General features: G+C 44.0%; 1 protein-coding gene across 3 annotated transcripts; it reads left to right on the forward strand.

Moving 5' to 3' along the window:
• The first annotated feature begins 65,710 nt into the window (after positions 1 to 65,710).
• Positions 65,711 to 242,244, forward strand: Ano6 (anoctamin 6). Of its 3 annotated transcripts, XM_052160235.1 has the most exons (21): positions 65,711 to 65,974; positions 102,968 to 103,030; positions 131,211 to 131,293; positions 160,537 to 160,665; positions 179,199 to 179,264; positions 180,100 to 180,384; positions 180,615 to 180,728; positions 182,713 to 182,828; positions 186,376 to 186,510; positions 194,512 to 194,617; positions 198,737 to 198,797; positions 207,556 to 207,698; positions 209,401 to 209,478; positions 214,594 to 214,819; positions 216,272 to 216,441; positions 216,638 to 216,735; positions 222,634 to 222,764; positions 228,755 to 228,960; positions 232,398 to 232,600; positions 233,958 to 234,063; positions 239,204 to 242,244. In XM_052160235.1, the coding sequence occupies exons 1-21, from the start codon at positions 65,902 to 65,904 to the stop codon at positions 239,408 to 239,410; spliced, it is 2,799 nt and encodes a 932-aa protein (XP_052016195.1). In that variant the 5' UTR covers positions 65,711 to 65,901; the 3' UTR covers positions 239,411 to 242,244. The 3 variants fall into 3 exon arrangements, with proteins under 3 accessions (XP_052016195.1, XP_052016196.1, XP_052016197.1); XM_052160236.1 differs by lacking the exon at positions 102,968 to 103,030 and having other exon boundaries at positions 65,712 to 65,974; XM_052160237.1 differs by lacking the exons at positions 65,711 to 65,974; positions 102,968 to 103,030 and adding an exon at positions 104,835 to 104,853.
• Positions 242,245 to 288,358: the final 46,114 nt, after the last annotated feature.

Consider the following 288,358-nt stretch of genomic DNA (forward strand, 5'->3'; position numbering starts at 1 on the left):
AAGGAGACAGGGAGAACACATGGGGGGACTAAATGAGTGGCATGGAAGAGAGAGGCAAGAGAGGGAATATAAAGGGGGAACACTAACACTAAGGGCCACTCAAGGGGCCATATTTAAACCTAATACTGTAGAAGTCTCTTAAGATATATACATAAATAAAAGAAATCCAAACAGAGATGCTGAATAATGGGGAAGACAACACCTCAGCTAGTTATTTTCTACCGGGTGAAACCCTCAGTGCTAAGAATGGCTTACAACCTGTTGGTTTATTGGCCAAGGGGGTTCAATGGAAACCCCCAAACAACTCACCTGCTGCAAAGCCAATTGGCTGTTCTCCACAAACTGATAGTAAATCCTCCTGATGAAGGTGACACAAACTGATAATAAATCCTCCTGATGAAGGTACCACTTATAAAACTCATTGAAAACAAAAAAGTCAAGCTGGTGACTAACTAGACTCAACTAGACTAGCTAATTTCTCATCTACTGCCTAGTGTTCATGGTATTGGAAGGTACTCTGCATGCTACCAGAGAAGAAAGAAACTACCAATACAGAAACAAAACCTTCACTCTGCAATGGTGTCCTTCCTGCATGATATGCTCACTGGTGCAATATTGGCACAAGCGTTGTGGAAGTAACCAACCACAGTCTTACTGGATTTAGGAACCCATGCCTGACACTGCTCAGGTGGCCAAGAACTTGAGACTAGATAGGCCGAGGGGAAAACCAAACAATATTGTTCTACTACAAGAAGACAGCATTAAAATGACTCCTGAAGACATTCTTCTAAACCCATACATGGGTGCCTCATTCAGCAATCATCAGAGAAGCTTCATCTTATGGTAGCTGGGAACTAACACAGAGAACAACTAAACAACACAGAGAGACTAAGAGATGTTGGAACACTCCGTCTAAAATGGAACGTCTTCATAAACCCCTCTCCTTGGGGCGCAGGGAGGTATGCAGAAAAGGAAGTAAAAAGACTGTGAGAGCCGGAAGTGACGGATGACTCCGAGGAAACTGTCTTCCAGACACAACAGGACCAGCACACATATGAACTCATAGACTGTAGCAGCATGCACACGGTCTGCGCTGGTTCAAGCCAAACAAGGTCCCAGGGGGATATAGACATGAGCTCCCATCCCTAACCACCAAGTTCTCTTCAATGGCCACAGTTTGCAAAGGGAAAATTAGTTTTCTCCAATGGAATCTCACCGGATATATTAACCACCCTAAAGGGAAGGCCCCATGCCCAACTGCAGATGGCCAACACAAAACGAACTCAGTGATATTTTTGTAGATTTATTGTCTCTTAATGCTTTGTTTGGGCATGTTTTATATTATTGGAGTTTTGCTTCTATATTATGGTTGCCAGTTTTGTGTTTGTATGGGTTCTGTGTGTGTGTGTGTGTGTGTGTTCTTGTTTTTTTTTTTTTCTTCTGGTTGTTGCTGTTAATCTGGTCTGTTTGGTTTTGATTTTGTTTGCCTGTTTTCTAAAGAGAGAAAATAGAGAGTACAGTTGGGTGGGTAGGGAAGTCTTGAGGATCTGAGAGGAGTTGGGGGAGCAAAAACTGTGAGTGAAAAAAATTTTTTTTCAATTAAAAGAAAAAGAAATGTGTGGCTGATTTGTGAATGACCGGAGAGTATGTAAATATTGCTAAATCCTAGTCTGATATGTATCTGTTTTGTTGCCTCAAAACACCTTGTAACTCTTACCTTTGAGCTTTGAAACAAGTCAATTCATTGTTTCTGCCTCCCTATATCCCGTTCACTGACCTGTCAGGGAGATACAAAGACGATTTTGCCAGGGTTTTGTGAAACTCTTGATTCTCATTTTCGTTGTCTATAAAACAATGCTCTCTCAAGGGGGATTAAATAAAATTAAGTAAAATACCCTGTAAGTGGTGAAGAGCAGTGAAGATATGGAATGTTATCAGAATAACTTTAAACCCTGGAATGTTTCATGGGAACCTCATTAGAATATTTATTCATTTTAATATGCATTTTAAATGTTTATCAATTTCATCTAAAAATTCAAACTCACAAACAGGAAGAGCCCAGAGTACACCATTTGCTCCAGTTTGTCCATTTTTATGATTTTTACCTCATTTTCTCATTCCTTTTTTCCTTCTCTCTCATTAGTCCCGGACCTTCCACCCCAACCCAGAGCAATTGGAAGATAAGCACCATAAACCACGGCTGTTCATTCCCAGGCATTCAGGACGGTTCTCCCCATAACAGGAATGTTTGCTGACATAACCATGATACAGTTTTCGATTATGGTAAACATAGTACTACCACAGCACTCTGCTCTAACATGCTGTCTGGCTGGCCATGCACTGGAAGGCAATGGCTAACCTGTTTTTATCTCATGGAGACTCTGACTCAGAACTCCACAATCTCTCTGTCTAGCTGGTTAGGTTCCCACTGGCCACCGTACCTTTCTCTCATGAACCCAGACGAGCCACAGCCACATGAAGGAAAACGCAACACAAACTTAAGTCAGAAACAATTGTAACTCAATCTCTGGGCACAGCAACTATAAACCTAATCTTGTAAACCTTATTAAAATCTGTTCCTTCCAGTGCTGAATCCTTGTAGATCCAGCATAATACTAGGAAACTCTAGTGGCTACATCCTACCCCTCTGCTGTTCCAGTTCCAAAAAGAAACTCTCTCCTGTTTCCTCTCTCCTTCCGTCCAACCCGGAAGTCCTGCCTACTTGTCCAGTGATTGGCTCCTTTACTCATTAGGGGCTTGGTTCACATGAATAGCACCAGGCCCATCCAGGACAGCTGTCCATATTCCAAGTTGGATAACCTCCAGTCATTTCTCTATAGCATTTTTTTTCTCCTTTGTCACAGGATTGAGTCTAGATAAGGAATTACAATTACAATTACTCATCCCCCTCTTTGGCCTTCTTTCATCTGAAACAATACCTCTATGTTCTTTCTTTGTCTTTTATACTAACTTAAAAAAAAAAGAGTCGGGCGGTGGTGGCGCACGCCTGTAATCCCAGTACTCTGGGAGGCAGAGGCAGGAGGATTTCTGAGTTCAAGGCCAGCCTGGTCTACAGAGTGAGTTCCAGGACAGCCAGAGAAACCCTGTCTCGAAAAAAAACCAAATAAAAAAAAACCCAAACAAACAAAAAACAAAAAAACAAAACAAACAAACAAACAAAAACCAGAAGGTCTTTCTATGTAATCCTGGCTGTCCCAGAGCTCACTACACAGACAGGACTGTCCTTGAACTCATAGTGTTCCTCCTGTCTCACTACCTCCAGAATGCTGGAGTTAAAGACATGTGTCCCCATAATATACTAAATTTTTTTTTAAATATATGAACTTAGTTTTTTAACATTTCAGTGCTCATTTTTTAATTATTTCACTTTTTAATGATAATTCTATTTTCTTCAATTGTTTCTATCACTGCCACTGGGACTCTAAAGACTTGCCTCTGTGGTGATGAAATGTTAAGCCCTTTCCCTCTTTCTTGGCCTTTGTTCTTTTTGATTGATGCTTATAATGCAATGCCCGGTTTCCTCCTGGTTCCTGTGATCTGAGCTGATTGGATCAGCGGGTCACATGCATTGCTCTCATTTCCCAGTAGAGGGCGCCACCAGTTATTGCTTCAGGTTGTCACCTGGATTCTTCTGCATTACCTGCCCAACCCCCAAACTCCCAGCCTCCACCCCACACATACACATCTGTTTTCATCTACCATGTGACAGATTCCTAACATGGTCACCCTTCAGAGTTCTCAGTGGGCCTCTCTGAACTTTTTTCACTTAAGCCCTAGGATAATCAAATATGTCAAGTAGGATTTTCCACAGCCATTTTGTACTAAGGAACAGGCTCGAAGTGCACAGAGTGTGAGAGATTCAGGCTAAAATCCAATGCTGTTTTTTTTTTTCAATGCTTCATTTTGCTCCTTTATAGTAATTATATCTTCAGACCCAGAGGAGGGTTATGCGTTCCTCTGCAGGTACATCCTTTTGAGTCTGTCCACTGTCCACATGAAAGTGACATGTTTAGGTCACATGGTTTTGATAATGTTTAAAATATGACAAAATATAAAAAAATATATTTTTGCAATACAGATTTAGCAAACGTGAAAGAGAAATTACCCATAGGTATTCATCAAATTTCTTCGAGGTTTCAAGAATAACCATACAGGTGTCGGGGATATTACCAGTGGGGAATATTTACGCTTGCTGTGAATGCAAGAAATCTAAGCTTAAAATACCAGCACCCACATAAAAGAATCCAGCATGGCCACGCATACCTGTAACCCCAAAGGTGGAGTCCTGGTTCTTCCAACAACCTTGACAAAGCAGTGGATTTCAGGTTCCACGTAAGACTCTTCCTATGAGAGAGAGAGAGAGAGAGAGAGAGAGAGAGAGAGAGAGAGAAAGAGAGAGAAGAGAGAGAGAGAGAGAAAGACACCGATCATCTCTTCTCATGTCCACATGAATGCACACGAGTGTGTACACCATCACACTGCATCTCACACACTCGCATGCTCGCATGCACACACACACACACACCACACACACACACACTAAAAATAGTCACAGTGGTGTATACTCATTGTACATAGTAAAGGGTTTCTTTTTGTTTTGTTTTTCGAGACAGGGTTTCTCTGTGTAGTCCTTGCTGTCCTGGAACTCACTATGTAGACCAGGCTGACCTGGAACTCAGAAATCCACCTGCCTCTGCCTCCCAAGTGCTGGGATTACAGGTGTGCGCTACCACTGCCCGGCTTAGTGAAGGGTTTCATAAAGACCATTTCTCTTAAGTATTCATGAAATTGAATCATATTCCTCATCATCACCCAGAATTCCCTTTAATCACCCTCTCATCAGTCTCCTTCTTAACTCCAATCTCTCCTCTGTTTTTATGCTATATGCAATGTGTGTGCTTTTACATATCTAATAAAGCATGGGATACACAAATGAGAGAAAAGATGAACTATTTGCTTGCCTTTCTGGGCCTCGCATACTTTGCTCAATATAATAACAATCTTAAATTGCATCTATTTTCTTGGAAATGACATTTCATTCTTCTTTATGGCCAAACAGAATCCTATTATGTCTATGTATCAGGTTTTCTTTGTCCGTTTCTCCGTGAAGAATCCCTAGACTGATTCCACAACTGGACTGTTGCAAATATTGCTGCAATAAACACAGAGGCATTGCTATCACTGTGGTCTGTGACTTGGAAGAGGTGGGTTGATGGAAGTTCAATTTCTAGTGTCTTGACAAACATCCACACTGGTTTCCATAGTACCTGAAGGAATACCAGCTTTAAAATAAGGATTCATATTACATGGATAGTAAGTTGTTAATACCTACTCATGAAAGCATCACACACGAGACAACACACATGGAAAAGCACTTGCCTGTGATGTGCAAGACCTTGGGTCTGACCCTCAGCACAGGAGGAGGAAGGGGAAGAGGAGAAGACAATGCGAGAATCTAAGTGATCATGTCTGGCTTTCTTATTAACAGTAAAACACATGCTCATTGAAGGAAATTCAGGAACACACAAAATTCTGGAAAGGGAACACTAACCACTTCATCCCATAAATCTGGAAACCAAGAGAGATTCCTCAGTGTCTTGTGTACACCCACAGCGGTGTGAGCTGAGAACAGACCTTGGATCTCCCCATGAGAGCATCCCTGTTATGAGCCAGTTTTACAGCGTACAATCTTCTAACCCTTTCACAGAGTATAAAAGTGTGCAGTCAAGTTGCTACCCTGAGCTGAGATTGATGTTTGCAGAATCTGTATTTTCAGATAAGTAAATAGGTTCAGGCAACATCAGAGAAGAAAGGGCAGAAAACAATGAGAGAGTCAGATGAGGCAGAGGAATACTGTAAAACGCTGTCTTCCGGGGTCACCGGGTTGTCACTGCTGCTGTGCCTGTGAACCCACAGTAGTTGGGTCACTAGCACAAGAATGCACAAGACTGAGCTTAAGGACAGTCTAGCACAGACAGGGGAGGGGCGATCCAGGCTCCATCCCGTTGCTGGCTGTTGGGGGAGGGGGAATCTCTTCTTTAACCGCATGACCACTTGTAAGTCATCTGTGTTCCAACAAATAGTCTAATTAAACTCAATGGGGCATAGCAATATGTAAATAAAATAAGTAAATAGTGTTCGTTTGTTTTTCTGATATACTGTCCTCTGCCATTTGAAATATCTGTCACTTCAGGCATCTGGCACAGATGAAGGAAAACCGGAAAAGCGTACCAGAGGTGTTTCTCCAGGAGTTTGTACGCATCAGCAAGGCTGCGGAGCTTTTGGGTACTTGACACCCAGACCCATTTAAAGCTTATCACGTTCAGTTATGATTCAAGGTCAGAGATCAATTTCATTTCCTACATGTCATTCAATTGTTCCAGGAGCGTTTGTATGATGATCAGAGAAAGATTCACTGCGGAGATTTTTTTCACACATCAATTTGCACATAGCCAACACGTATGCTACTTAAGCAAGCTCCGGTTCCCTTGAAGTACAGAACAGGGTTCAGTTTTTTTTTTCCTTCCCTAAGATAGATTTAACCTTTGTTTTGATGTCAAGCCTTATTCCATTCCATTGTGTTCAGGAAAATTACAAGGAATGAGAGGGTGGAGAAATGGCTCTGTAGTTGAAAGTGCAAAATGCTTTTTTAGAGTACTCAAGTTTAGTTCCTGGCACCCATATCAGATGCCTCACACCTGCCTGTAACTCGAGCTGGAGAGCAGCCAATGCCTCTGGCCTCTGCAGGCACGTGAACACATTCTTATATACTCCCCAAACACACACGCGTACACACACACACACACACACACACACACACACACACACACACGTAATTTAGGATAATAATATAAATCTTTTTAAAAGAATGCGTGAGGCTAATTCTATTTTGTTCAATTTGTTGAGATTTGTTTTGTGCCCCAATATGTGGCCTATTTTAAAGAGACTCCCACGGGCTGTTGAGTCTTTTAAAAGTTCATCTAGAAATAATAAGGAACTTGTTTTCCGAAATATAATAATAATAATAATAAAAAAAACCCACCAGTGCCCGTGAGGTTATGCATCACAAAAGCTTTTGTTAAGAACAAATCACAGTTAGGAGTTAAGGGAAATGAATTTGAAGATGCACTCACAACGCCACGGGAGTCCATCACAGGCATAAAGTCTAATAGTGCAGCAGATGAAATCTGCAACTCCCTAAAGGAGCCAGCCAGCCAAAGGGTTCAAAATGGCTCACCAGCTCATGGTGCACCGAATTGTTCGGAAACTTTCCACTAGGTGGCGCTCTGGTGCTGCCACAGGGATGAACCTCTCCTAAAGGGTGCCACCTGTGACTGCTTATGGAGGGTTTTATGATTCTGAAACATGTGGTCTGACCACAGGACATGCCAACAACTGACAATCGCCCTAGTCATTTGCACAGAGAAAGAAGAAAAAAGTATTCGTAGGCTGCTCAAGCAAGACACCGTGGGGCAGGTTCCAGAGGACTTGCAGGGCGGGTTGAACATGAGTAGGTGGCTGAGAGCTAACACAAGCCTCCCTTTGTCTACGGTCATAGAAACGAGTACCTCTGCCTACTTGGTTATTTTTTATTATTATTATTTTCATAGTCATGGGATTAGATTCTAAGCAGAGAAATGGACATCAACAACTCCAGCCCAGATGAAAACTGAACGGCATTTGTTTCTTAATAGACATCTATTAGACACTTGATATATCATTACTGGGCACCTTAGGTTTGATTGTGGAAGAATGAAGTCTTGCAGTCTACCTGAGAAGGAAAGACGTGCGCATGCGTATGAAGCAGCTTTCATTCAACCGTGTGTGGAAGAGAGTGCTAATTGGAAGCCATGGTGAGGAAGAGCCTCTCCAAAGGTGGGCTGCTCTTAAAGAGCGGCTTCACTGTGGCCTACTGCGTATTTCTGCACAGCTGAGCCCAGTGCAGAGAGTTACAGCTGTTATTGTGAGGTGTGGGAAAGGGGCGGCACTTCCGGCTCAGCACTGTTTCCTAATGGACTTCCCCTCCATCAATCAACCCACTGAAGAAACCCACTGACTCACTGGTCTAGTTTTCTAAATCAGGTAGAGTGTTCCTGACAGTGCCTTAGACACTGAGTCACTTCACTGGCCCTTGTCTACAGAATTTTTAAATTGTAGCATCCTGCTCTGTCCCCAAAGTCTTGATGATAAATAGGAATCCATTCTAGATAGTTGCGCTTACTTGGTGATTTTTCTTTCCTTTTGGATGGGGTTCAAACTATGGAGACAGGGACCCTGGCTTGTTCCCTTTTTGTGAAGTGAATCCTTACAGAGCAGTGAAACTCAACAAATATGTTTGTCCGTGAAAGGAGTGGGTTATTATTGAGCCGTGACTTGTCTAAACCAGAAGAGACTCTAGACTCAAAGGAATTTATAAAGTTCACTAAAAGCAAAAGAGCAGTGTCATAAAGAGGCAGGAGATGATGCCGTGCTTGGTGACCACAACCAGGAGAATGCCTGCCCAAGGTCATGCAGAGGGTGTGTAGTACCTTACATGATATTTTAATTTTATACATTATAATGTAAACAGGATATTACTATATTAAGATATTTATAAAATTTATAAAATAAACATATAGAAAAATAAGGATCCAGATCATTTTATTTATAGGATAGTATGATCAAAAAGAATCTGGGGAGATCTCTTGGAAAAATAATTTTTTCAAGAGATCTGAGGCTAGGAAGGTGGGCACAAGCGACTCTGGGCATCTGGTGTTGTATTAAGCAGGTTTGGCAGTGTTGTGGGTGGGGGGAAGTTATTTATTTGTGACATAGTCATACTATGTTCCCTGTGTGGTTTGGAACCTACTATGCAGACCAGGCCAGCTTCAAACTCAATAACTTCTGCCTCTGCCTTCCAAGTGGCATTAAAGTTATTCACCACCATGCTTGGCATAGGCAGCAGTTTCTTGTTTGTTTGCTTGTTTGTTTGTTTGCTTGTTTCTTTATTAATTTATTTATTCACTTTATATCCCAATCAATATCTTCCACTCCTCTCCTCCTGGTCCCCTGTAGTGGCTATTCCAAGGTTATCAACTTGACTATATCTGGAATGAACTACAATCTAGAATTGGAAGGCTCACCTATGATCTTAATCTGGAGGCTCAGAGATATAAGTTTCTGACCTGGATCTTGGCATGGAGATCTTGAAGCATAGTGGCTATGAATTTCAGAAGATTAAGACAAGGAGATCTCCGAGTTCAAGATCATCATCATGGAGGCACATGCCTGTAATCTGGACCACAGCCTCTGTTGGAGACCTACAGCCTTTAATCTGGGCTACACCCTCTGCTGGAGATATATAAGGACATTGGAAGAAGGAAGATTTACTCACTCTTCCTTGCCTGCTTACCTCATGGGACTCAGCAACTGCTAGATCCTTGGACTTTCATCCAAGTTGCTGCTGACCATTGTTGGGGAGTTGGACTATAGACTGTAAGTCATCAACAAATTCCCTAACTATATAAAGACTATCCATACGTTCTGTGACTCTAGAGAACCCAAACTAATACATCCCTTTCTCCCACAACCCCTCCCCCAACTCCCCTTTCCCCTTTTCCCCATTCTGGCACAACAAGTCTCTGCAGGACTAGGCACATCCTCTCCCAAGGAGGCCAGACAAGGCAGCCCAGTTAAGAGAACAGGACCTACTGACAGGCAACAGATTCAGAGATGGTCCCCCCACTCCAGTTGTTGGGGGACCCACATGAAGACCAATTTGCACATCTACCAAAGATGTTTATGCAGTGTTTTTAAGACACAAAAAGCCTCTAATGATTAGTGACTTACCTCTTTCTTGAGAGAATGCCCATACTTAATTGCTCTAATAAATCATCTTTTAGAGCTTCTTTCTTTAAGAAGTTAAGGTAAAAATATTCTACGTATAAAAATAACCATCCGGAGTTAATACATGTTAACATCTTGTCAGATTTAAGGCTGTTTATAAAGAAAGAGAAGATGACTAATAAATATGGAGACTGCATGGGCCCAACTCCAACTCGATCTATTAATAACCTTCTCTGAATAGCACATACACACACAACATATTACCTTTACACTCACGTTTTCAAGAGTTATTTTCGTTCACAATCTAGATCTACTTACTTCTACTTAATACCATTATAGTGTTGTTGCACTGTGCAAATGATTCTCTTAGGTACTGTTCTAGGGATGAGCATTTAGATTGTTTCAAATTCCTGGTTGTTACCAGTGAGTTCCAGATAAAATCTGGTTTAAGGAAAATTTATGTATATTCTGTCAAGACATTTGACAATAAAGACCATTAAAGAAAAAAAATACAATTAAATATTTTGTGAATATCTGCTAAGATGCTCATTATATATTATTCTACTTTTGACACATATATTAAGTTATTTTAATGGAAATATGAGTATAAATAGAAAGAAAAGATGTCAAAATATCCTAAGAGATTATATGATAATACATATAAGCAATGTTGAAACACTCCATAGAAACTCCAAGAACAAAGTAGCACAATTACACACATGTCTGATGCCAGATGGCAAGAAGACTTTCTCAGAGACCCTGAGGAAAGGTTAAAGGAAACTTCAGTTCTGTGTCCTCATCCAGGAGTGGGCTTGGCAAGGCCAGACTAGGGTTGGAGCCAGTGCCTCCTCAGAAGTGTCAAGGTGACAACTTCTGGGGACCCAGCTCTTTTCCCTGGGTGGTGGTCATCAGCCCTTAGGCAGCTGTATCTGAAGTATCCTATGTTCTCTCTGACAACACTGTTTGGTTTACTAGCTCTGCTGACGTTGGCTGTTTTTCCCCTACAAATAGTGCCAGGAACCAACCCAAGTGGGGTCATAGGTCACAAAGCATCAGAAGTTGATGATCTCTGGCTTTGTAACTCTCTCTCTCTATTCTGTGGCTGAAAGCTGCTGGTTTCTGGCAACTAACTCCTGCAGGTTGCAGCAAGGGATTAAGAAACGAATTTATTAGGGCTATTTTCTCCCTGGCTCAAGGGCCCCTCCTGGCCAGGATGACTGGCTTGGAGTCCATTAACTCTTTATGAGCCAAAGAGAAAAGATGAGAAAGAAAGGGAAAACTTAGCACGCACACACACACACACACACACACACACACACACTTTGACTGGGACCGACTACCTGTCTCAACAATTCCACCAGTGCTCATGCATACTTACACAGATACCTACACACATATGTATGTACATACACATAAAAAATAGACATATGTACATACATTTGGTGGATGGTTCTAAGCCCCAAAATGCCACTCCTTATTTCTTCTCTCTGGCCTTTTTATACCTTTTTAGACAAAAGTTCTTTATAAAATTACCTCATAGATAAAATGTTACACAAGAGGAGAGTTACAGATGGATGATCATAGTAAGTTTAAAGCAGTGTTTCGTTCTGTAAGCTCATTATAAGTTCAAAGCAACAGTTTTATATGGCCTTACTTTATCATAGAGCACACCTGTGACTTCATCCTTGGACTTAAAGAATGAATGTTTCTCCTTGACCACAAGTTTGTTTCAAGCCTACTTTCTTATCCTAGTGCAATTGGCCCATGACATGTGTTTACAAGCTCTTATAGAACCCAAAACTACCACCCCAGGGATGGCACCTTTGAAGCTTTATTCTGTATAGGACTTGAAATTACTTGTATTCATTTAGGAATTCTATAAAATCATTATCAGGAATTATAAAATTATCAATTCATTTATACAGCATTACTATATAAAAGTACATCTTCATATTTACTCTTCAGGAAACCTGCCCAATAGGGGAGGCTAATGCCCAGAAATCATTAGGATATTTAATAGTGACTGGAAAGGCATATCAGCAGCCAGAAGCAATCCTGGGATGAAGTCTCTTGGGACCTTGCCTCTCAGAGCTCACCCATCACAGACCATGGAAAATGATGGTCATCTCCAGAAAGCTCATTTGCTTGCCTTAGCCTTTCCTAGATGGCTTCTGACAAAATAGTATATATGATGCTGTACTTCTTAATAAGCTTGCTTGGTATTAAGTCATCAGCTACACAGTGCATCTGAGTCCCAGCTATTGCTGCTTTTGTCTTCTTCATTTCTCATCCTTGGTCCTCCCACTTACATTCTGACAATCCTCATCCTTGGTCCTCCCACTTACATCCTGACAATCCTCATCCTTGGTCCTCCCGCTTACATCCTGACAATCCTCATCCTTGGTCCTCCCGCTTACATCCTGACAATCCTCATTCTTGGTCCTCCCGCTTACATCCTGACAATCCTCATCCTTGGTCCTCCCGCTTACATCCTGACAATCCTCATCCTTGGTCCTCCCGCTTACATTCTGACAATCCTCATCCTTGGTCCTCCCACTTACATCCTGAAAATCCTGATCCTTGGTCCTCCCACTTACATCCTGACAATCAGACTCTTATCCCTGCTGGTTTATGACACACAAGAAGATCAGAAGCCTTCATATTATCAATGACAAACATACCAAGAGGGAAACCATAGAAGCAATCTCATCCACAATAGTCTTAAAAAGATACCTTGAAATAAACTTAGACAAGAGAAGCAAAAGAGGATGCTGGGAGATGGAAATGGTTCCTGTGTGCATGGATTTGAAGAATCGATGCTTTGAAAGTGGACCCCCTACCAAAGCCATCTTTAGGTTTATTGGAAGCTTTATCAGACCTCAAGGCCATTCATCACAGAAACCGGAAAAAAAAAAGGTAAAATTCATATGGAAACACAGAAGCTACTGGACAGTCCCAGCAACCTTATCAACCATAACAATGAAGGTAATTCCATACTTGGTTTCAGGACAGGGCCACAGTAACAAATGTGATGCTTACACAAACCCTGCCATGCCAGCAATGAAACAGAACAGAAGACCCGGATATAAAGCATGCAGCTGCAGCTATGTCTTAGTCAGGGCTTCTATTCATACACAAACATCATGACCAAGAAGCAGGTTGGGGAGGAAAGGGTTTATTCAGCTTACAGTTCCACACAGCTGTTCATCACCAAAGGAAGTCAGGACTGGAACTCAAGCAGGTCAGGAAGCAGGAGCTGATACAGAGGCCATGGAGGGATGCTCCTTTTATTTTATTTTGTTTTTGTTTTTGTTTTTTTGGGCTTGGTTTTTTGAGACAGGGTTTCTCTGTATAGCCCTGGCTGTCATGGAACTCACTCTGTAGACCAGGCTAGCCTCAAACTCAGAAATCTGCCTGCCTCTGCCTCCCAGAGTGCTGCGATTACAGGCGTGCGCGGCCGCCGCCGCCGCCGCCGCCACCACCACCACCACCCAGCATGGAGGGATGTTTCTTACTGGCTTGCTTTCCCTGACTTTCTCAGCTTGCTTTCTTATAGAACCCAGGATCACCAACCCAGGGATGGTATCACCTGCCCTCCCCACTGATCACTAATTGAAAAAATGATCCACAGCTGGATCTCATGGAGGCACTTCCCCAACTGAAGCTCCTTTCTCTATGATAACTCCAGCCTGTTCCAGCTGGTACAAGCTACGAGAATGTTCATCAAGATACCAAAGATATACCTTGTGGGAAAGGATATCGCCAGCAAATGATCCTGGGGAGTGTGTATCCATATGTTAAACAGAGAAACTAGACCCCTATGTCTCAGCCTTTGCACAAGTCAAATCCAAGTGGACCAAAGACTTTAATGTAAGACCCAAAACTCTGAAACTATCAAAAGGGAAATCAGGAGAAAGGATGGGAAGATTCAGGCACAGACAAAAACCTTCCAGTGGGACTCCAGGTGTTCAGGAAATAGTGTAACAATTCACAAATAGGAGTTGATGGAATTGAGATTTTCTGTGCAGCAAAAGAAACCATGAGTTGAATGAAGAGACAGTCTACAGCATGGAAGGAAAATCTCTGCTAGCTGCTAGCTGCATATCTAACAGATTTCCATCTAGCATACACAACTCAAAAGCCACACTGAGATTCCACACCCCTCCACTGTTCATAATGCAGTTGTCAATCAAAGTAAATGACAAGCGTTAATGAGTAAAGAGACAAAAGGAGATCGTCACACCCTGCGTGTGGTAATGAAGTCTAGGCCAGTCACTGTGGAAGCAGACATGGATATTTCTCATAAAATAGATCGAGCATATTACACAGCTGGGCCATTTCTGGATATTTACCCAAAGGACTCCAGTGATGGCACATTTTAACAGAGATACGTGTGTATGGTAGATGTTAGTAACTTTGATATTCTCAAACAAGCTTCCCGAGAAAGAAATGGAATGGGCAAATGAGAAGACACTAGAAGATGGAATGGCTTCCCGTGCTCACAGATTGGAAAAATTAACATTGTGAAAAATAGCTACACAACTTTAACCAGTCTAGAGTCAATACAGTCTCCATCAACATGACAATGGCACTTGTGGCAGAACCAGAAAACAAATCCTGCAGTTCAAACTGAAACCCGAATGCCCTGAAAGGCCAAAGCAATCCTTAGCAGAAGGTAGATGCTAGAGATATCACAATATCTGATCTCAAATTATGCTATGAATCCATAGTAACAAAAACAGCAGCTATGTAAACAAATGGAATAGGATAGAAAATGAATAAATAAATTTTCACAGCTATAGTCGCCTAAGTTTGATAACATATTGGAAAGTCCTGTGAAGAATTGATAAACAAGCCGGCTGTACATGTCTTTAATCCCAGCACTCAGTGGGCAGAGGCAGGTGGATCTCTGTGAGTTCCAGGCCATACTGGTCTACATAATGAGTTCCAGACCAAGCAGAGCTACACAGTGAAACCTTACAACAGAAAGAGAGAGAGAGAGAGGGAGAGAGAGAGAGAGAGAGAGAGAGAGAGAGAGAGGGAGGGAGGGAGGGAGAGAGAGAGAGAGAGAGAGAGAGAGAGAGAGAGAGAGAGAGAGAGAAAGAGGAAGAAAGGAAGGAAGGAAGAAAGAAAGAAAAGGGAAGGTAAAAGAAAGAATTGACCAGCAGGATTACATGAAATTGAAAACTATTGTACAGCAAACAAACAAGCAAGGAGACAGAAGAACAGAATGATGGGGGTGGGGAGTGGGGGTGCTGTATGTCTGTGTGCATAAGTGGTGTGTGTATGTGAATATGTACATCTATATTGGGGGGTGTTTGTGTATGCATATGTGTGGTGTGCATGTAATAAACCTGGAAAACAGACCATGAGAGGGAAAGAAAAGATCATAAGGAAAAAGAAAAAAAAGTTAACAAAATAACCTGTGCTAGTCAGGGTTTCTGATGCTGTGATAAGCATCTGAACAAACATAACTTGGGAAGGGATGGGTTTATCTCTGCTCCCAGGTTACACTGCTTCACTGAGGAAAATCAGGGCAGGAACTCAAGGCTGGAGCCTGGAGGCAGGAACTGAAGCAGAGGCCATGAAGGGGTGAAGCTTGCTCCTTGGCCTGTCCACTGCTTTCTTAAATACCTCAGGAGCACAGGCCCGTCCACAGTGAGCTGGGTCCTCCTACACAATCATTAATCAAGAAAACGCTACACAGACTTGCCTGCAGGCCCAGCTGATGTTGACGCTTTCTCAGTGCAGGTTCTTCTTCCAAATATGTCTATGTTTGTGTCGAGTGGGAAAAAAAAATCCAGTACAATGTGTGACATGAAATCAGAAGGGTTAACCTCCTGTCTAGAGGACAGTAAGGAAGGAGATAGAGGCGGGCAGGTGGCACAGGAGAGAGAAGTGAGGCTGGGGACAAAATGACTCATCTGTATGGAAATGACAATGAAACGTTTTACTTTGTATGCTACCCTGTAACATTGTTTCTAATTGCCTAATCCATCACAGATACTCAGCAAATGTTTGACTAATGAGTGGGTAGGTGAGTGGGGAAACTCGGGACACAATTAAGGAACATGCTTCACCAAAATGGCAAAGGTTAAACTTCAATGACAAGCTAAGGTTTTTTCAGATCAGGGTAAATTAAATAAAGCAAAAGGGCAAAATAAATTGCATAAAAGTAAATTCAGGCTGAAGAAAAATAAACAAGGTAAAAGGCATCAGTCCACAGTAAAGACATACAATTGGTCTTCGAGTACTAAATAAAGGCAGTTTTAAAACACTAGAAGTTATAATATGTATATTATAACATATGTTATATTATTAATATATATTTATACTATATAACTATAATATGAGGAATAAAATATATTATAATTTATCTATTTTATGTATTATCAATTTCAATTTTATAAAAATATATTAAATTAGTAATATACTATGTTATATAATATGTATATTGTATATATTATATACATATTATAACATACTATATTTCTAAATATAGTCTGTCCAATATGTACAGTTATACTGGATATATGTTTTCAGGGCTGACTCTTTGGCACTAGTGTGTTCTTCTCTAGGGAGAGCCACCTCCTCCATTCCCAGCATTCCCTGGTTGCCTGTAGTTCTCTGTGTAGGGTTTAGTCCTCATGGTCTTTTTCCTGTCCACTTTGGTGGGTCCATTGGTGTCCTCCTTGTTTAGTTCACATATGAGCAGCCCTATTGGTGAGACTTTATGGTCGAGCTTCTGATATTACAAGAAGACACAATCTCACAGCAAACTCCCTGATCCTCTGGTTCTTACAATCTTTCCACCTCCTTCTTCAATGCTGCCTGAGCCTTAAGTGCAGGAGTGTTTGGCAGATGTCTCCATGGGGACCGAGCTCTACAACTCTGCATTTTGATTGGTTGTAGTTTTATGTAGTCATCTCCATCTGTTGCAAAGAGATATTTCTTTAATTTGGTTGAAGATTCCACTTATCTTTAAAAATACAGACAAATGTTTATAGATTGTTGTTAGAGGTTGTACTGGCTTAGTAAACTAGTAATTATAGATTCTCCTCCAATAACCATGAGTTCATCAGCACTGAATAAATTCTTTAAATATGCCAGGGTTAACACCTAGAGAAGCTATGTCCTCTTGTCTTCTGACCACAGAAGACCACAGAGGTCTTCTGACTTCTGACCACAGTTCAACTAAGCTAAACAGCAAATTTTAAGGTCAATTTGTAGAAGTTCTTTTCAGTAACTGCCAGTAACAGAAAATAAGAATTCAAGAAAAACACTTTAGATCAAAAGTAAATTAAAATTATAAATTAAATTATAAATGCTACTTTCCAGGCTTCCTGGGTCACCTCCCTGCTGACGTTTTACTTAGCATTTATCACTCTCTGCTGGGTACACCTCTGAGTTCATTCCAGTTTCCTACAATGAAACTCCAAAGCAGAGATTTCCGTATATTTTGCTTACTGCTACTTCTCAAGCACCTGTAGTCAAACAAATTGATAAATGAATCACAAATTTCACTGAAAGGCAAACACACAATCTTTCTTAATTTTTATTTTTAGAAAAAATAAAGAAAACGATTCAACTCAAATTGCAAAACATGGATGGCTATCAGTCACTGAGATGAATAAAATCCCCGAATAAGCTACAAAATCAGTAAAAGTAGAAAGAAATTATTCTATTTTTGAGTAACTTAAAAATATAAAAATAACTTCTTGATTTAAAAACAATCTGTAATTCATGAACTGATAATGAATCTAATGGTCAAAAGTGTGGTGTCACAGACAAACCATAATGGGGTAAAAACGTAATATTATATAAAAACTAAAGGGAGAATAATAGATTATTGTGGGGGCTATTCATAACTCTATGTGCCCAGATTTTAATCTTAAAAATAAACAACCTTCTCTAAAAACATAAATTCATAAGATTGACGTATAAACAAAAACCAGAGTAGATCGTTAGCTATCACTTAACCAAGAAATTAAAAACTTATCAAATCTCTATCTTAAATATAAAAGACTCGCAGGGATTTTTTGTTTTCATCTTTTCCTATAAAATCTCAAGAAAAAGAACATCTAATCTATGTGCTGTGGTAGATGATTGAGTTACAGAGGATTAAAGTGGCTTTGTATTTTACGGTGTGACTTCCCTGTTCAGCATCGTTCTTTATCTCTGAGCCTACTGACCTGAGTCACAGCGTTAATGAAAAGCTCAGAAAGGAAGCATTGTTGTGGCATTGTGGGAGAGTCCTTATACTCAACTGCTGAACTCATTTTGCTCGTGCAATGGCAGAAGAAAATATTAAATAGCTAACTGAAGGGGCGTCCTCAGGAATAGTTTATAATATGAGGAAATGCTTCTGTCTTCTCCGCCCAATATTATTAGCTTCACGGTAGAACGTTGTACATCTTCATGATCCCAGTATAGCACTTCTCAGCCTGAAACTCCAGCTTGATGTGTGTTATGTCTTGCCCATCGATAGCAGGCGGTCTCCAGGAATCTGCTGGTGTGCTACCCACAGTCTAAAATGCCAGAGGAAATGGCTAGTGAAACTGTTTTATTCACACAATTCGAAAAGTTAGTCATGATTTTGCTATGGTCTGAATATGCTTCCTCCCTAGTTCAAACGTTATGGCTATTGTGATTGGATTGGGAGAAAGAGATGTTGTGGTGCTTTGAATATCCTTGCCCCTTGGGAAGTGGCCTTATTGGAATAGGCGTGGCCTTGTTGGAGGAACTGTGTCATGGTGTAGGTGTGCTTTGAGATCTCCTAGCTCTGCCTAGCTCCTAAGCTCTGCCCAGTGTAGAGAGCATCTTCCTGGCTGCCTTAGGATCAAGATGCTGAACTCTCAGCTGCTCTGCCAGCACCATGCCTGCCTGGATGCCGCCATGCTTCCCACAATGATGATAATGGACAGAACCTCTAAAACTATAAGCCAGCCTCAATCAAATGTTTCCATAATGAGAGTTGCCTTGGCCGCGGTGTCTCTCCACAGCAATGAAACCCTAATGAAGACAGATGTTTAGCAGGTGACAAGAGCAGTGAACTGGTAAAAGGGTAGCAAAGAGATTTTTACTTCTTCCATGGAGTGAGGACATCTGATATCTTACATGACAATGTCAATCACGAAGAACAAATCCCCAACTAGACAGACACTGCAGTCTTCATCTTAGCCTCCCCAGCATCCAGAATAAGCAATAAATTTCTGTTTATGAACATCCCTTACAAGGAACTTTGTTTTGGCAGCACAAATGGAATGATGTATTTTCACAAAATCCTATCACATTCTGATGACCACATTTTAAAAGTTATACAAACTGCTGAAAAGACGTAGGTGAGCCCATCGCAAACAATGCTAAATTAATACCATGAAGCTTTCAGTCAACTTTCTTTCATATTATTTTTTCCTTCAATTAAATAATTATATCAGAAGGAAAAATACTCCCCCTTTCCCTCTTTTATATTAAGCAGCTGGAAGCAAGCCTTTTCTGCTTCTAGATTAAAATTGTGGTTTCTTCCTGTGTCCTTCCTATGACATTTTGCATATTTCTCATTATTTGCACATTATTAGGTTTACACAGCATTTGCCTGTTACAGTCTGTTCTTGGCTGATGTTTTCATTTGCTATTTGTGTCCAAGTTAAATAAAGCCAGTTGGAGGGGGCAGGGCTGTTCTATTAAATAGAAACATTGTAATTGAAAGGCTGATTCTATAGAAAGGCAGGAGATTTGGAAGTGTCAGCCTTAACTTGAATAAAGGGTGGCATTTATTTAATGGGTTTAGAAACAATTACTGACCAGATTCTTTGTGTGGTGTTTGTATGCGTGTAGCAGTTTCCTCTTGATTGAAACACTCCATCTGGAGCAAGGCTCTTGAACACTTAGGATGTAAGCAAATTCAACAAGGCTCAGGAAATAAACAACTGACAAGTCCCAGAAAGTTTCTAAAACTTACAAGAGCACAAAGGCCTTCTCCAAAACTTTGTAAGCAGCAACAATTGCTGAAATGAGGAGAGGCCCCGGCCTATCCAACTGTCTGTGATTTGTCCAGAAGGCTCCGTGGGTTCGATTTCATTAACTATCACCCAGGCTAAAATGGACTTTTGGATGGTGCAGATGTCTTTGAGTCACACATTGTCCAGCTCCTCATCCATAGTCTTGTAAGTAACCCCAATAAACACACTGGTTCACCAAGTTAGACCTTGGTGGGCGTGTTACTTTGGTCTGTCATTGGTTCTCTATCTGGCTGAGTAGATATTACTTCATGTCCCCATTGGAAAAGTCAGAAAAGGGCAGAGTAGCATCTTGTCACTACCCAGTCAGTTTAGGGTTTGAGAGGTTATTCCTTTTCATAAGAAAAAAAAAAAAAACAACGGCAGAATTTTTATTGTGACCAAGAAAAAAGCACAAGGGAAGAACGTTTGACCCTCTTCCTTTGCCTGACCAGTGTCTTGGTGAAGCTGTCCACTGTGTAAACAGCTCTGGAAGATGGAAGTCCAAGCACTGAGAAGTTCCCCAGTGGTGAGCAACACGTTCCTGTTGTCTACATACGATGGCTACAGCACAAAAACTCATTCAGTAGCTAAAATACCTCCCTCTCTAATCAGAGACGGAAGGAGGGATGGCTGGAGGGAGGGAGGAAGGAAAATGACTATATTTGACCTATTTTTAAAACTGCACCTCAATCCCCCTGTTCTCCACTTCCTCTGCTCAGTAGTGGGGTCCAACCTTCCTCCACTGCTCAGCCATCCACCCCCTGGGAATGGAAGCCCAGTATTTATTTGACTCTGGCAGCATCTACTTCGGAAAGCTGCTGATCTCTGGTTGGCCTCCGTGCTAGGAGGAGATGATCAACGCCTTGCTTCTCCCTCCTTCTTCTATACCTTGCTTCTTCCAGAGAACTCTGACTCCCTCCCTAGACCCTCAGTTCACAGAGCAGTAGGGGAAGTTGTCACAAGGTTAATCTGGGAGTAAGAAGCTTACTCTGTCCTAGCTGCTCTGTAAGGGGAAATGGGAGCGGGTGCAGTGTGCACAACCTCCTTTAAATACGCTGTAATTGCCCTGGTAATGAGCTTGACTTTCCCATTTTATGCCTGCCTGCGGGCTAGGTTGAAACTAAAACCTTCACTTCAGCACGAGGGGTGCGCCAGTTCATATTTCAGACTATTTGTCCTTCTCTGCCCTAGCAGAGGAAAATCTGGCCAAAAAGAGATGGCAACGAACTGGGGAAGAAATCATTGATGAGACAATGGGTGTCCGAAAGGGCAGAATTGAGAAGACAAGAGAAAAGCAGACACTCTCTTTATTTCGTTAAAGGGGAATGGAAGAGAGCAGAGGGCAGAGCCAGGCCTTGACAAACCAACCCAGTGTCTGGCCTAGAACACTGCTCGCCGCATTCAATAGATGTCAACTAGTAATACTACCAGCTCCCAGTAAGAAAAGAGGCCATTGAAATGCACCCCATGCAGCCGCTGGTCAAGTGGAAATTTAAGGCAGATAATTTGAAGCAGAGCGCTGGACCGAGCAAGCAGGTGACTGAAACAGACAGTGTCTCTCTTTTTGTGATAATCACGTGCATGTCCTACTCTATAAAGCAGGAGTATGCAGCAAGGGCGGCCCAAATCCCCTCTCCTAGCTACGCATTCCTGGAGATGAAAGGAGGAAATAAACAAGGGTGGCGCTGTGTCAGGCTCCAAGCCAATCACTTTAATACATTGTTTCATTTCACTGACCACAGCACAGTTGAAGAAATTGACTCAGAGAAAGTAAGCAGCCAGGTAATGTCTGTGGAGAGCTGAGATTCAGACTCAGACCCGCCTTGCTGTACCGCCCACCCCTTATGCACACCACCGTGCTCCATCTCCAGTCATTAATTTCATTCCAGAAATCAGCATGGCACATAATACAATACTACCATGCAAACAATCCCGCCTCGCCCCACTCTTCTCTGGAGTTTCTCTGGTGTCATAGATACATAGGGACTCCCAGGACACCAACAACTTATGGATATAACTTTTTGTCCACCTCTGTTTTGGCAAGGAAGTAGATTTTGAAAAGCCTCCTTTTTCTCTCCCTCTGAATTTGAGGTCCTCTATTATTTTCTGCTGTCAAAACCCAGACAAACTCTATTATTTTATTAGGTCACTGGCTATGATTTATATGTCTCCTAGGCAGGGTGACTGCAGAATGGGAGAGTGATAGGATATATCAGGCTCAGAGCAAACTGAGCTCACCGCCTATTAAAGCTAGCCCGTGTGTCCTGTACTTGACAGGTACTAATGCAACTTCTGCCTCCTGCAGAGCCCAGCGCATGTCCTGGAGACCCAGTTCCAGGCACAGTACCACCACGGCAGCAGTTACATGTCCAGACATGCCAATCATTTTCATATCTGGGGCACAGAGTGCTATAACAAGTCTCTTGTTGACCACCTTCGGAGATACCACCTAGGAAACTAACGCAAATGGCCAGCATGATCCTGACATGTCCCCGTAAACAATCAGTGTGGCCTGGCTCCCCCCCGTCCCCCACTCTGGTTCAGCCTGTCTCTAGACAGGCAAGGATTACATCTTACTAATTGCCCACTACTCCAGGACACCTGTTTCTCCTCATCAGCCTTCATTTCATTTGAACGCTGCAGGGCCAGTGGGATCTACACTTTAACCACTTGATCTCCAGAACAGCTGCCTCCAGCCACTCAGTGGACAAATGTGGATGCTAAGAAACAGAATAATTTCTTTGTATTAGTGGAATGAGGGAAGTCATGTTGCAGTAACAAGCAACCAAGAAACAGCGGTTTTACAAAACATGGTGATTCTCCATTCATACTGAGTTGTGGTTCATGCTGCGGATTAGTATGTTGTGTTCACTTTAAGATCCAGACTGATAGGGCCACCTGATGAGGTCCAGAGGCATATAGCAGGGCAAAACAGAAGCTCATTCTTGGAGAACCTTCCTGATTTTATCAACAAAGCAAGGTATATGGCCTCTCCAGATAGCAACACATGGAAGGAGAACTCTTTATCCAAGGTTCAACTGCCTATGAAAGAAAGCATAAGACAAGAATACAATCTAAAATAGTACAGTCTGCGAGGGTCAATCGTGGCAGGAGCTCCCCATTCACCATTGTCACTGACAGGAACTGACTCTAAGTGCTGTATCAACTTGCAGTGGTGGCTAAAACTCTCCCCCACACCGTTGTTAATCATGTTTATTGTGTCCTCAAATCACCCTGCTCAAGAATACTGTCTACTATCACCCTGTCCAATACACATATAAAGTACAATAGATTGAATACAGTATATGGTAAGTTAGATGCCGCGAGGTCTGCTGAGAAACACACATCAGGAAAGGCAGATAATGAATCTGGGTCCAGGCAAAAGGATGTGTTTCCGTTAGGATGGTCAGTGTGGTGATCTGACTATGCCTGGACTATGGGAAGTGCTACTATTAGGAGGTGTGGCCTTGTTGGAGGAAGCCTTCTGCTTTAGTAACTTTGGCTTCACTGTGACTCAAGTACCCAACAAAACAACTTCAGAAAGAAAAGACTTATTTAAGCTCATGTTTCAGAGGATTCAGTCCACCACATCCTAGCTGGGTCTTTGTGCCTGGGTCTTTCATGAGGTAAAGTCCACTTCCAAGGTGGAGGTTTGAACACTCAATCTCCAGTTGGTAACCCTATTTAAGATAGCCCTGAAGACTTTCATGTGAGATCTCACTGGAGGAAATAGGGCACAGGACACATCTTGATCCTGGCTCCATGTGGCCCATTTCTCTATGCTTTGTGTCTATCATGAGATGAATAGCCTCTGTCACATGCTCCAGGTACGCCCTCAATGCTTGACCTCATCAAAGACCTAGAAATAATGGAGCTCGGATGTGGTGGACTGAATCCTCTTGAAACATGAGCTTAAATAAGTCCTTTCTTTCTGAAGTTGTTTTGTTGGGTATTTGGGTCACCGTGAAGCCAAAGTTACTAAAGCAGAAGGCTCTACCAGTAAACATAAAAACTCACAACCTGCATTTCTCTAAACAACTTTCCGTCAATAGAATAGCTCACAATGACCCCCTAGAAGAGAAGGCCATCACAGGCTGACACAGAAGCTTGTACATCACACTATAGGTCCCCAATGCTTGTCTTCTGACACCCTTTGAGTTCCCTGGAGCTTTGAGATTCAAGGATCCTAGGGAGATACAAAAGTCTAAGTTCCTACTCTCCAAGTTTGTATGGCTACACAAGTCCATACAAGTATAAGGTACATCTTATCCTAATGGAACTGCTCTTGCCCTGATGGCCGGTCAGGCCCTCCTCTCTTAGTCACTGATGGAAATAGATGTGGCCTCACATACATTCATCTCTCCATCTTCATTTCTAAAACTGACAGTAACTTTTTCTCTGAAATTTTCTCACTGTCTTCTGCATAAAGACCGACACGATGAATCTCTTCAGATCTCAGGGTGAGGAAAGTATGCCTCGCTTGATGAATAGAGATGTTTCCTCCTCCTAGAAGATGAAGAGCAAAGTATTCCCTCATGTTTCCCTCATGTTTCCCTCATGCTTCCCTTGCTGTGAGCCAGGAGGACACTCGGAGATGGATATAATGCTAAATTGCTATGACTTTCCTCAAATGTTTTCTTAATGTCCTTTTCTTCTCCTGTGTCTCTTCTGTGCTTTTTACCTTATATGTTTTTGTTGGTGGTGCATTTACTATTTGACTCCCTTATGAACATAGCTACACTATAAACATATATGATAATATGACCTAAGTGTTTTCTTTTGATTTGGTTGACTGCTTTCTCTAGCTGTATTGGCAGTATCAAAATAACCTATAAAAATAGAAATGTCATGCCAATTAAGCATTTGACATCTTTTTCGTAAGTAAGTTAAACAAATTAAGTGACTTTTATTCCCCATTCAAAAATAATAATACTATGGATAATTGGTTATTCCCCAGATACCTCCATTCAGAGGATCCAAAATGAGTATGGGAAAGAGTTGTCCTCAAGAAATTTACCATCTGGACTGGAGAGATGGCTCAGTGGTTAAGAGCACTGACTGCTCCTCCAAAGGTCCTGAGTTCAAATTCCAGGAAGCACATGGTGGCTCACAACCATCAGTAATGAGATCTGATGCCCTCTTCTGGTGTGTCTGAAGACAGCTACAGTGTACTTATATATAATAAGTAAATCTTAAAAAAAAAAAATAAAAAGAAAGAAAGAAAGAAATTTATCACCTAGATTTAGAGATTTACTCATTCACACCTCTTCTTCAGAACTCACATTTACTCAGAGTAGAGAACTAGTTTGCAAAAGAATTCATTTGAGAGCAAACTAGTTTCTCACTTAGTTCTATTATCCCATTACAGTAGATACCCTCACAAAGGAAATCGATTCTGAGCATCCTACAAGTAGAGATGTAGGTGTGCTTTTAAAATTGCTTCTAAAGTTGATGAAGGCTGGCCAGAGCCTCTGACAAGCCACCAGGGTTGTGGTGGTTTTCCTTCGATCTATCCTATCCCTGTCAGCATCAAATCCCTTTTAAGTGCTTGGAGTCGATATTTAGCTTAGAGAGGCTGAAGTTTGTTCACCCAACTAGCCAAGCCACTTTTAAATATCAATCATAATTCCGAGCAAGTTTTAGAGCATTCCAAGCTCAATACATAGCTTCACGGCATCGGCCATGCCTCACACGTCTGTGGGAGCATCTTAACCCTTCCAGATTATAGATATAACCAGCCTCAGTGAATTTTGAGTGTTGACACTCTTCATTTTACTAATCATCCCTCACGTATTGGTCAATACCCCATGCTGGAATATAACGTGCTAAACAAGACCGACATGTTCTCTGCCCTCCCGGACCTGAATCAATAGACAATACAAACAATAAATATGCCAGTCCAGTTGGCATAAATAAAAGCTGACAGTACTCGGAAAGCACCGGCCCAAACTATGCCCTTCTGAAATACTGGTTAGTGAGGGTTAAAGATCTTGTAAAAGTAGCAGATTCAATAAAAAGCATCTGCGTCAGCCTTTTTCTTCAACACGAGATGATGAGATCCCCACATTTCCATGTGAGAGCTGCCTTCCCTGCAGCAGAAGGAAACATATGTTCTTCTCACAAAGATAGGACGTGGAGACCTACGGAGTTCTGAACAAGAAGACTTCATTAAGATAATTTTTATGTTCTTTTAGTTTCCCGTGTACTTTGGTTATTTTTCCAAGATTAGCTATCTTTGTTCAATCCAGTATATAGATATTTACCAGTATTTACTACTTCGGGGCCTTCCTTTCTTTATGCAGGCTCTGATGTCAAGAGAAACTTACATTAAACACATTTTTTTCTTAACTCTAGTATTTTCTCTACTCTTTTCCTATGCCAATCTGACTCCCAAGCTAAGATGCACCCCTGAGAATAAAGATAAGGTATCCCTTCCCCTACTGAGCTCCTGAGGGCAAATGTTTGTGTTTGTTACTGGCACTGTGGTATCTCCAACGCATAGAATGGGGCTTAGCTCAACAAACGGAGGAACCACAGAGTACTACAGATGCATTGTGGGAACATCACCTTCTCATCAGGGCTGGAGAAGGGGATCCTGATGAAGCAGCGACACATCCGATACATAGGAGGCACGCTGACGAGCAGAGGGAAGGGTGTAGAGTAGAGGGCAGGCTTCTTTTGAAGCCCAGACGCAACAAACTCAGGTTTTGGATGACTAGAAGGGGGAGCGCTCAGCTGGCGGCGCAAGCTGGGTATCCATCCCCCAGCCGCGGCGCGCCCATCAAGTAAGCTAAGACTTTCTGTTTTACAGACAGTTGGAAACCACTGATGGGTTTCCAGTTGATGACTGAGGCCACCAGGTTTGTCTTTTTAAAGGTCCCTTCTAGGCACAGAAGGAAGCCCCGCATCATGAAGAGTCCTGTGATCTCTCTGAAAAGAGAAGGAAGCCCCTGATTGTGAGGAGTCCTGTGATCCCCCCGAAACCGCCCTGCTCGCAGCTCTTTCTACCCCTTCTGTCTGCTTACTCTGCAATGTTCAGTCTTTAAGGCACATTTTCAAAATCTAATCTCAACACTTGGAATTCCAAGGCAGGAAGGTTACCGTAAGTTCAAGACCAGCCTAGGCCACATAGGAGACTTTGTCTCCAGAAGAGAAGGACGAGAAAGGCTGAAGGGATAGCACATTGGTAGAGTTCAAGTCTCTGGATGAGTTCAGTCTGTAGTAACACAAACATACACACACATACACACTCATATACACACTCATACATACATACTCATACACATTCACACTCCCAGGCACTCACACGCACATTCACACACATACACTCACACACACACATACACTCACACTCATACACACATACTCATACACACACTCACACACCCCCAGGCACTCACATATACAATCACACACACACACTGACACTCATATACACACTCACACACACATACTCATACACACACCCACACACCCAGGCACTCACATGCACACTCACACACATGTACTCACACATACACACACATACACATACACACACACACACACACATACACACTCACACAGTCCTCCTTCACTCTCCCACACTCACATCACACACACATACACACTTACTCACACCACATACACATATACTCACACATTCTCCCCTACTTGCACACACATACATACACACACATATATATACACACATACCACACACACACATACACACACACTGCCTCCCCACACACCCCTCCTTGCAAGCCCTGCCTCCTCCAGAGAGAAAATCCTTTGTATCTCTGCTGTGTTTTTCTTTACTTCTTGGTCTCCATCAGAAAAATAAATCACATCCTTGACCTCACTTATAATACATCTGTGGACCCATAACCTATTACCCAACATTTCTCTCTTTTCTCTGATGACATAATCCCATAAATCAGAAGTGGTGAGTGGAAACACTTGTGCCTTCGGAATCTAGAAGTCACTGAAATCCAGAGAACAGCCAGGAAGTGCTCACAGTCCTCTGCCCTTGGCCACTTCCTCATTCCAGACTGCCACTTCAACGTTCCCTTGTCTTCTGGTGGTTGGTTGGGAGCCTGCGGGTATGCCTTATCCCAGCACAAAACTACATTCTCCACAGGACAGTGGAAGATCCATTGCCCTTGCTGGGTCTTCTGTGGGCAGTCTCCTCTGTAGCTCCCTCATGGGTCCCACTTTTCTGGATTTGCTGTCAGTTCATGTGAAACTCTGGCTTTTACCCAAGCTCCCCATAAGCCACAAATTCCTATGACGGTATACAAGCGTATACTCCTACACGTTTCCTTGTGTAGTTTTCTGAGAGAGGATTTCAGTATGCAGCCCTGGTGGTCTCTGAGAAATGTCAGAGAGGCTACACGCAAAAGGAGTTGACAACCTGCACAGAATGCCAACTGCCTACACTGTGAGGAGAAACCCATGCCTATGTCACCTCCAACCCATACAGAACAGCAGCTGCTTACACAGTGAGGATAGACTAGCTCCCCTTTTACATGAAGGCTAGTCTCCAAGACTTGCTCAACTTTGCAAACCAAAAAAAGTCCACCAAAAATACTTTTCAAACTAAAAACCAATCTTACTTTGAAGAACAATTATCTTATGCATCCCCAAACACAGACATAAGGAGAGCTCTGGAAATAGGAGGTGTTACTCACTCAGTGCAGATACACTGAATGATATAGGCCCACAGCACTTCTCAAAATCCTCAACCTAATTGCTCTGACCATGTGAGAGTACCGGGAGGCGCCTGGCATGCTGCCCCACAGTGCCGCTTCACAGCGTACTCTTTCTTTCTTCAGAGTTTATATTTTACCGTCTAACATCATGTACGTTTTGTCTTTCAGAAGATAGTATGTCCACCCCCTTGGTTCTCTCAAACTCTTGGCTGCTTTTTCTTTCATTGTGGTTATGTGTGTGTGTGTGTGTGTGCATGTGTGCTTGTGTGTGTTATTTTCAATTCTTTATCTAGAGTTGAGACCTCCTTCCATGCCAGCACATCTATTGTCCATATCATCCTTATTCAGTCATGTTTTGGAGGCCATGTTATGGGGCTTCATGTGTGTAGCCTCTCTGACATTTCTCAGAGACCACCAGGGCTGCATACTGAAATCCTCTCTCAGAAAACTACACAACAAAATGTGTAGAACTACATTAGATTATACAAAAAAATGCACTGTTCAGTGTCTGCACTTAACACGTACAATGCTTGCAATGGCTGCCATTAATAATTATTTAAGCATCCCCTACCATGATACATAAAACATATCAGACCTGTTCAATTTTAAAAAAATGCATGACTTAGTTGATCACTGTAGGGTTGGGTCCCACCCATTCATCTTACCATGTATATGCTATTCATCATGTTCTTAAGAATTGCAATTTGTTGACTTGGTTAAATACTTATTGAATGTCTCTTGCATTAAGTAGTGAGCTCCATCATGTCAGGGACAATGTCAGTTGCCTTTACATGCTACCCTCATGACTACCACATGCCTGACATGATCCTTTACACGCTACCCTCATGACTACCACATGCCTTACATGATCCTTTACATGCTACACCATCATGGCTAGCGCATGCCTGACATGATCCTTTACATGCTACAAACATCATAATTAGCACATGTCTGATATGATCCCTTACATCCTATACCATCATGACTTGCACATGTCTGACATGATCCCTTACATGCTACACCATCTTGGCTAGCACATGCCTGACATGATCCTTTACATGCGATACCATCATGACCAGCACATACCTGACATGATCTTTTACATGCTACAAACATCATAACTAGCACATGTCTGACATGATCCCTTACATGCTACACCATCTTGACCAGCACATGCCTGACATGATCCCTTACATGCTACACTGTCATGACCAGCACATGCCTGACATGATCCCTTACATGCTACACCGTCATGACTAGCACATGCCCAACATGATTCTTTACATGCTACACTGTCATGACTAGCACACGCCTGAAACGAGAAACACTGAAATAAACAGTTGGAGCCCTTCATATTTTCTTGGTTGTGGCAGAATGAAAACGTGTTTACACACCCTTTACCTTATGTCAAACAATGTCAATAAAGCCATTACATTTAAGGGCCCTGCAATGCTGGGTTGTCTTGGGGACAATTTTCTTGTCTGTCTAAAACCCAGCCTGCTTCTCATATTCTTGTCATTGTGATAGGGCTAAATGTGGCACTAGCCTGAAATGACAACCAACAATCCATCTTTCTCTTGTATATCTCTCACAATAACATTTGACAAATTGAATTGTGGTCCCAAATGTAAACAAAACTATTAAAAGAAATTATGGCATGCCAGAATTTTTTTTCAACATTAAGGGAATTCCGAAGTTGAAATCTTGCTAAGGGAAAGGTGACTTGAAAACATTAGCAGAGTCCTGGCTTGGAGGAGGAAGGAATAAGGGATCCCAACTAAGGTCTAAAACATGAATTGACTTTCTCTCTCACACGTGAAAAGATCTGTGGCTCAGGAAGGCAGGCTTCAGAATCAGCAGCCCATGCTGAGAATGATCAGAACTGGGTCTCTGCGCCATAGAGCCGGCTCCTCCTCGGACTTCTAAGGCATCTGCCGAGGGCTAGCCAACAGCTTGAGGCCTGGAGCGGTGCCCAGATCACCCTCAGCTATAACAGCTGTGTAAGCAACTGACTCAGTAACCGTGAGATCAGCTGTGAGGAGCAGCAGAGAGTGGGTCTCACAGTTCTCTAACAGTGCATTTGATAGCATCCCAGGCCTCGTTCAGCAGTAGCACCAAGGCTAGGAAATTCAGATCTAATCATATTTCCTTTCACAAAAGACCCATACCAATGGACTCAAAATGCTGTGTTTCTACACCTGGTTGATGGTAAACCAGATTGAGTCTAAAGTGTTCTTTGCACACAGTGCTAGATTCTCTTAAGGAAAGTATGTTAAGTACTTGACATGATGCTCTTGTAGCAAAGGAGTAAGGTCCCAATGTATCACCAGTTTCTGAGATGTGTCTCACTCAACCCAGCTAGGGGCTTATACAATAAGTGATTTAATTATACTGTACTTTAAAAATTAAATAATGGAAAAATAAATTTTCATTTGATTAAAAATACTTGAAAGGAACCTGAGAGATGGCTCAATGATTAAGAACACGGGCTGCTCTTTCAGAAGATTGAGGTTCAATTCCTAGTACACACATGGCGGCTCACAGCCGTCTGTTAACTCCAGGTTGCGTGGACGCAGTGCCCTCTACTGGCCTCATTGGGTACTGCACACAGATAATGCACATACATACATGGATGCAAAACACCTATACGCATAAGGAAGATGAAAAACAAAATCCTAACTAGGTATTACCACCAACAGGCACAGGGGAAATGTTCATCTGGAAAAAACAGATTCCTAAGAGTGTTGTACACACTAGACTCAATTTCTTGTCTGCTGACTTCGCTTGCGGTGATGCAAACACAGCCTTGGGCAGTACTTTCTGTTGGTTTTCTTGTTAACCTGGGACTAGGAAAGTGTGTACCTAGGTGCATGGTGAGGACTGTGAGAAGTGCAAATGCAGCTGGAAGCTCATTTTTGCCCTTTGGTCTGCACCCTTCCTGTGAGGATTCAGACCTGAGGGCCCAGGCTTAAGCCACAGACAACCTTGAAGGTGGACGCTGATCAGATCAAGGACCACACTAGAAGGAGTGTCAGGAGCTCTGCGAACAGTTGTTGCATCAGCCCTGACCTCTCCACATCTGGGCTTTGAGAAGAAAACTATTCTTTTTCTCATTTAAATCATTGTTTTGGGAGGCTTAGCACTACTCACTGCTAAATATAATAATCTTAAATAACGTGGGCATGCAGAGTGATCAAACAAAGCATTTTAGTTATAGCCCAGGAGAAAGTGCAGAAGGAATGGTCAAAAGGATGGGAGAAAACTAGGAGAAAAATAAAATTATAAACGTGGCTGTTGTTTATATTCAGCCTTGGTTATTTTGTTATAGAAGTGCAAATAGACTAACACAATAGCTATTGGCAACAGCAAATAATACATCGATTACCATGAGACACTTGTTCAGTGGCACAGCAAGGGAGACTATGATAAATAATGTACTGTATATTTCAAAATGGTTAAAAGAGGGGATAGCCAAAAACACCATAAGATGATAAATATTTGAGGTGAGGGAATACCAGTCAGCCTGACTTGTTACTCTCCACTATACCTGGGTATGAAAACATCAAATTGCACCATATTAATATCAGTTACTACCTACACAATTATGAAGGCCAGACTTCTTATCTATTTAGCCCTCACAATAATTCACGTCGCCAAGGAGGAATCCAACACTGAAAAAATGTAAACACATCACCAGGACCACACGGCAGCCAGAAGTGAATCAAAAGCCAACCTGCACCTATTGACCCTAGTGTCTACTCTCAGAACCTTCTGTCAGCTCACCTTCATGGCCCACAGAGACCCCGTCACAGACAATGTCAGCAGATTATGAAGACAGACACCAGGTCATGGGGTCTGGGGGAAAAAAGGAAGAAAATAAAGAACAGGCTAATTTTTCACTGAAAAACAGAAGATGGAGAAGATAGGTAAGAAGAAAGGACTTGCTTTAAGAGAGAAAGTCTACACAGGGCTTTTATGATCCTGTAAATGTTGGAAGTATCCAAGCAGCAGACATGTGCAGTTGGGAGGATGGACGAGAAACAGGGTGTTACCCCGTCAGTGAGATGACCGAGGAGAGGGGGAGACGCCGGGACACATGAGGGGCTGGACTGTATACACCTGCTGGTCTAACGCGATGAAGGACAGCTCTTAGGTTTAATGCTCCACCGTGGAGAGGAAGGGGTGGTGCTTGCAGAGTGAGTCCACCTTGGCGTGAGAAAGCATGTCTAACGGCTCAAGTCATTTAAAAACAGGAGGACTTGAGATGGTGATTGTCTTACTCCAGAAAGCACTCTGGAAAACACTCTATGAACCTCTAGGGGAAGGGGTCTTAACTATGCGAAGAATCTCATAAATGCCACCAAGTATTATTCTGCCTGTGAGAAGACTTGTTTTGAAGCATCCCTTCAATTAGCTACAAGTAATAAAAACAGGAAACAAACGGTTGCCTTTGCTTCTGGCGTTATCAGAGCCATTCGGGTATTTGAAGGAGTGTAAGTCACTGTTCCAACTCACCATCGGGGACCCTAACTGCTCACAGTTCATCTGTCCTCTCCAAAACACTCCCGATAGCACTTCCTGCATGGTTCTGACTATGTGAAAGCATGTGATATTTCCTGTCATGGTAAACAGGAGTACTCTTGGTACACACCTTCAACATCACTTAGAAAATAAAGTCTCATCTCCAATTTCATAGATACGCTTACTTCTGAAGTAGAGGGGTCATGTTTCAGTGGGAGGAAGGAAGGAAGGAAGGAAGGAAGGAAGGAAGAAAGAAAGAAAGAAAGAAAGAAAGAAAGAAAGAAAGAAAGAAAGAAAGAAAGAAAGAAAGAAAGAAAGAAAGAAAGAAAGAAAGGCAGACACATATTTCCATGGATCCCAGGTTAATCCCACAGAGGCTCTATCTATTTTCTTCTCCAGCCTGAAGACAGCACAAATTCATACAAATTCACCAGCCTCCCCACCAGACCATGGAAAAGGAAGCCAGAACTAAATCCCTCTGCCTCAGGGAAGAACACATTCATCAAAGCACTTGCTTTTTGTCTCTTGCACACACACACACACACACACACACACACACACACACACACGGCAAAGCCCGGCCTGGGGTGAGCCCAGGAGAAGTCACCATCTGCCCCACCTGTTGTGGGAACAGTTGATCTGGAGGCTGTTCAGGCTACAATCCAGAGCTGCTCTTCCCAGAACTGTAGCAGCAAGTGTCCCCTGAAGGTTAACCCAAGCTCAGGATTCATAAAGTTTAGGGATCAGAACCTTCCACCTCTTTTTGTAAAGTTAAAAAATAGATTTCTCAGCCGGGCAATGGTGGCACACACATTTAATCCCGGCACTTGGGAGGCAGAGGCAGGTGAATTCCCAGCCTAGTCTACAGAGTGAGTTCCAGATCAGCTAGGGCTACACAGAGGAACCCTATCTCAAGGGAAAAAAAAGATTGCTTACTGTTGGTTTTGTGTGTCAACTTGAACAAGCTGGAGTTATCACAGAGAAAGGAACTTCAGATGAGGACATGCCTCCATGAGATCCAGCTGTGGGGCATTTTCTTAATTAGTGATCAAGGGTGGGGAGGGCCCCTTGTGGGTGGTGCCATCCCTGGGCTGGTAATCTTGGGTTCTATAAGAAAGCAAGCTGAGCAAGCCAGGGGAAGCAAGCCAGTAAGAAACATCCCTCCATGGCCTCTGCATCAGCTCCTGCTTCCTGACCTGCTTGAGTTCCAGTCCTGACTTCCTTTAGTGATGAACAGCAGTGTGGAAGTGTAAGCTGAATAAACCCTTTCCTCTGCAACTTGCTTCTTGGTCATGATGTTTGTGCAGGAATGGAAACCCTGACTAAGACACTCACCTTGCATTCTTTGCTTGGGGATTTAGAAAGATGGTTTCTAAGGTTGCTTTGGCTTTTCCTCTGAATTGGGATGTGGTAGCCTACCTCACGTGTGGGTGGGCCTTCCACAATTTCAGTTACAGGAGGGATGAGTTTACCATGGAAGATACTTACAAAACAGTGCAGCATTACTTACTAACTGTGATGATATTGTATTATTACATTGTTCTGATTTGTTATGTTATTTGGTTACTGTGTTTAATTTATAAATTAAAGATTATCAGAGGCACACATGCTTACGTGGGACATGTATAATATGCATAGGATTTGGTCATCTCTACACTTCAAGCAACATCTGTAGGTCTTATATGCATCTCACATAGATAAAGGTGGCTATTGCATGGAAGTTGTTTTAATGCTCCCCCCTTCATACCTTATAGAAGTTAGTAAAACATACTAATTAAGGGACAATTTTCTATGCATATGTGAATTATGTGCCTATGCATATGAAATTATATATTTTCTATGCATGTGTGCATATATGTGCCTATGCATATAAAATTAGGGTACAATTTTCTATGCATGTGTGCATATATGATGTGCCTATGCGTATGAAATTTTGGACATTCATCTCCAAAACTTCAGATCAAGAGTAGCAAATCCACTTGATGCTGTGTGAGCCTTGCATCCTTTTGAGGAGCATGTCAGAGGAAATATGAGAAGGACATATTCAACTTTAGTGCATGCCTTTGTAATGATCTAAAGTAGTGGTTCTCAACCTGTGTGTCATGATCCCTTGGGGGTTGAATGACCCTTTCACAGGTATTGCCTGACTATCTGCATATCAGATATATACATTATTACACATAACAGTATAGCAAGATTACAGGTACAAAGGAGCCACAAGATACCTCTATGGCTGGGGGTCACCACAACATGGGGAACTCTATCAAAGGGTGGTAGTGTTAGGAAAGTTGAAAGTCACTGCTAAAGGGGGACAACGGCTTCATGAGGCAGAATTTTAATGTCCATTTTTGTGCTTTCTCCCAAGCATGGAAGTTGGTAAGAGGCATAAGCAAGATAATCTGCAAAGGCAGGATTTTATGATTCCGTGGTACCCCTAAAACAGTGTGTCACCCCTAAAAACATGAAGAGAACCTTGAATGTTTTTTCCCCATCTTGTAGATACTTTTCCCCCTAATACCAACATTTAATTGGGGCTGGATTACAGATTCAGAGGTTCAGTCCATTAACATCAAATCAAGAGCACAGCAGGGTCCAGGCAGGCATGGTACAGTAAGAGCTGAGAGTTCTACATCTTTATCTGAAGCCTGCTAGGAGAAGACTGACTTCCAGGCAGCTCAGACAAGGGTCTTAAAGCCCATGTGCATAATGACACACCTGCTGCAATAAGGCCACACCTCCTAATAAGGCCAATCTCTGGGCCAAGCATATACAAACCATCACATTCATTCAATCTCATTCTCTCTCTCTCTCTCTCTCTCTCTCTCTCTCTCTCTCTCCTCCCTCCTTCCCTCATCTGTCTCTCTCCTTTTCTTTCATTTTTTAGAAAGCTGAGTACAATAGCATTCAATGGATACACATCTATAATCATTATAGCTTCCTGATGTGTTCTATTTACCAATGTTTGATGACCATTGTTTCTTCTGATTCAGTTTGGCTTGAAGTCTACCCATTATCTATTCCTAGAATTATGCTGTTCCACACACTATGACAATAATTTCCCATTCCTCATGAACTTCTGCACTAGACAGAAAGTTCAGAAGTTCAAATCCCAGAGATCAGCCTTCATAGGACTCAGTTGTCCTGGCATTTCATCCATAGGGAGCTCAGGACTGGCTGAGGACTTGCTGCCTTGAGCATTGTTACCTAGGATGTCCTATCTGTGCTGCATATGCTCTAACTTGGCCTGGGCCAAGTTCACCTTTGGCAGTGGAGACAGAATGTAATCTTGTAGGTACTAAATAGATACGTACAACGCGATCGTGGTGCTTTCTTTAGAATGTCTATAAGGCTAGGCAAGTTCACAGTGTTTAGAAGCACTAGAATAGAGGGCAGACATCGAGGACGATGTGATCAAGACTGAACTGCAAGTTGTTTCGTAAATCAGTTTATCATTTTATTCCTTCAAGGGGGTTGGTTTAACAAGAGTTGTTCATGGTTGACCACAAGGGGGCAGTACGGAGCCGGGAATCAAGAGGTTAGCTTTGGTCCCACTCAGCTGAGAGTCTCCGTGATTATCTGAACTCCCTAGGCCTGTTTGCTCGTAGTAATTGGGACTTTATTTTTTTTTTTTTAACTGTTATGTTTATTCATAAGACTCTGATTTTGATGACTTGGATGGAGTCTTGCAGACTCTCCATCCCAAGGTACAGTGGCTTGCTTCAAGTGCACCGAGCTGACAGGGAGAGGTGGAGCCCCGAGTAAGTGGTGTTGGGGAGGACAGCGCTCAAATTCTTTCCTTACACCAGCTTGGATGGTTAGGGGTATGTTGGGTGTGGTTGGCTACTGGGCCAAGACATATGCAGTCAAATTCCTTTCTGCTGACTTATTAGATGTTGCTGTCTCCAGTATCATAACACTTGTGCCTCTGTTTAGAGCACTTGGGCAGAATGAAAATAAAAGAAAAACTAACCAATCAGAAGGATGCTGAAAGATGATTCCCTAAAAGCATCCTACGGGCCTTGTCTTACTGGTAAGAGCAGAACATTTGAAGACTGGAAGCTGAAGACCCTTCTCCTCGCCTGTGGCAAAATGCTATCTTGCAACATTAATTTCATCAGTAAGCCTGGGAGCTGTTCAGTGGCTCTTAAAGAGAACTAGAATAAATGACCCCTGGGTTATTTATTTTTAATGATCATTCATGGCCATGGCTTAGCGGTAACCACTGACTCCAGAGTTAGAATGTCTGAGTTCTGATCGTGACACTGGTTTGCCCAATCAGCTTGGTAAATCTGATTCCTCCACCCCCACTCCCACCCCTGATGCATCTAAGATAGAACATCACTATGTAGCCCTGGCTAGCCTGAAAGTCACTCTATAGACCAGCCTAGCCTTGATATCACAAAGATTCTCTTGCCTCTGTCTCCCAAGTGCTGTCACCAGGCCCAGACTGGTGACACATGACATCATTTAGCCCTAACATTATTATTACTGTCACTGTGGCACATCACGGTGTTAAAATGAAACTTTAGAAATCAATGCCCAGGATTTCTGTAAGCACAAAGAAAATAAATATCTGTTCCTGGTTGACATGTTTTCAAGCTAGGGCCGCAGCCTTCCAATGTAGACAACCTGTTGATACATCTACAACTGTGCTTCGGAGAAAAAGAAAGGAGCAGAGTGCAGAGGAGGAGACTGACTGAATGGAAAGGAGGAGGAGGGAAGAACAGAAGAGGGAGGAGGGGGAAAAAGAAGAGGGGAAGAGATGAAACTAGATGGACAAGGAACAAAATGGAAGGAGGGGAGAGGAGACAAAGAAAGGGGGTCCCGTAAAAGAAGTCTTAGGGACGTATTTGGCATCATTAGCAAAGTCCACTGTGCACTTCTGCATGTGTGGAAACACGCTTGTGTGAATTCGTTCTTATTCTCACTATGTTATTTGAGTAACTAAGGACAATCTGGTCCTAAAGTACAGGCAGAGATTGTGAAAGGGGGTCTGATGGGACGGCTTAGTGGGTAAAAAGTTCAAGGCCCAGCCTGGCAACCTGAGTTCAATCCCCAGGTCCTAAGAGTAGAAAGAGAAATTTGACTCCCAAAAGTTGACCTCAGAATGTGGCCCATCCCCCACCTGAATAAATAAGCAAATGTACTTTTTTTCCTCAGTGTTGTGAAGTAATAATAAAAGACCCTTTTGAACCATGTCAGTGGAACTCATTGGGAATTCTAAATGGATTCAACTGGATCCGTGTCTTTGGCTGTTGTTTTTGAACAAAAACTCATGTGAAACATTGTCTTGAACAGGTTTTTAATCCCACTTTAAGGGTTTAAGGCTTAAGAAGCTGCCAGCTGAAAGTATAGTTAAATGTATAAATCATCATCACAAATAATTGATAAAAGGCTTTATAAAAGACTAGGACGGCCTCTGGAATAATTTGTACAAATGAATAATGTGTAAGGACTTCATGCCTTCTCAAGAAATTTATAATCACATGGTCATCAATGCTTCAGGTAACTTCCCCCGGTGTAAAACGGCAACAATGTAACAGAATGAATCCTCAACATTTAGAATACAGCAAGCATGAAGGGTACTGAATAAGTCATGGTTCAGTCCTCCGCCATTAACTGTTAGATTACATCCACTGCCTTCTAGTGCCAGTGTTTCCAATTTGAAGAATGCTCACCATCTATCTCTGACCCTAACACCTAACATCCTGAAGATGCCTCTGAAAGGTGATTGGTTCCTGGCCCAGAGCTCTGATTGGCTCTGAGCATCATGGAATTAGCATCTGCGGCCATGTGCTTCCAGCATGCTGCTTGGCCTCACTAGAGTCTAAAGCAAACAGAGTCAACTGTCCAGGAACTGAATTCACAAGCCAACCCTACCCTGTGTTGAGTTGTTTTCTCCAGTATGCTTTCATGAGTGAAAAGGCAACTATCATAGCAACCACCCCATAGGTATATATATATATATATATATGTATATATACTAACTTCTGAATGATGAGCTGTCCAAATCATAGAAGCTTTTTATTCTGTCCCATTAAAAACAAAACAAAACTGCTTGCCTACAGTTAGTAGGCAATCTACTGTGCAACATCCTCACCTAAGGCTCAGGGAACATTTTAGAAGGACCAGAGGACCAGGATGCTCTGTGTGAGATAGTATCTTCTAGACACAACATGGAAACTAGACAGATGAAATACCAACCATACAGTTCCCTTAACCAAGACTTTAATGTTGACTCTACCAGCTAACTGCACGATTCTGGCTTCTGTTAAACTGCTTGCTTGCTTTACTTGCACCTGCCAGTGATAACCAGGATGTAGCTTTCCTGTGTTCTTTCCCTTTGAAAGGCTCCCTGTAAAATGCATTGGAGGTGAGGCTGCTCTGCATAGCTGGCTGCTTAATATGGATTCTTAGTTTGGACTTTGGTCACACTGAGTTATCTTTGGGTGTCTACCACAGGTACATGTGAGCATCACTAAGTTGTGTCAGGTGTGTGTGTGTGTGTGTGTGAGAGAGAGAGAGAGAGAGAGAGAGAGAGAGAGAGAGAGAGAGAGAGAGGCAGACAGACAGAGACAGACAGACAGACAGAGAACTGTGTGTGTGAAAGAGATCAAGAAAGAGAGAGAAGAGGTCATGAATCCAAGATGGAATAGGAAAGGATAGGGTGAAAATGATATAAATACAGTTCACTCATGACATATGAAATTCTCAAAAAAAAAAAAAATTAAAGTAAACCGAGTGTGGTAGCTGACAGACATTTCAGACTCTATACCTTTCTGTTCCCGAGAAAAAGACCGAACTCTTCTAGGCTTCTTGCTTGTCAGAGACCTCGGTTCCCCTTACAATTCAGCCTTTCTTAAGGACTTACTGCATGACTGAAACATGAACACAACAAAGATTCTTACAAAAAGACAGAAACATAAACACACATCCATCGCTGTACCAGACAGACATCCAAGAGAAACAGAGAAGAACACAGTAACTAAACTGAACAGCTTTTGCGGGTGCTTCACAGGCAGAATGGAAGCGCGGTGAACATGGGCATTAGTCCGTCAGAGCATCAAAGGGAAAGAGTGGGGGACAAAACTCTAGAATCCCGAGACACTAGCAATGTGACCACCACATAGAGAGACATTCAGAAGAAAAAGAAAGCAAACTAACAGAAATTACAGCTGAACATTGCCCAAACATGGGGGAGGGGCAACCATTTAGGCCAGGAACGCCCCCTGTTATGGTTTGTGCGGCAATTGTCTCCCCCAGGCTTGAGTTGAATACATAGGGTCTCCAGCAGGTGGCGCTGTTTTGGCAAGTTGGAGCCCAGCAGAAGGAGGCACTGCCATGAGGTACATCTTTAGAGGTTGGTCCTTTCCTTCTGTCTCGGCCACCAATCAACCTTGAGCTGACTAATCTCTGTCACTTGCTTCTGCTGCAGATGCCTCGCCATAGACCCAGAATCAGTGGGGCAAAGGTCTGAAACCATGAGCCTGAAAGGTGCCCTTCAACCCTCAAGTTATTTCTGGCAGTCTGACTGACACATCCCCCAAGTCCATGTGTCAAAAGCTTGTTCTAGAATAATACTATGAAGAAGTGTGTAAACAATGAGGTAAAGACGAATGGGACTGTTTAGGGGGCGTTCCCAGGAAGGGGATTATGGGATTCTCCTCTTCCTCTTACATAGAATATATAATCTTCATGCAGACTCACCATGATATACAACAGGATATGTGGGTCATACACTGAACCCTTTATTTTGAGGGGGGAATCCCTTTCCTGTTCTTATTTTATTTTTCTAAAGATTTATTTATTATATTTATATGGGTATACTGTAGCTGCTCTTAGACATACCAGAAGAAGGCATCAGATCCCATTACATATGGTTGTGAGCCACCATGTAGTTGCTGGGAATTGAACTCAGGACCTTTGGAAGAGCAGTCAGTGTGCTCTTAACCGCTGAGCCACCTCTCCAGCCCCCTTTCCTGATTTTAAAATAATGCATTTCCAGGATTTGCCACAGTAATAAAAAGCTGGAGCCGGGTGGTGGTGGCGCACGCCTGTAATTCCAGCACTCTGGGAGACAGAGGCAGGTGGACTTCTAAGTTCGAGGCCAGCCTGGTCTACAGAGTGAGTTCCAGGACAGCCAGGGCTATACAGAGAAACCCTGTCTCGAAAAAAAAACCAAATCCAAAAAAACCAAAAAAAAAAAAAAAAAAAAAAAAAAAAAAAAAAAAACCTGGGTAACCCACCGGAGAAAAGAATATACATCTATAGCTGTAAAAATCCTTGGATTAACCTAGAGATCCCAAGTCCTTATAAGCACATAGTCAAAAATCAAAAGCAGAGAATTTTCACATACAAAAAATCCTTCATTTGATTATTGACATTGATATTTCTAAGCAGAAACCTTTCAGAGCAGAAGGGAGTGGAATATTATATTCAAAGAACTGCATTGCTACATTGTCATCTATGTGCTCTTGGATCGACTGGGAAGAGGGCGTGTCCGGCTTAGTAGATGTGTTGGGTCTGATTGGCTCCAAGGTTTTGATTGGAGGCTGCCGTGTCTTCCAAGATTTGACTTTGCCAGTTCTATGGTGTAACGTCATCCTCAGTGTGCCTCATGTTTGGCTGTAGTATTGTAGCTATCAGTCCTGAACCCACACCCTAGGGGTCTAAAACTTGGCTCCATCCTCCACAGCACCGGCCAGACTTAAAGTCCCAGCTGGGACAGCGCAAGCTATAAAGCTTCTTATTCCCAGCAGCTAGAAATGGGAGGTCACAGTTAAATGCATCCCGGTAAAAGAAGGAACTCCGCTGTTGTATCAGTCGGGCTTCCCGACAGAAGAGTACTTGCAAAAGGGAGGATGATTCGATTGGTTTAGGTGCTACAGTCTGGTTAGTCCAGAAATAGCAAACTGTCTGTGAATTGGAGTAGCTGAGAATTACTTACGGCTCCACCTGGTGAAGAAGGCCTGGAGGGTTCCTGAAAAGGGATGGTCTTCAGTCCACACCGCAAGCCAGAAGCCTGGAAAAGCTGATCCAGCACAGGAAGGTAGCAGCAGCGACTACAACAGCAAAATAAATGAACTCGCAGTCAAGATGGCGGACTTGCAGATAAGACGGGAAATGCAAAAGCTTTTTGTTGATATATTTTTCCAACCCAATTACCCGGTAAAAGAAATCTCAACTCAATCAGTAACAATACAAGCTGTAAGCCTAGATTGGGCCGATCTCCCACTACACTGCTCTATTCCCATCTATATTATCCCATTTAACTTGCGTTTTTTCCAGGCCACAAACTTCTCTCTGCAGTCTCTTGGTAGTCACCGTAGCTCCTCCCCCTCCCCACCCAACGATCCTTTTCTCCTCCCCCAAACTCTCAGCTCCTCCCACTTCCTCCTGCCCAATCATTGGTTCAAGCCTTTATTTGAAAAGTTGAGGTCGGGAGAAGGTTCACTAGGCAACTCCTCATCTGCAGTCCCTCCAAGGAGTGGAATTAGCATCAAAATACAAGTCCAGGGCTAGCCACAACAGCTTTTCCCCCAGGTTCCTTCTGTCTTAGCTGCCAACAGAAGGTGCCACTATGTTTAGGGTAGGTCTTTTCACTTCAAGTTACCCAAAGAAGAGCAAGCCTCAGAGTTGTGCCCAGGAGCTTGTCGTGTAGATGACTCCAGATAGAGTTGATTTGACAACAATGATTAATCTCAACAGGCCTGTACTGATTTGGGCATTTTGGAAGGAGTAATAGGAGAACTTGGTAGAGACTGAGAAAGTAAACTGTATGTGGGTCTCTTTGGCTATCTGAGCAGGAAATCAGCAGAGAATCAGAGAGGCCGGGTGTGGAGGTCTAAGCTCCCACTGTGGGGTCATGGTGAGCCTCTGCCTCTGTTTCCATGTTCACTGAGTTCATCGGACTCCTGTGCCAGCCCTGGGCTAGCCAATAACTGATTGGCAGATGTCCACCGGCTTGGTCACTTCATCCCTTGGTTGTCAAGGATACTGTGAATACTGAATCATCTTAGTTTCACTCGCCATTGCTGTGCTAAAATGCCCCAACAAAATAAAATTAGGAGAGGAAGTGTTTCTTTTAGCTCATATTTTCAAGTTACAGTCCATTTGGGAAGGCCAAGGTGGCAAGATGTGCTAGGCACATCCACAGTCAAGAGCAGACAGAATGAACCCGTACATGCTAAGTATGCAACTGGTTTCCTCCCTGAAATTCACTACACACCCCAAGTCCTGGGAAGGGTACCACTCATAATGGGAGAACCTTCCCTCCTCAGTTAACATAATCAAGATAATCTCACACAGACATGTCCAACAGGCCAATCTGAAATAGACAGTCCCTCATCAAGACTTGCTTTTCAGGAGATACCTAGATTATGTCAAGTTGTTATTTAAAACGAACCCAGCTAGCATTAATGTGAGCTTCAAACTTTACTATGGAGCCATTGTCACAAAATGAGCATGGAAATGGCACTGGAAAAATATGTAGGTCAACAGAGCAGAAGCAGAACCTAGATAGGAAGCAGGGCAGCTCCAGCTACATGGTCTCCACAAAGATGCAAAGTAAATGAATAAATACAAAAATAAGTTAAATGAAATAAAAATAAAAAATGCATGTTGTGATAAAAGACAGTGTCTTCAATAAATGGTGCTGGGAAAACCTAAGGCATGAAATTAGATTCCTATTGCTTATCCTGTATAAAACTCGCTGAAAGATAACTCAGAGGTTCAGAGTACTCCCTACTCTTGTAAAGGACTAAGTTTCAGTACCCAGCTCCCCTAAAGCAGCTCACTCTGACTGTAACAGTTGCAAGGAATGTGATATCCACTGGTATCTTCAGTCCCCTTGTGGTGTATATAAAAATCTCACACACACACACACACACACACACACAGAGAGAGAGAGAGAGAGAGAGAGAGAGAGAGATATTAAAAAATTTAAATGGCTTTAAAAATAGATGCTACATAGACTAAAGCCCATCTCTTAAATTAATAGAGGAAGCAGGGAACATATTTTTAGATATGAAATAGATTTCTATTTTCATAATAGAACTCAGCCACTCAGTTAATCAGCCTAGCAATTGGCAAATAAGATGAAGCTTCTTGGGCTGGAAAGATTGGAGAGATGGCTCAGTGGTTAAGAGCACCGACTGCTCCTCCAAAGGTCCTGAGTTCAAATCCCAGAAACCACATGGTGGCTCACAATCATCGATGTGATATCTGATTCCCTCTTCTGGTGTGTCTGAAAACAGCAACAGTGTACTACTCATATACATTAAATGAATTAAAAAGTCTTTAAAAAAGGAAAGGAAGCTCCTTTATTTCAACGAAATAATGAACTGAATGAAGACACAGAAGAAATCTTTGCTAGCTATACATCTCATGGAGGATTAATACCTAGACTATCTTAAGAACTGAAAATAAACAAACAAATAACAAGAATTCAAATGATTCAGCCAATAAATGGACCTATTAAATGCACATACAGTTCTCAAAAGATGAAGTACAAATGACCAATAACCACATGAAAAAAATTCAACATCACCACCTATCAGAAAAATATAAATAAAGACTACATTGAAATTTCTCTTACCCCAGTCAGAACGGCAAGTCATTGAAAAAACATATATCATGGCCAAGTTGGCTCAGTGCACCGGGGTGCCATGGACAAACCTGACAACCTGAGTTTGATCTCTGGAACCTATGTGGTAGAAGGAGAAAACCAACTTCTGCGAGTTGTCTTCTGACCTCCATACCTATACCATGGCTTGCAATGGCACTAAACAAGCAAATAAACAAACATTGAAATGGAGACAGTAAGTACCAATTAAAATGCAGACACAAAGAAATCAATCTATGCTATTAATGAGACTCTAAGCTAGTCCAGCCATCATGGAATCAGTACACAGGTCCCTTTAGAAACTACAAATAGGCAGGGTGGTGGTGGTGGCGGTGCACGCCTGTAATCCCAGCACTCTGGGAGGCAGAGGCAGGCGGATTTCTGAGTTCGAGGCCAGCCTGAGTGAGTTCCAGGACAGCGAGGGCTATACAGAGAAACCCTGTCTCAGAAAACAAACAAACAAACAAACAAACAAACAAAAACAAATCCAGAAACTACAAATAGATCTTCCACACTACCCAGACAGGCCACCCTTGAGGACTTACCCAACAGATCCAAGTCAAATGTCACACTTGTGTGTCCACTTTATCATAACACTTCACAGTAGTTAAGTTACAGAAGCAACCTGGGGGAGGAGGCAATCACAAATGGAGGAGTAAAGGAAATGTGGTATATACACACAGACAGTAGGATTCCTTTTTCTTTTCTCCTGTAAAGAACAGAGCTATGTCATATAAAACTTGGATGTACCTGGAGATAACCACAATAAGTGAATTAAGCCAGTCTCAGAAAGATGGCTCAGGCCCCCAAAAGGACCCTCATTGCTCAATTACCCGACTACCTCCACCACAGCATGCTGGGACTGTGACCTGCAGACCCGGGATCGCAGTGACCCTCTGTGGGAACTCCCGAGGCATGCTGTGTGCCTATTACTGTGGTGGCTCGCAGAATCAAACAGCGCTGAGGTGGAAGGTTGCGGTCAGTAGACTACAGAGGCCGGAAGAGCATGTTCTCTTAGCCTTCTTTCCCAGAAAAACGCCCAGGGAAACCATTAGGCTTTCGCTGCTGTCCTTATGGTTAAAACAGAATGATATTTCAAATGCCCAGGATTACAATCATTATGCAGAGGCTGATAATGACGCCTTCATCAACAGTCTATTCTGGCCATTTTCCTCCCTCACATTTTACAGACGCTGCTCCATTTAATGTCTATATAAAGCTTTGTTTTTCTCATCAGATGGCCGAGGAAGCTGAGGTCTAGGAAGCCTTCTCTCTGTCCGAGTTTGCTTTCTACCACCGCGATAAAACGGCTCGACCAAAAGCCTGGGACAGAGAAAAGTTTATTTGGCTTGTAGTTACTTCCATGTCACAAAGTCATCACTGACCAGAGACGGCAGCGACCTGGGGGCAGGAACTGATGCAGAGGTCATGGAAGAGCGCTGCAGCCTTTCTTATACAACCCAGGACCCAACCCAGGACTGCCAGCTCAGGGATGGCACCGCCCACAATGGGCTGGGCCTTACCCTGTCAATCATCAATTAAGATACGGTTCCACAGGCTTGCCTTCAGGCCAATCTGACAGGGGCTCGTTCTCAGTAGAGGCTCCTCTTCCCTAAATTGTGTCACGTTGACTAAAACAGAAACAAAAAATCTGTACAGGCACTAAACATTTTCCTTGAGTTTTTTCACATCAAATAAGTGATATAACTGGTATTAAACTTCGGGCCACTTGACACCAGAGTCTCATTTCCTAATTTACAATTCAGCCTCTCAGATCTCAAGTCTCTGATAGGAAATTGGTTAGTGGGGCATGCCAAGAAAATCCTAGGTCTTGGGAGCTCTTTTATTATTACTATTATTATTATTATATATTCTTTATTTACATTTCAAATGTTGACCCCTTTCTGTTTCCGCCCCACCCCCACCTTGAAAATCCCCTAACCCTTTCCCCCTCCCCCTGCTCACCAATCCACCCACTTCCGCTTCCCTGTCCTGGCATTCACCTATACTGGGGCATCGAGCCTTCTTAGAACCAAAGGCCTCTCCTCTCTTTAATGTCCAACAAGGCCATCCTCTGTTGCATAGGCATCTGAAGCCTTGGGTCCCTCCACGTGTACGCTTTGGTTGATGGTTTAGTTCCTGGGAGCTTTGGGGGAACTGGGTGGTTCTAATTGTTGTTCCTCCTATGGCGCTGCAAACTCCTTCAGCTCCTTGGGTCCTTTCTGTCACTCCTCCATACCCTACTTACTGGTTTGTTCATTTACCCTTTGGCCACTCTTGGGTTATCTGGAAACAGACGCGTGGGGAGCTCTCTTGGGCCACTTATATTTGCACCTTACTAAACTCTGGAAGCAGCCCTTTAAGAGTCCTGCCCCCGCCTAACAGAAGGGGAGAATCCAGAAGAGGGCTGAAGGTGGACCGGCCCATTGTGTTCTCACAATAGCTTTGAGTATAGCTGAGAGACTTTGGAAGTAAGGAATAAAATTAAGCTCCAGGATCATTGTCTCAGTTATACCTTCACTCATCTGGATATAATGCAATGAGTTGGCCAATAGCCAAATCCCACTTACAATTGTGAGTATCAGAAGGAAAACCGCAGATATTATTCTTCTATTGCTTTAGATTTTCTTTTTTGGCTAAATAGCTAATTGCTATGAAACTATAGTTTTCCTGATTTGGTTTATTTCTTTAGAAAAAATTTGAATTTGGGTTAATATACTGCTTTCCTGTCAAGATATTTTGGTTATTTTTAGATAGTGATGTAATTTTTCCCATGGTGTTTATTTTTCAGACTTGTTTTATAGTATGCATGTGTTTTGCTTGCATGTATATGTGGGCACAGCATGCCTGTCATGTTCATGGCAGCCAGAAGAGGGCACCAGATTCCGTCTTGGAGTTACAAGTGCTGGAAATCGAACCTAGGTCCTCTCTGTAAGAGAAACAAGTGTTCTTAACTGCTGAGTTGTATCCCCAAGAGTGCTTTTCTACGATTTTTAAAAAATTCTAGCAATATTAATAAGCAAACATCATACAGACAAATGAGAGTCTATCCTATTTTTTTTTAATGATTTCTAGAAAAGACAATTCACAATTTCCCTTGGTTGTTCTCTCCCAACGTTACTAGCATTCATTGAAGGAATCTCTCTCTCTAATTCCTAGGACCTGTTTCTTTGAGTGCCTGGCATTTCTTCACTGAAGAGGGGCGTGTTGTAGGGGCAGGGAAGGAAGAGTTAATTTCTATGCTATGAAATGCTCTGAGTTTTTAGAGCAAAAAGAAGACCTAGAAATTAAATTTTAATAGACCTCTAGATTTGGGCAGCAATCAAAAGTTCTCTCTATAGTAACAATTACACACATCGCTGATCTGAGATCAAATATTTATGTTTTCCTTTCCCTGCTAGAGAAAATGCTAGCGTTTTCCTGGCTGCAGATATCACCAGGGTAATGCAGAAGAGGGTCATAGCGATGTCTTCCACAGTGCAACCTGTACCAGAAAGGAGTAACACGCCTGCCAACGATTAAGCACAACTGGAAGTGTGTCAAAATGGGAACAAAGTGCTGTGTTTGAGGAGATATTTCAGGCTATAATTCTAACTTCTACTGAGGGGCTGTCTTGCCGATCAGCAAAAGGCATACAAGAGAAGACAAAGGAGCCAACAGAAAACAAGAGCTCTTTCCACTTCCTCAGAGCACTCTTATTTCCAGGAGTGAATGGTTTGAATAAGACACTTCCATTATTCCTTAGGGAGCATGCAACCATTTAAAAAAGAAAAAAGAAAAAGGATGAAATACAGAATAAACTTCCCCACGAAAAAATGTTTCCATTGGTGTTTCTAATATAGAAAGCAGTAACAGATTGAATTCTGCTTATACAGGGTGCCGTTAAACAGTGATAATGTCTCATGCATCTTGGAGGACTGGGGCTTGCTTCTCCTGACCCACCCATAGCAGCAGCAGCAGCAGCAGCCACAGCAGCAGCCACAGCAACCACAGCAGCAGCAGCCACAGCAGCAGCCACAGCAACCACAGCAGCAGCAGCCATAGCAGCAGCAGCAGCAGCAGCAGCAGCCGCCGCAGCAACACGCTGTCATCTGCCCCTGGCTGTAGCTGCAGTTGTAATAAAGTCTGTGCTCCCTATCTTTTTCAGAAATATTTATAGAGCTGCCTTTGGAGAACTTTGGACTTAATAACTCACAATCCATTCATATATATATTACCTATCCTACAAAACTTTCTCTTCTGTGTTTTTTTTTAATTTGATTTCAAAGAGTCTATAAAATTCTGCTAATTTTTTTTCTCAGTGAGCTCAAAATAGACAACCCAGCTGGACCAACCCATGTCCTCACTTACTCTAGTAGGAGGATATTGAAGTTCTCTTCTGTTCATCTGTGATGTTAACTGTTGCCTGTTGTAGAAAATATTTAATCTCAATCAGAGGCTTCTACCAGCCTTTGATTATTCAATTCTCAGATAAAAGACAAACATAATCTTTAATTTATAATATAATGAGCTGGGTAGATAGCTACCCTCTATGCTATCAAAATCTATTTTCCTATCAATAACCCAGAGTTATGACTCACTATGTTCCATCTGGGCTGCTCTTAGTTCCAACTTAGCCCTCATAGCCCACGGTGTCTGCTTCTCTCCCCACCATCCTCTCTCCTCATGGTTTCCTCAGACCCCAAGTCCGGGAACCCCAAACCCCACCTATGCCTTTTCAGCCTAGCTATTAGCTGTTGACGTCTTTATTTAACCAATAGTTCTAAATTAAGGGACAAGGCCACATTGCACACACAGATTCTCTCCTTCCTGGGAGCAAGCAGGCCTTGGGAGCCAGTATTTATCATTACAGTACAGTATCAAAAGATCAAACCTCAGCAGTTGACTTGATTCTACCTATCACTGGGCCTGGCTGGTATTTTCCACTACTAACCTTACAAGTGTTTGGCTAGCTATTAAGCTAGGCTCTCTTAGTTATCACATTTTTGCGGCGAGCTTATAATTTTCACTGTGGGCCTTTCTCCCTGTTAACTATAAAAAGCTCTCTTGGGCTGGAGAGGTGGCTCAGCAGTTAAGAGCACTGCCTGCTCTTCCAGAGGTCCTGAGTTCAAATCCCAGCAGCCACATAGTGGCTCACAACCACCTGTAATGGGATCAGATGCCCTCTTCTGGTATGTCTATACTCACTTACATAAAATAAATAAATCATTTAAAAAAAAAAAAGCTCTCCTGCCTTAGAAATAGCAGAAATTGTAGATCAAAGCAAGACCAACACTTAGGAAGACTAACACCAAACCCTGTAATGTCCATCATTACAGGCCCGTGGCACAATCATCTGGGTGACAATGCATCGTTACTGCCACCTCTGACATCCTCAGCCTCTCTTCAGCCAGCTCTGCTCCACCACACCCGCAGTTTTCCCTCACAGATATGTCATAGTCCTGGCATATCCAATATCCTGGCATCTCCATTACAGCTTAGACTCCTTGGCTTCGTACAATGGCTTCTTCTTGGGGCCTCAATATAAAGAGGCAGAGACCCTGCTCGTGCTGCATAGCTGCAGGAGCTCTCTGGAAACGTGGAGGCATGGTGGGACATAGCTCCAGGGTTATACTGAACGGGACCTGGAAGGAAGGGAGCCCGTGGGACTGGGGGTAGGGGAGCCTGTGGGCCATGGACTGGGGCAGGGGCGTGTTTGAAGTAATAAGTGCGTATGAGTAGAGACTGAGGGAGCCTGAGGTATAGCACGGACCTCAGTATGCTAATGGGAACTAAAGGCACATACATGTTAATGGAAGAGCTACATACATGTCGCTCTTGCTAGAGACAAGTGTAATTTCATTTCTGTCCAATCCTTTTTCTTTTAAAGATTTATTTATTTTATGTATGAGTACACTGTTGCTGTCTTCAGACACACCAGAAGAGGGCATCAGATCCCATTACAGATGGTTGTGAGCCACCATGTGGTTGCTGGGAATTGAACTCGGGACCTCTGGGAGAGCAGTCAGTGCTCTTAACCACTGAGCCATCTCTCCAGCCCCAAATCCTATTTTTAATGATGGTTCTTTTTTTTTTTTTAATTTATTTATTTTGTGTAAGCACACTGTAGCTGTCTTCAGACGCCCCAGAAGAGGGCATCAGATCTCATTACGGATGGTTGTGAGCCACCATGTGGTTGCTGGGATTTGAACTCAGGACCTTTGGAGGAGCAGTCAAGTGTTCTTAACGGCTGAGCCATCTCTCCAGCCCTAATGATGGTTCTTAAATGCTTTAATCTCCCTTGTAGCCCACCAGCCACCAGACGTAGTGGGGGGGGGGGGAATACGAACGAGGAAGTGGACCTGTTTAGAAAGGTTCTTTGGAGAAACTCTCACCTGTGCTGTCTGGAAATCAGCAGTTCAGTTCACGGCGGCTCGATCCACTCGCAAACATCTCACGGATACACCAGCAGTCCAGTTCGGTAGAGTCTGGCTAGCAAACGTGACTCGACTCGAGTCAGCAGGAGGGACTGAGAGGGATACCAGGAAAAGTTCTCTGCTGTGCCTCTCTCAGGGAAGGGAAGAACAGCGAAGATTTGAGACCCACAAGCATTGCACAGCAGGCTCTATAAGCAAGCCAAGCTCGCTCTCTCTCTCTCTCTCTCTCTCTCTCTCTCTCTCTCTCTCTCTCTCTCTCTCAGCAGAGTCCTATTTAAAGCCTCCAAACATCACATGTCCTCCACGTGCATGGCTCTTCCCTCAGCACAGGTCTAGCCTCATCACATGCATCCAATCAGCCCGACGGTAAGTGTGCAAGACTGCAGCACACCAGAGTTTTCCTGGTTCATGTTTCTCTATGGAGTTCCAGCAAATGCAGCTCAACTACACGATGTAAGGCAGACCAATGCATGGGTGCTGTCAGCAAAGAATCCTTCATCGCATGTCCTTTTACGTGCTCGCTTTAGCAGAACATCCTCTGTCCTGTGTCTGCTTCAGCAAAATGTTCCTTCCTCCGTCTACCCCAGCAAAACACCATCCAACTGACCTTCCAAGGAACCCTTAAGTTTTCACTTCAGATAAGGACTCCTTTTAGCAAGGGGGAACTAGCTTCGAGAGTGAGTCCCAGAGGTAATACTGGCTTATGCCCATCTACCAGGATGTGGTTAAAGGAGTTTCTTCCAGACCTGACAATCCAGAATTCAGATAAGCCGTCAATGAAGGTGAACCATCATACTCAGTATGAAGATTGAGTAGGAAAATATACACATTAGGCAGAGCATGCCACCAAAGAGGTGCATGATGAATTTTTGCTGTCTGTCCTTCTGCCGTTTAGCAATACCTGTTTTGTGTATGTTGTCAACGAGTCTATAAAATACAGAGACCGAAGTGTCCAACAGCTAAATGCTAAGATTTTTCACTGTGTCGAGACATTACATTCTCAGGCAAACCAAATACACATCGAATGAAGTCAGGAAATAACAACATTTATCAGATGAAGTCCAATTGCTCCAGTCAGGGTCTCTCCCCCGCTTCCCAGGTGCTTAGCACAATTCCTGGTCCATCATGTCCTGTCTCATTTTACTAAGAGTATACTTCACAGCTAGGGGCCATCCAAAGTAGAGATGGTGAGTGTCTAGAAATTCTGAGGGACGCTACTTGTAATCATTCTGGAGTATGAAAGTCTTTACCAAATGCAGGACGCATAGATACACATATCAAAATAAAGTTAGTCAAAATAGAGTCTCAGCTCACTGAGGACCAGTTAGAGCCCTGACCTCTTCTGTCCGAGGTGCACAGCGCATGGAAGACCAGTCACCACGTCTCACATGTGGACGTGGATGTAAATCATCTTAGCTATTTCATTTCCTGGATTTCTTGTCTCCTCCCAGCCAAGGAAGAACCTGGCAAGACAGGTGAATGGCTCGCCCAAGTTGCTGCAGGGTCCAAGCAGCACAGCTGAGACTCATAGTGAGTTCACATCTTGGGGTGTTCCTGTTTCCAGCTTAGGTTCTCTGTGTGTGAAGCCGCCTGCTGCGGGAAGGAAACACCGAGATGTGCAGCTTAAAGGAGGGGAAGCTGGGTGCACTGGCTGGTTTTGTGTGTCAACTTGACACAGGCTGGAGCTATCACAAAGAAAGGAGCTTTAGTTGGGGAAATGCCTCCATGAGATCCAGCTGTGGGGTATTTTCTCAATTAATGATCAAGTGGGGAGGGCCCCCTTGTGGGTGGTGCCATCCCTGGGCTGGTAATCTTGGGTTCTATAAGAAAGCAAGCTGAGCAAGCCAGGGGAAGCAAGCCAGTAAGAAGCATCCCTCCATGGCCTCTACATCAGCTCCTGCTTCCTGACCTGCTTGAGTTCAAGTCCTGACTTCCTTTGGTGATGAACAGAAATGTGGAAGTGTAAGCTCAATAAATCCTTTCCTCCCCAACTTGCTTCTTGGTCATGATGTTTATGCAGGAATAGAAACCCTGACTAAGACACTGGACTAGGAACATTCTCCTCTATTTGTGAGTGCACGTATATCCCACAACCTAACAGCAGTGGTCATTCTCCCTCTTGCTTGGCTCTTAGAAGGTGCAAACCACTTAAAGAGGCCACTCCCACTTTCTTCCCCTGATGCACAGTACAGCCAGAACCTCAGACATCTGTGGGGAAGGGCATGTTCTTTTTTTGTTTGTTTGTGTTTTTGGTTTTTGTTTTTGTTTTTGTTTTTTTTTTTTTATCGAGACAGGGTTTCTCTGTGTAGTCCTGGCTGTCCTGGAACTCAACTCTATAGACCAGGCTAGCCTCAAACTCAGAAATCCGTCTGCCTCTGCCTCCCCAGTGCTGGGATTAAAGGCATGCCTGGTATAGTGGGGGGCAGGGGCGGGTGAGGGGTGTTCTAAAAGCCTCTCCAATGAATGGCCTGGCTGGTAAACCTTTTAGCCTTTGGGAGGTGACACAGAGTCATAACTGGGCCTCGTGGTTTTCCTAACTGATTTGCAAGGCCCTTTGCATTTTCATCCCAAGTATCAGAGGGACAGGGAGCTGCTGACCTTCAGCTAGGTACAGCAGTGCTCCAAAGCAGAGCGAGCCTCACCCTGCTGCAGGACGGGTTCGGGAAGTAGGTTGGTTAGGACTGGCTCATGAAGAAGGGAGGTTTCACCTCTACTAGCTCTTAGCTGTGCCAGCATATACTCCAGGAATTGTTGTAGCAGCTATCTGAATAGTACTCACTACTTAAGGCCCACTTTTATTGGGGATATTTGTATATATTTAAGATGAAGATAATGGGGGTGGGGGAAGTTGGAGAGACAGCTCAGTGGTTAAGAACACTGGCTGCTCTTTCCGAGAACTTGAATTCAGTTCCCACTGTCCATTAGGCACATGTGTGGTGCACAGGCATACACACAGGCAAAATTCCCATACATGTAAAATAAAATAAAAAATGTGAAGCAGGTGAGACTATAATGTTCCAGATGGGAGAAATGATCTTTTAACCATTTTCTGTTTTGATTCAGAAAAGCAGGCTCTTTGACATCTCCAGACCATCTCCAGATGGCTTTTCAAAAAAAAAAAACAAAACAAAACAAAACAAAACAAAAAAACAAAAAACAAAAAACAAAAAAAGGAAACAGAAGCTGAGATGGATCTTAGATGGTGTTCTATGGTAGAATGCTTTCCTAGCCTCAAGCTTTACCCCTAGCATAGCAATCAATAAATTAATCAGTAAATATTCAAACTTGTAACTGAACATCGTTTCATATTTCTTTTCAAGATCTACTCACTCCATGTCTTAGTTAGGGTTTCATTACTTTTAACAGGCACCATGACCAAGGCAACTCTTATAAAGGACAACATTTGATTGGAGCTGGCTTACAGGTTCAGAGGTTCAGTCCATTATCATCAAGGTGGGAGCGAGGCAGCATCCAGGCAGGCATGGTGCAGGAGGAGCTGAGAGTTCTACATCTCATTCCAAAGACAAACAGAAGACTGCCTTCCAGGCATCTAGCGTGAGGCTCTTAAAACCCATGCCCACAGTGACACACTTCCTCCAACAAGGCCATACCTACTCCAACAAGGCCACATCTCATGATAGTGCCACTCCCTGGGCCAAGCATATTCAAACCACCACACCCCAAATAAAACTTATAATATGTATACACATATGTGTTTCCAGCTTTAGACAGTTTCTGCAATGCTATTTGCCAAACAGTGCACATTCATTACTTCTCTGAAACTGTGCCCAAATACTCATCAGAAACAATTTAAAGGAGGAATTGTTTCTCTGCCTCACAGTTTCAGTTGCTTCAGCTTGGCTGCACGTGTTCCTGTACGGTGACATGGTGGACTGGAAACAGACTGGGTGCCTGTCCGTCAACAAAAGCCAGAAATTGAGTCTTCAATCTGGGCTTTGTTCTGAAACCTGGCAATCTAGAAGGCCAGAGTGAAGTCTGTCTTGTAAATTATTTTCTCATTAGTGGTTTTATAGACAACCCGAACAAAGAAACCCAATTAAAAGTTCAGGCTTATCCTTCTGGCCAGGTGGCTCCTATCTCTGAGATTGCCTTCCCACCGTGTGTCTCCTCTCCAGTGGCAGGGGATGGTTTATAGACCCAAGGTCACCGAGCCTTGTCCACTCTTTGTGTGAAGTGTGTGTGTGGTTAATTCAGAACAAGAATCACCGGCAATCTGCAGTGCATGCAGATTCCTCCGTACAGAATGCCCAGGATGTGGTAGAGAAAGATCTTCACATGTAGACACAGGAAGAAAAGGAAGACAGCCTATGTGTATGTGTGCGGGGGCCTTCTGCATCCCCTTCATTCTCTGAGCCCTCAGCATACGGGGAAGTGCCACCCATGTTAGAGGGGTATCTCTCTCAGCTCATCTTCTGTAGAGACCCTCAGACACACATGGGGTGTGCATTAGTGCCCACCTACATGCTTCAAATCTCAGTTGAGTGGGTAATGAAAGTTAAACACAGCTTCTATTTGGCCTGAGACTTCTACAGGGATATTTAATTATTTTCTTCTGTCTGCAGTTTTTAAAAAGCTGTTTCTTCTTTTATCTTTTTTTTTTCTTTTTCCTGAAACCTGAAAACACAGCAGTAGATACCACTCTTGGTGGGGAGTTGGAAACCATATGAGATGAGGCAGGCTACTTCTCTGCCCTGGATGTATGGAAGAGTTTCCTGTGCCTAAATCTACATCTATGAACACTGCTTTGAGAGATACCATGGCCAAGGCAACTTAATGAAGGAAGGGTTTATGCTAGACTTACAGTTTATAATGTATTAGTCAGAATTCACTGGGGGAATGGAATATATAGTATATACATATATATATGCATTTAGGATTTATTAGAGTGACTTATGAGCTATGGTCCAGATAGTAGGACTATGCCTGTTCCTGACAGAAGGGCCAAGATTCTGGTAGTCGCTCAGCCCACAAGGCTAGATAGTTGGTCTTCAGTATACGGTCGAATCCCAAGAAGTAGGCTCTAATACTCGTGAAATGCTGCCTCCAGATGGAGGGAAGTAAAGCCTCAGGTTAGATGAACTTGCCAGCAAGAGTGAGCAGGCAAGCAGGCAAAAAGCCAACGCTTTCCTCTTCCATGTCCTTTTCTGGAAACTGGCACCAGAGGGTTTAGGCTATGATTTAGGGTGGGTCTTTCTACCTCAAATGGTCCAATCGAGGAAACCCTCACAGCAAGACTCTGTGTCCAACTGCAAGAGTTTCAGTTGACTCCAGATGTGGTCAAGTTGACAACTAAGATCAGCCATCACATGAAGCCTATCACCATTAGGTAAGGAAGCGTGGCAGCAGGAACAGCTGGAGCTCACGTTTCAAACAGTGACCAGGAGGCAGAGAGGGCAAACTGGCCTGACAGGGGGGTTTAAACCTCAAACCTCAAACCTCAAACCTCACCCCCAGAAATCTATTTTCTTCAGTAAAGCCACACCCCGTACACTACCATAAACAACCTCCCGAGCTGGGAATCATGTGAACAAATATCCCAGAACATAGGGTGGGAGGGGAGCATCTCCTTCAAACCACCATACACAGGGTAATGGGTGCAGAAAGCTATTGGGCATAAGGAGAACTTGGGGCTAGACAGGTTTAAATGGTGGACTTAGCTTTGGAGTAAATATCATAAGCTGAGGTATGATATTTTTCTGGAATTTGTCAATCTTTGTCAAAAATCTCAAGCTTCCATTTTGTTTTCCTGCCCAAGTGTGGAGGGCTGGGGCAGCTGATACAGCAGGCTGGCCTCATCCGAGAGGAAACAAGCAGATACACAACCCCGGTGAGCCACACGTGGAAAGAGAAATGACAGTTCTCAGAGGCCAAGAACAACGTGCTCAGTGCCTGTTTGCAAATCCCACGCCTCATCTTTGTAGATATGTTCATTCCGAGTTTCATTGTTATTTTTTTATGTTTTAATTTTTTAAAAAGATTTATTTATTTATTATATGTGAGTACACTGTGGCTGTCTTCAGACACTCCAGAAGAGGGCGTCAGACCTCATTACTGATGGTTGTGAGCCACCATGTGGTTGCTGGGATTTGAACTCAGGACCTTCCTTCGGAAGAGCAGTCAGTGCTTTTAACCACTAAAAACCACATCTTCCTCCTCCCCCCCATTTCTTTTTTCTGAGACAGGTTTTCTCTGTATAGCTCTGGCTGTCCTGGAACTCACTCTGTAGACCAGGCTGGCTTCGAACTGCCAAGTGCTGGGATTAAAGGCGTGCATCACCACTGCCCGGCCATTCTGAGTTTTAAAGGTTTCACGATAGTGATAGTGACTCTTACTTAAGCACTCATTTCTGCAGATACACCACCCTCCTCTCACCCGCACTGTCCTTCCCAGAATCCACTTAACACCTGATCAAAACATCCCTCAGGAACTTTTTACTACTCTGTGAAGTCTTGCAATTTCTTCCTCAATCATCTCTAAAGAGAAATGTGTAATTGTTGAAAATACTGAATAAAAAAGATCAACATATCATTTAGTGGTTCTTCACGATTGCCTATTTGTAGATTATTCGCATGAGGAAACATCTCAGTGTGTCAGGGAAAGGACAGCATAGTCCAGGGGTCAGTAAACGCTCTCTGAAAGGACAGAAGGATAAATAGTCCTGATGTGTAGGCGGTAAAGGCTCAGCAAATGAGATAAAGGTGCAAAGGCAGCTTAGGTAGTTCTATGAGTTGACTGTATTTATAAAAATGTACTCCTTCTGAGGTTGGGACTAACTCAATTGTAGAACACATGTGAACATAATACCAGGTTTCATTCCCTAGCAGTCAGAAAAACAAACGAACAAACAACAACGACGATGACAAAAATCCCAACCACACACACTCCTTCCACTAACTTAAAAAACAAAACAAGAGCCAGGTTTGGTAGCTCCCATCCACAATCCCAGCACTTAAGAGGTAGAGGCAGGAGGATTGCTCCAAGTTTGAGGCCATCCTGGTTGCATTACTATTTTTCTATTGCTGTGATAAAAATAATGTGACTGTATTAGTCAGGGTTTTCTAGAGTAACAATTTATAGGCTGAGTCTCTCTGTCTCTGTCTCTCTCTATATATTGTGTGTATATGTTATTATTATTATTATGACTTACAGGCTGCAGTCCAGCTAATCTAACAATGGATGTCTGCCGATGGAAGGCCCAGGAATCCTGAGGCTAGTTGTCTCAGCTAGTCTTTATTAGACGATGGACTCCTGAAGCAGCAGCTCCAATGCCAGTCGGGGGACAGGACCTGGCAGCAAGCTGGTAAATAGCCAAAGCTCCCTTCCTTCGCGTCCTTCCAGCTGGAGGTGTGGCCCGGATTAGGTCTGGATTAAAGGCGTGTCTTCTGGATTCAAGATATGAATTAGAAGTAGATCTTCCACTCCAAATTAAGCAGAAATCCCTCACAGGTGTAACCCCCCATTTTTTGAGTTAATTCCAGATGTAGTCGGGCCAACCAAGAGCAGCCATCACGATGACCCCAAGCATGTTACAGAAGCGAGAGTTTATTTCTGCTTTGGTTCCAGAGGGACAGTGCAGAATGTTGGGGGGGCGTAAGATGGCGCCTTCAACTGACAGGAAGCAGAGGGAGTGAACTGGAAGCCAGAGAGGTCGCACACCCTCGAAGTGCATGACCCCAGTGAAACAGACTCCCACTCCAGCAAGCCCCACCCTTCAGGGGGCCCTAAAACCTCCACCAAAAGATATATTCATCCGGGGACCACGTGTGTAAATACCTGAGCTTATGAAGGCCATTGCTCATTCAAACCCCCACACTGGTCGACGTAATGAGCTCCGGGCCAGCAGAAACCACAGTGTGACTGCTACAAAACCAAAGCACACACTGGCCAATACAATAGAGATCTCCCCGTAGGCTTACAGTCAATGGACCACACACTGACCAGTGGAGCAGATAACAATCTCTGGAATAAATCCACATACTTATAGTCAATTGATTTTGAACAAACACGTGAAGAACACACACTGGGAAATGTTAATCTCTTAATGAGTGCTGTTGGGACAACCGGATGTCCGTCTGTATATGCAGAAGAATCAAAGGCAATTCGGATCCACATCTCACCTCACGTACCAAAATCAATTCAGAATGGTTCAAAGACTCAGGTGTAAGACCCAAAGTGGATAAAACAAGCAAAAGACCTCAACAACAGGGATTTGTCAAAAGAAAGCCCACAGACACAACAGGCGCACGAAACATTTCTGATCTAAACAAAATAAACATTTGTAAAAAGGCAAATTAAAATGAGCTCACATCTTTTAGAACGGCAATTGTTTAAAAAGACAGAAGGAAAAGTTTGCCAAGGACGAGGAGAAGAAACCTTTATGAGCTTCTGCTTGAAATGCCAGTTAGTAATGCCACCGAGGGAAGCAGCTTGGCAGTTCCTCCAAAAAAACCGAAAAACACCACGTGACCAGAAATCGGATGGACTCTGTCAGAGAGTACCTGCTGTCCCTGGTGCGTTCAGCACTGGTCGTAGCAGTCAGGATAGAAAGTCAAAAGCCAAGTGTGGTATCACATGCATGTAATCCCATTCATCCTGAGGTAGGGTCAGGAGATTCCTGAGTTAGAGGCCAGTCTGTACTACATAGAAAGCTCAAGTTGAGCCTGGGTTATCTAGCAAGACTATTTTAAAAAACAAAACCAAATACAAAACAAACCTAAACGAGAAATGACCTGAAGTTGTAGCATATGCATAATGTGATTATTGATCTTTAAAAAGATGGACACCAAAAAAAAAAAAAAGAAAGAAAGAAAGAAAGAAAAAAAACCGGGCGGTGGTGGTGCACACCTGTAATCCCAGCACTCTGGGAGGCAGAGGCAGGCGGATTTCTGAGTTTGAGGCCAGCCTGGTCTACAGAGTAAGTTCCAGGACAGCCAGGGCTACACAGAGAAACCCTGTCTCGAAGAAACCAAATCCAAAAATCAAAAAAAAAAAAAAAACCCAACAACAACAACAACAAAAAGATGGACATATCATCCAATGTGACATGAATAAACCGGAGGACATTAAACCCCGTAAAACAAGGAGTTGTGGAAAGACAAAGATGGCATGATATTGATTCTCTGAAGAACTGCTGATTGATAGAAACTGGGTCTTGCTGTTTCTCAGGTTGATGGAATTCCTGGGCCGTAGCATCCTCAGTGTTGTGACTGCAGGAGCATGGCCACAGTAGGATTTAAAAAGGTGTGATGGTTTGTGTATGCTCGGCCCAGGAAGTGGTACTATTAGAAGGTGGTGTTTTGTTGGAGTAGGTGTGGCCTTGTTGAAGTGGGTGTGGCCCTGTTGGAGTAGGTGGGGTCTTGCTGAAGTGTGTGTGGCCCTGTTGGAGGAGGTGTGTCACTGTGGGCATGGGCTTTAAGACCCTTATCCTAGCTGCCTGGAAGCTAGTATTCTGCTAGCAGCCTTTGGATGAAGATGTAGAACTCTCAGCTCCCCCTGCACCATGCCTGCCTGGATGCTGCCATGCTCCTTCCTTGATGATAATGGACTGAACCTCTGAGACTGTAAGCCAGCCCCAAATTAAATGTCCTTATAAAATTGCCTCGATCATGGTGTCTGTTCACAGCAGTAAAATCCTAACTAAGAGAAAGGTGCAGTCTCACAAAGGTAAAGAATAAAGTGGTGGCGTTTCAGTCACAAGAATAAGATCCAAAGATTTACAGTAGTCATGATGACCACAGTGAAAAATAAGGCACTGTGCCTTGACCAGTAGCGTTTGCACACACACACACACACACACACACACACACACACACATGCATATACACACATGCACACACACATGCACATGCACACATATGTACACACATGTACACATACATGCACACACATGTACCCACACATATACACACATACACACAAATGCACACATGCATACATGCAGACACACACACACACACACACACACACACACACACACGCTTTTTCATAAATTGCAGGATTTTACTGCGTAGCCCCGGCTGGCCTGGCAGCCCCCTGAAGCATCGGGAACACCCGCACATGCAGCTCTAATGGAATTCTTAATGCCCTGAGTTCTCTTTCCAGTGATTTGTACAATGAGACAAGTTGAACTGCTTCATGCAGTACATGAACTCTCGTGGACATTTTCTTCCATTACAGCACCGCTTAAGGAGATATCAAAAGTCTTGCTTTTATCCCTCCTGGTAAGTGGTCTCCCTCTATGTTATCAGTAACAGTTAGTTCCAGTACCTTTCAAAGAAGGTGCTCAGCAGAAACTGAGCTAATATGCATTTACTGACGCTCTAATTGGCACATTCTCACCATCCCATTAGGCCACACCCACTTCGTTATGCCTCCTGGGAAGATTTGCATTCCTTTTGCCTTCTTCCTAGAACTTGCCCTACAGATGCAATGCATACATTAATCTTGCATACATTCATTGCATACATTAATCTTCAGTTTTTCTAGATCTTCCCTAAAATACCGCAATAGATAAGGCAGCTTTGGTCTGTGGTAGCCAGGAAGTAAGCACAGCACTAGTTAGCAAAGGGCTGGCTAAAGCAGACAGGAAGAAGAGAGTCAAAATAAGCCTTACTTACGGAGCTTATGACTGTCTGTTTTCCAGTCTCAAGATTATTGGTTTCTTTGAGGATCCGGGGATCATTCCTAGGTTCATGCAGTTTGAGGGCAGAGATTGTAAACTTAGATTGGACCTGCTAAGTTTCAACTGCAGAAGAAAGGCACAAGAGTCCGTCCAGTGTCCTCAAATCTGGGAATGTGGACAGAGATGTAGACTGCAAAGATAAGGTGCGGCAGTCTCCACGAACACAGTTTTCAGGGGCCAGTGGTGTCCTGTAGCAAGTTCCTCTGAATGGAAGCACTCAGACATCCCTTCCTGAGAGAGAGGTTCCTTGAAAGTCAGGAAGGAAGCCTCCTCATCTTCAGGAAATTTCTTAAACTTACAAGATTCTGAAGCCCCGTCCCCAAGGTTATATAAACAGTAACAGTGGCTGAAGAGAGATTTCCCAGGTCTGAGCTGCTTGAAGTAGATTCTGACCTACTGAATTGCACACAGGTCATTCCCGGAGCGCCGAGGAAGCAGGGTCTAGGGATGCCCTGCTGGGTTGGGCTTTTCAGTGATGCATCTGCCTTTAAGCCATCTGCGCTCCTGTAACTCCAATACACTCACCGACTCACCATATTGGACTCCAGTGGAGTTGTTATTTGGTTCTTCATCTGGGTCAAGCAGGTGCTTGCTAATGCCTCTCTAGAAAAAGTCACACGAGAGCTACAAGATTTAAAAAAAAAAAAAGTAAGGGCACTAAAGAGATGGCTCTTTGGTTAAGAGCAGTACAGCAGCCACATCAGGCTGATCACAACTTCAGGTCCAAGGGTCATATCGCCCTCTTCTGGCCTGCTCAGGTACTGCACTCAAGTGCACACATGCACACAGGGACATATACAATAATTAAAAATACAGCTAAAGCCGGGCGGTGGTGGTACACGCCGGTAACTGAGAGGCAGAGGCAGGCGGATTTCTGAGTTCGAGGCCAGCCTGGTCTACAGAGTAAGTTCCAGGACAGCCAGAGCTATACAGAGAAACCCTGTCTCGAAAAAAAAAATCCAAAAAACAAACAAAACAAAAAAAAAAAACAGCTAAAATATTTTAATGGTTAGAGTTCTTTGTTCAAAGAGCATATAAAGAAAGCTCTGTAGCTGTGTAGTCTCCAGTTAATAGATTGATGGTCTGACTGGCAAGGGCAGAAGGCGAGTTGTGTATATCTCTATGGATTTTCATTGCAATCCATGTGGCTGAGATGGCAGCCTCTGTGCCTCTGCACGAGTGAGACATTCTTACTCTTCAGTCTGGGTGATTGAGGTACTGGCAATCCAGGTAAGGGGCAGCTGTCACCAGGCCTCACCACGACCCTGAGCCCTATACCAGTGCCCAGACTTCCATGGTGGTCTCAAGAATGCTCAGGAGAATGGCAGAGATTGAAGAACACAGCAGCTGCCTGCTGAGAACCCATTTCACAGAGACCCAGAATGACAGGACAAGGGATTACATGTGAACGGAGGCATTGTCCCATCTGACATCACTGACAAAATTAAATCTCACAGACAATGTTAGTTAGAAATTCAAGAATGCCTTCTGGATGGTGGTGATGCACACCTTTAATTCCAGGGTTTGGGAGGCAGAGGCAGACGGATCTTTGATCTACAGAGCAAGTTCCAGGACAGCCAGGGCTACACAGAGGAAACACTGTCTCAACACCTCCCCACCCCAAAAAGGTAAGAAAGAGAGAGAGAGAGAGAGAGAGAGAGAGAGAGAGAGAGAGAGAGAGAGAGAGAGAGAGGAGAGAGAGACTTAAGATAGCAATTGTAGGGTTTTAAATTTTCAGGAGCTTTGGAATATAGGGCCTGTGTGAGCACACTGTTTGGGTGCCCACAGAACTCTCCTTTCTTGGGATAGATCATAGTCAAGACTATAGAATGGCATCAGTTCTATATGGAAGGAGAAGGGGGCTGAAGCCAGTGGGGTACCACCATCTGCAGGCTGGGCAGGGAGAGCGTCCCAGCTGAAGACAAATGAGTAGGAAAGTATTTGGACTGTGACCCTGGCTTGGAAACGCTTTGCAAATGCAATATACACTGACCACGTAATGCTGTGAGCATTTTATCTCACAAACTATGAATTCTACAGAGCCCCCCCCCCCAGGGTCAAGACTGTGGGTCATATACAGGACTATCACTTAGATTATGTTTGCAGCATATATTGATGGATTGAAAATACTGCGTGGGAAAAACTGGAGGACATCCATTAATGTACCAGACGGGGTGTACTAAGAATAGACTCACCGCTGGCCTAAGTAAATAATTCAGTTTCCTTGTGGCAACGGTCACATCTACAGGAAAGACCACAATGCCTCTGTAACACCATGCAGGAGGCAAACGGTATCTCTGAAATCTCTTAAGAATCCCAAATGACTCACTGAAACTTATTTCAGAATCAAGCCCGAGAATTGTCTAGCTACAAATTAGCTTTCAGCAGAGCGTTGGAAGACCCAGAATGTCTACCTCTGTGGAGAACTGTGGCAGGTCGTCGTGAGACCTGGATGGTTGGAAGAAAATGGGTAGCAGGACCTCTGCAGGCAGTGTCTGAGGTGCTTATGGCAAAGGGGCCACCTCTAACACTGGCTTTCTCTGGCTGCAGACCAGATGCTCTTCTGTGTGGCGCGCAGGTGGAACAGTGGCGGTAACTCCTAGGGGGAGATGAAGTGACCACCATCAAACAGTACCGGACACAGCGCACGGAAAGCACCACATATGCGTTTGCGGAATGACGAACATGGAAACTCCTCCTGCAACCCACACACCTCTGTAACCAAGAGTTCAGTAAAGGCATCCTTTCCCTTCTCTTATCCCTCCCAGTCTGCACTGAAGCCCAGTCTTGCTTTAGAACTCCCTGCTTCGGCCTCTGGAGGGCTGGAGGTCGGAAGGCATTACAGGCCATAGCATTGCTAGCATTACTGGCTCCTCCTCCTCCTCCTCCTCCTCCTCCTCCTCCTCCTCCTCCTCCTCCTCCCTCTCTCTCCCTCTCTCCCTCTCACAGAGTCTCCTCATCTTCTCAAGATCTCCAGAGTTCTGCAGTTACTTTTCATGTTACAAATATTCCTCTTTTGTAAAAACCGGACCCTAAGAAGCAAGGAGAGCGGTTCCTGGCTTTTTTTTCTTCCTAATTTGTGCTGTCTTTTAATGCATGTCCGTGGTTAAATCCCTACGTTATTATTGATCGCAATGCTTTCTCCCTTCACGTGAGACTATTAACCGTATGAGGGCTGGGAGTGTAGGTCGGCGTGGGGGGAGGGGTGCTGGGCTGGACTCCTAGCATCTGAGAGGCGAAAGAGGAAAAGGGTAAGCGTACAAAAGACTAAGGCACACAGTGGGTGTAGTGTCATTGAACACTGACTAGGACCGGGCTCAAGAGGCAAGTGCCTCGCCGGGGAGTGAGCGACACTCGTGCACTGCAGAGAAGCCACCACCCACCAGCGTCTTTAACACGGCTGTGCAGACCCAAGGACTCTGTCCCCCCGCCGCTTCTGCGCCCCAGTCCTTGGGTTGTCAGGGCCGCATTCCTTCGCTCTCTGCCGTCATTTCCCCCTTTCGTTTCTTTGTTCTTCCTGGCACTATAGTTTCCCATACTGTCCTATTAAAGAGTTTACACGTAGCTATGACGTGTTCGGCCTAGTCCCGGGGCTTGGAGGTCTGATTTGCAAAACCGCATCCCCTGCACCCCGCGACCACTCCCCGTGAGTGCTCCCTCGGGCGGGGACAGAGGGCTCTCCGCGCACACGTGTGTCGTTTCCCCTTCACTATTCGGGCACCGTGTGGCTTCTCGCCATTCTGCAGATTAGTTTAAAGGCCCTCGCGAGTCCCTGGAAGCCGGCCTGCCTCTGCGGTTGCAGCGCGTCCAGCAGGCGCAGCCCGGCTCGCCCAGCCTCTGCCACTCCCCCTCCCCCTTCCCCGCCCCCCCAGCCCGACTTCCTCTCGGGCTCCTCGAAGCCGGGGCGGTTTGATCTGGGGCGGGAGTGGCGGCGTCCCTCTGGGCATGCTCAGTCGCAGGCTGAGCAGCGGCGTCTGCTGAGGCAGAGCGCGGGCGTAGCGCAGCGGGGCAGTGCCGAGAGGGCTGAGCGGAGCTTGCGGCCCGAGCCGAGCGGAGCCGAGCGGAGCCGAGAGCAGCCGAGCGACGGTCTCGGGCAGACATGCAGATGATGACCAGGAACGTCCTGCTGAACATGGAGCTGGAAGAGGACGACGATGAGGATGGAGACATTGGTGAGTACCAGGGCCGGGGCTGGGGCGGGGAGGATCCGCGGTGGAAGCCTCTGCGCGGAAGTCGAGGCTCCCGAGCAACTTCGGGTCTTTTTCCTGCGTCCGTTCCGGGCCGTGTTTTGGGGGCCCCTGCTCCCGGGTTCACGACCCACCTGAGCCGGATTCTCCGAGGCCACAGGCTGTGCCGCAGCACCGGCCCGCAGAGACGCGAACAAAAGGGCTGGAGCCGCGGGCGCGGGGCAGGGACGCGGGGCCACGCCGGGCGGAGGACCGTGGCACATTTCCATCTGGCCTCCTGGATGTCAAAATGTTCTCTCTCATGGCCTCCAAACACTTTACAAAGTAAATTTAGGAGTTGGGTGTGGCTTTTCCTTCCTTTCAGGTTTTACTCACAGACCAATCAACGGAATTTGGTAACTCCCTGGTCTGGACGAACTTAGGAATTCCACGTTGAGATTTAGCCTTGGCCTTTCCTTGTGACAGCGGTTTGTCAGGCACTCAGAAAGCACGTAGAATTCCTTTTTTAAGTAGGGGAGAAAAGTGCGCACAGGTTATCCTCCCTGGCGCCTCACACTGTCAAGCACAAGTTTCTGATTTCCCGGAGTTGAGCAAGTTAATGCTCTGCACCTGGCGGTTGTCAGGTAAAAATGTAGGAATGCTGCTGTTTCGGGAGACTGAACAGAGAGTGACCCTTTACATAAAATACCACCCATAGGAGCAGCGTTAAAAAGTTACACTCATGTTAGCACAGTTAGTTTCTTAGGGCGACATTCTGGTCTGCCATAGGAAGACACTCAAGTGAGACCAAGCAGGAATAGAAATTGACATGAGCAAGAGGCTCTGCGTGTGAGCACTGGCTGCCATCAGATTTCAATTTAGAAAGAAAAATCTAATTTGGTCTAGCCTCTGTTACATGATAGGCGTCATAGGCTGTCTTCAGACCCTGCCAGTAGACTGACTTAGTTTGTGGTGATCCCTGTTTGTTCCATGAAGTAAAACAGCAGAAGTAGTTAGCTACCTCTGCCTCTTCTTACCGTAGCCTCCAGCATTTAGATTAATACTTTAGATAGCAGACAGCCTGTATTGACAGGCAACAAATATTTAAAGAGGTTCTGGTAATTTTTGCTTGTCCTTTATTGAGTTATAAATTTAATGTGGAGTATACTTATTTTTGTATCAGACAACGTTTTACCAAGCTTATGAACGTTTATGTTACTACAGAATTATAAGCCTTCTTGAAGGTTACTCAAGTAGGTTAATAGACTATTGTGAACTAATTCTAATTTCCAACAGCCGGAGAGGAGGCACTGGTGAAATGGAGATTGTAATTGAAACCTCTGCCTCCAATCTTGTAGTGGTAAAGCTCTTGATGAGTGTCTTTCTTCAGGACGCGTCACTAGAGGGATAGTTGTATAATTATTTAAAGCATAATCAGCATCGATGTTAAGTTCTGTTGAATTTTGCTTAGCTTTAAAATTCAGAGCAGGAGAGTTCCTTTGACATGAGACACCCTCCCCCCCCCCCCCCCCCCCCCGCCCACGACATCATCTAAGGCTAATCTCAAACAAGGAAAGTAAAACGTTTTAAGTAGAGGATGGTATCACAGAGGTGTTCCGCCCACGTGTGTGGAGCCCAGCCTTCTGGGAGACCGGCTTGTAAAGCTTTATAAACAATTACTTGCAGGTTGTTGCTTGATACTTAGAGAACTAATTCGGGCTGTTGTTGGATACTTAGGTGCTGCTTTAGTGGCGGGAGTGGACTCCTTATGTGGAATGAAGCCCCGTGGAGAACTGAAAATGGTATATTTCTCATGGCGTCTTCCTTGTTTGCTTACGTCATGACCACTGGAAGTAACCCAAAAGGTGCAGTGATGAATGAACCCACGGGGCACAGTGTTGTTGTTGTTGTTGTTGTTGTTGTTTTTAAGCTTGCTCAATTTTACCAGGGAGTCACACAACTCCCGTGTAGGCAGAAGTGCCCTAGTGGAGATGGCCGGAACTGCAAGTGCCCGGAAATGCAGAGGGTGGTCTGCCCTTGGCAGCTTTTGTCTCCACACTTCCCACCTCCAGTTAGTCAGTGAGTCGAGCCAGCATCACTTCTGGATTTAAACAGTGATAGATATAGGACAGGTGCGACGGCTTAGCGGGTAAAGGCACCTGCCGCCAAGCTCGAGGACGGGAGTTCAATACCCGGACCCACATGGTGAAGGAGAGTCTATACTTCCACAAGTTCTCTGACCTTCGTTTATGTTTTGGCTCTCTTGTTCCCCGCCCCCGTCCCTCCTTTAAAAAAGGGAGAGCAATAGCTTTCATGGCAGACTGTGGATGCTCTTGGATAATATATTTCTTCAGTGCTTCTCACCCCTCTATAGTTTATATAATACTATCTAAAACTATAGTTTGTATGATAGGTTTAAAAAGGCTTTTATTTTCTTGGGTTATCTGTGGTTCAAACTTGGCCAAGGGAAAGTGGTTCTAGACACGGGAGTTCTGAGGAAGAACTCAGGTTCCCATGAATACACTGGAAAGCTCTAGGTTTACCATGTGTTTCTGGTAGTTGACTTTGTGGTTTCTCATACTGCTTGTCTGGTCTGTCACTTGGGAAATGGACAGAGGCCACTCTAGGTGATGGTCCGGCCATTTCTCTGTCGTCTTTTAGCGTGGCAGTCTTAGAAAGACTTATCTACCCATGGGATCTCTTCCCGAAGTCTAGTTTCATGTTTAATCATCCCCCAGTCCAGCCCTGGTCTGTTGGGCCTCCTGGACAGCGGTGGAGCAGCCCTTCTGGGCCAAGTGCAGGGGGCTGTGTGGTAGACTGGGCAAGGCACACCCCTGTCCCAGGATGGGGGTCCCTTGAAACACTAAAAGTCCCTTGTAGAGGGTGACTTTATTGAAGTGTATGCAAAACTATGGGAGGACAGCATGAAAGGGGACTTTGCAGAGGAGGTGGTTAAGCTGTGGAAAGTCCGGCCTATGCAGGGACAGAAAGCATAGATGAGTTTCCAGGGCAGAGATGCCAGGCTGGAGGGCCGTGGAGGGCCTATCCTGGGAAGAATTCTCCAGACATCTTAAAGATCCTGAGCCAACCGTCACTCGGGAGACCCGGGAAGCTGTCTTGGGAGGCTGAGACCTGCACCTGGCAGCGAGCTGGCCGTCCCTCCCAGGATTTGGGTTTAGAAGTGGCTGCAGTGACCCCAGGTTCCAGGAAGGAGGACCATCTCTAAGCATCCAATTCTTGCTGTCACACCCGGTATAAGTCCACCTCTCGCGCTGAGGGGTGGGAAGGATGGGTGGTGCGGGGTGGGGTGGTGGTGTCTGTGAAGTCATACTTTTCCTTTTTTTTTTTTTTTTTTTTGTTTGTTTTGTTTTGTTTTTTGAGACAGGGTTTCTCTGTGTAGCCCTGGCTGTCCTGGAACTCACTCTGTAGACCAGAGCTGGCCTCGAACTCAGAAATCCGCCTGCCTCTGCCTCTCAAGTGCTGGGATTACAGGCGTGCGCCACCACTGCCCGGCCCACAAAATTATTTCTTAAGATTTATTTATCATTATATGTAAATACGCTGTAGTTGTCTTTAGACACTCGAGAAGAGAGAGTCAGATCTCATTATGGATGGTTGTGAGCCACCATGTGGTTGCTGGGAATTGAACCCAGGACCTTTGGAAGACCAGTCAGTACTCTTAACCGCTGAGCCATCTCTCCCTCGAAATCATACTTTTCTTAGTTGCTTTGGCTTGGGCCATTGCTTTCAGCCTCAATTCCTCTCTTTCCCTGAGACTCATCCTCCTTCCAAGCCTGTAGGAAACCTTTGTAGGCAATGCTGCTACTGTATCTCTAAGACTCCAGTGCATTCGCATATCCCTTGTTCCTTGCTTCTGTGTGTTAGCCTTCATTCATTTCTTCTGCTCTTGTGTTTCATGATCTTTGCTCTAATTATCTCTACAACAAGACATATATATGTGTGTGTGTGCATATATGTATATGTATGTGTATGTATATGTATACATGTGTGTATGTATGTATTATTTACTTATTATCATGTTATTATATGTGTGTCATTTATTTACTTATTTTATTATTTTGGAGACACAGCCTCTTATGCGCAGGCTGTCTGTGGGCTCTTAATGTAGCTGAGGCTGGCTTTGAACTCCCGATCCGCCTGCCTCTGCCTCCTGAGTGTGGCAATTACAGGCCTGAGCCACCACACCCGAATGAATGACTCACTTCTGAGATAATTTAACATATCACTTAGCGGTTTTATGGCTCTGTACAGATCTCTTCTGTGTTATCTGAAGAAGACTCCTAGCTCTTCTGCTTTGTGGCTGCCTGCCTTACTGCCCTTATCATTTACTGCTGCTGTAATCAAGGGGTGTGTCGAGAGAAATCCTGGTACAGAAGTGGTACCTGGGAGAAAGCCTGGAGCCACGCTATCTATAGAGTGGTGTGGGCAGCAGAGCCAGTCCGGGGGCCGGGAAGACAGAAGTGATTCCTAAAGGTGCAATGGGTTAACCTTTCCCATGTAAACCCAGCACTACTCCCCTCAGCTTATCTACTATAAGTTACATTCATGTGCATATATGTGTGTGCTTGTGTGCATGCATGCATCTCTTTAACAAAAGAATGAGAATTAAAAACCAAACAAGCTGTGATCCAAATCTTTTCTCTTTCCGCCTTGCCTTGCTCAGTTCTGCACGCTGTCATGACTTGCAGTCCACATTCTAACTTCTAAGTCAAATAGCAGCTTTCCAAAATGTCCCCTAGCCTTTCTCAACTCTTTGTCACCCTTACTGTTCTGTACGTGACAAATGAGCTCTCAGAGAATTATTCTGAAAGGGTGGGGGTGGGGTGGGGTGGGGGTGGGGTATTGCCACAGTGGCCTGTGTGGCTGGTTCCCTTTTCCCCTTTAGAAGCCAAGAAATTTAGGTCGAGCACTCCCACAGACATTTCCATTAGAGATAAGGTTTTAGTTCTGAGGTTTTGGGGAGGTAATCCAGTAGGATTGAACACTGCATGATACATGCCCAAGGTAAAGGAGGGTGTTAAACTCTGGGAGGTGGTGTTTGTAGTGGACTAGACTGAAATGAGTGTCTTTTAGTAAAAGTTTTCCTGTAGCTAACACTTTGTTTTTCATTACCAGTACACCTTGACCAAAAGCTGTGTTCTTACCGGGAGCTGCTTCCTGTTCTCATCCTGATGTTTTTCACATAGTAGGTATTTTAGCAAGGCATTTGTTATAGGGCTGATTTAGATTTTCATATGACATGATTTAAACTACCTGATCCAGTTTAGACAGGACATTCAGTCCATGTGAAAACAGCTTAGTTTTGGATCAAAGAGACACCTCTAGCTACCTTCATCCAAGGCAATGCACCTCTGGATTGATTGGCAAATTTTACGACGGAGAATGTGGGGATCTAATGCAGCCAAATGATGGTGTTATGCCGGTATTGCCATTGCTAGAGACCCCCAGCCTCTTGCATTGCCTCGTCGGTGCAGCACCTCTGAGCAGCACGCCCGGCCCGGGTCATTTCTATGACTCCTTTTTGCTTTTGCTTAGCTCTGTCTCTTCAGCTTTGCAGCTAAAATTCATTGGCACCCATCCCGAGAAGCAGGCAGTTGGAAGAGCATAAGAATATGGCAACAGTAGATTTTGGATGTGGGCCAAGCAGCAATGAGGCTACCATTCAGCTGAAGCATCCTGGAGAACACAAGTGGAAGGGCGAATGACTGCTCCCCTGCCTCTGTATTTATGGGAGTCCTGGTCACATTTCTGAAAACCAATCGACAGATCTTGTTGCAGGAAGTTATTCGGCAGCCAAAAACACACAAACAAACAAACAAACAAACAAACAAAAAAACAAAAACAAAAAACAGTCTTTTGGGGGAGTCAAGATGTTTCTTTTATTTTTAGTGCTTTTATTCTAGGACATTGAAGCTCCACAATTTGTGACATCTTTTTAAAAATACAAATAAGTTAAGATTGGGAAAAAGAGGGTACTGACCTTTTAAAGTTCTCTTCTCTGTAATATTTCTTTTAACTTTGACAACTTTACCACTGGGTCAAAGTCATAAATAGGTGTTCTTTTACAAAGCACAAATATGCAAATTGAAGGCTTATTTATAAAGTTTGTTTTGTAGAAACCAAGACTCTGTTTACATAATTGAAATTGCTATGATCTCTCCAAACATTGTAGCTAGATAGCTGAAAAAAACCTATTATTTGTCTTTGCATGCTCTCAGCGATTGCTGAGTTCTTCTTGGGGATCTGTCACCTAGACGTGATCTTAAACATTCTTATTTTTTCTTACTTGTGCTGACTTTTGAGAAAAAATATTCAAAAGAAAACCAACAAATATTTTGTTTTAAAAACAATTAGAATACATTGTTTTAAGGTTTTCCTCTCATTTCCATATTGAATTGAAATAGCTGCATTTGTTTGAATCATATTTTTTTCTGTTACTTATGAGACAGGTTCTGAGTGTTCCAGTTATGTAAAACATAATTCTCTATTTCTGAAGAAAAGGAAAGAGAAGAAAAAAAGCCAGTATTTCTTAGGATTGTGTAAAAAAAAAAAATGGTAAAAGTTAGTGGGTTTGGATGTTGCTTAAGGAGAAAAAGAAGTAGATTTTAAGAGTTTCTTGCTTTCTTTGGGGCAAAGGTGATTCCTATAGAGGACTGAAGACCTTTTATGGAGGAAAAGGAAGTCCATAAAGACACGTGCTGCCCTTTGCTGTGTGGAAGGGAAGGACACTGACTTGAGTGACATCTGAGTTTGTGTCAGCTCCGAAGCACCTGTGGTATTCACCTGAGGCCAGCTTCTCAACTGTCCCTTCAGTCCTGTGGTGTTGCTCGGAGGATGTGGGATGATGATTTTAGACCAGGAAGAGGCCTTTCTCTCTCTCTCTCTCTCTCTCTCTCTCTCTCTCCAGTAGTCAGTACTTTTCATCCTCTCTCTTCCTCATCCATTCCCGGAAACTGTGTATCAGGCACCATGCTTCTCACTAAGTCTGCAGTCTCGTCTTGTCACAATGTCTCCATTGCAGTTCACTCTTCTTCATTTTAAAGGCAGCCATGGGAACTGCCGCTCTTCACCTCTAATACCACTCGAGGGTTTTCTCTGACCCACAGCTGCCTGTTTCTGTTGTATCTTGATGTGCACCCAGGAGCTTAGTGATTTCCTGGCTGGGGGGGGGGGGGGGGGATGCGGTCCCAACAATGGCTGTTCTTCAGCCCTGTGTATTTAAGGTGAGAGTTAAGGAACAATAGCCAACAATTTCTGCAGAGTTAAAGACTGGGTTTTCCCTATATTCTCACAGTTAGGCTAATCATGATTTCTAGACCCCAGAAAGCATGTTTCATCAATAATTCTTCTTAGGGGCACTTAGCTAAAGGCTGTAGAGGTTAATGCATAGTAGGTTCCTTAATATATGGCTGATGAAATGTGCAGATTGTAGCCCTATCAGTGGGCTCTGTGGCACATACTTGCTCTGGTGGCTGCCAGACCATGTTTACAGAAGTGTGTGTCTACCTTCCTAGTAATGGAGAAAGAAGATGTTCTCATAAGTGACTGTGGTGATCTGAGTGAAAATGGCCTCCGGAGGCCTGTAGGGAGTGGCACTATTAGATGTGGCCTTGCTGGAGTAGGTGTGGCCTTGTGAGGAAGTCTGTCCCTCTGGCTAGCTTTAGGGTGTCAGAAGCTTAAGTCTGGCCCAGTGGCTCTCTCTCCTTGATGCCTGTGGACCCAGATGTCGAACCCTCAGCTCCTTTTCCAGCACCACGTCTGACTCCACACTGCCCTGCTTCCTGCCATGATGATAATAGATTAAACCTCTGAACCTGTAAGCCAGCCCCAATGAAATGTTCTCTTTAATAAAAGTAGCTGTGGTCTCATGGAGCCTCTTCACAGCAATAAAACCCAAGACCATGACTAGCCTTTCTTATAAATTAGCTCTTGAAACAGGACAAGAGGAGGAACCCAGGATGATAACTAGTGAGACTCTTACTGAACGGAGCTCTGCATGATCCCACAGTTCATGCTGGAAATACAGAATCATATTCACCATTCTACAGAGGGGGCAGCCCGTCAGGAACTTCCTGAGAGGGGGGATGGGCAGCCTGGTGTTTAAAATGCTCTTAACCTTTATTCAGCCTTGGCGTTCTCCACCAGTGTGTGTGTAGAGAGTCCCCGGTATTCCAGTGTTTTTGTCTCTTAATGTCTTGCAGAATTCAAGGCTATCTGGATCCTGACCTTTTGAGCTACGTTTTCTTCTTTGCGCAGACTTTCGGGGCTATAGGGTTGCTTTGGGAATCTATGGGTCTGGAAGGGAGAAGGGACCAGGCCATGGACTGGCGGGAATCCTCCTCCCTTTCGAATCCTGGGAGGTATGGACCTGGTCATCCAGAGGTCTGGAGCTGAGGGTGAAACCTGAGCAGGCCTGCAGGGACTTCCTCTGCAGTTGAAGAGGAAAGGATGACTCTTCCCTGTGTTCAAAGATTATTTCTGCCATCTGTTCAGTGATAACATCACTTTTATTGGGCCAAAGGTATAGACTGACATCATGCTTTGGCCAGCTATGACGCAGACCAGTAGCCCTCTGCTGGCCTGGGGTCTGTCCTTTGGCCACCTGTGACACGGAAGCAGTTCCTGGGCTGGTTGCTTGGTTTTTCGGTTTTTCATCTCAGATTAGCTGCCTGACCTTCTCAGTTGCTCATCATTTTTCTTAGGGTCTTTCCTTGTCTGTCTCCATACATCTTCAGATGCCTTAGCCTGGCTCTACACAGAGACGCAGAGCATGCAGGTTCACAGTCTGGTCCAGACAACCTCCAGCCATGTGACCTTGAGTGAGCTTCCTCTGTAAAATGGGGCTGCGGCATGCAAGGTGTGGGAATATCAAATGAGTAATAGCATTTCAGATTTTGGTGGGCTTTGCAGGATTCTGGGGCCTGCTCAACTGGGCCCTAGGCAATTGTCAACAATGTTGCCAGTGCTTTGTGTAGCTGTTTTTAGCTAAATGTATGTAACCCAGGATTACCTCTTGGTTATTCTGTAGAAGTTTGTTCTTTTTCCCTAAACCAGTAACTTCTACTTCCACACCCCCTTGACGCTTTGTACTTCTCATTTCTTACTGTTACTGTCTTGAGGGCTGAGGGCCGTGGCTCTAGTCGGCAGCATGGCGCCTGATGCTTCCGTTCTGATGAATATGGAAGAGAAAGACACTGATTACTAAAGAGCTGACATACTATTTAGGACTTTGAATAGTAACCAGCCCTTGGGCCTGCCAGTTGGAGGATTAATACATAGAACAGAGTGGATGGGTCTTGGCCCAATCATAGCCAAAATATGAAGAAATTTTAGTGACTGAGGTGTTTCAAACCAGGTAAGATTTTACAGTAGTAGATGCATTTCATAACAGGGTTGTATCATCTTGATACAATTTTAGTAAGAAAGATAGGATATAGTATAAAGAGTCAATATGGCAGACACTTTGATAGCCTTTATTCTAAAAATGTGTTAGAAATAAGACCATACATACATACAAAATATATTTTGACCATACCTCATGCTTACCTCTCCAAACCACCCCCCCACCACCCAACATGTCCCTTCAACTCATGTTCCCTTTCCATATGGTTCTCCCCAATCCTTATTAAATAACCACTGAGGCCAGTTAGTGCTGACTGGCTAGATAGAGGGATTGGGTCATCCACTGGAGCAATGGGCAACCTATCAGTTACCATATCCTCAAGGGAAAATGAGCCTTCCTTCTTCCCGCTTGGGCCTTGTGAGCCCCTCCTTATCCATGCTAGAATTTTGGCTGCCTTGATCCTTAACAAGTGTTATGCAGGTAACCATACCTGTGTGTTCATGCCTGTAATGGCTGTGTCATTTACAATATCCCTCGCTTCTTTACCTCTTTACACTCTTTCTATCCCTTCTTCCTTGGGACCCCCTGGGTCAGGGGTGGGAGCACTCACTGATTTAGAGATTCCGTCTGAGGCTGAGTACTCGGCCAATTCTTCGTGGCACTTGGATGAATCCACACTGGCAGTTGCCCTCTGCACAGAGAAGCTTCTCTGACCCCTGAGGGTGAGCGCATCACAGACACACAAAGGGAGCCGTTGCCCCGTCGCACCAAGCTGGAAGGAGAGGTTCCTATCATTTTACGTTTTATAATAGTAGGGGAAAGGAAAAAGTCCAAAATGTTTAATGGTCCACGAGACTTAACATTTCCTGTTCATTGGGTAACAGTAAAAAGTCTGAAAGTTAAAAACAAAACTAAAGACACAAATAGATACAAGTAGATAAAGTGGAAGTCTTGAGCCTGCTTTGTTACTGCCCTTGTAGCTTAAATCTTTTGGATTTAGTGATTTAAAAAAAAAGTGAAAGCTCTGTATCTTTTGTAGACAATACTTTCTCATTTTGTGTACTGAGAAACTTGGGGGCGATTGATTCACTCTGTCCAGTTGTTGGGACTGGACGGCAGGCTGCCCCCCTCAGGAGCACCACCCAGAGGACTGCTAAGGCATTGCATCCCTTGGGGTGAAAGAGACCAAAGTGGAAGGAAGAGGGGAGTTGAGTTTAAGGTTATTTGATTGACATTTATGCCTTTAATAGAAGTAACTTCTAGTGTAAGCCTAATTCTGTCCTTGAGTCACAGTGCCTGGAATCCAGCCTCTGCCACGAGGGCCACTCACGTTTCCTGCCTTAATTTAAATGTAAATAGTGTTTAGTGACCGCTGGGTACAGGCATCTATAACAGGCTCATTATAGCCTACAAATCATAGAGGAGATGCGAACACTTGCAGACAAGCCTTTCATCATGCTCAGGGTAAGCAAACACCAAAGACTTTCTAGCCGTCTGGTAATCATGGTTTTCCTGGGCGTTACAGTGGCCTCAGCTGTGGCTTCTGGCTTGTCTCAAGCTTCATGTACTTATCCTGAAGAGCTAGTTCAGTCATAGATAGTGTTGACTAACTTATTTGACCAGGAAAGTTCCTTTGAACCCTTGCCTGGATTGCCAGCAGTGAGCCCTGCTTGCAAATCAAACCTGATGTTTTTGGTTTTGTTTTAAATCCATATGCATCAAGCTTTCATTTATGTTAGCACCCTGGGACGGTCCCACCTTACTCACTGTATTAGTTTGGTAGCTTTGTACTGCAGACCTCCCGTAGGCCATGTGTTCTATGAGGTCCGAGGATACAGAAGCAGGTAGAGACAGCCGCCCCTTCGGTGGAGTTTGTAGTCTAGATGTGACCCACGAAAGCCAAAGGCATGCAAGATTATGTTCATTTACTGAAAGTCCACTCAGTGCCTTGTGTGTGCTAGGTATCGTCTTTGCTCTGGGAATTGAGCAGTAGCTCAGACATATGGCCCCTACCCTCAGCGCATGGGCCGCCTGGCAGGGTAAAGCAGGCATACCGAGTGGGTACAGCAAGTTATATTTAAAGGCTGTGAAAGGAGAGCAAACCAGGCTGGCACAGTGAGAAGAGAATCTTGGGTGTGCCCACCACTACCCAGGGGGAGGGCTTTCACTGGGGGATGGTTGGCCCTGCAGCTGTTCTTTTCATGGTTCTAAAAATAGCCTGATCTTAGGGGAGCACGTATTTGAAAAACAGGGCTGGGAGAAGGCTCAGATGTACTTTTGGCAAATGTGTGAAACCCTGCCTGTGCTTTCGGGTTTCTAGGCCTAGTTGTCCTGGGGAACTGGTCAGGCACAGGCTTTGTTTATGTTGACTTCCATGGTCTTTCATGCACCTTGTAGAGGTTGTTCACAGTCTTAAGCCCCACTGTTCCTTGGTGTGTTTGTTGGCTGCAATAGCTACCTTGAGTTAGAGGCAACAAAACACGGTTGCATCTTCAGGTACCTTCATAATGGCTTTACAGTTCAACTTAGCAAGATCTTCTCCCTTCTGTAAGTTTGAAAGGGATGCTAAGGCCTTTGGAGTCATCAGTTCTGTTAGTTCTTCTGTGTCATCAAGGGAAGGAGGGAGACAGTGGGTACTGTCGTTCCTTCCCTGCCCACAGTCTGTTCCTCTCTTGACCTCAAAGGCATGGGGACCTAGAGGAGAATGAATCTTCTGCATGAGTCTCAGCCAGCAGCACAGTTCTCTTTTCTGGCTGCTCTCCTGGGGTCTATGAATCACTTTTGTTGGGAAGAGGAGGAACTGGCTTTGCTAGGAGTCACAACCCAGCCCCTGGGAGCATGAATCAGAAGTCTGGCGAGGCAGGAAAGCCCTACAGGTGACTTCCGCTCGGCTCCAGCGTGGTCCTCTTCTTGACGCCCTTGCTGGAGAATCTCTCTAGAATCTCTTCCCTGTGAGTAGTCAGAGCACCCAGAGCGACCCGGAAGGGCAAACGCTAAGGCTTGCTGTGTTCTCCGGTCATGGGGCAGGAGGGCATGAGAACAAACTTGGTTTTCGTTTGCTGTTTAAAAACAGTCCTCTTGTTCAGGATCCTGTATTAGGCTGTCCATCCTAGAATGGCATCTCAACTTATACTTTTATATCCATTACTTGTGGTTCCTGGCCAAATGGGAGTCTTCTTGCTGCGTGAACTCCAGGGAGTGTGAGAGACTAATGCTGCCTTCTGCAGTGCTTTTGTCTGACCAGGAGCCCGCTCCAGTGATGCTCTGGATTAGATTTTTAAAGTTCACTTCATATATAGTGATATGCGCTGTTAACTGTGCAGCTTGGCAGAGTCAATCCTGGGTCTGACTGCCACCCACATTCAGGTGGCAGCCACTCCCCTCCACCCCTGCCCCCCATTCCCTTTCGCAGTCCAGGGGAACATTAAACAGTGAACCCTGTAAACTGAGTGTGCCAGCTGTTGGATTTTAAGTGAATAAAATCAAGGGGGGTATAATAATCTTTCGTGCTTGACCCTTTTCATGTCCCATGGTATTTTTTGGAGATTAATCTATGTGTAGTTATCGATTCCCATTAGTCCAGTGTATCTGAATTACAAGAAAATCTGGACAAGACCTTTTGTTGGTGAAATCTTAACATGCTATCTAACATTACTTTTTCATTCTATTTAAAGCCAAGTTTGTCTTTCGTCTTTTCTTTCCTTCCCTCTTCTTCCTCTTCCTCCTCCTAATCCTCTTCCTCCTCCTAATCCTCTTCCTCCTCCTAATCCTCTCCCTCCTCCTAATCCTCCTCCTAATCCTCCTCCTCTTCTTCCTCCTCCTCCTCCTCCTCCTCCTCCTCCTCCTTCTTCTTCTTCTTCTTCTGTCTTACTTATTTTTGTGATCGTATCCACAACTCACACAATGCCTTTGCTTATATAGAAAGTTATAAGTTGGGGAGGAGAGTACAGGGAAGGTATATTCATTTTAATTGCTTTGCTGTCTGAATTCAAACTCACAGTCATTTCACACACTGTCCCTGAGTGGCCATGCTTCTGGGTGTGACAGCAATCCATAGAGAAATGTATGCGGGTTTGGTTCCTTCTGCACAAGAATGTCAGGTATAAAAATTAATTTTTCCCGAAAGGTCAGTACTTACTGGCATTTTGACTAAGGCGTGTTTCAGATGAATATTCTTAGCTTCATCTGGTAACTGAAGAGCTCAAAGAACCCAAAACTAAAACCGACCTGCACCAAGGGAAGAGGCAGGATTCACCACTGGCCCCAGATATAAGATTCTGCAGTTGTCCAAGCCCGTGGGTTCCCAGCTCTCAGAGACGTTACTTGGCACTGATGGCCCTTTCCCTGCTGCGTGACTCATGATTTCTTAGGGCTGATTAGTCATCCTCTGCCTGAGTTACAGAGGCCTAGGAACTGCCTGAATCAAATTAAGGCTCCCATCCACACTGCCCCTGGAGCTGGCTCTGGTTCCCACTTCTTAGCAGGGCCACACCCCACCCAGTCTGGGGAACTAATTCTGGCTCTTCCGGAGAAGCCTTGAAGGACTCAGCATTCACCACAAGCCTAGCAATAACCTTGAGTGTCAGCTCTGATACCATTGCCTGCCTCCCACCAAATTCCCTCATGTGTCCATATTCCTTTCTTGGAAATGTTTTTCCTCAGCTTGGGTCCTCTGGTTCAGTCTGGCTCTGGTTTGTGTCTTTAGAAGCCTTGTCCAATATGGTGCTACCGGCCTCCTGCCTGAGGCAGACCTAGTGGGGCCTGCCTGCTTGGTGTCTCTTAGTGGATTTAATCATGATGTGACCCAGGTCTCCTCTTTAACTGCTACACCGGTGGTACCTGAAATCTTGCGTCTAAATTATTACATGGATGTTATTTTATTTTCACCGCCCTTCTTCGGTCATATTAAGGCTATTGGATGTAAGATGGCAAAGGGATATGGTATGAGAGAGAGGCTGAGCTTCAGCTGACCACCTGAAAAAGACCCAGTGCGTTCTAGCATGTGGGGAAACCATATCGCTCCTGGGGGTGGGCGGGATTGTGGACCTGACAGCTAACGGGTCCTTGAGAAGCAACTACCCAGGACCTTGTGACCTTGAGCTTCATGATTCTGACACAATGAAAAAGACATGCTATAGGAAGAGGGTGGCTGTAGAAATGGCTCAGCCTGTGAGAACACTGCTCTGCTTCCAAAGGTTCCACATGGGGGCTCACAACTTCAGTCCCAGGGGATCCAAAGTCTTCTGTGTGCACCGGACAGCCAATGTTGCACAAACACACACATGGAAAAAGACATGCTGGTGGCTTGGTGTGGATGCTTCAATCCAGAAACTGTAGCCGAAAAGCTCCCTTCTGTATTTTATATCATGAAAAATGGACATTTTCTCAGTCTGTGAAGAGTTCTTCAGTCAAAACCAGCTGGGCAGTGGTGGCACATGCCTTTAGTCCCAGTACTTGGGACGCAGAGGCAGGAGGATTTCTGAGTTCAGCGCCAGCCTGGTCTACAAAATGAGTTCCAGGACAGCCAGGGCTACACAGGGAAACCCTGTCTCAGAAAAACCAAAAAACAAAAAAAACAAAAAACAAAAACAAACAAAAAAACCCCCAAAACAAACAAACAAACAAACAAAACAACCCCAAAAACCCACCAGCATTATTTAGTAAACTATTTGGATCTGGAGAGTCATGAATGACTCTTGACCTCATGGAGGCTGGTCATTCCTTAGCTGTCATGCTCAGGTGTCTCTCCCGTCTTGATGACTGTTTTCCCAGGTGACTTTGCTCCTGCACCCTCCTGCTTTCTTCAATCCTCCCTGGCACAAATCTCCTTCCTTGCAGGGTCTCTCCTCTGGCCTGCCTGGATTCTGAGTTCAGATAGGTGAATGGATTCGGCTGTGAAGGGAAGTTTCTGTGAAGGGCTGAATGGTTTTGTTTGTTTTAGGAGAGGGGAAATAGCTATTAGTGGGTCAGTGTACAGGCAACGTACCCTGACTGTTGGATAGAGCTGAGACATACCTGGTCAGGTTTATGTGAGGATGTGTGTATGGGGTACCGGGTCAATTTTTAATTAAAAAAATTAATTCTGTGAATAAGTAAACTTTAGGGTTCATTGTCAGAGTTGTATTAGAGCTAGCATATGTGTGACCTGTTGTTTGCTTTACTGATAAAAAGTTTTGTGAACTCTTACACATGAAGTTCCGAATGGGCAGGGAAGAGTCCTGCCCTGGATTTGTTTCTGTTGCTCCGATAAAATACTATGACCAAAAGCAACTTAGTGCTAGGGAGAGGACTTTATTTCTGCTCTAAGTCCAGGGTATAAGTCATCATGGTGCAGAAATTAAGGCAGGAACTTCAGTTAATTATATCACATCCACAGTCAAGGGCAGAGAGAAATGAACGCATTCATTTGTGTGTGTTCAGCTTGGTTTCTGTGCTCTTAAACAGTTCAGGACTTCTTCCCTAGGGAATGATGCCACCGCAGGTACTGCCTAGGGGATGGTGCTGCCCACAGTGGGCTGGGTCTTCCCGCATTAGTGAAGACAGTCTCTCACAGACACGAGGCCAGCTCAGTACTGTAGACAGCCCTTCATCAAGACTCTCTTGCCAATGATTCTAGGTTGTGTCAAGTTGGCAGTTAAAGCTAGCCATCCTACTTCCTGAGTTTTTTTTTTTTAATATGTCACAGTTCTCCTATTCTTTTGAATAATGTTTGTATCTATTGATTTTTAGCCTGTATATCATCCCTTGGTATCTGTGGGGGACAAGCTTTAAGACCTTCTAGACATCAAAGTCGTCAGGTGTTCAGGGCCTTTATGTAAGTTATATGGTGCTTTCATTATAACCTACAGTATACTGTAAATCTGTTCTATATTGTGGGACCAAATACACTGGAAAGACTGTTAATACCTGTCCTTGCTGTTACAGTGTTTACGCTGTATTCCTTAGGGGAAGTGTTAAGAAGAGAGAGAGGTACACGTTCAGTGCTCAGTAGGTGTAGGCTTTTTACATTTTCAGTTTGAGGTTGGTTGAAACTCTAGATGTAGATCCAGAGGACAGAGAAAGGCTAACTGTATATTAGTTAGGTTTCTACATATAATCGTTAAACACCATCACCCATGGTTCCTGCTGTGTGAATGTCTGTTTGCCACTGTGTCCCCAGCAATGACAGATTATTTAGAGAGAGAGTGATGACTATTCTAGATTGCTTTGGGGTTTTTTTGCAGTCTAAATAGATTTGTTTATAGGAGTCCTGTGGGCCTTGCGTTCTAAACTTTAAAAGAGATTGTGTTTGTAGCGTTGGCCCATCATGGTAGGCTGCAGTAAAGAATTTAGTTTTTCTGTGTCTACCAGTTTCCTCCATTTTTGGTCTTATCAGAGGTGCTTTTCCCTCTCATTGGAGACAGAATATCACTATGTAGCCCAGGCTAGCCATGAACTGGAACACTTCTTGCCTTAACCTTTCCAGTGCTGGGATTACGGGTACACATAAAGGTGCCAACTGCTTTTGAGGAGACTTATAGAAATTTTAGGATAGTGAATGACACTTGAAAGAGTGATCAAGAAGTTGCTATCTGCCTCAATTTTGTTTTCTTCATTTCTGAAGCCTGGGTATTATGAAGATGTTTTTAACCCAAGATCTCTGGACTACATGGGTAGGGAAAGGGATCTTGAATCCCTTAAACTGCATGAGAAGTGTATTCTAGGTCTTTGTAAGTCTCTGGTGAACACAGCCATAACTGCCCTTAGATGCTGAAGGGACCACATCATCTGCTCTCTAGGATAACTGAATTAATGAGGAGGAGGAGTTACGGAATTCTTAGTACTGCTTAGTACTGTGGAATTCTTAACCAGCACTTCTGCCTTTAGAAACTGAATTCCAGCGCTGTTGCTTTAGCCCTTTCCAACCATCATGAGTTCCCTTGAGTTGCTGTGTTGTGTGGAGATAAGAAGAGTGCAGAAAGCCCTTCCCCCTCCACCCACTCCTTTCCTTCCCCTTCTCTCCTTGACTTTTGACTTCCTGTTTCAATTACTTTGGGCACAGGAAGCACTTGGCCTGGACATGGAAGGGCGTGGCTTGTCAGAGTGTGGTGACTGTGGTTTCAGGAGCCAGGCTGGCTCTCAGTTCCCTGGAAGGGCTCTGGAGCTCTTCTCCACTGGTAGTGAATCTGCTCTGGTGGTTTCCCAACTGCTAAATCTCTGCAGCAAGAATGACTTCATACCCGTACCTGGCGCCATTACTGGGACCTTGCACCTGTCTCTTGACAGGCCACAGCCCTAGGTCAGAATCCGCTTCTGTGACTTTGCTAAATGGACACAGTATTGAAACTGATGGCTTCTCCATACACACCCAGAAGATGGTGATTGACGTAGAGACCCCCAAGCTCAGGGTGCAGGCCTTATTGGCCATCTTTATCACACACAGCCCTTCTCCCAAAGGTCAGGGGTCATTTGTAAGAATTGACAGAAATATTGTACAAGTTGGAGGTGGTGCACGGCTAAAACATAAGAGAATTTTTTTAGGACACAGCAGGTCAGTTATGCGTATGAAATTTATAACAGTTGAGACAGCCTGCACAACTTATGCACACTATAAGGCCAGGTAAAATTCCAGCATGCAGGGCAGAGGCGTATGTGGACATCAGGTATTAGCAATTGGGAGTGCTGGGAGATGAAGCACTCCTTTTTCTTTTTTAAGGAAGGGTGTGGCCCCAGTGATTTGTCTACCTTCTCCTGAAGGTCACACATCTAAGAGTATATAGGCAGCACAAACTACTTGATACATTAACAAAAAGTGGAAGGTGTGATGTTGGGTGTGTAAGAAAGGGGGCGTGGATCTGGAAAGAGTGTGGGTGATTATGATCAAGACACATGCTATAAAATTCCCAAAGAACTGATAAAAATGGAGAAAGAAAAAAGAAAGCGCTCCAGGTATCTTCTGTCCTCAGACGCCTAGCAAGAGACACTTGTGGGATCTTAGATGGAGATCATCTGGAGATGATCACCTTTGCTGGCAGGTGTCAGTCAGTAGAACTACTTCAGCCACAGTTGGAAAGGGGAGTATTTCTCCTTCAGTTGGAAATGAGACTATTTCTTTTGAAGCTTTGCGGCATCTTGTAGTGATGTCATCTGCAATTTCAGTCTACTGCCGTGTAATTCTTAATATACTGCTTGGTTTTTTAATATAAAAATCAGAAGCAAAACATTTTTTTCCATTGACTTGTCATATTAAAAACAAAGTTTAAATTGATTTTTTCTCCTTCCTCCTTGAGTTATTATTGTTGGTGGCTCTTCTGTAGAAAATACCTCCCTGGCATTAATCTGTTTTTTTATTGTCCTCCTGGCAAATGTTTTGCAGATTTCTGTTTAGTATAAAACAGTGGGAAAGACTCATCAGGAGGCTTTTCTGATGTTGAAATCTCTGAATTAAAGTAATGACCCTGCTACACACTGACTTTCCAACTTTAGCAAGCTGTTGGGTCTTCAGCACCTTTCGTATTTCTCGCTGTGAAGGTACAATGATATAGTGCAGGCCCACGGCTTAGTGTAAAACCCAGGGCTAGTGGTCGTTTATATTGGCCTGATAATGTAAATCTCCTAATTTCAAATGAAACTATTCTGATACATAAAATGCCTCAAGTATAGCCATTCATTGAATGGGCTCACAGCTAGTTACACAGCCTATAGAATGGATCTGTTAATTATAATTTTCCGTAGACCCTCCTGGGTGGCATTGCAGAAGTTAGATTGACATTTTGGTAAAAAAGAAAGCCCAAGATTATTACGTTGACAGTGATAACATATGCTGTATTAATATTGCTAATAAGCCATTACTTGTGTTACTGAACTAGGGTCTGGAAATACCAAGAGGGAAATTAGCTTAAAGCACTGAATCCCTAAGTCTGTCTGAGTGTAGGCACACAGTACATCTTTAATTGATTTTTATTCCTCTGGTGACTTCATCCAGTGAGTACTGGGGCTCACTGTTCTTAATGTGTTAGTAGGAATGAATTAAAATGAATATATTCATTTACATTCTGCAGTAAATGATTCTGATCAGGACCATTCAGCAGCAACCTTCTTTGAAACCAGCGAGTGACTGCAACCCAGGGGAAGTTTGTTTTGTGGTTTTGGGGTTTTCTTGCACTTTCCCAGATTAATCCTTTTGGAGTTCTTCAGGATTTTTTTAACCTGGGTCAATAGAGTGCTTGAAATGCTTCTATATTTGAGAATTCAAGTCAAAGCAAACATTGCCACGGGGAAGAGAGAGCCGTGGAGCCGAAGGTCTTGGTCTTTGAAGAGAAGCAGAGCAGGGCCTGCGCTAGTGCGGGAGTGGATAGACAGGTAATCATGGCAGGTTTGGGGAGTTGGTGCTTATTAGTTAATTAAGCACTTAGTGATTCCCCCAAATATAGACTCGTTTGCTTAAGAATGCTTAAAAGTAAACTAAGCAGTGGTTGGCCTGAAGGTAGACTAGATGACGTCACCGGGCTCTGTCCCCTCTGTATAAGGAAGTTTGTCCTTTAGCCCAAGCCCGAAGCTTATGTTCCAAACGGGCTGGGGATGTGAGGGGAGGGTGCACCATTTCTGCCAGGAGCTCTTAGCTTGGCTTGCAATGACCACTTCTGTCTCAGATGAATGTCAATTCCATGGTGAGCCTCACCTTCATGACCAAACCTAACCCTAATTACCTTCCCGAGACCCCAGGGAATAACATGAGGTTGACAGCCAGGATTTCATGATATGAAGTTGGGGAAGCTACAGTTAGTCACTCTCATTCTCTCTCTCTCTCTCTCTCTCTCTCTCTCTCTCTCTCTCTATATATATATATATATATATATATATATACATATACATATATATGTGTGTGTGTGTATGTATATATGTATGTGTGTATGTATATATGTATACATATATGTGTGTGTGTATATATATACATATATGTGTGTGTATATATATATACATATATATGTGTGTGTGTATGTATATATATACATATATATGTGTGTGTGTGTGTATGTATATATATATGCATAAACAAGAGCATCTTAGTAATTTTATTTCATTTTGTTTGTTTGAGGTGGGGGTCTCATGTAGCCCAACCTGGTCTCAAATTTTCCGTGGATTGTAGACTGACCTGAAATTCCCAATCCTCCCCCTGTACCTTTTTGAGTGCTAGGGTTGCTGGTCTATGCCACCGTGCCCAGCTTAAATTTTATCTTTAAATGTGTATTATCTATCTCTATTAAATTTATTTGGCCGGCTCGACAGCTCTGCTGCACTCTCCCCGAGTGGAGAGCTCGGTGGATAAAGTAATGAATTAACAAGAGGAAGAAGCCAACAGTGAAGAGAATACTGGTATGAGGTCACCTCCTTTCCTGACTTTAGTAGGATCGGACCTGGCTTCCCTGGGTGCCCCTGTGGCTCAGTTAGGACACAGGTCTTCTTAGGACAGGCACATAAAGTTGGGAGGACATCACTTTGAGGGATGAGAGATCTGAAGTGCGGAGTCTTCCTGGACTTCTGTGTCACAGTCTTGCTTCTTTCTTAAGAAACGTATGTAGACCCAAGAGTGTATTTTCTTTTGTGTTTATAAGGACTACACGGGAGGAAAAACAATGTGTGAAAACAAGAGCTTTTTAGGAAATCAAAATTAATGCAGGGGTTTGAAGTTGATTAGCCTTCAGGAGTATGGAGGGTGAGCTTCACACAGAGCTGAGACACCGTGTTACCTCAGATTGCTGTTGTGTCAAACTTACAATTCACTGCAGGTCACGTGTGCAGCCCCAGAACCTTCGGAAGGGGAAAGTGTTGCTGGAGTCAAAGCTATTCCTCTAGTCATATGGCAGCGTTGATGTGGCGTGTCACGCCTCTCAGGCCCTCATTGCCTCTAAAAATCATCATCTCTGCCAGCGGCAGGGGACTTCTGTGGAAGGTGAACGGCAGAGTAGATGTTAACCTACTTTGAAGCATGGAATTGCAGGCTGATGTGGAGAATTGTCCCAACTGCTGTGTGTCGTCGTTGTACACCTGAGAGGCCTTGTAAATACAATAATGTGGTTTGAACCAAAACTCAGTTTCCATCTAGAAGAGGCAGATTCCCAATATGCATAATTAATAAAACACATTGTCTGAGAGTACTGTCCCTCGGGGCATTTCCCCCTCTCCTGCTCATGAAATATTCACAGATAGTTTTAGGTTGTGCTCTGTTTGGTTTTGAATAATTCGTCAGAGATATTTATTTCTTTTGGATTACAGTCTGTCTTTTTGATTTTTGGTCTATTAAATATTCCGCAAGCAATAAAGGTTCGCAAATTTAGGAAATACCCTTGAGAGTGCTAGAAGTCTTCTCACTCCTGAATGAACCTGCTGAACAGCTGAAAACCAGTGTGTACAAGAACAGACCCATTGGCAGGTCAAGTGGTTCCAATGTATTTTAGCCCCCTTCTTTTCAAAGACTTATATTTTTACCTTCTGTGGGGCCAGGGATGGGTGGATCATGGGTAGTTCCAGCTGTTCGGTATCACCTTCATCCAGTCACCCAAGATGACATCTGTCACCAGAATAAACAAGAGTATTCAGAGAAAGGAAAACTTGGCAGTGCCTAATGTCTGCCAGCATTCGGTTTTTAAGTGAGATAAAGACTGTGAACAGTCGAGAGAGAGCACCAATAGTCAGAAGGGGTCCCGCCTCTCTACATGGAAATATCCTGCTCACAGCTGTGCGAGGTCTGACCACTGTGCGCGTCCTCCCCTGCATTTCATGACACGGTTGACAGTCTGACCGTAGCTTTGACCGTGCCCCCTCCTGAAGCCCTCTTGGCTGATTTTACTGATAGATGGAATCGCCTCCTAATACAAGAATTGAGGCCACAGAATTGAAAGATCACTTTTTGGCCTGTTTTAATAATTTTTGATTGGTTTGCTTTTCTGGTCTTCAACTCCCAATTCTCCTGTTTCTTATATCATCAATCCTGGCCTAAGTTTACAGTTTACTTAGTCTGTTATACATATAATGTTGGAGTATTTCTCTAGAGCAGATAGGAGGACCTCACATCTTAGGAAATAAATGTAGTTTTAGTGATTTGCTTCATCTGTGGCTCCCCGACTAGGCTCTCTCATTTGAAGTCAACAGGAGCCCAGACCTTGATTTTCAGTCTCCTTCCAAGCCCTTGCTGCTGTTAATCCCATTGTAGGCAGAGGAAATAAAATTCAGATCCTAAAGACATAGAATTATTCATTGCTTGAAATAATTTGAGAGCTACGTTCCGGTGCCATTAATAACAATGATGTAGACTCGGAGTCCAGGGAAGAGGCACAAAAAGATTAAAACCTCCAAGTGTTGTTAGCCTTAGAGCCACACAAGTCGGAAAATACGCGGCGCCGACAAGAACCTGTATTTAAATGAATAACTTCATTCGACAGGACTTAAGGTCTCAAAGCAGGAAGATATATAATTACAGTGCTCTGCCCAAGTTATATAAATGCATTAGGGTGCTTTGAGTCAGTTTTTGTTCTTGTTATGCCTAATCACCAATATCCTAGGTCCCTTGTCAGTAAACTTTGGAGTTTAGATTAGATTGTATGGTTGAGAGTCCTCCCATTTGACTGTATATTGATAACACCTGCAAAGAGGTTAGGGCGTGTTGATTTATGCTTTAGATTTGCAAAACCTCTTCCGAAAGGTTCAGCCACTTTTAAAGGAGAGTATTATAGATGCTCGATAGAAAGAAGGCAATCAGGGCAAAGCTTTGTGCTCTAGTTTGAAGAACCAGGGAGAGGAAGGTTCCTGGGAGATTCTCAAACCTGACTTTGTAAAATAGTCATGTAGACCTTCTGTGGGTGGCCCAAGAAGGGGTGGGGGTGGGATGAGAGGGAGATGATGTTAGTCATTATTGCCAGGGGAGGAAGTATAGTTTCCCCTCTGTATCTGCTGTATCTCCACTCTTGCAACTCAACCAGATATCAGGGAAGAGCTGTATGTGACCCAAGCATGTGCCCCCTCCCGTCATTATGCAGAAGCAAGACAGCACCAGAGCTGTTTACCCAGCCTTTCAGTTGCAGTGGCTGTCAGCGGGTTCCAGACTTACAGTGTAGAGATTTAATAGGTCACGTGCAGACGCCACATGAAGTCAAATCAGAGACTTGAGCGTCAATAGAGTTGCTAGGTGATGTCGGACTACGCAGATCAAAGGCTCAGTGAAGGCCATCTTTCCTGTTCCCTCACCAACCAGAGACTCTAGACCAGCAAACAAGAGAAACTGCTGTTTTGACTCTATTTTCCTCCTCCCATGATCTCTGGGGAGTGTGTATTTTTCTTGTGTTCTTATTTGTATATGTGGTGGCAGTGCACTGAGAGCTATAGAGATCACTAAGAAAAGAAGGGACTTTATCTTGGGGCAGGAGACCCACACCCAGCCCAATTTCTCCCCTTTACTGGCCTTTGACTAATAATGGCCTTTTGTAGTTAATTAAGAGCATACTCGGCCTTAGATTGTAAGTATGGTATACATGGAAGTATGGAATTATATGACCAGCTGATTAATACTTGGATGTGAACACACAGAGTCGGGTTTTGTTTCACTCAGTCCCCAATAGATGGATAGCAATTATATGAGTAATATTGATGATGATTATAAGAATATCGCAGTGATCCAGTCCTCACAGTAGGAACCGTGATCCGGGTTCTTTTCTGGGTATGCTTTTCAGTGGTTCCTCACAAGGGTCTTGGTGGGTGGCTGCCACTGTTACCTCTTTTTGCAGTCAGAAAAGCTGAGGCACTGACTGGCTAACTTGCCAAGATCACATAATTTAAAAGGGGGCTGATCTTACATTTGAACATAGGACCTCTGGTGACTGAGTCCATGCTGGTTACCACTGGACCTTTCCCTGGGCTGCCTGAGCCTGGGCAGTTTGCTGCAGGTGTTATAGGCACTACAGCAACTGCTTGTTGGAACTATTGAATGTATATGTATATGTATATGTATGTGTATGTATATGTATATGTATATGTGTATATGTATACATGTATATGTATGTATATGCATGTATATGGAGATATAGCCACATGTAGGTATACATATAACTGTTTAGTAGTTATTTATTGAAAAGCTGTTTTTTTTATTAAAAATACATTTATTTATTTATTTATTTATTTATTTATTTATTTATTTATTTATTTTGGCATGGATACATGCTTGCCACAGTGCACACACGCCGAGGTCAGAGGATACTCTTTGGGAGTGGGTTCCATTTCCACCCTGGGGTTTCTGGTAAACAAACTCAGGTAATCAGATTTGTCAGCAAGATGTCTGGTCTGCTCACTGAGCATGTGTCTCTCCAGGCCAAGAACTAATTTTTATTCTCATATTTTAAAGTTTGATTTTAGAAAAGCAATGTAAGCTGCTATTATTATTATTATTATATCATCATTATCATTGTATTTCTGTTTATCTTTTGTTTGTTTATTTGTTTGTTTTTTCTGAGACAGAGTCCCATATAGCTCAGACTGGCCTCGAACTCCTGCCTCTCCCTCGCCTCCACCTCCCAAGAGCTAGGATTACAGGTACTTGCTTCCACATCCAGATAATTCTGCTTCTTATCAAAAGTTTATCACACTTTGGTAGAGACTGTAGCATTTAACCTTTTTTACCAGAAGACCTATGGTTAAACAAATTATGAAAAAACTCCCCAAATTGCAAATGAAAATCCAAAAACCTACCGACTAGCTAGTGATGATGTAGAGACCTGGGATATGTACATGGTATATTTGACTGTCTGAAAGTGGAGATCTCTGCGGCAGACATTTTATTATGTGCTACGTCTGAAAGCCAGGCCATGAAAGAGTCATGCTCTTAAAATATCTGTTCAGGGTCTGGCTCTTCTATTCTATAATTGAGAATAAGTTTAGTTTAACTTAAAACCCCTCCGTATAAGAAGTACCTACCTCATATTTGTGAACACTATCAGATCAAACCACCAGTATTTTAACATGTTCAGATTGTGAAGATGTCTATTTATTAGAGAATTCTTAACTTTATGGGCATCTGTTCCTGTAATTTATGCATGCCATCACATCTCTTGCCTTCCTTCTCTTTTTTATTCTAGTTTTTTTGCGTGTTTAATCTGCTGGTCACCTGTAACCCTGTCACCTTTCCACTTGGAGTAGACTGGTGCTCACTGCAGCAGGTTTGTCCTCTGCCTTGGACATCTTTCCTCCAGGAAAAGCAGGGCTATGAGGGGGGAGGTTGCCATGGTTACCGCTCCTTGGGTGTTATCTGTAAAGGAGATACCTTGGAATCACAGGCTTCTTAGTTTGGGAAGATCCATTCTGAACAGAACAGCAAAGCCAGCCAGGTGGTGGCACATGTCTGTAAACCCCACGTTGGAAGGCAGAGGCAGGAGAACTATGAGTTTGGGGGCTAGTCTGGGTTTTTGAGACAGGGTCTTAAAAACACAAAAGCAAAATGAAACCACAGAGAAATAAATCCCAAACTGAGAATCCCCATCCATTGAGACTATAATGTAACAAATAGACTGAGTCCGGGCCAGATGACTTAATGGCAGTTTGTTAAGAGGAGATCTGGGATCAAGATAATCCTGGATGATTCCATTTGTCCCGGGTGTTTCTTCTTGTGATCCCCTTGTAATCATAGGTCAGTTTATGATCGTGGTATCATAGTGTACCTGACACATGTGTGCATGCATGCTCGTGCATGAACATACGTACACACACACACACACACACACACCAAGGATGAAGGATCACTATGTACTACATCTCTAGCCTCCTTAAACACCACCGCAATGGTCATTTCAGACTCTGGACCACATTTTCCTGAGGCGTTTTGGATAATTTATTTTCATATCTATCTGTCTGTGGTTGCATGGTTACCTCAGACTGGCTGTGTTTTTCCATTCATTTGGCCGTTACTTCTGTTAATCATTGCAGAATCTTATTATGACTGCCTGCATATAAATCAAGAGAAACAAATTTGATTTCTAGCATTCTAATGTAGTAAAGCAAATTTGTGAGTCTAGGAAGTTTGTCAATGTAAGGAACGGCAAGAAAATAAATGTGGGTGCAAGGGCTTAGCTGTTATAATCATCTTTTGACCCCAGCCACTCTTTAAATAGCCCAAGTAATGACTGTTTGATATTTATTATTAAGCCATATTAAATCCCTTGATTAATTGAAGCATTTAGTCCCCACTTTTTGTCCCACGTAGCAGCGAAAACAGATTGCTGTATTATCATTCTTGCTAGGAAATTCATAAAATTATTCATAAATGTTTTTTAAACAGGAGATATATTCAGGTATCATTGTGTGTATGGAGCAGAAAATGTTTCACGTTTGAATGGCAGGCACAAGATTATAAAATGCCTTTCCTTCTGAATATTAATCACTGGCTCCATACGGCTGGCGCTGGCGGATAAAGCTCTGAGAGGAGGCCCGGAGATGTAAATTCCTACCCCACCGCGAACTTTATGTGATTAGTTTGCTGTTTAAAATTAACTGACTGACCTCCAAATTATTTTTTTAAAAAAAGAAAAAAGAAAAGACAAAAGAAAGAAAATCATTCTTTTGGAGAAGTCCAAGGTCAGAAAGGCTCAAGAGGGTCACGATTCCGCTTCTGCTCTTAGATGGGCTTTCTCCTTTCTCGGCTCCACTGACTAACTTCAAACTGAACTTGTGCCCTGTCTGCCCTGGCTCTGCCACGCCTGCTCTCCAGGGGCAATGCTCTGCACATCCCAGCTCTAGGGCTGCATCGTGACTCCGTCTGTTCTCCCTCTGTGGCCCCGTTCCTTCTGTCCCATGGTCCCTTCTGTCCCATGGTCCCGGGCTTCCCATAGCCATTTGTTGATTGGCTGCTAACAGTGCAGCCTAGTCAGCACCTTCGCTCCTTCAGCCACACCTGGAAGGTCACAAACCCTCTGGTTCTCTCTCTCCCTTTGAAAGGCACCCACCATCCATTCAGTTCCATTTCCCCTTCCTCCTCATCCCCTCACTTCCTGCTTGTGCTCTCAGAGGAACACCAGATCCCTTTAATTCCGCCTTCTCTGGTTTCTCAGCCAGGCTCCTGGCTCTCCCCCAGAGACCGCAGGTTTCTAGGCCCACAGTGGACCCACATCTTGGTTCGAAACTCATTTTGCTGACCTAGTCTTCCCAAATGCACAGTTCTCCACTCCACTGTCAGGGTTATCTGTTCAGAGCAAGTGTATGACGTGTCACCCTCCAGGTCTTTCTCAGGAGAAGGACGGACTGTCCGGAGCCTGTGAACAGGCCTGTGTGGGAGAATGGCGTAAGCAGGAGCTCGTGCCCCAGGATTATTAGCGTGCTAATCAGGATCCCAAAGGGCTGTCTCTCAGAAAACTGGAAAAATGAATTAATTTTTTTTTTTTTTTTTTTTTTTGTAAATCAGGCAGGTGAAAATAAAAATAAGAAATGGAGTTTTGAAATGAAAACTCTGTTGAGCTCTGCCTGGCTCAGCTGCGTGTGAGTTGTGTGGTCTTAGTACCCCTCATCCTTTGTGATGGTTTGTGTATGCTTGGCCCAGGGAGTGGCACTGTTAGGAGGTGTGGCATTGTTGGAGTTGGTGTGTCATTGTGGGTGTGGGCTTTAAGACCCTCATCCTAGCTGCCTGGAAGCCAGTCTTCTGCTAGCAGCCTTCAGATGAAGATGTAGAACTCTCAGCTCCTCCTGCACCATGCCTGCCTGGACGCTGCTGTGCTCCCACTTTGATGATAGTGGACTGAACCCCTGAACCTGTAAGCCAGCCCCCGATGAAATGTCCTCAGAAGAGTTGCCTGGGTCATGGTGTCTGTTCACAGTGGTAAAAGCAGTCATTAAAGGAGTTTGTATTCAGCACAGGGTCTGGTACAGGGTAAACATAAGGCACTTTAGTAAAATTGAAACACAGCTAGTCACATGTGCAGGCATACATGTTTGTTTGTAAAGTACATGAAGACGAAAGGCCAGTGTTGGTGTTCATCTGTGTACAGTGAGGTCGTGATTGTTTATTTATTCCTTTACTAAGTAAAAACAAGAAACAGGAAAAGCCATCTTCCAGAGGATTAAGCCACATCGCTGCGTGTTTCATCCCATGATTCTCTTTCCTGCTTCCTCTGTAACTCTCGGCTCAGCACCGAACCTTCTGACTGACTTTTGAAGAGCCATGTTCCTCGTTCACACCGGCCCCTGCCTGCCCTCGCTGTCCATCCGTGTCTAGGTTGTTACCATTGCGCCTTTAAGACTTATCCTGACATCACTCTGCCCATCAGGCTGAGCGTTAGGACACGTGTATTTCAAGTGTCTCATTTGTGCTTGTTCACCCTAGTGGAGTGCGTTCCCCCTGAGTGGGGATTTTACTAGAAGCTGAAAACGGAACATGATTTAGTTGCTGACCACGCCCTCCACATTGCTGAAGGTCCTCCCCGAGGAAGAGGGGCATGTGACCTCACCAGCGTAGTAAGCGCGTGGGATCTCTGCTTCTGGAGCCTACTGGAGGAGGGAAGGAAGTGGTGGCTCTTGGAGGAGGGGCTTGGGAGGGTTTAAGTGTTGCATTGTTTGTTTGATAGGATATTCAAAGCACTGACCAGCTGTCTCCTGAACAGATGACACAAAGGCAGGTAGATGTTTCCCAGCAGGTTTGCAGGGACGCAAGGCAGGTCGTGGGAGAATGGGCTGGCATTCGGACCGTGAGGGGCCGAGCTTGAGGCTGAGCTCTTTTTGGTGCTTGGCATGTGGCAGCTGCCCAGAAATGTTCTGACCGCATAGTATTCCTCCTCCCGGTATGTATGCTGGCCTTAGGGGTTCGGAATTCTCAGGGCTTCTAGGCCATGCTTTTGATGTGTTTCTGCTGTTGAGATTCTTTTTCCCCCTAGGGAAAGGGGTTTTGTATTTTAACAGATTCTGCTAAGGGATCGTGTGTGAAAAGCCCAGAGCCACAGTTTTGTAAAAAAACAAAACAAAACAAAAACACAAAAATCCAAGAGAGTGTGCACATGCACACTCACACACATGCACACACATATGTACACATACATATACTCACACACATGCACACACATGCACACACATACTCACACATATACACACGAATGCACATACACACACACACACACACACACACAGGAAATGGATGAGGACAGCAGCAGAGCACAGAGATGGTGTGAGGTTGGCATTGGCTCTGGTTGAACTTGGTGCCCACAGGGGAGGCTCTCACTTGCTAGAACCCCACAGGGTCTAGCCACTCTCATGCCATGGAAGCTGGCTCCAAATACTCTTTCCAGATCCTCCTAACAGGCTGGTTGCTGCCTCTTTCCTTGCTCCAAATAAGCCATTGCATGGTTCTTCTCTGACACCTCTCTAGGGCAAGAAACATGGGGTTGCAAGACTGGAGAGAGAACAGAAGTGCCCCATGCTTTATCCTGAGGTAAGGAGAGCAGGCGAGTGGGTACTACCCGTGGTTCCATGATGCCCATTTTCTAGTGGTAGAGATGGAATCAGCATGAACTGAATCTCTCAGAGGCAGAGTAGGCCCAGCAGCCCATAGAGAGGTGTTGACCTACCCAGCCCTGAGGATCCTGCCCAGGCAGATTCCTCTCCTCAGTGAGGATGTAGAGCCCTCAGCATGGCTTTGTCCTAGAGCAGAGGCTCTCAACCTGCAGGTCAGGACCCCTTTGGGAGGGTCACATATCAGATATCCTGCATATCGTATGATTACATTACAGATCACAACAGCCGCAAATTATAGTTGTGAAGTAGTAATGGAGATACTTTTATTTTTGAGGCTCTGCATAACATGAAGAGATGCATTGAAGGGTCTCAGCCTTAGGAAGGTTGAGAAACACTGTTCTACAACACGATGGACCACGGCAAAGTTGTTTGTATTTTCTCTCCTGTCAGGCAAGCATGCACGGTTTATGACTGATGTGCATGCTTAGGATTTGAGCTCCCCAGCACTAAGGCACAAAGGAAATTCCCAGTGGCTGACGGTTCTGTGGTATTCTTGGCTTAGTAAGGCGGAGCGTGTTTTTATGGAAAGGAGCTTGATTTTAGCAAAAATAGGAGGAGCTGCTTTTCCACAGGGAGGGCTTGGTTTGGTGTTGTTCTGATGCAACTTCTGATGCTATCAGCTTGCTAAACAATGTGGGTAGCTTCAAGTTTGCATGTAGATCCACGGTCATAGAACAGACACAGTGCCCATTGTTGGTCACACTGGATGTCTGGGTCATCTGGGGAGCACTGTAGTCACTCAGATTCAGGTTTTTTTCAAAGCTTGGGAGCTAGCCTGGCAGTGTGTTATCCCTGCCAGGGTAACAGACCTTTCCGAGGACTCCGAGTACCCACTGCAGTTAAAGGAATGCAAGATTTCAAAACAGGATTATCAAAAAAGGAAATGCAAACATCTCGATGGTTTCTCTGGTATATGAGGTCACTGACCCGGAGTGATGAATGGTTTTCTATTACTGAGGAACAAAGAGTAGGAAAATTCTTGTGAACTTTATTACAAGGTCTTCACTGGGGTCAGTGAGAAAGTATGCAGAACATTTTCCTGTGCTTCTATCATAGTGCCTGTTAACACTGATACTTTGAGCATTTAACTGTTGCAGGCTTTTGTTGTTGTTGTTGTTGTTTTGTTTTATTAGACACTTCCTTTGAACAGGAAATGGAAGGAAGCTCATGGTATGGCTTGATCATCTGTTGAGGACAGGCTCATAGCCTTCCATCCTGTTAAATATTCAGGAGGAAAGCATGACCGTCCCCATTTGTGGGGTCACTAAAACAGGAAACATTTCCACAGCACGCGTGATACTGGCAGTCCTTTCTCGGGGGCATCTGCCTGAGTTTGTGTGACTCTGATCACCTTGCTTCTAGTTCATGCACGGTGGTGAATCTGGTGTTCCCTCAGGTCACTTCTACGTCTTGTCCCAGGTTCCTGATGACTTTCACTGTCTCGTGAAAACAACTGCTCACAATCCAGTCAGTTATTTGTGTGTCCAGGACAAGCCATTCAGCTGTGAGGCTCAGGCTGGCTGGGGCGTGCTCAGTGGTGCACCAGGTCTGAAGCGCATGCTTTCTGCCATACAGCAAAAGAAAAATGAAAGCACAAAAACATTCCATTGTAATAAAGATAAAAGTCTTAACTCATGTGGCACAAGTTTGAACCTTCCCAGGGAAGGCCAGTGCAGAACCGAGATAGCCGCGTGGATAGTCCAACCTGTGAATTGACTTTGATCCTGATTTAACCTGCTCATGATAAGCCTCCTATCTCCTGCTTCAGCTGCACCACACCCCTTTATATTTGCAAGTGTTGACTATGTGAGCAGTTCTAGAGAATTTGGAAACCATGGAAAACTACAACAAACAAGCAACAAAGAAGCTGGAAAATCGCAACAAACACAATTTCACCCATAGCATTACCTCCCAAACACAAGCCCTGGAAAAGCTAGGGCAAGTCTTCTCCCCTTTCAAAGGGACTTTTGTAGCTTTATGCAGTTCAGAGCTCTCTTTTTTTGATTGCCTTGCTGATAAGTATTCCTTCCTCTCACTGTATTTTTCACTTCAGTATTATGTACATAAAATTTATGATTTTAAGCATTTTCTAATTTCCTATAGCACTAAGCATATTCAGTTTTTCAGCCATCAATGTTATTCCTTTCTGGAACTTTTCATTATCCATATTCTATACCTGTATGGAATTTATCACAAATCACACTAAATAGCTGACTAATATTGTGTCACATATATCTACTGTATCCAGTTTTTCCTGCAAACACAGAGTAGAGTCTTCTTTTGTGCTCACTGCCAGACTTTATGTCTTAGGGAGTAAACTAATGAGGTACAGGCGTCAGGGCTGGGGGAGGTGATGGCTCGGCAGCCAAGGGCATAGATGCTCTTGTAGGGGAGCTGGGTTGGGTTCCAAGCCCCTGCATGGTGGCTCGCAACTGAGTTTCCAGGGATCTGATGCCCTCTTCTGGTCTCCTTGGGCACCTGGCATGCATGTGATGCACAGACAGACATGTAGGTAAAACAGCTGTAAAAAAAAAAACAAAAATTAATAATATTAAAAGTGTTAAAAAATATGGTGTGTGTTCTACAAGACTTTAGAACTCCAAGAGGAAATGACCAGCTCGAGTCCTGGAGTGGTGTCAGCACAGGGTGGATGGGGTCTTATAAACAAGGGAAATGTGACATGAAGTTTCATCGATGAGGTCATTCATTGATTATTATAAATCACATGCCTCAGCTTTTTCATTTAATCGCTAATTATAATTGTGAACTGTCAGTATAACTCTCAGGCCACATTTCATGTTTAGCCTTTGTTTTCTCCCTAAAGGAATTCTTGTCATTTTTTTTTCCTTTTTGTTTTTGTTATTTTTGTTGTTGTTGTTTTTTGTTTTTGTTCTCCCTGCCAATGTGCCACTTTGTATTCCTATTTGGCCTCAAAATTACCACACTCCTGCCTCTATGTTCCGATCCCTGACACTGGGGGTGTTGTCTCCTGCTTCTTTGTACGATGGTATTAATTTTCAGTGTTAAAGGTGTATCTTTACTGGCTGGTGTCTGGATAGTCACGGGTCATGCTGGTGTATGTGTTCCTCATTCTCTTTGGCCCCCAGCTGCAGAAAGTTCTCTGCATCTCAGCTCCTTCCTGGAAAGTTTGTTAACTGGCAAAAGTAGTCTAGGACATCTTACTCGTCTCACAAAGTTGCTTTCGATTTTAAGAAGTAATACACAGTCTGGTGATACAGTAAATGACCTGTCTTTGACTGAACAGGACAGTTTTTAGACAGAGCATTAGTATGGGGGAGTTGAGATCCAATCCACGCTTTTTCATTTATCCATTTCATGATAGCTGAAAGATAATGCTTAGTTGTACCTCTACACACCCATCTGTATTTGTGTTAGTGTTACATGTGTTTTTAGAATATGTAATTAATCCTCCCTTTAAGGCCCAATTCACTGAGCAAAACAGTGTGGAAATGTAGGTCATGGGTAGAGTCACTTGCTTGACGTTTGCAAGGCCGCCGGCAGTTGATGTTAGCATCAAGACGTAGACATGGTGGTATCATTTTCACTTCTGCATAATGGCTGTAACCACAGGACCGGGGCTGTGATAGCAAGAATCAGAGAGAGGGCCTGGGATTCTGTCTGAGGCTGTGAGCCTGGTGTCAAGTGTCGAGCAGCTGGAAAAGTTCCAGGTTGAGATTCTAGACAATTTCCGGGAATTCAAATCACAAAGCCTTTCACTACATTCATTTGAGAGTAAAAGGAACAAGTTCTCACTTCTTGTCAGATTTTTATGTTGGCAATTCCATCCTTAATTAAAAAAAAGCATCGGCGTTTTCCTTATAAAAATGGCATTCTTTCCTGAGTTTACAGCTGGAACCATTACGTTTAGTTATTTAAAACTTGCAGGCATTAACCTATGCAGTTACTTGTATGTAAAAGCAACCTAAACTTGATTTGGGGCATTCAGAGTTTGGCAATTTCCATTTGCTCATAGTCACAGGAGACTGGGAGAGTCGGGATGAGTGACGGAAGAGTCCTCACAGCCTCACAGGTACCCTGCCCCACAACCACGGGAAAGTGTCACGTGTTCACTGCCCCGCAGCCAGGAAGAGTCATCTCTGCACTTGTTCAACGAGTTAATTGAGTCTGCCTTTTCTTCAGTTGTTATAAGTTGCTATGGCAACCGTAAGACCATCCCAGAACAGGTCTTTAAACCACAGATGTTTCTTTTCCTGCAGGCCTGGAAGGCCTAGGTCAAGGTGTCAGCACTCCCTGTCTCTCGAGGTCAGCCTCTCTGCTGGCACACAGCTGCCCTCTCTTGTGTCCCTGTATGGTTTTCCTCAGAGTGCTCACAGGCACCTGGCATCTCTTTCTGCAGCAAGAATTTTTCTAACTGGATTAGGGTCCACCCTAGTATTATGCTAATTAACATAATTATTTCCTTAAAGGCTGCCTCTTCAAATAGTCTCAAAAGGAGCTTGGTGTTAGGACTTGGACACAGGGATTTTGAGGAGTTGCATTCCCTAACCCTCAGTTTAAAACAGAGTTGTTTTGTTTGCATGTGGGGAGATTAATATAAAGAATCAAAAAATAGCACTCCACCAGGTTCGTGTCTGTTATTAAAGGGGGAGGAGGACAGGTAGAGGAGGAGACAGTTCAGACTGCTGGGAAGGATTTTGAAGGAAGAGGAACATTCTCTCTCCAAGAGCTCTTCTGCCAAGTAACTACCTCCTCTGACATTTGCCCTTTGTGTTCTTTCTATCAAGGCTGGGTGCAGTTTTCTCCATGTGTTAATGTGTCATAGGGAGGCAGCCATGCACTGACTGGCCTGAGATACTATGTAGCAATCCATCAAGTAAGAGTGTGTGTGTGTGTGTGTGTGTGTATGCTTGCAAGCAGGCCTGAGATACTATGTAGCAATCTATCAAGTAAAAGTGTGTGTGTATGTGTGTGTGTGTGTGTGTGTATGCTTGCAAACAGGCCTGAGATACTATGTAGCAATCCATCAAGTAAAAGTGTGTGTGTGTATGTGTGTGTGTGTGTGTGTGTGTACCTGAGATACTATGTAACAATCTATCAAGTAAGTTAGTAAGTGTGTGTATATGTGTGAGTGTGTGTGTGTGCCTGAGTACCTGAGATACTATGTAGCAATCTATCAAGTAAGTTAGTAAGTGTGTGTGTGTGTGTGTGTGTGTAGTGTTGATTTGCTCAGCTATTAGTGGGCATTTATGCTGTTTCCTGACCCCATCCCCACTCCAACACCCAAAGTGGATGGCTGGATTCCCTTTAAAGCCCAAGATGGAAAGAACCACTTAATAAAGGCAGTAGGCCTCTGCCTTTGGTGAAAACAGTCTTTGTCTTTGCTTCCTGTTTATTGTTGGCTAGCACTGAGTGAAAAATCTTCCAGCCTCTTGGACGAGGCCCACTCTGTGCAGGGAGGGGTTTTCCTTGGCCACTGAGGTCATCTCAACCCTCAGCGGTGCCCAGGAATAGGGGTCCGTCTGAGTCATTAATTAGCAGGAGTGCCCACTTTCAGTTAAATAGTCTTTCTTATAAGGACGGCAGTGTTCCATCCAGTATCCAGTCCATCCTTCTGCCTGGTCCTAGTCTGGCAAGGTTGCAAGGGGCAGCATCTAATGGAATGTGAGCAGTCCTACCTCTCATCAAAGATCTCAGTGTGGGCCAGGAGGGCCAGCAGCTCCTGAGGTTAGCAGGTCCCATAAGCCAACCACTGTGGCTTGGATGCTAAGGGTGGAACACTCCTCTGCTTGGCCCTGAGTTCCCCACTCCAACCTCTCAGCCTGAGGCATCACCTGCCATTTTTTTATAAACTGTGCCAAGGTGCTGATGCTCTTTTGGTTTCTGGAAATAGAAGGCTGCCTCTCTGAGGCTTGCATTTTTTTCCGCATGCCCATGGAGAGTTCATTCTCACCTGGGACTTCTAGCTGTGAGAAGGGCTGGCAGAGGATAGCCCTCTTCTAAAGCCATCTTTAAGAGTCCCAAGGAGGCCCCGAGATGGCTTGTGTGTCCAGGTTAGTGTTAGTGTTAGTGTTTCTGAGGCTCTGATTTTATGATGCTACGGACGTATTGTGCTTATGGGCTTGGGTGCAGGAAACATGTAATTCAGCAAAGATTTAAAAGGCTGTCTGCAGTGTTTCTAATTATTGTTTGTTTGCTCCACCCGTGCCTAATAAGTGGATTTAAGTAACCTCAGGAGTGAGGACTGCAATGCTCATGTTACAGGCAATCATGCAAATCAAATTCTAACTGAGAGTCGCAGAGAACACACTGTGGAGTCATTGTTAGAGAAGGAAGCCATTGGATTTTAAATTTAGAACAAGAGTAGTTTGGAACTTTCCCACCTGTCGTGCACTGACGTGAAGGACATACTCACCTGAAATCAACTACTGCGTGCATGCAGACCATTTATAAGTTACCAGTGGCCTCTGGCATTCGGCTGTCTTTTTTTATTTAGCATGGGAATGAGGGAACTGGCTTCTCTTCCTTTTCTTCTCCCATCTGTGGTTGCCTGTATAGGAACCGGAAATGCAGGTCTGGAACAGTGGGCGTCAACCTTGGGTGCAGCTTGGCACCAGATTGGGAATTTTCAGATTCCTGGGAACTGATCCCCACTCCGAGGTGCTGGTTTAATTGTCTGGGATGCAGTCTACGCTGGACGGTCAAGAAGGTCTCAGGAGAATTATTATATACCAAGGTTAAGATCAAAGTCAGGGACTTGAGAGGTTGCTTCTTGAGAGAAATCGCAGCCCCGTGCCGGTTTACACGGTTTACACGGTTGGTAACGCCCAGAGGCTTTGGAGAAACAAGGAGGCCCACCCGGTAAAACCACCTTTCTGGATGAGGGAACCAGGATTTCTGAAAAGCTCCGGGGCCATTCCGATGTGCAGCAAGAGTCTGGCCAACTGACGGACTGACCTAACCATGTTCTACACCTAAGGAAAATGGAGACCCAGGAAGGTTAGAATGGCTTGGTCAAGGTCACACACTTGTTGCGAGTCAGGCCTGGGACTCAGGTCTGACGCCTCTTCTGGGCTTTCTGTTGCCCAACGCCAGCTGTTATGTTTGTTTATTTTATTTATTGATACCTCCTCATCCTTCAGGTGATGTTCCTGACTCCAGGAGACCTTTTCTGGCTCCTCATACTCCTCTACCATCCGGTCTGGGTAAGATCCCCTTGGTTGTGTTTGAACAGCACTTGTATATAGGTTTCCCCTCACATGGCTGGTTCTGGAAGAAAGCCCATAACGTTCTTGTGTTCTGTGTGACTTGATGGTGTGTGTTTGTTAGGTCCTAGGCACCAATTTGTTGAATTGCACTGCCCTAACTTTTGGTCCACATGGGCTGCTAAAAATAATCAGATGCCATACATTAGCACTAACAGCTAAGTGTATTTCCTGCGGCCTACTGCATTATAGGTCAGGATCCCTTTGGGGAGAACGTTTGGCAGGGCAATGTTAGTGGCGGTGTAATGAAAACAAGATTTTGGTGACCTCGCATGTCGCTTAGGGTGTTTTGAATAGCATGCTGCAGTCAGGGTGCTGTGTGAGCATGGGGACCCTGTGGCCCTCGGCAGAAGGAGTGTTGTCTGATGGAGATAGTATTTGATGGAACTGTGTTTTAAACCATCGTTGTGCTCATGTTGAAGATGTAACTTAGTCAACAAACCAAATAGCCGAATTAAATGTTTTGGCCTTGTTAGATGCAAGTTTTCTTAAATGACAAAAACGATGTGTTTTCCTCTGTCATCCTAGATATTTTAGAATCCTGGTTTTCACCGGGAAAGTGGTGCCAGCTCTGTGTTTGGGTTCCCTGGCTATGGCTCTGTAGCCTATAGGTGACTTGGAAGCTCAGTGTAAATATCGTACAAAGAAATGGTTGTCGTGGGTGGAAGATTCAGAGCTGGACTTTCTCGAACCAGGACTGCTAACTGGGCAGCGTTGTGGGCAGACCCAAGGATGTTAAGGTGTTGAGGAGCTACGGCCAATGTGCGTAGAACTACTTTGCAGTCTGTATAATGAGTTTCACGGATTCCTTGCTGGCACATCCCTGGGGTGTGTGGCATCAAAACCCCCACACATGAGGGAAAGAAAATATTTTTGTTTGTCTTCTGAGACAGATTGTCATGTCCCCATGTCTGAAAGATGTCCCTAAATACTTGAGTTTCCTGTCCCCCACCTGCGCAGCACTAGATCATGAGTGTGAGCCGCCTCATCTAGCTCCCACTGTAAGACGTTTCCATAGTAATTGATTTTACTATATTGTACAAAATGTATTTTTCATCACTTTTAAAACAAAAAATCTTTAGAACATTTTCTACCAGATTTTTTAATTTTTTTTTCTTAAATTTTTTTTTTTTTTTACATTTTTGGATGAAAAATTTGACAGGCCAGAGAAAGCCTACTGGTGAGTAACTGTTGCTGTCTGAACTTCAGAGGCATGGCAGTATATTCTAGAATCAAAAGGAAGAGAGCGATTAATGCTTTTTTGTTTGTTTGTTTTATTTATTTTTTTGTTTTTTTTTTTGTTTGTTTTTTCGAGACAGGGTTTCTCTGTGTAGCCCTGGCTGTCCTGGAACTCACTCTGTAGACCAGGCTGGCCTTGAACTCAGAAACCCGCCTGCCTCTGCCTCCCAAGTGCTGAGATTACAGGAGTGTGCCACCACGCCCAGCTTAATGCTTAGATTAATGTTCTAAACCTGTAAGGAACATGGCTTCTACCTAAGGCACACCAGTGACCATGTGTAACTGCCCTGCCATTTCAGGACTCAGGTTTTACAAGTACACACACACACACACACACACACACACACAAACACACGGGAACAGACAGAACTAGAATTAACCCAAGTCTTTCTGATTTCTACGTCCTGTGTGTCTGGCCCTGTGCCGAGGTCTCCAAATGAGAGAGTACTTACTAACTTCGACCATTGACTATGTTGGAAGAAGAGCACTTGCTTCAGCATCTTAGAACTTCTGTTAAGAAATGGGTAAGTTGGTGAGGTGGCGATTGTGAAGTGTGGAGAAAGGGGAACACATGTCCACCTCCACGGGAATGTGAATTGCTGAGTCTTTATGAAAAACAGCATGGTGGTTCAAGGAAAAGTCAAAGAAGTAGAACTTCTGCACTGTCAGACAGTCCTAGTGTCTGCCCAGGGGAAATAAAATCAAGACCTGCATCTCCTCGGACATTGAAGCATTATTTGCAGTAGCTTAAATATGGAAATACCCCTCTGTTGATGATAAATGGATAAAGAAATTATTGGATATGCTTGCATGTGAGTATGTGTGTGTGTATATATATACATGCCTGTGACTATTATAGGATATGTATATGTGTGTGTGCATGCCTATGAGTGTTATGGGATATGCTTGCATGTATATATTTGTATACATGCCTATGAGTATTATGGGATGTGTATGCATGTGTATATGTGTGTATATATATGTACATGCTTGTGACTATTACAGGATATGTATATGTGTGTGTGTGCATGCCTATGAATGTTATGGGATATGTTTGCATTTTGCATGTATGTATTTGTATGCATGCCGGTGAGTATTATGGGATGTGTTTGCATGTGTGTATGTGTGTTTATATATGCACATGCCTATTAGTGTTATTCAGCCATATAACAAAGGAAATGTGCCTTTGTGATAGCATGCACAAGTCTCAAGGACATTGTCCTATAAATAAGGCAGGGAAGAAAGCCAAATAAATACTGCTTATACACAGGATCTGAAACCGTCAAACTCACTGAAGCAGAGAGCTGAACAGTGGTTGTCGGGGCATGGAGGAGGGGGAATGGATGGGTGGCATCAGACAGCTCTTAAAGTCAAGGTGAGTGAGTTCTAGGGGTCTGGTGCCCAGCAGGGTGTGAGGCGGAGTGTGTGCTAACAAACTTGAGTGAGGTGATCTACACAGGATGCATGTGTGCAGTGTGAAGCCTTAACGTTCCATGGATGGGTTCAGTCTGTGCCAGTTGCGTATTTCAAAAGGGCAGCTTGTGGTCTAAAGTCATGGGTCTAGAAATTTGTGATTTTATTCTCAGATGTATTTGATTTGGAGGAATCGGACAAGCAAAGTGGTTGGTGATTTGTGCTTCAGCGTTGAGAACTGGGATCTGAGAATCCCACCTCTCCTGTGTCTCTGCATCAGCCAAATGAGACATGGCTTCATTGTGCTCATTTCCTTCCCACAGGCCCTGAGTTAGAAAAATACAGCAGCACTGTGCTCACAAACCTCGTTTTCTCTGCCAGGACATTGTCTACTTCCTGTTTGGGAAGCTTGCCCATCAGAGCCCCTTTCAGTTCACAGGTGGGTCCCAGGGTTTCCAGGTTGCTCTCCAGACTTCTCACCAAGCTTGGCAGGAGAGGACATCCTTGGGGTCACTTCTGGATTCTTAGGTCATCTGAGCACACTTCTCCGTGAGCACTCTGCGATAGAGCCCTGTGCCCCTGCACAGTGAGTCACAGTGGCTCTTGAGTGGAGCCCTGGGGCTTTCTACTGTCTCCTTCCTGAAACACTTTATTTACCTAGCCTCGGGATGGATGCTACTTCATTGAAATTCTGCTCACTCGGTCTCACTTCTTTCTTGTAATTACTTCCCAATTTGTCTTCCCAGCTCCTGCTGTCTATTCTTTGGTCCTTTGATGGAATTTCCTTCATCGTAGTGTGTTGGAATGTTGACTTTTTTTTTCCTGCTGTGGTTTGGGCCCCTTTCTCTGCATATTCTTCTGTGTCCTAAGGGCTTCAATATAACACTTTTTGACTGTTTTGAGTTTCAGACTCTCCATTTGCCTGCTTCTCCGAGGATGAAATCCAGATTTGCTGCATGTGTCACTGACTCTATCCTGCCTCCTATTCTGGTACTGTCCCCATCCATCCATGGGCAGTGTCACCTCCTCCCCATCTCCACAGTTGAAATGCTACCTACATGTAGCGGGAACCAGCCCTGTTTTCTCCTTTGACATCCTTTTTTTTTAATTTAATTTTTTTTAAATTGGATATTTTATTTATTTTTAAATTTAAATTAAAAAAATGGATATTTTATTTATTTACATTTCAAATGTTATCCCCTTTCCCTGTTTCCTCTCCAAAACCCCATCCCCTTCCCCTCCCCATGCCTCTATGAGGGTGCTCCCCCACCTACCCACCATCTCCTGCCTCAGTGACCTAGCATTCCCTTACACTGGAGCATCCAGCCTCCACAGGACCAAGGGCCTCTCCTCCCATTATGTCCGACAAGGCCATCCTGGGCTACATATCCAGCTGGAGCCATGGCTCCCTCCATGTGTACTCTTTTGATATCTTCATTCCCTCCAGAACTTGAGTTCTCCTTTCAAAATGTTCCTGACTTTGTCTTCTCTCTCCCCACTTCGGTAAACCTTGTTAACCTGCCCTCAACAGCAGTCTACTGGCTGACGTGTGACACCCACTCTTGCACCAGACAGCTCTGCGATGCTGGGGTGTCTGCTCTTGTCTGCCTGGCATTGTGTATTTTATTGGGGTCCATCTGGATTCTTCTACTTCAACTTGTTCCTCATGTCTGCCTGCCGCTGGGGTCATATTGGCTGGGTATATCATGAGGTGTTTGATTTGAGGGTAGCCTCTTCTCTCTTAAGTTCTTTCAGTCTTGGTTACTGACCCCCAAGGCATTGTCGTGAGCACACCCAAACATTTTCTGCGATCGCACCATCGATCTTCCCTCCTCCCCTAAAGCTTTCTTTTTTCCACACAGTCAACTTCCATCCCATCCTTGCAGGCTTCAGTTATCATTCCTCAGGGAGTCTCTTCTCCCGACCCTGTCCCGAATAGTTGCCTGAGATATAATCTGTCATAGCAACCTGTTACTTCCCTTCTTTTCACCAAGCACAGGGAGTTACTTTAGAAGTACTTACACAAGCTCCCCACAAAGACCATCTTAGGGTTTGTACACTGATACATCTTCTGCATACAGCACAGGGCTCTCATGAGATGTTTGGAATGACCGTACACTCTCCATCTTTATTTTCTTAGGCTTGCTGATTGGCCCTGGAGCGTGCACCTGCTTGTCACGTACCCTACCACTGAACTCCATCTTTTTGTAAAAACATCCTTGTTTATTTGTTCTCTGTGTGCATATGTACACATCTACATGAGTTTATGTGCACTGTGTGTGTGCAGGGACCCATGGAGGCCAGAAGAGGGCATCAGCTTCCCCTGGAACTAGAGTTGCAGGCAGTTACGAGCTATCACGGGGTATCAGGTGTGCCTTTTTAATCGACACACTGAAGTTGTAATTTATCTTTTTCTTGGTTTTAGGCATCGCCCTGTGGTACCAGTGTTTAGTTTGCTTTTGCCCCGCCTTGCCCCTTGCTTCTCAGTTCTCATTTTGCCAGTTGTAATCATATTGTAATTGTACTGTAATTTGGGTGAGATCAATATTCAGTGTTTACTTTATTGCAACTGTGGAATCTTCTCCACAGATGAACCGTTTAATTTAGTTTGATTTGCTTTTTTTTTTTTCTTTCTCACGATTAGATTGCATGGCCAATATTGACTTTTTTATTGTTAATCTTTGATATAGGTATGAATAATTCAACCTCAAATTCTATACTAGTTGTAAAGCTCCTTTCAGTATAACCAGGGATCCTGTCAGGGTCGTCTTTGGAGGAAGAGCCCCTGGAGTGTCCATTCCTCTCAGGGAAGAGAATGATTTTCACTTAGCACTGTCCTGCCAACTCCTAGAGGCTCTGTCTCCTAGGAGGGCCTGCTGTGTGTAGTCTTTACTGTTGGTTTAGTATTTCATGGACATATTTGTAGACGTATTTTCTAGGGCCTCACAGAGGAAGGCAGGAGTTGCAGAGATGGGAGAGACATGTCTGAAATTGGCTTTATCTTCTTGGATTTTAAGTGACGACTTAGTTAAGTTTGCACATCCAGTGTGGAAATCATTCGCTTTCTGAAGGTTGACACCTTCCACTCAAAGATGTTTCTCCAGCTATTTCTTGAAAAGTTCTATGTGTCGGATTCTGATTTTTTGTATGAAAACCCTTTCCTCTAGGACTTTGTGAGCTTCTCTTTTTGAGTCTTGATTTAGACAATGTTGTTAGCATGTGGGAACATTAGTGGCTCCTTCTCTCTGGCTGGCTTTTTCTTCTCTCTTCCTTTTCTTTTTTTAACTGTTGTTGACCTGGAACTCACAATGTAGACCAGTGGTTCTCACCTTTCCCAGTGCTGTGTGTGACCTTTTCATGCAATCCTCATGCTGTGCTGACCTCCCCCCACAACCGTAACATCATTTTTGTTGCTACTTTATAACTGTCTTGATGCTACTGTTAATATCATAACAAGTATCTGATACTTGACCCCGTGAGTCAGTTGACCCTGAAAGAGATTGAAGCCCACAGATTGGGAACCATGAATGTAGACCATGCTGGCCTTGAACTCCCAGGTGCTGGGATTAAAGGCATGCACCACCATGCCTGGCCAGTACAGGAGACAGTTAATGTGGGGAGCAAAATAACTAATTCTAGAAAAAATAAATGTGCTGTGTGCTGGGATTTTTTTTTCCTTTCTCTTTCTCAGCTCCTGAATACTTCTGTCATCTGATAGTGGCTCCCACACTTTGCACAATTTCTCTTTGATCTCTCGATCCAACTTAATGAGCATACCCAGCATTGGATGACTCCAGCCTGCTGGTGACTTTAATTTCTGCTGCAGTTTGAGTTTTCATAGTTCATTTTTTTGTCCTCCAAATGCTTCTCTCTGCGTGCCTCTTTTTGGTAATGTCTTTTGTTCCCTCATGGATGCATTTGTCTCAGGAGATCAGTCTGAAGCTGTGTTCGTTCCTCCCTCCATTGCTGTCCCCTTCAGCCCCCGGCCCCCCACTTTTCTCTAGGAATTTTGCTGATTCCCCCTGCAGTTCCAGTTCCTTCCTTCGCATCGACTTGGCTGGATTGTTGGTTGTTAGAAACCCTTGGTGTTGGTATTTTTAGGTCCTTATTACTCCAGCTGTTTATGAAATACTTCAACCAGAGTATAAACTTTACACTCTTTCCTTCTTTTTAAAAGAGAAAAAGAAAGGGAGGAGGTGGGCTGTGGGTGTGGGCTCTAGGCACTTGTGCAGGGTTCTTTCAGCCCTTAGCACAGACTTCTCAACCCCTCCAAGGATGGAGGACTCTTGTTAGATTTTCATGAGAAAATAGAAGCAGTCAGAGAGTTTGGTAGGCACCTTGGACTCTCTTGTGTGTCCCATCCTGTCCCCTGTCATGTCACCTGCCAACACTCAAGAGAGAGAGACAGAGAGGCAGACATAGAGACAGAGACAAACAGAGAGAGGGAGAGGTGATATTTTAAATAGACCCATTAGCCCCAGGATTTGAAACCAAATAAGAGAAACTGATTTTTAGTGGAATTTGGCTCTTCCTTCTGCCCCACCTTGGCCCCTTGTTCTAGAAGAACCTGTGTGGTTGAAATAAACTTGCCTCTGGCCCTTCCTCGCTCAGGATGGCACTTCTCCAGGGCCTGAGCCGCCTGCTGTGTGCCTGCCCCAGTTCTCCGAGCCTGCCTGCTCTGGCTTTCAAGCTCATGCCCCATGTCCTCTGCCCTTGCTGGTTTACGTCCTGGTAGCTCTGGAATCGCCAGTCTCACAGAGACAAGCTCAGACTGCAGTTGATCAGGTATGTCATCACATTTTGTGCAGGCCCTGATGCTATGGTGGGAACGTGGGAGGCTGTGATCAGGTCCTAGATTGGCCCCATCTCGGCAGACACGCCCACTCTCTCCTAGCCTCTTCTCCCAGTCTTAAGACCAAGAACATGAAGCAGATGAGTTCAAGTCTCTTTTTACTCACAGGCTTAGTTAGGAAATTAAGGTGCTCTGTAATTGAACATTAGCACAGGAAGCAGAGCTGCTGTAGTTGACAGAAGAAAACATGAAATTAAAGTTGTCCTCCTATTAATCAATTCTCTGATTACAAAATCCCTTAAAGTTTTAACTAAAATGGCAACCCAGGGTTCATAAATTAGGATTGTAAAAGGTTAAATATTCTGAAGTCCCCCCTTCCCCCCCATGGGCATTGTTAGCTGATGGCCAGGCACACTGGATTCATGTTCTCATGAAAGGTGAAGTTCATTTCAATCGGGAGAATGGGAAAGCTAGTAGTTAACGAGTGAGTTTTCCCTGGCGTCCTCTGGAAGTGGAGGCGTCTCCGTAGCACCTGCCAGGAACTGTGTTCTTTCTGTTAAGGCTCTGTATGAGGAGATAACTCTCCTATCTGTATATTCTTTTCTCCAAGTTTCTTTTCTCAGTTGGGACGGAAGAAAGTGGGCATTGTCTGTCACTGTGGTTTTAACTGGAGGGTTTGATCATTAACCCAGTAGACGTCACTGCGGTCAGTACAGTGACTGAGGAGAAAATTGGGCTGTGAAGTCCTTTATCCTGTGACCTGAAAACCAGGGATGTCTTCCCCAGGGCAGGGTTGCACAGGCTGACTTTTATTGCAGAGCCACCCCTACCCCAGTTGCAAGCCCAGAATCTCCTTGGCAAGCTGTGGGGATTAGTCTGATAGTTTAGCAAGAGGTTGTTAATTCATTCTATTCTTGCACTGACATTCGGGAACCATTATTTTAGGGACAAGAGGCCAAAAACCAACTCAGACTCTCAAGTATTTGCAGAACTCAGGGAAAAAAACAAAACAAAACAAACAGAAAAATTTCAGTATGCCTGGTCAGCTGACCCTCTCCTGTCAATCATTGCCCACACCCATTTCTCCTTCTCAGTGAGATCTCCTTGCTCAAAGGAGATAGGACCCCTGAGGAAGAGCACTGCCTCAGCTTAGCTCTCCACTCCAACCCCCCAAGGCACATGTCTGTGTAGTGTCAGGGAAATGCTATTGATTTCCCCCCAAAACAGACAGGAGCCAATCTGATGCAACTCACAGCAGGGTCTTTATTCAATTCCAGCTAGTTTACCCCACCCCCATTCCCCAGCATATAGCCATTATGCAGGATGGTTTTGGTAGTGGGGGAGCCCCAAATGTCTATCTGAACAAGGCTTTATAGCAAGCAGCAAGCAAGGAATATGTGTGCAAGCATCTAATTGGAAAGCTACCGTGGTCTTTAACATAATTGGCTGGTACTGGGAGTCATATCATAAACTTAATTTCTGCTCCCGTCTGCATTGGTGGTCGTTAGGCAAGGGGTGGGCTTGTAACCTGGGGTGCAGGTTTGTTGGGGTAATAGCCTGGAGATGCTGGTCTTGTGGTGCAGATATGTTGGAGAAGTAACCTGGAGATGCTTGTCTTGTTAGGGTGTAACCTGGAGACTCTGGTCTTGTTGGGGATTAGCCTAGAGACTGGAGCTAGGCTCAGGTTTTGCTGGGGGCAACTTGGACACTAATGCTAGGTACCAGCCTGTTAGTTTACCTGAGTTCAAACTTAGGTCAGGTTCTCTAAAATGGAGTCTGAACTTAAAAGATTTGGCCTCTCATGTGAATAATACATATGCCATATTTTATTTAAATAGTTGCACATTTTTATATTTCTATAAGTATAGTGGCCATGTAAGTGGATAGTTATATATACATACACACACAGACACATGTTAGATCAGAATAGCTGATATGTGCACACACACAGGTCAGATCAGAATAGCTGATATGTATTTGTTTATGGTGGGAGCATTCAGATTTGTATTGTTGTTTTTGCACTGTCCTGTGGAACATTGGGACACTTTATCTGACTGTGCCCCTGTGCCTGCCAACTGCCCTTACAATTATGTTTTGGAGACTCTGGCAACCACAATTTTGCTCTATTTCCATGAGACCAGCATCATTACTTCTGCACAGAAGTAAAAACCATGCAGGCTGCCTTTCTGTATCTGGCTAATCTCACTTAACATGATGTGCTCTAGCTCTGTCTATGTTATTGCAAATGGCAGAAATTTCATTTCAGTATGGTAAAGGTCACTTACGTTATTCTACACAGGCTCTTTATCTGTTTATCCACTGATGGATACCTAGCTGATTCTACACCTGGGCTGTGTGACAAGCCTTGCTGTGTACACCAGGGAACAGATGTTATAGGGACTCAGGTTCATTCTAATTCTCTTTGCTGGCCTTGGCCGCTGCCTCATTCTTTTTGAGAATTGAAACAGGATGACTTACCTACTTCTCAGAATCCCCTCGCCAGGTCTAACTGTGCAGCTTAGATTAGCCTTAATTCCCTGTCTGCCTGCCCCAGCCTCCCTAGGGTGGAGTCTACAGGCCTGTGCCAGAACACCGAGATTTAACAGTTTATTTTAACCAGACACATTTTTTTTTCTAATGTAAAATTTGCCTCATTTATTTGAAAGTCATTTGTAACAAATTATCTGTATTTTATTCACTGTCCCCTTAAAAAAAATACACTTTTCCCTTCTCTGACTTCATTTTCAACTTTTTAAATTGTAACTGATTGATGACTTTTTTATTGAAAATTATTTTTTATAGAATATATTATCTCCTTCCTCATTTTCTCCCAGATTCTCCCTTCCTCCTACCCTGTCCAAATCCAGCCTTCTTTTACTTTCTCTTTAAAAAACAAAAAGACAAACAAACAGAATGAAACAAAACAAACAAAAAATCACACACACACACACCAAACCCATAAAAACGCAAAATTAGAAACCACAACATATAAACAAAAGATCAGTAAAATTAAAAAAAGGCCAAAACAGCTCATTACAAGACAAAATAATTCAGAAAGACCATTGAGTTTGTTTGGTATTGGCCTTGTACTGCTGGGCGTGGGGCCCACCTCTAAGTGTGTTAACTAACTCCTATTAAAATGGTTGTCATAGCTTTCTCCATTACAGAAATTACACATGCTTGGTACAAATTGCAAAGTGGTTTTCTTCATAGCAAGCCGTTAAAGGATTTACAGCACAAAACTACTCTATCAGAGTTTTGTTTTCAAAGGTCACTTAGATAGCTGAAAGGAGATGGGGTTAGGAAGAGGGTGAAAGTCGCTGACAGAACAGATTATAAAGGTAAGCGTGCTGTGCAGAGCAGTGTGCAGGGGATTGGCAGTGTGAGATCTGAGTGGGAGATCGTAGAATGCTGAGGGTGCAGGAATAAGGCAGAGTGGGGGAGGGGAGATGGAGGAAAAGCGGAAAGGGCTTGTGGGAGGGAGTGTGTGGAGATGCAACTGTAAGCCCTTCATAAGCCTGACTGTGAGATGCCCGGAAATATCTACGTGGCAGAATCACATAGATAAGAGGGCATAGGAATCAGACCTGAAACAGACCCACCCACTGGAGCAGAGGTGCAGTAACAGCTGCCACAGTACCCAGTGTGGGGGAGCTGAGGGCTTCCAGAAGGAATGTCCAGTCAAAGAGGAGTTACAAGTAGAAGAGTCCCGAAAGGAAGGACCTCAGGCCCAGAGGACACCCCTGGCATCTAGCATTGGGGAAGCTAAGGAGGAAGGAAGATCTTGACTTCAAGGCCAGCCTCAGCTACTAAGGAACTCAAGGCTAGCCCAGGGTGCAGAAAAAAACCACACCAGGAAACACACTGGTAGAATGACAAGAGTCTTTAAAGGTTGGCTTGGTCAGCTATGTCAGTGATCACTGAGATCTCTGGGAGGCAAGAAATGGAAGACATTAGGCAGGGCAGCATAAAGACTGTGGTCAACGGTTGACAGAGCAGATTGGGGCCAAATGCCCACTGGCAGGAGGCCAGGGAGGCCCGATGTACCTGGCTACTCAGTAGTAGGAATGGTTTGGATTATGGGTTTTTTTTCTTTCTTTGTTTCTTTGTTTCTTCCTTTCTTTATTTGTTTCTCTCTCTCTCTCTCTCTCTCTCTCTCTCTCTCTCTTCCTTCTTTCCTTCCTTCCTTCCCTCCCTCCTTCCCTCCTTCCTTCCCTCCTATCATTCTAGGACCTTGCTCAGCTAAGCAAGCATGTCTTCACAGAGCCGCATTCCCAACCCTTAGGATTTTGGACTATGTCACAGCACAATAAGTACACTGGGAAAGGCTGATTAAGGTTGTTATTTTAGCTTCCCCAGATAACCTTATCTTTATTGTTTTATTCTGATTATAAAGCCGCATACACTGAATGTAAAAGTTTTAAGCCTTGAAAACATAACCGAGAATAGCATCCATAACTATATTTCTTTATGTGTAGCCACCGTCATCTGAGTGAATCGCCGTTCAGGATTCCTGTGTGCTAACACACATGCATGCACACACACTTGACAACACTTTACAGTTTGTGAAGATACAGGGTTGGCTGATTGCTTCCTGTGAGCTGCGTGCACCGCTGTGAATTGCACGTTCATGTCCGACATGCCGCCGCCTGCAGCTGAGGAGCTCTGCTCAGTTGTCCTGCAGCATTTTCTGCATGTCTGAGCTTTGTGTAGACATTCTTGTGCTCTCCTAAAACTTTACGCTGGACACAGTAGCATCCTTGGGTGTAGTTGTGTCTTCTCCTTGACAGTGTTGCAAAGGTGCTGAAGAGGAATTGTGGGGCCAAAGAACAGATACATTTGATGTTTTAATAATGTTTCATTACCGAGAAGGAGGGGGTTTTGTTATTGTTGTTTTGTTTTCTTTTCTTTTTGGTTATTACAGAGGGAAGGCTTGTGGCCATGAAAAGTGTTGATGGTGAGAAGAATAAAGAATGAGCTAGCTCTGGGCGGGGATCAGAAGGGAAACCACCTATCCACGAGAAGGAGGGGAGGGCGGGCTGAGATCCCTGGAACCTCCGCATTCCTGTATTCACAGGGCTTGCCTGGTGCAGGCATTCCAAGAATTTTTCTGCTTAGGTGGGTGAACAGTCAACGTCCCTCCTTCCAGGGAGCTTGGTAGCACTTCTAGTGCTTCCATGTCAGAACTAAGGCATTGGGGATTCGGAAGCCTCTTCTTTCGTCGTGAACTCTGGCCCAAATCAGAGAGGACACCCAATTTAGTCAATACAAATTTTGATGTTTTTCTTAGCATACGTTAATTATACATAATGGGTTCCGTTATGCCATGTTTTGTATGTGTGCATGATGTATTTAGGTTATCTTCACCCCGCTTACCCTCTCTTTCCCTCTTTCCAGCCAGACCGCTGCTGCTTTTATTTCGTGGTTTTGTGTGCACGCGCTAACATTTGACCCAGTGAGTTTCACTATGGTTTGTTCGCAGGAGAGTGGCTGGGAGCTTGCTTACAAGTCGTGTACATCACACCCATGGTTATCCCACTGAGGAAGGTCTCTCCATACCTGCATACGAGTCCTCAGAGATGGGTACCCCAGCTCCTACCATGGCGGAGTGTTGGCAAGCCCAATCTTACAGGGATCTTGTATAAGTAACTACTACCAAAGGCACTATATACATCTTGTTCAAGAGACATAGAGGAATCAATGTAAATGCATAGATCAGTGAGTTCAGTAGCAGGAGAGCCACGTTACACCCAGAAGTCAACGCTCGCTGTGTCCCCCAATCCCCAGCTCCTACAGTCTTTCTACCCCTTATCTCTGATGTTCTTTATGTCCTGGAAGGGCTGTCAGGAATATCTGATTTATAGCCAGGCATTCAGTGCTCATCACTGACCACTACAAAAAGAAGCTTCTCTAGCTAAGGCTGGCAGTAGCCCTAGTGTGAGGGCACAGACGCTGCTATTTGGAATGCAATTTGAGAGGCACATCAGGCCCAGTTAGCAAAAAGAGCAGTAGTAGCTTCCCTACCAAGGCCTTTGCTCCCCCAGTCCTAGGCTTTTGACTGGTTTTATAGGCCAGATGTCAGTTTTCTCAGAGGTAGCAGGTCTCAAGTCCAACCTAATAAAGCAGCTGGTTACTCCCTAACTAGCCTGCTACTGTTGCTCCTTGTCTGTGTGGTCCACATTGTTGCACAACCACAGGATCCAAGCTGAGCAAGACTGTTGAAGGCAGTTTCCCTGTGCAGCCTACACAGTATCTGTGGTCAGCTCACCAGGAGGAGGCTTCCAGTCCAGATCCATTGACTTACACTGATTTCTCTGTCACGTGACCAAGGTATATAGTGTCTTCAGTAATAGAATCTTTCCAACTAGTTTCAGTGGGCAACCAAGAGCAGTGGTAACTATGCCAAGAGCAGTGGTAACGCCGTCTACTGTTTTGAGTATCAAGTGTCGCCTAAGAAAACAGCTCACGTGGAAGCCCGGCCCTGAATTTTTGTTTAATGCCCTGATAGTTTCTCATAGCCGTCTTATCTACCTACTCAGGGGACCTCTGTTCAAACTTTTCTCACCTTAAGTGTGGAAGTTTAGTTTTGATCAGCTTTTCAGCAATCAAGATTTCCTTTTGTCCTTTTTGTTTATCAGTTTTGGTTGACTCCCTTCCCCTCCCCCCCCCCCATCTCTCTGCCCCTGTCTGTCACCTTAAACCTTTAACCTTTCTACTTCCAGTTTCCCCCCTACTTACTTACTTTCTTTCTTTCTTTCTTTCTTTCTTTCTTTCTTTCTTTCTTTCTTTCTTTCTTTCTTTCACAGAAGCTTTGTGGGGGCAGGGAGGGAGAAGGGTAGAGATACAACTGATAGATGATAGACAGGCAGATAGATAGATAGATAGATAGATAGATAGATAGATAGATAGATAGACAAGCAGACAGACAGACAGACATAGATGATAGATAAGCAGACAGACAGGTAGGCAGACAGACAGAGACAGTACACACAGTTGTCAGGATGCCCCTCCAGGGAGAGTTGCTCTTAGACTAGACATCTTTAACCTTCCTTTCCAACCAACTTGTAAAACCTGTGCTTCTCATAACTTTGTGTTGCAACACTCCATTGACTTCTGCTCATAGCTACCGCTGCTTTCATTATTTTAGTCCCAGGCCTAGATTTCCTACCAGCCTGACCTCTTAGACAGTCCCTGGTTCCTACTACAGCATCAGTCAGGGCTTGGTTTGAGTGCCTAAGTGCTGTGCAGCCATCTGCCCTTCATAGCTGTCCATTTATGTAAAGCCCTCACGCGTGTCTTGGTAGCTGTTTCATCTTTTCTGTTCCCAAAGTCTACTACAGTGCAAACTGCGTACTGAATAAGTGATAGTCATTTTACGTGTGCAGGCACGATGTGTAGATAGATTCAGCACATAAAAAGAACTGCTGGGGCTTCGGAGGCAGGGGGATCAGTTGTTTTAAGCCAGCCTGGGTAATTTAGTGGGACCGTCTCTCAAAATAAAAAAGGCAAAAGGAGAACTGGTGGAGGAGAGATTGGTAGAGTATTTGTCCAGCATTTATTAAACCCCAAGTTAAACTTTGAGCTGAAAATGTCTGAAGTCAGAGTTTAAATCACCAGTAGACATTACATAGACTCCAAAAGGACCAGCAACTGAAAATGTTTGTTTGACCTTGTACCAACTCGCAGGATTACTGCTCCCTAGGGAAGAGAAACTGCAGCCACGTGTGTTATCTCCATCAGTAACAAATTAAATTCATGTTTAATAAATCCAGAATAGCTCGAATCTCTAAGGTGATATAGCTACATTCACACGCAAACCATTAAAAATGTCGAACTATATTGTGGTATATTCTGGGTAGACATGTCTGACTTTAGCTGCATCTGGCCTGCTAAGAATTGTTGCAAGATTGAAGTCTCAGTTTGGGTTTGCAAAATTAATTAATTAATTAATTAATAATAAAAATGTGTTTTGGGGTCATCAAGTTCAGAGCCTGGAACTAGATGTAATGGTGGTTCTTGGATCTACAGGCTCCTCTTTTTGTCCCCTTGGCCACCGCAGCAGCAAGAACAGTACGAGTGACCAGCTACCAACTGCCACCTCAGCCTAAAGAGTGGAAAGTTACAAAACACAATTAAATAAGATACTAGGGAATAAGAGGTTCAAGGAGCTGGTTGGTTCCAAGTTTTCTAATGTTGCAAAATATTTCCTATCCATTCACATTGAGGCAGTGAGAGGCCAGTGACTGGAGGGGAGAGAGGAGGAGGAGGAGGAGGAGGAGCAGCTAAGAGGACATGAGGGGAGCAGAGAGGGAGACGTGGATGTCCAGATGGCTTCAGATGTATTTCTGGTGTTTGGGAGAGGTTAGATAATTGGGATAAGACTTTATCATTGTAAACTGGCATTATGCAGTTGGGAGTTTTATATACATAAAGATATTTGGTTAACTATTCAACTTTAAGAGTCATGCTTTACGGGATACTTGGAAGGGGTGGTGCAGAGGCCTGGCAGGTGGTACTCTTTTATAATTATTTAACACTGCATTCCAAGACCCTGCATTCAGGGCTGAGAAATGCTATTGTCAGAAAGCTACAAGGGTAATCATTCGGAGTCACCGGACCACAGGGATAGCCTGCTGAGAAGGCTGTAGGCATCCAGGACTCTGAAGCATCACCCCTGGCACAGGGCCAGATACTGTACACACCCTAACCCTCAGTATTCTTCAGAATAGCCAGTTTACCCAGAGTGCTTAGTTAGCTCCCAGGCTAACTGTTACCACCTCCCCCTCTTCCTTTAGTGAAAGATTGGCAGGAGAACTTGTGCCCAACATCTGAGAAGTTGCCTCTAGGCTCCTGGTGGGGGCCAAGAAGCTGGGCTGTTGCTTTATGACCTGCACCTTAAGTTCTGAGCGATAGCACCTTGTGGGTGCTGGCGGACTTAGCTCAGATCACCCGAGTTGTTCAGTTTTATTTTCTGTGAAATACTAACTGGAGTAAAGGAAAAAATGGACCCTTTTAGAAAGAAAGTTTGTTGTCTGTCCCAGTCTGTTACTTATTAACTAGTTAAAATGTTTCTTTATATCCAAAACTTAGAAACTCATTCAGTGGTGAGTGGATGCCGATGCGATTTGGATGGAGCTCTCTCATTTGAGTTCAGTTCATTTTAATGGGGACATTTACACATATATAGACGTTTTCTTATTTTCTGAGGTACCCTGCTGTGCTCGGGCACTAACAACCAGCCTTATAAAGAGTATGCATTCTCCTGTGGCACCATCAACAGGAAATCACAGAGGGCCTCACAGCCCAGCACTACCATACTCCTGCTCAGCGATAAACAAGGGGAACACGGTGCCCTTAGAAAGCTTGGACTCAGTGTGGACTTAGGACTTAGATGACAGGAGAGAGTCAGGGGGAAGGCAAACAGAATGGTGGAAGATGCAAAGGCAGTTTGTAAAGATCGGCCTGAGCCCCTGGGATCTGAGATCCCACAGAGCTTTGCTCTGTGACTTAGACACAGCGCTTGACTTCTCTGTCTCTTCCGTAGCACAGAGCGAGTGAAGCGGATCCGCAGTCCTAGGATGACCTGCTCATGGCCGAAAAGAACTTAGACAGGAAACAGGTGCTAGGAAGCCGGTAGGACTCTGAGACGTGGCTGCTTTATCTAGGACCCTGGGAGAGGACAAACAGCTGATTTGTGGGTGCAACTCGGTCATGTGAGGAGGCAGCACTGTCACGTGATGAGGCTCATTGAGGAATAGGACACAGAGTGACCAATGGAAGATTCGGGCGGGCATCTGTAAGGTTCTCTGTGAAAGGCGGAAGGGGAGGGTAGGCGCGCTGAGACCAAGTGCGGCTGTCTGGTGTGCTCGAGTTTCACTGTCATTGTGGAAAATACGGACAGTTTTTAAAGAATTAAAAATCACTTGACTGGCATTGCTTATTTTGCTTAACTTTCTCTCTGTTCTCATAAAGTCATATAATTCATAGAAGCCTCATTTCACCTTTGTAAATAGCACACTGTGCACTTTCCCAGCATGGACCCTGGCAGAGGGGAACGTGAGAATCCTAGCACCATGTGAGGTCTCCACCCAGTCCCACCCTTCACAGTGCTGGTCTCCAGTCTGCAGAGGGTTCTTCTTGGGGAGGGTGGGGCATGGGGCTCAGCTGCTGTGGTAAAATATATATAACCTAAAATGTATCATCTCACCATTGGTAATTATATACTTAGTGGCATAAAAAACATTCACACTGTGGTCTGCCCATCGTCAGCCGTCACCCAACTCCACGTTCTTTCCTCCTGTAGACTTTTTTCATCCCGCACCCACTAAACCTCGCTCCCCATGTGCCCCTCCCCCCACCCCGGCAACCACCATTCCATGTCACGTCTCTGTGGAGTTGACCTCTGTGGTACTTCATATAAATGGAGCCATCTGTTTATCATTTTATGACGACTTACTTTGCTTAGCGGAATGTCCCCAAGATTCTCCCATAGGTTTCCTTCCCCTTACGTGGAATGGTGCTCTGTCGTGTGTACAGGCCACTTTGTCTGTGTGTTCTTCTCTTGGTGGGGTTGGGTAGTTCAGCCATCACTGTTTTGTAAATGATGCCTTGCCACACACGGTATGGAGATATCTATTTGAACTTCTGTTTTCGGTGTTGGGGAAACAAACCAGTTTCATAATATAGCTCCGCCCGCCCCCACTGAAATACATTACATTTTTTCTGGGTGACTCTTCTCTAAGTTATTTTAAACCATCCATTTTTGTTAACATACAGCTGTATTCTAAAACAAGTGAGACATTTTAGGAATAATGATCAGAAGTCATGTATATAGTATGTCTTCAATATCTTGGGTACATAAAGAATTCCTGTGTTCCACAAAAGACAACCCATTTGGAAAACAAAACAAAACAAAACAAAACGGGGAAAGGTCTTGGGTTGACAGTTCTCTAAAGAATGCACACAGATGGCCATCAGTAGCAAGTGAAACGTATCACAGCAGCATTGATCATTAAAGGATGGCAAATTCAAACCTCAGTACCATTTTGCACCTACCTGGATGTCAGCTGTTGCAAAAAATATCAGCACAGAGAAGACCCAGGGAATGTGGGTGTGAGAACCCTCAGACCCCGAGAATGCGATTGCCAGACAGCAGCAACTGTGGCAAACTATTCGGTAGCTCCTCTAAAAGCTAAGGTGCACTGTCCGACCCACCAGTTCCCATCCTAGGTTCATATGCAGAAGAAAAGTAGGGACTTGGGTGGCCACTAACATCCACTGAGGTACTATCTGTAGGAGCCAAAGATAGAAGCAACCCAAGTATTCACCAGCAGAGGACTGAGCAAACAAAATGTGGTATATAATGTATATAATGTATGTAATGTATATAATGAGGTCAGTCATAAGAAGAATCATAGGTGGAACTTCAAATCAGTACAGAGTGAAATACTGAGATGGACACTAGACTGCAGAGATGGCTCCGTGGTTAGGAGCACTGGCTGCTCTTCCACAGGACCCAGATTCAATTCCAAGTACCCACAATGAGGCTCACAACCATCTCTTAATTCCAGTATCAGGGGAAATGCTGCCCCCTTCTGGCCTCTGTGGGCATTGCATGTACACGGTGCACAGACATACCCATAGGCGAAATACCCATACACATAAAATTTTAACAAAAGAGTAGACACTGTGTAATTCCAGCTGCATGCCATATGTGGAAGAAATCAAGGGAATCGAAACAGGAAAATGTTAGAGGGTGTCAGGAAGAGGGAAGGGAATCGGGGAGATGTTGCTTCATGGTTACAGAATCCAAGGTGATGGATTTGGTAACAGTGGTAATGATTGGGCAACATTGGGAGTGCAGTCACTGATGCTAAAAGGTCCACTGGAAACTGGTATATAAGTGACTGATAGAAAGCATCAGTTTGTAAAAAACCAAAGACTTTAGTTTGTATATCCATCGTGAGTTCACAACACACTGTGGCGTTCTCTGCAAAGCATTAACCAGCCACGTGGGCTGTGGGACAAACCATGTGATGGCGTCCTCAGCTTTTCTGAAGCACACCTGTGGGGCTCCTGAGATATTTCCAGTGCTGAGTTACTGGCGTGAGGTGTGGTGACAGCATGTGACAAAATTGACACTAAACAGAGTGTGCAAGGAGAGTGAGTGGCCTGGAACTCTTCGTGAGGATGCATGTTTGTGGATGAAAGTCACCTTCGGGATTAATTTCTCTCAGACTAAAACCAGGAAGGACAGAGGCTGCCTCTTCATTTTGTTCTACTGTGGAATGCCTTGTCCTCCTGGCTAGGGAGTTTGGTGACATGGAAGTGGATCCGGTGAGAAGGAACTTGAGTCTTTACCTTCTTGCAAATATTTGCCAACTATTTGCAGAATATCGAGTGAGAGACACACTGCCAGGTCTCCTTTGTGTGTGCATGGCTCTCTGTGCCCCAGGGCAGCCTGTCTCTACTTATGTAAGCAACACACTCATTCCTTAGGAAGACTTAGAGGGCACCGGAAGTTCCTCCCACTTTTCCGTCATTGTGATAAAACACCATGAACGGAAGCAGGAGAGACTGGGTGTATTTGTGCTTACAGTTTATGTAGTTTGCCATGGAGGAAGGCTGGGGCAGGAGCTCGAGGCAGGAACTGAAGCATACGTCATGGAGAAATGCCACTTACTGACATGCTGTCCTTGGTTTCCCAGTTTACTTTCTAATACACCCCAGGCACCCCAGGACTGCCTGCCCAGGGATGGGGCTACCCACGGTGGGCTGGGCCTTCCCACATCAATAAAACAAAAACAAAAACAAAGAAAAAACAAAAACCGCCCATAGGTCAGTCTGGGGCATTTTCTAAACTGTCGTTTTCTGATCAGCTGACTGTAGCTTGTGTCAAGTTGGAAAACCAAACCAAACCAAACCAAAAACCTAACAAACACAGTTGACTGCTTGTCAGCTTGACCCACAAACATCTCACTATTAAAGTGTAATCTTCCCTTTCTTGTTCATCTAAAGATGCCATGTGGATGCTACACTCTTAAACAAATGGTCGAAAGTCCTACAGTCTTTAAAGGAAAACTCAACACTTTAAAAAAAAAGTCCAGTCTCTTCAAAACATCCAAAGTCTCTCAAATCTAAAAATACAAAGACCGTGCATAGCCACAGTCTGAATGAAGTAAAATCAAACTTGTAAACTGAATCCTGCAGCTTACTGTCTTGAATCTGGGGCTCACTCCTGATCTTCTGGAACCACAGTGCCTGGGAGCGCTACCTGCTGGGCCCTGCCACCCACAGCTCCCTCAGCACACCTTTGGGCCCCAGCAGGCTCCTCTCCATAACTGCTGCTGTCCTTGGTGGTCACCCAACATCCTGGCATCTCTAGCAGGCTGTAGTATACACAGGCTACACTTCCACCAGTGGCCTCCTGGCCTCTCCCAGTGCCAAGGCCCAGCTGCTCTCCGTGACCCTTCCCTGCTTTCATAACCGGTGTCATGCAGGAGTGTAACAGGTCGGTAACTCACACGGTACTTAATTCAGCTGCCAGTTCAGCTGCTGCTTCAGCTCCCTCTGGACACAGCTTCTGTGGGCAGACTCTGAGGAGCACTTCCAGAAGATGACCCCAGAGATACTGATCACAACCGATTTCTCAGCTCCAGATGACCATATGCACATATGCTTCACAACAGCCCTGGAACAACCTGTTGGAGTCTTCTAAGTTCCTCTGGATCTTCACAAGTCAGGCCTCCGTCTTCTGCTCTGCTCTAAGCTTTACCTTCCGAGTCCCCACAGCAGCTCAGTAAACTGTCCACTTGATGACTTTTCTAGCCCCAAATTCCAAACTTCTTTTTATAATCATCAGTGCTGACAAAACCTAACTACTACAGTTCCACCATTAATGTTTTTCTCAGTTATCACTCTGAGTGACCCTAGTTTAAAAATCTGTCTGTAGCCTTGCAACCTCCTGATAGTTTTGAGAGACGGCATCCGCTTGCCACCAGAGTACAGGAGATACTGTTAAACTGAGACCAGAGAACAAAACTTGGAAGCCGGAGACCAAATGTGATGGTCAAGGGTGGTGTGGGATGGATAGGCTAGGTGGTTAAGTGACACGGGAGTGAGGTGGGACCGGCTAGTGCTTCTGGAAGGCAGAGGATGCTGGGAAAAGTGTCGGAAGTATGTTAGCGTGGTGGCTGGCAAAGGCTGGCTTTGGGATCAAGTATCAGATACCCAATTCCTGAGGCTGCTATCCAGCGGGAGCAGAAAATTTCAGGTGTAGAACACCCTCTCTGTCGACTAGACACCTTGCCCTGTCTAGGTATGTAAATGTGTCCATTTTCCTTGGTGAAGGAGGTCATTCCTTTGATTTGTTAATTTATTAGTTGTACATCCAATAGATCATGGAATTTTTTTGAGGGCAGCTCCTTCACTTCATTCTTCTTGGGGTCATTTGTATTCATATTGTGGCTGGCGTTCTTGAGGTCCTATGTTCAATCCCTGGTCCCACAATGAGTTTACATATAAGTACATTTATGCCAACGTGCCTGCTTCTCCCCTAGCTCCTGAGTCTGTAGGCTTGCCAGCATCTCTTTATTTTGTAGAGGTTCTGCATGAATGAATGAATGCTCTTCCAGTTGTAACTGCTGCCAGTCAGCTCTGTGGCATGATTATGTATTAGTATGTATGTATGTATGTATGCATGTATGTATGTATGTATGTATGTATTTGGTATTTGTTTTTTTTCCCTAGACAGGGTTTCTTTGTCCTTGGCTGTCCTGGAACTCACTCGTAGACCAGGCTGGCCTCAAATGCAGAAATCCACCTGCCTCTGCCTCCCAAGTGCTGGGATTACAGGTGTGCGCCACCACTGCCCGGCAGTTTGTTGATTTTTAAAGGAAGGATTTCATGTGGGCCAGGCTGGCTGCAAACTTGCTATGTAACCAGGGCTGGGTTTCCACCCCAGCTCTGCTTCCTCTTCCTGAGTGCAGGGATTCCAGGCAGTGCCACCTCACCTGGCACGTTACTCAGTTTCTGTCTGGCCATATGTCGGCACAGTTTTTTGCTGATACTTTTCATGGATATTTACAGTGTTATCTTAATTTTCTATCAACTCACACTAACAGGGTATCCATAGCAACCCAGAAGACAAAGATTAATGTATCTAAATGGTGTACAACTCTAGAATCGGACTGATGCAGAATCCAATTGTTTTAGTTGTTGACTTGAGGTGACTGACATCCTTAAATTATTATTCATGATCTGAGGAAATAAGGAAAAAATAGGAATAAGTAAGATCATACTTTTGGAAATGCTCCGTAGTTTTGCATTTCCATCTTCAACATTATTGAGTTTGCATATGCAAACTTAATTTGTATCTACATAGTGTTCAATTTTAAAAAAAATATTAAAGTACGGCTGTTTTGCCAGCATGCATGTCTGCGTAGCATGTCTGTGCCTGGTTCCCCTAGAGGCCAGAAGAGGGCATTGGGTTCCCCAGAACTTGAGCCGCATCTGTGAGTGTTGGGGATTGAACCCATGCACCCTGGAAGGTCAGCCAGTACTTTTAACTGTCGAGCCATCTCACCAGCCCCTCAATTTTTTTTTTCTTTAATACTGTCACTGGTATCTTTGCACGGCCCTGTGATATCATCAGGGAGATGGTTATCGCCAGCTTGGGCAAATATGCTGATAGCAAGCAGGACTCAGCAGGTAGCATGAGGTCTTGAACCCTATCGGGGCCTTTAGTCCAGGTCCTTTGCCCTTGGCTCTGTCATTGTCACTCTTTTTTTTCCCCCAGTGCTAGATGTTGAACTTGGAGCCTTGCACGAGCTAGGCAAGTGCTTTATACCAGAGCCACACCCCCAGACCAGGCCAGGCCCTACCTGCTGTCTTATTTATTTACTGTGGTTTTCTTCATTTCAATGGCAACCAATCACCTTGATGAATGAGTCAGCTCGACCCACTTCTGTGCCCTCACTAGTGCAGTACAGTAGATACATTGTTGTCTCCTGGTATGTTAGATACATTGTCTCCCATTCTAATTGCCTTTATCCCAGAACTCTTACATACCAGATACTTTGCTTTTTTTCCCCTCATGGACTTTTCTGAGAGGCAGTTTTGTGTTATCTGATAGGGAATAGGTTGTCTGAGCTATAATATGATAGATAATGGCTCTTTATTGTCTACCTTGTATCATGGTCTCAGTCACTGTTGTAGTACAGGTTATATCTGTTTTGTAATCTGGGTAATAAATTCCAGTCACTCTTTTTTAATTGGTATGCAAGTAACCACATGACTGTCATTTCTTTGGTTAGGCTACCAATGTCCCTTTATTAACCCATTAATATGGCCAAACCTCTATGCTGTTGTATTGGGTCCTTGTTTTTACAGCTCTGAACAAACCAGAATTAGTTCCACCTAAAAACTTTATTACGCTAACTGTATTGATAAAGTTTTAAAAATATGCTCACTTCCTTTGATTTAAACTAATTGATAGGTATTTGCTTTACTGTTAAATTTATAAAAAGTGGGTATTTTATAAGCTTCTTTTGACCTAGGTTTTGATTTTTACTCATAGTAATCCAGTTGATAATATATTTTTTATTTTTATATTATTTTATTTTACATGTATGAGCTTTTTGGCCTCCATGTATGTGTACCATAAATATGCCTAGTGCCTATGGAGATCAGAAGTGGGCATCTGATCCCCTGGAACTAAAGTTGCAGAGGGTAATGAGTCACCACATGGGTGCTGGGAATTGAATTTGGGTCTTCCGCAGGAACAGTCAGTGCTCTTAACTGCGGAGCCATCTCTCCAGCCCATATTTGATATCATTCCTACAGTTCTCTGTAAATCTGTCTAGCTTGCAACTTACAAATGATTCTGAAGCTAGCATTAATTATGTCTTGAAAAGGGGCTTTAGTTGCCTTAGGGCTTTAAACCAAGCTTTGGCAAAATGTTCAGTAGGTGGTGTGTCTGGTGCCTGATGCTTGGTTGCTGATTCACTGAGCCTCTGCACAGCCTCTCAGCTATGTTAGGTCCTGGGGGAAATAGCCATGGCTTTGCCCTGCCCACATTACCAGTCTGCCAGTAAAGCCTTTTGTTGTTGTTGTTGTTTTTATTTACTCAAATTAAGTTTTTCTTCTGTGATAACATTAGCTACAACTATGTTCATTTTCATTATGAGACTAGCTAGACCTCTAAGCCAGTCTGTACTTTCACAAACCCATCCCTCTGCCTCCGTGCCTGTGATTTAGCAGAGCCCTGGGTCCTATGTCTTGTTTCCTCTGTCTATATGAATGAATGCCTTGTTATGAATGCCTGCCTAAGTCTGTCTGCCTGGGCAGAGGAAAAGAAATGGAACAAAAGGAAACACATTGACCTCAGATACATAGTAGATAAATTGTACAGCTCATTCTGTAAGAATTTAGATAAGATGGCAAACAGAGTCACGCCATCTGATTTATAGTGGCCTTATAAAAATATATACAAGTATGATGTTCCATTAACTTTATAAAGCAATAGACCATAAATACCACATTTGCAATTTCTTCACTATCTCTACAGTTAATGCTGTAGAAAGGTTAGGTTTTTAATTCCAGGTGCAAACCAAGCTGTACTCCAGCTGTGGGGAACTTCTCACAGCCTGGTGTACAGACAAGTCATGTGTTAGGATAGTTGTTCTCAACCTTTCTGATGCTACGACCCTTTAATACAGCTCCTCACGTTGTGGTGACCTCCAACCGTAAAATTATTTCCATTGTTACTTCATAACTTTAATTTTTCTACTGTTATGAGTCATAATGTAACTATCTGCTGCTACGCGGGATATCTGATACAAGACCCTGAAGGGGTCGAGACACAGGTTGAGAATCGCTCTTTTAGGATGCTATGAAGGTGACCACAGGAATGTAGCTGTTTTGGACAACTGTCTTTTGGCTGTTGAAATATTCCGCTCATTGTGACCCTACTTTCTTTTTTTTTTTCTTTTTCTTTTCTTTTTAAGATTTATTTTGTCTAACTTTTATTTATTTATTTATTTATTTGTTTGTTTGTTTGTTTGCTAATTATTTGATATATTCTTTATTTACATGACCCTACTTTCTAAACTTAACTGGCCATATGGAAATTGCAGGCCTCCCAGACTACTTAGAGGCCCCCATCTTGTCACCTTTGGGAGCTGCCTTCAAGCTGTCTCTGACCTCTGTTTCCCATTTCTTCTCTGGTACTTACGTGGAGAGTCCTCTGATGGCCTCTTTAGAAGAGGTGGCTGCCTGCTTGGACCGGCTGCCATTTCTACTGGCCTTTCTCTTCAGGGCACAGGAATACTACCACATGACCTAAGTGTACAAACAAAGGTATTCTATGTGAATCGAATCTGTAATTCCAATACTGTGATTTTTTTTTTTTTTTAAACAAGGTACAAGTCCGAGGTACTGTGACAGAGACGAACTGACTCAATGTCTCAACTTTTGACTGATGGCTTGGCTTTGTAAATGATCTTACAGTCTCTCACGAATCTCCCTATGCAAGCTGAGGTAGCCTTTCTTTTTTTTTTTTTTTTTTTTTTTTTTTAGGCACTGAAAGGAGGAATTTATTTTATTATTTTATTTTATTTTATTTGCATCAATAGGAACCAGCCATTTCATGAAACCTTTTTATGTATTCAAGAACTCAGCTGTGTAGTGATTCTTAAAATTCATGCTACTTACTACTACTGCAGATGAAATTAAAGGCTGTTCCTAGCTGCTCCGTCAGGACCCTCTGAGGGTGTGTGCTGCTGATTGTGACATGCGCCTCAGTTCTCTTTATATCCTTAACCTGTCCCTTTTCATGCCAATGGCTTCTTGCAGAGATGTGGCCCTGTCAATAAATGAGAATATCTATTTAAACCTCTTCAAACAGTTGCTGCTCTTTTAGCAAACTTAACTATTTAATGATTCTTTAAGGGTGTTTTCTTATTTTTCTAGGTTCTTTTCTTCTTTTTCCTTTTTTTCCATGTTTTTTTGTTTTGTTTTGTTTTGTTTTGTTTTTGAGACAGGGTTTCTCTGTATTGCCCAGGCTGTCCTGGAACTCACTCTGTAGACCAGGCTGGCCTCAAACTCAGAAATCTGCCTGCCTCTGCCTCCCAAGTGCTGGCATCAAAGGTGTGTGCCATCACTGCCTGGCTTTTTCTTTTCTTTTCTTTTTTTTTATATAATCAAAATTACATGATTATGTAGTGATTCCTAGTATAATCTAACACTTTCCTGTTATTTGAAATTTCCTGTCTTTTTTAAGTGCTTAAGAACAAACAGGCAGGTTCTCTATGATCAACCTCCAGCACACAACACTGATTTTTTTTTTAATTATTGGGTATTTTCTTTATTTACATTTCAAATGTTTTCCCTTTCCAGGTCTCCCCTTCAGAAACCCCCTATTACATCCCCCTTCCCCTGCCTCTATGAGGGTGCTCCCCCACCCACCCACTGACTCCTGTCTTCTTGCCCTGGGATTCCCCTACACTGGGCCATCAAACACCCTCAGGCCCAAGGGCCTCTCCTCTCAGTATATCCAGCAAGGCCGTCCTCTGCTGCTTATGTGGCCAGAGCCATGCGTCCCGCCATGTGTATTCTTTGGTTGGTGGTCCAGCCCTCATGAACTCCAGGTGGTCCTCCTATGGGGCTGCAAACCCCTTCAGCTCTGCAGTCCCTTCTCCAGCTCCTCCATTGGAGACCCCAAACTCAGTCCAATGCTTGGCTGCAAGCTTCTGCCTCTGTATTTGTCAGGCTCTGTCAGAGCCTCTCAGGAGACAGCCATATCAGACTCCTGTCAGCAAGCACTTCCCAGCATCCACAATATCATCCAGGTTTGGTGTCTACATATGGGATGACTAATATCCACTTAATCAGTGAGTGCATACCGTGTGTGTTCTTTTGTGACTGGGTTACCTCACTCAGGGTGATATTTTCAAGTTCCATCCATTTGCCTGCAAATTTCACTTCGGGCTTCTTTAAAGCTATTTGATCTAGAACCCACAGCGTACACATGATTGGTTTGCTTCTCACGGTCCATCACACTGGTTCATCCGTACTGAGATTTGTATTCATAATACATCCTGGATCCCTAAGACTTAATCCAAGAAAAATGTAAAATAGCTCACTGATGACTTTTAATATGGACTATGTTCATATTATTCAAATTTATTCAAATGATGTATTGTTATGGATTAAATTATACTATTATAAAATAGTTCACTGGTAGTTTTCAACATGGGGTATGTATTGAAATATTAATGTATTATCATTCATTAAATTATGTCATTATAATTAACTTCACTTGTTTGTTATTAGTTGAAAATATCTACTGGAAATTTTTACTTGGCTCCCATTAAATGTCTGTCAGACACTGCTCTTCAATGTATTTTAAGACAGAAACCTACCGCCCTCATTGCGTCTCCATCAGTTCCCCGAGAGGCTAGCAGGATAATGACTTCCTTAGCTGCACTACAACATTTAATTGCAGTGGAGAGGCTGGTAATTTTCCATGCTAGACACAGCCTGGAGCGTTTGGAGACCTAGCCACATGCATGAAGGAGTCACTGAAGATGTCAGGAGTGGAGTGCTCACTAAGCTCAACCAGCAGGTGGGCAGACGCAGAAGATCATCTCTCCTTACTTATCTACTGTTTATTTGCAGTGCTGGAAAACTTTGACCAGACAATTGTCTGCCCCACCTCTGGGTCACTGGAGAGTCAGCAGGACTTCCGGACTCCGGAGTTTGTAAGTACCTCCTCTTAAAATTTCTATTTGTCAGCAAGATTTTCTTCAAAAAATGCATTTTATTCTTTAGTGTGTTCAGTCTGGCACAGGGCCCCTCAGTGACTATTGAGACTTTGGTGTCTCTGAGGCACAGGTTAACTGACCTTGAGTGTCCCAGCATCATGAGCTCTGGGGTTGATTTCACACTGTGTATGTGATTGCCCACAGGAACTCATTCCGTAGTAAAAGAATGAGGAGATGTTTGCAAAATTTCCTGCTTTGTTGACTGATTTCTGCTGCTGTTGGTTTCTGCTCTCTGTAACCTTGGAAATCAGTCTTGACTGAGCACAGACAATGCTCTGGCCAATGTAGTTATTCACAGTGGAGCTGCCCTTTTCCTGTTTCCTTCAGGAACCTTCAGTAATGCATCCCTGGTAGGACTAGGAATATCTTACTGGTTGTTTCTACCAAGAGGGAAACTAATGTTACCACTCAGTCAGACAATGAAGATTAGCCATGGCTACTACCCTCAAGGAATTAAAAATCATATTAGATGCTACTGTGATTTTATTAGTGCCTTGTTTAAAGAGAATTAAGCATGTAGGATGCCTTACAGAATGTCTTTCAAAGCAGATTTTATATTAGTCTCCTAACGTGCTTGTCTCTCTGACTCATGCCTTATTAAGGCATCAGAGAATCAGGGAAGCTTGGTAGCCTTCACTGGATTTACCCAGTTTTTTCCTTACTGTGAATTGTCTACCATTTGTATTGGCAATGAAAATGTGTGTGTCTGTGTTTATGTGTGCGTGTCTGTGTGAGAGTGTGTCTCTGTGTGTGTACACGCGTGCTCATGCTTGCATGTACGTATATGTCTTTGTGTCTGTGTGTATATGTGTATGTATATATCTTTTGGAGGGTTTATTTTTGAAGTGTGATGATGTACTTTCACCACTCCAGGAGCTGGCAGAGTGTAGCTGCAATGCTGTTTCTGTCTCTGTCTCTGTCTCTCTGTCTGTCTCTCTGTCTGTCTGTCTGTCTCTCAGTTACCCACTCAGTTGAGCTACTAGTCTAGAGCACACACTGTGCTCTGAACTGAGAAAGTTTGCACATAAAGGCACCCACAATGCTGTTTCATTTCAGAGTGTGGCTCCCGCAATATCCTTCTTTGCAGATGGCCTGGGGTGAAATGCACTTGGTTGTAGTACAGAGACCTGGCAGTCAGTGACTCCTTTTACAGCCAATGTGAGTGTCGGTGAAGGGGAGCTGAGTGCACCCAGTAGTTCCCCATCTTAAAGGGTAGAGCAGTTTGGTGCAAAAGCAGGCAATGCTGATACAGACTCGAGAGCCACTCGATTCTTGTCCTTCTGAATGGATCCTAGTCCAAACTATAAGGGTCACAACTAATGTAACAAGAGTTGTGTGTGGCAAGGTGTTGGTGTGCCTGGAAATATACACGATTTACACCCATTCTCTGCGGGAAAATCAAAGTTTTCTTGGCAGTCTCTAGTATACTGAGGTGCTGGTGCTTGGCTCGCCCCAGCAGCATCTGCACAGATAGTGGGTAGTGCAGGTAAACCACCTGTCATCTTCAGCAGCAGCGGTACTTTCTTGACTTTCATGACTTTCATGCTTTTCATTCTCAAAGTTAGAAGACTGGCTAGTCTAAGATCAAATGATCACGGGCAGAGTCTATAGTCACCAACAGCAGTTGCCTTGACATGATTTATTTCATCCATGGTTCTGAGGAACCAGAGGATCTTTCCCTTGGTTTATTTTTTTACTGTTGGGTCTCAAGAATTCCTGCAAGTCATTTTATTAGACTATACTATTGATAACAATAAATACAATTGCCCTGTATGTGTTCTTGATGACATATCTCTGTATCCCTGTGTGCTGGTTAGTTTTTGCCAACTTATTTGAAAACAAGACACACCCAAAAGAGTGAATCTCAGTTGAGGAATCGATCACCTTCATCAGAGTAGTCTCTAGCCATGTCTGTAAGGCATTTTCTCAGTTGCTAATCGATGAAGCACCACAGGCTGCTGTGTGTAGGGACCTCCCTAGGCAGGTAGTCATAAGTTTTAGAAGAAAGATATCTTAACAGGCCAGTCAGTTGGGCTCTGCCTCAGTTCTTGCCATAAGTGTCCTGTACTGACTTCACTCAGTGAGGAACTCTTACAGGAAAGTGTGAGCTGAGCTAAACCCTTTGCTTCCCAGGCTGCTTTTGATCAGCATTTTTTCAAGCAACAGAAAGCCTGGTTACTGTCTTTCTCTAATTATACATGCTTACCAAGCTCAGGGAGCAATTATTTTTTAGAATGTATTTTAAAGTTTATTCTTGGAGAATTTCATATATATATTATGTATGTATATATGTATGTATATATCATATGCTTATATATTATATGTATGTAGTATACATGTATGTGTGTATGCATGTATTATATGTATGTATGCATATATTCTGTATATTTATGTTTGTATATAGTATGTATATATGTATATATGTGTGTATATATGTGTATATATCATACATCAGTATATTACATGTATTATATATATATGATATATGTTTATATGTGTATATATGTATATATATCATATGTAAGTATATTATATGCATGTATGTATATATGATGTATATGTGTATATATGTGTGTATATATCACTTGTCTGTATATTATATGTATGTGTGTTTATATTGTCTGTATATATGTATATTTGTGTGTATGTATGTATATATATTATAAATTTGATCATATCTACCCTCTACTTCCCCCACTAACATCTCCCTGACATACTACCACCATATCTCCCCCCCCAACTTCATTTCTTCTTTCCCTTATCTTGTTGAGTTAATCCAGTAAGTGCTTTTGGTACGGACATGGGTGTAGGGCCTTCCACTGGAGCATGGACAACTTACAGGGGATAGGACCCATCCCTGAAGGAAATGGGCTCCCCTCAGGCAGCAGGCAGCTGCTAATAGCTCCTCTGCTGGCGTGGGCTTTGGAAAGGGATACTTTACGTCTGCATGCCTAATACCTGTTTGTGATGCTCATGACACATAAGTTCTTGGGAAGCCCCGTAAAGAGCTGCTGGGTTTCCTTCTCAGCACCACTGTTGCCAGCACTCCTGGCCTTATAATAAACATAACTACCATGTGCTGTCTCCGTGGTAAACAAACAGGTCATAGAAGGAGGTCCCTTGAGAAGAGGACACTCCAGGGAACTGCATTGTTATATTTAAGAGAAGCCTTTTAGGTAGGCAAGAGGGCGTGGCGTTGGGGAAGACAGCGTTCTGCTCTTGTAGGCCAGTGAGCCCGGCTAATGCCAGGAGGTCAGGTAAGCTGATGAGAACCAGGTTGTTAAATTGGGGCTGATGATGACCTGGGAGCCAGAGGGCCAACCGGCAAAGCAAAGTCTCAAACAGTGCTGGGAAAAAATAAGAGAGGTTGGAAAAGTCAGTCTTCTTAATTTTTTTCCATCTGGCCTTTTGGAGGATCACTTGCTACCTGCCGAATGAAGGGAGGCAGAGCACATGCTTGCTCAACTATTCTTAAATAGTTGAGGTTTTAGATGGGGGGGATGGGGGGAAAGGGAGACGGAGATGGGAGACGGGAGACGGGAGGTTGAGACAGCACAAGCCGTGCTGGTGCTTCCTATGTAACGGTGCATTTGTCTGGTTTGCCCCACAGGGAGAATAATGCACTTTCCAATGTGATTCCCCCAGAAAAGGGGAAATCATTTGAAATGTAAATAAATATATCAATAAATTTAAAAAAATATCAATAAATTAAAAAAAAAAAAGAAGATGTATTTTATTTCAGAGCCCTGTGGGTTGACCAGCCTTGGTCTCTGGCATTAGCACGAATGCCACAGCTCATGTGTGCTTTGATTCTCAGGCTGAGCCAGGCTGTGTTGAGTGAGTAGATTGTCAGCCCTGTCAGCTGCCTGGGGCCTATGGACAGTAGCAGCTCCGCCTCCCTCCATTCTTTGTCCCTGCAGCTCTGTGTCTCTGCCTCACTTGTTCCTTGCCCAGGTGTTCCTTCCTGCTCTCTCGCCCCCTCTGCAGACGGGAGCCATCTATCGAGGTAGCCAGAATGCTAGACTATTAACAGGGTGATCAGGGATGCAGATGTGATCTTGTCATGTGAGACTCATCAGAGCTGGGGACATGTTGAAACTAGTGATGGTGTGTCATCACTGTGAGGTGAGGCATGTGTATGTGTTTGGGGGAGTCCGTAAGAAAAGGATGTGACTAAATACTGGTTTACAGAGACACTTGGTGATCTTGTACAGTAGGACATCATTTCAGTTCTGGTGCAGTTTTGCTTAAGTACAGTAAAAATAATTAACAGTATATTATGAATGTTTTCTTGATACTGCTATCTTTTAAATAACAAACGTGTTGGAGCTAGAGAGATGGCTTGGTGGTTAAGAGCAATGACTGCAACCACATGGAGGCTCACAACCATCTGTAATGGGATCTAATGCCCTCTTGTGGTGCGTCTGAAGACAGCTACAGTGTACTCATAAATAAATCTAAGAACAAAAACAAAAACAAGCAAACAACTTGTAACTGTTGATATTGGGAGGGGCTACAGGTGCCATGACACTCATGTAGAGGCCAGAGGACATCTTTGTGGAGGACATCTTTCTCTCCACCTTTAAGTTGGGTTCTTGGGATTGACCAAGATCATCTAGAATCTGAAGTAGAAGGTGAGGTAGACCAGATGGCATAGTGGGTGAGGGTGAGTACCAGCCTCCAAGCTAGGTAACCTGAGTTTGATCCCCAAAATCCAGGTGGGGGGGGAGAAAGAAATGATTCTTGCAGGTTGTCTTCACACACACACACACACACACACACATTCACTCACTCACTCACTCACTAAGTGTAAAAATAAGACAAATGAACCAACCCAAATGCTATTAAGAAGAGGCCACAGACTTAGAACTTAGGGTTGATTCCACCCTAATGGCAATAGAATAGAGACATGTTCTGCAACCAGACTTCCAGTCCTGTATCTAGTTAAGAGCTCTAAGGGCTAAATTGAAGGGCTAGTGAGTCATGACTGCCCCCCCCCCCCATAGACTTCACACCCTAAGTCACACCTTCACACCTTCATGACTTAGTACCCTAAGTGCTAAGGAGTTTGATGATAGGGTCAGCAATGGGGAAAGGTAGGGGTCATTGACTCAGGAACGTACGGTGGTCGGAGCACACACAGTTGAAGAATGGGGTGTGAGGGATGTTGATCTAGCATCATTATTGCCGTGATCAATATGGAATTACAGGGATGGAAATCTAAGGGACTGCTTTGTGATCCGAGCTCCTCCCTTGCACCCCTATTAACCTTTGCAGAACTCAAAGTTTGCATAGAACCCTCCTGGCTTCTTAGAGGCAGGAATAATGTTACCACTCCTGATCTCATGTTAACTGGATTTTTTTCCCCATTGCTTAGCTTCTACCAAATTTGGAGTAAATAATAAAATTTGGACTGGCCAAAGAATGTTACAATAGGATAAACCAGGAAGAAGAGTTGAAGTCATAGGACTTAGTAACTCGATGGGAAAACGGACTCAGAAGGATGAGTGCTGAAGTGGAAGCTGCCTGTCTCCTTAATGAAACATCATGGTACCCACAGGGAAGCAGAGATAGAGTCTGTTTCCATTTAGGATCTGAGAGGAACCGCTTCTCTTTTAAGGGTAGTTATTGCTTGTGACATTTTGAGTAAGAATGTCCCCTATAGGCTCATGTCTTTGAATATTTGTTTTTCAGAGGGTGTCCTACTTGGAGGCGGTGTCATTATTCTAGTTAACTGTCTCTCTGCCTCGTGGTCATATCTCTCAGTATGTAAGCTCTCAGTTACCGCTCCAGCGTTATGACTGCCTGTCTGCTGCCACACCCCTTACCGTAGCAGTCAGGGACTGGATAGCCTTCTGGAACAATGAGACCCGAGTTAAATGCTTTCTTTTATTAGGTGCCTGGGTTAGGATGTCTTAGCATAGAATAGAAGACAGCATAAGACACTGTCTTCTAAGAATTATTGTTAATTCCCTGAAATTCTGAGTTAATTGTCCTCAACCTGCTGAAAAAAATACATGTTCCCAAGGAAGAGTTCTGAGTACTAATTTCTTCAACAAATCTTGATTTGGCATTGATTTTGGATACTACACTGAATATTCAGAAAAGAAAATTCTGTATCTTCGGAGCTAGCACTTTGGTAAGAGAGACTTAAGATACAGAATAAATAATATAAATAGGGAAAGTTAATAGGAATTGCATGAGAAAGAGTGTGTGTGTGTGCGTGCGCGTGCGTGTGTGTGTGCGTGCGCGTGCGTGTGTGTGTGTGCGTGCGCGTGCGTGTGTGTGTGTGTGTGTGTGTGCACGCGCGCGCTCGCGTACACGTGTTTCATCAGTTGTGGGTGTGTAACAGTTGTAAATAGAGTGTTAAGAGTGTATCTCACTAAGAATTGGAAAGGCCTGCATATGGAATTGGAGCAATCTGGAAGGACAGATGTCTAAGCAGGAGTGGCCTAGAAAAAGGACTTGAAACAGACAATTTAGTGATATGTTTGTGGACATGGAAGGCAGTCCACCTGGCTGTAGTAGACTGGCAGATGGGAGAATTGTTGGTTTGGGGCTTTGTAGGTCATTGTCAAGACTTTGGTTTCATTGTTAAGTTGGAAAGCCATTCAGAGTGAAACTTCTCTGAATGAGAGGAGGGTTCCCAGCAGAGTCCCTGACCTACATGTGGGATCATTTTTCAATGTGTTCAAAATGTACTGTGAAGAAAAAGAGCAAAAGCAGAAGACTGTCAGGCATGGCAACTGTTTCATATTGCACGTGATACTGTCATCTGTGGAGTTCATGCTCAAGAACCACACATCCTAGCTATGAAAGGAAGGAAGGAAGGAAGGAAGGAAGGAAGGAGAGAGAGAGAGAGAGAGAGAGAGAGAGAGAGAGAGAGAGAGAGAGAGAGAGAGAAGGTGTTGGTTTCATTGATAGTTACCCTTGGCTACATGCAGCCCAGAGGCCACAGATTGGGCAATTGTTCAAAGGAATTTAATATTTAGCTTTGCAGAAGGACTCTCAGAAGAGTAGGAAAAGTCAAAGGTGAGAGAGCCAGTGAGAATTGCTCACTTGGGGGCCATTTTGCTGTGGGTGGTATTCACAAGGTGTGTCAACATTGCACATGTATCGCACACCAGGGAAGAAAATTGTGAGCATGTACTCTGTCTGAACATGGAAGAACGCTCACTCGCTCTGAGTGGGGGAACTCATGGGCTTATTAGCTTTGAGGCTGACAGACATGCAAAGAGGCCATTCAAAGATCTCTGAGTCACTTCTCTGGAAGGCTGGGTATCTTTTCCCAGAGAGATGATAGCAATGAGAACATAGGACCAGCCAGGCCATTTAACTCAAAGCACTAACAAGTTCCATTCTATACATTCTGGAACATCCTAATCATTAAAATTATTACTTCAAAAATGTTAAAATAAACCAGTCCTGTTGATACAAGGCTATAGTCTTAGGCACTTTGTGAACTGAGGCTGGCAGTTTGCAAGTTCAAGGCCCCTGGGTAACTTGAGGAGATTCTCTCTCAAATCAAAGGTGTGAGGGTCTGAGTCAGAGATAGAATGACTGCCTGCCATGTGCATCACTTCTGGCTCAAATCCCAGTACCCCTTTCTACAACCCTGCAGTAGGTAAAAATCCAAAGTCCTGTCAACCAATCCTTAGCATGACAATACCAATTAATGATTGATTGATTGATTGATTGATTGATAACTTTTGAGTTGTGATATACAGCAGAGCAGCAGCATCAGTAGGCCTTAAGGGGAGGAAGCCAGTTCCATGAAGGAGGTGACCGAGCTAACAGGTTGTCGAGCTTCTGCAAATGAGAGTGGAGTCTGTTGAAGTGGTTCAGCGCTATCGAGCAGCCACAGGTGTCCAGGCTGCTCAAGAATGGTTTCGAAGAAGTATGCCTGTAATCACTGTCTTGGGGTCTTAGGCAGGAAGACAGGGGAGCCAGATTGCCTCAGATAAGTTTGAACTTTCTAGCTGGAGTTGTGTGTCAGCTAGGGTGTCCAAAAGCAGGAATACTGGTTTGTGGAACCACGGTGAGTAGTCTTGAGGTGATATAGATGCCAGAAAACTAAAGTGACAAATGGGGCATTTAACAAAATAAGTGTGTGGGGGGGGGGGAGAGGGGAGTACATTGATTTAGGGAAGATATTGGACACACACCAAACTGATAAATGAGTATGTCAAAGCCAGAGTTTGTCTCCTAGACTGTCACAGAAGGTCTGTGAGTAGATTGTTTATGAATGTTAGAAAGAGGTGACCAGGATCCAGCATGAGGTTGGTGATCTCATCCTGAACAGAATTCCAGCCTGGACATGTTATTATTTTTTTTAATGGAGTTAATTAGACAGGTGAGGTAGGTGAAAGCTACTCTATATTTATGTGCTTTGATTTTTAGTAAGGGAATATAGAAGAAAAAGCCTGCCTTTGAATTCAAAATGAAGCGATATGGTCCTGGAGATTGCTTACCAGGCAATTGATCTTTAGAAGAATGTGGAATAATGGATAAAAAAAAATCAATTTACAGAGGAGGTGAATCAATAGGAAGGAAAGTAAACTCCTGCCTCTGATTCATAAATACCAGCTGTGTGAGTAGAAACCATGAGGGTAGAAGCTAAAGGCTGGTGACGTGGAAGGTCCAGGCATTGGCTAACTAAGCACAGTAAGAACTGAGCACGCGATAACAGCGTCAGGAAGTCAGTGACAATCCAGGCTGCATCCAGTGAGGCCAGACCAGGCTTCTGCTCAGGGTTGGTGAAGCTGCCTCGCATTCTAAGTACTCCCTTTGGAGACGGAGCTCACCTCCCCAAACTGAGAGGTGATTCCAGATAACTTTCCAAGAACATGACACCATCAGGCAGAAGCAATTGGTAGATGAAGATACAAAGTAAATTTCCCCTCCCTCCTTTCCTTCCTTTCTTCCTCCTTCCTTCCTTTTCTTTCCTCCTTTCTATTTTTTAAAAAATTTAAAATTTAAATTAGGAGTGTTTGTGTGTGCATATGCATGTGTGCGTACATGTGTGTGTGTGTATGTGAACACATGCGCATACTTCAGCATGCACTCACATGCTTTTAAGCATGCAGGTACCCAAGGAGGCCAGAAGTGTGGCATCCCCTTGAGCTGGATTTGCAGGCAGTTGTGAACTGCCCATCATGAATGCTGGGAACTGAGCTGGGGTCCTCTTAGAGGGCAGTATGTCCTCTTGAACTCTTAAGAGTCACCTCGCCAACCCTGGAAAGCATAGTTTTCAGGGCTGAATGGGACGTAAGGATAGCTGTCAGACTGTATTCTAGTAGGATGGCTTCCCTCAGTAGAAACACCTGACAGCCCTGCGACTTTTAGATGTGATCACATGAACAGGACCAGATGGGAATAATGAACAGGTGAATCAGGACGTGTCTGTCGGTGGGTGGGAAGACAGGCTGTGGATGGATCACGTCGAGCAGGCCTCACTAACGGGATGTGTGGAGTGATGAACACCGGCTGGGGCTGTGAATATCCATTGCCTCCGCCTTCGATGCGCCTGGTTTATTTCACATTGTATTTTGTTCATACTCACACTATAATGATCATCAGCTGAATCACCTGATCGATTAAAATCCTTCCTTCCGTATAACTGTTCGTTCTACCTGTCTTTACCTTCTTTGTTTTCAGAAATTCATGACTGATAAATGCCTTGTGAATCTTGCTTTGCAAAGCATCACATTGCACATTCAGTGGACTTTCTGTTGTGTGGGGATGTCAAATTTAATTTGACAGAAACATGGCAGGGAAAGCAGAAGCCTTGGGCACTCTGAGTGGTTATGATATCTGCGTGTACCATGAACCTCATGCAACTACAAAGCATGGAAGCACAACACAGGAATCAACACAGAACACAGGGAAGAGCCTGCTGGGCCAGCAGCCTGACCATGCCGTGCCATAGCTAGGGTGTGGAGATCTGTGATAAAAATGTAAAGAGAAAACACAGGATGTGGTGGGAATATGGCTACACCAGGAACTCACAGGATTCCTAGAAAATTGAAGAGGAGGATCAGAGGGATTGGCACTGTGTCTGTGTGTTCTTCCATGTTTTGCATCTTACATACAAAATCTTTTTTATTTTCTAAAACCTCCTAGTCAACTGCAGTTTTTACTATTTCACCAATAGAAGTAAAAGGTGCGTCTTTATTATAAGCCTTAAATTCTTTTTTTACATTGTGTGTGTGTGTGTGTGTGTGTGTGTGCATCTTGTTCTTCATGTGGAGGTCGCCCTTGCACTCTGAGCCATCTTGTTGGTGCTATGAAAAGTCTTAAGCAGCATTCCTTAAGTCAGTCTCTGGTGAGAAACCAAAGACTCATTTTTACCTAGAAGACCCAAGTGCGTTTATACTTCCTTCCAAGTCACCTTGTGAAATACAGATTAATGTAACCTGACAGATTGTAATTACTACCAAACAGCATCTTCATTAATTAGAATGAGCAACCCAGCCCCGAAGTGTTCCATTCTATGGTGTTAACATGAATTAGAATATATCAAGTCTGGACCTGAGTTGTTGCTAGGGTAAAGTTTGATCTCAGCTAAATGGTCTAAAACAGAAACAGGCCGTCAGATTTCACAGGAGGTTCAGCGGGCTTTTGTTCCGTGCAGCTTCAAGTGCTTTTTGTTGGTGGTTTATAGGGTTCCTACTATGAACCCAGGCTGGTCTTGAACCTTTAATCCTCCCGCTTCAGTGTTCCAAGTGCCAAAACCACAGACATGCACCACTGTGCCCTTAAACTTAATGCATATTTAATGTAAATGTGTGACAGTTGACCTGAGAAGGTTGAAGAAGAGATGAGTGTCTTGAGGGACTTCTGAGACTGTAAAACCATGTCCAGTTCCTGACAGGAACTGTTCTTCTGTAGGCAGAAGCTGTTCCAAAATCCACACTAGGAAGCGGAGTCTGAAATGGAACTGGGCACCAGAACCTTCTGTGCCCCTGCGTGGCTCCGCCCTCTGGCTCCTGCAGGCAACTTCCTTTTTGCTTTAGGTCTTCTACTTCCCTGTAAGGAAAAAGCAAGAAGGTCAGTGGCAGATTTCCTCACCAGCAGGTGGGACAGCAGCTAGCTGCCCAGGGATTGAGAGATGTTTGACTGATGTGGAAAACGTGTTCATGAAGTTACTCAGAGAACAGCCTTAGCTTAGTTAGTGGTCATGAATGTTGTAGAAAGTATTTGAATCACGGTTTGGGGTTTCTACTCCACCTTGGCCATATAAGTTCCCACAAGGAAGACACTCTCACAGCCTTTATATTTATAATAAGCCTTAAACAGCACAGTAGCTGGGCAACTGCTTACCCCCCCCCATGCTGTTAGAATCTACTTTCCTACTGATAACTCACCGAATTATATTTATTATGTTTCCACTGGGCTGCTTTTGGCTCCGACTGGGCTAGCCCACAGGACGATGGTTTTTGTGGCTCTGCTAACCCATGTAAGTTCTCCTGTAAGTTCTCTTCTTCCTCAGTCCCCAAGCCCAGGAAACCTAAACCCCACCTATGTCTCTTCTGCCTAGCTGTTGGCTGTTGGCATATTTTTTTCACCAATCAGAATTAACTTGGGGGCGGGGTCACAGAGCTACTTGTGAACTCCCAATCTTGGGGGCCTGCACTTAGCATTGCAATAGACAGTAAAAGACAAACCTACAACACGTGAATGCCTAGCCTAAGGCAGGCCAAAGCACTGAATGAACATCCCTCAACCAACCACACCACTTTCCTTGAAAGTAAGGTCATGTGATGTCACTCTGTAGGTATCAGAACTTGGCTTCATTCTTAGAAGACCAGGCTATAGTAGAAAACTAGGCTAGAGCATTGATAACTTGTATCCCCAAGGAAGTACTCTTATTAGCTCTTGCATACTGACCAAATTATCAGGGAGTTGGGAATTAATTATACCCATCAGTATTATAAAATACCAACAGCACAACCAGTCAATAAATATACTAAGCCCTTTCTAAAACTCACTAATAGAATTTTTAATGAATTAAGAATAAGACCTATTTAAATTATTCAGTCTCGAATAAACCACCATCAACTTCACTAAATTTTGCAGTAAAAATTTATTCATTTAGTCATTCAATATTTATTAACCCATGTACAAAGTGGGGAAATAAAAAGAATGCATCTCACCCTCAAGGCCAAAGGTGGGACAGTGTCCACCTCTGTGTCAGCTGCTGTCTGTGCAGGTGATGCTGGCTGGCTGGTGGTCAGAAGTCTGAGGTGTGTTGTGGTGTTTGGTCAGTCTTAGTGTGCACAGAGAGCTACCTGTGAGTCAAGATTACCTTGATATGCTCTCAACATACAAAGGACCACAGCACATAGTCCTTGTTCCTGGCTAGAACCTGAGTGTATTCGCGTAAACCTTACAAAGATAACATACTATATGGCTAGACTGGTTTTGCAGGAAGTAGTAATATTCCTCAGCTCCTTTGTTCCCTTCATCCTCCTTCTCTGAAGCCACTCTCCCATCACCACTGTACCATCCACTGGTACCCACTCTTGTAAATGCCTCCTTAAAGAATGCAAGCCAGACCATCCCTTTCCAGCACAGTGGAATCTCTCCCCCACTACTTCATCTGCCCCATTGTAAAATGTCACGGGATAAATGGGGAATTAATTTCAGTTGATTTATTTAATAACATTTACCCATTTAATGTTTTTGTAACTCTCTTGGGAAATAGCAATGAAGAGATGGCGCAGTCTGTGTCCCCGTGGGGCATACGTTCTAGTGAGAGACAGACATTAATTAAGCCATTACACAAATAGCTCAACAATTAGAATATGAGACATGACATTTAAGGAGAGGGAAGGTGCTCTGAGTTAGGGAACCTCAGCAGGCAGGCAAGGGAAGATCCCGGGGCTTTACCATGGAAGGTAAAGGCGATCCGAGAAAATGGACCTACGGCCCAAAGATAAGAAGACTGAACACTGTGAGCAGGTGCAGCAACACCGACCTGAAATCTCGGCTGCACAGGAGGGTGTGAAGCAGGAGGATCTGGGGTTCAAGGCCATCCCAAGTGTCACAGAAAGACCCTCAGCCTCATCCCAAGCAAGCACACCAAAGACACAAAAACACTAAAGAAATAGAGAAACTGGGGCCTGCGTCTGGATGGAGTTACTAATTTCCTACAACGTCTTCAGCAACCTCTGCAAACCTGCAAGGTTAGATCCTTGGTCCTGTCTTTTGGCAACTAAGTATAAGACTTTAGCCAAGTGGTTACATTAAATATTCTCACTGGAATATGTTACCTCAAGTCAGTGCAACAAACACCCATTGATTGCTTTCCCTGGTGTTAACAGGTTAAAAGAAAAACAAGTTTTCCCTTGAGGGTTATATAGTCCAATTAAAGTTATCGATAGTATACACACAAACACATGACATGATATCACATATGTATGGCATTATTCTATGGTAATTTATATAGTGCAATATTAGAATTGTATGGAACTGTAGCTGCTCTTAACTTTAAAGTCTTACATTTTACACTGAATAACATGGGCCTACATAATGTTCAGTATACTAGACCTTAAAACAGTACACTGAAACTTAACATATTGATTAATTTAAACATGACCAGCAAATAAGCCAAGGAGTGATAATGAAATTAATAGTGAATCATATTACTATTCATTAGCATATATTAATATAGAATGTGTTTTTGATTTAGCAGAAGAAATGGCTTTTTTTTTTTTTTTTTTTTTTTTTTTTTTTTTTTTTTAGAAATGGCATGTTTTAAAATGTATTTTTCAGGCCTGTGTGAGAGTAGACAGCCGGGTTTTCTTGTTTGCTTATGTCATAGCAGATATTAAAGATTAGTAGCTCTTAAAAACATTTGCTTGTTTCCTCATGCAAAGGGAGAAAACAATGTCACATTTTATAACATTACCTTCAGACTCAACAAAAAGCCATATGAGGAAGCAGTTAGTCAGTCAGGATGAAAGCAACAGTGCTTACTAATACCTGCTTGAGGTTTTAGGATACAGTCATTCATGACAAATATGTTTTCTCGAAAGTATCAGCTAGCTACCTAAGTCTTTATAACCATATTTCAGTCCATTTCTGTAGGATAGAATGCTTCCCTGGTGCAGAGGGACATTTGAGTGAACCGTTCAGAAGTGCTTTTTCGGGGGACTTGAGGGGACTTCGGGGAACTTTGACGTGGAGATAGAGAGCTGCGCTTTATGAGAGCCCCTCCTTTATATGCTTGTCAAACAGTTGGGAGGTGAGTGTGCCAGATTGTTAGGCTCTGCAGCAAGGGGGAGAGAGTGGATAGGGACTGACTGCAGGCACCGTGGGGTTGCTGCGTTCAGCAAAGCAGTGATTATCACCCTCCGGTTTTTGTTAACCCTGTTTATTTTATAGATGTGGGTATTTTGCCTGCATGTGTGTCTGGCGTCAGAGGAGGGTATGGGATCCTCTGCAACCACAGATACAGAGGTTGTAAGCCCTCATGTGGGTGCTTGGGATCAAACTCAGGTCCTCCAGGAAGAGTAGCCAGCTCTCTTAACCACTGAGCCATCTCTTCAGCCCACCTTCACCAGTCTTAAGCACTGGCATGCAGATGTTAACACAAGGAAGACAAGCACCATCTTGCATGTTATAGAAATGTCTTTGGCCTTAGGATACCCTCCCCCAAAGGGTCAGGAGTTTTCAGAGGCATGGGCAACACACATGAACTGGCTTAGAAGGTAACGGGAGAACTAGAATTTGGATGGGTGGCTAGAGGAGGGGTAGGGGGAGATTATGAGAGCAAGAAGGTCACAATTAAAACCCTGGTTAGAAAAGGTAAGGTTGGACTGGATAGTTAGAATAGGGAGGGATGTGTTTGCAATCTATAGGTCATAGTCAGATCAAGAGCTATACCCAGCAGGGACATCCAGACTTTCCTTGAAATCACTGGGAGCAGCTGAAGGGTTTTGTCCCCTGTGGGACTTGAGCATGTTTGTTTAGAAGCACTCCTATGGAGCAGTGCATGGGGTGAATTGGAGAGCAGAGTGTATAGTGTGAATTGAGAGCCCGGCACAGGCTGAGTGCTGTGATCCAGTTGTGGAGAGCCCAGCACACGGTGGGTGCTGCACTGAGGGACCTGAGGATTAGGGAGATGGCTTTGAGAGCTGGAGCCAGAAAGGTCAGAGGTCATCTGCACTGTATTTTATAGCTCCGGTCCTTGCAAAAGGCATTGTTAGAGAAACAGACACAATCTGGGTGTTTCTGTAAAAGGTCCCCGATAAGACTTCGCCCTCCCAGATGACTGAGAAGCTTCATTCTGATAACATATTTCCCCTTCAAGCTCCTGCCAGGCTTCCAGCCAGTGTTCCTGTTAGAGTCACTGCAGTTGAAGTCATCCCAGTGGCTAGCACATTGTCTTCCACTTACCTTCTCTGACCCAACCTTTTATCTATATTGTCTGTTCATTATTCTTTCTGCATCCATTTTCCGGACAATGATGTGCCTTCTTTTATTGGGGTGCACCCGATTCAGCAGTTCGGGGGTCAAACTGCTTTTGCAGAGTGCCTGGGTTTGGTTTCCAGCCAGTGTGGGTCAAGTGGCTCACAAATCCTATAATTATAGCTCCAGGAGAGCTGCTGACCTCTTCTGGCCTCCTAGAACACTAAACATACATGTCGAAACCTACACTCAAACACATACATACATTTACGTAATAAAAAATAAATCTTTTTTTAAAAAAATAAGCGTTTTTTTTTTTAACTATGCCGCATGGGAGGACAGAGTATAGTTTAGTGGTACCTTTATAGCTTTGGCATACTTTATATATTTGGGGAATGGGACCTTCCACTTTAGTACTTTATTTATTTATGGAACGGGACTTTCTTCCACTTTTGTCCTATTTTCCTCAAAACTGAATACAGTTGAAATGTGTCCGATACTTCATCCTAAAGCACCAAGGCTCAGTTTCATAGAAATTCATCAAACTCAACCTGGTTTCCACTTCAAAGTCAGTTAGACGCAGCGAATGATAGAGTATTACAGTACCCACTAAAGGCAGCTCATAGCCAGGAATGGCATGAGACAGACAGACAGGGAGAGACATAGAGATACAGAGACAGAAAGAGACAGAGAGAGAAACAGAGACAGACGGACAGAGAGTCAGATGGAGAGAGGGGGAGAAGGGTGGCAGTGTGAACACCCAGTGATGACAGGGTTACTAAATGCTCCTGACACAGGAATCAGGAAAGGGCACATTTAATAGAGAACACTGATGGGTTTCCCTTACTGGCCTTTGTACCCCAGACTTTAAGCTGGTTGTCTCAGCACAGAACCCTGTCTTCTCACCGTGGCCCTATTAATGGGTAATCCTGAAGGGATAGCATGCATACACCAAGGCACGTGACTGATTGTCGGCAGTAGAGTTGGGATTTGAGCCTAGATCTCCTGGACCCCAAAGTCCTCATTCTTTTTTCTCTTTTTGGCCTCCTAAGTAACAGTATGCACTATCTTGATTTAAGATACCAAAAATACCATATACTGTTAGATAAAAGCTTAGCCACTTTTAAGACTGTGTGTGTGTATGTGTATATGAATATGCATATATATGCATGAGTGTATATGTGTATATATAAACATATATACACATATACACATATGTGTATGTATATGTGCATATATGTATATATATTTGTGCACACATATGCATGTATATATGTATATGCATATACATGTATATATTCACATGTTATATACATACATAAAAATGCACACATACATATATATACATACACACATACACATACACACATACATACATATATATGTATGTGTGTGTATATACACACACAGCTCCTAGCCATTTAGTGAATGAGCTGCCTTTAGTGGGCACTGTAATACTTTATTGTTCACTGCTTCTGCTGACTTTGAAGTAGAAACCAGGTTGAATTTTTGAATTTCTACAAAGCTGAGTCTTGGTGCTTTAGTATAAAGTATCAGAAACTCCTCAGCTCTCTTCAGCATATATATACACACACACACACACACACACACACATACACACATACATATACATACACACATATGTATGCTTGTGTATCTTTGTGTTCTGTGTGGGAGTATGTGCCTGTGACATTAGGTGCCCAGAGAAGCCAGAAGGCATTGGATCCCCTGGAACTGCATTTACAGATATCTGTGAGCTGCATGATGTGGATGCTGGGAACTGACCTGTCCTTTGCAGAAGCAGCAAGAGCATTGACCACCAGCCCACCTCCCTGGCTCTCTTAGAAGCTTTGGAGCATTGAATTTATAGGTCATTCCTGACAACTGAGTGAGGTCTTATAAAATCTTACTGTTACACTTCCATGTGAGGCATTTTAAATGCTTTCCTGCCATCGTCACAAACGAGTCGTTGGGACCGTGTGTTGTGGATCCCATCCCTGCACAGCCAGCGGCACTCGAAGACAGCCTGAGCCGAAGGGGGAAAGCAGTGTCTCTATAGAACATCCCCCAACAAAAGATGACCTACGTGGCCCTTTGCTTCCGAGACTCCGCGTTTTCCTTCCTGTTGGTTTCAATGAAATTAAAAATATCAATTTCCAGAGTAGAGGTCAGTGGACACAATGGCTTGAGAGGATTGTGGGGCTTAGAAAAACTGAGGGAGAAGAGCACCCCTGCTGAGAACCCCGAGCAGCTGAAGAGCTGAAGGTGGTGTGGCTCTGCTCCCAAGATGAGATGCTCACTGAAGACATCTTGCCACATCAGGAAAACCCTCAGATGACTGTCAACCTTACAGGGAAGTGTGAGACTGCAGCCTTGAGTCTGTGAAAAAAGAATCGCACAGGAGGAAAGATCTGAAGACTTTTCTGTGTGCCACTATACCCACAGCAACGTTCTGCTTAGCTCACAGTCTGGATAGCTGTATCGGGAAGCTCATAGTCTGTCTGGATAGCTGTATTAGGAAGCTCACAATCTGTCTGGATAGCTGTATCAGGAAGCTCACATTCAGTTTGTATAGCTGTGTCAGGAAGCTCACCATCTGGATAGCTGTATCAAGAAGTTCATAGTCTGTCTGGACAGCTGTATCAGGAAGCTCACATTCAGTTTGGATAGCTGTATCAGGAAGTTCACCATCTAGATAGATGTATCAAAAAGTTTACAGTCTGTCTGGATAGCTATATCTGGAAGTTCACAGTCTGTCTGGATAACTGTATCAGGAAGTTCACATTCAGTTTGGATAGCTGTATCAGGAAGCTCACAGTCTGTCAGGATAGCTGTATCAGGGAGCTTACAGTCAGTCTGCATAGCTGTATCAGGAAACTTCTGTGTTCATTCTCAGCTGAAGAACCTGTTGGCCAGTGCCTTTTTATTTAAAAACAAACCAGAAACTGTTGGCCTGGGAGCACGTGACATGAACAGTGGAGCAAAGGGGGCAGTTAGCAGCTATGAGCTTGGTGAATGGGTCCTTCTAGTGTTTAAGATATGACAAATTAGATATTTTCAAAGTAGTTGAAATATGGCCAAGGAGGAAGGAAAACACAGGTGGGTGGGGAAAAATATACAGTTACAAAGTAACATTGAAATTATTGTTTCTAAAGACCAAGAATCCTATAAATCAGCTCATAGGTAGGATACCATGAAAATGCACCAGACACCAGGATCCAGTGCGGCACTGTTTTGGTTCTAACCGATTCCAGAATATAAGGTAGGAAGCTTTTCCCTAAACATTCAGAAGTGTAATTTAGGACAGTTATCTTGTTGAGGTGGAATCCCCACAGCATCCTCCTGAAGATGGTGTAGACTAAGATTTCAGACAGATTCAAGGTTTTATGCCAGTGGATAGACAATGAACCCAGACATTCTGACCTGGGCATCTGAGACCTCAGGAGGCCAGCCTCCAGGAGGACGGTCCTTCTCCTCACACACCTTGGATTGTACGTCATCTTCAGCTGGACACTGCCTCTTATCTAGTGGGCAGTATGTTGGAAATTCTTTGTTCTCTCTCTCTCTCTCTCTCTCTCTCTCTCTCTCTCTCTCTCTCTCTCTCTCTCTCTCAGCTCTTTTGTTTACTCTGCCACTGACAGCTGAAAACAAACAGATACGAGTTTATTCCAGAAAAAGAAATTATAAAAGAGTCCAGAAAAGGAAATTATGAAAGAGCTACCTCAGGCACTTTCCCTTTTCATCATTAGATATTTCTTTGATATTTTATTTCTTGTTTTTAAGACTAAACTGAGATTCCATTCCCCGACTCCCTGAAGGTAGAAAGCCCATAGGAAAACAGGAAATTAAAACGAACGAAGTCGTGCTGATGAAATTGGTCACACTGCGGCCCCTAGGGCTTAAGGGAAGGCTGTGGGGGTAGCTCCCTGCCCAACAGGAAGGCACCTGACTGGAGTCTCCCATAAGACTCCATTTATTTCCATCGCTAGTTAATTCTATGTGTGGGGTGCTTTGGGTGGGACCCAGGGCTAGGCTAATACTGTCATCTCGCACCCCAATGGATTCCTTTTAAGGAGATTTTATTTCAAAAATTTTGTTTTCATATGCCTTCTGGTCTAGTTCAGAAAATTTAAGGATATTTAAAATTGTGCAAGAATGCCACTTGACAAAAGAACTGAGCCCTTGTCGTGAGCTGGAGGGAACCAGTAACCAAGATGCTGGAGAAGGCGTCATCCTTGTCATCCTTGCTGGCATCTGGCACGTGGAGTCCTGATAATAGAACCACCACGTTTAGCAAAGGGAAACAAAGACAGAAACGCACACGCCGAATCAGGCGGCCGTGGCGTGTAAGAAGACATGGTAATGATACAGTCCACTATGTACAGGCATCTGTGCCTGGTAAGAAATAACTGAAAATAGCAAGTTCCACCACTGGGGGGGGAAATGTGGAAATAATTTACAGCTAAAAGATAGCACTTTTAAGAACTTGACATCAAATTTAACTTGAGACCAAAACCACGATAAGCCAAATAAGTGGAAGGTTCTAAACATGGAGAAATGTATGGGTTGGCCTTTGTAACCGATGCTCTGTGGTTGCGAGGGTGGCCTGTAATCTGTCATGAAAAGCCAGCCGGTGCTCTGGTGACCTTCTGAAATGAGCACATTTCAGTTTAATGTCCAGATGAAAATAACGGGGTCAGCGCCGCGGAACCGGGGCAGGCTGACGGTGCCTGGAGTTTGTCTCCCTTTCATTCCAGGATGACTTGCTGTGTGCGAGCACTTTCCACAGTCTCTGCCTATGCAGTTCCCGTCTTCCCCATAACCACAGGCTGCTGCCTCTCTAACAGTGTCTTAGCCAGGATTACTCTGCGTCAGGTAGACACCAGTGTCCCCAGTGGTTACTGAACATTACTTCTGCAGATAGCTTGCTGTGGGGTTCCTTCAAGAGTGCACAGGCCCCTCTGCCGGCCCTTCCCTCACATCCCCACCACGGGGTTCCCTTTGAAGATGTACAGGTGCTCTCCCTGACTTAGCAGTCCTTTTGTGACCATGGGCATTTCAGACTGAGCCATACAGGGTCCCATGAGTTTGTTCTGTTCCGTTCTTTGCCCTCTTACCCATTTCCCTGTGTGCCCTCAGATTTCACCACCAAAGCGCAAGAGAATCACCGCTTAAGCAGTGCCGTTAGGTCAAAGGTGGCAGTAGATACTACTTTAAAATGTAGTAATTCCTTTGGGCAGGGCCTGGAATAATGTTAGTGTCCTCTAGTTAAAAGGTACAAATTAAAAAAAGAAGAAAAACTACTAAATACACGGTTTGGCAGCGGTAGTGGGAAAGTGGAAGGCTGTAATCTAGGAAGGGTGCCGCCTGGCACACTCACGTTCTTACGCTGTGCTGGGGGGGAGGGGGTATGTTGTGGGAAATACTAAATAACGTAGGCACCTTCCCACACTACGCCCTCTAGTCTCTGCCCTTGGTCTTGCCGCCTAGAGGCTAGCCCCAGGGAGCAAGGGATTGTGGCTCTCTCACTGTGGATTCTGCTTACATTCCCAGCCATCCACCCGCTGTGGTCAGCGGTCCCAAATCCCAGTAACCCCGTAAAATCAAAACTCTAGAGTAATTTATAATTGTAATTTATATGTCAGTAAATTCTCATCTCACAGAAAGAATATCCACACCATTTACTCAGAGCCAATTGATAATGATATAAATTGCCCACCTAGATAAGACAAATTGTCCTGTAATTATCCATCTCTTATATGATATTCATAGCTACCTGTGGCTATTTAAAGCCATGCAGAATCCAAATCATCTTCCTCTACCTCCATCTTCCTTTCTCCTTCCCCTGTGTTCTCTCAACTCTGGCTCTGAAACCCCTAGCTCCGCCTCCCTTTTCCCTGGCTAGTCACAGGCTTCCTGTTGCACTAACATTTAAATTAACTGCGGGGGTTGGGGGGGACTCTGCTACAGGTGTATGATTTGGACGGTGGTTTAGAGATTCATGTATCAGAGGCCTTTGAACAGGCCGTAGCACTTAGAAATCTGCTTCCAGAATTTAGCCTAATGAAATAGTAATTGGACATGTGCACATATACATATGTACAAGGAAGCGCATCGCAGCAGTGTTTATAGAAGCAGAAAATTGGAAGCAACTTCTGTGTTCATCAGTGGAGGAACTGTTTAGCTAAATTATATTGCAGCTATTAAACACGATGATTCAGAGCTTCACATAAAGCTAGGAGATGTCTCTGATCGATGTTTGTGAAACAGTGTGTGCGTATGGTGCCATTTTAGTTAGTGTGGATGGGAGCAGGCCTGGAAGGATACTCTCTAAAAATATTTAAAAACTCAGCTCATTTCTGAGAGATGACTTTTGTTTTTTCCTTTATACTTTACCGTGTGGTCAGAAGTTATTTTGTAACGAGCATATTTTTTTTTCCATTAGGAGAAAAAGAGTCTTTGTAGTGTGGGAGGCGGGGTCGGAACTCTGAGGTCTTCATACTTGGAGAGGCCCAGGATGATCAAGTATGGTCACTGCCTTCAGAACAGAGAGCCAAGGGGGAGACTGATTTATACAGAAATCACTGAGTTTTTCCTGAGTTCGTGTTGATTGTCACAGAGTCAACACCAAATGTTCTTGGAACATCCTGAGACACACTCTGAAAACAGCCCTCACCTCAGGGCCTATGCTCTGTGAGTGGGCTCCTTTGCCTGTTTACCTCAAGTCAGCGATCTGGAATGCCTGGTCTGGTCAAAGAGGAGGAGCTCCTGTGTGCCAGCTCTGTGTGCCCACACACTTCTGCTTCCCCTGTGACTAATCCGTTAGTTCCTTCTCTTCCCTCCCCTGCTTTCTCCAAATATTTGTCTTTCCCCTCAACCCACAGCCTCCTCTCCTGTAGCTGCAATCCTGGAACTTTTTTGGTTCAATATTTGGCTTTTGACATTGACTCGCAATCTGCATTTTGATCAAAATGAAAGGAGTGAAATTTGTGCTGCTTTGTAGCATGCTTACCTTATTGTACAGAGGAAAACATTTCATTTATTTATATCTCGTATCTTTCTGGTTGTCAGGAAATGGACCTTTGTCATTGGTATAATGCAAATGAAGTTCTGTCTTTTGAGATCTGAATAAAGTCTTTTGCTTAGCTGAACTTGGTGTGTGTGTGTGTGTGTGTGTGTGTATGTGTGGTGTGTGTGTGTGCGTGCGTGCGCACGTGTGTGGTATTGTGTGGTATGCATGAGTGTGTGTGTGTATGTGTGTGTGTGTGTATGTGAGGCGGGGGAAGAGAGATAGTTCAGGGTTTTCTGCAGAATGGATGGTACTATATTTTTAATTTAGTTCTGTTATGAACTAAATTATGCCCCTTCCTCCCCGCATGGTCTTAGAATTAACTACTTTATTTTCCTAGTCATACAAAGCACAGAGAGCATTTCTTGCTACTCTCAAATTGCTCTTTAATTATATGAAAATTTTAATATTTTTCACAGTGAAGCTTCTCAGCTATGGTGGGAAAACAAGCCTTCCCTACAGTCTGCTCCGTGTGATGTGAACGTGAGCATTGTTAGCCCAGACAAGCCTGGAGTACTCCAGTATTAGAGGTTGTTGGGAAATTTCTTCAGATGCGATCAGTTTCACTGTCCAAGGCAAGGGTCAGACTCCCTCATGCATAAGCATGGGTTTGAGCAAAGATTCCAGGACAGCCACATCTCATTCTGATTGTGAATAAATAATTTAAAGTTAGCATTTCAGATGATAATGGATTCTGCTGGATGGAGGTGGGACTGGGTTCCTCGGCAGGGTTTTTGAACACCCCTCTTAATGACATTTGAAATGTGTGAGTCTAGACCAGTGTTGACAGGTTGTTTTGTAGTCACAGAAATACTGAAGGATCCTGGGAGTGTTTATTAGTGAGGGAGTGTTCCACTCTGCCTGCCCAGAGCACACAGGGACCTCCACACATGCAGTCCTTTCCTCAGGTCCCTGTCACCCCCACACCCCATGTCCATCCAGGAGACAGACTCCATATAGACATTTCCCTCTGCTGTGACCGTAGCATCCTCCTTAAGGGAAAGCCCAATGCTATATTTCAACCAGATTACCTAGGTGGACTTTCCCTGCCAAGTTGCTACTAGAAAAGATTCACTTTGGGACATTCTCTCTTACACTGCCCTACAGTAACCTGAAGTTGCACTTGAGTCAGTGACTGGAAAAAGGCCCTGTGTGTGTTTACTTAACAGCAGCCAAGAGGACGGGCAGGTTTTACCTTCTCAAATTCATACTCGTTGAAAGGCATTGAACAAAATAATTTAACTTTTTTCTGTTGCCTTTTGAAATTTCCATACATGATACAAGATACTGTCATGGTCTGTTTCCCCGTATCTTCTGCCAGGATCCTGTCCGTGCCCTATTTCCCTCCCTGTATCATAAAGGAATATTAACTGACCTGATCTAATGCAGTTAAGCACAGTTGCTATTCAGTTCATGTGTCCAGTAGTCGTGTCCTGGTCAGGGGACAGCACTTCACAATGTCCTCTTCCTCTTATACCGCCCTCCTTATCTTCTGTGATGTTCCTTGAGCCTTGGGCAGGGGTTGTGGGCTACATATATGAACAGTAATGAGTCTCAACATTGGCCACTACCTGTCATAATAACACACACGCATACACACACACTTGTCCTTATTCTTGAAAATTTCATAGATGTAAACAATAAAATATCCAACACCATCTCCCATTTCTTTCTCCAAGTCCTCTCCACTGCATCCCTATCTTAGTTGCTTTTCTCTTACTGTAAAGAGATGACATGACCAAGGCAGCAACTTATTAAAAACATTTAATTTGGCACTTACGGTTGCAGATGAGGAAGGTTAGAGTACATGATGGTTGTGGCAGGGAGCACAGGCGCAGGCAGGGAGCACAGGAGCAGGCAGGGAGCACAGGCACAGGCAGGGAGCACAGGAGCAGGCAGGGAGCACAGGAGCAGGCAGGGAGCACAGGAGCAGGCAGGGAGCACAGGAGCGGGCAGGCATGGTGCTGGAACAGAGAAAAAGAGACAGAGCCAGGATCGGCTAGGGCCAAGTGAGTCTGTCTCCTGAACGGACATGGGGTGTAGGGGTGAGAGGGGCCTCAGGAAAGGGCTGCATGCATGGGGGTGCTGTGTGTCACTCAGGGCAGGCAGAGTGGAACACTCTTTTACTAATAAACATTCCCAGGATCTTTGACATCAGGATTTCTGTGATAACAGGCCTTACCTCCTAATCTTCCCAAACAGATTCACCAAGGCCACACCTCCTAATCTTCCCAAACAGTTCCACCAAGGCCACGCCTCCTAATCTTCTCAAACAGTTCCACCAAGGCCACACCTCCTAATCTTTCCAAACAGTTCCACCAAGGCCACACCTCCTAATCTTCCCAAACAGTTCCACCAAGGCTATGCCTCCTAATCTTCCCAAACAGTTCCACCAAGGCCACGCCTCCTAATCTTTCCAAACAGTTCCAACTATGGACCAAACATTCACATGCACCAGCCTATAGGGGCCATTCTTATTCAAACTACCACAGTCCCCAACCCAGCTTCAGTTAGTGTTGCCCATGTGTGCATGGATGTGGGACCGTGCACTTGCACTATCAGTGGGAACAGGTGGAGAAAGAATGATTCTCTCTCCTGCAGCAGCTATTAACTGCTCCTTCTTAAAGGATGGAGTTTGGAGAATACTTCCCCCATCAATTTGGAATTTTGGCTGGCTTTTTAAGGAGGTAGTCACTGTTGCTATGAGTTCATGAGTCCAATTCCCACATCCAAACATAAATATTTAGAAGGGAGTTTCTTAAAAGACTTGAGCACTGAGCACAATGGTTCTCAACCTTCCTCAAGCTGTGACTCTTTAATATAGCTCCTCATGTTGAGGTGAACCCCCAACCCCACCCCAAACCAACATCCACTGTGGGGAGCCCACAACCCAACAGATGCCAGTGTTTTTTGTCTTACTTTGATGCAGTGACAAATGAGTGTACGTTGTGCTTTGAATCCTCATCAAAGGTGAATCATCAGGTGGAGTTGGCACTGGATATTGAACAGTGGGCTCATGGGAGTCTGTTGTCCTCAGGACCAGGTTGGGTGGGACTGTAAACAGATGGAGGGCATTATAGATATGATACTTTAACTAGAAGTTTGCAGACACTTTTTCAGGAAGAAGGTTGAATCATAAAGATCAATAAGCATCACAAAAGATGCTTATTGCCTTGACATTGAAAACGTATAATCCACATATTAAATGATGTCCAAGAAGGACGGAGGCGTGGCCCCTGGTTCTGGAAAGACTCAGTGCAGCAGTATAGGAGAATTCCAGAACAGGGAAGTGGGAAGGGGTGGATGGGGGAACAGGGGAAGGGAAGAGGGCTTATGGGACTTTTGGGGATTGGGGAGCCAGAAAAGGGGAAATCATTTGAAATGTAAATAAAGAATATATCGAATAAAAAAAAGGAAAAATAAATAAATAAATTTTGAAAATAAAAAACAAAATCTATTCATTTAAAAAAAAAAAAAGAAAAGAAAAAAGAAAACATATGCCTGGGCTGGAGAGATGGCTCAGCGGTTAAGAGCACTGACTGCTCTTCCAGAGGTACTAAGTTCAAATCCCAGCAACCACACGGTGGCTCACCTGTGATGAGACTGGACACACTCTTCTGGTGTGTCTGAAGACAGCTACAATGTACTTACATATAATAAAAAATAAATTTTTAATAAAAAAGAAAACATATGCCCAAGACTCTCGGGGTAAAATTTAAGGTGTCCCTTTGATGACCGTAAAAATTACATTTCTCAGTGAGAAAGCTGGTAACTATATACAAGCTCTTGTCTCTAAAATGAGTTTACCTGATAAATTATAACCTTTTTCTGTAAGCTGCTAAAGAGGACTCATTGAGCCTCACATGTTTTGACTATTAGTTTCTGTGTCATTTGACTCAAGCAAAAAGAGTAAACAATTCAGTAAACACCAAGAAAGTAGCCATGGATGTCTGAATTTTCAGTCACTTAAAAAATGACCACCATTTGTTTAGAGGAATTTACATTTTTCCTTCCTCTAAATAAAGTAAAACTTGGGAAAAGAAATTTTTTAGGATGCCCGTGATTTTAATGGGCTGCTACATAAGTTAGGCCTATAGGCAAAAATTATATTGAAAAAATCCATTTTTTCCCAGAAACAAAATGTTCCTTTTCTTTTCTTTTTCCCCTCCTTTTTAAATTTTAAACTTGTTCCTTCCTCACAGCTGCCTGGTAGTATGTCTTCGAACAAGAGGTGAGAGGTTTGGATTTTGCAGCAGTAGGAAGTTAGTTGGCATCCTTTTCCCGGCAGCCCATCCTAAGTTCTGTATCAGACCTTTGCCATGAGCGTCACACAGGCAGATGCTGCCAACTGATGGGGTCTTCATACAAAGAGCCATGGTCTTGTATCCCATGCAAGAGGTTTCTGTGCCCACTGGCTGGTTTGGGAGGTAGCTGCTACCCTGTCCCACCATGCAGGGCCTGGCTAGCCTGGGCCACAGTGCAGGGGTGATACATGGCCTGTGTGCCACTGTGCAGGGGTGATGTCTGGCCACCGTGTGCCACCATGCAGGGGTGATGTCTGGCCACCGTGTGCCACTGTGCAGGGGTGAAGCATGGCCAGTGTGTGCCGCCATGCAGGGGTGATGATGCACGGTGAGCGTATGTCACTGAGGTCTACAATGTCACTCAGAGGTCTACAATGATAACCAGGCTTTCCTGTCACGTGCTACCAACTTCCTATTTTGAGAAATTATTCCTGGTTTTCCCTTTCACAGGCCCTTTCCCTCTGTAAGTTGCCGTGGCCGTCACCCGTAATAAAACCCCCATCAAAGGGAAGATTGGAAAGCATCTAAAAAGCCTGTGGCTGAAAAGTACAGAGCTTAACATTTCCATATAACTTTATTCTTCAGGCTTCTTAGTTGTTAAATAACTGAAATGGGAAATGAAAAAATAAAAAATGCAGTAACGTGAGCCAGCGCCTGGGATGCGTCTTGCTTCCGTGGACATTCTGTGCCCTGGACAAGAACAGTCCCTGAACAGAGCCATACCATTCACGGCAGCCCTTAAGTGCACAGGTTCTCAACCTGTGGCTCGAGACCCCTTTAAGAATAGAATGATCTATTCCCTGGGGTCACCTAAGACCACCAGAAAATGTGATATTTACATTATAATTCATAGCCGTAGCAAAATGACAGGTTATGAAGCAACAACAAAGTAATTTTATGGTTTGGAGGTCACCACGACCTGAAGAACCTTACCAAGGTGTCCCAGCTTTAGGAAGGCTGAGGACCACTGGCTTGGAGGGATGTGGGGAGGGAGGCAGGTACCCTTCCTCCTCCAGGGATGCTGTCTCTGCAGGTTGGGTAGCGTGCCAAGCGGAAAGCTCATCAGCATTGGTGAGAAGCTGGCACACACCCTGCCTGAGAGAGAGGAAAGGAAGGGTGCGTAAGAGGGTTTTATGAGTTTCAAAGATTACATCTTCTCAGAAGTGTGGAGAAAAGGAGGTGCTGGGATGGTGATAAAACCCAACAGTTTCTGCGCTAATTGATGCCGAACACAAGCGAGAATTAATCACGTTTAATGAAGATAGTGTGCGGGTCGTTCTGTCAGATGATTGCAAGGCTCGATTCCCCATTTGTTTTTAATGGGGGGAATCTAAAAACCATCACTTACCAGTTAAAAAGTGGTCTGGTTCTTAAACAACGAAGTTGACATAAGCATTTTTTTATTGGCTCTGGGGATACCGACTCTCCTCATAGCAGATTAAACCACCATTTCTGTATGTATGGAAAGTGAGAGACGGGGTCATTTTAAATATATACTTATATATGTTTAAAATATATATTTTTATATATCTATTATATATATATAAGATATATATATCTTTTATATATATATATAAGATATATATATCTTTTATATATATATATATATATATATATATATCTTATTATATTAAGCCAATCTTTTGCTGTAACATCTTATTTTGTTGCCATATTCATTCTCCCACATACCCTTCTTTTTGAGACAGAGCATTCCATTGTAGCCCAGGCTGGCCTGTGGTCCCCCCTCCTCCAGCCCAGGTTGGAATCTCAGTAGCCTGTACCACCATATGCAGCTCAGAGTACAATCTTCCAAGCTCTTAATTAAAGACTCTGTTATCATAGACATTTACAGTCTAAAGTTTGCCTCTCACGTGTGAATTTGTAGGCAAACGCCGGTGACTAATGTGGCTTTGTGTATTTGGTAGCTCCTTTTCTTATCTGTTTGAAGTGATACTGTGGATGGTGAAGGAATGATGTCCAGAGAGACGTCATGAGATAAGACAGACAGGTGACAGGCTCCCACCGATAGTATTAAGTCCCATAGTTTTCTTCTTGCTAACTAATTCAGTCTCTCAGCCAGGAGGATCGCATCCCTGAGCTCCTGTCCAGCCCTGAGTCCCCTCTGCTGTCCAGGCAGGTAGAATCTGGGACCACTGTGCCCTGCACTGTTCCCAAGTACTCTAGGCCACTGCCCTGCTCCTCAAAGCACAGCCGTGCCCCAACCAAGTATAGACACGCGGGAGAGATTAGGGAACTCAGCATGGATGTATGTCTCCCCCTCGGTGAGCTCATGAGCTCGTCAGTGAGTCAGTGAAAGGCAAAAGCTACACACCTGCCAGTCATCACCGTTCCAAAACCTCACACTACCTCTGTTTTCCTTATTCCGCACACAGGAAGAATTTAACGGGAAGGCGGACTCCCTCTTTTTCACCGACGGCCAGAGACGAATCGACTTCGTCCTTGTGTATGAAGATGAGAGCAAAAAGGAGAACAATAAGAAAGGCACTAACGAGAAGCAGAAGGTAGGACTTGCTTTCGATTTAATTCCCTTCTATTCCCTTTAGTATTGTGGAGCGGATGGTGTGTTGGTTCTAAGAGAGCAGGTGGGTGGGTGACTGCTGTGAATCCAGCATCCCTCCGTGTTCTCCAGTGATCCTTCAAGGTGCAGTAGCGTGAGATTTTGTTGATTCGAAACAGATGACCGCCCGGGCTCTTCCCCAGTCAGTTTCATAGGGAAGGGAGAATTTACTTTTAAGGCATTGCACTTTGCATTGTACAGAGCAGATTTGCATGAAGGCACACCGGCCCACACAGAATTTTATTTCCCTCCAGTCATGAGCATTCCTTCTGCCTCTGGAGTCACGTTTCTAGAATCTTCAGGTGGGAGGCTTGCACCTGGCTGGGAGAGGCAGCTGATGACTACGGACAAAGTGCAGGGCTACCCTGCAGTCCCTGTGTGTGTGCTCGCTCACTCAGCTGCCAGAAGTGTGGTTCCCTTCATGGCTTTTCTTCTTTCTCATTTAACTCTTCACACACACATACACACACACACACACACACACACACACACACACACACACAAGCTGGGCTCAGTCATCACACCGCTTGGCCGGGAGACTTGATGGCAGAGAAGATAATTACCCAAGGCCATGGGTGCTTCATCTAGTCAGGGTGGAGCGAGTCCAGATCCCGTGACTCCTGTCACCTTCTTTTCCTTTCACATCCGCTGGCCACCATGTTGCTTCCTGCCTTTCCAGTGCTCTTGCCTCTACAGAAACAAAACCATTCTTTTTATTCATTTCCATTTCAGCCATTGCCCCCTCCAGGCCTCACCTCCCACAGGTCCTCATCCCATTCTTCCTCCCCCTTGCCTCCCAGAGTGTGCTCCCCCACACACCAGGCCTCCCCATTCCCTGGAGCCTCAAGTCTCCCAAGGTTTAGGATCACATTCTCCCACTGAGATCAGACCAGGCAGTGCTCTGCCAAATTTGTGCCTGGGCCCTCAGACCAGCCCGTGTATGCTTCCTGGTTGGTGGCTCAGTCCCTGGGAGCTCCCAGGGGTCCGGGCTAGTTGGGACTGCTGGTCTTCCTATGAGGTTGCCCTCCCCTTTAGTTTCTTCAATCCTTCCCCTAATTCAATCATAGGGTCCCCGATTTCAGTCCGATGGTGGGGTGTAAGTATCTGCATCTGTCTTAGTCAGCTGCTTGTTGGGTATCTCAGAGGACAGTCTTGCCAGGCTCCTGTGTGCAAGCACACCACAGCACCAGTAACAATGTCAGACCTTGGTGCCTCCCCTTGAGATGGATCCCAAGTTGGGCCAGTCACTGGACCACCTTTCCTTTCAGTCCCTTCTCTGTTTTTATCCCTACAGTCCTTTTAGACAGGAACAATTCTGGGTCAGAAATTTTGACTGTGGGTTGGTAACTCCAACCCTCCACATGGGGCCCTGTCTATTCTTACTTTGAGGAATTAAAAGACAAGGCAGGGTTAGCACAGCCACCTGGAACCTCTTTATTGAAACGTAAACTGCACCGAACTCACGGAGGGCAAAAGGATGTCCATGGCTCTTTACATCCAAGTTGGAACTCACTGCACTGTTACAGCCCCGTCCCACGTGTGTCGTACCATACACACAGCTTTCACTGTCTTTGTCTATACAGCATTCATGGGCTATACGCATTTTTAACCTTTTTTTTTAATTCGATGTATTTTTTATTTACATTTCAAATGATTTCCCCTTTTCTAGCCCCCCCACTCCCCGAAAGTCCCGTAAGCCCCCTTTTCTCCCCCTGTCCTCCCACCTACCCCTTCCCACTTCCCCGTTCTGGTTTTGCCAAATACTGCTTCACTGAGTCTTTCCAGAACAAGGGGCCACTCCTCCTTTCTTCTTGTACCTCATTTGATGTGTGGATTATGTTTTGGGTATTCCAATTTTCTAGGTTAATATCCATTTATTAGTGAGTGCATACCATGATTCACCTTTTGAGTCTGGGTTACCTCACTTAGTATGATGTTCTCTAGCTCCATCCATTTGCCTAAGAATTTCATGAATTCATTGTTTCTAATGGCTGAATAGTACTCCATTGTGTAGATATACCACATTTTTTGCATCCACTCCTCTGTTAAGGGATCTTTAACCTTTTAATTCCTGCTTATTCGTTGAAAGCAAATGAACAAATAACTATTTCATTCATGTGTTTACATTCGGAGAGGGTTAACTCTAGAGTTTGAAGTGTGTCTGGTACAACAGAAACTGATACTCATATTCCAGTTCCGCCACTGATCTAGGTGGAGTTATATGGAACAATTCCCCCAAAAGGGGGGTGGGACATTTATTGCTTACACCAAAATAGAAAGTGGTGTTCTCCTTCAGCCCATGACTTGGGGTTGTGGCTATGCAGCATGTAGTCACTTGGGAACCTAGGCTGAAACAGAGGCTCTGGCGTGTGTTAGGCAGTTCCAGAATCAACCTGGGCATTGACACAAAGAGCAGAGAAGATGCCTGAGTAGGTGAAGGAGAGGAGCTCCTGGGGCTGGGTCACTGCTGGGACCTGGCAGTGGCCACGGCCATTGTGCTTAGTGGTGTCAAACACTCAGCAAGTGATGGTTCTGGCAGGAGTGGGGCTGTGCCTCAGGGAAACCTCCCTGTCAGTTTTGTAACCTCTCTGTCACACCCACACTCCATTTAGACTTCTTTGAGTTTACATTGCATCTTACAAATAGGTTATCATCATCTTATATATAGTTGGTTGAAATGTTTTTTCTTATTAGTATATAAAATATCGGCTCATCATATAATCAGTGGTGTCATAGATGGTGCGGAACAGGGCTCCAACCCCTACCATGTGGCTATAATTAAAACTAAATAAAATATCATATGCAGATGTCATGTAGATTTCTAATACACATGAGTCATAAATGTTAATTTTTTATGTGGTCTGATATAAAAGGCATGCTTCTCCTGTTACCCAGCTTTATCGCTTAAGTATCAAGTAGTGGACTTGATCATTTCCCCTGGATGCTGTAATAGCTGGTTCATCCATATTTACTATTACCAAATAGTCACAGACCACACATATGCCATAGCTGGGCTGGGTTTGTGTAAAGCAAGTTGAACAGATCAAATTCAAGAAGTATAAAGGACACAGTCTGGTTTTAGCAAAGAGCTTCACTGCTGTTCTGAAGGGCACCTGGAGCTACTCACATTATTAATAAGTTCTTCATTTGCTTTAGACAGGAACGTAGGTCTCAGGGTGACTCTCATTAAGTCAGGAGGGGGAAAAAGTCATCATTAATTTTGGCATTCCTCGATACAGTGAGTGATACCTTCGTGTTGATGCTTGTAAGCTGGGCTTTGAAGTATTTTCAGTTTGCATTTGTATATAGTTCTTAATTTTATACTCTGTCAAATTTCAAAGCCCAGCTTTGGAACCACATTTTTATTAATTGGACAGACATTTCTGAGCTTTGTTGTTCTGTGTGTGTTGGGGCTTAGTGGGGATTTAGAACGACGCCGCAGAAAGGCAGCTTCAAAGTCCTTGTTTTCCCTAAAAGGAAAGGGTTCGGTGTATGTCATATTGATTTCCTAAATCAACACCGTCTGTGATTGACTTTACTGGATGATGAAAAAAGTTCTGTAAACAAGTTTTAGGGCCGTGGAAAGACGGGGTTAGTGGGGCTACAGGCAACCTGAATACACATAGAGATTTAAAACCTGTGTATCCTCAGGAACAAGAGAAACTCTGGTCCAGCCAAGCCTTTAAATACTATGTTTCTCTACCCATTTATATGGGTAAAATCATGTCCCAGGTTTGACATAAGATGTTTGCTTTTGCGTGTTGCATGGGGTGGTTGTGAATTGGTGCAGCAGGCCTTCTCTGGCATGGATTCAGTTTGGGTGTTTGTTTTTTTTGTTTTTTGTTTTTTGTTTTTTTTTTTTTTACTGCAAATCACAAGAAAATAAGGTTTCTAATGTCTTAATTGCTAGAAGGAAATGATTAGTTGATCAGGAGGGAGAGCCATTTCTGAGGCCTAATGAGGCCGTCCCATCCTGTTGCCCTGATTCTCAAACAAACATCTCCTGGGTAGTGGGTGCCAGCTGGGACTCCAGGCAGCCAGCATGAGAGGAATATGTCTCTTTTGAGAGATAAAGAAGCTCCTGTGAAAAGACCCCACGCAGACTTTCCACAGTAGCTCCCTGTCTAGCGTGGACCATAGTCTGTTTCTTCCTATGAAGACCTCCGCCCTCCTTCCTTCCTTCCCTCCTCTTTCTTCCTTTGTTAAGGTCCTGAGGTAGCCCAGGTTCATCTCAAATTCACTATGTAGTGAGGACCTTGGACTTCTGATCTCCCTGCCCATACCTCCTGAGTACTGGGATTGTAGATTAATGCCACCAGGCCGAAGTGGTGGCTAATGTTGGTTGGCAACTTGACATGCCTCACAAGAGATAACTTCAATTAAGGAGTAGCCTTCCTCAATTTGGCCTATAAGCAAGACTTCAGGTGTGGGCACGGGGGTATTCTCCATTGCTAATTGATGGAACAGGGCATAGCCTAGTGCTGGCCGTGCTATCCCTCAGCATGTAGACCTGAGGTGCATTACAAAGCTAGCTACGCAGACTCAGGGAGCAAGCCAGGGAGCAGCCCTGATTCACCGCGTCTGTTTCAGTTTCTGCCGTCAGAGCCTGCCTTGGCTTCTCTTGATGATAGACTCTGACCTGTAAGATAAACCCTTTCCTCCCCAAGCTGCTTTTCATGGTGTGTTTATCATAGCAACAGAAGCCAAACTAGGACAGCACATTTATTGATTTGGGGGAAGGGAACTGAAGGCACCATGCAGGCTAAGCAAGCTTTTACTAACTCAGTTACATCCCTTGCTGCCTCATAGCTTGTTACAGTTTAACAGTAGCCAGCCTTCCAGGTCCATTGGCTCTATGTTCATGCATTTAGTCAACCACAGATTTAAGAAAAAAAAATGTTCCGAAGGGGGCTGGAGAGCTGGCTCGTGGGCAAGTATACTTCCTGCTCTTGCAAAGTCCCTGGGTTAGGCTCTCAGCACCCACATGATGATTGACAACCATCCCCAGCTCCCGTTTCAGGCCATTTAATGCTCTCTTTTGATCTCTGTGGGCACTAGACATGCATGGTGTGTGTGTGTGTGTGTGTGTGTGTGTATGTGTGTGTGTGTGCAGACATCCAAACAGGAGAAACACACCCATAAAATAAATAAACCTAATTTTTTTCGATATAATTTATTTACATTTCAAATGATTTCCCCCTTTCTAGCCCCCCCACTCCCCGAAAGTCCCGCAAACCCCCTTCTCTTCCCCTGTCCTCCCACCCACCCCTTCCCACTTCCCCGTTCTGGTTTTGCTGAATACTGTTTCACTGAGTCTTTCCAGAACCAGGGGCCACTCCTCCTTTCTTCTTGTACCTCATTTGATGTGTGGATTTAAGAAAGGTTTTAGAAGCCAGCTGTGGTGGCGCACACCTGTAATCCCATCACTTGGGAGGCAGAGGCAGGTGGATTTCTGAGTTTGAGGCCAGCCTGGTCTACAGAGTGAATTCCAGGACAGTCAGGGCCACACAGAGAAACCCTGTCTCAAAAAAAAAAAAAAAAAAAAAAAAAAAAAAAAGAAAGAAAGAAAGAAAGGTTTTAGAAAAACATTGACTTCCATTGAACACATTCAAATGTATTCCTTTTCATAATTCTCTAAGGTCTACAGTATAAACAATCATTTATGTTACACTAAGTTTAGTAGCACTCAAAAATGGTTTGAAATATATGGTGTGCATATACAGGTGATACCCAAATACTGTGCCATTATATGTCAGGGTCCCTACAGTGTTCAGGTGATACCCAAATACTGTGCCATTTTATGTCAGGTCCCTACAGTGTCAATGGGGACAGGGCTGGATTAGTAAGGTAAGGGGAATTTTTCACTGACTCAAGATAGTCAGGATTAGTTTAGTTTATCTACTGAATCTCCGGATCACCTAGTATCAAAAAAAAAAAAAAATGTTTAGGCTCTCCTTTGGAATAGCGGAAGAAGAGATAGACGTCAGTGAGCCACCATTGCCGTCAGCGTCTGCTGCCCAAACAACTGCCACTAAATACGTCTGACCTATATTGTAATGAGCAAAGATGTTTTAACTAAAATAGATGCTGGTGCATTTCAGTTCTTCCACCACAGTCTGGATAGCAGTGGTTTCTTTCTTTCCAGTTTCAAGAATGGTCTGCTTTGATTTTGCTTTGTCTGGCATTTGCCTCCCCTCCGGTACTCCTGTTCCTGACCACGTGATGATGTCATTGGTGGAAGTGGAAGGAGGAGTCTAGACAGAACAAAAGCAGTACACACAGGCAATGGTGATACATGCCTTTAATCCCAGCACTTGGGAGGCAGAGGCAGGCAGATTTCTGAGTTCGAGTCCAGCCTGGTCTACAGAGTGAGTTCCAGGACAGCCAGAGCTATACAGAGAAACTCTGTCTCGAAAAACCAAAAAGCAGTACACATAGTCCTGAATAAGCTTTTTTTTTTTTTTTAAATTTTTATCTGTTCCTAGTAATTGATGGAAACTTTAGAATTTCCTTACAATTGAGGAAAGGGGTACACATGAAAAGTAGATGCTTGAATTTCACACTCACCTTAGGAATTCTCTAGAAAGCTCTGGTTCAGAGACTGACACATAAAAATTTTAAAGTAATGATCAAGCCAATTTATATAAATAAATGCAGATATTAGTTAGTTTTCAATAGCATGAACCTTTAAAATTGTTGAGCTTTGCTCAAGTGAATCACGCCTAGAAATGTTTCCTTAGAAGCTACATGAGTTCTCTTTAGAAATGCTTTCACGTTCATGAAATGTCTAGTATAAAAAGTGCATTATACTGTGACTCAAGGGGCTGGAGAGATGGCTCAGTGGTTAAGAGCACTGACTGCTCTTCCAAAGGTTCTGAGTTCAAATCCCAGCTACCACATGGTGGCTCACAACCATCTGTAATGGGATCTGATGCCCTCTTATGAAGTCTTTGAAGACTGCTACAATGTACTCACATATAATACTGTGACTCAAGATGTTGATGAGCCTTTATATCCTTTAGTGACATTTTATGATATTCATGTGGGTTTTCTATGCTTTCATTAGATTTTCTTAGTTACTTTAAATTTTCATTGCTGCTGCCAAAATATTTTAAATTGTAGTTTGTGACTCACTTTATATAAGACTTTTGATTTTTTTTAGGAGTCTATATAGGTATTTTAATAAACTCTTTAGTTCTAGTGTATCCACTGCTTCTTTTAATATTATTTTTCAGATGAAGACCATATTGTCTATGAATTATAACAGTTTGTTTTACAGATGGTTGTTAGCCACCATATGGTTGCTGGGCTTTGAACTCAGGACCTCTGGAAGAGCAGTCAGTGTTCTTAACCACTGAGCCATCTCTCCAGCCCTTCCTTTGCTTTCTTATGGTTCTTTCTTTTTTTCTCATTTACATACAATTGCTAGGTCTTTGGATGTGAAACTAGCAACTCATCTTACTAGTGACTGTTGTATTGCTTATGATTTTAAAAGGATTAGTTGCTGTGAAAAAATCTAGTGAAAACTTGGGTGTGATGGAGTACTCCTTTAATCCTAGCACTTGGAAGACAAGGGCAGAACTCTGAGAGTTCCATGCCAGCCTGGTCTACATAATGTGTTCCAAGCCAGCATGGGTTATAAAGTGAGACCCCCATCTCAAAACTTTTAATAAAATCTTTTGAAGTCATAGCTTGGCTATTCATTAAGCAAATTCAAAGGTATTTTAATTTCAGGTGCATAGGTAGAAAGTACATATATATATCCAATGCTTGGTTCCAGTGTACCATTGAATACCAAATGTGAGGGTCCTTGAGTCTCTTATATAAAATGGGGTGGGATATTTGCATATAATTTTCATGTATTTCCAGGTGCTTCCCCTCATTTCTACATCACTCATAATAAACACAGCACAATATAAGTAGCTGTTAGACTGTGCTGTTCAGGAATAACAAGGGGTGTGGTTCCAGATGCACGTCCCTGCCCCAATAATTCCCATCTTAACTTAGGTTGAATCTACAAATGAAGAACCTACAGATAGGAAGAATGGCTATCTGTGGCTGTTTGTGGCCAGTAAGACAATAGATAGCAATGTAGATGATACAGAACAGTTTCTTATTGGCTTTAAAATGCTATATCGTTTCATATTTATTAGCTCCCTACTTATTTTTAATACATTAAATAATTTATGTTGGACAGTTTTGACAGTTCTGTGGAGTATTAAAAGTTAAGCTCGTAGATGAAGAGATATTCAAATAGGCTTCTCAGATCTTTGAATGAATAGAAGGTTTGGGAGAATGTTTGTAAACGGGTTGAACATTTTTTGTTGGGAAGAATAATTTCAAGAGATCTGTTGTATATTGATAGAGACCACAGTAAAGGTACTGTGTTGTTACAAATGGTTAAGAGAATAGTTTTCAGTTCCTAAGATAAGTAAGAGATAATCAATTGCCAAGTAGTTGAAAGCTAGCCTTCCACATGTATAAATATGTGAAATGCATTTAGTGTAGACAATAAATATGTATGATTTTGTCAACTAGGTAGCAAGTAGAAAAGGTAGGGAGCAAAGGGAAATGCCATTTCAAGACATTTGTATGAAAGGAATATGAAAACCAGAAAATTAAAATGAATTGTGTTGTGAACCTTAAGGTTTTGTTCAGAAGTTAGAGTTGAGCTGCACATTCGCCTCTGAGCTTGTTGGCCTAGACTTGGGAGTCTTCCTAATAATGTGAGCTAATGTTCTTTCTCAATACAACTAGAGACAACATTGACTGTTCAAATGGAAAGCCATATTCTAGTTTTCAGAACAGATAGACCATCTCCTCCAATCTCAAAATCAGCAAGGGAGTGGTAAGGGAGGGTGGTGATGGGCAAAGAATTGTAAGAGCTGAGACCATTCCATGAGATGAGCATTTTCCCCATAGGGTTTCCTGACTCCCCAGGAATCAGAAGCCTGAGGTTCGCACTATGATTACCGGATGATGCCCGATGCTCACAGCTACTGTTTCATGACGTCGCCTTCCCAGGTGATAGGCACCCCGGCTCGTGTTTTAGAGAGAAATCGGATCTGTTTTGGAGCTAATGCCAGGAGTTCCCTTTTAAGATTTTTATTTTTCCCATTTGCTTTCCACCCTGCTTTCAGGATGAAAATTGAAGCTTAAAAGAAATAAATTGAATTAGAATCAGGAGTTAGGCTGCAGTTAGGAAGTGTGTTGCGTGTTTGGTTTAACCCTTGAGTGGGTGGTGTAAGAGCAGTGGTGCTGGGTCTTGCTGCTCATTTCTAAAATGGATAATGCCATTGGCCCTAAACCTCAAAACCAGACAGAAAACAGTGATATACTGGAAACTGTTTCATATCAGCTCATCAAAGGCCCTGGGACTTTCACAAAGATGCGGAAAGAACACCCTTTTTGTTTATTATTCTAACTGTCTAGCCTTTGCCTTGGTAGTCCCAGTCCCTTCTGTCTCATCTTTGAAAATAATGCCTATTAAAGGGACCAAATAGATTTTTAAATAATATCTATTGCCAGGCAGTGGTGACACACGCCTTTAATCCTAGCACTTGGGAGGTAGAGGCAGAGGCAGAGGCAGAGGCAGAGGCAGAAAGATTTCTGAGTTTGAGGCCAGCCTGGTCTACAGAGTGAGTTCCAGGATAGCCAGGGCTACACAGAGAAACCCTGTCTCAAAAAAAACTAATGTATATATATATACATGTATATATATATATACATACACATACACATATACACACTCACATATGTATGTATATGTATGTGTATTTATGTATATAAATATGTATATATGTATATATGTATGATGTAGATATGTATATATTACGTGTGTGTATGTGTGTGTGTGTATATATATATATATATATATATAATATTAAAGGTTCTTCAACTAGACCACCTTCCTACACAGAAAAGGCTTGAGGGGGATAGGCAGTCCCGAACAAATCTGCTTATATGCACACATACGTTGAAAGGTGCATTCTGGGAAGAAGTATTTTCTTTTTTTAAATAAAAATTTATTTCTTTATCTATTGTCAGTTTGATACAATGTGGCATATGATGCCCATTTTCTACCTGATTAACTTCTCTTCCTTTCCTGGGGAGCCCTTTGTTCTAAGCTATAACCCCCCACCCCCACCCCCTGCCCCTTGACTCTGCTTGTTCTGTTTTCTGTGAGAGCATTTGGAGGGTGATATTTACTGGAGCAGAGACAGCTTACCAGGACCTGTACCCCTGACGTAAAAGACTCTTCTTCCCCTGGCAACTGATAACTACCAGTGACTCCTCAGGGAAAGGCAGGCCCCTTGAGTCCTTCCTCCACCCGTGACAGACTGCCCATCATGTGCAGCTCTTATGTAGGCAGCCACAGCCTCTGTGAGTTCATGGGTATAACAGCTGTGTGCATTTGACAGCCCCCCGCTCCGTCCTCTGGATAGCAACATTTGACCATTTCTAGGTTGACCTGTGGGAAGATTGTGGTGACTCCTCATCTCTCCTGAAATCAGAAGCTCTGGATCAGTGGTCCTTAACCTTCTTAACACAGAGACCCTTAGACACAGTTCCTCATGTTGTGGTAACCCCGGCCCCCCCCAACTGCAAGATTATTTTATTGCTATTTCATAGTTGTGATTTTGTTAGGAGTTATAATGTAGACACTTGGTATGCAAGCTATCTGCCACCCCTGTGAAAGTGTTGTTCACTGGCCGCACCCACCCACCCACCCACAGGTTGCAACTGTTGCTCTAGACCAAAGGCCTGGGATTGTCTTCAAAAATTAGTTCTCCAAGTTGTTTTTAGACGCTGTTAAGGGCCAGGGCGGAAACCACCTCCCATCCTTGGCTCCCTTCATTCAGTGGTAGGGTACAGGCAGTTTGCCTTTCGGGATAGCTTGCTTTTTAAGTGACCCATAATGAGTGTGTATTTACTTTTTAATTATACCAAAATGTTAATTTAACAGGAAAGTTTGAAACTGAACTTCATCTAAATATTCACCTTCATTTGTGCTTGTCATTGAAAGACACTCACCTGCTTTTTGGCCCCTCTCGAACACACATTACCTGCTCGAGTAAATTCCTCATCACACTGGTCCATCAATGTTAAATGTATCACCAGTGTGTGAATATAAATTAAGCAGCAGTTAATTAGTTTGTGTATTCTACTTACCAAACCATTTGGAGAACATGATATGTAACTAATAAATTAGCACATAAAGTAATTAATAATTTTTACATGAATTAAGAGCCTTTGACTCATTTCTCATGCATCTTTGCAGGCTTTGCAGAGATTAGCCAAATGAAAATAAAATATGAAAATAAGATAACAGAGCCATTGATACTTTGCTTAATGGAGTTATAAGGATATTAGAAGTTAATTTACATACATCTCATAGATTCTATTCCCAGTGCCCTTCACTCTCTGGCTCCGTCGTCTCCCCAGTCCCTGCATTTTCCACTGACAATGCAGGTTCCGTGTCCTGTTTATAATCAGCAATTGCACAGTGTTACTCACAGGTAAATACTGTAAGACAGTCACTTCATGAAGCCGGTGAGACATGGAGTTAGTTATCCACGGTATTTAGGGACAGAAGGCTTCTTTAATTATGTCAGTCTGTCCTTTGTGGCTTTAATCTCTGAGTTCTGTATTCCTCTGACAGCTTTATTAGTCTCATGAAGGTGGTGTAAATAATTTGCGTTTCTGGAGGCTGGGTGGGAGCCACTCTCTCTCTCTTCTTCACTTTTGTCTATGAGCCCACTCTCCCAGAGGGTGATAGACCCGTGTGTGCTTCTTCCCGTGAGAGACACATCATGACCATGAGTAGCCACTTTGTCTCTACTGGAATTAAGGTAGATCTCATCACCTTGCTGATGGATTTTGCTTCTGTAGAGATATAGGAATTCACAGCACAACTTACTTTATGACTCGATTAAAAAAAATCTATAAGTCTAATTTTTTTTCTGCCAAATACAAATTGGAGAGCATAGTGATAGGTTAGGTTTCATATGTAAGATTTCCCAGCAAGCCCCTGTGATAAATTTCAGTTAAACCTTTGTCTTCAGATAATCATTTATTCAACAAAAATTTACTGAGTAATGGCCGTGCCAGGCAATACGCGATATTAATCATCTTTGGTCTTCACGTAGACGGCATGCTGTACTAATTTTTCAGTTGTCAGGAATGGTTACTGATGTGGTGTGAGTTCTACTGAGAAGTGCAGATGACGATTTCACACGCAGACTTCTGAAGTCTTTGAAGGGAGCGGCCCCTTCCCGCTCCATGCCTGTTTGACAAATAGAGCACACATGTGCTCATTCACTTTTGTTGCTTGACACTAGTACAAGTGGTTAGATCAATTCTTAAAATATGTCACTGGTTCTTTGAGAATTGACATAGAATCTTTCTAATTAAAGGACACCAGGCTTATTAACATGTTCAAGCAAGTGTAAATGCCCTGTCCTTGAGTCAACCCCTTAGGTATTTATTATCCTCTGTGGGGAGGCGTTACAAGCTCCACCAGTTATGCGAAGACAAGGCAGGTAAATATCTTGTGAGGTCTTTGTAAAGAACCAAATAAGGACGAAAATGAGATAAATTAGTGCAACCTTCCTGGAGGGCAGAATGGCTGTGTGCAAGGACTTTCAAACACACCCGGACAGTTCTACCTCTAGGATTTTGCCCCAAGGAAGTAACAAAGGGTGCAGGAAGACTATTTCCCAAGGATTTTTATAACAGGGAAAAATTAAAAACAATCTAAATATCTAATGCTTTGAGGCTGGCTAAATAAAATTAGTCTGTCTCCTCTGAAAGAAAACTATTAAGGTATTCAAATGAGATGGAAAGACGTTCTTATGTTTTCTGCATCTGTGATGGGCACAAGTGTAACAGGTCTAGTGGCCTTGGGGCATTCAGAGGGAAGCAGAAGAGTTGAGAGGATACATTGTTTCCCCTGAGAAGATGGAAAGAATACACACCCATTAGATATCAAAGACGTAGTTTTGATATTTTGAAGATTCGGGTGGCCACAAAAGTATGGAAGGCAGAGGACCAGGTAGCTGAAGGTTAAGCTCCATTTGAAACATCCCTGTAGAATGGCACATGTACCTCAGGGGAGGGACTGGGGTCATTGGGTATATGGTATAGAGGCAGAGTGGATACTTACTGCCAGTCTTTTCAGATTTCCGGCATTAAGAGAAGAGAGGTGATATTCTTGAAGTGTTGAAGAGTATAAGGGACTGGGTACCAGGTATCATGTGTTACACTGAATCCCAGTAGTCATATTTAATCTTTAACCCTATCGTGAAGCAATTTCAGCACTGACTCTAGAGATGAGAACAATGGAAAATGATACTTATCTCAAATTATCACCCAACATGAGTGATAAATAGAAGAGCTGAGATTTTAATCTTGGCCCAAATTCCAGGGATAAAGGGAAATCCAAATTATGAGAGCTGAAAAGGGGTTTGGGGGGTCAAGTAACATCTAAGAGGAGAGGGACTGTAAAACTACTGAAAAAGGTATAGCCTTCATTCAGAAAAATCTGTGGGAAAATGGGCCACATCTGGTTTGCAACACTCAATGTATAATGCTTGTGTTTGGTGCAGTAGAAAGTGCAGTGTGTTTGGTTGTGTCTGATGAGAGAACAGCCCAGCTCTCAGAACCTTACCTCTTCTGACTTATATTAAGCTCTCTGGCATATCTATGAGCTTCCACTGCACTGGAAAGCCCTGTTCTCTCTGATATTGGGGTACTCCAAGATAAAACTCTACCTCTCCTCCTCCACCATAGCTTGCAATACCCACTTGCAGTAAAGGCTCACTGGGGGCTAAGGATGAAGGAAGTCAGTTGTTACACTGTAGCATTCCAACATACCAGTTGATCTCTGGTTAAGAGGGAGCCATTCATCTACATTGCATTCAATTTATTCATTCATCAAACATTTATGGCGTGCATACTATTTTATAGATCTATATTAAGTACCAGTGATACTGATATTAAAACATCAACATCTCTAGGGGCAGGAGTGATGGTTATAAAAGTCCAGAGGACCATGGGAGATTTGATGGTCCTAGAAGGGAAAGCCTTTGAGCTGATTTGTGGCCAGCCAGTAAGAACTGTGAGAAAACAGAAGGCCTTTCCCAGGAGGCTAAAGGTTCTTTGGAGCAGATCCCTTCTGTGTTGTGGAGAAATTGTCAGTTCAGTTCACAGATCAGCAGCAGTGCTTGATCCACTTGCAAACCCTTCATGGATACACCAACAGTCTAGTTCGGTAGAGTCAGGATAGCAAACACGAATCAGCAAGGGTGGTGCTACCGCCTAGCAGAGACAGCCACGCCTCAACCTTGGCACAGGTCAGCAGGAACCAGAGACCAGGGTCACCAGGAACACCAGGAAAAGTTCTTAGCTGTGCCTCCTCAGCAAAGTGAAGATCAGCGGAGATGCGAGACCAACAAGCATTGCACAGCCAGCTCTAAGCAAGCTGAGCTCAGCTTCCATCACTGGCCACTGAGTCCTTTTATAGTCCCTCCAAACATGACGTGTCCTTCACTGCATCTGTCTCAGCTAACATCACTCACCACTCGGTCTAAGTCCTCAGACGTGGCAAGAAGCTGTGGCACACCAGGTGCTTACCCCAGCAAAATACCATCCCACACAACTGACTTTCCAAAGAACATTCAGGTTTCCACTTCAACCATGACCAACAACAACTTGGAAAGAGAAGAGTTTACTTCATTTTCTCAGGCCACACCCCACCAACTGAGGGAGATTGTGGTGGGAACCGAATGTGGGAAGCCTAGAGACAAGAACTGATGCAGAGGCCATGGAGGGGGATGGTTACTGGCTTGATCCTCATAGCTTGTTCTGACTACTTTCTTATTGAACCCAGGACCACCTACCCAAGTATGACCCCGCCCACAGTGGGCTGGGCCCTTCCGCAGCAATTATCAACTAAGGAAATGCTCTACAGATTTGCCTACAAGCAATCTGCTGGAAGCATTTTCTCAGTTGAGGGTCCCTCTCTCCTATGATTGTAACTTGTGTCAACTTGGAGGAAGAAGAAGAGGTGGAGGAGGAGGAAAAGAAGGAAGAAGGAGGAGGAAAAAGGGAAGGAAGAGGAGGAGGAAGAGGAAAAAGAAGTCCATAACAATGCATTAATAAAAGAACTACTCAGGACACAGGGTCTGGGGTATTACTGAGCTTGACCAGTCACTAGGGCAGTGTAGGGCAGTGGTTATCAACCTGTGTGTTGCAACCCCTTTGGGAATTGAATGATTCTTTCACAGGGGTTGCATACCAGATATTTACATGAAAATTCAAAACAGCAAAATTGCAGTTATGAAGTAGCAATGAAATGATTTTATGGTTGGGGGGCCTCACCACAACACAAGGACCTGTCTAGAAGGGTCACAGCATTAGGAAGGTGAGAGCCACTGAACTGGGGAAAGGAGGAATAGGTGTGCATGCCTGCTGTCGTAGGTACAGTTTCCATAATGACCTGAAATGTTGGAAGTCCAACAGGCATCCACTGCATTGCCTGGGAACATGTAAGTGTTTCTGCCCTAACATGGGAGAATGTCTGAGGTCATGGACAGTTTCTCTGTAGATCTTCTATTACACACATGGAAAAATATTTGTTGTGTTTTGAGAAGTTTGTAAATTCCCTGGGAAAAAAAACCCCACAGAACCTTAGTAAGCATTTATATAAGAAACTAATAAATGCACAGTGCTTTCCCCTCATCTGTGAGGGATACATTCCAAGGCCCGCAAGGGACTAAGACCCTTGTCTTAGTACTAAATACTGAACTCTGCACACATGTGCATGGATACACACACTCACAGGTGACACACACACGCAGGCACAGACACAGATGACATACACCACATAATGCTTTCTTGCTAACTGCATCATGTCCTGTGGCTCTCACATCTGTGGCGTGAACTAGCATAAATTTCAGCGAACTATCATGAATTTCGGCGAACTAGCATGAATTTCTCTCCCTTTCACAATTTCGTGGAAGATTCATTCTCACCACAAATCTTAGCAACTCCAGCCTGTTATTTTCTTAGTATAGTTAAGAATTTCCATCTCTCTCTCTGTCTCTCTCTCTCTCTCCCCTCTCTTCTCCCTCCCTCCCTCCCCCCCCCTCTCTCTCTCACACACACACACACATTCACACACACACACATACACACACACACATACATACACACACACACATACACACACACACACACACACACACACACACACACACACACACACGGGATTAGAGAGAGACTGACTGACTAACTGGCCTCTGCTTTTGAAACCTCAAACCATGCCCCCAGTGACATTGCCCCTTCAAACAAGGCTGTGCCTCTTAACCCCTCCCAAACAGTTCTATGGATTGGGAACCGAACATACAAATATATGCAGCTATGAGGTTCATTCTCACTCCTACTCCATATAATCCAAGCGTCTTTCTTCACTGGTAAAGAAGTTGTTAGGAATAAGGTCAAATAGCCATAAGAGAACAGACATGAGTGGATGAAGAAATGTTTTGGAGATAAGAGTCCCTTCCCAAGGTGAGCTAGAAATAAGACAGGCCATGGATAGAAAAGATCAGAAAACACCCAAAGACTATTCAGAGAGATGATGCGGCTGCCCTCAGAGGATCTTAGCATGTACTGGGATACAGCGGGAAAAGTTTGTCACTTTATAACTTGTCTTTTGTGGCACAACTGTTGGGCGCAGATACTTCCCACCTGGAAAGGCGTGCCCTCACTGATTTATAATCTCCGTGTCTTCTTCTGCCCTAAACTTAGTGGTTTGCTCCAATTAGCCCCCGTCAAACACCTTTGACCACCCACTGCAGGCTCGAGCTGCCCTGAGATCTAACATGATTGTTGTGTGTTACTTGTTCCAAAGCAAGATAGAAAAATCTCCTTTCTCTTTCCCTGCATCTCCTTTTCCTCTTGGGCCAGGAAGTCCCACCACTACCTTTTGTCTAACAGTTGGCTCCCCGGCCTTCTTTATTGACAAGTCAAGAACCAACTGGGGAACAAGACCTTAGCGACAGAACTCCCCTTTACAGGGCAGCCTCAAGAATGGGAATTCAGGTCTATGTGCATCGGGCAGTTTACCTTACTCTTGTGTGTGAATTTCTCCTGAAATATGACCAGATGTAAAGGCCAGACACAGGGGCCTCTGTTTCCTCCCGTGGGCTGTGGCGGTGATAGCATGCAGCCGGAGCTCCAGCCCAGTCAGCGCTGTGTTCTTAAGCCTCTTGTCTGTCCACCCATCTTCTCTGTCGCTCTGACAGGACAGCTGCCTCCTAAGTGTTCTGTTTCCTTGATACTGCTCTGCTCAGTACTGTGTCTAGAAGCAATGTGAGCAAAATGGGATCTATTTTAGCTTCTGCCTTCCAGGACATGATGAAGGGCTAACAGGGCAGAAGTCTGCGTGGCTGCCTAATTTCCTTGTGTCCTGCCCCTCTGTCTGCAGATTCCTGGCCATATAGAATATAGTGTATCCAACAAAAGCAGAGTCATATCTGCAGATAATTATACATTTTTCACTTAAAGATGATTCTTTAGTTTGAATTAAGAAAAGCAAGACTAGTACTTTCTTAAATATTTACTTTCTATGTTTTATTTGTGTTCACATGTATGCATGCAGGTCTTGTGAGTTGCCCTCGTAACTTAGTCATGGGACTGTGTCATCAGATAGTTCCCTGTTTTTGTATACTTAGAGATGTTTGGCTTTATGAACATTTCATTGAAAATCCTTTGAATCTTGTTAGAGTTTTATGTATTGATGTATTGTCTTAGTTAAGGCATGCATGGAGTGTGTGTGTGTGTGTGTGTGTGTGTGTGTGTGTGTAAATCTACATGTGTCTAATATTGAATCCTTTGTAATATAGAAATAAAAATTTTAAATCTGAAATCTTTAACTTTGGAAAATTTGCATCAATGATTGAAACTGAAAAAGCTCCTTTTCTGTGTTCTTGGGAGCCAGAGACTGTGTCACAGCAATTTTTATAGACACCTAAAGGACCAAAGTCCCACAAGGCCACCCTCAACTCTCTAGAGAATTCAGGGAATTCATTGCAGACCCTTGCATTCTCTTGGAGGCTAACACCTCTGTAACACTATTGGACTCACTACTTTTCTTCCATTTTGAGCAAATATGTCTCTTCAAGCCCAATAGTTTGTTGTTGTTTTAATTTTTAATTTTTTTTGTTTTTTGTTTTTTTGAGACAGGGTTTCTCTGTATAGCCCTGGCTGTCCCAGAACTTACTGTGTAGACCAAGCTGGCCTCAAATTCAGAAATCCACCTGCCTCTGCCTCCCAAGTGCTGGGATTAAAGGTGTGCACCACCACTGCCTGGTAGTCTTTTAAGAAAACAGTTTGTTTAACAGTTTTAAGAAAACAATTAGTCTTTTCTGCTAAGCCTGGTGGACTACCTAACATGCCTTCCGTTTCTTTTGTCAGAGGAAAAGACAAGCGTACGAATCTAACCTCATCTGCCACGGCCTGCAGCTGGAAGCTACAAGATCTGTAAGTGTTGGTTTCTTAGAAACCGCTGCTAACCACTGTGCCTGGGATTTATGCATCCCCTGGAATTGGGGGAGGGGCGTGGCACTGGTCGGTTGGAGTGGGAAGGGAGATAAACAAAGCCTGTACCACAGGACAGTGAGATGGCTCAGTGGGCAAAGAACCCTCCACGAAATCCTGATGGCCCGAGATCAGTTCCAGGGTTGTGTGGTGGAAATGAGTGCTGGCCACTGAGAGCCATCCTCTGACTTCCACACGTGTGGCCCTTTAATACAGAGACTGTATATCTATAGCAGCAAGTATAATCCCTTGACATCAGTGGCCATATTGCACAGTGGATAGATATGAATTAAGCAGCCCATTTCCAGGTTTAGAATTTCCTTTCATTCATGTAACACTGCCATGAATATTCTAGTGCTGTTATTCCAGGTCACTGACTTAGATTGTGTGCTGACAGATATATGCCTTGCTTTTCTCGCCTAAAATATCACTAGTTTGAGTCTTGGGGGATGGCTCGGCACTTAGGAGCATTTGCTGCTCCTGTGGAGGTCCAGCGTTCAGTTCCCAGCACATCGGCCTGTAGTGCTAGCTCTGAGGGTTCTGGCACACACTCTCTGGCTGCTACATGTGTGTGCACATACATAATGGGCATGTACAAGTGCTCATACATGACACATGCTCACAGATAAGACTTAAGAATAAATATTTAAAAAAATTGCTAGTCATATGTTTCTTATCTCAAACTAAAGATTTACCTTTAAGTGTATGTTTATATATAGACAGGGGGGGCAGAAACAGGGGTGAAAATTGTTGTTTGGCTTCTGTTTTTCCTTTGTAGGTTTCCGATGACAAGCTTGTGTTTGTGAAAGTGCACGCGCCCTGGGAGGTGCTGTGCACCTACGCTGAGATCATGCACATCAAACTCCCGCTAAAGCCAAATGACCTGAAAACCCGCTCTGCCTTCGGTACCCTCAACTGGTTCACCAAGGTCCTCCGGGTGAACGAGAGCGTCATCAAGCCAGAGCAGGAGTTTTTCACTGCCCCGTTTGAGAAGAGCCGGATGAATGATTTCTATATCCTCGACAGAGATTCCTTCTTCAACCCTGCCACCAGAAGCCGCATTGTACGTCTAAACCGAATATGGTTTCTGTTTTGCCCTGACTTGAAACCTGCTGTTGAATGATTAGTCGCTTGGTTGTTGTTGCGGTTTTGTTTTTAGAAACGGAAACCTACTACTATTAGCAGTACTGGTATGATTTCAGTGCCGATGGTTTTCTGCTGTAGTAATAAACAATGGTCGCGTGGGCTGGTTCTACTGTAAAAAACACATAGTCTGTTTTGAAATCTCCTTAGGTTTATTTCATCCTCTCTCGAGTCAAATACCAAGTAATGAACAACGTTAACAAATTTGGGATTAATAGACTGGTCAGCTCTGGAATCTACAAAGCAGCGTTCCCTCTGCATGATGTAAGTCAAATGACAAAACCGAATATGTCCGTGAGTACTCCGGGCAAACGGGGATGGACTAGACTTCAAGAGAGTTGCAGAGAGCCTTCACTAATGGAGCCCAGGGGTGGAGACAGTGCTGGGTTTTAAGGACTAGGGAGAACGAACAGTTCCCTGCTGTGAGTAACATAGCAAGAACACAGATCATCCGGGGCAGCACTCACTCTGTGTCGGAAAGTAAAGGCCCGCTCTTTCTCTCCCCAGCTAGATGCCCTTGGGACACGTATGCTCCCTCTGCTCCCTCACATTCTTATCAGTAAAGGTTACTACCTCAGGGACTTGGGAGAGTCAGTGAAATTTATAAAACTGTTAGTTCCTGTCATATAAGTGATAGCTAGCTTAATAATTACACACAGATGTCATTACCATAAAAAAGCAGGGTTGTCTGTTTGTTTGTTTGTAAGGAAAACATGTTAGAAATTCTCATTTGACATTTCTGTAAATAGACTTTTCCCCCCTTTGAAATACTATTTCTGGGCTGTATCGTGACTTTTCAAATGGGGCTTATAGGGGTTGATGTCACAGTGACAAAACACCATACTACTGACACTAAGGAAGGACTGTTCAAAGGGTATAGTGGCCCATCGGATTCAGGGGTATTTATAAAGCTGCCAGTATATCTCTAATGGACTGAATCTTTTAAATATGATCACTCCAGCCCTTCAGTACCAGGTATATGTGAGGCCATTATATATCTAAAAGTGTTTACTGTATCCTGTCATTGAATTATGCTAAATACTACATCAATCCCTTTGCTACTTGCTGCACTTACTTTCGATCTGTCTAAGTCTCTGCAACCAAAGAAAACAAACACTTTGTCTGATCATCGCTACTTTGTCTTCTGTACTTTGGGGGCAGGAGACAGACTTGAAGTGCACAATGTATCCAAACAAAACCAGAACATCAAACAATTGCTTGATTCACATAGATAAGCAGACAGGGAGAGGCAGGGGCAAGATGGCAAGGACTGAGCCTCCTGGGAGACCCAGAGGCCACCAAGCCTGACGCTTTGTTCTATTTTTGTGCCCCAACAAAATTAGCAGTGGAAACGTATGAACCCCAGGGACCGTTGCATATTGTTCTCTGGTTGTTAGCATGGGGCACCACTGTCCTAGAATGCTTAGTTGACATTTGTCCATGTTCCAGTCTTCCCTATCTCTAAGTCTGTAGTAATCCTGTGGAGTAAGTAGGAGGTAAACAAGATAAGGGCTCTCACCAAGGATGGGTTTTGTGATTCTATGGTTCTGTGCATGAACAGGAAAATGGGTCAGACAGAAAAAGTGGGGGCTTGGATTCAAACAGAGGCAGGAAGCGCTCTAGTTTCTTGGGTAACAAGATTCAGTCTCTGCTACTTATTTTCTATTTATCAATACAGTCTCTCTGCTACTTATTTTCTATGTATTGATACAGTCTCTGCTACTTATTTTCTATATATCGATACAATCTCTACTACTTATTTTCTATCTATCATCAATATAGCTGCTGGACTGACAGACGATGAAGCAGTAGCTTTAGCAGTGGCCTGCCACTCACCAGCCTGTGTTCTGTCTCTCCACCATCCCAGGCAAGGCAGGATAGGCTTTTATACAGATGTTCCCTGATTGTGAGGACCCATGACCTTAAGTGGTCCAGTTTCTCCCTGTCTAGCACAGCTTCACTCCAGGACATCAGCATCCTCAGGGCTCCTACCACCTCCCTGCCTTGCTCTCTAGGAGTGACAGCTGTTAGTATCACTATCCAATCATCCATTGCTATCTAAATTCCCAAATAACCTCCAAGGGCAACAGTCATCACCCCATTTTAGAATCACTAAATATTAAATGGCATGTCTGTGCTTTCTGGCGGAGGGGTGGGCAGTTCCCTCAATGGCCGTTAGTGCCCTATTTAACAGATATGTAAACTGAGGACCATGATGCTCATTTCTTTCTTTCTTTCTGCTTCTCAGTGCAAATTCAACTATGAGTCTGAGGACCCCAGCTGTCCTAGCGAGCGTTACCTCCTATTCAGGGAATGGGCTCACCCTCGGAGTATATACAAGAAACAGCCCTTGGATCTTATCAGGTGAGCAGGAGAGAGTAGTCCACCGGGAAGCACTCCGAGATGCCCTATGGTGTGTGCAGGACAGCTTTCACACACCATTGCCAGCCAGAGGGCCTCACTCAGCTTCGTGGTACCCGCAGGCTTCTCATCCTAGGGGTTCTTATGTACCCACAGTAGATGGATCATAACTTACGTGCCTCAGTGTCTGCTCTTAAATCAGGGCTGAAACCTGCCCTGGATTTGATCCCTGGTACCAGTCCCTTCTTACTCTGCAGGTCCAACAGTCTCACTTGTCTCACAGCCTAATTTGACAGTCATAGATTGGTCTTTCAGGCATGGCCAGCTTCACCCCGAGTCATCTCATGGTCACACCCTCTCCACCCCAACATGACTTAGGTGGGCAGAGAGTATCAGTGTGGCCCCACCATGAATGGAAAGACTCCCTTCACTCCCAGGAACTGCCCAGGGGTTAGCGGTTACCCATCAGGGAGTTAGAATTCTTTATTGCACAGGAGTGAGTGTTAACTCATCATGTGCTGTCCGGTGTTATTTCATTACCTCACAGGAAATCATGAATACGTGAGGTCTGTCTCTTGGGACATTTCCTATTAGAAGCTGGGAGTTTGGATGCTGTGGTGTTGAAGCATGCCTCTGTCCTGTGCGTTTGCTGTAGTGACATCATCGCTGTCCAATGCCTTGACCTGCTTGGCGCAGGGATATTGGACATGCAGCATCGTGTGCTCCCACTGGCATGGTTTCCTGTTTCCTCTGCCTTTGTGAAGGTGAAGGGCTTGAGTGGTCCAGGTTCTCATTGGTCAGCATAGCCTCGAGTCAGGACATCAGCATCCTCAGGGCTCCCACCACCTCTCTCCCTGCCTTGCTCCCTAGCAGTGACAGCCGCTAGCATCACTATCCAAGCATCCATTGCAATCTATATTCCCAAACAACCTCCAAGGGCAATATAGTGATCACATTAAAAATCGTTTGTTAGATTAATTATCTCATAAAGACTTCTTTAATTATTTTACCTGGTCATCTATAGTCCTGCCTCATTTAATATTATCTGGATTATTCTCACACAGGTGTACTTCTGTGATCTCGGATTGCCCTGTAGATAAAATCGTAGTATGTGGATGTAGACATGTAGACAGTTTCCCTGGGCATTCATGAGGAACTGGTTTCCGGAGCTCTGAGAATAGGAGACCTGTTTAAGTCCCTTACATAAAAAGCCCATGCCTTTCATCCCGAGTACCTTAAATCATTTTTCAATCACTTGTAATCCCTAGGGTGGTGTAAATGACAATGGGTTCTCTGATGTGCCATGTAAGGAGTAGCAGGAAGAAAAGTCCCCATGTACAAGGCAGCTGAAGTCTGTCCCCAGTGTCTTCAGGCTAGACTGGGTGTGGTCAGCATGGTATAGCCATGGATTTCCCTAGTGTTTCAGTTAGCAGTTCACTGATCCCTGAGTGTAGAACCCATAGGTGAAGGGCTGACTATATTTGAGGTTTTCATCAAAACAGAAAATAAAATTTCTGTCTTATTTTAATTTTTTAGATTTATTTACTTGTTTTTTATATAAGTACACTGTTACTGTCTTCAGACATACCAGAAGAGGGCATCGGATTCCATTACAGATGGTTGTGAGCCACCATGTGGTTGCTGGGAATTGAACTTAGAACCTCTGGAAGAGCAGTTGGTGCGCTTACCCACTGAGCCATCTCTCCAGTCCGTTTCTGTTTTATTAATGACCTTTCATAGGAAACCAGTTGTGTAGACTACATAGCAGTAGGTTTAATGGGTTCTTCTTTTAAGTAAACCAAATGCATTTGCTAACTGCTCTGCCCCATCCTACCAGTTTCTGTTCTTTGCTTTACCAGTAACCCCCTGAGCACTCAGGTTGATGACCTTAGTCTACAGTTCCATGGGATCATCAAAAGGGGGAAATTTGACCAGGCAGTGGTGGCTCATGCCTTTAATCCCAGAACTCAGAAAGTAGAGGCAGGCAGATCTCTGTGAGTTCAAGGCTAGTGTGGTCTATATCATGAGTTCTAGGATAGCCAGCACTACATAGTGAGAGACCCTGTCTCAGAAACAAGGAGAAGGGGATTCTTTCGGTAAAGTGACCCAAGGAAACTAAAATAGCCCTTTAGCATCACTTAAGCTCTTTTGAAGCATAACCAGAATATGTTATACAGACCAAAATGGCCCATACCCTTGACAGGGTCTTTTCTCCAGGCACCATCCCAAGCTTGCTATTTTCTGGCTAAGAGCCAGACACCAAGCCCCTGTCATATGAAGGTGTCATCCTATGTTCCTCTCATGTCCTAACTCCTCTCCATGTGGGCCCTAGCCTTCCTTTGCAGCCTGTGGCGCTGGGCTGACCTCTGTCCTGTGATCTGGTCTAGCCTCGTGGGGATCTAGGCTATGCTTCCCTCTGGGTTCCCCACTAGATGAGTGTCTTAGGGTTTTACTGCTGTAAACAGACACCATGACCAAGGCAAGTCTTATAAAAGACAACATTTAATCGGAGCTGACTCACAGGTTCAGAGGTTCAGTCCACTATCATCAAGGTGGGAGCCTGGCAGCTTCCAGACAGGCATGGTGCAGGAGGAGCTGAGAGTTCTACATCTTCATCTGAAGGCTGCTAGAAGACTGGCTTCCAGGCCGCTAGGGTGAGGGTCTTAAGCCCACACCCACAGCGACACACCTACTCCAACAAGGCCACACCTTCTAATAGTGCCACTCCCTGGGCCAAGCATATACAAACCATCACAATGAGGCTCAAGGAGTCTGGCTCAGCTCCATACTAAACCTGAAGACCCATATACATCTCCAAGCCTGGAAACACTTGAGTCCACAGACCAATACAGAAACAAGAGCGACTCATAGAAACCCACATCGCAGCGCTGCTTGGGCCTCCCCCACCACTTGGGCAGGAACATTTTCCTGCATCTTGTCCATCTTATTACCTATGGTCAGAAAGAGGGCAATGCTTTGTGAGAGAGATGACCTTCACAGAACGACCCCTACTTTCCTACTGGTATTTAGTGCACCATAGGTGTATAGGTATGTTTGTGTAGAGAGAAGCCGTGGTTTGGATGTGGGGTGACACCATATGGGGTGACACATGTACCCTGTACTTGGGAAGACACCCGTGTTGCTATGTGTTAAGTTTGGGTTTTACATTGCACTTCTTGCATTTTTCTCCAAGTGCTCAATAGCGGCTAGCGGAATGGACCGAAGACTTCCGCATAATGAAGGGTCTTTCAGAGTCCATACTGTGGTGCTCATCTTCACAGAGAGCAGGGGATCCTGTCTACACCATCTGCAATGTTTTTTCCTTTCTTGCTTTTAAATTCACTCTGCTTCTGCTCCCTTAACATTCTCTCTGTTCCATAGTTAAACTCAGGCTCTGGTGTGGCAGTGAGCATGCTGTGAGGGTGAAGGAATCGGGCTTTTATGTGAAAAGCCTCCCTTACTTAAAAACCAGAATCCACACTAGCACGAAGCTGCAGTGATAAGCCTCTAAAAATACCTCCTTTTTTTTTCTCTCTCTCTCTCTCTCCAGGAAGTATTACGGAGAGAAGATTGGAATCTACTTTGCTTGGCTGGGCTATTACACACAGATGCTCCTCCTAGCAGCTGTGGTGGGCGTGGCCTGCTTCCTCTATGGATATCTTGATCAGGATAACTGCACTTGGAGGTAATCTCACTTTAACCTTTGTCACCACAGTAATTAGTGTTTCCAGGGTTTTAGACTATCTGCACAAAGAAGAACTCATTGCCAACATACATTGCATGATCTCTCCCCTTTGTTCTGGGAATAGTAACGAAGGAAATGGAAAACATTTTTCTCAGATAATCTAACACAGCCTCTGACAGGAGAATTATTTCTAGGGTACACACATACACACACATACACATTCCAACATTTTAAGAATGAAAATCTATAAAAAAAAAAAAAAAGAAAGAAAGAAAGAAAGGAAGGAAGGACTGAAGAAGATAAGGTTGCCCTTGACCGTCCAACTTCTAAGGAATGCTTCACACAGCTTTGCAGACCTGGGCCAATGAAAGCTTGGAATTCTTAGGGTCCTGCTGAGAAAGCTGGCGATTTTTCTGTGTTTCAAAATGACGAGTTGCGTGATGGGAAACTCAAGTGGCCAGTTGTGGTTCTGTTGTCTCACGTCTACAGAATTATCCCCTATGTTGTCGGAAGGAGATAACTAAGAGCCTGACAACCCGCTTGTGCTTGGTACTGGGGTTCAAATGCCAGCTGCCTCTTAGGGTCCTGGTTCTCAACCTGTGGGTCGCGACCCCATTGGGGGTGTCAAATAACTTTTTCACAGGGTTCATTTAAGACCATCAGAAGACATAGATATTTACATGATGATTCATTACTAGCAAAATTACGGTTATGTGGTAGCAATAAAAATAATTTTATGGCTAGGGGTGCACCACAACATGAGAAACAGTATTAAAGGGTCAGTGCACTAGGAAAGTTGAGACCCACTGCTCTAAGGGGGGCGGTCACTGGGTGCTGGGGAACACTGGATTTTGAGGTGCTGTTGGTGTTCTCTGTTGTCTTCTGGTGGACTAGCTTCTGTCCAGGTGTAACAGGCGGATGATGGTCAATAGGCTTCAGTGCTGATATGATGACGTTTTTCGAGTCCTGAGCACAGAGACTGTCTCTGAGACTGGATGGTTGTCAGCCTGATATATAGGCATGTTGCCTGTTCCACTGACAGGCTGCAGACCCCATGTGCCCAAGATGGCTGTGTTGGAAGTCTTCTCTGTCTCTCTTTGTGAAAAAGAATCTGCAACTAAGGTCTGAACGTTGCTGCCTTGTCTCTCTGTGTGTCTTCCACTCCTTCATTGGGCTAATGTTCCACTCCCACTGGGCATCCCAGAATAGGTCTTCAGAATGAGCAGGCTTCACTTTTGTAAGGTCCATTTGTATATGCATATCTGGATGCACTGGATGGTGTTAGTAGTGGTGGCAGGGTGTGTGTGTGTGTGTGTGTGTGTGTGTGTGTGTGTGTGTGTGTGTGTGTTGTATAGGTTGGATGTTGGCTGTGGTGCATTCACATGAATATAGGAGCCCCTAGAAGCCAGAGCAGAACTTGTATCTTCCTCTCTTGCTGTCAGTCATCTTGAGACAGTATCCCTTGCTGACCCTGAAGTTCACCTTTTCTTAAACTAGCTTGCCACTCAGCTTCCAGGGTCCTGCTGTCTCTGTTCTCTAATAGTGGAGTAGAGTTATCTGCAGCCATATTTTGATATTAAGTGGGTCCTGGAAGCCAGACTTGGCAGTGTTGTCCACATGGTGCTGGCTTCAGCGGCTAAAAGATGAGACAAAGAGGATGGCCTCGTCCTCCACAGTTTCAGAAAGCCGCCGAAGCACAGGCAGAGTGAGGCTAAGCAGTCTTTGCATGAAGGCCCTTAGAATTCATTTAGGGAAACTGGGAAAGTGAAGCCTGGTTACAGTGGAGACCCCATGAGGTCGAAGACGCCAGAGCCATGAGATATCTGCCAGGAAGAGCTGCATGCAGCAAGTGGAACTATGGGATTTGTAGTTTTCCCTGCTGGGTCCCAGTCTTTCTTCTGTCCATTATTTCTTCACTGTGCCCCTATGCCTCTCTCTTCAGATGGGAATGTACAATCGGTGCCATTCTAGGTTAAAAGTGTGTGATATGCTTTTTGATTCTTTGGGGAAGGTGCAAGTAAAGAGATCTCCTTAGTTCTCAAAAGAAACATTGAGCTAAGGACTTGAAAATTTTTGTAAAGGCTATGGGGACTTTTGAGATTGGATTAAATATGTTCTGCCGTATGATATGGCCGTAACTCTATGGAGGCCAAGGAGTGGAACGTGGTGGTTTGAATGAGCAATGTTTCCTATTGGCTCAGGCATAAACACGGTGTCCCCAGTTGGTGGCATTGCTGCGGAGGTTTAGGAAGGGTGGTCTTGCTGGAGGGAGAACAGCCCTGGGATGGGCTGAGAGTTTATGAGAGTCTTACCTCACTTCCAGTTTGCTCCCTCTGCATCATGCTTAAGGTTGAGATGTGATCTCTCAGCCTCTGAATCCTGCCACGTGCAGACATGCCTCTTTGCCATAACGAACACTTAACTCTCTGGAACTGTAAGCCAAATTAAACTCTTCTATAAGCTACCATGGTCATGGTAGTTACCACAGCAACAGAAAAGTAACCAAAACAACCCCAAAAGAAACAAGTGCCCATTAGCAGTGATCTCCTGAGTGCCTGTTTCCACAGGCTCTAGAAAGCACTAATCTACTTTGGTTTCTATTATGGATATTGTATAAGTCAAGTTAAGTAGTGCGTAGTCTATCATGGTTACATGCCCTTCCGTGATTACGTGGCCTTTCATTATTGCTTTCTACTGCTCAATGCTGTCATGAGGTTCCTTGTTGAAGTATTTATTGATACCCCAGTTCCTTTTGGTACCAAATGACATCCCATTGCAAGGGTATGCTGCATTCCCAGTCTGTACAGGAACTGATGGATGCTGGGGCTCTTAGGAATATTTATGTCAACCGAGAACATTTAACTGACATGTTGTCATGGGGATATATGGTTTCATATCCCTTGAGGATACACTAAAGAGTGGGGTGTCTGGGCTGTATATAATGTCTCTGTGAGATGCTATCAAAGTACTATCCAGATGACTGCTCGTCTACATTCCCATCAGTCACCTGTCAGGGACTCCAGATTCTCCAGGCACCAGTGAGTACTTTTCTTGGTTTTGTTTTTATGTTTTGGAATTGGCTGTGATGGTTTGTATATGCTTGGCCCAGAGAGCGGTACTATTAGGAGGTGTGACCCTGTTGAGTAGGTGTGTCACTATGGACGTGGGCTTTAAGACCCTCATCCGAGCTGCCTGGAAGCCAGTGTTCCACTAGCAGCCTTCAGATGAAGATGTAGAACTTTCAGCTCTGCCTGCACCATGCCTGCCTAGATGCCATGTTTCCACCTTGATATTAATGGTGAACTTCTGAAGCTGTAAGCCAGCCCCAATTAAATGTTGTCCTTTATAAGACTTGACTTGATCATGGTGTCCGTTCAGCAGTAAAACTCTAATGACCATCTCATTCTATGCAAGTGGTCTATCGTGGCTGTTGTGGTCTTCTCCAACATAGACTGGTGTTGATCCTCTTCTCTGGGTTCAAAATCATTGGTGTGACTTTAGAGAAAAATCTCTCGAATCTTCTGCCTATAACTGTAACTTGGGATTAATGGTTCTTTACATAGCCAGCATAGAAGACCCTTATTAGATCCCATCTTCATCTGTTTCAGATGATATCACAACAGACAGGGGAGTTTGTAAACAATGAGCTTATTTCTCACAGTTCTGCATGTTAGGAGCTCAAGATCAGGATGGGAATTTGGTGTCTCTTGGGGGCTGGTCAGAGTCTAGAAGGAGCCAGTGTTGTATCCCGCCTGGTCTGAGAGTCCAGAGGTTGGTTGGTTGGTTTTTAACTTACATGAGTTCCTCCTTTATTCTTGATGCCTGGCGTTGCAGGTGTAGAGTCTGGGTGAGCAGCTCGCTTTTATGACTTAGCAAACATTATCCCACTCTTTCTGGACTCTGGGTTTCCGACAAGGAATCATGTTTTCTCTGGTGAGCTTTCTGGGTGGCCAGTCATGTGTCCTCATCCACATTCTTCTGTAGGGCTCTCTCCTTATCCTTGGAGTATGGCATTCCTAGGTTTGAATCTCTTTGAGTGTATCCTTCTAGGATCTTGCCAAATTTCTCAGATGTAAAGATTAAAGTTTTCTGTACTGGCTGGTTTTATGTGTCAACTTGACACAGGCTGGAGTTATCACAGAGACAGGAGCTTCAGTTGGGGAAGTGCCTCCATGAGATCCAGCTGTGGGGCATTTTCTCAATTAGTGATCAAGGGGGGAGGGCCCCTTGTGGGTAGTGCCATCCCTGGGCTGGCTCTTGGGTTCTATAAGAGAGCAGACTGAGCAAGCCAGGGGAAGTAAGCCAGTAAGAAACATCCCTCCATGGCCTCTGCATCAGCTCCTGCTTCCTGACCTGCTTGAGTTCCAGTACTGACCTCCTTTAGTGATGAACTGCAACGTGGAAGTGTAAGCTCAATAAACCCTTTCCTCCCCAACTTGCTTCTTGGTCATGATGTTTGTGCAGGAATAGAAACCCTGACTAAGACACTTTCATTAAAATTTGGAGGTTGGGCTCATCCTTCATTGGTTCCTTCCGACCTTTCTTCCCTTTATGTGATTCGCCCAGTGCATGTGCTGATGTGTCTGATAGAGTTCCCTGGTATTTGAAGTTGGATTTTCAGGTGCTTTCTATTCCTTTTTATTTCCATTTCTCAGACTGTATGGTCTTTACTTTTTTTAAAAGATATATTTATTATATAAGTACACTGTAGCTGTTTTTCAGACACACCAGAAGAAAGTATCAATCAGTCAATCAGATCCTATTAGAGGTGGTTGTGAGCCACCATGTGGTTGCTGGGAATTGAACTCAGGACCTCTAGAAGAGCAGTCAGTGCTCTTAACCACTGAGCCATCTCTCCAGCCCGCCCCGCCCCCAATAGTATAGTCTTAAGAGATACATTAAGTTTCTTGTCTGCAGAGGAGAGCCTTTCATGACTTTCTCATTGATGTAACAGTGCTTTGCTTCAATTTCTTGTCAGTTCTCATTGGTGTACTGCTTTCGCCATTCAGTGAGACTCGGTCACTTCTTTGCTTTAATGCCGTAGGTGTGATTTCCTTTCGTTCTCAGCACATATTTGCTTACTCGGGTCTCTGGTGTGCCTGTGACTTGTGCATTGAGAATTTGACATTTTAAGTATTACACTGTAAGAGCCATGGGAATCAGATTTTCCCTCTGGGCTTATCGCTACTTCTTATTGCAATTCCTCTGCCTTCCTTGTTCCTTTCCTGGACTGATTCTGTGGTCTGTGTTCCCTGCCTTGTATGGGCACTGAAGTCTGGGTTGCAGTAGATCATTACATACCAGTTAGACTACGGTGATTCCACGAATGCTGGGTCCTGTCCTTTCTCCACGCCGTGTGTATTGGGAATGTGTCTGACACTCCAACAATCGTCAGCTCTCCTAAGGCTCCCCTTCTGGCCATGGCAGAACCCCAAGGTCAGCCTCCAGGATCTTTCAGGCCTGTCCAGGCATATGCACTCTTATCTAGAACATATGCATGAGCCTCCTGCATCTCACAGCTATCTTACAGGTTTGGTGACTGTGGATACGCCTTCCCTAGTTCTTCCTTTAAAGGCTTTGGGTTTGTATCTATGCTTATCATTGTCTCAAGAAGCTACTATGTCAAGTGGTTCCTAAAGATTCTTGAAGCAGACAGAAGGGGGACGGGACTTCTTCATAGTTAAGAACTCTAGGTATGAGGTAAGAAAGTGACAACTGTCATGATGAAGCTTCTCTGGGGAGCTGCTGGCCTGGTCCAGCACTGGCATGCCTGGAGAGAGGTCCCTAACGCAGCTGTAGACACTGTCTGCCCCATTCAACAGCTCTGAGGCCACACTTGTGCATAGTGGCTGGAAGGCTGCAAGGTTTTAAGGCTGTCATGGGCCTGGGGAGATGAGCAGGTTCCAGTTCAATGGTCTAGTTAAAAGGTTCCAGAGCTGTATTCTTCACAGATTGGCCAGCCCTTAACACACACACACACACACTAGGGGAGTTCCCTAGGTAACTGTAAGCATTTACTTTCAGAGTTCAGAAAAGGGTGAGTCTGAACATTTTGTCACTGTTCTTATTGGTTTTATGAATGAGTAGGTTTTGTTAGGGCCGACGTGGCCATCTCAGATGTGCTTCCCACACCTATTTGCAAGGTCACAGGACCAACCGTCATGCCGTCTGTCTGCCATTCCCGCAGTGTCCATCTGAAATGGCATCACCTCTAAGAGCCGTCTGCAACCCCTTATCTATTTTCATTAAAACGTGAATCTATTTGGTAACTTCCTCTGTGGTTTTCGTTTCCATGGTGACAGCATTTCTCCTTACCCTGAGATTGTTGAGATACTCTTTTGTTGTCATATTTCTCTTTAAAATATTTCTTTTATTTTCAATGTCGTGTGCGTGTTGAAGGTTCCCCACCCCTCATCCCCCAACCCCTGCCACAAGAGCCAGAAAAGGTAGCAGGTCCCCTGGTGCTAGAGTTACAGGCAGTGGTGAGCTGCTCTCCGTAGGTACTGGGATCCGAACTCAGGTCCTCTGCAAGAGCAGTATGTTCTCTTAACTGTGAAGCCCAGCTCTCCAACCCCGTCTGCTTCTTTTCCATATTCTGTAGTTGTCATTCTTGTTTTCAAATAGAGTTGATTTTTATGTGGCACAATGGGGCTTATTTAAGTTCATGTTTTTCCATGTATCATGAATTGAGCTGACTGTTCCTATCTGCCTAATTCGGGGGTCAGATCTTGGGATATTGGTAGAAACCTTTGCGTGTTTCCTTTTGTGCTACTGTTGTTGGTTTAGGCTCTGTCACCTCTGTCTAATTAGCAACTCGTCTGGTCTGAACTTTGGGTCTTCCATGAGATTTGTAGAGCAATAGAAAATGATGCAGCATGAACCCTGATTTCCCCTGCGCCCTGCTACCAAACAATCCTGAAACCATAGTGAAGATCTTCCTTACTATATATGACCAAGTTTTGCATTTTTTCATAATAAATCTTAATACATCTTTGATTAGATTCATTCCCAGACACTATATTTGTTAAGCTACTGAAAAAAATAGTATTTAAAAATATGTTATTTCCCAATTGTTTCAAGTGGATAAGGAGAAAAATCTCATTTTATTTCCCTGTGTATACTTCATATATTGATTTTGTGTCCACAAACTTACTAAATATGCTCTTATTATCTCTAGGCTCAAGGCTAGACCTAAATGCTACAACAAATACTAGGATCTGTGCGGGGTAGCGGTGGGGTCTTAAGTTGCTTCTGCTGAGACTCATAGAAACAGACATAGTAATGTGATTCCTATGTCAAAAAAAGAGCGGATAGGTTCCTGGCTGATGTGCGGAGACAGCTGTGATCTCTGAGAAGATGTGGTTTCCCTCTTCCCAGTGTTCACAGCCTTACCTCACTGGACTTTCTGTACTTCACAGACCTCCAAAAGAAGCAGTTAGGAGGAGGACCCTTTCTCATATCCCTGAGTTAAGAGTAGGTTTGGGCATTGTATGATACCCTCAAAGAATTAATAAAAGATATTATCTTAAAATATGAGAAGCTGGAGAGATGACTGTGTGGTTGAGAGTACTGACTGCTCTTCCTGGAGACCTAGATTTCATTCCCTGCACCCCCTGACCCCCGCAACCCCCAGCATGTTGGCTTATACATCTTATAACGTCAGCCCCAGGAGGATCCAGTGTGAGGGCTTCTGTGCACATGGTGCACGGACATAAATGCTAGCAAAATACCCACACAGATAAATAAAAATAAAGGTTTAAAATGTTTTAAATATGTAACAAACAATTTTTAAACCGAGGATGTCAGTCATGGACTAGTCTTTATGCGTTTGTAGTTTCTCTGTGGCAAGCCTTCATCAGATTAATGGCCATCTCCTGCCATCCTGATGCACAGGTTTTGGTTTTGTTGCTTGTCATAGATGGACTTGGATTTTATTATGTTGATAGAACATGAAAGCCATTTGTTAAGATTTCTCCGTTGTTCTGTTTGTTTTTTCTTTAGCAAAGAGGTCTGTGATCCTGACATTGGTGGCCAAATCCTGATGTGCCCCCAGTGTGACAAGCTGTGTCCATTCTGGAGGCTGAATATCACCTGTGAATCTTCTAAGGTAACTTTCAGGATTCTAGATGTTTGCAGAAAACAGTCACTGAAGCAGAGCATGCAAATTATTCTCTCTCTCTGAGGAATTTAAAAAGGACTTTTGTAAATAAGCTTTCCCCCAATGCTGGAAGGTAGTGTACGGTGCACATGTTCATTCTGCATCTACAGATTATAACTTGAGAGTGACCACTTCTCAGAAGTCTGAGGGGAAGGATGTGTGGGTTTGAACCTCACCTGAGTAACTCAAGTTAATCCAAATGGAAGTTCTGAAATCAGCTTATTGTGAGTAGAGTGTTTGTTTTCTTGAGGCTGGAGTTTGCCCTTCCGTTGAGCTGTAGCCTCAGCCATACGTGTACCATTGCAAGTGGTTGTCTTAATTCAAGTGAGTAAAAGCCTAAAATGCATGCTTGTAGATTTGTACTTACAAAACCTGCAGTTTGTATAGTTTGTGTTTTCTGCTTTCAACTTTTGCAGAGTTGAAAATTCCAACTATACACTTGGAATTTTAAAGACTCTCCTGCTCATATTTAGACTGTATCTGTTAATATAGAGGGAAGGTTTTGTATTTTAGTGATAAAAGATGCTTGTTTCAAAACATCCTCATGAAGTACAGGTGACGCCCCAAATACTGGCTGTTGGGGTGAGCTCTTGAGACCTAGGAAACTTGGGTGAGGCCTTGAGACAGGAGGGAGTGTGCCGAGAAGCTGTGAGCCTTGACAGACATCTTGAGTTCTGAGGTCCTCAACATTTCAACCTTTAAAGTGGGAATGATTCTGCCTACATCAAGGTGCTTTTTCTCAGGAGGTAGGAAAACAGCCTGGCCTGTCATGAAGGAGTGCTGGTCTTTGATGTGAATCTTGTCCTGCCGTGGGAGACAAGGAATCATCGTGTGGTCCCGGAACAGTGTGCTGGAGTATTGATTTCTTTTTGAACTTTATTTTAGGCTTATTTGAGTACACTGTTGTTATCTAGGACATTAAATCCCATTATAGATTGATCTCCAGCCCTAGAGTACTGATTTTTATACGTTAATAGTGTGTGTGTGTGTGTGTGTGTGTGTGTGTGTGTGTATGTATACAAGCAAGTGTTAAAGTAAGAGAAGAAATTTGTGGAGTTGTTTCTCTCTTTCCACCTTTTCTCAGGGTTCCACATCACAGGCTGGTGTGGAAAAGCCTCTTTACCTGCTGAGCCATTTTGAGGATAAATACTCTTCAGTGTTCTTATTTTCATCACATCACCTCTGACACACAGCACCTGTGATGTGGGTAGAATCATTCTCCCGCTTTACAGTTTGGAACACTGAGGCCCTGAGAGACTAAGCAGTCTGTTAGGCTCACACAGCTAGGAACTGGCAAGGACAGGACCTAGAGCAGATCCATGCTGCCCACCATGCCGCGTTCCTCACGGACTGGTGATACTTTGCACACAACCCTGAAATCCAGATTTGTGTTTGAAAACTTGTCCCACTACTAGTTATGATGATTGTGGCACATTGTCAGCCTAATCAATTTCTATACTTAACTAAGATTAAAAGGGATTTAACTGCCTGCCCCTTGAATCAAGACGGTGCCCAGACTGGACTAGAAGGTTGCACTGATTATACAGAGTCAAGGGAGCTGCTGGCCAATGGTTTTGGACTGATAAATTACAGGCAGTTGTTAGTGTATTTCCGGAGGCTCTGCACCTAAGGAGGGGCCATGCACCCATGAAACCACAGTGGAAGGTCCTTCTGGAGACTCCTTTACTCCTCCCTCCCCTCCCAACTCACGCTTTCATTCCTTCCGCTCCACCTACCCTACCTTAGCTGGGGACTTTCAAGTGTCTGTCATTGTTGGGGAGAGGTCTTTGGTTCTGTCGTGTTTCCTCAAGAATTTCTTTAATCTTGTGGGAGCCATTTACAAAGTGAAGGACACAAAGACAAGAACAGAGAGAAGGGGGCGGGGCAAGGATGAAAGGGGCAGGGCAAGGATGAAAGGGGCAGGGCAAGGATGAGAGGGGTGGGGCAAGGATGAGAGGGGTGGGGCAAGGATGAAAGGGGCAGGGCAAGGATGAAAGGAACAGGAAGGATGAGAGGGGTGGGGCAAAAAAGATGTTTCTGATCTCTTCCATCATTAATACATTGATTCACTTACTAATTTCTGCCTCTCTCCTGAAGAGATGTTCACTCATTTAAGTGACTCCAACAAAATACCAACTTGGGACAGCTCTTAACATAGTATCTGGACCACTGTGCCAGCTGCCAATCAAGATAAGCTAGGTTTCTAAGCAAGCATGCACCTTACCATCTCCCTACTGCTTCCGCAGGGCTCTCTCGGACAAAGCAGAAAGGCCAGATGTCTCCTTAGTAGCGTGGCAGCGTTATCTCTGTCTAATCCTGCCCTGGGCTACCGGCACATCCCTCACTGGGAAGGAGGCTGTTGGCATGGCTTGTATCAATCCAAAATGGGAGTTACCCTGGACAGGATCTTGAGGAAGGAGATTACACACTTGTGAATATTTTTCACAGCACTTTGTGTGCAATTATTTGCAGTAAATGGTTGAAGGACATCTCAGAGCAATGGGTCCCAAAAGGCGAAGAGAAAAGATACAGAAAGCATCATTTGTGGGACATCCAGGCATAACAAGTACATCTTCCTTCACTTAGAGATTTGTTTTTAAAAGAGGGATTGTCTCCTGAAACCATTTAGAATCATGCTGTTTGGTTAAGGTCCACATGGATGACGGAGGCACTTGTGTTGGCTTTGGAAACCGGGAGGATAAGAAAACAACTAGATACATAGCTTCTAATGAAAACAACCAAACGATTGTGCATACGTGATAATTACACAGCTTTGAATATAAAAGGCAACTGAAAAAGAAATGGAAGGCAGAGTACACTTCCCACTTAGAAACATCTTTGAGTGTCACCACTGTAGAAGTCCCCTGTCCACCTGGATCCTCTTTGTGCACCCCTCCCCCACTTTATTCTTCTCATAGCCTCTTGTAAAATAGGCAGAACACATGACTCCCACTTTGCCATTAGCTTTGTGAGTCTTTTCTTAAGGAAGTTTTTATGTACTCACTAATGAAAAATTGGTACCTGTGATGATTTGTATATGCTTGGCCCAGGGAGTGGCACTATTTGAAGGTGTGGCCTTGTTGGAGTAGGTGTGTCACTCTGAATGTGGGCTTTAAGATCTTCATCATAGCTGCCTGGAAGTTAGTCTTCCACTAGCAGCCTTCACATGAAGATGTAGAACTCTCAGCTCTGCCTGCACCAGGCCTGCCCAGATGATGCCATGCTCCCGCCTTGATGATAATGGACTGAACCTCTGAACCTGTAAGCCGGGCCCAATGAAATGTTGTCCTTATAAGACTTGCCTTGGTCATGGTGTCTGTTCACAGCAGTAAATCCTAACTATGGCAGAAGTCAATTAGATTTTTTCCCCAGCCAGTCATAAAGGAACTAGGCTATATGTCCATCACCAAAGAGGTGGGGTTTGGCAGCGGTGGTAGCGCCACCCCAGTGAGAGAGAGATCCTTCCTGATGGTTGCACCAATGCCATCAGGAAGCACCTGCACTGCCTGGATCCCACTGAGAACTCGTATCATCACTTACAGATGCAAAGCTGTCCTGGGGTCCACAGAAGCAGAAGGCTTCTGGAGGACAGCCATTGATATATAAACCCAGCTTTGATATTTTTTTTCTTTAATAAGGAAAAGAGTCTTTCTGGAATTTATCCTCTGTGGGGACTGAGACAATGATAAGAGGCAAACCATAAAGTTACTTAGAGGGCACTGGGTCCTTAGAGCCATTCCTCGCACCCTCCCACTCACTCTGACAGCTCATAAAAGAGGCTTTAACGGCCTGCAATCTTCGCAGATGTGTCTAGTCCTAGTCCTTTATCGCCGTGTGGGAAGATTCCACTGGAAAATGTACTCAAGGCTCAGACGGCAAAAGCTGTTTGCTTTTAAAATGTGAGAAATTCCATCTGTGGGTAGGTTATACGTGTGGTGATTGTCAAACCAGCACCAGGCTCAGCAGCGAACACTGCAGGCTGCGGAGTGTACGAAGAGTTACGTATTTGCTGAGTTCTGGTGAGTGAGGAGCTGATCTATTGATGCGTCACTGTTCTGTTTTTTACAGAAATTGTGCATCTTTGACAGTTTTGGAACCCTGATCTTTGCTGTATTTATGGGAGTGTGGGGTAAGTTGCTTTCAGTTTTCTCTCAGTTTGATGGTTGTCCGTGCAATTTCATGAATTAAATTCATCTACATTTAGGACCATGTCCTGGCTGAGCCTCCACTTCTCCAGAGCTTCATTGGTAGTTGTCATTAGATTTTACTGTATGAAAATTTACCTCAAAAAGTCATGACTTCAACCACACATGGTTTCATTCTATTTTGTTGTTTTGGTTTTCGTCCCCTCTCTCAATTCCCTGAGTCACACATGGCTTGATCTCCATTGCCTTCTCTGTGAGTGGGTGGGTGAGAGAGGCGGGTGATCTAGCAGCAAGAAGCCTGGCTTGGTCGGTGGGGTCCCAAATGGCCTCACCCTCAAAGGGTCTAGCCTAGGACTCTTCATGGGTCTTCAGAGATATGGAAGGAAGCAAAGGACCACAAACCTCAATGTGCTTGGCATTAAAATTATTATTGACATTTATTCCGGGAGAATTTCATACAATTAAATATGGCCATACCCACCCCCTGCTTCCGCTTTCAAGTTGCTCTCAGATCCTTCTCAATAAATCTTCCTCTCAACTTCATCCTCCTTTTTTCTGAAACAACTCACTAAGTCCAGTTGGTGCTTGGCCAGCTACTGGAGCATGGGCGACCTAGCTCTGGCCACCCCTCCAAAGAAGAATGAGTCTCCTTCCCCAAGCAGCTACTGAATGCCAGCAGCTCCTCGGTTAGAGGTGGGGTTTTGTGAGCTCACCCCTGGTCTATGTTGTAATTTGGGCTGGCTTATCCATGCAGGTAACCATGGATACTGAGTCTGTGAGTACAGCAGCCATGCCTTGTCCAGAAGATAATATTTCATGGCACTCTTCCCTGTCCTCTGGCCATTAAATCCCTCCTTCTTCTCCTCCTTCCCCCACCCCTCCCCTCTCCTCTCCCTCTGTTGTGCAATGTGATCTGAACATTGTGGCAGGGGTCTGATAAGAGATGTCCCATTTATGGCTGGACGTTCATGGTTACTTATTCTCAGAAGTGTCTTTACTGACGTCAAGAGCATCCTAGAACTATGGGTTTAAATTCAATGCTTAGAAGACAGCTTGGCTGCATAACCATTTAGCAAAGTCACAGCATCAGGTCTCACCTTAGGGCCTATGACCTCCTCAGCCGTGGGCTCTTGGCTCTGTTTAGAGCACCAGGCCTGACTTCTGTCCTGTGAAGCAGACCCCAAATCCAATCAGAAAACAATTGGCTACCCTATAAAAAAAAAGTCATGCCATGACTGCACCCTGGGTACCCACTTGCTAGGCAAAGCCTACCCACAAGTGCAACAGCAACACTGGATCTATGACTGCACTCTTTGCTAATGTCCTGGCAGCTGCAGCAAATCAGCATCCAAGCCTGAGTCACGAGGGGATGGAGTGGAGGAGATGACCCAGGGGTGTGAGTCACTGGAAGCCATCACTGTTTCGGTATCCATTGTCCCAAACGCTCTGAACCAGAAGTGTCTCAGATCTCAAGAGTCAGGAATACTCATCCTTACACTGCAGTAACCCCTACAGTTGGGATTCACCCTGGGGCAGGGGCAGGGGGGAGGGGAGCAGCAGGAGACCGTCCGTGAGCTTGCTTTTTTTTTTTTTATACTTCTATAGGATCGAAAAGCTTTTAAATATATTTCACTGTGGTAATAATAGCCAGTCCTCTGTAATAAATAGAAAAGATGTGATCTTAATGTGTAAGTTCTGCATAGAAACTGCATGCTGTTCGTCCTTTTTAATCTGGGTAGCATCAGTAATGTAGTGAGGAAAGCATTTTATTTAAAAGTAGATATCTGAGTGTTTGATTGGTGTAAATACTCTAACATAGAGGGAAAATTCCCATCTTCAAGGATACATACATTTCATTTCCAGCTGTGTTATGTAGGTTGAGATCAGCAGTGTCAGGTCGAGGGAACGTGTAGGGAAGAAACAGATTTATGCTTCTCAGCCTCAAAGGCAAGTCATTAGTCTGTGCACAGAAGTGGGGATGGGTGGTCCTTGCAGGGCAGGTGGCTCTACTTGGGTCACCAAATGGTATGTTATACCCTTAAGAGATACCCATGTGCTGGGTGGTATAAAGAGAATATCTTATGTCTGTATGGATGCGGTACCTGTCAGTGATACATCTGATCACCTGTGACATAGACAGGAAATAGAAGGTGGGACATCCAGGAGGCAGAAAGAATTCTGGGACAGAGCAGGCAGAAGATTGGCCTGAGAAGATGTGACAAGACGGGGGCAGGGTCCTTGAGCACGGGTACCTAGCCACGTGGCAGAATGTAGGTTAATTAGGTTGTTTTAGTTATGATGTAGTCAGAGTAGAGCCTAGCTAGATGGCCAAGGTCTCTGTAAATATGTTTTGAATACGAGTCTTTATTTCTGGTGGGATCATGGGACTCGGAGTAAGAACTGGACCTAACTAACGTCTACAGGATGGTGGTAGCCCATGCCTTTGAACCCAGCACTCAGGAAGCAGAGGCAGGTGGATCAGATCTCTGAGTTCTCCGAGTTCAAGGCCAGCCTCGTCTTCAGAACGAGTTCCAGGACAGCCCAGGCTACATAGAGAAACCTTGTCTTGAAAGGCAGTAAATAAATAAATAAACAAACAAACAAACAAATAAGCCAACCTCAGAGAGAGACAGATAGAGAGAGGAGACCCATGGATACTGTTCGGTGACAGCGAAACCTAAGGTGACCCCACTTACCCAGTAAGAGGCCCTGTCATTCAGACACTTGGCATGTTTTACTGGAAACCACACTCTGGGAGGTACTTGGCCCAGAAGCACAGAGCAGGCAGGGGGTGCAGCTCAGTGGGGGATTGGGGGACACTTGTCTAGCTTCCTTGACCTGAGTGAGGCTCTAGCTCAGATTCATGCATTAGGATCCTTGGTGTTTCCCTCCACTGTTGTAACTCCATCCTCCTCCCCCAGCAGTGGCCGGGGAGCTATGCGCCCTGCTCAGCACTCTTAATGTTGCGGGAGCCACAGCTTGTGATCTCTGCAGCTCTAAAGGAAGACATTTTAAGTAAAGGAAAAATATATTAATTTTGATGCAGGAGGGACAAAGCTCAAATTTCCTAAGTTTCCTCTCTCTGATGGTTAACTGCTAACCCTGGTTGTAGAACCATCATGCCTCAGGCTGCCTGGCCAGTCCTGTCTGACTTTAGGGTGCAGAAAGCGTCTCTGCACTGCTTGTAGCGTTGTACGTACGTCTTTAAGGATACGTGTCTGACGAACTCTCTAAGTGCTCTACGGCAGTTTCCTCATTATTTCTGCCTTCTGAGGACCGCTGCTGTGAACCTCATTACAGAAAGTCTGAAACTGCAGAGTCGAGGCGGCGGGAGGCTCTGAAGTCATTGCTAACCGCTGCCAATCCTGTGGCATCTCCTCCTGCACAGGGGCTCTGGCAGTAATTCTCAGTTCTCTAGAATCGGTAAACATTGAGGGTGGAAAACCGTTTATAATCCTATATAGTACTAATCCCATATGCACCTAGAAATAGTCCTCGTTTAGGCTGCACCAGCCTGGGAGATTTGGGGGATTCATGGGATCCTTAACACAAGCTGTGGTTAAAACAAAGATTCTGAAAGCATCCCAACCTCATTTCTCCTTCCCTGACTACCTGGCTTAGACACGTGGTCGTACAATACCATTTTTCAATGATCACATTTAAGGGGAAGTTTTTAAACAAGATATAGTGCTTTCTGGGAAACCACCAGGTTCCAGGATCCGAAAGATCCAAAGAATCAGAAAGCTCAGCACCCACACTTGGGAATCTGGACGCTGTTGCTGGGCCAGAGACCCTCCCTATGCTCTCTCCTGTTTCCATTTCGGGGACAGACAGCCATGGAGAATGAGCATTTTAAAAATCATTTCTAGTGCCCCAGTTCAAGAGAGAGTCTGGGTGAGAAAGGTGGAATGGGGTGAGAAAGCTAATTTACCTTATAAGTAACGACATCTGAAGAGTTTTAATACATCCCAGACTCATTACAGGGTCTGAACACATCCTCCTATTGGAGTTATGTGTTGTCCTTTTATATTACAGAATGTAACACTATACCGCTCTCAACAATTTTTTTGTGTGTGTTTGGGCATCTTTACACAATACATACTTTCTTTAGCTACAATGTTATCATAATTAAGACAAGATCCATGCAACACCTCCTCATCTCCTATTATGTTGGTGGGTACCGGCAGTTTTAACTGCTTCTAGTTGACCAGAGCAGTGGTTCTCAACTTTTCTAATGCTGAAATCCTGCAATACAGTTCCTCATGATGTGGTGGCCCTCAACCATAACGTTATTTAATTGCTACTTTATAACTATAATTTTGCTACTGTTAGGAATTGTAATGCAACTATCTGATATGCAACCCCTGTAAAAGTGTCATCCCGCCCCCTTGGGCTGTAACCTCCAGGTTGAGAACCTCTGGCCTAAAGCCTCCTGGTGTGTGGTTCACCTGGGTACTGAAGTACAGCCCCAGGCAATGGAGCCTGGCTTGCTGTATTGCAGAGACACAGACTGAAAGATATAGACTAGCAGTTCCTGCCATTTGGGACACACTGCATATGAGTAACACTGATAACAACCAGGCATACACCACACACTGGATAGCTGCACCCCATAGAGTTCTTGGCTGTGAATAAAAATGAAGAATCCCCCTCCATTCTTGTAACCCTTGGGACTTACCTTCAAGGTTGACAATCTAACAACTCTGTTTTCTCCCTGGTCACTTGCTTACTTCAGATCCAGTCACTTCCAGCCCAAGAAGTCAGCAGCTTCCAACCCTTCATGTCAGGGAGTAGGGTTGAGTGGCTGATGCGTTCTCCTTAGGAGTTGGTTAGCATTGTTTGTACTACTTTTTGAGAGAAAACACCTACTGGTGGAGTTGTTTCATAGATTCTGTGTACGTATCGTGATTTTAAAAATTATTTTATTTTTACAAGTACTTTTTATTTTATGTGCACTGGTGTTTTTTGCCTGCATGTATTACTGTGTGAGGGTGTCAGATACCCCTGGAACTGGAGTTACAGCCAATCATGAACTGCCATGTGGGTGCTAGGAATTGAACCCAGGTCCTTTGGAAGAGCGGCCAGTGCTCTTAACCACAGAGCCATCTCTCCAACCCCCTTGTCATGATTTTAAAAGTGAGAAAAATGACAAGTGACCCATGGCCACACAGACAGGAAGTGACAAGCACAAAATAAGAGGTCTGCAGGAAGCCTGGCTTTTCTTAGGCCTCAATCTGTGACAGATACAGTATAAGCCATGCACGGTGGCCTGCACCTTTAATCCCAGCACTTGGGAGGCAGAGGCAGGTGGATTTCTGTGAGGTTCAGGCCCACCAGGTCCACATAGTGATTTTGAGGACAGCCAGGGCTACATAGAGAAACCCTGTCTCCAAAAAACAAAACAAAACAAAAAAGCCCTACAACGACAAAAGTGTGCATTAAGAAATTTGCAGCAAAGTTTTTTAAAAGGCAGAAATGTTTGATTTCGTTGACTTCATTATATTTGGATGTGTTTATGTTTTGTTTAGGATTCAGAAAAGTGAGACTGGGTAAAAAAAACACCTTCTCTTAGCACCGATGGGACTCTGTCCAAGACCTGTCCTATTCCAGGACACAAAGCAGGTCTCCACAAACCTATGAAGATTGGAATAACTGTAGAAAAGACGTGGGCCGGAGCCCCGGCTCGGCAGTTAGGTTACTGTTCTCACGCCGGGTCCATGCAGAGCTCCCATCCCCGGTTAAAACCTCACAGCTGTTTGCAGATGCAGCGCCAGGGGACCCAACACCCCAGGCCTCCACAGGCACCTGCACACACAGTTTTAAAAAGAATGGAAATAAATTTAAAAACCGAAAAAGATAGACTCTTGAAAATCAAACAATACATTTCTGAATGATTCATGAACGGGTCACTGAGGAAATCAAGAAATAACTCAAAAAAGTTCCTACACTCAAGTGAAAATTAAAACACAATCGACTGAAACCTCTTCAGTACGATGAAAACGGTCGTCAGGACATTTATAGTTACAAGTACATACATTAAAAAATAAGAGAGGCCGCAAATAAGTAGTTTAAGGTACCTTAGGAAAACAAAAAAAGAGAAGCTCTCAAGTCAGTAGGTAGAAATAAATTAACTAAATGAGAATAGAAATCAATAGATTGGGGAGAAACACACACACACACACACACAAACAAACAAACAAACAAACAAAACTCAATGAAGCAAAGCAGTGACCCAGGCTGACTGACAGTATTAGCTGGGAGCTCCAAGATGATTGGTTCCTTGAGCTGAGGTTGGAGAGTACCCAGTTTCTGGCACATTCCCTTCAGTGTATTCAATCAGTGCATTTTTAAAGTTGCAATTGTATGTCTGCAAACAAGACATTCCTGCCCCTCCATGACAGTGACATTGTAGGCATGGCAGACCATAAGCCTAGAAGCAAATGTAATGTAGATCAGGCTGACATGCATGCTGCATGTGTTGAAGAGGTGTGGGGGGGGGGCAAGTTACCTCATCTCCTCTTAGGCAGGTTCAAAGACACTGAAGGCCTGAATGTTTTCTCAATGGAACCCGCATTCTTCCCTTAGTGGGTGAACTGATTCTAACTCCTGGGCCATTTCTGTCAGTAACTTGTTGGTGAAATAGTCAACGCAAGCAAGACTGGGAACTGGATGCTTGAGCCTTTCCCTCGTCCTCACCCTTGGAAAGTGTTGAGTTTGTGCTCTTTCTCCAACATCCCAGCCTTTCCTCCAAGCTCCAGGCTTCCCACTCTGCCCTGCAGGTCCAACTCTCAGCCCTGACTGCTGATTGGAAGACAAGAAAAAAATAACAACAAACATCTGTGCTCATTCCAGACCTGTTAAACCAGAAAGACTCCCAGGGCTGGGGCCTATGCTCAGGACTGTTTTAAAGCCCGCCTTCCTAATTTGCCTCTTATGTGAAGCCCAGGTGAGATCTGCCACTGTAGACACCTCATTTAGCAATCTCTCTACCCCTAGTCAACACTTGAGACCTCCTGACTTGGCTGGGTCTTCCCAGGCCTCTAGACATCTACTCACAGGCACCTATTATCACAGACTGTCTTAGTTACTTTTCTATTGCTATGATAAAACACCATGACCGAGGCAACTTATAAAAGTGTTTAATTGCACACACTGTTCAGAGTGTTAAAGTCGTTCATGGAGAGGCATCTTGATGGCAAGCAGTAGGCATGTTGGCTGGAGAAGCAGCTGTGAGCTCACATCTTTATATGCAAATAGGAAGCAGAAAGAGAGAGAAGTAGAGCTTACTGGGACTGGCATTGGCTTTTGAAACACCAAAGCCTGCTCTAGTGACGTACCTCCTCTAATAAGGCCACACCTCCTGATCCTTCCCAAACAGTTCCACCAAGTAGGAAACAAGCATTCAGATATATGAGACTGGGGAATCATTCTCATTCAGTGCACACACAGATCCTTCACACGTGCATCCTTACCTACAGTGTAGGTCTCTCTGTACTCGTGTTCACACAAGACCACCTCCACTGCCCCTCCCAACCTTTGTTAGACTCCTAGCTCCTTTCAAGGTCTATACTATTCTTTGTAAGGCAGGTCTGTCACTTGGCTGCCCCATCTTCCTCATCTTCACCCTGTAGTCAGAGCCTGGCTGGAAAGCACCTGGTACCCTGACCTCCTTGACATGGCAGATCCTTGAGGAAGATAAACTTCTCCCCTGCCACCTTCCTTCCTTACCCGAGTATGTCAGTCATCCCAAGACCTCACAAGGACCCCGCCTCTGGAAGTCTGTCCCTGGAGGTCTGGAAGTGTACTGTAGTGTTCACAACCTTCCTGATGCTGTGACCCTTTTGTACAGTTCTTCATACCATAAAATTATCTTGTTGCTGCTTCATAACCGTCATTTTGCTACTGTTATGAATCATAAATATCCGATGTGCAGGCTATCTGATATGTGACCCCTGCGGGGGTTGCGACCCCCAGGTTGAGACGCACTGGTCTGTTGGCCGTGTCCGATACAGTCTGCCCTGGCTCTCTCTGCTGCTCTCCCCCCACCCAGCCCCCATGCATCTTGGACTCCCTTGTCTCTTTCTTGTTCTCAGCATGTAGTGGACACTTGAACAGTAATTGTGAACGGAACCATGGTAATGTCAGGATTTTTATGTAAGAAGGGCTAGAGACGGTGCACTGATTAAAGGAGCCTAGGAAACTAACCCGGAAGGCATATCTTCAATTAACGTTTGACATTTTTAGCTTTTTTATTTTTTTAGTTGCAGATTATGAAAAATAAAGACGCCTAATTGTTTCATATTTGTACAAAATTGAGAAAGAGATTGGTTTTTCCATGTAAAAATGTTGTTTTAGCTTATTTAGAGGGCACTAGAGTGTTCTTTCTAGCCCGGTCCCAGAGGGAGGGAAGAAGAGGAGGAGTAAGGAGGGCGTAGGGAAAGGCTGAACCACAGACCGCTCTTGAACGGGGAATTACTTGTGTGTTCAGTGGGTGAAGCGTGGGCGGCAAGTCTTGTGTCTCACACACACACTTGCCTTCTGTTGCCCACCTCAGAACTCCATGCTTTACAGTGTTTGTAAATTACCAACATTTTCATCTAAAGAAAGAAGTGCTTCCTGCCTTTTAAAATGTCAGCATCTCCTGTAAATAGATTGCACTCGCCACAAAGAGGAGTAGTAATTCCCAGCGGGGAGTGTGGCACCAATCTAAAAGAGCCGCCCTGTCCTCTTCTCTCCTGTCAGTTACGTTGTTTCTGGAGTTCTGGAAGCGGCGCCAGGCAGAGCTGGAGTATGAATGGGACACTGTGGAGCTACAGCAAGAGGAGCAGCCCCGGCCGGAGTACGAGGCCCAGTGCAATCACGTGGTGATAAACGAGATCACTCAGGTACGTGTCTGTTCTGCTGCAGTGCAGTGCACACTCCCTGCAGGCTCTCGGCACAGTGATGCAGTGCAGGGCTCTCTCTGCAGTGCTTCACAACACCATCCACCAGGCTGTCATGGGACTTGAACAGTGCAGGTGTCTGAGCCCATTAGGACACCGCTGGGGTGCCGAATATCCCAGATGTGTCAGGACACTGCTTAGGACAGTGTACCCAGGAGACAACTGTGGCCCCTCTCTTGAAGTAACAGTAAAATGTGTATATTTTAAAGAGCTAGAATGGCATAGCTGTTTAAGGAAGCCATGTTGGCTCGTACAGATGAGTCTCAGTTGTCACAGGTCTTGTCACTGTCCTTGCAGTCAATTATCCTGTGCCGGCTTAGCTGTCCCCCTGCCTTGTGCTGAGTCTCAGCCACTGGCCCAAATTCTGGTTGGAGTGTACACAAAAAGTACTGTGACTCTTACTGAAGTCAAAGGGGGTTGAAAGGCAGGAATGCATATAGTCCTACTGTGTGCCAGCACTCTGTGAGGCATCTGTCACTGGAAGACTCTATCTGCTGTAACTACTGCTGCCAAAAGAAGAAATCTCCCTCTGCATCCCCAAACCCCCAGCAGGTGATTTCTGGGTATTTGCAGCATTTCTGTCAACACGGAATTCTGAGCTGTTCTTAGTGGCCAGCATGGGAATCTGTTCCCACAGAGGGTTTGGAATAGGAGCAACCACTCCTGGAAGGAAAGTTCTTTTACCAAGCATGAAATGTCCCCCACTGTAGTTTTCTAAGTTAGCACCCACAGATTTTCAGAATGTGGGTGCTATAAGGGGTGGGGAGTACTTAAGCATCCTCATTCTATAAATAGCATAGCAGGTAACATTTGTCTGGTAGCATGCAGGGCTCCCCCATTCTGAATAATGACTACTGTTTGCTAGGGAGGACAGGGCAGTGCCTAGGAGGAGATATTCCAGTATGAAGGCTGTGGCTCACAAAATGCTGAAGCCTCCAGAGAGCCCGAGGGGAGATGGTCTGGCCATTTAACATGGTCAGCTAATGAACTGTAAACCCCCCAGTGAAAGGCTGTTTGCTAATGAATGAGATCTCACCGGTCTGCATTCCTTGTTTCTCCTGTGTTACCTTGTGCATCCTCCTGGGTTAGAGGGCAGAATCCTGTGTCGCCGACATTGCAGGCTAACGCTCAGGTCCTAACACGGCAGCTTATGGGCTGGCTGATCCTGGATCTGCGCCTCAGTTTCCTCATCCATAAAACGGAAGTGATAGAGTTGCAGGGTTGCTGTACTGAGGATTGATGGGAGTGGGGGTTGCATCTAAAGGTCCCTTAGGAGAGTACCGGGCTCGGAGTGAGCGCCAGCTAAGGTCCCGCACCTGGTGCTGCTACAGTCTGGCTGCTCTTCCAAGGAAATCAGGAGGAACCTTGGCCACATAAAACTTGAGCCAGACTCATGGATCTGATAGCTGAGAGCATCTGCCAGGTGAGTGAAGGGCCTGAGTCCAATATGTAACACCAAAGCAAACCAACACTGAACATGGTGTCTGTGTCTGTCTGAGATTGTTAACTAATTACGCAGTCATAAGTGAGAACAGTGTGCTGGCAAGCTAGGGTTTGTTTTTAAGTCTAAGATCTGTTGATACATCCAGAGATATCAGCAGCTCTGTCAGTGTCACCCCCTTGACCAACCATTTCTATTTACCAGGAGGAGGAACGCATCCCATTTACTACCTGTGGGAAGTGTATCCGGGTCACCCTGTGTGCCAGCGCTGTCTTATTCTGGGTAAGAAACTGTTTCAAGCCTATGTTTGAGTAATCGTTTAATTTTTTATTACGTGACAAGATTTTTAGTATCTCCTTTAAAATATTGAGCAAAGCGCTATGGTGCCTACCTGGTCTCATACAGACAGGTGTAGTTGCTACAAGGTCTCGTAGAGCAATAGCTGCAGCGCGCCCCCTGGCTGTCACATGGAGTATTGCAGGTCAGGGTACCTTCTCCGTTGTACATTGTGGTTTTTCTGTTCCTCACCTCCATTCCTGCCAGCAAGTCAGGGGCTTCCAGCTGCTCCTGAAGAACCCAAGAACCAAGAGGCAGAAAGAACTCTAAGAAATTGCAACAGCTAAAATTTTAAATTTTAGGACTTTCTGTAACAAAAAGATATGAAAAAACAAGAAGGCATAAAAACTAAAGAAAGGAAAAGTTTTAAAAACTGATTTTAGATGAAAAAAATGCTAAGACCATCAGACTTTACAAACTAGTTCTGTTTGTTATTAATAAAGACATATTAGTTGAACAGCTCTTCAACATATTAGTTGAACAGGAGGCAGAGACAGATCTCTGTGAGTTCAAGGCCAACCTGGTCTACAGAGCAAGTTCTAGGACAGCTAGAACTATAAAAAGAGAAATCCTATCTCAAAAAACAAAACAAACAAACAAACATCTAAAATATTAGTAGTACAATTTAATGACAGCTTTGTTTGGCTTGGGAATAAGGAGACTGAGGAATGTGACAAGGCAGCCAGATTCAGGCTGTGAGGCGGGGATTTACTGCATCAGGAATGAAGAGTTGTAGATCTTGAGTGAGTTAATGAACAGTGGAAATGCTTGCCCGCTGCTGGGGAAAAAAAGGTCACGGTCGTACTTTGGACCACATGCTGTAACAAATGCCAAAATACTTATAAAACTGTAAGCCATAAATTAGAAATAAAAGGCGAGTGAATGTGTTTTCTAGGTCTAAAATGACTTTCTAAACTCCACTAGCAGCGGAAGACATTTCAGAGAAAAAGTAAGATTTTGGCACACTGAATTTAAACAAAATACCCGAGGAAATATAAACACAGGGAAGGTGACACAAGGACTGGTACCTTAGGGTGGAGCCCCCCACAGCTGCAGGAGCTCAATAGCAGGTTATAGCACACATACACACCATGAAAAATAAAGTAGGCCGCATAGGAAAACATCCTGAGCCCAGGAGCATGAAATCTGTGCTCCTGGTGAGATTCTACTTTCTGCCTCTTGGGGGCACCACGTCAGCCTCGGTGTGCATCTCAAAGTCCAGGATGGCCGCACTGATCTGTCATCCCATTTTTTCACAGAGCCAAAGCTGGATAGTTAGTTCAAACTCACCTTGGGTCACAAAGGGATGGGTTTTTATGGAGAGGCAAGAATAGATTCACAGACTATTTCGTTGTATAGTACACGTGCACACACATAGGCCTATACACACTGGAACACCGCAGCCTAAAATGGCCTACTTCAGACTCAGCCAGACAGTGGGGTGCTGTAGATCCTTCTTGAAAAGGTTTGCTCATGAAATATCCACAATGTGTGAAATTCTTACAGTTTATGATGAGCTCACTGGAAAGGCACGGGTGATGTGAAGAGTGACTTTGAATGTGCAAATAAGGCACAATTCTCAAATAATGTTGCTTTTATTTTCATAATTATCTTACCTATTTTCTTGAAATTACTTTTTATAATTAAAAGGGTTTTTTTTTTTAAATCGGAAATGATAAAGCCGATTTCCCTTTAGTGTATATGATAGTGAAATAGAAACTGGGTTTATCAGTTCCTGAAAGTCGACTCCAGGTCTGGGGTATAATTTTGGTGAGGGCTGGTGACTACAACTTAAAGAACATCCAGTAGGTGCCCATAGGCTGAGGGTTTAGGAGAGATTGACTCTGCGGAGGAAAGGCCAGCTTCTCTCCTAGAGGGGAAGCGATCTAGGTCGGTCCAGTGTGGAGCTCTCAGCAGTGAGCACACACCACAGCTCGATCTGAAATATGTTAAGAGTCAGTAAAAGATAAACCTGAGGGGCGACTGTGCCCTGCTCCAAGAAGGCCAAGCAAACCTCACTGCCAGGATTGGAGGCCTAGCAGGTTTTGTAACAGCTCTGGAAGGTTCTAGAACCTGTTACCCAAGCCAAGGGCGGGACAGGCCAGGGAAGCAGAGCTGCTGAGGTCTGTGTCTGACTCCCATGCTTCCCCCCCCCCCCATCAGCCCAACCCTGCCTGTGGCACAGACTAATTAGAAAATCCACCGGCGAAAGAGGGTGGAGGTTGGCAGTGAGCGCTCACTCCAACGATGCTCTTATGATGAATAATTATAAAAGTAATTGGGGTGGGGGAGGAATTATTAGAAAGGTTTTAATGGCCTGTTTGGAAAAAATGCAATGACTTTCTCGGTCAACATAATACAATTTTTCTCAGCCTTAGCTAATTTACACGTGCGTGCGCAGACACACACACACACACACACACTCCTTTTCATTTCACAAGACTTAACTGTGAAAGAGGAAAGGAGATAATGAGGGAGAGTACAGGGAAATACAATGCCTTTTCTATATGCAGACTGCACAGCAAGGAAGGAAACATCTTTTTAACACATTGGTTGCCACAATCAAAGCTAATAATAGCACTACCCAGTGCTGTTCCTAGGCCTAGGAGAAGCATTCTGCCCACTGTATGGGAAGAGCAAAGCCTGGCCGTTAACCCGTACCGGGGTCGCAGCCGGCGGCAGAGTGGGGTTCACATGCAGGAGTCTGTAGTTCCGCCTCCCTGGTGCTTCTTGTTCTCTGTAGCTCCCCCCACCCCCACCCTGGCTCTCATCACAGGCAATGAGACAGAGTCCATGATTCTAAAGTATCCCCAAGAAAGAAACCATAGGGGGAAAACAGTTTAAAACGGTCTCCCCAGCGGCATCTAAATTGGTGCTCCTCAACCTTCCCGACGACACTGTGTGATCCTGGGAAGTGTGTGTGTGTGGGGGGGGGGTATTCAAAAGGGCAGCAGGTCCGCGGGGCTCGTGGGGCTTCAGGTGTGAATGCCAGCTCAGGGGTACCTGAGTGTGAGAACCAGGAGGAGCTCTTAAAGCAGAGACCTGCTGCCAATACCAGCTACCCGGTACCTCAGCTAGGGCTCGGGTCAGACCCTGCTGCTACTATGGTAAAGGCAAAGCCAGCCCCTGTGGCCTCTTAGTGACTGGCTCTCTGTTCGAAGGGATTAACTGAAGAACCAACCCCCTGCAAACGCCACAGCTGAACCACTCACTGTTGGACAAGAAACACTTTCATTGCTTCTGTAATGTAAATAACTGATATGCAGGATATCTTCTATGTGATCCCCGTGAAAGGGTCACATCACCTCCAAAGGAGTCGCAACCCAGCGGGTTGAGAACCTCTGACCTAGAAGGTCCCTCCACCTCTGTGCTGTCTGAAGATAGCACTCCTTTTGACATAAGAAATTCTTTAGTGGCACTCTTATAGATCACACAGTAAGTGACATACCATGTCCTCTCTTGCCCGGCACACAGTGTAATAGCCATCAACAGTATCCTGCTGCAAGATATTTCCTATCCAATCACATTGAGGCAGTGAGAGGCCAGAGATTGGCGGGGAGAGAGGAGGAGGAGCTAGGGGGGGAGAGGAGGCACACAGGAGGGGAAGGGGTAGTGAGTGGGGGGTGAGGATCTACCTGGAGAGCTTGGCAGGGAAGAAAAACCAAGAAACAGTGGTGGGCTGCAGGGCCGGAGCACAGGACTCTGGCCGGAGAGTTGACAGGCGGGTCTTTTATGGTATTATTCTGGTTTGTTTTAATTTTTTTTTAATTTTTATTTTTTTATTACACATTTGCTTTATTTACATTTCAAATGGTATCCCCTTTCCTCATTACCCCTCCGAAAACCCCCTCTCCCATCCCCTCTTCCCCCACTTACCAACCATCCCCCCCCACTTCCCTGACCTGGCATCCCCCTACACTGGGGCATTGAGCCTTCTCCGCACCAAGGGTCTCTCCTCTCATTGATGTCTGACAAGGCCATCCTCTGCTACATATGAAGCTGGAGCCATGGGTCCCTCCATGTGTACTCTTTGGTTGGTGGTTTAGTCCCTGGGAGCTCTGGGGGTACTGGTTGGTTCATATTGTTGTTCCTCCTGTGGGGCTGCAAACCTCTTCAGCTCCTTGGGTCCTTTCTCTAGCTGCTCCATTGGGGACCCTATGCTCAGTTTATTGGTTGGCTGTGAACCATGGATATTTTGACCCACGTTCCAAGAAGGATCAAAGTACCCATAATTTGGTCTTTCTACTTCTTGAGCTTCATGTGGTCTGTGAGTTGTATCTTGGGTATTCTGAGCTTTTGGGCTAATATACACTTATCAATCAGTGAGTACATTCCACGTATATTCTTTTGTTATTGGGTTACCTCACTCAGGATATTTTCTAGCTCCATCCATTTGCCTAAGAATTTCATGAATTCATTGTTTTTTAATAGCTGAGTAATACTTCATTGTGTAATGTACCACGTTTTCTGTATCCATTCCTCTGTGGAGGGACATCTGGGTTCTTTCCAGCTTCTGGCTATTATAAATAAGGATGCTATGAACATAGTGGAGCGTGTGTCCTTATTACATGTTGGAGCATCTTCTGGATATATGCCCAGGAGTAGTATAGCAGGGTCCTCAGGTAGTATTATGTCCAATTTTCTGAGAAACTGCCAAACTGATTTCCGGAGTGGTTTTACCAACTTGCAATACCATCAGCAGTGGAGGCATGTTCTCTTTCTCCACGTCCTTTCCAGCATCTGCTGTCACCTGAGTTTTTGATCTTAGCCATTCTGACTGATGTGAGATGGAATCTCAGGGTTGTTTTGATTTGCATTTCCCTGATGATTTTTAATTAATTCCCGTTACAGTGTCCCGCTCAGGTAGTTACTCTCCCTTTTGGCTCTCACGTTTGTTCCCACTTCACCCCCATTTTGTCTCGTGGCTCTTATGTGAGATTTCCCACACAGAGCCCCTGCCCCTTCATTCTGTAAGTGTGGGGCCAGGGCCCGGCCGCGCCCCCATGCAGCTCTGACTGATTCCTGCTGAGGCTCACACTGTGTCATCACTGCTGGTTTCAGATCCTGCTCATTATCGCCTCTGTGATCGGGATCATTGTCTACAGGCTGTCCGTGTTCATCGTGTTTTCTACGACGCTTCCCACGAACCCCAATGGGACAGACCCGATCCAGAAGTACCTGACCCCACAGATGGCCACATCCATCACAGCTTCCATCATCAGCTTCATCATCATCATGATCCTCAACACCGTCTACGAGAAGGTGGCCATCATGATCACCAACTTTGGTGAGGTTCTGCCCAGAAAGCCATTGAGCCGTCTTCATGCCTGCTGGTTAAAATGAGTAGCAACTTTTGAATGCTAGCGTATCACTCTATCCTGTATGGGAAGAAAGCCATGTGCATCTCTGTATTAGAAGAGACAATGGTGGTAATATCCAAGCTTTAGAGGCACATCGGGCTGAAGAATATGTTCAGTTACATTAGCTCCTGTGTTCCACTGCTGAAAGCAAATGGTCTCTTTATTGCGAACAGGCAGAATAGGGTCTCCAGCTGCAAGTGTACGCCTCTGTCACAGAGAAAACAAACTGCCACACTGGTGGGTGCGTGCCATCCCCTGTGCTGTCTCAGTTAACACAGTTCTCAGCAGTGCTGCCTGCTTCATCCGAGTGTGGCCATCACTTCTGGATGGCTCTCTTCCCGGGCAGCTGCTTCATGGCGAGAGTCAGGGACTTCCCACACCCTGCGTGCATTTGGGTCCTTCTCAGAATGATGCTCAGGGGTCAGGCTGGCTGAGACTCCTAGCTAGGAGGACAGTCCTTTGTGCTTCCCAAGTGCCTCTAGCCAGTTGCTCCTGCCCCGCTGCTTCCAATAGATCTGATTCCGGAAGACAAAAGAACAGCCTTTGCTAGGCAGTTCAGAGCTGATTTTCTAAGGGGTTGACCGTGTGGCTCAGTGGCACAGGTCCTGGGTTTGATCCCTAGCACCACAGCAAAGATAGTTGGAGAATTTTAGACCAAAACAGTTCTTGCTAATATTTGATAACATAGCATTTATGGTGTCTTAGGATTTCTATTCCTGCACAAACATTATGACCAAGAAGCAAGTTGGGGAGGAAAGGATTTATTCCACTTACACTTCCACACTGCTGTTATCACCCAAGGAAGTCAGGACTGGAACTCAAGCAGGTCAGGAAGCAGGAGCTGATGCAGAGGCCATGGAGGGATGTTACTTACTGGCTTGCTTCCCCTGGCTTGCTCAGCTTGCTTTCTTAATAGAACCCCAGACTACCAGCCCAGGGATGGCACTGCCCACAATGGGCCCTCTCCCTTTGATCATTCATTGAGAAAATGCCCAACAGCTGGATCTCATGGAGGCACTTCTCCAACTGAAGCTCCTTTCTCTGTGATAACTGTGTCAAGTTAACACACAGAGCCAGCCAGTACAATAGGTTTTAATGTCATATACACACAAACAAACACACACACACATACAAACACACACACACACACACACACACACACCATGCCATGGAGGCATATTTGGGAAGAGAACTCAAAACATTGTGTAAACTCAGAATTAACACAGCGGCTATATTAAGGAATGGAAAACAGATGAAATTGAAACAGTTTGAATTGTATTTCAGTGTGAATTGTGTTATCTGGGGTATCACAGCCTTTGACTTGGGCCTCAGAGCTGTTCGGATTTTCACCATCTCTCTTGTCGTTGATCTGACTGCAGAACTCCCGAGGACCCAGACTGATTATGAGAACAGCCTGACCATGAAGATGTTCTTGTTCCAGTTTGTCAACTACTACTCCTCGTGTTTCTACATCGCGTTCTTTAAGGGCAAATTCGTCGGCTATCCCGGGGACCCAGTGTACTGGCTGGGCAAATACAGGAACGAAGAGGTGAGGGAATCAGAGGCGTGCTCCTCTTTCGACAGCTGAAGCTGCTGCCTGCTTTCTCTCAGCGGCCTAATGAATAGTGACTTCCTTGTGTAGTTGTGGTATTTTTAGCTGAGAGAACAAATAGAGATGTTAATGTAACTTCTCTGCAAGTTAATACGCCTGGAATCTAAATGTTGTTCTCTTTGTGACATGGCAGTGTGACCCGGGGGGCTGCCTCCTTGAACTGACTACACAGCTGACGATCATCATGGGGGGAAAGGCAATCTGGAATAACATACAAGAAGTATTGCTCCCGTGAGTACTGCACAGGTGGCCCTGGGTGGCAGGAAGGGGGACAGGTCAGCTCACCCACTGAAAGTTTACTCAGGGAACCATACATCTGTCTCTAGAGATGATGAGAATCTGTTGAAATTGAATGGGAGTGTTGTCTTTGCTTTGAGACTCTGGGCAAACCGTCCAACCGGTAGTTCATATGTTAATATGTTCAATAATTATATAGAGAGGCTCAGCCGATGGCTCAGTTGTAATGTGCGTCCTGTGTGAGCATGAAGACCGGAATTGGGAACCCCAGTACTCATGTAAAAAGCCAGGCACTGTACCCCAGCGTTGGGGAGGGAGAAACAGGAGGATCCCTGGAGCTCATCGGCCAGCGGGTGGGCATAGTTCAGTTGGGGAGCTCTGGGCTCAAGGACAGACCATACCTCGAAGAAGCTAGATGAAGATTGAGGAAGACACATGATGCTCACCCCTGGAATTTACATGTTCCTGCACACTTGAGTGCACACACAAACACACGCAGACGCACACAAGCACACACAGTAGTTATAGAAGACCTTCATCTTCATATCTAACGGAAATCCCACATGCTGTAGTTTATGTCTCTTAGGTTATGACTGATGGCTGAGTAAACAGATCTTTGAGAAAAGGCCCTTGTTAGTGCTGTGAACCACATACTGCCAAAAATTTACATAGCATCCCCCCTCATGCATCTAGAAGTCATTAATAGTAATGTGTTACGTACCTAATATGTGCCCGTCTCTGCACTAAGAGCTATGTGTTTTCATGTGCATATATTTACGTGTGCTGGTACTTACATAGCTTGATTTCAAAATTTTTAATCATCTTTTTCCTAATGTAGATCTGTGGCTTAAAGGGATTAAATGACTTACCCAGATCACACTGGGCAGGGAGAGGTTACCGTGGAATTGGACTCCAGGATACGATGACTTCAGACTCAGTGTTGTCAAGAACAGACATCTCCTGTGATCCCTGAGATGTCAGAAACAATCACCACAGGAGTTTTTGAATGGTTTCCCTAAAACACTGAGAAAGTAGCAGAACACGGTGACTCCCCGATTATTAGCAAGGGCCCACTGTGGGATCTGCCCACACTCCAGCCCTGCCTATATTTTATGCAAACAGGACACTTGATATAATAGTTTTCTGTTGCAATTTAACAAATTATCACAAGCATGATAGGTTAAAATAAGGTTCGATGTCTTCCAGTTCTAGAGGTCAGAAGTCTGATATGAGTCTTACTGAGCTAACTTCAAGGTGTTGGCTAGCCAAGACCTTTCCAGAAGTTCTCGGGTGAATCTGCTTTGGCCTTTTTGGGCTTTGAGGTCACCTGGACCTTTGCCTTTGAAAGCTGCCTGTCAAAACTCTGCCCAATTCTGTGGTTCTCAGCCCTCACTAAGTCATCCAGAATGGCCTCCTGTACTATAGTCGATGTTTTCGTGGGACCTGATGCTCTTCAGATCTTCTGGAAGCCTGCAGGGAACCTCCTTGGGAGGCTGTTCTGACCACGCACTTCCTTTTTCAAAGTGCTTTCTGGCTTCCATTTTTGCTTTCATGAAACTTCTGGTCGCCCTTCTACTGCACCTCCTCTGTTTACTCCTTTCTGTTCGGTGCCAGCACCGACAAAGTGTCCCCTCTCCTAAACATCCTCCAGCATGGAGGACAACCTAGGAGTCTAATTTCAAAGTGTAAATTCTTTGTAGCGCCTTTTATCCCACTGAGCAGTGGGACGGACTCGCTTAGAACTCACCGCGGGCTGCGGGCTGATGTCCCTGCATTCTTCACTGGGTTGCCTTGCCACATCCAAGTCCCGCCTCTTTTTCTGCCCTGAATCTCTGCGTCCCTCCTTGCCATGTTTCTGTTCATTGTCTCTGGAGTAGTCAGCCGGCCAGGTTTCAGAGCGTCCACATCCTTCACCAGGGCTTTATCCACCCTGTTCAATGTGACCTGTCAAGGCCCTTCTCAAAGCAAAGACAACACTCCCATCCCAGAAAGGATTCCAGCTTTAGCTGTGAGATAACTTTAATCCTGCTGCACAGAAAACAACCCTTCCTTTCATCAAGTTCATATTTGTGTTTTTCCAGATAAGTAAAAGTAGGTCATGCGCAAATCAGGCTGTTTCAATATGAAAATGTATTAAAAAAAACCTTAACTCATTCTTAGACTTAACAAAAGAAGCATTTTCTGAGCCAAGTAGGTTGCTTAACACTAAATATTTTGATAAACAACTGCTTGACAGGGGGCTGTTTTCTGAGCTTTAAAAGTTAGGGGGTAGGGTGTATTTCCCAAATTAATTATGAGCAATTGAAATGTGACCTAAAGCACCCACGGCCTGTCCTTATTTTCACTTCCGGTAAGCTTATTGTTAACAATCACAGAGGTTTCTATTCTAGCTAAAGATACTGATGTCATATGTTTTTAATTTCTCTTCCACTGGCTCGAAACCCGAGACTGCCAAGTGTCCGTCAGGGCAGCCTCCTGGGGCTGTTACTGTGCGTGGGCCAGGTCCCTGCTTCCACGCAGAATCCTGTACAGTGGTACGCGTGCTGTCACCTCTGCTTCCCAGACCCTCAGTCCTCTGAAGAGTGCCAGGGCAAAGGAAGAGCCACCTCGGCTGCTCTCACACGAGGTTGCTGTGCCAATGGAACACAGTAAAGGACATTTGACCAGAATTTCTTAGACTTGGCCGTTTCCGGCCCACACCCTTCATTCCACAGGGATTTCCAGACTCCGCTGAGCCTACAGCCGGACTGGTCCCCGGTACAGAGCAGGCACTGGGCGTGAGACCCCGAGCGAGTGTTGCCTGGGCCTCGTCTGCAGATCATCAGTAATTTACATGGTGTTTTTCAGGAGCCAGAGAATGTCAGCCGGCTGATGTTTGAGACAGTCTAGGGATTTTCTTTTTTCTTCCCCAGAGATGATGTTAACATTAAATAATGAAAACCCTAAAAGACCTAGAACATCAGTGTCCTTGGGTGTTCAGTCAGGGACAACTGTCATATTTCTTTCCCTCTGTGTAACTCTTTTCAAAATAACAATGTATTTACTTAACGAGAAAGGATACTATAATAGAGAAAACCTCCTCAAGGGGCCTAGCCAAGGCCTCCATAGCTACGCTGACCCTTCACAAGAACATTGAATTCCGATGTGAGCTGGGCAATGGTGGTGTACGCCTTTGACCCCAGCACTTGGGTGGCAGAGGCTGGCGAATTTCTGAGTTTGAGGCCAGCCTGGTCTACAGAGTGAGTTCCAGGACAGCTAGGGCTACACAGAGAAACCCTGTCTCGAAAAACCAAAAAAAAAAAAAAAAAAAAAAAAAAAGAATTCAGATGTGAAATATTCAGGATGAGGTGTGTGCTTCTGGGTGGGATGGACTAATCGGAAATGACACCTGACTCTAGTTTGATAAAAGGCCAAGAAAAAATGTGATACAAAGTTTTATCACCGTGTTTTGTTAATGTTACACTAAATTTGTATAGGAGTTACTTTGTAACCTCTGCTTCTAGTCTTGGCCAGGGAGGGAAAGGATCTGTTTTTTTTTTGTTTGTTTGTTTGTTTGCTTGTTTGGTTTGTTTTTTGTTTTTTGTTTTTGTTTCTTTCTAGTTCTGTGGTGTAATTCCCAAATGTAGTCAAGGTTGAGATCTGGCTCCAGAATCACAGCCCAGTTTATTATTGTTTTTGTTTAAAAAAAAAAAAAAAAGAGTTCAAAGTCTCAGAAGATGGATGAGTCTCTATTACAGATGAGTAATTCAACTCAGAAAAACGGAACAATGGGCTTGGAGTCTATAGCTCATAAAGCCAGGCAGAGTCTTCTACTGTGGCCTACAGTGCGTGGGAAGATAGCATGGAGGAAGGAGAAGTATCTGCTGAGTTAGGGATATACCAGGACAGAAGATGTATTGGGAAGCCCTGAAGAAAAATGCCTGCTTTTTCTAGGCCAGGGACAGTGTTCAGAAAAGGCTGGGCAGTGGAGGCAAGGCAAACAGAGCAAGCCTTTATTTATCATGGCTTGGTGTCACCTAAGTTAGGAGCTCCTGGAATGGCTGCAGCATCGGAGCTTCTAGGGCATCCTCAGATCTTTGTGTTGACATACAGAAGGCTTTGCTGTCCACAAACAATGGCATCTTTAAGCAGGAGCTATCAGGCCACACGGCCTGGTGTTTCCAAGCCAAGATTCCAATCATAGTTCCATTTTCAGTGGCCTCCGCCTGGGAGCTCATATCGGTCAGCAGGAGGTCTCGAGAGTGTGGGGAAGTGTGCTGGCCCCCCTTCCCTGTCTGGATCCCCATTAGCCCTGACGTCAGCCCTGGCTAGTGGGCATCCCACTGGCACATTTTAACTCCACCAGAATACCCGGAGGGCAGGAGAGTGTGGGTTTCAGTGGCCTGTGAGTCTGAGTTCTTCGCTTGTCTGGCCTCCTGTGGAAGAAGTGGGAAGAGATGGGGAAGTCAGGGCTTTCTGCGGAAGGGTGTCTGTCCTGAGTGAGGCCTCACTCATAGTCAGGGGAGACTGGCCTGAGGCCACCAGCAGGAAGAAGGCCAGCACAGTGAATCCGCTTCACACTTGGTGGGCTCGGAGAACAGGTGAGGGCCCGCACCAGTTTATAGCATTTGTCTTTAGAGTCCTGTGATGGATCCTCATCATCAGAATTTCAGACCCACACAAACCTATTGTCTAAGCAACCAAATTGTAGGAGATGTGTGTGTGTACTTGAAGCCAGCTGTCACTTGAGGAGGAGTTTGACGCAGATGCATGGCCAGTCCCGTTGCCATCTCAGATCTGTTTTCAGGGCAGATTGCTATTAAGAGGGCAAGCATTTATCAGGGACAGAGAAGGATAATGTTCAAAAGGAGAAGAGGCTGGAATGGAGCGGTATGCAGTGGTTCCCAAGGCAGGCTCTGCACCCTCATCTGGGGGACCTGCATCTCTTCTGTTGTCCCCAAGTTGTTTGGTTTGAGGCAGAGTCTCAGACCTATTTTATCACTTCTGTGTGTAGTGTTCTGCAGTCGCCCCTCACTTCCCTTGGCTACGAACACCCGATCCCCCCCCCCCCCCCCGGTCTCACAGATCCCACACCATCGTGCTGGCTTTGCTTCCTACATCCTGGGATCACAAGAGCTTCTGTGTTGTGTTGTCAAAGGTGGGTGTCGTTCTGCAAGAGGCTGTCTATAGTCACTACTAAGTACCCCAGCCTGGAGGTTCTTGGCCTGATGCTTGGCCTTCTGCCTCCTTCAGATTCTCATCATTACTATCATAAAGTTACCATCTGTCATGGTTTGTATATGCTCAGCCCAAGGAGTGGCACTATTTGGAGGTGTGGCCTTGTTGGAGTAGGTGTGTCCCCATGGGCGTGGGCTTTAAGACCCTCATCCTAGCTGCCTGGAAGTCAGTCTTCCACTAGCAGTCTTCAGATGAAGATATAGAACTCTCAGCTCTGCCTGCACCATGCTTGCCTAGATGTTGCCATGCTCCCACCTTGATGATAATGGCCTGAACCTCTGAGACTGTAAGCCAGCCCCAACTAAATGTTGTCCTCATAAGAGTTGCCTTGGTCACAGTGTCTGTTCTCAGCAGTAAAACTCCAACTAAGACACCATCCCTGGTTCTCCCTGCACACTACTATAAACAGAACTTGTCTACAGTGGCTGGGACTAGCTTGTGTTGATCTTCCTTCTGCTTATTTCACTGAAATTTTTCATAAATAAATTTTTCATGGAACAAATATTTTGAAAAATATTGGGAAAAATGGACAAACTGAAGATGTTAAACATACGAAAGAGAAATTTAATTTCTTGTGAGGATTACATATTCAGTTTTGAGACAGCATGAAATGCTTCATGATGGGGGGGGGTCTGACAATGTGTGTTCTAATTTATAATTTGTTCTTTCTGACAGATGGGTTATGAATCTAATTGGACGATATCAAAGAGTTTCAGGATCAGAAAAGATAACCCCACGATGGGAACAGGATTACCATCTGCAGCCCATGGGCAGGCTGGGATTGTTCTATGAGTATCTTGAAATGAGTAAGTTTTCTATAAAGTATGTTGGGATATGTGTTGGAATTGAAAAGCATCTGTTGTTGAGCCACAGAATTATTTGGCACATTGATATGAAGAGCCAAATAATCCAGGGTTAATAACAACACCCTGGATTAAATTATATGGTAGAGAAAAGTCAAAGCTTCCAGATATGGTGGCTGCTGTGGTTTTGTTAATGTTTACGTTGTTCAAAGCTAAGGATTTATTGCCGGGCAATGGGATGGGGTTTTCCTTGATGTGTGACTTTACCATGAGTTTGCAGAGTGTTCTGGCCTTGGTGTCTGTGAATGAACCCTATCACTTTCATGATTCAATCAGCCTGGGCTCCAGTTCATGCAGACACTGTGATTGGCTGGGACAGAATCCTGGAGCCAGCCTGTGAGAACGTGTCCCCTCATAGCAGGAAGGATCTCTATTGCCTTTCATAACTTGCTGCTCCTGCCCAAGATGGCCTCCTGTTGGCTCTGCGCAGGGTTTGTACGTGGTGCCATGGGCAAGGAGCCTGGTGTTAGTTAGGACTCGGCACAGGGCCTGCCCTACCTTCCTGAAAGTCTTGTCCATTTGTGGATTACTTGCTTGGACTCTTTTTCTGTCATAAGTTACATGCGGCTTTAAGCTCTGCTACCTTCGATAGATGCATTTCAGAGTTCCTTTGGAAACATTCACCTCTTTATTGTTAATGACATGCTACATCTAAAAGATGGATAATCATTCACATATTCTGTGTCTCTGCCCTTTCACCTAAATTTTACAACAAATCACGATTTTTTTTTAAGTTAGTGAGAATAGAAAAACAGGCATAAAATGTGACAGGCCTTATGTTTACACGTAGGAGTTTGTGTCTTTTCCAGGACAGTGTTTCCTGCAGATAGCGAGCGGGTGGGTTATTAAATCGCATTCTATATATAAAATATCTTTTTGAAAATATGCATAATACACAAAAAATATATTTGTCTGGGTGAGTAAACAAATTCACTTTGGGTCTGTTTTCTGCCTGGGGTCAGATTTGAAATTTGTTTTTGCTTTTTATCAAGATTGGGTTTTATTAAGGGTGCAGCACTAGTGTGGAATGAAGTATAAGACAGTTGCATGTCCTAACTAACTGTCTTTTGCCAGAGTCATTATCAGTATTAATAATAATACCCTGGCATAGAATGTTATCTATTTGAGCCTCTCCCCAGCAAAAAAAAAGAGTTTATGGGAAGTTGTTTTCCCCCCCAATTAATCAGCTAAATGTATGGCTTTAAGGGGAAAGCTTTGGAGAAGAAAATCAGACTTTTAGAGTTTCATAGGCCTATTAGTTATGAACTAATTAATTTGGCTTCATCTACCATTCCACAATATATGTATGATAAATTCTGTCATAACAGACTTTGAGATTTCTTACAATGCTTTATAGCCATCTCTTATAGCCACCCCCAACAATTCCCAATGATTTAGAAAGCTTCCTGAGTTTCTGAGCAGGGACAATCTGTTACTATGTAGTCAGTAATACTGTGAAATCTGTGTTTAGCGCTAAGCTGTGGAAGATGTATTCTTCAGTACCCTTTGAATTCTTGTCTTATTTCTCTAAAAATTAGATACTGTCTTCGGGAGTGGCACCACTCCCACATGACCTTCACGGCGTTCTTCCACACTTACCAGCCATGCCATTTTGTACCTTTCTTTAAGTGCCTTCCCATGGGTGTGCCCACCCCTCTCCCAGCAGGTAGCCCTGTGTTTCCCATCAGCCACTGCTCCTTGCCTCTCCTTACTTTTCATTGGCTCTTGAGGGACCTCCACAGATCCTCTTAGCCCTTCACTCTGTTTTGCCACTTTTGTAGAACTAGGCAGCCTTGACTCCCATAATTCTGTGCAAGCATGAATGCTTCTCCCCCAACAGCCCCCTAGACTCGGCCTGCTGGAGGCAGCTACCGAGCCCTTAGCGTGAGTGCTTGGAACCTAGTACTCCCAGGTACATGCTGCCTTTGACACAAGTATGCACCTGCTGGTCAATCCTACATTTGCGTTGCTCTGCCCACGCTCAGTGCCCACTGAGGCTGTAATGCCCTGTGATTTTTATTCTTGTTACTGCCGCTAGTGAATTTTTAAAATAAATAAATAAATAAATTTCCCCTTGATTTAAGATTGAATAATTCTAGGGTATTAGACAAAGTTGTCTGGCAGAATCTTAAACCCTACCTCAGAAAACTTGAGAGGAATAGCAGTACCGATACTAAAGTTTGGAAGCTGAAGATACTGTTTCGTACCTTGGGTCTACCTGTCATAGACAGGTCTCTTGAGAAAATGGTGACGACATCTTTAAAGTTAGTTGGTAGGTGTCATAGCAAAGGGCACCAAAGTGACTCTATGAGCCAACCTGTGTCTCTTCTGCACAAAGGCGTTTCCACATTTGCCTTGTTAATTGGGCCCATCTCCAAAGCTAACTTTCCAAAATCATGAGACTAATGGCTATTTTCCTTTATTCCTTGTTTCTGTGTTAAAATACCCTGAGAAAAGCCATTTTAGAGAGGAAGAAGTTCATTTTAGCTCACAGTTCAAGGTATTACAGTCCACCATTGTGCAGAAATCCAGACAGTGCAAGAGCCTGAAGCAGCCGGTCACATCACATCCACAGAAACAGAAAGATGCATGTGAGCTAATGTTTACCTTTCTTTAACCATTGCATATAGCCCAGGGCTCCCTGCCCACAGCAGACTGTCCCTACATCAGTAAATGGAATTGAGCTACTTCCTGACAGGCATGCCCCAAGGCCCATCTCCCAGGAGATTCTAGGTACTGTCAAGATGACACCACCAACCATTACGGTGACCTCCATAGAATAGCTCAGCTCTTTGCCATCTCCCTGGTTCACTCCTTTTCTCCCTGTGACACACCTACCAGATGGGCTGCACTCTCTAGAAAGGGGACCTGTTTTCCCCTTTGCCTCTCTTGTGTTCCTGTCCCCCACCTGCACTGAAGACCTCTAATCCTTAAAGGAATGGCTTTCTAGTGTGACAGATGGGTCACTCCCATCTCTTCCTTCACTACCCAGTGTTGGGTGTACCACTGTGTCAAGCACTGTAGTATTTTCCAGAGATCCCAAGCTGAGATTTGGTGCATGCTCTCAAGGAGCTGGACACATAGTAGTTTGTATAAATAAAAGTCAAGGACGACTTGGTCAAGCAGATGGTCTTTGTGACTTTGAAAAGTGAGTGGTCATATCAAAAGTGTGGTGAGGGAAATGGACATGGCTTACACAGTGAGATCTGGACATGTTTGAAAAGGCAGAGCTACTCCCTGATTGCTTCAGATTGTGTAGACAAAGCATAGCTGAAGCAGAGGCTTCATGGTGGGAATATGAAATAAACTATAGACGTGTGTGATATGACCTCTGTGTGCATAGGTAGGACTTGGGGTTCATATGCAAGAATGGGGGTTTGTAGGAGTATTGGCAAGCAAGAGAACTGTGTGTTTTACCAAAGGTCAGATTATTCTGGAAGCAGAGTGGTAACTATTTTGGGTGGGGTCTGTATTTGGTGGGAAGACAAAAATTAGGTTACAGCAGCTATGGCTGATAAGGAAAAAGTGTGTAAACAGAGGTTGTGGGTATGGGAATAGACATGGGGAGATGGGTTTGGTGAGCACCGGAAGGGTGACTCGGGTGGCAGATGAGGAATAGGATTTCCAAGACACTTTCCAGATGAGATGGGATGTGCAAGGTACCAGAAGGAAGGGGCGCTGGTGCGGAGATGCGCTGGTGTCTGTATGACATCAGAATGGCAGTGCTACCCGAGAAAGTGGATGCACAGGTCAGGAACTGAAGGTGAGGCCATGGGGGGAGTACCAGTTTTGTTCCAGGGAGATTGAAACATGCCACGCAGGTGCATAAGACAGGAGGGGAAGTCAGAGCTAAAACCCTGCAGATGCTAGAACTGCTGGAAGCGAATGTAGCCCTGTGGGTAATAGTGTTTTAGGAGGCTCGTGTTTAATATATAACTTGCCTTTTTACGTTAGGTAAAAACAAATCAAAACCATCCCGTGGAGAGGGAGATGCCTGGCCCTGTCAAAAACTATCTGTCCAAATGAGCAAGGCCAGGAGCACTCCTGGGCTCTGGCGTGTGCAGCCACATTTCAAGGTCGGGGGTGGGGAGATGCAGGAGTAGCTTCTGTGCAGCAGTGAGGGATTGTGGGGTGCAGAGCTTAGAGGATGGGGTGACTGGCAGAGAAGTGTGGTGCCACCACAAAGAACGTGTTAGAGCAATGGGGGTCTTCACAGCAAGTGGTTTCTACCTTGCTAACATCTTCTCTTATTCTTCGTTTCAAAGAATGCTTAGAAAGTTCTTCTCACTATTGTTAATGTATATATATATATATATATATATATATATATATATATATATATATAGTCTTAATCCTTTGGGGTGTAAAAGTGATGAAGGCCTCAGCTTTTGCAGTGATTTAGCCAGCTGTAGAAGCCCCTCCTTAGCATACAGTAAGATCCCATGAATATTTGTATTTCTTCTTTTAAGGCCTTCTGTTTAACCGGCACTATGACTGAATGTACTAGAACCCAGTGTCCCCGTGACCTGGCCATCCTTTCATTCTTTATCAGAGCGATCGACCTTGATTATCAGTGTTATTTTAGCTGTTTCTTTGTTGATGTCTCTTTAAATTTAAGTGTCTAAAATAGCCACAGGGAATTACTAGCTAGATTTGTATATCCCCAAATTGTGTCTAGCTGATTAAGAATATACACACCCTGTCATTCATTTTTCTATAATAATCATTAGTCTTAACATTTATCATTAATTTATTCTAACAAAGTATTGCTTTAGGTATTACAAATGGTATCATTTCTCTTTGGAACTTTTAACTCTATTATTTCTGGCCTCTCTTGAACAATCAAAATCTGACTATGCTATTTCCTCACTGTAACACAGGGACCCCGTGCTGTCCTTCCATTGGTTGGACACTGGCTGGTTTTCCTCAGTCACCTCTGACCCACTCTGCAGCCTCTTCCTTGCCTGGCGTGGATCGTGGTTAGACGCAGACGCAGGCGTGGCTCCTGCTGCTAACAGAGCTTGGGCCCTTGCCTGTCTGACTTTTCTGATGCTGGCCACGCCCGCCTAGCCTTGTGGCTTACCTCCTTGAGGCTCTGAAGTATTCCTCTTGTAGGCTTGTCTCTCAGACCAGAAGCAGGTGCACCACAGCCTTGCCCTTCCTGTGTAGAATGGCGCTCACTCACACCTGTGTAGGTGTCTTCCACGGCTCTGCCGGTCCAGCAGGAAGGACCTCAGAGAGCTTTCTCGGCTAGTTCTTTGGTCTTAATATGATTCTTCACCTTCTCCATGGCAGAGTTTATCTATTGATACCAAGGTCGCATACATTTCAGATAAAGAGAAAAGTCTGAGTTACCACTAGGATCTCGGCCTTGTGACCACACAGACTGACCAGGGTTAGGATTCCTGCATGTGTGCCTGCAACACCCAGGTGATGAAGTCTCTGTCAGCTTGGCTGCACCTCCTCGTTTGCTCATTGCTGGCTGGCTTCCGACATCCTCTGAATATCAGCTTCATACTCACACGTTTCTGTTTTCTCTTTGCTTACTAGGTTCTTCCTCTGTGTTCGTTTTTTAAAATCCTAAGCCCAGAATCTGCTTCTCATATTCTCTTGACAGGAAGAGTGAGCAATGTAGCATGTATGACCAGCATGTAGTCGGGCTTGACTTAAAAGAGTTTCCAATATGTTGGGTTTTTTTTTGAGTGAATACATATGTGGGAAATACGCCGTGTTTAGTCACCTTTCTTTAGATTCCATATTTGTGTTATGTATGCGTCCTGCTGTGAGCACCGGATTGTGATTGGCTAAGGCTGTGTCTCCTCACTGGGGTGGGTCATTTGTTGGCCTTTTAAATTTCTTTGCAAGAGTAGAGGAAATGACGTCGTCCTCCCGTCTGTCCTCCCCACCATGATGTGTGTCCGTTCCGTTGACAGTTATTCAGTTTGGGTTCGTCACTTTATTCGTGGCCTCTTTTCCACTGGCTCCCCTGCTGGCTCTGGTGAACAATATTTTGGAAATAAGAGTGGACGCGTGGAAGCTCACAACTCAATTTAGACGCATGGTGCCCGAAAAAGCCCAGGATATCGGCGCGTGGCAGCCCATCATGCAAGGAATAGCCATCCTGGCCGTGGTGACCAACGTGAGTAGCCTGCAATTCACGGGTAGCCTGCCCAGTATTATCTTTATAGGGATGGATGTTTTGCCTGCATGTTTGTGGACCACATGTGTGCTTGGTGAAGCCAGGAGAGTAGAACGCACCCCGCTCCAGAACTGAGTTTCGGATGGTTGTGAACCGCCATCCGGGCGCTGTGAACAGAACCCAGGTCTTCTGCAAGAGCAGAGAGTATTCTTCACCAGTGAGCTATCTCTCTAGCTCTGGTACGGTGTTTAATTGCTAAGCAATTATCTTCAGATACATTTTTATCATTATTGTTATTGGCTCAGCCCACCAGGACATCGTAGAGGAATCACTGTTGCTCCTCTGCCGATGTCTTGATCTAAGGAAACATAAGAGTAATGAGGACTGAAACTTACTCATCTGTGACACGAAAGCTTCAGCAAAGAGTGCTTTTAAATACAATGCAGATGCAGGTTCAGTCCGAGTCAGAGCATCCTACCCTATATCCCAATGTATAGATACATCACATCTTAAAATATTAACTGTGATGAAGGAAAAAATTGCCCATCCTAACTGGATGTTAGTTACCCTCTTGTCTCCAGGGAAACAAGCTCTTATGCGAGGTAGGGCAGCCCCAGCTGTGAGAGAACACAAGCGCATCCTGTAGAGGTTGTTTACTTGGGCAGAGGCCAAGTGACAGCTCTTAGGCAGAGAACAGTTCAACACCAGCCCATCAGGATCTCTTGCCTACAAATATCCTCAAAAACAGGGTTATTTCTGCCCTCCTAATCCCGCCAGGCCCAGCTTCCCAAACAAAATGATTTTTCAATTTTTGTTTCTTAAGCCACAATTTGCTGAGTCCCCAGGAGCTCCTGCAAAAGCAGAAGAGAAAGTCTGTCTCAGACACGGGAAGAGGGAAGTGCAGATCTGAGTTCCACTTCCCGGCACCACAGCCTGAGCTGTGTGATCTTGGCCCCCGCGCCTGCCGAGCCCCGTTTCATACGTGTTAGATGAATGGCTCTGTGCTCAGCATGGCTTGGGAAGTCACTGAGTTGCAGCGGACACGCGGAGCCAGGTCCTTGTTCACACGGTTGCCACTGTTTGACTTCATTACCTGACATCATTAACTGTTGTTCCCTGAGGACTCTGACAGGTACCTCAAAAATCAGTCACCCCCTTGACTGGTTACAGTGAAACAAGTTAGCTGCCACCCCACCCCCACCACTTTTCTGAATTGCAGGCCAACGTCTCGCTTTGAGAAACTGATTAAATCAGTTTCCTCTCACCAAAATAGCTCCTACCTTCAATGCCCACTGTGTTTGAAAATGAAGACTGATGTTTAGAGCCATGACAGCAAGGCCTTTCAAGTTCCACAGTCACGGAAGCAGGAATCTGTCGTATCCAATATGCCACAGTACATTAGGCAGGGCAGGGACACGGACCTGTGTGCTTTAGGAAGACTTTAGGCACAAAGGTTTGGAACTAAAAGGGTTTTTTATTTGACCTTCAGAAACAGAAAATTGATCTGGTCCAGACCCCTGGTTCCTCAAGCATTTTGGAGTGATTTTGTTAGGAACCTTCTCTATCCCCGCCATGGCTATACCATGAGCACAGATGGAGGATTGACTGGGTCTCCAAAGGGGTGTATGTGTGTGTGTGTGTGTGTGTGTGTGTGTGTGTATTCATGCAGACACACACCCACTGTCTAATTGGGGTTACTGGTTACTCTTTTATTATAATATACTCTAGCAACACCCCTCACTAGATTGTCATTGGTTAAACTCTTGACAACCCTTCAGCCCATATTGTTAGCATATGTTACACTTAGAAGAAACATGTCTTTCACCCTGGTTATATAACCCTCTCCCTGAAGTACTACACATAATGTCCACAGTCTAATGTATACAAAAGAGAGAAGAGAGGCCACCCGGGTAGGGGCCACCAAGCAGGCGTGTGCTGTGAAGTCACTTGAGCTGAAGGTTCCGTAAATGAGCACAGCTGACCCTGCTGTGCCAGCCCAGAACAGCTGCTATTGAAGAGCAGTTTTAATTTATTTTGATATAAATGGAACTTGTGTGCAGAACAGCATGGGAAATGAGGCAAGCCACGGTCTGTGTATTCTTGCGGTATATCTCAGAGCAGCTCAAGGAAAGGTACCTTGTCAGGAAAACAGAGAATTCTCCTCCTCGTTGGATTTTTTTTGTTTCTTCCTGAAGTATATCTCAGGTGATTCTGTTAAAAGATAGCATCGAGTTAAATAATACCAGGAAAATTTCATCTACTGAAATCTGGCGCGAGACCAAACCTTCTTGTCTTACCTCACAGCTGACAGGCAGACACATGTTCATGGGTGCGTGCGTGCGTGCGTGCTCACACTCTCTCACACACAGAGATTCTTCAAATCACAGAAATCAAGGAAGCTGGCTCGAGTAGGGGGAAAAAAGCTCCTTGTTTTCTTGCTTTGCCCAAATCTCGTTTGTTTGTTTGTAGTCTCACTGCAACTCAACCGTATGCCCAGATGAATACTATTAAAAATCACTTTGAGCCAAAAAAAAACACCATGTCTGTTCTTGTGCTTCAGCTGATGATTGGCCTAACGTGGATACAATTTCCCCTTTGTCCTTCCTGCAAGCAGTTTCATATACTGGAGTTTAAGCCTCGAATTAAAGCTCTTCAGGGAAGGTGCATGTAGTTCTAAATGGGCTTTTGTCCCAGAGCACTCCTGCCCGGTGTAGACGCAGGCTCACAACTGACCCATCTATTCCTTCTACGCAGGAACATGCTAAGCCGTGTTAAGTGATAATTTATGGTTTCAGTCCAGTTAATCTTCTGGAAGTTTGGATGCTCAAATACTAGGCCGTAGAAAGCTAGCTTTGTTTCCTCACTGAGTGAATGGCCTGTAGATCATCTAAGTAAGTCTAAGAGAGCAAGACAGAGGGAACACGAGTTTAGTGACCATTATATAACCATGGATCAGGAGAGGTATGTTTTAGTCTATTTTCGTTCTCTCTTTGTGAGAAACAAGTGATTTTTATTTAAAAAAATGCCAATTTCATATAAATTCTTTATTCCACAAATGAGTTCTGTGAAGCAAAATTATCTTCATCATACTGACCCTAGTGGTACATTACAAAGCTTCTAACTCTAAACCATGACAGACTGTTCTATCTGGTTCTATGAAGAAGTGCTCTGAGGTGTAAGTGGATGTTGTAACTTTGAGCAGTGCTGATGTACACACAGGGTACACAAGCCAGTCCCTGCTCTTCATTCTCTACAAATTGTTTCATGTACTTCAGAAGCTCAGCAAACAACCATTGGTCCTTTCAACCTTCCCTTAGAAAGGAAGACCTCCCAAAGAGTCTTCTACGTGAAATATGTATAATTTCCACTGAGAGATGCAACTTGGTGGAAACCACAGTTCTGCTCCTAATGCAGCTTTCTCGTTTCCCCCAATGTAGGCCATGATCATTGCCTTCACGTCAGACATGATCCCCCGCCTGGTGTATTATTGGTCCTTCTCCATCCCTCCCTATGGGGAGCACACGTACTACACCATGGACGGCTACATCAACAAGACTCTCTCGGTCTTTAACATCACCGACTTCAAGAATACAGACAAAGAGAACCCATACATTGGGCTTGGTAACTACACCTTGTGCAGGCAAGTTTTGATCCACCCGTTTTAAACCTGTACCTCACCTTATAAAAAGAACTTTTGGTCTGTGTGATGAGTCTAACTGGCATTGTTTAAGTCTGTGTTAAAGAGACAGTTCTCACAGTGCTTTTTTTATTTATTTTTTTTTTTAGTAACACTCAAAAGATGAAAGCTAATGAACAAATCTGTGTACCAGATTTGAAAGGTGTTCAAATGGGCACATCATGGCCATGGGGGAGAAAAGCCTAGCGAGTCTCAGCGATGGGGAGAGCTAGCTGAGAGTTTTACAGATCCCGACTGTTCGGTTCTAAGACTGCCTTGGGAAGCTGGGGAGTGCAGCTCTGTGGGTAGTTCATACCAAACATGCACAAATCATAAAACCAGAAGTGGTGGTGCATGCCCATATCCCCAAGACTGAGGGGGTAAAATCGCTTCCAGGGGAGGCTAACCTGAGCTACCTAGTAAGTTCAAGGCCAGCCTGGGATACATGGCAAAACTCTTAGTTCAGTAAAATAAAAATAGAAGAACAAAGAGCCACCTAGCAGGCTGTAGCTCAGCAGGAGAGAACACTGGCGTCTTCGGCCATGGCCGCAGGTTCATCCCCAACAGTGCCATGGCAGAGGAATAAGTCCACTTTGTTATTCACGGACGACCTAAAGCTAACGATGACACGCTGGCACCTCAGTTAGCAAAGACATAAAGGTGCGTGCGGTAAGGGGTGTCAAGTGCTCTGCTCTGGGTGCTGGGAAGTCCACTACGGATGGAGCGCACCAGCTCACTTCCCAGTTGGTAGTTTGTTGACCACATAGGTCATGCAAGTTTATTTTCTTTATTAAACCCAAATTCACTTAATTCAACTGCTCAGAGCCATTCTGATTTAGATTTCCAGTATCACAACCAAGGACACAGACAAGGCCAAGACAACTGTTGTGCAGAATGCTGACCTCAGCAATTACATTCTCAGATGTGTAATACTTCACTGTCAGGGAATTAGAAATGGGCTGGGTAAAAACCCTAAGTTAACCAGTAGGCAGTACTAGGTGGCATGGCCCAGTCAGCTCCCCAAGATAGTTAAACTGTTTTACGTCTTCTCAGGAAGCAGGGATAAAGCTTTGGGGAAAATATTAAAAACATTGCAAAGAAGTGTCCTGTTTTACCCAGCTGGGATCCATCATTTTTCCTGGTTCCATGCTCAATAAGATACTCCTGGATAATTTTCTCCCAGTATTAAACATAAGGTGAAATGGACATGATGCCTGCTTTAAAAATTATTGCATAAGATGACTTTGGTTTTAAGTCGAGCCCTTGTTTACAATAGTCATCAAAAAGATTTGTCTCCTAACGTGCCCGGTTGTGTTTCCAGGTACAGAGACTTCCGAAACCCACCCGGGCACCCGCAGGAGTATAAACACAACATCTACTATTGGCATGTGATTGCCGCCAAGCTGGCCTTTATCATTGTCATGGAGGTAAGAGGAATGGGCTCTGAGAGGGCCTACGGTCATGCATAGTTGTCGGCCATCTGTGTCCCTTTAAGTATTGCTGACTTTATTCAATGTATATTAGGGCATGAGGTAATCAGGTTTGGCCTGAGAATAGATAGTCCATAACACTGAATGAAATAGCTATCTGCTTTAAATGTTAAAAAGCATACCCATGCCCAGGAGATTCAGTTCCACTTAATACAGTATTCACTGGGTGCCTTGGGGCACACTGAGAGGCGTGCTGGATTGTGAAAGGCCTCTGCCCGTGGGGCTATGATGCATCTGTGTTCTGTGCAGCTGCTGCATGGAGTACACCAACTCCTTATAGAGCCTCCCTCTCTAAAGTTAGCACCAAGAAAATGACACAGCCTAGATTGTCAGCTCATCTAGCCAATGTCTTAGACACCTTTACTCGGTGTAAGGCATTACTCGGAACAAATTAGAAAACCTATTTGTTGTGCAAAGAAAGACATCAACCCTCACTTGTTTAAGCTGCCCTTGGTAATCTTCTGTCATGTGTAAACACCAGTCAAGCAAAATTCTGAGGCTTTGCAATCTGATTTTAAAAATATATAAAATATAATAATAATGAGGAGGAGGAGGAGAAGGAGAACATGGGGGCTGGAGGAGAGGAACACTTTCCATAACAGACAAAGGTGTCAGCCATGGAACAGAAAATGCAGCTCACCAAAGACAGGAGGCAGAGGGAAGAGGTAAATGACAAAGAAAACTAGGATTAGACTGAGGGAGGGATCTCCGCAGCAACATCGGGAGGCTGAAGCAACAGTCTAGAACTTCATTCAGCCCGTTAACCTAGAGAGGCAGCGAAGGGGAATAACTGAGATTCCCCCCCCCCCCCACAACACAACGCTGGTGAGCCATAGGCCCTTACAGAGAACACAGAGGAGGAGCCCTTCCTGAACTCCTGGGAGGCCGGAATAGCCTAGATCAGTGATCTTCAACCCAAGAACTAAGTCTCAGTCAGTAGCAAAATGACTCTTATGACATAGCAGCAAAATTTTTTTTGGGTGATCCTAAGATCACCAGAAATATGTTTTCCAATGGTCACACCCCACAGGTTGAGAACCACTGGCCCAGATCCTAAACTTACAACCATAGGCATAGAGAAGAAAATTGTCTGACATAGAGGCATCCCTTTATCCCCAGCACTAAGGAGGCAGAGGTGTTTGACCCCTGTGAGCCCAAGGCCAACCAGAGCTACCTTGGGAGACCCTGTCTCCAAAACCAAACCAAGAAAACCCAAAACTTTAAAAGGAAAACGAAGACCATTCTCGATGGCTCACGAATACAGAGGTCCTCATAGAACGTGTCAGCTGAACGTTCAGGATATTTTTAAAAGTCAGCATCACACCCTATTGACTTTAAACCAGAAATGTCATGGCCACCTGTGAACATTACCAACCTCTATATAGGTGAACTTGGAGGAGATGAATCTGATCCTCCTTCTGTTGGTCTCTCTTCCCACATCTGCTGGTCTCACCAGCTCCGCTCTGTTGCTCTTCCTAAGTGAGGTCAGGGTCCCCAGAGGCAGTGTTCCCTTGTCACTCCCCTTCTGCTCCTCCCTCTACTCCTCCCTCCTCTCAGCCATTCTTCACCTCCTCAGTCACTATCCTGCTATGGTGACCATAGTGTCTGTCCTGTGGTGAATTCCATCTCTATCCACGTGTTACCCAGCAGTGAGCACCAACACAGCTAGCTTCTCATTCTTCCATGGAGCCTGCCTTCTGACTTCAGGAAAATACTTTAGTATTCTAAAGCAGGAAAAAGAAGACCAGGAAAGTTAGAATAAAGGGATCCATTCAGCAAAAGGAAGCAATAATTATAGATAATATAATTATCTATATAAGAGGGGGGTATCTCTAGATAGAGGGTCATACAGTACCAAAAGTCGATCGGTCTGCTTAAAGGGAAAAGCATATGTCAGTCAGTGGCAGAGTAGTTCATCAGCTCGCCTTCAGCTGTGGAAAGGTCATCTCTACCCAAATGAGGAACCACAGAGTTGGCCTGCACTCTAGACAAGGTGGGCCTCACTGGCACCCATAGAAAGAACATTGTGCCTGGGGTATTATGTGCACGTTCCTCTCCACAGAGGAGCGCCCTGCCAGAGCCCATCATGTGGGAAGCTTCAAAACAAGCCTCAGCACATGCTTAAAAATTAAAATCCTATCTAGTGGCTTTCCTGTGTACAGCACAATTAAATGAGAAATTTTGGGAAACGCACATGTGCACAGAAATTTAACGACATCTTCTGAAGCAACCAGCAGATCAGTAGAGATATTAAGAGAGGATTTATTTTTTAACGTTTAAACAAATGATAGTGGAAATAAATGTGCCAAAACATTTAGAATATAATGAAGGCAGTACTGAAGCAGGTTTTTTTTTTTTTTAATCTGTGGTCACATCGGTTTAGCAGGAAAAACCCAAATAGTCCCAAGGATGAGAAAAATGAGTGTCTTCTCAGCCTGAGCCCGGTGCCACCAAAGCTTTCTGCTTGTTAGCTCCCTTTGTCCACGTGTGCTCTCATACCCAATCTAGGCTGCCTCAGTCTCTCTCTGTGTTCTACAGTCTCCTCCTCTGTGCTATGACATCTTCCTCTAGCTGGTCTCACGGGATAGAGTTCTGGGAGCCCTTCCCATGCCTCTTCTCTCACCCCACATTCAAGCCCATTGGCTTTTCCCTCAACCTTAGCCCACTGACCCCTCCTTACGGCCTTGCCTGCTTTCACCACACGTTGGCTGGCTTTGTATTGCAATGCTGGCAGGTTTACTCTGGCTGACAGTCTCCATCCATGGTCCTGACCTCTTGCTTTGGGCCTATACTGAGGTAGTACCTTAAACCAGGAGAGTGCTTTGTAGAGGAAGCTCCTCCCTTCACAGCAGCCAGTAAGTGAGGGATAGAGTCCCAGTGTGCCCTTCAGGCACACATCCACCATAACCTAACCTGCTAAACCCCTTCCCCTCAATGGCATCACAGACTGGGAGCCAACGTTCCACACAGGGCTTTGGAGAAACGTTAGAGAAACCAAGGTCAGCCAGACCAGAGGCACCGTCATTTCTTGCCTGGCTGTGCCCTGGTCTCTACCTGGAGACTACTGAGTTCTGACCTTAGCGTAAAAGCCAGAGTCCCTGCTGTGGTGTGACCAGCCACGTCTGTGGCTCTCACTGTGGCTTCTCCTTCCAGCCTCACCACTCGAGGTCACGTTCTGGAAGCTTCCCTGCCCCACTCTGCCCTACAGATACTTCCATGGCTCGCTCCCTCACCCCTTAAACCCTTGGCTGGGTTATCTGTGTGCAGCCTACTCTGCGTAAAGTATCTGTGCCATCCTTGTTAGCATCCTGCTGCATGTCAGGGGGTTTACACCGTTCTAGGTGCTCCCAAAGCTGTAAGCAGTGCTTGATACTAGGTACAATCCATTCTTCTCCTCTTCCTCCTCCTCCCCTCTGTTATGGCAATTCATCTATATGAAATTTTATACATGAAACTTACCCAGCCAAAGGGACTTTGAAACAGTGACTGTTGCTTAAGTGAGACCAAAGTCGTGGTCCATTTGAAAATCAGAAAAATCAGTAAAAGAAGAAGAAAAGTGGGATCTCACCAAGTGGTGAGATGCAGCACAGCTGGAGCAAACTAGGCAGGTGCCACCGCTCCAGTCATCCTGTGGAACTGGACATTTGATTGGCCGAGTGTCTCAGCAGCGCCCCCTATAGGTCCCTGCTCTTTAGACACCTACAGAGACATTCACAAACAACATCACTGCTAATAGGAAAACTGGAAACCACCCCATGCCTAACAGTAGGGGAACATATGTGTTACAACACACTCACCGAGACATTATACAACAGTGAAAGTAACCATAGTGAACCAGAACGTTTGGGAACAGACATGTTACAGCACACTCACTAGGAGTGTTATACACAGTGAAAGCAACCGTAGTGAACCAGCTGTGGAAATAGCATTAAGAATTTTAGAAACGGGCTGGAGAAATGGCTCAGTTGTTAAGAGTACTGACTACTCTTCCTGAGGTCCTGAGTTCAATTCCCATCAACCACATGGTGGATCACAACCATCTGTAATGGGATCTGACATCCTCTTCTGGTGTGTCTGAAGACAGCTACAATGTACTCACATAAATAAAATGAATAAATAAATTAATCCTGGAAAAAAAAGAATTTTAGAAACTAGTTTTGAATTTTAAAAAGGCGTTTTCCCAGAGGCTAAATAGAGGGGTTAAAGAGCTGGCCCAGGGGCTGGAGAGATGGCTCAGTAGTTAAGAGCACTGACTGCTCTTTCTAAGGTCCTGAGTTCAAATCCCAGAAACCACATGGTGGCTCACAACCATTTGTAATGAGACCTGACACCCACTTCTGGTGCTGTCTGAAGACAGTGACCATGTACTTAGATATAACAATAAATACACCTTAAAAACAAAACAAATCAAAAAAAACAAAAAACAAAAAAAGAGCTGGCCCAGCAGTGAAAAGTACTTGCTGCTCTTGCAGAAAACCTGGAACAGGTCCCAGCACCGACTTGGCAGCTCACAACCATCTCTAGCTCCAGTTCCAGGGGCCCCTTTCTAGCCTCCATGGATGGTATACACACATAGTACACACACATACACACAGGGAAAACTCATAGAAAGTAAATAAATCTGGTTTTCAAAGACTATCGAGTACTATTTTTATAAAGCTCAAATCAAGTAAGATTGAGTACCTTATTGGTGAATACATATTTTGGTGTTCTTTTTTTTCCTTTATGGTAACATCACATACAGGATAGTACTTACCTTTGAGAAAGGAACAGAGAATTAGGAAATACAACAGCACTGTCAGCAGTCTGGGTTTTTAACTTAATGGAGGATTTTGAGGTGTTTGTTTTATTATCTTTTGATTTACTACATCACCCAGACTGACATCAGACTCTGTCTCCCATATGCTGGAGGTAACACAGTACCGCTGAACACTGACAGGTCACTCCTTTATATCCCGCTGCTTTGAGACCGAATGGCCACAGCGTGCCCTGTCCAGACACATTGCCGTCACAATGACAAGCAAGAATCAACCTCAGGGACTCCGCACACCTCTGACGTCTTCTCTCTTTCCCGCAGCACGTCATCTATTCCGTAAAGTTCTTCATTTCGTATGCAATTCCGGATGTGTCGAAAATCACGAAAAGCAAGATCAAGAGGGAGAAATACCTCACGCAGAAGCTGCTTCATGAGAGTCACCTCAAAGACCTGACCAAAAACATGGGGCTCATCGCCGAGAGGATGGGGGGAGTAGTTGACAACAGCGTGCGGCCAAAACTCGAATGAGCCAGAGCTTTATGTCCCGAGAATCACTTTAAAAGTACTTAGCTGTCGGACATGCTGTGAATCACTAGAGAGGATGGTGTTCGACCTCCTAGGCAGACGGAGTGGTCACCACGCCATTTCTGCCTGTACCATCTTCCGGTTACAGCTAGCAGTGCTGGAACTGGAGAACAGAAAACTTCAATCAGGAAGGGCATAGAACCATCTTCCTGGAAGCCTGAATATGTTCCCTCTTTTGATAAATTGGAATTTTAGTAACAGAAAAAGCCTCGAGATGTGCCCAAGTCCTCCCCCACCCCCGGCCCCCCAGAGGCTTTGCTTTGTTCTGACCTCAAGTGCAGAGCTTTTCTGCGCTTAATTTCGCATTTTTGCCAAATCCATCCCAGACCTATTTCTTCTTCCGGACAGCACCATCACCAAAGACCAGGCAGACCTCAGCCTTAATCTCATTTGTATTATCAATAATAGCCAGCTCAGGATTGAGTTTGGATGCTGTGTTAGGTGCCAGGTAGACTCAAGGGTTCACAGTATTTCAGTGTCTTACTATACCCCAAGGAAGGAGACTCCGCTGCGTGTGAAAGAGCTTCTGTATCATTTCAGCCTGTATTCCCACCTCCAAGAAATACTCGTCTTAGACTGATGTGAAGATGGAGGATAAGGAATGGAGCCTGTCCTCGCTTCACTCCACGATGACACCTGCTTTCTAGCAGTACTCCCAGCATGCTCTGGGCCTGACCAACGTTGACTGGCTTTCAGAACTTAAGGGAGTAAAATGAAAAGCTCTTCTTGATCTGAACAGTTAATTTATCTCTTCTTGATATGTAAGTTTCTTGGTAGATGATAATCAAATGATTATAACTGTATATCGTCCTCAACACAATAGGATGGGAAGCCGATCAACTTCATGAAAACTGACTTAGCAGATGCAGAAACGAAGGCACTACCAATCACCAAGCGCCTTCTGCCTGTCTCGCTGGAAAGGCTGGTGGCCTGGCGACATTGGGCACAGTCAGAGCAACAGCCAGCAACCCAGTCACTAGCCATATCCTGTGATCTTCCAGGGCCAACGTCACTCCCCGGGAATTCTCCTGACTTCTCCCCTCGCCACTGGCTTCCTTGCTGGCTCTGTTCATTTCCGAGGCCTGCTAACTCGTGTATAATCACAGCTCTGCTGGAGACAAGTCTACCTGGATTATTGCCCTTTGAGGAAGGAAACCCTGGATTTAAGTTGAGCCCCAAGCCTCCTCTCAGGCTGCCAGGGAGTTGCAGGAAAGGCTGGTTTATCTGCCGGTGGTTGCTAAGCCTCAGTTTGCCAGTGCCTTGCTCTCCCTGTCACTTGGCTGAGCAGCCTCTCTGTGGGGTTTACGCGCTCAGCGTTTCCTCCTCCGGTACATCTGGAGGAGACATGGCGATACCTCGCACCCTTGACTGATAACGGAGGTCACTGCTGGGTGAAGAAGGGAGGGCCTGCCTCACACCGCGTTGGGATCGGGCCTCTGCTGACAGGAGTGGTGTGAAATGCCTCGGTGCCTAGGAGCCAAGCCAACCGTAAACTGTTTTAGAGACCACCTCCTCGATGCTGAGCAGAGGCGGCTTTAACTCCAGGCTGTGGTTTAAATGCCCACCAGGAATGATTTACCAGAGAATCAACATGATTAATCAAAGCAGTGTTCTGGGCTTTTGAGTAGCCCAGTGGGTCAGTGGGAATGTTCCCCTCCTCCCTTGTACTGGGAGTCCAGGGCCCACCATACAGTGTCTAACTGTGCTGAGAGGAAATGACTGCCTTCCTCCCTGAGGGGTGTCCTCACTCCACAGCTAAAACCAGGTGCCACTCCTTGTCTCCCCCAGACTGCCCTGGAGTTCCTCGTTCCCTCTGTTACCTCTTCCCCAGAGCCTGTGTTCATTTCCTAAGGACAGGAAAGTAGTCACACTTCACATCATAGAAAAGGAAATCTTTCCTCACATAACTCTTCCCTTCCTTTCTTTGTAGACACAAAGAAAAATGGCCAATAAAAAGTGCATTTATTCATCTATATTCCCTAGCCAAGAACTCCCTTCACAATGTAGAAAGTACCACTGTGAACAGAAGAAGGAGGAAAAAAAATTGCTTTTCTGAAAGGAGCACTCATGGCGTCTGATGCTACCAGAATGCTGAACGGCCAAGTTGCTGTGAGCTGTAGAGTCCCAGTGGCATCAGTATCATTCCTGCGAGGCCTGTGCCAAGTTGGTGATGGAAAGGAACAGGGGACACCTGTGGTGGCAGTGAGGTAGCCCCTAGCCCCAGGAAAACCAAGGGCATGACTGTGGCCAGTGAGGGAAAAATCTGGCCACCCACCTGTCCAGCATGAACCACTAGAGAAATTCTATCCTTCTGAAATGCCTCTGCATTTTAATGGATTAAAGTGGTAGACCCAATACTCAGGGGATTTTTTTCTTTAAATGTTCCTCAGATGTTTTAGGTATTCCATTAGAAGTAGAAGCCACGGTTTGTGTTGAAATTAAACGAGGCCATCTGGTAATGAGTCTGTCAAGGTCTCCCTTAGCAGGGCACTCGGGTCTTGGGTTTCACAGGACATTAGTTTGTAATGGGGGCGGAGCGGGGGTGTGTCAGCTTCACGCCTCCTGTGTGCTCCTTGTGTGTGTTCCTGTTATGTTTGAAAAGGAGACAGCGCACGGCTTTGCTTAAAAAAGGGACTGGGATCCGTGATTCTTCCCGTTTAACTGTGTCCCCGGTGTAATGTTTGTAACTGATGTTTGTTAATTTCTATGCCTTTTAATATTTTTTAACTAATGAGCATTTTAATAAATTCAGTTTTACAAACAATACCGTGATCTAACTAGGTTTAATAATGGTCTTGTTAATGTCTTTAAAAGAACAGGTTTCTGAGATCTGGCAGTAACGGGTTAAGGCGTCACTTAGATGATGAATGTGCATTTCTGTATAGAGCATATCTGAAATGACTTTTCCATGGCCTGTGGGTACATGGACTTTCAGTCAGGGTAGATGCTGAAGAGTAACTGAACTTGTAAATCCAGGTAAGCTGAATCCTCTTCTCTCACCTGCCCAGGTACCCTAGGGTCCCCAATGAGATGACACCCCTTTATCACTAACCCTCTTTGGGTTGTTTGGAGATGGGTTCTACTGTGTAGCTCAGGCTAGCCCTGTCTCGAGCTTTGAGACTACAAGTGAGCCACACACCTGGCTCTTCAGTGCATTTTAGAACAGTTCTAATAAGGAACTTTCTCGTCTACACATCGTAAGTACAGCAAAGGGTTAACTACACGTTTACTTCTAACGCAAAGCACCCCCTTCTTTCTCCATGGGGAGCTCCTCAGTGCTGACCATAGGATGCAAGTTCTCCAACATGGTTTAAGAGGCTTTCGAGTGTGAAAATGTAAGTTTGTAAAATAATCTCCAGAAGACAAGGTGGCCAAATGGATGCACCCAGCATTCATTTTCTTTTTCTTCACAGAAAAGCCAAAGTGACAGAGTTTAGGAGCACAGGAGATGACTGGACACTGGGAATGATCAGGAGACGACTTTTAAGGATTGAGAAGTGTGGACATGCTATCACCCTGGTCTCAGACTATGCAGGGCCGAGGAGGCCCATGAATTAATAATAGCTCAGTAAGTCAGATTCATATTTCTCTCTCTCTTTCTCACTCACTCATACTCACACACACACACACAAAGCCTCAACAATAAACTGGATCACCAGGGAGAGAGAATACCTGAACCCAAAACCAAGCTGTTGAAATAACCTATTCAAACAAGGAAGAAAGGGGGAGTGTAGAGAGGGAATGAAGACATCCAAAGCCTTTGGAAACAAACATGCATTTTCAGCATACCACAGCCTCAGCCTATCTTGAAAGGAGACAATACCCAAATTTGGACAGATTTAGGAGTCAAACGTCTATGTATCCCCATCTCTGGGACTCCACAGATATTCTACCACACTAGCTCAGCTGATGGTTGCCCGGTGAGCCAGACTTGACTTGGAGTGGCTGTTATGGTGTAAACATCAAACTTCCCTTATAGGATTATTTATTGCATGTTTGGTCACCAGTTAGTGGCACTATTCTATTCGGGGAGACTGGAAAATGTAGGACATCACTGGAAATAGTGGGCTGCTAGGAAAATACCCTTATGCCTGGTCCCCAGACCCTTGACACTTCACTCAGCCTTCTCTAGCGCATGCCCCGGCTATCATAATGCCGTGCCTCACCACAGAGGAGGAGGAGGAGGGAGAAAGAGAGAGGAGGTCGGCCATGAACACGTGGAGAAAGGAAGAGGAATGAGGGGAGAAGGGACAGAAAGGGTAAGAAAGTGAGAAGGGGGCAAACAGCCCCTTTTATAGTGAGTCAGGCATACCTGACTTGCCAGGTAACGCTCTCCTTGGGCAGAGCCTAGAAGGAATGCTAACAAGCTGAACTGTCACAGTCATGAGAAAGCAACATACCCACTAAATGCTACATAATGGGAAATGTGTGGGGGACACAGAAAGGAGCTGATGGTGCCATCGATAAGAACTGGGGGGGGAGGGGGGTCCAGGAGCCCGCTGAGATGAGTGTGTGGCCTGTCACATGGTTTTATTCAGGTGCCATTCTTCCCCCAGAACCATGCCTGGCACACACACACACACACACACACACACATACCAATACGATCCCTGAGCTTTTTCCACAGCCTGTGGCCTGGCTGTGTCCCCATCTCCAAGGCCCAGCTCAACAAGGTCCAGCTAGAAAGTTCCTGATGGATTTCCATCTTCCTGCTCTGCACAGCTCCTTGGAGCACCTCAGGCTAAGAGCAGTTCTGCCTGGCTCCAGCTGTGACCCACTGCTGCTTGATCTGGTGGGCATCAAAACTAAAAATATCTAGCAGAAGGCCTTGCCCAGCACCCCGCCCAGAGGCCTGCGCAGCTGTGGGGGAAGCCCCGTGTCTGAGCGCAGACGCCCACAACAGTGGTAGAATACACAGTCTGCCCTGCGTCTGCACTTCTGCACGTCACCCGCATTGATCACTGGCACCTCGTCTGGTCGTGTGGCGCTGGCAGACCCCCATGAACGCTCTGAGGCAGGGAGAGTAGTTCTTGACACTGCTGCTCACAAAGTGCCCAGTTCCACATCAGCATCAGAGGACCAGCTCATAAGGTCCTTTGAGACTTGGAGCAACTCTACCATGATTTGTTCAAGTAGCAGTGTCTGAGGAAGCCCACAGTCCCTGATACAGACGACCACATAGAAGAGTCACAAGGGACACACCCTAGTGGTACCAACCCAAGCCTCCCATTTAGAGTATCTGTACTCATAAAAATCAACTCTTGGTCTCGCTGTGGTTTTCCAGGGATGGTTAATCTTACTTGTTAACCTGATTAGATAGCGATACGTCTAGAAGATGAGTACAACCCACCTCTGGGTGTGTTTGTGAGAGCATTTCTCAGGACGACTAGAGCGTTAAGGCTCTGACCTGACCAAATGTTTAATCCATTTAAGGATTCAGAATTTGAATAGCATATAGGAAGTGATAGGACCGTGGAGAGTGAGGTATACTTGAAGAATCGGGACATAGAGGTGTCCTATGAGCTTTCCATTGCTGCGATGAAACCTTGACCAAAATCCCCTGGAAGGGTCAAAGAGATAGTCTGGCTCACACTTTTTTGTTTTTGTTTTTGTTTCGAGACAGGGTTTCTCTGTAGCCCTGGCTGTCCTGGAACTCACTCTGTAGACCAAGCTGGCCTTCAAACTCAGAAATCCACCTGCCTCTGCCTCCCAAGTGCTGGGATTAAAGGCGTGTGCCACCACCGCCCAGCTGGCTCACACTCTTCATGTTAGTCATCGTAGTCATCATCATCATCATCATCATCATCATCATCATCAAGCGGAGTCAAGGCAAGACCTGAAGCAAAGACCATGGAAGAACGCTGCCTACTGGTGCGTTCACCCTATCTCTCATACAACCCAGAACCACATGCCCAGGGGTGGCGCTGCTCACAGAGAACTGGGCCCCCACATGAACCATTGAGAGAATGCTCCACAGACTTGCCTGCGGGCCATTATGACAGAAATGACTCCTTGATTGAGGGCCCCTCTTCCCAGGTGACTAGCACAGGGGAAATGTCTGCAGTCTATCTGAGCCCTGGCTCCTTCCTGTTCCGCCAGGTTCTTAGCTCTCACGGGGAAGCACCTCTTCCCCATGCCTTTCCGCCATGAGCTTTTTCTCTCACATGGCCATGGAACAGTGGACTCTGCAGACTGTGAACGGAAAGCACTGGAACCCAAACAAACTAACTCTGCTCTCCTTTCAGGGGTCTCACTCAGGTGTTTTGTCAGAGGGACAAACCCCTGACACACCATCCAACTCCAATATGATAAATAACCCATGCCCAACTCACTGGTCACAACCAAGCGAGCAGCTATGCCGAGATGCTGTAAGCACGACACTGTATGACAAACTGGGGCCCTAAGACATAGCTTTTGGGGAAATCCACTTATTTAAGAGGCCTCACCAAAAAAAGCAGAATAGATACTCATTTTACCAGATGTATAAACCTTAAGACAGAAAAAAAGAAAAAAAAAACCCACACTAATATAACACCTGCTAAATCATGATCCTCAGGAGACACCCAAGTGTCTGATAAGGGACCCAAAAGAATGATTTTTTTAAGTTCAGTGAGATCAATAAAATACAAACAGTTAAACTGAAAGACAAAGAAAGCCATGAGTTAGAATGTAGCAAGAAATAGAGATTTTTTTTTTGATAAGGACTCCATTAAAAAAAAATCTCAAAAAGAATTCTGTATATCGTATAAGAATCACCTGAAAGAATGAGCAGCTGGTTAGATCAAATAGAAGGGTCTCAAGGCTTGCAAATGGGCTTTTCAAAATAGCACACAGGAGAGGGGGTGTTGGGAACAAGAGAGAAGAGGGCATGCGAGGGCAGCTGGACATCAGTTAAAGGCCAGGCTTGTATAAAAGATGGAAAGAAATAAAGGTAGGGACATGGAAACCCATTCAATGAACCGGAACAGGAGATGGCCCTAGTCTTGGGGATGACATGGACGTCTAGGTACAGGAGACCTGTAGACTCTCAAATAGACACCACCAAAGAAGACCCTCACCCTGACAGATACTCTAACAGTCAGAGGCACAGGACAGAACATTTTAAATCCCAGGAGATAAAAATGCCAAGTCACTTAAAAGCAGTCCCATTAAGGTAATAGCTGATTTCTTAAGTCGAAGTCCTATTTGAATGATGCATTTCAAGTCTTGAAAGAAAATAAATGCCAACCAACATGACTCTACTCAGCCAACTACCATCTAGACTCAAAAGAGAATCAGATAACATCTGAGTTAAACCACACTGCAGAAGCCAGTACGGTGTCACACACCTGTGATCCTAGTGCATAAAAGGTAGAGCTAGAGGATCTGTGAGTCTGAGGCCAGGCTGGGAGTCACAGTGAGAGCCTGTCAAATCAAACAAATGAGCAAAACCCCACGCTACAAATCAAGTCGGTTTAACAAGCATTTACAGAACAATCCAGCAGCTATGAAGGACATATTCTTTCCACCAGCACCCAAACCTGGATGAGCCTGAGTGGGAGTTGTATTGGGGGGAGCTGTTTCCTGATCATTGTGAGATGAAATTAAAAACCATAGAGAAAATTTGGGAATTATATAAACATATGCCACAAGACCCTTCCCAGGTGAACTGAATGCATATTGAAAATTTACATGAGACAATCAGATGGGACCAAATGCCACAGCCTGTGGGCTGTGAACAGAGGGAGGGGTTGCTGTAAGGGAAAAGAGACAGGATAACAGGTTAAAGAAAATAGAGGAAGGTGGAGAGGAGAGTGTAGAGATGAGGGAGGAGTCGATGGGATGAGGGAGTAGGAGGAAATCACGAGGAAATCAAGGTGTACCTGTGTAAAAGCAGAGGGACCGTTAGAGAGGTAACATACTGTTCTCTGAACAGACTAAAGACTCATTGTACCAGGGCTCCGAGGACAGCTAACAACCCATGCATGGGAAACTAGAAGGTCCACTCAGGGAACTTATTTCTGATACTTAGCTAAACTTACTTAGCAGCAAACTGCCTTTTAACGGCCTCTGCTTGTATCCAGAGACAATAGCAGCTTTCCCGCTTAATCAGAGAAGCCTCTTCTTGCAATAACCATAGCAAATGCAGAGGTTCGTGGCTACCCAAGATGGGGAAAATAAGTGAAGGATGTGGGTCCAGCCCTGAATGGGTCACTCTAGACCACCCGCTCTCTAAGGCTCAAGGAACAGCCCTGAAGGGGTAGAAGTATGCAGGAGCCAGTAATGGGTTACAGGGCTACAAAATGATGCAGCTGTTAGAATCATAAACTCACATCAACTCTAGCTACTTGCATTGACCCTCACAAGACCAGCCCTATCAATAGTCTCTCTGCTACCTCCAGATCAAGCTGTAGAACTCTCGGATTCCTCCTGTACCATGTCGGCTGGCACACTGCCATGCTTTCTACCATAATGATAATGGACTAAACCTCTAACTGTAAGCCAGCCCCAATTAACTGTTTAAACTTACAAGAGTGTTCATGGTGTCTCTTCACAGCAATGGAAACCCTAACTAAGACAGAAGTTAAAAAAGCAATTTTATGTAAAGTCTCCAGATAGAGTGGCTCAAGGAGAAGACACGATGTCTGAACTTGAAGACGATGTAGAGAAAATACCACTCAAACAAATGAAATTAAGATAAGGCACTATTTGAGAATTTCATGATATATATGATGCTGTTAAAAAGACCAAACCCTATGGATGCTGGCTATAAATAGAGATTTTCATTTTAAAGATGTGAGAACATTCTTAAAGTCATCATAAGTGGAAAATCTCATTTAGGAAAAGAGATGTCAGTCAGATACAGGAGACCCTTGGGATACCAAACAGACAGGACCAGGAAAGAACATGCCCCCTTATAATATTAAATATGCAGAAAGGAGAAAGTATAATGGAAGTAAAAAAGAAAGACACCAAGTCACCGTGAAGATAAGTGCATCACAGTAATGGTAGATTTATCAATTGAAACTTAAGAGGGAAAAAACCTGAGACACCACAAAATCAATGCAAGAGCAGGAATCAGTACGCACCTTTCAGGAATAACTCGAAAGTGAATGGTCTTGGATCACCAATCAAAAGGCACAAATGACTTGCAAGATTGCTTGGTAGATAAATCCTAGCAACCTGAGTTCAATCCATGAACCCGACAATGAAAGAAGAGAACTGACACATTCAAGTTGCCCTCTGACTGGCAGACACAGACCATGCAGGCTGTGCCTCTCCATGTCTCCAATAAAATCTGTAAGCTAATTAAGATAATTGTTTCAAATGGAGTTTGAAGTGTGAACCACCCCCCCCCAAAAACCAGCAATTTTTTTAAAGGGCACACACTAGTAGATCGGATCAAAATGCAGGGACTATTTGTTGCCTCCCATGAATGTATGTCACCACAAAATACAGACACTGCCTTAGCGAGAAAGGATGGAGACAGTGTTCGCAAATGGACTTACGAAAACAGGAAGGTGACCCTGTTCTAATATCTCACAAATCGACCTTAAACCACAAGTAATGAGAAGAGATAAAGAAAGTCATTTAATACTGATTAAGGGGGCAGTCCATTGAGGGGATATTATGACTCTAAACATATATGCCAGGAATAGGTTCACCAAATTTCATAAAGCAAATACTATTAGATATAAAGTCACAGAGTAACAACAACACAATAATAGTGTGCAAGTTCAATATCCCACTCTCAGAGAAGGACTGGTCATCCTGATACAAATTAAGCAAACACCTGAATTAAGTGACATCGTAGATCAAATGTATTTAACGGACATCTACAGAGTATTCCATTCAAACTCTACAAGATACACATTCTTCCAAGCAGCCCACAGAACTGTCTCTAAAATAGATTGTGCCTTCGGACACAAAGCCAGTCTTAACAGATAAATGAAAATCGAAATGATTCCTCGTATTCTGTTGATCACAATAGAGTAAACCTAGGAATCAATAGCAAGAGAAACCTCAGCACACCCATGGATGCACGAAGGTCAAACAACACACTACCCGGCAATGATTCAGGCCTTTAAAAAAGCAAGGAGAAAAATAAAAACCCTTCTAAGATCAAATGAAAATGAGCATATCACATGCCTCAGCCTGAGGGATACTGAAAGCAAAACTGAGATGGAAGTTCATGGCTTTCGTGCCTGCATTAAGCAATCAGAGGTGTCTCAGAAAATGACTTAAATATACACCTTACATATCTGAACAACAAAACAACACGCCAAATTCTAGATCACCAGACAAAAGCAAATCATTGCTATCAAGTCAGGAATGAATGGACTGAAGAGAAATAATAATAGAGAGAGTTGGTTCTCTAAAAAGAAACGTGACAGACAAACCCTTAGCCAAACTAGCCAAAAAAATGAAAATATGAATTAAAAACTTTTTTTAGATATTAAAAGGTAACACACACACACACATACACACTCATCTAAATTTGAAGATGTCAAGAAATGGATGAATTTCTAGAAACCCGTGAACTACCACAATTAAGCTAAATGTGATAAACAATTTAAGCAGATATGTACCAAGTAGTGAGATGAAAGGGCTAATTTTATAAAGCTATTATGGAATCAACCTAGATGTCTATCAGCTGGTTGGTAATGAAAACATGGTGCGTGTGCACAAAGGATTTAAGAGATAACATTACAGAGTTCCAGTACCTCATGAGATAATTTTAAAATGAAATTTTTGAAAGTGTTTCAACAGAGGTGACCAGGTTGGGTGTACAACATTGTTTCCAGAAAACATGTATTATTAAATGTGAATATGAGTATTAGGTATGGTATAGCTCTCTATGAGGTTTTGGTCAGGTAGGTGTCAAAAGTATCCCAAATATAATAACTAATTTTTTAATATTATTTATTTATATTTATATGAGAACACTTAGCTGTCTTCAGACACTCCAGAAGAGGGCATCAGATCCCATTACAGATGGTTGTGAGCCACCATGTGGTTGCTGGGATTTGAACTCAGGACCTCTGGAAGAGCAGTCAGTGCTCTTAATCACTGAGCCATCTCTCCACACCCAATAACTAATTTTTTTAAGAGCCTATTGGCCATACCTTTCAGTTGCAGGATATAGAGAAATCAAATTGAAACTGACCAACCAGGAAACATCTTGTCTCCTGGCTAGTTTTCATAGTGCAGGAAGCTGCTATGCAGGCTGCTGGGGCGGAGGTTACATCTGTCATCCAGCAATGGCCTTTGCATGTTATAATACTAACCTGCCAGGCAAGATGTACCAACTAGAGCAATAGTGGCTTCTCTGTTGGGAGCGGGATGGGTAACAAACCATTTTCACTTAAAGTTTGTTCCACAGAAGGAAATACATGGCTGCTACTGTATATGTAGTCAAAAACCTATACCTTGAGAGGTCATAGGGTGTTGCTTTTGACCAAGACCCCTGGGGGTGGGGGTAAGAATGACACAGAATCCAGGAGTCAGGCAAGTGGCAAAAGCAGACTTGTTCATTGCAGGAACTGGGTAAACCTTTATACCTCCTCCCAGCATCTCACTGGCTCTCATATTGCCTACTAAAATTAAACCAACATGAGATAAACAATTTTAAACCATCTCTAACAGACAATAAGATTGAAGAAGTGATGTTTAAAAAGGAGTCCAGGTCCAGATGGATTTTATCAGACCATTAAAGAACATACATCAGTAATCCACAAAATATAAAAGGAAGAAATATTACAAAACCCTTTTTATAAAGCCAGTATTAACTTGATTATCAAATCAGATGGAGAAAATAAGGAGGTGTGGGATAAGGAGGGATGGGGGATAGAAAGATAAAACTGTTTGATGCACATAGATGCAAATATTTTCAGGCTTTAAGAAAGAGCTCAGTCATCCAGTGCTTGCCTAGCAAGGACAAGAGCCTAAGTTTGATCCCCAGAAGCCATGCAGAAAAGCAAGACATGGTAACACATGTTTATAATTCCAGCACTAGGAAGGCAAGGAGATAAGGATTCTTTGGGTTTACTGGTCATCCAGTATAACCTATTGGGTGAGTTCTGGGCCACTGGCAGACCCTGACCCAAGAGAAACAAGATGAACCCAAGGCTGTCTCTGGCCTCTACTTGCATGTGCACGTGCATGCACATGTGTGCGCGCGCGCGCACACACACACACACACACACACACACACACCAATATAAAACTTTCAAAAATTACCAATCTAATTTTAAAACACATTAGAAAGATGATTTAGCCTGATCCCAGAGATATAGAGATGCTTCTACGTATCCAAATCAATAATTATAATATAACACTTAAAGTGAACTTAAGAACAGAAATTACATAATCATCTCAATAGATGCAGAAAAGAAAGCCTTTCACAAAGTCCAATGTGCATTCATGTTAAAAAGGTCTAGAGAGTCTAGGAATAGAAGAAACACAGCAACATAATGAGGCCTATATCCATTCGACAGAGCTATAGCCAAGTTTATTCTAACTAGGAAAACCTCTGAGCACTTCTACTAAATTCAGCGAAAACAAAAGGGTGTCCCATTTCTCAACTCAAATCAACATGAAGTCTTAGCTTGAACAGTAAGATAAGGAAAGAATATGCCTACAGTTGGAGAGGAAGAAGTTGGGCATCTTTATAACTGATCTAATTCTATATGTAAGATGCCCTAAAACCTCTACCAGAAAATTCTTAGAACTGATAAAATTAAAAATTTAGCAAAGTGGGAAGATACAAAATTGGCACACAGAAATCAGTGGTTTCCAATGTATCAATGACAAACATTGATAAAGACAGCAAGGAAACAAATCCATTCATATAGTCACAAAATAAAAACAGATTGCTCTGCAGTAAATATAACCAGGGATGTGAAAGACTTACTCAAAGAACTTGAAAAAAAACTACTGTTGAAGATGCATCTGATGTGTGATTGCACATCAGACCTAGGACTTAGAGGACTTGAGCTGAAAGCTTCCTCCCTGAACATTAGCTGTCCAAATACCCAGAGTGCTATGCAAGCTGCCAAGGGAGAAAAAAACCTGGCAATAACTGCTCTGCCAAGATACCCACAGTAGTGCAATAGCACTTTACCATGAGGGTAACCAACAGCTGTCTAACTAGACTTAAGACCTTGTCTTTGTCAGGGTTTCTATTCCTGCACAAACATCACGACCAAGAAGCAAGTTGGGGAGGAAAGGGTTTATTGACCTTACACTTCCATGTTGCAGTTCATCACTAAAGGAAGTCAGGACTGGAACTCAAGCAGGTCAGGAAGCAGGAGCTGATGCAGAGGCCATGGAGGGATGTTTCTAACTGGCTTGCTTCCCCTGGCTTGCTCAGCCTGCTTTCTTATAGAACCCAAGAATACCAGCCCAAAGGTGGTACCACCCACAAGGGGCCCTCCCCACCTAATCACTAATTGAGAAAATGCCCCACAGCTGGATCTCATGGAGGCACTTCCTCAACTGAAACTCCTTTCTCTGTGATAACTCCAGCCTGTGTCAAGTTGACACATGAAACTAGCCAGTACAGACCTACTCAACAGGAGAAAACTCATGCCTGACCCTATAAATATAGCCAACCACCCATGGGTGCTGTGAACTCTACAGGAAAACCTATGACTACCACTTTTCTAAATCAATGTAATTTCTAACCACATTCTAAATACTTATCTTTATATCCAAAGATAAGTGTAACTCTCACCCCTTATCAAAGAAGCTAAATAATAAAAAAAAAAAAAAAACCCAAACAAACAGACAGAAGCCAGAAAACTGAGTGTAGGTGACTTGGGAATGCCCAACGCCAACAGACAGATCCACAGTGCAATGCTACACTTAAGACTCAGAGAACATTATAGAAGAGAGAAAGATTCTAAGAGTTAGAAGACCAGGATGCCTACCACTCAATAGTGTCTTCTAAACCTGGCAGAGAAGCTGCAGTCATAAACTCTTCAACAAAATGGTTGCCTAAACAAGGGTTGCATAATGAAAACACCAATCAACTGGGATGGGGGCAAGTCACAAGGCACCCACCACTGGGTGAAGAACTAGAGGTAATCAAAGCAGCAATTGGTTTGATCCAGAAAAGAGCCCCCTAATGGATTATTCCAAATGCACGTAGTCAGCTCTGCACACACGTACGTACAAATGCAGTGAGATGAGCTCTGTAGAGTCTATAGGAAACTCCATAGATTTTCTTTAAGTGTGCACAACAATAATAATTAACATAGAAAAGACCTTGAATCTGAGGGGACCTAGGGACTTGGATGAGTTAGAAACGGGGAGGGAACAGTGGGGAATAGACACTATAAATATAGTACTCATCTATGAACTTATAAAAAAAAGTTAAATTTTAAAGAGGTTTAAAATACTAGAAAAATTAATTGAAGATACTACTTCTAGTATAATCTTCATAGGAAGATTTCCATGCTTGTGGATTGTAAAAAATTGTTATTGTGAAAACAACTATATTACCAACAGTAACCCACAGGCTCAATGCCATCCCCTTGAAGCCCTAATGTGTTCTTCACAGACATTAAAAAAAAATCTTAAAATTCATATGTAAGCACAAAAGACCCAAGGTAGCCAAACAATCCTGAGCAAAATCATATTACTATACCCCATTTCAAGTTATAGCACAGAACCAATTAACTACATACAACAACAGTTCCACAAGACTGGCACAAAACCAGACACGTAGATCAGGGGGACAGAGAAATCCACACAGCAATAACCACCGATTTCTTATGAAGATACCAAAAATAAACATACATTTGAGAAAGGTCACTTTCTCTCTGGTGCTGGGAAAACTGGGTGTCCATACATAGAAGAATGAAGTGCAGTTAGATCCGCATTGGTCGCCCCATACAAAACTCAACTCCAAACAGATTAAAGTTTAGGTGCACCTGAGTGGAGGACCTAGAACTGCAAGTGAGAGAGCAGAGAAAACACTCTATGGGAAAGACATACGAGTTCTGAAAAAGGCTCCTTTCGCTCAGGAAATAGCAGCAATGAATGACCAGCCACACCTCACAAAAATAGCTTCAGTTCAGTGGAGAAAAAAAAGTTCCTCAATTTAAGAGACAGCTTATAGAATTAGAGGTAATCTGTATTAGCTACAAAGCTGACAGGATTAATATCTAGACTATACAAAGAACTGAAAAGAACTGCCCAAGAAACCACACAATCTAATTAACAAATGAATGGTCAGACATTTCCCAAAACATGAGGCACAGGTGGCCAGTAAACATAAGAAAATACGTGAGTGCTCTCCACCAGGGAAATTATGGTGATATTGCTCCTTACCCCTGGCAGAGTGACAATCATTACAAAATATATTAACAACAAATACTCATGGCGATCTGGACATATGAGCACCTTATATACTATTCTGGGAACTAATCCAGTCACTGTGGAAATCAATATGGAGGGCTCTTAAAAAAATTTAACTAAAAACAGAACCAGAACCACTGTATGCTCAGCTATACCTCTCCTGAGTATTTATCGTAAAGGACTAAAAGCCAACATAACACAGAAACTAGAACATCGATATTTATCACAGCCCTATTGATGATAGCTAGGCTATTGAACCAATGTAGATGTTCAACAACTGAGGATGGATTTAAAAAAAAAAGGTATACATGTGTATAATAGAATCTTTTAGCCATAAAGAACAACAATGTATCCAACTGGTAATAATGCAACTAAATGACTGAATCCAACTGGTGGTAAACATGCTGAGCTAATTAGGATTGTCTTAGAACAACAGACATCTGTGTTCTCTCATTGTGGTTCTGGATGTCACACAGATATGGAAAAAACATGCATGGATGTATGATATTGAGACACTAGGAGTTAGCACTCCCTGGAAGGCAGACAGATAGGAGAGGGGCGTAGTTAGGGGATAAAGGTGGAGAACTCGCAAGATGGCAGCTCCTTCTTCACCCTCCTGACCTGATGAGAACAAAAGCCAGACAGCTTAAAACAAAGGCCTTGTGGGCTTTCCCTTCCACCAATAAGCCCCTACTTATGGATTGGATGTAGTTCAAGGCTGCATCAAGACTCGTGACTCAACATTGGTGGGCCTGTCAGCCATCAGTCTTTCTTCAAACTGGACAATGCTAAATTAGGAGAAGACTTTTCTGAGACTTTAAGAAGCCCAATCTGTGAGGAGAGATACAATTTCGGCTTCCTGAGTCCCCTCCTGCCTCTGCTTTGCCGAGGGTCTTTTTCTCCTGCGTTCATGCTGCTTTTTCCTAACTAGATCTGGCCTGCTCATGGCATTTGAGATTTCTCCGTGGCTACCCGCCACACTCAGGATTTTTTCCTGCCTTTTAATTCTATAACACATTGAGAAAATAAACTGGTAAAGACTCCTAGATGGTGACAATATGAAAATAGCAAAACCATCTGGGGGAATAAGGGTTCTCACGGGAGGGGGAGAGAGGAGAAAAGGGAAGAAGCAGATTGTGTTCACGTACAATACATCCAAATATACTCAGTACAATACCAGTGTACAGTGAACACACATGCACACATGCATGCGCACACACACACACATATATACTCTGCAAGCTCACACACAAATGTGCACACCCCCTCAGCTACTAAATGATCCAGCTCATCTCACATGCTTACTCCAAAACTCTTTAGATAGCCGAGGCCTGGAATCAGTCTAAGTGACCATAACAAACACAAGGATAAGCAGAATGTATCAAACATCCACAATGAAGTATATAACTCAGGCATGAAAAAATGAGATTCTGTAATTTCTAGCAAAATAGACAAAAATGGGACGATGTTATGTTAAATGAAATGAGAGAGACACAGAGAAGGGCAGAGGAGATGGTTCAGGGGTTAGGAGCACTTGCGGCCTTGCAGAGGATAGAGGTTCAAATGCTAGCACTCACATGGTGGACCACAACCCTTGGCATTCCAGCTACACACACACACACACACACACACACACACAAATGAAGAAATTTTTTTTAAGACAGGCACAAAAAAAGTTTATTCTCACAATGAAAACTGAGAAGGGAGAGGAATCCCTACCTAAAGGCAGAATATTTATTACTAGGCATTGGGAGGGGGTTCTGTCATAGTATGCTGAAATACCAGTAGGGACTGGAGAGATGGCTCAGCGGTTAAACGCACTGACTGCTCTTCCAGAGGTCCTGAGTTCAATTCCTGGCATCCACAGGGCTGCTTACAACTGTCTGTAACTCCAGTTCCTGGGGATCTGACACCCTCCCACAGGCATACGTGCAGGCAAAACACCAGTGACATAAAATGAAAATAAAAACATTTTTTAAAAAAATACCAGTATATGTAAATAATACATCCTATTAAAAATATCTTGATAAATTCATTGCACATCATTTCCTCTTTATCCAGTTGAGAGGATTTAAATATCAGATTTGCAAATATGTTTCTCTCAAGAAATACCTTTTTTAAAAACCATAGGGGTATGGTCCCTATTTACTCTAATTATCCAGAGGCTGGATAGACAAGAGTCAGTGGCAAGATCATATATCAGAAAAGGACTCTTGACTCAGCCTGCAAAGAAGACAACCTTTAATCTTCACTCGTCAGCCCAGCAAGCCAGGTGGCTCTAAGCCAGACGTACACCATCTCTAGTGACAATCCAAGTAGGCAAACAGGAACTTTTGTAACAACTGACCTGATATTGCCAGGACTTGACTAGTGACAGACATCCACCCCAACTTTTGTCTCCAGTTGCAACCTAGAAATCAGAGAATGCAACATATGTGTCCTCACCCAACCCCATAGTACACCTGCCAGTTGCTTCCCTGCCAACAGTCTCCAGTCATGACACACCTGTTGCTTCCTTGTTTTCTGCACAACGTTCTCACTTCTCTCAAAGTTTATAAGTATCAGCTCAAACAGAGGGGATGGCTGATGGCGGTTGACTTCCTTGCTACAGCAGGCTATGGGTCAATAATATTACATTGTTATCATTTGGTTAGATTTTGCATTGCTAAAATGCAAAGAAGGTGGGTGTTGCTGGGTGTGTAGAACAAATATTGGGAAGCTTTAGTTTGGCTAACTTCCACCCTGAGTCACAGGGGAGGGGTGTTGGTAGTTGCCAAGTGAATCTTCCAAAAGGGTGCATCTAACTACTAGTTCACTGCATGTGAACTCAACAGAGAAATGGGGAGTCTAGGGAATGTTTCAGGGGTGAAAAATGAGAGCAAGAATCTAATCTTTGCCCTGGTGAGGACTCTTCTGCTCAGCTCTATCTACAGTAATCTTTGAGTCTAGCCTATCTGATTCAATAGTTTGGTGACAGTTCTCACAATGGGGGCCTATGCTGTAACATCCCTCAATAGAGGGGAAGAGTACAGGCCTCACACAGAGTGTTGGCGTGTATGGAACATCAAAGGATAGACAGTGGAAAACCATCCTGGGGTGACTGATGAGGACCATTTCCTTTTGGGATATTTTTTTCCCATTCCCACAGGTAGGCGGCCCTCAGACCCCTGGATTCCTTCTTGAAATAATGCTACATTTGGAACATTTCACAGAGATGGTGAAATTTTGTTTCTCTTGCTTAGCCAACTAGAAAAATGCCTGGCTCTTGATACATGCATATAAATTTTCACTCTGTTATCTGGACACATATTTCACCATGATCTTAACTAGTTCATGTAGTTAGAACCATTTCATATGGAAGTCCACCCAGAAGACTGATCCCTAATGTTCAGAGTGGGTTTGCACACGTGTAGACCACCACATTGCCCATGTTGTGTGAGGTGAGATGGTTTTACCACAGATGAGTTGCCATTTTGAGTACAGGCCTCATTTCAACACTGGACCTTTTACCTTTACTTAGAAATAAAATAGACAAAATTTTGTTCTCAAATACTTTGTTTCCTCTGTCCAGCAGCACCTGCTCTCCCAGGGCTCTATTTTTAGGACCCAAACTGGAAAGTATCACTGTTTCCAGAGCAGAGTTGAATAGAGGTATTATTCAAATGATTCCAGGAGATAAACAAAGGGGAAATTTTCTTAGGAGATTCCAATAGCACACAGAAGGTTATCTTCTCCTTTTCATTTCTGCTATGTTTGAGTATTACTAATAAAGAACATATAGTCCATCCTGGCTGTTTCCCAAATACTTGAAAGTCAACACATGTGAGGATACTCTGCCAGGAACAAGTCTGGTGGAGGAAATGAGCCTTAGGAACTCTCTCACTGGATGGATTTCAGGGGAAGCCATCCCACTAATGCTTGCCTTCACATATGATGCATTCTTTGGCCCCTCTTCACAGGAGTAAATCAAGTCATTACCTATCTTCTTTCAATCTAGGAGGTTGCACTAAAACCCCCAAGACAAAATCTTCTTATATAATTAACATCTTACATACCACCATCTGGAAGACTGCTACCTACTCAACCTGACAAGTCTAATCCATAGGGACATTATTGTGGCACTCCACATGGTAGGATGGAGTCCGGCTGTCTCCTCTAGGCTCCCCCCTGCTATTCTACTTCCTTTACAGCTCCATCCTTGGGCTCAGCAGTCTCAAGTTCTTGCTGTTCCTGCAGGGAATCTGAATTTGGTTGCCAGCAGCCACATTAGGTGGCTCACAACTACCTGTCATTCCAGATCCAGAGTATACAGTGCCCTCTCCTGGCCTCCATGAGCACTTGTACTCATGTGCTCATACCCAAACATAGTCACACAAGGATACATATAATTTTAAAAAATAAACATAGAGCTCCTACCTTTTTTAATCGGAACCTTCCATGAAGCTACCTTCTCCAAAGCCATATAGCAAATATGTCAAATGTGTTTGTGTGTGTGTATGTGTATGTGTGTGTGTGTGTATGTGTGTGTGTATGTGTGTGTGTGTGTGAGAGAGAGAGAGAGAGAGAGAGTGAGTGAGTGATATAGAGACAGAGACCAAGAAAAAGACAGAGAGAGAGAGAGAGAGAGAGAGAGAGAGAGAGAGAGAGAGAGAGAGAGAGAGAGACTAGAGAAAAGTATCTATTAGACACAGCCTATCTTGCAGCATAAAACTGTTAGGCCAGAAGAGAATGGTATGCTATAGTCAAACTCCTGGAAATGAGTGAACAAAAAATCCTGTTGATCAAGAATACACCCAGAAAAACTATCCTTCAGAAAAAGAGAAAGTCTTCTTAAACAGAAAAAGAGAGAAATCACTACCATCAGATTATCTCAATAAGAATGTTGAAATGAGGCCCATACCTAAACATCATTAAAGCAATATACAGCAAACCGGTAGCCAACATCAAACTAAATGGAGAGAAACTTGAAGCAATCCCACTAAAATCAGGGACTAGACAAGGCTGTCCTCTCTCTCCATATCTTTTCAATATAGTACTTGAAGTTCTAGCTAGAGCAATTAGACAACATAAGGAGGTCAAGGGGATACAAATTGGAAAGGAAGAAGTCAAATTATCACTATTTGCAGATGACATGATAGTCTACTTAAGTGACCCAAAAACCTCCACCAGAGAACTCCTACAGCTGATAAAGAACTTCAGCAAAGTGGCTGGTTATAAAATCAACTCAAGCAAATCAGTTGCCTTCCTATACTCAAAGGATAAGCAGCCTGAGAAAGAAGTTATGGAAACGACACCCTTCAAAATAGCCACAAACAATATAAAGTATCTTGGTGTGACTCTAACCAAACAAGTGAAAGATCTATATGACAAGAACTTCAGGTCTTTGAAGAAGGAAATCGAAGAAGACCTCAGAAAATGGAAAAATCTGCCATGCTCATGGATTGGCAGGATTAATATAGTTAAAATGGCCATCTTGCCAAAAGCGATCTACAGATTCAATGCGATCCCCATCAAAATCCCAACTCAGTTCTTCACAGAGTTAGAAAAAGCAATTCTCAAATTCATCTGGAATAACAAGAAACCCAGGATAGCTAAAACTATTCTCAACAACAAAAGAAATTGTGGGGGAATCAGTATCCCTGACTTCAAGCAATAGTGTTAAAAACTGCATGGTATTGGCACAATGACAGGCAGGTGGATCAGTGGAATAGAGTTGAATACCCAGAAATGAATCCACACACCTATGGTCATTTGATCTTCGACAAAGGAGCCAAAAACATCCAGTGGAAAAAAAGATAGCCTTTTCAACAAATGGTGCTGGATCAATTGGAGGTCAGCAGGCAGAAGAATGTGCATTGATCCATTCTTATCTCCATGTACTAAACTTCACTCCAAGTGGATCAAGGACCTCCATGTAAATCCAGACACACTGAAACTAATAGAAAAGAAACTGGGGAAGACCCTTGAGGACATGGGCACAGGGGAAAAGTTCCTGAACAGATCACCAATAGCTTATGCTTTAAGATCAAGAATTGACAAATGGGACCTCATAAAATTACAAAGTTTCTGTAAGGCAAAGGACACCATCAAAAGGACAGATCGGCAACCAACAAATTGGGAAAAGATCTTCACCAATCCTACATCTGATAGAGGGCTAATATCCAATATATACAAAGAACTCAAGAAGTTAGACCCCAGGGAACCAAATAACCCTATTAAAAATGGGGTACAGATCTTAACAAAGACTTTTCACCTGAAGAAATTCGGATGGCCGAGAGGCACCTTAAGAAGTGCTCAACATCATTAGTCATTAGGGAAATGCAGATCAAAACAACCCTGAGATTTCACCTTACACCAGTCAGAATGGCTAAGGTCAAAAACTCAGGAGACAGCAGGTGTTGGCGAGGATGTGGAGAAAGAGGAACACTCCTCCACTGCTGGTGGGGCTGCATGATGGTACAACCACTGTGGAAATCAGTCTGGAGGTTCCTCAGAAAACTGGACATGAGACTTCCGGAGGACCCTGCTATACCTCTCCTGGGCATATACCCAAAGGATTCCCTGGCATGCAATAAAGACACATGCTCCATTATGTTCATAGCAGCCTTATTTATAATATCCAGAAGCTGGAAAGAACCCAGATGCCCCTCAAAGGAGGAATGGATACAGAAAATGTGGTATATTTACACAATGGAATACTACTCAGCAATTAGAAACAATGAATTCACAAAATTTTTAGGCAAATGGTTTGATCTGGAAAATATCATCCTAAGTGAGGTAGCCTAATCACAAAAGAATACACATGGAATGCAATCTCTGATAAGTGGATATTAATTAGCCCAGAAGCCCTGAATACCCAAGGCACAAATTGCATAACAAATGACTCCCATGAAGAAGTATGGAAAGGGTCCTGATCCTGGAAAGGATTGATCTAGCATGGGAAGGGAATATAAGGACAGAGAAAAAGGAGGGAGGTGATTGGAGAAGGGATGGAGAGAAGAAGGTTTATGGGACATATGGGGAGGGGGGATCCGGGAAAGGGGAAATCATTTGGAATGTAAACAAAGAATATAGAAAATAAAAATATTAAAAAAAAGAATGTTGAAATGACTCCTACAGTAGACATTAATGAAGGAGAACTGCCATTATTAAATGCACACAAATGTACAAAACTTAACAGAACAGCAACATGAAGAAATCCACATGACTAAAAGCTATGAAACTGCAAAGATATGGAGAGGTGGGAAGGAATATACAAAATAAGTATAAACTATAAACAAAACAAGAGGAAAGTCAAACTTAGCAGTAAGGCCTTGAATGTAAATGTATTGTATCCACCAATCAAAGACAGGGTGGATTAAAAATTAAACAACTAGGAAACAAAACACAAATAAAACCTAACCATATGCTGCCTACAAGAAACTCACTTCTAGTCACACAAGCATATATCATTCAAATGGTAATTTCAAACAAAGAATAACTATATTAACCTCAGTCAAGGCAAGTTTGAAGTGGAAACTATAAAAAGAGACAAAAGGCCAGACATGGTGGACACCTGTCTTTTTCTCATTTTCTCACTGACACATAAAATCAGTAAACAAACATCTGAATTAGTGAACTTACACAATGTTGCACTCAACACCATCAGAACACACTTCATTCTCATGGGCACCTAAAACATTTTCTAGGACAGATCATGTAAGGCCTCAAGCTGAGTTTCAACAAGTTTTAGAAAATCCAAATTTTATCATGTATCTATCAGGAAAATGGGATAAAATTACAAATCAAAACTAAAAATTTAAATATACAGAAGATACATGGAAATTGAACAACGTAGTCCTAAGCAGACAATGAATAGTTGCAAAAACTAACAGAAAAGTTTCAAAAAGTCATAAAACAAATATGAAACCATGACATATGAAAATGTACAGGCCACAGTGCTGGGCATGGAGGTGCAAACTTTTAATCCCAGAACTTTGGAGGCAAAGCCAGGTGAATCTCTGTGAGCTCCTGGCCAATCCAGTCTACATAGCAAGTTCTAGGCTAGCTAAGGCTACAGAGTGAGATGCCATTTCAGGGAGGGAAAAAGTATAGGCTATACCAAAAGCAGTTTGAAGTAAGATGTTTATAGGGCTGGAGAGATGGCTTAGCAGCTAAGAGCAATGACTGCTCTTCCGAAGGTCCTGAGTTCAAATCCCAGCAACCACATGGTGGCTCACGACCATTTGTAATGAGACTTGATATCCTCTTCTGTGGGTGCCTGATGACAACTACAGTGTACTTACATATAATAAATAAATAAATAAATAAATAAATAAATAAATAAAATTTAAAAAAAGAAAGACATTTATATAAGAATGGATATATTGGAAAGAAGGCAGGAGAGCTGACCCTGCACCCCACCAGCTGCATTGCTTGTGAGAGTGGGTCCCATACCTCTCCTGAGCTGTACAGTAGTGCTGGCTCTAGTGGCCTTGGTGTGAGTGAGCCAGCCCCTGGGGGTGTGAGCATGGGAAAGCTAGCCCTGACTCCTTGTCTACTATGTGTTGAGGTGGGGGTGGGAGAGATGTCCCCTCTATCCGGCCAATCTGTGACACGTGAGTGAGCTAGCTCTGAGGATAGGACAGTGGAGAGCTGGCCCCGTCCTGCAGCACTTGGGAAAGTGGGTGCACCTTACCTGGGTAGCACAGTAGAGCTAACCCTGGTGGGCCTGGGTATGGGAGGAGCCTCCCCAAGGGCATGAGAGTGAGACAGATGTCCCTATCCCTTGCCTGGGCAAAGTAGGACTGCTGGCCCTGTTGGGGTGGGCACAGGAGAGCAGATGGGCAGAACAACTCAACTTCCATCCAGGCCCAGATTCAAGGTTCTGAGTCCCACCACAATATCCGCTTTATCAATGAACTGCTGGAGCCAGTTCTGCAGATACAAAGCTGTAGGATCTCCATGGCACAGGGCAACAACAAGATATCCCAGAGGAGCCCCAGTGAAGATACAATATTGATAGTGTAGTAGAAACCAGAGGCCTCAAACCAGACCAGTGATTCATTGCAACAAACATTTTCAAAGAAAGCTGTTTGGGCAAGAGGGTATATATACTGGGTGACACATAGCAGCTTTCATAGTGAGACTTTTGATTTTGTTTTCTACTTTTATTTCTTGGTTGGCGGGTACTGCAAGAGAAGAGGACAGATATAAAGTGATGGGGAGAAAGTGGGATTAAGGAGAATGATTTGAAATCCATAAGGAATCAATAAAACATGGTTTTTGGAGATTAAATAATGATGGGCTGAAGAAATGGCTCAGTGGTTAAGAGCACTTCCAGAGATCCTGAGTTTAATTCCCAGCAACCATATGGTGGCTCATAACCATCCAGGGATGTGATTCCCCTTTTGCTATGTCTGAAGACAACAACAGTGTACTCAAATCTGTAAAATAATCAATAAATCTTTTAAAAATTAAGTAATAAAGGAAAAGAAGAGTATTTGGCTAGGAGTATAATTCAGTGGTGACTTTCTTGCCACTATGTTTAGTATCCTATGCCCAGTGTGGCAAAATATGCCAATCTGAAGAAACATTCATGTCATAGATTTAGGAAAGGAAAAAAACAAAACAAAATCAAAATGAGTAGGCAAAAAGAATCAAGCTTAGGGCAGGGTTAGATTAAACAAGAACAATAAAAAGAACAATAAGACAGCTGGCTTTCAAAAATAAGCAAGACTACCCTGAGCTACAATAGCAAAGCAAAAAAGAACCAATTAAATAAAATCAGAGATGAAAAATGAGAACAAGGGATGATTCAGCAGAAATACTGTTATAAGCAGTTCCAGTTACATACTAGCAAACCAAAGGCCCAGGATACTGTTATAAACAGTTACATGCTAGAAAACTGGAGGCCCAGGAGAAATAGATATCTAAGCACATAAACTACTAAAGGGAAATCACAAATAAGTAGAAACTATAAACAGACCAAAATGATTGCTAAGATTGAAGCAGTGACTGGAAATCTGCCACTGTTAAAAGTCTAGAGTATGAAGGCTCTCCTGTTGGACTCCATAAAACATTTAAAGAGAATTAATTCAAATTCTTCTTAAAGTATCCACAGTTTTAAATGACAAGAATTCTGCCAGAAACTTTTTATGAAGCCCATACTGTCCTGAATCCAAAGCAGCTGCAGCACAACTGCCAACAGAGCCCTGATGAACAGAGGTCTGAAACTTCTCTTCAAAATTACAGCAAACAAAATTTAATGGACATCAAAAGGCTACACACCATGATCAAGAGGATCTCATCAGGGGATACAAAGATGACTCAACCCTATACGAATGTGACCCAACATATCTACAGAATTGAGGACAAAAATTATATGAACATCTTGAAACAGAAAACAGTATGCAGTAAGATTCAATATCTCCCCCTCTTGCACACACACACACACACACACACCATACATACATACATACATACACACACACACACACACACACACACACACACACACACGTGCATGTACATGTGCATCATTTTAGGTATAGAAAAACATACTTTAAAATTTTGAAGATTAAAAGTTAAAACCACAGTTTATAAAACTGTTTTATAAACTTTTTAAATATATGTGTTTATAGATATACCCATACTTAAAAGTAGCTTAGAAAGAGTTACACTATACAGGGGATAATGCTCCCCTAACAAGCCACAGATAAAAGAGCATGGTACCAGGTGTGAGATATCTCCCCTTCAGTTATTGGTCAGAGTGGCTCCAGAGACCCACAAAATAATACAAGCTATGGTTATTACTTTTGGGTGCCTACCTCAAATTGTTGGTATTGCTGGATACTACATATATTTTGGTCACAGGATTTGGAGAAATCAAGCTGGTGCTAACTTGGAAGCTTCCTTTCATCTATTTAACTTTCACAGTACCAGAATGTGCTATACAGGCAGCTATATGAGAAATGTCATCAGTCATCTTATCTACCTGTGTATACCAGTAGTTACAACAAAACACAGATAGCATGTAGCAAGGTATGCCTGTTGGTAGGATAGTAGCATCAACACTGCAGGACTAACTGCTTTCTGGTTAAGGCTCACCATGGGAGAAATCACATGCCTAAGACTGTAAATTTGCCAAGAACCCATAGCTAGGAGCTCATAAGCCCTAAGAGTGAATGTGTTACCATTATTTTGCTAAAAGGATATAGTATCAATTTACCTTTTTTTTTTTTTTTTTTTGGATTTGGTTTTTTTGAGACAGGGTTTCCCTGTGTAGCCCTGGCTGTCCTGGAACCCACTCTGTAGACCAGGCTGGCCTCGAACTCAGAAATCCGCCTGCCTCTGCCTCCCAGAGTGCTGGGATTACAGGTATGCACCACCACTGCCCGGCATCAATTTACCTTCTAAAGACATAATCTTAGTATTGACTATAGTGCAGTTCTCAGACCGTATTAGAGAAATGTCTGTGCAGTGGACAACAGTTAATGCAGAGATATAGAGCTTGTCAAAGTGCAGAGAATGTGTGTCTGTGGGAAGCTCAGCCACAATTAGGAAGTCTGTTTCACACACACACACACACACACACACACACACACACACACACGCACACGCACACGCACGCGCACGCACGCGCACGCACACGCACACACACACACCTCCAAGGCTCAAAAACTGTTACAGAAGAGGAATTGGAAAGACTTTAAGAGGTAGAGGGTGAGGAGGACTAAGCTAAAAACAATATATTCTGGATGTGAATTCACAGAAGCCCAAGTTGCCAGCAGAAGAACAAGCCAAGTAACCCTGAGCATGGCGCCGGGAAGGACACATGAACTCTTACCCCTAACTGAAGGGCTGTTGACAGTTGGCGACTGTTAGGTGAGGGTGAGGCAGCTTTCCTTAGGAGTATGGTTCCTGGTAGGCTATGTTCTAGTGTGAATAACCTCATGCTCATGGGTCTAGGAACAACAGCAATTGGACTTAGTGGGTTATATATTTTAGGGAAATAATATTAACAAGGTAGGCTTAGCCAGAAGGAGTTGGAGGAAGAAGTGATAGTGAATATGACAGAATCCATTCTATGCATATGAGGAATTCTCAAAGAATAAAATAATAATGTAATACACTAAACCACTGAATTAGTCACTTTAAATGGATGGAGACTATTTGGTATATTAATCTCATCTCAGTGCAGTTGTTTAAAAAAATAAGGTAGCACAGCTCTCAAGGTTCTTTCTCTAATAAACAAACAAATAACTACCCATTGGACTATAGATTCACTGTAATTCTCTATCAGAATACTAATGACAACATGCTTCAAAGAAACAGGGAAAACTCCTAAAATCCCAAAGAAGTCACAAAAGGCCCTATGTAGCAAGCTGATGTGATCACTAAGAAACAAAAATTTAAAGCTTGACAGATCCCAACTTTTGACTTAAAAACCCACCACAAAGCACAGGAGACCCAAACAGTGCACACAAACACACACACAACACACACACATACACACATATATACATATACACACATACACATACACACACATACACACATACACACACACATACACACACATACATACACACACATACACACATACACACACATACACACACATATACACATACACACATACACACACATACATACACACACATACACACATACACACATACACACACACACACACACAAAGAGAAAACCTATAGAGTGGAAAAAAACACCCATAAACCATTTATCCAAGAAAGAACTGCTATTGAGGAATTTACTAATATATATGCTATATATATGAGGAATTTACTAATCAGAACACTGAGCTCTGCCTTGTCAGGGTCACATGAGGAAAGCACATGGAGAAGACTGGCTTTGGGAGAGTATTGTAAAAATGAGAGAACATGTGCTGTGAGTCAGGACCAGAACCTCCCAAGGCATTGTCAAGACAAGGCCAAGGAGGCCAACACATAACTTCATAAAGATGCCTATCTCAACAAAGGAATACTTCTTACCACAGAAATATGAAAATAGGAAAAATAGAAGAATAACTTACCACAGTTAAATGCGTTAAAGAAGGGGATGAAGGATCTGAAAGAGGATTGGACAGAGATCATGGACGAAAAGAGAAGCTCTACAGCCCTATTTATAATTGCCAGATGCTGGAAAGAACCCAGGTATCCCTCAACAGAAGAGTGGATACAAAAAATGTGGTATATCTACACAATGGAGTACTATTCAGCCATTAGAAACAATGAATTCAGGAAATTCTTAGGCAAATGGATGGAGCTAGAGAACATCATACTAAGTGAGGTAACCCAGACTCAAAAGGTGAATCATGGTATGCACTCACTAATAAGTGGTTATTAACCTAGAAAACTGGAATACCCAAAACATAATCCACACATCAAATGAGATACAAGAAGAAAGCAGGAGTGGTCCCTGGTTCTGGAAAGACTCAGTGAAACAGTATTTGGCAAAACCAGAACGGGGAACTGGGAAGGGGTGGGAGGGAGGACAGGGGAAGAGAAGGGGGCTTACGGGACTTTCGGGGAGTGGGGGGGGCTAGAAAAGGGGAAATCATTTGAAATGTAAATAAATTATATCAAATAAAAAAAAAAGACAAAAAAAAAAAAAAAAAAAAGAGAAGCTCTAAAGGTCAAATGGAAAGGTTAGCTTGCAGTTGTATAGAATGAATCTGATATATACAAATACATATAGATATATGCATATATATCATATATGTAGGCATCATATACACAGGAATGAACCTACTAGGCAGATTGAACTTTTCTTCTGCCATGTCCTTTACATAGGCTGCCACTAGAAGGTATAGCCCAGATAAAAGGTATACCTTTCCACCTAAAAAGATCTGGGTTAAAGGTGATTCTTCTACTTCAAATGGTTTAATGAAGAAAAAATCCCACAAGTATACCCAGCTGCTCCCATTTTAGTTAATTCCATATGTAGTCAAGTTGACACCAACAATAGCCATCACAGCAACCTCAGTAACAAATTAGATGAAGCAAAAGAACAGAGCCTGAAGACAAATCATTTGTTTCAGACAGAACAAAAAAGAAGTTAAAAAAAAATGAAAAGAGAATTCAAGAGCTTTGGGGAACCCTTTGAAAATCAAATATTAGGACCATTGCATACCTGAGGGACAAGAGATATAAGTTAGGGCATAGAAAAATCTCTTCAGTAAAAATAATAGCATAAAACTTCCCAAATTTTGGGAAAGGCATAGACATCCAGGTACAAGAAGTATTTAGAACCTCAAACACACACAACCATAAAAGTACATCACTGCAACATACAATAGCCAAGTTGTTAAAATACGGGACAAAGAAAGGATATTATAGAGTGCAAGAGAGAAATGTCAAGTAATATTTAAAGGCAAATACATTACTAACAGCAGATTTTGCAGAAATAACCTCTAAATGTCAGGAGGGCATAGACTGATGTATTTAAGGTCCTGAAAGGAAATAATTTGCAATCGAGATTATTGTACCTTTCAAGGCTGTGCTTCACAATGGAAGGAGACCTTCCATGATAAGGATAAATCAGGGAATTCATGACCACTAGACCAGACTTACAACAGATGCTTAAAAGAATCCTATACCCTTAAGAGAAAGGATTTAGTAAATATCATCATTAAAAACGAGAATAAATGCCACTGGAAAAAGAGATATGCCCACAAGCAATGAGAAAGAAATACTAATAATACAGTGAACCACAGAATTTATAAGACAAATAAGAGGAATGTTAATATATTCAGAGCTACCTGAAGAAAATCAGAATGAGATGTAAATTTATATGTGTCAAGCATTGAAACAACACCTCCTAATTTTATAAAAACAAAACACTACTAGGCATAGGAAGCCGATGTTCGGCCCCAATGTAACAGTGGGTGACTTTATATAGTAAGAGTAGCTTTGCATAACTGGAGACAACTTTCCAGCATTCATATAGAGCACAAAAGAATTCAAGTAGCCAAGAAGACCCCCAGTAAAAACCATATTGGAGCCAGAATAAGACCTAAGGGAAATGCTAGGGCATTAGCGCGGCACAGGTGGAGTCCCTAGACTTCCAAAGCAGAGAGAAAGAATAACGGACATCTAGAATTATAGCTGAAGTTTCTGTTGATCAAAGCAGATGGTCTTCAGACTGTCTCCTTACAGAATGAAGGGATCTGTGGTACTCTAAATGAGAATGCCCCCCAGGCACTAATATAGCAGAACACCTGCAGGGTTCCCAGTTGGTGGAACTGTTTGGGAAGGATTGGGTGTGGCTTTGTTGGAGAAGCTGTGTCTCTGGGGACAGGCTTGCAGTTTTCCAGTGTGCTCTCTGCTTCCTACTGGTGGCTCTGAGATGTGAGTGCTCAACTGTTTCTGCTGTCTCGCTTTTGTTCTTCCTTCATGGGCTCTAGAACACTCGAACTGTAAGCCCAATTCAATGTTTTCTTTTCTAAAAAAGAAAATCTAAATGCCAAATACTTCACACACACACACACACACACACACACACACACACACACACACACTTGATCCAGAAGCTAAGGAATACCCAGCACATACATAGTTCAGCTCAAAGTCACTTATAACCTTGTAACTCCAGATCCTCTAGGGGCACCCCCTATACCACGGCATATACTCACAGAAACACACACAAGAGTAAACATAAAAATAAATAAATTTAAAAGAAAATAGATCTTCAAGAGAAAATAAATCCAACTAAAACTTGGGCTCAACGCCTGAGTAGATACTTCTCAAATAGATGATATAGGTATAGATGGTCAATGTGTTTATGAAAAAAAATGTTCATTCTCAGTGTTCATCAGAGAGATGCAAATCCAATCCTCAGTGAGCAGGACAGAATGGTAGACACTTGTAATCTCAGCATCCGGGAGCCCGAAGCAGGAGGATTGGGGGATTTGGCAGTCTTGGCTCTGGGGCAAGACTTTGTGTCACGTCAAAACAAGCAGCAGCAGGGACAAAAACAAAACCCCAATGAGTCACTGTCTCGCCAACCAGCATGACTGTCACCAAAAAAGACTTTTAAATGTTGGTGAGGAGGTGCAAAAGGAAACCTCTTGGACACACTGAGAAAGTAAATTAATGAAGCCATTGTGGGAAATAGTGTGGACACTCCTCTGAAAGGTAAAACTAGAACTGCCATGTGACCTAGCAATCCTACTGCAAAAAACACATCTGAAGGGGACAAAGCAAAGAGATACTCGAGTGCCCGTGTGTACTGCAGAACAGAACTACGCACAAGAACAACTACGACATAGAATTGGCTGCAGTGCCCACTACTGGACAAATGAATGAATAAAATATGCTACATATACTTAGCTGAATATTATACACCTATCTAAATCAACAAAATCCTGTCATTTCCAACAACAGGGATGGAACCGGACATTATTTTTTTTCCATTAACACTTATCATTTTCCATCCTGACTGCTGCGCCCCCTACTCCTGATGCTCCCTCTCCTCCTCCTCTGAGAGGGTGAGGGCTCCCCTGGGTATCCCCATAGCCCGTGCATCAAGTTTTGCAGGGCTAGGTGAGTCCTCTCCCACCGAGGCCAGCCAAGGCAGCCCAGCCAGTGAATGGATTCCACAGAGGCAGCAGCTCCAGGGACAGCCCCCATTCCAGTTGCCAGGGGACCCATATGGAGACTGAGCTGCATGCCTGCTCTATTTGTGCAAGGGAGCCTCTCTCCAGCCTGTGCATGCTCTTTGGTCGGTGGCTCAGTCCCCGAGAGCCCCCAAGGGTTCAGGCTAGCCGACTCCATTGGTCTTCCTGTGGAACTGGACACTATTAAATGGAATAAAGGTGAGACAGATAAATAGCACATGTTGTCACCGTTTGCAGAAACTGAAAGTCTGTCCTCTGGAAGAATGAGTCTTGAACGCAAAAAACATGGCCAACTGGAAGGCCACCAGTGAAGCCCGAAACATGTTGGATGAGTGGCGCCAAGCAGACAGGAGCAATTAGTTCTCACTTGTATGGCACCAGAAAGTAAAGACTGATTAAAATAATCTATATTTCCAAACCACCAGAAAAGCATAAGAATTCCCAACACACGAAAATGCTGATTTCAGGGGGCAAAAGCAGAATTGTGTGGGTTGTGAGTCGGAGTTCCCCACCAGTCTGAACTTGAGATAAACTAGGTCTCAAATAACAACCACAGAGCAAACATACACTAACATTCAAATAGATGAGAGCACTTGTACCTCTCTTACTCAACAGTTACGTGTAATCTAAGAGCTAACCAAGATTATACTATGGTATGCTAAGAGAATTCCCTCCTTCAGATGTCTTTCCTAAGTTTTCTCTTGGGAATCACCCCCCCACACACACACACACACACAGACAATTGGATATGTCTTTCTCATCCCTATCCCCCCCTTCCCCATAACCCCTTCTCCCCCAACCCCCTCTCTTGAGAATCACACCTTCATATTTGGGTATATCTGTCCTTCTGAGTATCCTTCCTTCTAAGCCTATATTCAAATATCTTTAATAAAATCTCTAATTCTGCTTCATTACACTCTCGGTCTTGAAATCCTTTTCAGCAACAAAGCCATAAATCTGAGTTTGACCTGAGTTAAGAGTACCTGAAAGACGAGGTTCTCTTAGTCTCAGAACTCTTCAAGCTGCTGAGGATGATGATAGAACTGACTACAGAATCTTAAGACTCAGAAGGATGGGAGTGGCAGAAAGACCTTTGCACTCTCTACACGTGACATCTACCGGCTGGCTTCTCAGTCACACCTACTAAAGCTGTCTCTAATGTCAACTGTCTTGTCCTGTGTGCAGCCTGCTGGGACTTTAATCCTCTCCTTCCCCAGCTCTGTCCTGGGCCTCCATCCGATAAGGAGGGCTTGTGGTTTCTTCTGTGTATCCTACCGAATTCCTTACATATTTGTGGAATTTTGTGATGATTCATTTTGTTTGGAAACCCTAGTCCTCTGGGTAGAAAGTCTGCCGACCATGTTAGTGACAAGTGTGCAAAACCATGGTCACAATTATAATTCCTGGGTCATTTGAGAAGCCCCATGCAAAATCATAGTCATAGCCTGATCCTGTGCCCTGTAGGCAGCGAGTTGTCCTGTTCGAGACAGTCACTTCGAACAAGGAAACCAGTGTATGCAATCATCCCTTAATACAGCAGCCTTGGCAGAGGGTAGGTGTTCAATAAATACTTGTTGAATTGATGAATGAATACCTCGTCTGTCTCAATAAGAGATTTTTCCAACCAAGTGATTTATCAGCATACCCAGGAAAGTAGAACAGGATATAGATGGAAGCAGCAGCTTACTGCTTGTGATACCGAGTAAGGACGGGAAAGCAGAAGGGCTGGTCTAGCACAATAGCTAAGGAGTCTCAGTGGGCAGACATTGAGGAAGCATGCTCCAAGCATCTCGGCTACTTGAATGCTGCTAACACACTTCCACAGCATGTCAGAGTGTGAGATGCAGTTATAGATGCCTTCTAAGAGAGTTGGAGTGATGCACTAGTGTCAGGTCACACAGAGGCCAGTGAAAAAGACCTAGGAAGTGGACCCGAGACTCCTGATACCTCCATCAAAATCTGCTCCATTCATCTAATCTGCAGTGTAGGTCTCAGGGTCACTTGTTCTTCGTCCTGGAGACAGCTCAGAAACTAGCGTCCTGGCACTCTTCATTCAGGGAAGTATCACACTCAAAGGAAAGAGCCTCTCTTAGCCTGGGACATTCAAATTATACCTTTAAGCAAATACTCAAGTGTAGACCGCTAGCGGCTACATGTCAACTGGGTGGCCTGAAAGAGAATTTTGAGGTTAAGGCGAAAAAGATTTGAGTCAAGGCGGTAATTCCGGTCAAGACTGACTTTAATATTTTTAAGGCATGTTATATAGTCATTGGGGAATCGACCACCCCTCCCAGAAGTCAGTCACATCAAAGGCGGGGCTGTGAATTTTCTTTGGCTCCAGGTCTCAGCGGGTCGCCTGCCTTCAGACTGGCGAGTCTGTGTTGGGAGTTAGGTAAAACCGCCTTGGGGCGGTGTCAGTAGTCGAGGTGAGGCGCCTTGTTGTTCACAGGAACAAAGGCCAGAGGTTGGGAGTTGGGAGTTGCCAGCCAGCTTATTTGTTGGGGAAGAGACAATTCCCCCTTAATTATTTAATTTTAACAACTCAGTGGATATAAGTAAGTTCATCCAATGGATGACGGGCTTTGACCAGTGAGGGAAAGTAGAGGCCCAACCCCCTTAAACGTTAATGACATCTTTTTCAGGGGGGGGGGGGGAATAGACCGCCTTTTTTAATTCAAGGACAGTCTTTCGATGTCAAACCCCCATGCAGCTGGGCGTGCTTTTCAGGGAAATTCGAAGACAGGATTTTTTTTTCCTTTTCCCCTGCAGTGCCTCGCCTCGCACCTCAACTGATGCCCATGTTTGTTATATTAACAAACATGCATAGTTCCGAATACCATGCAGCCTCCTTTCTGAGGATTCCACTGGCAGAGTAAATGCTCTGCTGATAAGCGCTGGCTGGCTGTAATAACTACCCATCCTCAACCTGGGGACATCGCTGAAGGAGTTTGACTTCTGAGCATTATCTGCTTGAAATATAGAAGGAGATTAAGAGAAACAACCTGTTTGGTTAGTATCGGAAGCTCAAAACGGTTTTAGTTTAATTGAAATTCAGTGTCCTCAGGCCAGAGGCCTGGCTTGCAACTTAATTTGCAAGAACACAAAGAAACTTAACTTTCCCAAGTAAGTGGGAAGCAGCTTGGAAACAGCCTTTTGAATTAATTATACTTACCAACAGTTTAGGGGGTGCTTACTTGTCTTACCAATCTCTCCGGTAGCCAACGCGCTCCGTCTTCTTCCTGAGAGAAAATGCAGACGGACCCCCCCTCCCCCAGATTAAAACGGGATCCGGGCCCTTCCATGTATTATTTAAAGGATCCCGCCACTTAACCATGGTGTAGGAATTGGAAGTAGCTGGGTGCCAGTGTCGGTCTGCTGCAGACTGACCTTTAGCATCCGTTTGGAGAAAATTTAAAACAAATAAAACAAAGGCAAGATGTGATTTAGGGGACCTAGGAGGATATAGATTCCCCTTCTTAGTTTTAATAAGCCAGTTTTTAAGGGTGCGATGAGCACGCTCCACGATTCCTTGCCCCATTGGATTATAAGGAATTCCAGTTTTAAGTTTTATATTAAATTCCTTGCAAAATGAGATAAAGTTCTTACCAGTGTAGGCTGGTCCATTGTCTGTCTTAATGACTTTGGGTAATCCCATGGTATTAAAGGCTTGTAAACAATGATCAATTACATTTTTAGAGGCTTCTCCCGTATGCAGGGAGGCAAAAATGAATCCCGAGCACGTATCAATGCAAACATGTATAAATTTTAATTTCCCAAATTCTGCATAGTGAGTTACATCCATTTGCCAAATTTGATTGGGCATAAGACCACGTGGATTAACCCCTAAGTGGGGCACTGGTGCTAAAGTGAGACAATTAGGGCATTGTTTTACAATCATTCTAGCTTGTTCCTTTGTGATCTTATGACGGAGTCTCAACGTATGACTAGAAAGATGAAATTTATCATGATCACGTTTTGCCAATTCTATGGGCGTGAGTGCCAAAGCTTGTCCTATAAGCGCTTTGTCAATGCACTCGTTACCCTGAGCCAGAGGTCCAGGAAGGCCTGAGTGGGCTCTGATGTGACTGATATAAAAAGGATTTCTCCTAGCAAGAATGATACCTTGCAATTGTGAAAACAAGGATCCGGCTGGCGTATTAAAATTAAACGTGCCACAGGTTTCTAATTGTGGTATAGAAAATGCAACATAAGCACTGTCAGTAAAAAGATTAAACGTACTATTTACAGATTGAAAAACACACAATACTGCTGTTAGCTCCGATAACTGAGCAGACAGCCCAGGCATCTCTACGACCACCTGCTGATTGTTAATACGATATCCGGCTTTTCCTTTGGACGAGCCGTCTGTGAAAATTAAGAGGGCGTTATGCAACGGCCGTAGAGATGTCATTTTAGGAAATACAACCTCATGCATGTTTAAAAACTTTATCAATTTGTCTTGAGGATAATGATTATCTATACACCCTTCAAAGCCTATTTGAGCTAGCAACCAATCTGTGCTATGCTGTTTTAGCCATTCATCCTGATTTACACTGTAAGTTGTATAATAACATCTGGTTCTTTGCCAAAATAAGTTAGCGCCTGCTTTCTACCAAGCATAATTACTTGGGCCACCGCCTCAAAATATGGCAAAATATTACGCCTTGAAGACACCCTCAAATGAATCCACATCAGAGGAGCCTTTTGCCATAATAAACCTGTAGGCGAGTGAGTAGTATTAAAAATTAGCAGATGCAGAGGTAAAGAATAATCTATATAGGTAACAAATTGATTTTCAATAGCTTTCTCCACTGTCTGTAAAGCCAAAAGTCCTTCTGAAGATAATACCCTAGGAGATGTCAGATCAGCATCCCCTTTAAGAATATCAAATAAAGGTTGCAATTCCCCTGTTGTAAGCTTTAAATACGGCCGAAGCCAATTAATGTCACCCAATAACTTCTGAAAATCATTTAAAGTTTTCAAATTGTCCCTGCGGATAATTATCTTCTGGGAAAAAATTGCCTGGTCTGTAAGTTTAAAACCCAGATAATTATACGGCTCCTGGGTCTGAACTTTCTCTGGCGCTATCTACAATCCTTTAGCGACCAAAGCTTGCTGTAAATCTTTAAAACATAAAAGTAAGGTCTGAGGATTTTTTCCTGCAATTAGAAAATCATTTGTGAAATGGATAAAGTAAATATCTGGCCATTTCTGTCTCACAGGCTGAATAGCCTGTGCTACAAATTTCTGGCATAAAGCCGGACTATTAGCCATGCCCTGAGGAAGTACTGTCCACTGATATCTCTTCATAGGCTCTGTAAAGTTAATAGAAGGAACGCTGAACGCGAACCTTTTGCAATCCTCAGGGTACAATGGAATAGTAAAGAAACAATCTTTTAAATCTATGACTATTTTATGAAATCCTTTCGGGATAGCCACGACGGGGGATGGAAGACCAGCTTGTAAGGTTCCCATGGGCAACATTGTTTCATTTACTTTTCTTAAATCCTGTAACAATCTCCATTTGCCGGATTTTTTTTTTAATGACAAATATTGGCATGTTCCATGGAGATAATGACTCTATTAAATGTCCCGCCTTCAATTGTTCCTGCACTAGCAAAGAGGCGGCTTCCAATTTCTCCTTAGATAAAGACCACTGATCAACCCACACAGGATTATCACTAAGCCATTGAATTTTATCGGCGTGGGATGCAGGCAAGATAGTGGCCATTACTGAAAATGCCCCAGACTTCTAGAGTTATCTGGTCCAAGAAATCCTCCAATCTTTCTTCTTCAAACCCTATCCCTTTTGCCTGAAGCAACTCTTGAATATTGCGGGCGCAAATTTCGCGCGAACTTTCCTGTCCCATAATTCCCTATCTTTTCAACCCAAGCGGCCACTGTGTCGGATCAGCACAGTTTGCTTGCAAAACCCGTATCCCTCTGCACTCACAACAATAGAAAACTTTTACACTAGCGCTAGTATTTGACCTCTATGTTGCTTACCATGCGGATACCATTTCCTTTTCACTTTTTCTGCGAAGCTTCGCTCGATAGGGTTACCTCAGGAAATTCTCCCGTACCAGGTTGCCCCACGTTCTGGCGCCAATATGTAGACCGCCAGTGGCTACATGTGAACTGGGTGGCCTGAAAGAGAATTTTGAGGTTAAGGCGAAAAAGATTTGAGTCAAGGCGGTAATTCCGGTCAAGACTGACTTTAATATTTTTAAGGCATGTTATATAGTCATTGGGGAATCGACCACCCCTCCCAGAAGTTGGTCACATCAAAGGCGGGGCTGTGAATTTTCTTTGGCTCCGGGTCTCAGCGGGTCGCCTGCCTTCAGACTGGCAAGTCTGTGTTGGGAGTCAGGTAAAACCGCCTTGGGGCGGTGTCGGTAGTTGAGGTGAGGTGCCTTGTTGTTCACAGGAACAAAGGCCGGAGGTAGCCCATCGGAAGAGTTGGGAGTTGCCAGCCAGCTTAGTTGTGGGGGAAGAGACACTCAAGGATAAACATTAGTTCTCATTTACACGGAACTTACCTGAAGAACATAATTACCAGGCATGCTGACTAGTTTTACCTCTTCCTGACATGAGCTAGAGTCATCTGAGAGGAAGGAGCCTCAACTGAGAATTGTTACCCTAAGATCCAGCTGTAGGCAAGTTTATAGGGCATATTCTTAATTAGTGGTTGATTTAGTAGGACTAAGCCCACTGTGGGTGGTGCTCCCCCCCAGACTGGTGGCCCTGGGTACTGTAAGAAAGCAGGCCGAGCAGGCCATAGTAAGTAAGCAGCGCCCCTCCATGGCCTCTGCATCAGCTCCTGCCTCCAAGTTCCTGCTGTGTTTGAGTTCCTATCCTGACTTCCTCAGTGATGAATTATGACCTGAGAGTTGTAAGATAAAATAACCCTTTCCTCCTTGTGTTGGTGATGGTATTTCATCACAGCAAAAGAAACCCTAAGACACCAGAGTATTCAACCTATGTTCTTATTGAGATATTAACAAAAGTTTGTCTATGAAGTTAGACTTTCAGAAGGGTCCACCTTTGATTCTGTGAACTCACTCCATTATGGCTTTATTTCATAACATCCATTTTATTATCTCTTTGGTGCTGTCTAGTTTTATGTTAACTTGATACAAGCTAGAGTCATCTGAGAGGAGGGAACCTCAGCTGAGAAAATGCCTTCATAGGATCCAGCTGTAGGCATGTCTGCTGGGCATTTTCTAATTTGTGATTGAAGTAGGTAGGTATTCCTCATTATGGATGGTTCTATCCCCAAGCAAGTGGTTCTGGGTTCTATAAGAAACCAGACTGAGCAAGCCATGAGGAGCAAGTCAGTAAGCAGCATCCCTTCACAGCCTCTGCATCAGCTCCTGCCCTGAGCGAGTTCTTGTCCTGACTTCTTTCGATGATGAACAATGATACAGAAGTATAAGCCAAATAAACCCTTTCCTCTCCAACTTTCTTTTGGTCATGAATAGTGTTTCAGCACAGGATCCTAACTTCGACTAAGACATCCTTCTCTCTACCTTCTGCATATCAACTTTGAGTTCTCCTTTATTTAATTTAATCAACAATTCACTCAACTAACATCTGTATATGTGTTAAGAGGCAGGTATTGTCTTATGTGCTGGAGGTCATGTTAACTATATTATTTCTTTTAATCTGGGGATTTAAAGACACAAATGCTTTTTCTCACTTTAGCATTTAAATAGTAGCTTGACTATAACACCTGAGTTATTTTATTCTGTTTTAAATTCATAATTATAGAAAATTTTGATCAATACAAATGCATTTGTTGAGACTAGATTTTTGAAGTAATATATAACCTGGTTTGTTTGTTTGTTTTTATAAATACCCTATGTATGTATGTAGTTCCTCAGCAATGGTAGCCTAAAGAGGAGAGATATGAAATGACAGGTCCTTACTGCCCCATAGGAAATATCAAATAAACACTAACAATGAAATTAAGTTGCTTTGTGGACCCCTGAAAAACAGCCAAAGATTTACAACCATCAATCAAATGTCCGCCCGATCCCTCTCCTCAAAATAGCTACGCACAAAATGATAGAAACGTGGTGCTTTTGTGTTTCATTTAACCGCGCTGCATCTGCTCTCTGAAAGGGCATTGCTTGGTGGAAGTGGACCATTCCCAGGTCCCTCTCTCAGGATAGAAGGAAAAGAATGAAAAACTTATTTGCAATATGTTAGCCTGTCTGTGGGCCACACAGGGCTTGGTTTTTACAGGGACAGGAGGAATGGAATTGTCAGGTTCAAAGTCATGAACAGCAATATATAAAAACCAAGCTTGGGAAGCATACAGGGAAATTTCCTGCTTATAATCATCCAGAGACAATGGATTGCAGGGAAAATAATCTGAGAATGTTCTGGAAGCAAGTATAAAATCCTTAGAGAAATTAAGACACTTAGAAGCAAACTATGTGCATATATTCATGTATATTACATATATGTAACATACATATAAAACATATATACATAGATACTGATATGCATGAGAACTGGTGGAAAGACTAAAATCTAAGCTTAGAGGGTATGCTCACAATAGTCCCGGATCCCACCTCCCTTGCTGTCAACAGGAGGGGACGAAGGGAAGACCTGGGTCTTTTAACAAATGTTCAGTTTTCTCCCCAACATCCACCTGCCCCTAAAACCACAGAGCATGAGAAAGTTTACTGAAAAGTAATAAAATTCTAGAAAATAAAACTAAAGAAATACAGAATCTGGATATAATGGAAAGGGCTTTTAAATAACTGTTATAAATTCAAAACACCAAAGGAAAACATGGATTTTAAAAAGGAAAAGAAATAAAAAGCAAAATGAGAATGTTCAGAGACACAACATTGCTTTAAGGCAACAAATTTCTCCCCTAGTTTTCTCCCATTACTTCAATAGATATGAAAAAGGCCTTTGACGAAACTCAGTATGTCTTCCTGATAAAAAGCCTTGAGCAAACTAGGAATAGAGGAACATAATCTAACATAATAAAACCTATAGGTAACTAATCTGAAGCTGGCATTATACTACATGGGGAAAACCTGCAAGGATTTCCTCTAAAATAAGGAGCACACCAAGGCCTCTGCCGCCTCCTCCCTCATTCAGAGCTTGAAGCTTTAACTATAGTGATAGAGCAAGAGGAAAAATAAAAACTGAAATAGAGGCCAACTAGTCGAATGGGTGAATCCTCCAACAACCTAAAAATCCTCCCACAAGAAAAGAAATTAAAGCAGGAAGCAAAATATATATATATATACAAAAAGTAGGCCTTTCTGTATTTCAGTCATGAGCTAGTAAGAAAGAAATCAGGAAACAAGACTGAAGTGGCTACTTCTGGTTTCTTTGGAAAGTTAGTTGTCAAATGATTTTTTTTTTTTTTGGCTGGGGCACACAAAAAGGAATGTTTTGCTGAAGCAGACACAGGTGAAAGCAAACACTGAGAGGACATATGGTGTTAAGAAGGAATAGAAACATAACCCAGCAGACAGCGAACAATGCCGGATGGTATTGGTTCATCCTGCCATTCCTTATTGGTGATCGTTTCTCAGGGCTTCACAAGACCTCATTTACAATACCTTTAAAAATGCATAGTAACATACTTATCCATGTATATGGAAGAAATTTACACTGGAACTTTAAAACACTAGAGAAAATTTTGCACACCAGATTTAGCAGAATTAACATTGATAAAGTGGACACATCGGTGGAGTGATACGAAAAGTTGATACAGCTTTCATATAGAATACTCACTGATACTCATGACAGAAACTTTTAAAAAAATATCCTAAAAGTCCCATGGAACACAGAAGATCAAAGCAGCACTGGGGAAGAAGGTGTTCACAACACCTTTTTATATAATATTACAAGGCCAAATGAACATAAGTGACATGATACAAAACCAGAAAATGACTAGGTTAATGAAAAGATTAAAGCTAACCCCCTAACTAAAGTGCATCTAAGACCTTAATGTTAGACATGAAACTGCATAACCACTGGAGGAAGGCAGAGAAGTCATTCCAAGATTTAGGCAGGGGCACAACTTCTTGTCAGGATGCTTGCACTGCACCCTGGGAAATGCCAATGGGACTTCATAAATGAAATCCCATAAAACAACACAACCAAAGCTTCTGTATAGAAAGACACAAATAACAGTGTAAAGAAACAGCCTGCAGAACTATGTAAAGAACCAAAAATCAGACACCAAAAGAGGCAGTGATCTTATCAAGATATTGCACGTGATACTTTGCTCTATCATTTCCGACAGCTAATATGATTCCTGTAAGAAAAGACAAACCCAGAAAGCAGATGTGATGTAAGAGAGCAACAGGCCATGCTAGTTTGGATTGGTAATTCCTCTGTCAGTGTTGACATTTGGCCTTTGACATGAGTACCTATAAAGGAAGAACAACGTAGAAACTTGGGGGAAACACATCCTAGATGGAAGAAATGATGAATGCAAAAGCCCCGGAGTGGAAACGTGTCTGTCGAAGAATTTATACCTCCTTTACTATTCTCTTGTCTTGATGCCACAGATGGCATGCATGTGACGTCTGGAGCTGTGGCAGCCATCTTGGGACCATGAGGTAACAGGGCGAGCATACTGTGAAAATGGTATCAGCATGCTGAGAGAAAGAAGAATCCAAGTACTTCTTGGATTCATTAAAAAAAAAAAAAAAAAAAAAAAAAAAAAAAAAAAAGGAAAAACCACACACCAGCACAATTAACTGCCTACTTGGGATTCCTTGTTCTGTTAGCAAACACACCCTTTTATTCATTAGTCAGTTTTTCCATTACTTGGGGCCAAACATGTTCTTCACAGACGAAATGCCGCTCGATGTGGTAAGGATTTAATAGACTTTGAAGGTTTTTAAATCTGAGGGATAAGTCTGATTTCAACTCTTTAGAGACCATTCAGTGAGATTAAGAATTATGGCGCATGTGAGCATGAAGCCACTATACGACGATCTAATATTTCCCACATGTCACAGAGAGCTATGTTGAGTGGGGGTTGGGGAATCAGATCTGACTTGTCTTGTTGGAGGGTCTCTTTGGCTGCCTTGTTAGGTCAGTTCAGAGACAGTGGTAGTAACGAGGAGTAAGTAATACCAAGGTGGGTGGGCAAGGGTGATGTCATCAAAGAGAAAATGGGGGAAGGGCTATGGGCACCAGAAGAAGCCAAGACTGCTAGCAATGGCGGTCAGTCACCTTGTGGCAACTAAGATTTTGGGGGTAGGGGAGGGGGTTCTCTAGTGGATGTGCTAATGGGCTGTACAAAAGGAGGAGATGTCTTTGTGACCTAAAAGGCCACAGTGTAAAGAGTTCCACCACACCCTGTACAGTTACAGATCTTTGTGGATGTTTCAGATCCAGACAATAAACTGCTAGACAGGCACGTGTGGGCTTCGGGAGCTCTAAGGCTGGGATTGTAAATGTGGGTTCACCTGCGTACATGTGTACAATGGGATGGGATGGTCACCTGAAGAGAGAAAGGAGGCACCTGCCAATCATGTCAGCATGATGGGGCTGGCGGGGGCGGGGAGGGGATAGGGGAGGGGCCTCCACAGGAGGACAGGAGAGCTTAGCATGCTGGGAACTGAGATGCTTCACGAAGGGGTGGGAGGTGTGCCAACGAGCCAAGAACAGACAGGACGAACTCAGAAAACGCCATTCAAATAGACGGAAGAAACCAAATTTATCTTTTAATAATTTTTTTAAGGGTTAGCAAGCTCAGCCTGTAACGGCACTTGCCACAACCTGAGTTCAATCCCTGTAACCCGCGTGGTCCAAGAAGAGAACTGGGATCTCCACATGCCGGCCACGGTGTAAGCGCATCCTTCCATCCCAGTAAAGAAGGAAACAACAAACAAACAAATCAATAAAAAGAACAGACAAAATCTCAGGGAGAAGCACGCATGCTCTCCAAGGCTTTCGTTTTCTTTTTGCTTGCCTCCCCCCTCCCCCGCCCCCGCCCAGTTTCCTCTGTTTTGGTATACAGTTGTCGGTTACTGTCCAAAGTCCTGTGTGAAGCCTGGCAAGTAGCAGACACACCCCTTTCTTTTGTGGCTTTCTAACTACATTTCTCCAAGTCTAAAAGGTTCCGTAACCCGGTCAGACAAGAGTCGTTGACTTCTCTGCCTCCTTATCTGTCCAATCTAAAGCCTAGTCCAGCTTTATGTCATTCTTTTATTTAATTCACTTAGTTTCTCAATGGCGGCAGGAGCAGGCTGTGTTCCTGTGGGTTTATTTCACTGTATAGTGCGCAGTCAGTGTGACTGCACAGCACAGTGTCAAATTCCGTGAACATGTAATCATTTAAATGAATGCAGGTGCCGTGGGCTCGCATGCTGTGAAGCCACCCTCTGTGCTGCGCGTGGAAGATGGCGAACTTGGCTGTACACACTACATATCCTAATTTCTTTTTAATTTCATTCTTTCTACGCACATTTTTTTTAACCTAATAATAAAGCAAGACGAACCTTGGGCTTTGTGCAATAGATATTCTCCCAGCGGCAGACCTTAACCACCCTGCAATCATGGGGGAAAGAGCAAACTTGCAAATGGGAGCTGTATTTTTAACTTTGGGATTTAAACAAAAACAAAAAACAAATCCGTGTTCTTTAAAATTAGACATTAGCACCTTCAGCAAGGTATCACACCCTGGAAAAGAGATGAAAGAAATTAAATTACCTTCTGTGCTGATAATCCGGCTGGGAGAAACATCAACGGGGGCTCCTTTCATGTCCCTCTGACAGCTCCTGATGAAGCCTCCGGGCTCGCTAATGTAATCAACCCTGGCGTGTTTCACTCATGCTGACTAGGATGGTATTATTAACATGACCACGTTAGTTTATAATTACCTTTTCTTTTTCAGACAGGAACTAGAGCAAGTGAGATGGAAACACTTGGGGGGTCCTTTGAATCAGTTCCTGAAGTGTTTGCTCCAGTGTGTGTCTAAGTCCTGTCCAGACAGATGGGGAAGGGTCTGTTCTCACTACTGGACGGTCTCCAGCCAGTGTGGGGCAGTCAGGCGTCCTTCACGGCTATGAATGACGCTACAAAGCAAAACCTTCAGCAGGGACCACTGGTTACCCCAACACATGTCCAGGTGCTTCTCCAAAAGCGATAGGTGGTCACTTCATCAGATGTCCCAGAAGGGCTTCTCAAGGGCAGATTCCTGTTCTCTGTCCTCTCAACAGGGTCTCTGAAGGGAACCTGGGATCCGTAAGAATATTGCTATCTGAGTTCAGTAGCCATTGAAGTCAACGACTTTACATTAGCCATGTTTACACCAACGATGACGTCATCTTTAAGCCACAGCTAAACATGCACTCTTATCTACCTACACATATGCAGGTATAACCTTGGCCCTGCCGGGCTTCTGTTCTTTAGTAATGCTATTCTTGAAGACTCGGCAAAGCAACTCATTTAGCCGTGCCAGCACACCCTTTGAAATGGATTTCACACAAGCTGGGCACCCAACTCAGGCTGAGTCAAGCGGGTGTCGACAGACTTTAATGCAGGTTTAGTCTGGGGACTGAGTGATGCAAAGGAAACCACCAGGCGGTGTGAGGCAGCGAGTGAGGAGGTGGGGCAGAAAAGTAAACACTGTGCGGGGAAAGAATAGGCTGCTGAGACTGGGGAAGGAAGAGGTGGGATAAAGTAACGGTTCCTGAAGGCTCCTCAGTTTACAATTCAAACCTCCCGGGCTCTGAGCTCAGGCTCCGCCCCTGTAAACCAGTGCATTCCTGGGCTCCGGCTCCCAGGCTCCACCCCCATAAGCCAGTGTGCTCTAACTGTTGCCTCTGACTCTACTTTTCATCCTTCAGGATAAGCAGGAAGAGTTCCAAGTCTATCTGTGCAAGGCTAGAAGCTTTGTTGGTTTTGTATTTTGAGATAACCTTTTCCCCCCTTCATTAAAAAAAAAAATGGCAGAGGTGGGGTTCGTAAAATCTCACAAAACAGAGATGCAACACCTGAGTTATAGATGCTCCAGGCATTCATGTCACCTCTCTTTTTGGAAACGTTGAGGGACAAATCAGCAGTAAACGAGTCCTGTTGCCTTGGGGGTAAATCAGTTCTCTATTTGCTGTGATAAAACACCATGACCGAGGCAACTCCTAAAAGGAAGAGTGTTTGGGCTTGCCACTCCAGAGGCATAAAGCACATAGTGACGGGGAGGATGGGAGTGTGGGGCATGGGGCATGGTGGCCAGACGGGGCACAATGGCTGGGGTGTGGTGACTATAATATGGCAGGTGCATGTGGAGGCTGAGGGTGTGGTAGCAGAGAGCATGGTGGCACGAATGTGGTGGCAGGGAGGCATAATGACAGGAGAAGGAAGCTGAGAGCTCACATCTGAACCAAAAGCATGAAGCACACAAGCCAATCGGAAGTAGGTGGAGCTTTAAGCTCTCAAAGCTAACCCCAATGACATACTTCCTCTTGCAAGGCCACACCCCCAAACCTTCCCAAACAGCTCCACCAACAGGGGACCAAGTTTCAAATACCGGAGCCTAGGGGGCACATTCTGATCTAAATCACCACAGAAGGTCATCCGTTTACTCTTAAGCTAGCAAACATAGGGAGATCCCCCACCCTGTTTTAGCTGGGATCGACTACAAATAAGAAATCATCTAAGATTTTGGTTTCAAGATAATAAGGAGGAAAATGCTGTCAGTATCGAGCGGCCAAGCCCTAGCAGGCTTGCTTATGCAGCCAACAGGCTCTGCCCACCAGCTCCTTAGACAAAGGAATGCTCATCTCCCTGTAGACAGAGCCAGCAAGGGTGGGAAGGTTCCAGGAACAGCACTGCACCCCTCCCCCATTCCCTTTTACATCCCTCTCAGACACTCCTGGCTTCTCACCGCTGGCCAACCTGTTCCAGAAAAGAAGAGCCAGGAGCTACAGGGGCCCCCGGGCTGATCTGCAAGGCCCACTGTGCCAGGTTCCAGCTGCAATTAATTTCCCAGAAAAAAAAGCTCTAAACCTCTGAAACGCATTTCAATTTGAAATGCTGATATAGCCGTCAACCGCCACAGTGCACAGGCATAAATCTGGAGCATAGATAGTTTTTGTTGGTAATAATGAAGAACAACATACATTTAATTAGCGTGAGATTTAGGAAATGTGCAGTGTAATAAAACAATATTCTAATTAGGTTGGGGGAAACTTGTTTGAATATGATTTGTGCAGTGCCGTTTGGAGGAGTTCATACTAACCGCACGGAAATATGCTTTTTTACTGAGCAAACAAACACTCCAAACAAAAGACACAAGGGCTTTATGTCCTTGGACGATGGTCTCAGGAGAGCACGGGATTAAAAACAAATGCTCGCTGGTCATCTAGAGCAGCTGACTGGGGGGTTGGGGGTGGTGGTGGCAGGAAATAGATCCCGAAGCTCAAACCCCAACCAGAGGTTGGTGACATTGATTGTCCTCACACAGGGGTGGGGGGCGTTGATGCTTTGATTTCCCTAAATTCCTGCATGAAACCTGTCACCCATTACCTAGGAACCCCACCTGTGCCCACATCTGAAAATTCTGGGATTGTGAAAAATGCATTTCCCAAGAGACCTCCAGTCCTTCAAATCAGCGTGTGAGCCCAGCTGTCACCGAAAGAGCACCAGACTAGCACAGCTCTGACATCAGGAAGCCTAGAGCAGAATCTCAATCTGAACTGAAATGTCCTGTGAGAATCTGAGAGCATTCATCAACACTTCTGCGCTGTGTTTCCCCTCATCTGCAAACACAAGACCCCAAGGTTCCTTCTGGATAATGTCTGAGAGATCTGGAGAGATTCCTGTGAGAGAGTGAACAGAAGCAAAGGCACCGGAAGATGAGCAAGGTCCGGCACGCGCCTCCGGATGCCTCATACCTCCCAAGTGCGCAGAATAGCGGTGGGAAACAAGAGAGTTTCTTAGAGAAACAGTCCTGTGGGTTTTCTCAAAGGCATTAAAGAGTCAGAACACTTAGTATTTAGAATGAGTTCACCTCAATTGTAGTCAAAGTATTTCTTCTGAGTCTAATAATCTTGTTTTAAAAAAACAATAATTTTAATAATTACCTAAAGGAAAACATAGACAATAGCTTCTTGTAGCTGTTAAAAAGTAAAATAGATAATCCAGACACCTTCTCAGAGCCTGGGAATTAAATGTGTAGAATATCCCTTACCAGGCACTGGTGGCTGTCCTGGAATAGTCACTGTGAGTTATAGACACTGTGAGCCTCCATTAAGTTACAGTATTTCACTTAAAGACTTCACTTAAGCTCCCAAATGCTGCCCCCAGTGTCTCCATTTTTAAGGCTTAAGATTTAAAGGGCCAAATGTGTGGTTTGAACAGCTAGTTAACCACTCCATGACTGTCTCCTTGTTTGCCAAGAAACTGATTAGGAACAACAACCTAAGTCACTCTATTTCTCTCCTCATCCAGAAATGTTGCTTCTGATCAGTTCTGATAAGTGCTTTAAGTTGCAGTATCTAAACTGAAGCCCCGACCTCCACGAGGAATTCAAGGTCACCCAGACAGCCAGAGCCAAAGTCAGGACCGTCCCAGCCGGCTTTTCCCCCAGTCTCTGCTCCCTATCTCAGCACGTCTAGCACCTTCCAAACGATAAACAGTGGGACCATTCACCTGCAAACTGCACGATTTATCTCAATTTTGCAGGACTGACTGCACATTGCAGAAGTGTTACCAATAGTTTTTAATATCGGAACTGCAGCAGGTATCCATCTGACACTGGTTAGCAATCTGAGAAAGAGGAAACAACTGTCTACCAGTTTAGAACAGTTCCTTAAGCAGTTCAGAAAAAAAAAAAACAGTTTTCACATAATTACACAACTAGGTGTGGTCTGTTACTAGTGTACGACTTGCCTAGCTAAACTCTGTTTTATCTGTTTTTGAGTTCTGTAGAGAAGTCT

This window comes from Apodemus sylvaticus, chromosome 17, assembly GCF_947179515.1.
Source record: "Apodemus sylvaticus chromosome 17, mApoSyl1.1, whole genome shotgun sequence".
Classification (NCBI taxonomy): Eukaryota; Metazoa; Chordata; class Mammalia; order Rodentia; family Muridae; genus Apodemus; species Apodemus sylvaticus.

Coding starts and splice junctions, on each gene's coding strand:
- Ano6 (XM_052160235.1), top strand. CDS start 65,902: ATGCAGATGATGACCAGGAACGTCCTGCTGAACATGGAGCTGGAAGAG. Junction 160,666..179,198: donor GCACTAACGAGAAGCAGAAG/GTAGGACTTGCT, acceptor TTCTTTTGTCAG/AGGAAAAGACAAGCGTACGA. Junction 180,729..182,712: donor CAGCGTTCCCTCTGCATGAT/GTAAGTCAAATG, acceptor TCTGCTTCTCAG/TGCAAATTCAACTATGAGTC.